General features: G+C 39.4%; 2 protein-coding genes across 2 annotated transcripts; one reads left to right on the forward strand and one right to left on the reverse strand.

Annotated features, from left to right (window-relative positions):
• Positions 1–4,960: 4,960 nt before the first annotated feature.
• GPR143 (G protein-coupled receptor 143) lies at positions 4,961–18,238 on the forward strand. Its single transcript, XM_074930002.1, has 8 exons — positions 4,961–5,275; positions 6,969–7,078; positions 10,056–10,150; positions 11,499–11,591; positions 12,089–12,198; positions 13,491–13,599; positions 16,135–16,252; positions 17,680–18,238. The coding sequence occupies exons 1-8, from the start codon at positions 5,032–5,034 to the stop codon at positions 17,977–17,979; spliced, it is 1,179 nt and encodes a 392-aa protein (XP_074786103.1). The 5' UTR covers positions 4,961–5,031; the 3' UTR covers positions 17,980–18,238.
• A 14,185-nt stretch (positions 18,239–32,423) lies between these two features.
• On the reverse strand, positions 32,424–233,336 carry TBL1X (transducin beta like 1 X-linked). The gene is made up of 17 exons (XM_074907404.1): positions 232,930–233,336; positions 175,242–175,314; positions 126,444–126,551; positions 89,314–89,421; positions 72,194–72,339; positions 69,263–69,512; positions 62,399–62,531; positions 53,751–53,892; positions 50,773–50,836; positions 50,572–50,669; positions 47,752–47,812; positions 43,482–43,603; positions 41,951–42,025; positions 40,170–40,297; positions 38,841–39,006; positions 37,969–38,070; positions 32,424–36,819 (listed from the first exon to the last, which is right to left on the reverse strand). The coding sequence occupies exons 4-17, from the start codon at positions 89,369–89,371 to the stop codon at positions 36,793–36,795; spliced, it is 1,572 nt and encodes a 523-aa protein (XP_074763505.1). The 5' UTR covers positions 89,372–89,421; positions 126,444–126,551; positions 175,242–175,314; positions 232,930–233,336; the 3' UTR covers positions 32,424–36,792.
• Positions 233,337–288,358: the final 55,022 nt, after the last annotated feature.

Raw genomic sequence — 288,358 nt, forward strand, 5'->3', positions numbered from 1 at the left:
ATGTTTAGGCCTTTAAGAACATATTGCAGGATCTGTTGGGGAGATCACAACAGGTTTTATTGCATCCATTTAGCTCAAAGATAGACCCAGCTTTCATCAGTTTGGGAAATGTTATGTCAGGTAATGTGTAAAAGACTTTGAGATCATGAACCATTGACAAAATTTCGTTTTTATGTTTGTAGGGTAGCTAAGATCTTCACTGGGAGCTGTAAATTCAGACAGTGATGCATTGAACTGTACACAAAACCAGAAATAAATTATCCTGTCTCTATATCCATAAATTTCCTTCTCCTTTGTAAACCAGTGCTGTAGTCCTAGATTTAATTAAAACAGTGATTAAAGTATCTGTAACTGCACACTCAAGCATAAGCCTACAACATACTCCTTAACAGCAGCAGTGCGTGCCTGTCATATTTTTGTAAGCATGTTGCTTTCCCTTAGAAGCAAGAAAACCAGTGTTTCATCTTAATGATGAATATGGACTGGAGTGAAACTTTATGTCCCAGGTCCAAGGAGAATGTGAGTAGATATTTCTAAAAGCTGCGCATATGGAGTACATGCCTGTTCTTCTTGCAAGGAGCACAGTATTTTTCTCATTCTTGAGCACATTGTTGCAAATGTGCAAAACCAGGACTGGAATTTTCAGTGTTGTGCAATGTTGTACTTATGCTGTGAGTTTGACTGATTGGTATTTGTAATGCCAAGAGTTTTTTTAATGTTTCTTGTATGTGTGCTAATGGTTGTCTCCAAGCCACACCATTTGCTTAACAGAGACCCTGCCTTGCTGCAGAAACGAGACATACTGTATTTGTGGATCTGTTTTGTACCACTGGTAGCAGTGGGAACTGTGTTAAAAATTTCAGAGGGAAGGAAATTAGGACCTGTAGAATGATGTAAGTTTTACTGAATACTAAATAATGTTCCTTGTTAAGGCAAAAAACCTCTTCTCTTACTTTCTTTCATTACTTTTCTATTTCCTTTGCCTTTGTCCCCAGTTTTTATCCTCTTATTTGCATAATCATGAGAAGCCAAATTAATCTCAGGTGTAAGACTGCCAAAACAGCTTTGGATTTCTTTGACTGATCTGACTCTTTTCTGCTGGTGAGGCTTTTGGTAGCAGAGGAAGGGGCTATAGCGGTGGCCCCCTGTGAGAAGCTTCTGGAAGCTCCTCTGGCTCCAAGTCGGACCTGCCTCTGCACCTAAGCCAGGCCAATTAGTGATGGTGGCTGCACCTCTGAAATAATGTATTTAAGAAGGGGAATCTGGGAGGAGGAGGGGAACTGTGAGGAGGAGTTATGAAAAGGACACCTCTGCAAACAGCGAGGTCAGCGGAAGGAAGGAGGAGGGAGGGTGGGAGGTGCGCTGTATCCCGTGGTGAGACAGCAAGGCCCCCCCTTGCCTCCCATGGAGGTCACTGGTGGAGCAGAGATTTGCCTGCGGCCTGTGGAGGGCTCCACACCGGAGCAGGCAGCTGTGCTTAAAGGAGGCCAGGACTCCATGAGAGGAAGCCTCTGTTATTGTTGTTCTGTGCAGGGAGGACTGCAACATGTCGGGGTGTCCTATGCTGGAGAATCTTGGGAAGAATGCATCCTGTGTGAAGGACTCACGATGGAGAAAGTTTGTGCAGGACTGTCTCCCGTGAGAGGGGAACCACGTGGAGCAGAAGAAGAATGCAGAGGAGTGTTTCCCTCCCTGCTTGGAGGAAGGAGTGATGGACTGACCAAAACCCCTCTATTCCCTGCCCCTGTGCCACTAGAGGACGAGGTAAAGATATCAGGAACAAAACTGAGCCCTGGAAGAAGGGAGGGGTGGGGGAAGGTGTTTTTAAGACATGGTAATGCTTCTCACTGTCCCACTATGTCTGCTAAGTGTTAGTGTTTGAATTAAAGAGATGTTCTTTTTCTTCCCCTAACTAGTCTGTCTTTTGCCCATAAGTGTAATGGGTGAGCCAACCCTCTTTGTCCTCATCTCAATTCCCGAACCTTTTGCTTCATTTTTTCCTTCCCAGCACTGGGGTCAAAGTGGTGAGTGAACAGTTGCATGGTGCTCAGTTTCCCTCTGGGCTCAAACCATGACACTTTGTACTTTGAGCTTATCAGTGAGGGCCAGAGACTAGCTAGATCTTACCACCTGAGACATTGGGTGGCTCATTAGTTTGGCAGATCCATCTCCCATTCAGCCTCAAATGTCCACATGTAAAGACACATCTACTTGTATCATGGCAGTTATCCATTCACTAATGAGTCACTTTATTTTCTTTTTGTTTTAGGTATGCTAAGGTCATATGGTTTGCTTCCAATAAAAATCACTTACTCCCTCTGTAAGTAACTGTGTAATCAAATCCTGAGAGAGCAGGAGGGGAGGGACCCAGAAGAAGAGGTTAAAAAGCAATCCTCCACTCAGAGTAGTAAAGGAATAAAAATAGGGTGCACAGCTGGCAAAACTGTACAGAGGAAAGGAGAGAAAGATAAAAAAAAAATTTGTCTCCTGTGTACAAGACTACAAATGAGGAGTGATAGTAGTTTCAAAGTGGCTGAACAAAAGGAAGAGAGAAGTTAAAATAATGAAATGGTAAATCCATGTGAGCCAAATAGTCAGAATCAATGAAAACAAATGATAAGCAGAAAAAGCAAAACACAAAAAACATTCCTATCTGTAAGTCAGAACAAACAATCAGGATAGCGACATGCTTTTCAGATTTTTGAAGGAAGAAAAATGTCAACAGAAATAGTGAGGGGAACAGTTTGAGAAACTGATAGTGGAAATGAAAGACTTGTATTCAACAGTTTCTCTTTTTCTCTAATCTAGAAGTTTTGCTGTTCTAAGTATAAACCAGGCAATATAAATTTATGTTCAAATGAGAGCAAACATTATTTTAATTTGTATGTATTTGCATTGTATATGTGGTATATGATGGTTTTATTTTAAGTAATAATCTGTCTCTGTGGAATCACTGTAATTTTTGGCCTTTAGTAGCCAGGTAGATAGCAATGCAGTATCTTGACAGAGATGGCAACTCTGTGCACTATTGCTCCAATGGCGGTGGAGTGAAGTCTGAGGAGTTCCGACCTTGTACTGCCAACAGAGACTTATATTGGCAACAGAGCATAGGTATTCTCCTTTACCTCAACAAGAGTTTGTATTTCTGGAGCGGGGCAATTTGATTCACAACCTTGCTGTCCCCAGTATATTTTTGTATACATGGTAGTAACAAAACACAGGATTGCAACAGCCAGGTCACTCACCTGTCCTCATCCATGGACCAGTGAAATCTCTTTATGCAAACACCCAGCAAAAACATTCAGCTTTAAACTCAACTGCCTGGATTTCAGAGTCTTTGATGATGTGTAAGCCTGAGTTCCCATTACAGTCACTGGAGCCTACTTGGTTTGCCATGTACATTTATTTTAGGAAGAGCTGAACAGCTCTCTAGACTAAGCCTAGACTCTAAGCTTAGCTGCCTCAGATCTTGATTGACTATAATGGGAGTTCAGACACCTTACTAATGTATTGACACCTGTGTGTAGGAGTCTGAATCTGCCAGCTAACGTCCTGCTCTTTGGGTGCCACAGCCCGGGCAGAGTACTGGGGCGTCTCCTGGGAGCAAGGCTGGGCGACATGCCTGGCAGCCACCACCCAAGCCCCACACTGGAAGACTGCATAGCCCCCACCAGCCGTCAGCAGGCTAGTGAGCTTGGTGGAGTTCACTCTTGTGCTGGGATCAAGTGTATGAGGCATCTTGCATGATGAAGAACATCAGGTACCATTTTACTCAGGACTGGTGCCTGTTTTTTCTACTGAGGGCAAACATGCTGGCTGAAGCCTCTGTGTTTTATAACCTTTACATGCAAAACATCCCACTGTCATTCATCAGACCTTCCTACTTTCTGCTAAAAACACAAGCTGGACCATTGGGGAAAAAAAAAAAAAAAAAAGGTTAGGTCATTTGTTCTTGTAAGGACTAACTATAAAATCCATGACTAGGTTATTTAACATCCAGTTCACTTTAAGTCTTTTGGCAATGCCGCCTCCTGTATTTCTTGTACATGTTCCTGCAAACAGGTTTCCTGGAGGGGTGAGGGCTGATGCAGGGAGTTTGAAACTCAGCTGAGAGGAGAGAGTTACTTTTTGTATTTGTGATTGTGAATATTTGCTGCTGTGTCTAACAGGACCCCTGACTCAAAAGATATTATCTAGTTTATAAAGTAAAAACAAATATTGCAGATCAAATTCCTGTTTTCATATTAAACTCTTACCAAATTAAAAAAAAAAAAAAAGGAAAAAAAAAAAAAAGAAAAATATTATTGAGAAATCAAAAGTCCTGGAATTTTCCGTGTCAAGCTGATTCAATTCAGACAGTAAAGACTAAAAAGACTTTCCGTGCTTGCGGTTTAAATATGATGGGGTTAATATTGTCTTCCTAAATGTAATCTCTTTCTACAGTGATAGGATATCATTTTTCTAGTTTTAATTACAGAGATGGGTGGGTTGGATCACTAAAATTTAGATTTGGAGTAGGGTGTGGATTTATAGCCCTGCTTCTCCTTGTAAAGGCTGGGACTGCTTCTGTCTGGACTCATCTTTTCAGTTAATCTGCAATAATTAAAGGGTGCCGTGTGGGATGGGGCTAAAGAGAAGCATAATTAAAATGTAATGCTTCTCCTTAGGTATCTGCATCCTTTTTTTATTTTAAACCATCTTCAATGCTCTGGTGAGTTTAAGTCTTCCTGTATAACACACTGTGCAAGCAGAAATATGTGAGTGAACTGTTGCCAATGGCTCTGAGCAAGCATGGGGCATGTTTCAGATTACACTGTGTTTTCTTGTTCGGATCTGATCTTTCTAGGAGAGGCTGAGAAAGGCAGCTCTAGGGGATTTAGTTCTAGCAGCAGCAGCAGCACATGATCCATCAATCGCGTGATTCTCACCACCAAGGTCTAATGGGGAGGGTGAAGAAAAAGTCAATGCTGCTTTGGGGAGGCAACAGCATTTTCTTCTGCTCCTGGGGTCCTTCCACCAGCTGGACGCTTCATGGCTTCTCCCAGGTTAGAAACCTACTGCTGCCCAAACCGGGATGCAGCTACACAACTAGTGATGAACTTCCAGCCTGAAGTCTTCTGCGGAGTTTGCATTGGCAGCGCCTCTGTCAGTCTGCTCCTGACCATCCTGCAGCTCCTGCCGAAGAAGGGACAGAGCCCACGGAAGATGCCCAAAGCCTCCTCCTCTTCCACCATCCTTCTACTTATCTCCATTTGTGACATCCTTGGTGGCTTAGGTAAGTGCCAGCTTAACGTCCCTCACCCTTGCTGTAGGGGGCTCTTGTTGCTCTGAGGTACCACAGCCAAATGAAGCTGGTGAGTGGACAAAGATTTCTGGGGAAACATGCTGCATGTATTCACAAGAAGCTTTGGGCTAAGTGAGATCAGAAAACGATGGGTTTTGGCAGAGAAAGGTCTTGTTTAACAGATATATTTCAGAAGTAAGAGCTCTTGACAAATCTACACCAAAATCTCTGTTTAAAACAAATTAAAATCCAGAACAGCATCTGGTTCTCAGAGTAAGCGTAAAAGTGGAGGCGAGGCAGCAAATTTAAAACTAAAGCTGACATCAAACACTTAGCTGAGCCTTAGGATTACATTTGAAAAGCACTTCCTATATATCTTTAAATCCTCTCAGACCAAGTTTGCAGTCTTGTTTGTGTGCCAGTCACTTCTCTGGGCACATCAGATTGACAGCAAATGAGTTTGAACTGTAGCTGTACACAGATTATTCTAGACACAGGCTTTTGAAATGTGAATGAATCTCCCTTATCAAGGACAACCTGCTGCCCAGCCTGGCTGATAGGCTGGAGGAATAAAACAACAGAAAACAAAACAAAACTCATTAGTCAAAGGGAAACTAATGTGTCTAAATCTGTCCCATCAGTCTATGGTGTTTACTGCCAAATTAGGTATAAATTACCATGATACATGCTATGAAAATACAGGATGAGTTTGTTTCTACAGTAACATTTTTCCCCTCACATTAGATCATAGAAGTAGTGCTGCTTTGTAAGTCTCTCTCCCTGCCTGGAGACAGAGTGGGATTTCAGGTCTTTTCCCATTTCATACTTCTCTCATGGTATGTAGTAAGTACCAATATGAAAACAAACGATAGGGGGGGGAATAAAGAAAACGAGATATGTAAAAAACGTGTGTGTATTCACCTGAAAAAAGGTCCTTTCAGTCAAATGAGGCCCACAATAGATAAAGTTATTTTTCTCCCTTTTTATTTCACTGGCAAACTCAAACTATTTATGCATCATCATCTTTGAATTAGACTCACTTTGGTGGGTTGCAAATGGTTTTCTCTTGGGGGGAAACCTGGTGGGTTTGTTCTGCTGTATATTGATACTTCAATGCCTGTTTCAAGCAAGCCCAGAAAAATCTCACTAACAAAGTATAAGTTCATTTTCAAAAATGGGTGTTGTTCTCACCTAATTCTAGAGCCCTGTTTGTTTTCAGTCCTCTGTCAGAGAGGAAAAAAGTTGCTTGTAAAAACGAAGGTAACAAAAAATGGGAAATAACATTTTTACTGCAATGAGGTATTATAGAGATATGAACATTAGCATATGAATACACGCCCCTAAAATTGTAAATAGTTACTTACTGGTTTATGTCGATCTGTTAAAGGCCACACAATTTATTTTAGGGAAGTGTGTGACAGTATCTGTAAGTGAGATTTTAATCTACATAATATTTCAAGTCCCAGAAGCTTCAGATTCCTGGGACTGCTTTCCCAGAGCTGATGTTCACTCATTACACTGATGTTTAAACAGCACAGTTGTTCCTGCTGTGCTCCTCTGCAGCCGTAGCCTTCCTGTGGATGCACAAAATCTGGGCTGCGATGTGAAATATGTGGCTGGGGAGAAGCATGTGACTCAAATCACACCAGCAGATTCAAAGCATTAATACATGTTTTTTCTTTAGGTATGATCTTCAGATCAAGCGTATGGCTGGGCTTCCCAGGCTTCATAGCTAACATTTCTGTGGTGAACGGGACTGACATGTGGCCTTCTGCTTTCTGTGTGGGGAGCGCGGTAGGTACAGAGCTTGTCCTCGCTTCCTCCTCCTGGTTGACAGTCCCTCTTCATGGGGAGTCTGAAAGGCAAACCACTGTGTCCAAAAGGAAATTCGGCTGTGAGTCAGAGCCTGGATATGATGGTTTCAGCTTCTGCCCCACCCCTGCAAGTGCATTCATGCCTGCCTCCAAAAGCCTGGATCAGGGCGAGCAAGGTGCTAGAGGCTGCATGGTGCACGTGAAGATGCAGGGCAGTGCAGGTCAGACTGGTCCCAAGCATTTTTTGTCCCAAGCGTTTTGTAGTATTCGCTCGTCGTAGGAGTGCTGGGATAGTGGAGGGTGCACCTGTACCGAAGTTGGGGATTTGAAGGCATAAGGGTAAAAACAATCCCAAATGGACTGTGAAACCACCAGTTTGGTTTGTGCTGGTGCAGTGTTGCTAATGTCCCGGCAGCTCTGTCACACCCATAGCACGAGGGTATCTGTGCGCCTTCTCCAGCAGAAATTACAGCCTGTGTGGTGGCAGTGGGGACCAACTGAAACCAGCAACTCGGGTAGCTCAAATTAGCTTTTGCAGCGTGAGAGTGTGTGTTTTGGACACAGAGGGCTGCAGGATAAATATACTAAAGACGCAAAGCTGCTGGCAGAAAGTCTGTCCTTGCCATGTGGGATTATAGGTCAGATTGCTGCTTATATGGCCATTGAGGCTGGCCATTATCTGGCCAAGTCTAAAGTATCTTCTGGATTAAAACACAAGAATAAGAAAGTGCAAATGCATTCCAAAAGTGCAGATTAAAACTCAGTTTCAAATATTGCAATCACAGTACTGAGACATATAATTTGAGTTTACTGTACAAGAAAAAAGGCCATGATTTTTACCAAAACATGGAGAATGACAAATAAGCCAGATCACCATTTTACCCAAATTCAACAGGAATTTCGGCTGCCCAGTGAATTCATGCATAAGCAATAACAGTATTACCTTTACAATTCAAAGTTTACAATACAGAAGAGGATATGCTGCACGTAAACAAACTTATTCAGCTCTAGTAGGTTTAAAATAAAACAATATGTGCCAAATTGAAGTCACTGTACCTTATATGCCTATATAATGTCAATTTTAGACACAATAGTGTGCCATAGAAACAAATTATCAGTTGTACTCATATACTGATTCTCTCTTCATGTTTAAGTTTTCATCACACATGTTTAAGTTCTGCTTATTAGATGCAAATGTTTGGGGTTTTTTCTTTGAGGAAAAGGAAATCAGAGACATCAATATCTTGTAATAAGAATGTCCTATTCAAAAAACATGTTTCCCTGTGTCTTAAATTTCACTTTCCGGCCCTTAACACAAAAGCCAGTATTTTTAAACAGTGACAAAGACTGTTTTGCTTTCATTTGGATCTCAGGTTAGATGGTAAGTAGCATAGCGCTCTAACACAATTTTTGTTTTCCCTTTCTTGGGCTTCAGCAAAGTGCTTTTGAATCACTTGCTAAATTTAGATTTAATTATATCGGAATGAAAAATAAACCTTCTTCCACTCATTTCCCCTAACATATTCTTGTGTGAGTTAATAAAATGTTTCTGATTCTGTTTTATTTTTCTTTTAGTACTATTGTTTTATTTCACTTAACCACAAGCCAATACAAACTCCCAACAGTGAGGCCTTTAGGCATCTCCTTTGAATAACACCCTCTGGTTTGCAGAGAGGTATGCTCTCAGGCACTGTAGCAGTATGTGTCATTTTGCTAAAAAGTGAGAGACCATATGAAGATTTTGGTTTTAAGTGCATCTGATTTATATTATTTTTGGAGACAGTCTTGTCTATGTTGGATTTTCTGCATGGAAAGACCCCACAGTTTATTTTTGTGTGTGTTTATGTATAATAAATTGTGCATTTTTCAACCACAGCAAATATGTAAAAGTGCAGATGAAGTTACATGCTGAGTGCTATGGGTGAAGTGCATTAGAAGGAAAACTGGAATTTCACAACTCCTCCTGAGTTATTAACTAAGTTATTAAGAACTCCTCCTTGAATTAAATACTGAATAACTCGTGCTGCAAGGGACTACAAGTAGGGTCTACACCCATGGTGAAAGGAAATATTTCCCAGCTTGATTTGCCTTTTGGAGGAAGGAATGGTAGATCTCTATTCACTGACATTTGGCTTAGTAACAAGTATGTTGGTTTCCCGCTGTAAGATGATGCTACTATGGAGCCATGATAAAGGATATTCAGATAAGAACTGAAAGAGGGCTTGGAGAAAAGGTAATCTGAATGTTAAAATAGTTTCAGATTATCAGTTCCCCAGCTCCTATGGGGAAGAAATTTGGAATTTATAAACAGTGTCAAAGAATGATCACTTATATAAACTCATGGGAAAAACGCATAGCTCATCAACGCTGTGGAATTTAACTTGAACCTATTTCATCTCATTTTTTATTGAAGAAATCAGTCTGGGTGTTCAATATGGATAACTTTTCCAGACGGTGAATGATATTTTTGTTAATGACCTTTTTTTCTTAATAACAGTTCCCTGAATTGGGTTCTATGCATGGAGAAAATGCCTGTCCCCTGCAGAAGCCACAATGCATAGGTACACTGCGGTGATGACTGGCCTCAGTTATATTTTTATGCATCATCTACTGAGAAACTACTGAAATTTTAACCTAAAATTAAAATATTCTTACTATAAATTTCTTTGGGCTTCACTCAGGGCGTTGAGGGTAAGGACTGGAGAGGTAAATAACAGGTTTTCTGAACAACAGAGGAAGCTGTGAAAACAAATGCCGTTCAGTTTAGCTGTGACTCAACCTGTTGGCTACACCAATGCTGTTCCTGTGATTTTGAGTAAGATTTCATAGTTCATAATCTCAGCTGGAAAATACACACATTTAAAGAAGAAATCACCAGGCTAAAGGTTTGAGTCCCTCCCCTGTCCCCAGTGGTACTTGAGAAGCAGCTGTGATATTTGGCATTTTTTTCCCTGCAGATGTGGATCCAGCTATTATATAGTGCTGGCTTCTGGTGGTTGTTTTGCTATGCTGTTGATTCTTACTTGGTGGTGAGAAGATCAGCTGGACTGAGGTACCAGAGTTAAAGCTCTGAATTTGTAATTTTCCTTCCAACACTGTATGTCCATGTTTGTCTGCAACTACCTAAGTGTGTAAGTAAAGCTCATACAAACATGTGATATTCATATGGTTACCAGGTCATGATATGGATTAGTAGTGTGCTATGTGCTTAAATTGACAGGGCAATGCTCAGATATTGATTTGTTTATGTCCAATTGGAATTTAAATGTAACTGAATTCAATTTAACCTTTGGGGAAATAGGGAGCAGATCAAGCTCTATAAATTTTATTGCAGTGAGATAACTATTTTTGTCCCTACTCCATACCTGAAATTGATTCTTGCAGCAAAATGTTATCCTGAAAATGAAAAGTGAGAGGGTAAAGTGCTGAATTTCATATAGTTTATTCTCCAGGTTTCTTTCTCAGATTTTCTATTTTATCCACTTCTCAGTGTTGTCATTATTACAATTCTGATCACATTTGTAAAGTTTTTAAGAAGAACAATATGTATTTACTAGACATTTTTCTCAATGCCTGTAACAGGAGAAGCTAAACCCTTTGGCAAGTACCATGCTTTAATGCCAGACAGAACATATAAGGTGTTCTAAGATGGTTGTTAGAAGGGCAAAATGTTCTTCAGTTGCTACTGCTAAACATGGAGTTATGTGACTCTGTTCCTAGATGATACTGAGCAATCAGTATCTGGAGACATGGTTCATCTGGCAGACGTTATAAAAATGGGGATTTCTGACTTAACTTTAGCCCATGGAGGGCAAACCTGATTTTGTGAAGTCCCATGGATCTAGTCTGAAACAACTGGGATGTACCTCCTCCCCCCAATCCCTGTTAACCAAAAAAAATAATCTATATTTGGGCTTGATTCTAAGATCAGGGTAAACAACGAAAGGCCTTCTACACCCACAGATCTGAATCTCCCTAAAATGGGAGCAGTATCCAACTCTAAAAGTTAAACATAATTCTCTGCAAATTACAGAAGGGTGGTATATTTCACTGTTCAGCTCCATTCTTAAATTTTAATCCCCTAATTTGCTCTCTGCAGGAGAAATTGATTCAGGGGTTCCTTCTTGACTTTTGGGGGTAAGGGAAAGGCTTTCTACCCTACAGGTTGGAGGATACAGGACTTCTGTGTGCAAGCCTGAACAACCACTTTATCTCATCCTTTTTCTGAAGGGCCCCCCTTGCCACACCTGCTTTCCTTAGTTTAATGTACTGTCAGTGTGGTTCTGGACCATTTTGTATCTGTAAAGCTCTGTTTCAGTGAGGGCTCATTTTTATATTGCAATGTGGAAAGTGTAAGTTTTGGTATCTTTAATTATGCCTGTCCTGTTTGATGCTTGCAGTACAATTGTGCTATACCACATGATGACGTGGGGCCTTGCAGTGATGCTCTGCGGGGAGGGAATCGCCCTGCTTTACTACCCTTCTCTCTCCAGGTAAGCAGGATTCTGGAACAGAGTGAGAAATCATAGCGCACTCTGGTCATTTGGATGTCTTTTGGTCAGCTTTAGAGACAGATGTTCACATGTTGAACTTTTTTGAACTTGACAAGCATGTCCCACTGAGTCAGTGCATGTTCTAGAAATACCTGCCTGGGCTTCAGCGGGCCCTGAAGAAATATGCCGGGCAATATGGGACTTGGGCATGCTGCAGGACTATGATACACCTTCTACTATGAGCCACTGTTCTCTCGCTCCTGGTTTTAGCTTTCTATTTGTTCCTTTAAATTTCAGAAAAATGCACAGACATGTTAAAAATTAACTTTGTGTCCCATGTGAACTGGTGGTGAAGGTCTGTGAATGAAAAGTTTTACATCTGTTTGGTTCATTCCTTGTATTTTTTTAAGTTAAAGGTGACATAGATAGAATAGCCAGAACTGTCAGCTGTGGAAAAAAAAATGCCTATGTGTAAGCTGTTAATGATTTCTTCTCAGCTGTGAAAATGGCTTGGAGCATGCAATCCCACATTACATCACAACCTATGCCCCACTCCTGCTAGTGCTGGTGGTCAACCCAATCCTGTTTAGGAGGACAGTATCAGCAGGTATGTTCCTAATGGCCAGCATTAATCAGTATGTGCTATTTAGCAACATAACAATATTGTAAAAACATCATGTCTGTGTATTCAGTGATGCAGGATAACTCCTCATTAAATCATAAAGATATAGCAAAGGGTGGGAGTTGCCTATTGAAATGAAGATACCATCTTGATGGGAAATATGCCCTAGAGACAAAATGTGGTGATGTAATCAAACCTCTACTGGCAAAGATGTTTCTATGTTACTAAATTACTCTTGATTTAAAATATTTGAAGCCGTGTATAGTGGATGCTTATCTCTACTGTAGTATTGGCACCAACCTGGACTTTGGAATGTAGTTTATTTTGGCTTAAAGATAATGTTGGCGAGATCTGATAATTGATTTTACTTCTTGGCAGCCCTGGAGCTAAAAAAAAATAAAATATGATCAGATTTTTGTCACTCATGATTCTGAAATTATGAAATAAATGGGAATTGTACACAACACAGATGAAGTTTGAAGTTGGCATTTAATTTATTATCCAGTGCTTTGAAGAAATGAGACTGAAAAAAAGTCACAGATTCAATGCATTCTTTGCATGTAATATGAGCAGTACTAGATGTTTGCAGTATTTGAATTCCTACTTATCATCTACACATTGGATATACAGAGACAGCAACAGAAGACCTTGTATTTTCACTTCAGTCTTCATCCCATCTATCCCACTCATTTTCAAAGGAACAGTTGTTGCTTTAGAAAGTTGTTCCTATAAAGAGTTGCTCTTTTTATGGGAAAATACACGGTATATTTGTGTTTGTGCATATGTATATTCTTTGTGATATCTGAACAGCGTGTCTGTTTTTGCTGACATGACACTTCCAAGTTTTAGAGGTGTAGTCAATGCTGTATCAATTGCACAATGAAATATAATGTGCATAACAGGATAAAATGTATTCTATTTTAGGCTGAACATCACATAATAAATATATCACACATTATACAGAAGTTGTAAGTACTATGTTTTGTTATAAAGGAAAAGTATGTTCACCATACTATTCTCTATTTTCAGTGGAACTGAGAAAAGAAAAATCAGCTAGTGGAGTATCACTCATTTTAGGAATCCATAATGGATGTACTTATTTTCCTTTAGTATTAGGCTATATATGGGATTCCTTGATGATGGTCCTTCCAGCTTCTGAAGGAGACAAATGCATCCATTCCTTTGTTTCCTCTTTACAGACATGTATCTTCTGGATCCTTGAGCTTATAACTAACAAGATACACATATATTAATGAAAATAATTGTATACTTTCCAGTTGCCTCCTTACTGAAAGGGAGACAAGGGATTTACACAGAGAATGAAAGACGTCTGGGGACAGAGATCCAGATCCGCTTCTTCAAAATTATGCTGGTATTTGTTATTTGGTAAGAGGTATATTATTTTGTTTTAAACTGCCTCTTTTCCAGCTGGAGAGCGTCGGGGACAAGAATAGAGACTGATAGGTTGCTTCATTTGTTTGTCTTTATGCTTGGAAGGGAAGGTGTCTAAGGAAGAACTAGTTCTAAACTACTTCACAAAGTAGCTGAATCACTCATGTCGCATCACAAGGCTGCGAGGAAATGATAAAATGTTTAACCAACAAGAAAACAATAGCCCCATGAAACAAAAGCAAAAAAAAGAAGAAAAGGTTGGGCGTAGATTAAAGCTAACTGAAACAGCAGCTCCCCAGCACTGTGGGTTGACAGATGCTTTTCTGTAGTCAAGTTTTCTCAGAGCCACTTGTCACCAAACTGAAAACCTACAATAAATATCTTTTTAAGACTGACTTCACAGGTCTGACTACAATTATATAATGCAGCCAGCTCTGTGGTCTGCAGATCCCAAGTGTGTGAAAAAAGCATGGGTATTGACTGGAAATACAGGGTTATATGCCAGAAGAGAAATCTCCATGTGATTGTGTGCAAAATTTCGATCATTTAATCTTTTTTTAATATTCCATCTTCCTCCATGAAAACAGTACTTTGGATAGAACAGGAAAGAGATAGGGAGGAGAGATGGGAGGGAACAAGGAAAGTGGAGAAAGGAGGGAGGGTACGCACTTCATCCCCAGATCCTTGTGCTTCTGCTCCAGCAGCACCATCCAGTGTGAAAGATTCTGGAGTGGTAATTGCAACTGGAGATACTGGATGCACACAGCAAAATAGGGACTGCTTTTTGGAGAAAATGGTTTTATTACTGCCATCTCACAATCATCACACAGCAGTAAAGGCACCAGAAAGAGTGGTGATCCACTCTACAAGGGTCTGTGCAATGACTAGCAAGAAGCAATCACTTCTGTGAAGTGTTTACTACCTACGTGGGTAACACAATCAACAACAGGAGGAAGGAAATGGTCCTGGAGTAGTGAAATGACTTGGCTATTTGTGGTCTCTACAACTGTTCAACTTTTTTGTACACAGATACATTAATGCATGTTACATTGCTTTAAAAGGCAGAGCAGGGGGAAAGACTGCCTTTTTATCTTCTGGCTGCTGATAGTGGAGTGCTCTGGAGGGGAATGATTGTCTTTTCTTGGGCAATAACAGAGTCCACTTGGCTTGGGAGAGAGGTTTCTAGTGAAAAGGGTGGGGGTAGCCAGCAGGGGAGGGGGAGAGAGACAGCAGTGAAAGATCCTGCAGCATAGCTGCCTGGAAATTGCTAAAATAATGAGGAACAGAGATTTAGCCAGGCTTCCAGGGCTGTGGAAATAAAGAGCCCAGAGGCACCACAGAAGCGTGTTGCAACCTGAGGAATGGTGGCCAGCTTGCTGGTCTGTGAGCAAGCATGAAATAAAGGACCAATGCCCCAAGGACACAGTGGGGACATTTGCTTATTTCCATTCCGTCTTATTCTGGGTTCTCATATTAAAAAAAAAACCAAAAAACCAGAAAACCACAGCTCTAGTTTTGGATTTTGTTCTCCTAATAAAACATAAACTTTGGAGTGTAGAAACTCTCTCAAAGGTTACTGTAGGGAAAGACTGAGGCAGTCCCATCTCAGAAGCCTAGAGAAGACTCCCTTCCATCCCAGAAGTCAAATATGAAATGCGTGAGTCAAAGACAGCAGGTTTGGTCAACATGGGGTGGAAGAGGTGTCTGCAGATTTGGGAGGGGAGAGAAAGAGGTTTTACACTGATAAAAATATAATTGCAAGAAGGACATATATAAACCTCTTTAGAAAGTATGACGTGAATGCTGATCGTTTCCTTTCTGAAGCTACAGTAGAACTATAAAGAAATGCTGGTCTGACTGCTTAGAAGTCATAACAAGTTACAACCATTTGCTATAACCTTTATTTAGTGTATAATATCTTCAGTTTCTTGCAGAGGATGAGGCTTGATAATGTTCATCTTTCTTTGGTGACAGAAATTACCTCTATTCAAAAAATTTCATGGCATTTTCAAGGGTTTTAAATCAACTTTTGTTTTGTTTTGTAGTTTTTTTACAGACATTTTGAAAGTCTGCTGTAATCTAGCCCTGAAATTCTAACTCCATCTGGAGTTTCTGCAGCCTTTTACAACATGTATGCATATATTTGGTTTCCTTATCTGTGAGCCCTATCTTTTTAAGATGCAAGCAGAAGAACTCAGCATGCATGATGTCAACATGGATTATGGTTGTTCATCATCTCAATTTTATCCTGCAATTTACTGTTCTGCAGCCAGCTCAAATAGTCTGGTTATTTTTTTGTATATTGATTTATTTGACTAGGCCTGGACTAGTAGGTAAGATTTTTGATCACAGTCTCAGAGACCTACTGGTCCCTTCAGATTGAGACTTAAAAAAAAAATAATAAAAAAAATCTCCTTATTAGGGGTCCTGATTTCTATAATTTGAAGGTAAAACATATTTTACATATTCATATATATATATATATATATATATATATAACTGTCTTGTTCTTCTTTACTCCTGCAATAGCTGGTCATCCAACATCATCAATGAGAGCCTTTTGTTCTACCTTGAAATGCAGCCAGATATCAATGAAACACCCCTGAAAAACATCAGAAGTGCTGCACTAATCACATGGATTATAATGGTAGGTCAGCTGTGACATTGTTTAGTCCTAGAAATCACTTTTATAAGACTGATGGAACAGCACCAATGTAGTGGGTGGTTTAAGATTTCTGAGGATATAAACACTCTGAAAACCAGGGGAGAAAAGCAGAAAGCAGGAGAAAGGAAAGAGGGGTCACTGGGAATACTTTTCATGTAGAAACTTTGCCAAAAATGTACCCAAGCCCAACTTTTTCTCCCATTTCATGGAGTATGCATGCTCTCTGTGAGTGATTGCTATCCATTTTAAGGTACAGAACAGACCACTACAATAGTCTAACCTTGCTAACCTCTGCCACAATGCAAACTACAATGATTTAGCTCATGATTCCTGAAGGTTCCCCAATAAAACGAGCATTTTCTGTTTGTAACTAGGGTTTTCTTTATTATAAAGAATAATTGCAACATGTCATTTGGATAACTATTTGGGGACAAATACATGAAAAATCTTGAAAGCAATGCACCAAAATGATCCGTAAGATGCTGGTACCCTACCCTCTTTTCTCCTGTTGGAATATTTGAAGAGGGATTTTTCAGAGGTGATATTGCAGGTTCATTTTCCAAGCAAGTTAATTCTGGAGCTGTTAAATACCTGTAAGTCCTAAGCATGCTTTGTGTAAAGCTCTTGAGTGTTTTTGCATTGAAGGGTTATGTGATGCAAGTGATTTGATACAACCTTCTCCTCTGACAAAGAGTGAACACATTCATGTGACAGGGGCCTTGCTCTTGCTCACCTGGAGAGCAAGAGCTCAGGTCTGGGAACTGACCTCTTTTTAAAATTGCCTGTAAAAATAATCTGCTATTTTCTCGTGAGAAAAATAGGAACAGCTAAAACCATTTACTTGCCAAGCATCCCACTGCCCTGGGAACAGAGACACTTATTTTGGAAATCACTTGGGGTTTTCTTTTTTGGTGTCTCTCTATTTGTCCATCCCACTTTGATGGACATTTTCAGTGGCTCAGGAATCTGCAGCAATTCCAGACAGATCAATTCCTGCTATTTTAAAAAACTTGTCTGTGTGTGCTAGTGTCTACTCTCGTATATTTGACTTGGCTTCCAGTAAAAAATGTAATATTTGCTTTTGTGAAAAAAAAATGTCTAGAGCTTGTGGGGAAAGTTTAAAACACACCAGGGTACTGACCAGCTAAAATTCATGCTAGAAAACTGTTTGGTGCTTACTGTTCACTGGGATGGCCTCAGCATATTGGAACAACATTTCATGGTATTTCACTCCAATTTGTTAGTGTCTGCAATGGGAACAATGTACATTTTTAGTTGCATGCAAATAGCATATTTTAAAGATGGCAATCATTCAGTGAAAATGAAGTTGTTAATGCATACAAAGTGTTTTGGTGGAGCTGCAAATGGAGCCTAACTGGTGTAACTCCTGTTGCACTTTTCTTTCCTAGGGGGTTCTTAATCCGATGCAAGGCTTCCTCTTCACGTTGGCTTTCTATGGCTGGACGGGATGGAGAGTGGACCTGAAATGGCAAAAAAGAGAAATAGCCTGGGAGTCAATGTCCTCATCAACTGTGGGAGAAAATGCCTATCCCTCACCAGTGAACTACCAAAGCAACATCCATGACTCAAAGAAGATATCGACAACTGACAGCCAGCAGACTGATGAGGCTATAAGCATGTTGTCTGAAGGTAACACTAGCAGTGATGAGAGATTAACCAGGAGCTCTCCTATCTATCAGGGCTGGTAGGTTATAGATGCAGAGCTGGATCCCACTTCTCATGTTGTCAAGACTCATAAAACCACATCACTGTGTGAGCTGTTGTGTACTCTGGCTTGGTTTGTGCCCAATGGCTTGATGTAATTTCCTATAATTTGTGTGTGTGAGAGAGAGAGATCATGTGAGATGAAGAGATACTATGGTTTATGTCTTTGTTTGCCTTATAGAAGATGTGTTAACAGGTTTAAAGACCTCATCCTTTTTCAGCAGGAGTATATCTCTGCAAAGATCTGTGTTACTTATAATTAATTTTCATCCATTTTGTTTTAATCTCTCTTGTAACCTCCATATGGTAGAAGAGTCTTTTGTTTAAATAAACGGACTATTAACATGTTGGATTTTTAAATGTGTTGCCTTGCTTGCCTTAACATAAAATTCCTCACCCAGAATTACAGATCTAGGATTTCTGAGACACCATTTTCAGCCTTGACACTCTGGTAAAATGTTAGTGACAGCAAACTTTGATAGAAGCACAAATATTTCCTGTTTGTGTAGAATCTCACTGACATAGTCTTCTTTTAGCTTGTTTATATGAATTTTCAATTTGTTTTTTTTCTAGGGATAAAAAACAAGCCCAGTATAGGTTCCATAAACACTTCAAAATAGTGGTTCCAGTTCACTTCAGGTTCAAGTGAAAATAACCCGTCAAACTATTTTTTAGTATGGATTCAGTTTGATCCTTATATATACTTGTCTAACGAGATTATGACTGTTAGGGGCAGGTGCATTAAGAGATAATGTTTGCCAAACCCCCCTAGATGATCTGAGTGCTCATCAAAAAACAGAATAAGTAGAATCATTTGTCCTTTCTCTGAGGTGTGTTCTATTTTATGTCTTCATCTGCTGAATGAAGAGATATTAAATCCATTCTCCTTATCTTCCCAGTTATGTACCTCTTTTGGTGCAGTTCCCTAAGTACCTATATCCAAATAATTCCCCAAAATGGTTGAAAGTTAAGAAAAAAAGTGATGACCGTGTCTACCCCAGGCTTTTAACTTCATATCAAAAGTAGAAGTAGTACAATTTAAGTCTGGCTGTACTGGAAGCTGTTTATAATACAGTTTGAGCGATGTCATGGTGTCATGGTGGAAGCCCCTTGACGTAAAACAAAACCTATTTTTTAAACCCTGTTCACATCCACTTTGGCTGAACTTCACTGTGTCCACGCCTTTTCTAACTCAGTTCAGTCACAGCTATTGCAAAAAAAAAAAAAAAAAAAAAAGTTGTTGAAGACAGCTGAAAGGTTAGTGCATAATAACAAGAAGCTTAAGCTGCTGTGTTATTCAGGGGAATCCCAGGATGATTAGACTAGAGACGCAGGATCAACAGAAACTATAGAGAAAAATACTGATTTGCTATTTTAAATAAATTGCCTTCTTGAACTAATTGTTTCATACAAAGGTGTTAAACAATTATTGCATAGTTAATTAGGCAGATCATTACAGAGGTGGGTTTGGTTTGTTGAAAATTTTTACACTGTTCACTGTAGAAACCTTTGTGATTTTATGACTTTATATTTCTGTTCTAGTTGTCAGAAATACTGGCAGATCACCAGATCGTTTCTTTTCATCACAGTAATTTCTTTCTTAGCTAAGTATGAAGAGAAAGCAAGGGACTTGGATCAGGTAATATTGATCCTTTTGAAATAGAGACCATATTTTCTGTGCAAAACTTGTCTCAGTTGGATTCAAAATAGCAGGGAAAAAGCGGAGGTGGAATTCTTTGTAAACTTTTTCAGATGCTGGGGTGTGGGCCAAGCTGCAAAACTCTAAAATCAAATAAACAGGCTCTAGCTTCACAGAAATAATCATGTGGCATGAAAGCACTCGGGAGGTGACAGTCTGTAGCAAGAGGCCCTTCGAGAGGACTGAACAACTAATCCCTCCTTCCTTTTGCTGCTCTGGGGCACCAGTGGGACAGACTGGGTACTCTGGCCCTGGCCCCCGAGGCTGCCAGCAGTCCCTGAGCAGTACCGGCTGGTTGCTGGTGCTGGAGCACCCCTGTGCTGGGACAGCCTCCTGCAAGGGCTGTGCTTTGCTCCCCTCCTTTTCTTGTTCTTTCAAGGTTGTTCTTGGGATGCCTGTGGTGTGTCTATGCATTAGTAATCTATTGGGATGTCATCAGGAAAAATTAGGACTCACCTGAGAGCTTAAGAGCAACAATTAAACTAATTCTGATGCACTGAGAAAGCGATATGGGGCGTTGCAGAGTAAACCAACAGTGGTTTTTAACTTATAAAAGAAGTATGTATGAGGAGAGTTTCCTTACCTGCCGTTCCCAGCCTCTGGCGGATGCACATGAGGCGTTCCTCCACAGCTTAAAACAGGGTGATAATTGGTTCTGCTCATGCACAACCATGGCCATATTTGATTTCAGCCCACACAGGCCTTGTTCTTGCCTCACCGTTCAACAACTCAGGCACAGCACTGCCTCCTCCAAGTGCTGCAGGGGGTGCCCATCCCTTCCCAACAGGACCGTGCTTTCGATGTGCATCTTCCCGCTGCCCCGCCACTTGTGCTTGCTGCATGCATGTCGTGGGGCAGCTGCGAGCTGCTGCAGATGGCTTCATTTTGGGGGAAACTAAATGTGTGCTCCAAGGGTCAGTGAGGGCACAATATATGCGCCATGTTCCGAAGAGTACAGCTGTAACACTGACCTAAACACTGCCTCCTTAAGTGTGCCATCCATTCTCTGCTGAGAAGAGCCTTGTGCTTTTCAGCACACAGAAAAACAACCTAGTTTTCGTTTTGATGACAGTTTGTATCTGCGTAGTCATCATAGTGTGTTAATTCCCGCATCTGGTTTTCCAGGCTATGATCGCTTCAAATACACTTATTTTTAGATGGATTCTGGCAGCCTGCTCTGATGAATGTGGGAAGTGCTTGTCTCTGCCTGAATGTTTGTTTTCTGAGATGTGTTTCAAACATGGCTTGGGTTAACAAGGGAGAGATCTTGTCAATACTGAAGACAGTAGATGAAGTCAGAGTCTATGGTCTTCACCTTCCACTGTCTGTGGGAGGGGCTCTCTTCCCTGGTCACACAGCTCTCCCGTTCTTGAGCAGGAATGCAGCTGTTGCTCTGGAATAGCAAGGTGTGACTCAGAGAAGTAAGTAGGGAACATGATCAGATATTGTCTAATAAAGTATATGTAGCTAAAGTGCTGTTTTGAGTATATAGCAATTGGCAATTTTAGCTTCTTGTATTTTGGGCATATCAGAGCACAACAAAGCCTTTCTGAATTTATGGAAGGGAAAAAATAGTAAAATTTAAGAAGTAGTTGAATACATGCACTGAAATAAAATTGCTGTAGTGAAATCTCAGAAAAAGGATAACTATGCATACGGGACAGTGCAGCAGAATTGCCTGTATTTAACACCCTCCTTGCCTCCCAGCCAGTTTATCAAATCCAACCGTACACAGTAAGTGTTCTCTGTAGTCACCAAAACTTGTTTTTAAGCCCTCAAAGATAAAATGAAAACTTCCAGGAAAAGTGTCTTCTCATACATATCCTGTAATACTTTCTTAAACACTGTTGGTGGAAGAGGATGTAAGAAACTGTATTTGAGTATCTGCCAGTCTCATACACTTTATACTATTTTATTTGGCCAGATGTTCAGGCTAGTTGCAAAGCTGAAATATGACCACTAATAAAATAATAAACTACTTGAATAGGCAGACTTCTTGCATACCAAAGCTCTGCATTTATGAGGTCCACCATATGTCTGAATACCAAAGTCCTAACTACACCTCTCATTAAGCCCTTTCTCTGGTCTTGTAGACCAGATACATAGAAAAAGCTAGAAAGTGAAATGCCACATGTGATTCTCCCCCCCATCCCCTGTATAACAGGACTTGACTTGTAATTCAGAAGTTGTCCTTGTGTATTCATGATGAAAAGTTATCTGATCTTCTAAAATTTTCTTAGTTTTCATGGATTCCTCAATAATCCCAGATGAAATCACTAAACCACAGAGTAGCTAATGTCATTTTAAGACAGGTCAGATGACATCTAGGCCACTACTCTTTAAGGAGCAGGTATGCATCTGTGTGGACATTGCAGTCTGCAGCTGAAGAAGCAGCAGTGGTACAGCCAAATCCAGCGAGGTATTTGAATCTCTTTTCCTGGGCAGTTTATATTCTCTAGGATAGGCTGTGAGCTGTATGGAAAGTTGGTTCTTTCACTGCACCTCTCTAAGCAAACTCTTAAACACTCAGAGAGTTAAACTCATTAGGGGATTTGTAGGTAAAGTTTTCAAAAGGCTGAGAAAATTCACTGAGTGATGGTAGCATTTGTGTTTACACCCAAAACAATACTACAAAGCAAACTAAAGCACTTTCTTCCCTGCAGGTAACAAGAACAGGTGTCTTTCTAGCTCTCTTTAGCTTCTGTGTGCTCACACTATACAAGGTTGAAAGAGCCCTAAAAAGGAATCAGACCATCATGCTTAGAAAGAGAACAGCTGTAGCCATCCCTAGACCTTTGACAGCCCCGTGGTTTGGAGTGTGTTCCCAGCTAGCCTGCCCTTGCCCCTGCTCGCTATGTTTAAGTGTGTGGTACAGTGAAGACCTGCGGGGCTGTGAACTTGCATGGCTCAATCTACAGAAAGAACCAGGAGGCATGGATATGTTTTAGCGTGTTCTTTGTAACTGAAAGCTCTGAAAAGATGTTTTGCTGCTGCTGCTATCATTAGAGTGAGGGTTGAAAGGCCGAAGGGGTGGGTGACCTTGCCAGGGCCCACCACAGCCACTGAGCTGTGTGAATAGGGTCAAACGCAATACAGCAGAAATGTCAGTCAGAGCCAAAGGTGGCATCCACGTGTAGACAAGCTCATATTTCTTATTAATATAGAAATGCTTATGTCTCAGAGGTAGCAAGCTCAGCTCTAAATTTCAGTTTGAATGTCTTGAGGATTAGGGAGTTCTTAGGGCCCTGGAAATTATTTCAGGCTTCTCTGCATTTTGCAGGAGTGACCATTTTGTGAAGTGGTTATGTGATAACAAAAAATGAATTTGATGGGCTCCTTCAATGCCTCACACGTCATGTGTGTTTTAACAAGTTAGTATGGGGTAAGGCAGGTTCAGGCCAAGTGTATTTATTGGCACATTAGTTAAAGTGTTCACTTACAATAGACTTGACTCTAATATGTTGTTACCTGTATTTTCTTCTACAGCACTGTGTGGCTGAGCCTGTATCAATCTCTTTTTTTTTCCTTTGAGTACCTTTTACAAGCAGAATGAAAGATGAAAATGTTTTGAAGAACTGCTATAAAAATGTATCTGTTAGTTATCTGTATTACAGCAGATTCCTTTTATGCCCAAATGACAGTCACGCTCTAAGTTTTAGAAAAAGCTATAATGTATCTGGGAAATTGGACTAATATAAAAGCAATTCATGGAGTCAGAGCCAGAGGTTGGCTGTGTACAAGCCACAAGCTTCATAGAACAGTGTAAGTAACATAAAAGTATGGGACATGGGAATGCCAGCTTGTGTAGGGGTTCACACAGAGCATGCTAACTGATGTTAATATGGAGTGAGGGTAGCATGGGAGAATTCCCAGCAGGGATTTACCTGTGTAGGGTGAGGAAACAAATACTTCAGAGTGGAAGTGTCCTAACTTTCCCTTCCCTCACTCCAAAAAGAATTAGCTTCTGATGAAGGTAAAATAAGCAATACTGCTGCAATGAAAATATCCTATGTTGTTGAGTGAGGGATGTGTTCTGGGCATCTTCCAGATAAATTAGGATCTTGCAGACAGAAAGTCTTAGCCACAAGAAGCTGTGAATGTGCCTTCAGTCAGAATGAGCGCCAAAATTATTTCAGTTCCTGTGAAGCATTATGTGGTCTGCTGCTGCTGCGGGTTTGGTGAACAGTATATAGTATTTTGCAGTTAGCAGCGATGTAGAGAAATATTCTAAGTGATTGCTTTTCTCCCCAGCAGACACTAGCTCTCCCCCCCAGCTTGGAGTTTCTCCTACTATTTTTTATGGAAAACCTGTGAGAAGAGTGCAGCTTTTACACAGGAAGCTGTTCGGGCCTGGTTTAAATTCACATTTCCATTTTGTTTGGTTAAACAGGTTAAAAACCTGTTGGCTAGACCAAGGGAAGGCTCTGTTTTAAAAGGCAAAGCTTCAGTTTTCACAGCACTGGTATGAATCCTATTTTATCATAGTGGGGGATCAAAACCTGCTGCCATCTGATGACACTGTGTTAGCTTCTCTGAAAACAGTTTGTAGTCTTAATTCAACTCCCAAAAGGCAGGCGTCCGTTTTACAGGAGCTGCCCCAGGGGGCAAGCACTGGTAGCACCTGGGCCTGACGTCTATTTCCAGTATCACAGTCCTGGGCAACCAGCTTCAGGTGACCTTGCTGGAGTAGGGTTGGACCAGGTGACCTCCAGAGGTCCTTCCCACCTCAGCCAGTCTGCAATTCAAAGCCTCCTGTGATCTGGGCTCTCACCCCATTAGGTCTTTTGGTCAGGTGTTGGGCACAGACAGATGTTAAAGAAATGGATGTTACAGAAGCTCGTGTTACTCTTTCTGAGCTGGGAGCATGTGCTGAGCATTTTCGAGTCTGAACCTTTTGAGGGATCTGGAGACTGAATTCACTCAGGAAAATGAGGGAGCAGGTGGTTTTGCTGTGTGTCACACGATAGCTGTCATCTCTGGAAAGGAAGGGAATTCCAAAGAGAGGTGTTAGTCTGCTGTGGTTAGAAACCACTGTTTCTAACAGCCATGCATGCTAGTGTGTCTCTCTATATGGCCTCTGAATGAAAATCATCCAGTCACTTATATTTACAAATATGAGTAAGGTATGATCTTAATCTGAATAAAAACCTACAACAGGTAAATTTGCCCTGGGAAGCTTGAATAGAATAAATTGGGTATTCTTTGCTTGCCCGAAGGTAAAAATAATTGTATAAAAATAACACAGTCAATTTAAGAAATAATATCAGACAGTTAAAAAAAAAAAAAGTCAGTATGCCAAAAAAGCCCACTAACTAATTTGTGTCGCCTGAATGCAATAGAAAGGCAGCTGTGAAAGCCACCTCAGCATCCTCTGGAAAAGATGCATGTGTATAAAAGGACCCTATACCACCCATTTATAAATGCGAAGATCTACAGTTAAAACAAGCCTGAGACAGCTTTCAAGATCCCACTTCTCTCTGTAACATGAGAGGGGGGCTTTTTGCACCTTTTTCATCAGGCCTCGTTATTTCTCCAGGGTTTATGCATGGCAGCACTGCATTCCCCTCCCCGGCAGCAGGGAGGAGTGGGCAGCAAGGACACTGACATCATGGAAACCATCCCGTGATGAAAACGATGGGAAGACTTTGTGCTGCTTCCTCATCTCTTGGTCACTAGGGCTCATTGCATTTTGGGGTGGCAAGAAACTTTTTAAGCTTTCAGGCTTCTCCACAGGGGACATTTGTCTCTGCAAAGCCAGTGCCTTGAGCTGGAGAGGCTGTCAAGGTGGCAGCTCACTACTGCCTGTGGCCCTGCCCTGGTGTGAGTGGCGGTACCCAAGGGGACTGTGGGTCTCTTTCCATGCCCTGGTGATGAGAGTCAGGCAGCCTCTGCCCTCACTTCTGTAGGAAGGAGCCCAGGGCTTCCATCTTAAGGGTTCTTAAGGGGTAGAGAAGAGTTGTGATGGACCGAGATGGTTTCCTCCCTCTGGAGAGCAGGACGATGGCACTGCTGTTAATAAAGACAACTTTTGTTGATGAAGCCTTGTTCTGCCCTAGTTTTTCACCAGCTTTCCTCTGCCTCCTGTGACCTACTGAACGCTTTCACACAGCACAGCCGAGAGGGACACAGAGGGTAAATGGAGGCCACGGATCCTTGCTCTGTGAGGTACGCACTCACTTATGTGTCCGTGAGCCTCCCAGAAAGTCTTGAAAATGTGAAAAACCAAACACAACCTCTTTAATGATGCTTATTAAAAAGGACACATTTTAAAGACATGGTTTTAAAACAGTGCAGTGAGGGTTTTTTGCACAATATGAGAAACCAGCTGTGTTGGCTGGGTTGTCCTTGCAGCATCCTCCCCCCTCAGAGGGCACCAAGGCTCAGGACAGCATGAAAATACTGTAGCCATGTGATAGCATCTGCTCCTGTTTTTGCCTGCTACAGCAGAGCTTGAGTGAATTTCCTTGAGGAAAAGAAATTTTTAAAAAAGCAAAAAACCCCAACAATGCAACTCTCTCCTTAGGCTAAAGTTCTCAACCAAGAGCTACATTTTATGTGGCAATGAAATGACGGAGTCCACCCACCCTGCCCCTGGTCATGCGCCTCCATGTGACAAGGAGCACGGCATTCTTCTCACCAGCCCTTTTCTCAAGGCACCAGACACGACTTGCCAAGGATCAGAGGCATTCCCTCAGCCATTCTAAGTGCTCTGGGTAACAACCCAGCTCTGCTAACACCCGTGTCAGGCAGTCAGCCATCCCCTAGGAATGCAATTACACCCAGAACAATACGGCGGAGGCCAGATAAGGAGGCTTTTTCCTTAGTTCCCAGGGATTTTATAGTCTGAAAGCTGGTATACCCAGATTCCTTCAATATAATGTTTGAATTTAAAATGAAAAAAAATTATCACATCTACATTAACAAAATACCTTTTGCTAAATAAATACTGTTTAATAAATATCTTTAAACGTAATAGAGACTTTCCTCCTTTGTTTGCTGTGGTCTGACACTAGTGAGCTTTATGACTTAGATGGTAATGAGGCTGATGTTGAATAACTGGAAACTTGTGAAAGGCACGCGTGAGTGAGCTGAAGACACAAAGGCAGACACAAGAGTCTGAGAATTGTTCCTCTCTTCTAGTTGTGATTATCATCCCACAGAGAGCGGGGTGGTGGGACATACAAGTGCTGGTGCTGCTGCTGCCACGGCCATCATGCCGGTCCTGATCCTGCCTCTTGCAGCCTCTCCACCCTGCTCATGACATTAATTCTTCACTAGGTGAAAAGGAGACAAGAAACACAAGCGATGCTAACTTTATAGCCCCATGGTAGGAGACCCTTTGCTCCAGTTTGGCAGCATTTATTTTTACAGGGGGAGCCCAGGGAGCTGTAGTCCTGTGCCCAGAGCTCCTGCTGGGGCTGCGAGGGCTGGTCCAGCTGCTGCCTGACGCAGCATTGGCATCTGTCAGCAGAGCTGCCAGAGCACCAGCCTGTTGGCCACGCAAAACCTTTAAAAAAATTACTTTTTCCATGGCACCTGTTTCAGGTTTCAGCTTTATTGGTACATTATGGGGAGACAAAAACGGTATGTATGGTTTTAGTTTATTTTATGAAGATACGACACTGTAGATACCCAGCTAATGGATTCATTTTAGGTCAGATGAGATTCCAATCATACCTATGAAACTGTGGGGTTGCTTTTTCTGCTCCTGTAGACACTTGTGAAAGAAACTGATAAATATTTAGGCACAGTTACACAAACAACCCATGTGTCAGTGCACACATATGTAGGAACACACACACACACATGCACACATACAAGTACTCCTTAGGTTTTAACATTAAAACTTCATAGTTTCTGATGATGAGTAAATTATAATGGTTTTTTTTGTTTTGTTTTGTTTTTTTTGGTGGATCTCCCCAAATGTTAATACCTTTTATAAAAAACCACCACCAGTCAGCTTCCCACAAGACACTACTGAAATGATAAACAAATATTCTGTTTACAAAACATTTTCTTTGCAATAAAATTTCAACATGCAATTCACTACTGCCCCTAAATATCCTTCAAAAACACCATCAAAAATTCCAGCAACATTTTCCTATTAAATTGCCATTGTTTTGTCTTAGATTTTCTTTTTTTTTTTTTTTTCAGGTCCCTTTTACAATGACAGTCGGGGTGTTAAGTTGTTTTTGTTTTATTTGAACACCTCAAGCAATAGTTTGTTACATGACCCTCTGAGGGGTCTGCAGGATATTTGCTTGGGAGAAACAAGTCCAAAGAGAAAGGCCACCTTAGAAAAGAATCCAGATACACACCTCTTGCTGGGCAATAATAGCTTCCCCAGCCCAAGACATACAGGGCATAGCAAGAAAGACAGTATTATTGAATTAGTCAAAATAATAGAGCAGAAAGGAAGATATTCTTTATTCTCTTAATTTCATTTTTGGAGCTGATCAGCTCATCTTTCCACCAAAGGAGGAATGAGCACCAATAGTTTTGTGGTTCAGAACATGGAAAGGAATGACCAAATGGCAATAAGTAATAAACTCTGTTTTCCTAGATGTGCTGCTGCGAGTTCAGTTCCTACTGGAATAGATGTGGTTCAAGTAACAGATGAGGGTGTTGGTGGTTTTTTTTTTAAGTAGGGCTTTTTTCTGTAAGGTTTGTCAGGGAAAGCTGTGGGACATGTTCTCAGCTTAGAGCTGCGCACAGGTTAGTCCCTCTCTTCACACCTGAGCACTGATAATTTCTGCTTGCTTCTGTGACACTGAAAAAACAAAAAAAAAAAAACAGGCAAAAATGTGCCGGTGTGTATTGATAGGAATGAATTTTTTGTTGGTAAGGGGTCTTCAATTAGCTTCCCTAGTCTCAGGAAGGCTGGTAGAACTTCTGCAGTGATGAGAAATGCTGTATTTTTCCATACCAACACCTTCACCTGAATCTTCTGCAGAGTCCAGAGCATTTTTTTTTTTTTTGTACCGTCACATTTTTTTAACCACTCTATCTAGGAGATCTAAAAGCTGATGCTTCTTGTCTGTGAAAAGATGTCTACTGAAGCAGGCCCATGTAAGAATGTCAAACTAAAAGTTGGTAGATTAGAAAGGTTTGAATTTTTTTTAATTGCTTTGATCTGTATTCCTTGATCAAGTCATGAGACCTTTAATGTGGATATGCAAAAAAAAAAAAAAAAAAAGGATGTCTGTGTGGGCTGACTGAACCACAGGCTCTTTGCCTGTGTCATGCTCTGTGGAGGAAGGTGAGTGGGTAGATGATTAGACATGGTCATCTTATTGCGCAGGAATTTCTCACTATTCTCCCCAAACTAGCCTCTGGGAAAGAAGCTGACAAGCAGCCGTTGTCCAGGACTTAACAGATGGCAACACCATGCTGTGGACTTTTCCCATCAGATTCTGTTACTCTCAGGAGTCTGTGATCCCATCCACCCTAAGTGTCCTCACTGACAGTACTCTCTGCAGGTACTCAACATCCTTCAGTCCAGCTGGCAGGACATCATAGCTGTAAGGACTGCAGAAAGTCTCAAAACCCCTTCTAATGGCTTGAACTTTCCGGTTTTCCCTTGAAGAAAATATTCAGAGTTTTTCAGGAAATGCAACACAGCCTTTAGGACATGATGTTCACCTGACACCACCAATTTTCAGAAGCCTAGAGAGAAAAATTTTCAGTTTTGGAACTACAAAATGGCAGTGCTTTGCAACTAAATCCATTCTCATTTGTTGTGCATTTCTTACTGTACTGAATTACTCTAGTGAAGGACGAGGATGCCAAGTTTGTCTCAGTAATTAATGGGAAGAATTTGGAAAGAGATGAGCAGAACCTTTTCTTGATCTTTTGTAGCGGGATAGATACTAGTGATTTATATAGTGAAACCAAGGCTGCTTCTGTGAAGGTAGAAGACGTTGGGCCTTACAGCAGGAAAAGAGGATATAGCTGCTTTCCTGTGGTTATTAGGTTTTGTATTCTTTTGGGTTTGTGCATGTATTCAAAAGGAAACAGAAAAAAACTATCTCTAAGGAAGCAAAGATCTTCCTTCCTGTTGGGAAAGGAGTCAGCAAGGATGATAAATTCCTTGCCAAGTGAGTCATTTCTTCACTTAAGAGACTTCAAAGCTTTAAAAATTACTTTTTGTACCATGGAGCTTAGATGTGAAATTGCATATGCTCTTAATGGACGAAGCTGCTCTGTCCCTTGATGGGAAATGATACACAGAAATATGGCAGGGAAAGAAGTGGGTTTGAGTGAGATCCTGCAATATTACATCTTTCCAGAATAGCTCTAACAAATACCCTTTTATTGTACTGCATGCTGACAGAAGTGAAAAGCAAGTGTCTAGGACTGCTCAATGCTTCCAGTGTTAGTTGTCAAATAGTTCACAGGCTAAGTAAATATTTATAGGATAAAGGAAAACTAAACTACAATTTTAGTTTGACAGTCACGTATTTTTTGAAACATGCCTGGAAATGACGTGACTAAAAATAGGACTATCACATAGTGTTTATTTAAGAAGCAGGTAAGGTGAAAGCTTTTATATAGCGCTACCTATTAAAGCTCTAGCCCCGCTGTGTCTGCCTCCTTAGCTCTCACATTCTTTGAGAAACTGTTATGAAGTCTGTTGGTGGTTCCTGGTCTTGTGAAAGCTGAACAAACATATTTGTCCTACTGCTTTCAACTCGTACAGTTACAGGGAATTAATTGTACATTAATATTGTGCAAATTTCAGAGCACAAACTGAGACAAATGGCATGAAAGGGCATTACTTTCTCTTTTTTGAGTATTTGATGCTGTGGTTGGGTGCTCATCATCAGCATAACAGTTTTTCTAGCACTTGAATCTTCCCAAAAGTTATTTATCAATGCTAACTTAATGCTCTAGGTTCTTAAACACCTAAAAACTAGTTGTGGCACATAAGACTGTGTTTGATCTGAGCACTAATTCTGTTTGAGGACTTTTGACAATCTTTCAGCCTTAGCTTAGGTGAATGGTCAGCATTGTTACATGGTCATAAAGCAAAAATTCCATGTTTCATGTTGAATTCTCCACTAAGTACTGTGGGTACCATTTTGTGGAAAAAAACCCCCATCTAAAACCCACACAGCTTTCAGTCTGTTAAAGCTAAAAACGCCCACCGTATCCTTTGAGGTGTCAGTGCCACAAACTCCAAGCAGAGAGACTATGAGATGGTGCACATGGGAGCTCCTGCCAGAGGGGACAAACTGCCACCCCCACCGCACGAACTGGAATATTCTGACTTTCTTCAAAAACTTCCAACCACTAAAGCAAGGCTGAATTTAAGCCTCACTAGCTTAAAGAAAAATTAACAATTTACTTTGATCAGAACTAGAGTCCCATTTATTTTATCTAGAGAAATTTCCTTTTGAGAAAACTGTTTTAAGGAAACTTTAAAAAAAGTACTTCAACCCAATCTTACTCAAATTAGTTTCTTACCAGCTGCTTAGATTTCCAATAAATGCATTGGGGGGGGGGGAAGGGGGAATAAAATTGATCAATAAAGATGCTATGTGATTAGCCTTAAAGGTGACCCGTTTAAAAGGGAAAAAGTACCACAAGATATCTGCTGAAATACTGAGAAACTGCCTGCCAGCCTGGAAGCTGTGAGCCTGGGAACCAGAAGCATTCTTGAGAAGCACAGCCAGTATCTTTGAAGTGCAGCTGGGTACCTAGGAACTGGAGACATCCTGAGATACCCTACCCTCAATTAGCGCAAACCCAAGGAATTGTAATGGTTATTTATTATCTCAAAAGCTGAAAAACAAGTCTGGAAAACCGGGAAAACATTCCAAGAAAGCAAGAACTGGTATCTGTCATTGGTTCTAACTGCAACAGGGAAAGTCCTGAAATATAGAAATTGGTCTAAGAGAATAGAAATCATCATCTGTTGGCTGTCCCAGCTGAAAACTAGAAATTTTCAGCTCGAAGTGGTGGTGTCCTACAACCTCTTATGTCGCTACAATATAAAAATTACTCTCTACCCAAAACAGAGCTTCTCATTCTTCCCTGTGCTGCACATACTTGCCCCTTTCTGCGTGAACTTTCTACAAGACCTTGGACCCTTCCCGGGGATGCCTAGCTGACTCCAAACTCCGTGACACAGATCATCTTTGAAGTGAGACTCTGCCTGTTGTTTTATTGTTCCCTTCCTGAGCCCACGGCTGGGGCTGGTCTGGTTTGTTTTCCCACCTCTGGGATGGTTGGGCCCCTCCAGATATCTGTCTCATGTGCTTGGTGCCACATATATACATGTCAGTAACCTACTGCAAGTATATCTATCTGCTGTTACATTATTTATAACTTTGCTTCACTAGTAATAACTTTGTAACCTATTTTATATATATATATATATATATATATACTTCATTGCTGCTATACTATTGCTTGCAGATACTACTTAGTAGTAGCTTGATGTATGTATATATTTGCTTTCTTAATCATAAGTATACTTGCTAATGGTCATTTGTGGGGATACTTGAAGTAAACCATAATAAAGTAAAAAAATTAGAGGATAGAGCCTGCATGTCCTTCTGTATTCCAAAATCCTATGAACCCACAGTTGGGGGCCTTATACACCCACAGGCCGGGTGACCCTTTAGCTCACGACGACACCACATTATAACTTAAGTCACCCAACCCCAGCTCTTGAGTGCAGGATGCAAAATATCCAGAAAAGAATAAGGAACAACACGCACAGAATTCTCTAATATCAAAATATAGCAATTTATTCAAGACACTGAATATGATCTGTTGATTCTCTCCTTAAAACAAATGAGCTACAATACACAAGGTGAATTTGAAGAAAGTGTGGGTGGGGGAGAAACAAAATAAGGGTTGATGTTGTTTCAACAGAACCTGGGAAATGCTGAAATGAGAACCAAGTCTGGCTGCAAGTCTGACACAGACAATAAAAACTGCAGAAGCCAGAATTCAGAATTTCAGTGAGTGGCTGAAAGAACATTTCTGCAATTGACAAAGAACCACATCTTTTAAAAAAGCAAAAGGAGGAAAAAAAGGAGGAAAAATTAAAAAGGGAAAAAGAAAAAGAAACCCAAAAACAAAGCAGACCCTTACATTTGACAAAGTGCACTTCACTTGGCTCTAAAATTAGCTATTTTTTCTTTTTTTTTTTTTTTTTTTAAACAAATTAAAAGGAAATTTCTAAGATGTAGCATGGGGTTAATGTGTGTATAACCCTGTAAGTCAGGCCCTTTAGTGCCCCACAAGGGACCCAGTGTTTTTTACATAAAAGATTCAGTATCCTTCTATCCCAAAGAGTGGTTTTTCAGAAACTTTTTTTTTTTTCCACTTCAAGGCCCGTTCCAGACAGCCAGCAATAAAAATCCAGTAAGCCTCTTGATGGTTTCACAATCCTGTTTGGTCATTTAGATTTTTCAATTTCTCTTCTGTTACAAAGAACTATAAACAAAATTATCAAAAAATGTTGTATGGAAAAAATGGAAGTCCCCCAGCCTGTTACTTCATGCTGTTCTATTGCAGGGGAGCCGCAGAAAGGCACCGCTAGTTGGGGGATGCCGCTGTGGAAGAAAGCAAGAGCTCCCACAAGGGCAGTTGTGCAGGTCCTGGCTTGGATGTCCACGTTGAACTACAGTCTGGAAAAGCTTCTCCCCATTGCCCACCTCCTAAAGAAACCAGCTCCTTGGGCTAGGATTAACCTTCGCAACTACATCTTCTGTCTTCCTTAGTAGCTGCCCTCACTTCAGCTGAAAGCTATCTACTACAGTATCTGGGGATTTTTCAGTCTTGGGGAGGGAAAAAAGATAATTTTCTTAACTCCTCACCTACACTGAGTTCAAATCTGATAGCCTGTACAGAAAACTCATGTAGACTTTGCAAACCAAGTGATTTTCAAATTCCGTTTCTCTTGGCTTCTTACCTCCATGCAGGTGGGAAGAGGAAAGGTGGTGTTCTGACAATTTGAAAAAAGGGAAAAAGAAAAAAGAAGGAGGCATCACGGACACTGCCGAGTTATCTACCGTAGCTATCCCGGGAACAACCATGGAACACTGGCTATGTGGCCAACCAGCTACGCGGCGTCACTGAACGCAGACTGGGTGACATCATCTCTGAACCCTGAGGTCTGGCCTACTCAGGTGCCACTCATGGGAGAGAGGCACGGCCAGGGCCCCATCTGCGCTGCCCTCCACTCTCTGCAGACTGGGAGCTTCTGTGCCACCTTCTCAGAAATGCCACCCAAAAGCAGCTTAGGAAGTTAACCGTGTACATGCAATGATTGTAATCAAATCATCGACCCAACCGTGCTTTATAAAACCACATTAAACCTTTGTATTAAAGTCTCTCTTCGAGCAAGTACTCTTTTTTTTTTCTTTTTTTTTTTTTTTTTTTAAGTAGTGACTTTAAATTAGTATGTACACGTGGTTATTATAAAACAGTGCAAAACTGTCACGTGATCATCTACAGCCCATGCTCTTGGAGCAGAAATCTAAAACCAACACATAAACACAGTTAACACCAAAAATAATCCTTGACACCTTCCAGTGTCCAGTTCTCTGATATAAATTACAAGCAAGCCTAACTGTCATTAATAACCAAAATCCCACATAACTGTTTTCACCTCGGGACTGAGTAACCCTTTTAGCAGTGATTTCTTTCCATACTTCTTTCCTGTACAAATGTGTATGTTTAAGAAGTGCAGCTGAAGCTGGCAGTGGCTTGTTCCACTGGAAGCACTAAGATACTGTACAGGTGCAAGCATAAAGAGAGAAAAACACAGGAGAATAAATGACAAATTTCATGACGCTGTGATGATGCCATGATGGCATCATACATCACCAGTTCAGCACCAGGGCTCTGGTTTTGGTTTTGCTCAGATCAAATCACCACTCAGCAGCTGTGGTCAAAGGGAAGGTCCTGTGTTACAGAAATAGCGACTTTGGGTGGGAAGATATTACGTGTTCTTAAGGGGTTTCTCTCCTTGGGTGTTTTTGTCTCTCGTACAAATCCTAGCCTAGCCTGCAGCTAGAGAGGACACCTGTTTGACTCAGCCAGTTGTGAGGATTTGTCTAAGTAATGGCTGCCATCACCCCAAGGTTGCCTTATAGTTTACAGCACTTTCAGTAAACTCTGCCTATGCATACATCTTTGCATCCACCATTTGCTCTTAGAGTAATGTAATCTTCAGCAGGCATCCCTGCAGACGTCTAGCTTGCAGTAAGGAAATCTTGTCCAAGGTGGATAGGTGGTGCTTTGGAACTCTTTACTGTCATTCCGATCATTTCACCCACTATAACTTTATAGTGGTATGTATGTTGAGATATAATTTATGTATCCTTTATCATGTCCTCACCTAATGGAGAGTTCTATGTGGTCTTCTGAGCACTGCACTGCGGACACCCTCAAGGCTAACTCTGTCTGGGCAGACCCAAAGCTTTCCTTGTAGCTCGCAGCACATGCAGGGCTGAGGTGACAGCAGCACCACATGCTGCCAGATGCAATGGAAGAGCCTGCTTCTAGGTGCGGGCTAACCATAATGGAGGATGGACAGGAGCTTGGCAAGAGGCCACTCTTCAGCAGCAATAGCTGCAGTCAATATACCTTGGTTCAACTGGTCTCATCAAGTCAGTGGTAAAATCCCATTGACTTACTGGAATAGAAACAGCTGAGCGGAACGAATAGTGGAGAACCACACTGCTCAGAACCATGTCCTGTATGAAATCTGAACTATCTCTAGAGGAAAGAAGATACACAAGCGTTTTTCCCCTGGTTACCGAGGATAAACGAAAATATGGACTCAAAAAATGAATGCTGTATTTATAGTCTCAAACTTATGAATCCCTTTTAATAAGTGTACATCATGAAACAGCCACAAAATGAAATGAGACTATATAAATGGCTGGCTGCTGGAAGAGGACTCTTCGTAAATGACTGGCATTTATTGTATCAAATGGCATTTTTTCTTACAGCACTTTCTGACAGAGAAGAGAAAAAGGATACTGCACCTTTCATGTTCCTTGAACTCTGTGTCATTCTTTTTGCTTGAATTCCACAACCGGTCTACATTTGGTGGCCATTTTAGGCTTTTAAAACTGTTTAACATAAAAAATATTTTTTTTCCAAAAATACACTGGGTTCTTTCTGTTAAAAGTCATCTTTCTCCTGTAAAAATCTTCCCCAGCACTGCATTCTTATATAAAGCACTTATTACACAATTTGCTGAAAGTGCCCTTGAGACGCTAAGATCTGAAGCATGGAGGATTTTTTTTTCTTTTAAACGGAGAGAAAGAAAGGAAAAGGAAGAGAGAGAAGAGAGGAGAAGCAGTCTGTCAAAAATTTTCATTGTCATGTCCACCTGGCTGCATCTACTATGGGCATACAGGGAAAAAAAAGGAAAAAAAAAAAGGGCAAGAAGAAAGAGGAGAAAAAAAAGGAAGGAGAAGTTGGGAGTGGAAGGGAGAAATAAAAGGAAAACAAAAGTTTCATCCTAAGCCTGGGATCCTCCAGGCTGTAATAATCCAGCTGATAGAAAAACCACTGAACAAAAAAAGTAGTCTAGAAAATAGAAAGTGTTGTGATTACAAAGTTGAGCATTTCATCAGTACAAACTGGTCTTTGAACGTCCTTTGGGAGAGCAACTGTAGTGTCCAAATTGGAAGGAAAAAATACAACACCGCATGGAGGAGGATTTTTTTTTTCCCTTTTGGTTTATCACAGCATTTTTCTTTTTTTTTTTTTTTTTTTTTTTTTATTAATTTTTTTTGGCACAGCTTTTTTTCCCAGCCATCAGAGCAAGTTCTCAGATGCAAACCAAACAGTGCAATGCCTAGCTGGTGGCTTCATGCTTCCAAGGCTGAATGTTCCAGGTGGAAACCATTCCCTCCCCCTCTGAAGTGACTGCGTTTTTACTCCTTGATGAAGGTTACGGACAAAATACTAGACACCTGTGGCCAGGGAGAGTTGGTTTCACGGTACACTCTAACTTTGTTCAAGTTCGTACAGTTCTGGAGCTGTTAAGAATAGTTTTGAAGAGTGCTTCTCCCCACACATTCACTGCTGGTCCATTTGAAATTTCTTCTAAAACATTTCACTTTTACTTCCGCAGATCTAGAACGCAAACCTGGAGAGAAAAGACCCAGCGTTAAGAGCCATTTCTGAAGGCGATGTCAAAGTCCTATCCCTGTACGGCCCCATACACAGTCTGATCAGTCAGCACTATGTTATATTCCCCAGCTTCCAACCAGCCTCGCTCAAGTACCTGTTTACATGTACACAAGTAAGGGAACAAATCGACATGGGAGAAAACGCAAATGAAAACCATACATTAAACATTTAGCTGGGCTTTCGTTGGATTACAAACAAACAATTTGGACACACATCCCAGATAAGACTATGGGGCTCTATTTAGTTGCCTAAATACAGTGTCCACTTCCATTTCTGAAATATATCCAACATAGATGCAGGCCTGGCAAGCATGACACAGGACCTAGAACGGACACATGCCCATCTGGAGCAGCTGTTGGAAGCCAGGCACTCAGAGTCTCAAACGGCACAACTAAGCTCAAGCAATTGGGTCATGTCACAGGTGTACCCTTTGTTAAAACCAGTTGAAAAATACTGCTCTAAAGTAGCTATGCCAGTCGGCCGTGTAGAAGAGTTATTGCAAAAAGCTGTGGAGTCTGTTAAAACATCTGTGCATCCTTCACAAGCTGATCATGCTCTAATTGAAATGTTTTAAAAGTAATACTAACAGAAAAAATAGTAATGAATAATCAGTATCTCTAGACCAATATTTCTCCTTTACCATGGGATGAAATCTTTGGGCATCGTGCTGAAAAACGCCTCCTTTAGGTACCATTCAAGGGTAAACTTCTGTGGGATAAAACTCAAAAAGCCCCAGGACAGCTTTAGAGATTTGACTACTGTGACCTGACCTTCATTAAAAATTGACAGATGAGGTAAATAATGACAGAAACAACACTACCGTTGTTCTTATCAAGTATGTTTTTAAAAGTCATTTCCATCTTCAGCAATATTCACCTATTCCACAAGAATTCTTCATTTCCAATAGGTACACCACCTCTAGGTATTCAAAACCTTCCAAAGCAGGAGCGTTTTTAATACGCTACACGGAGCTACTTATTTATGTCTTGAGCTGCTTACGCCTTCAGCTCTGTCCACAGGAGGCGATGTGGCATCTATGTTTTTTGTTGACACTCTCCAGAAGAGTAATTTCCACCCAACGTTTACAATGTGTAAAGCTCCTTACCGATCCGTCTGATGCGCTTGCTCCCACTTTGTCTCCTCTAGCATTCCAGCAGACTTCGAAGATGCCCCCGGTGCCTCGGTAGCTATGTACTAGAGTTCCACTCTACAAAGCAAAACAGCATGCAAACATTTGATACAGAAGCTCCCCTTCTTTGTCACATGGCACTACATTAAAAAGAAGAGAGCTGTTGCAAGGGGGAGCTATTCACATCACCCAGCCGTCGGGGTCATCACCCAGCCTGCTGGTCTTTCATAATGAAGTGAAACAGGTTCCTCCAGAAAACAATTTACAGCAGGACTCTTAGACATCTCTTTTTTTCAACTCTGTAACAGTAAAGGCCTGGGGAGTTGGGCTGAGGTGGTCTTCTCTGAAGCTTGTTGCTAATTCAGGTTGTGAGGCATCAGTATCCAGCATTACATCTGTGGAACTATGAGGTCCCACTTTTCTCCAGAATATCCCCCACTCCCCAGTCTGTACACCCTTTGTATCTGTCATCCCTTCATCACAAAGTATAAGCCAGGTGCATCAGATTCACAACTGAACTCAGCCTGTTACTAGGTAAACCCAACCCGTTTCTAAGAATCAATCCACACCTTTACTTCACAAAGCTGATGGCACAACTTAACCTACCTATTTTAATATACACTGGGTGTTTTACCGTACAAAGAAGCCTGAGCAAAAATGTTCTGGACAGTGAACTCACTCCACCTGAGTGACTCAAATGTTATGCTGGGCTTTGTGTCAGCCAATACAATCAGGTTCACCTTGGCTGGCAGGTCATATGCTACAGAGGTATATACATTTTCCATTTAAGCTTTTGCTATTAATGTGTCATCTAAACCAGATGTGCTGCATATGAAGCAAAACAGTACCTGAGTATTCCATATATGGACACATTTGTCAAAGGACCCACTGGCTAGATATTTTCCATCAGGACTAAAAGCTACACTGTAGACAGGCTCTTGATGTTTTGTTAACGTATGGATGCAGACTCCTCGGTCAACGTCCCACAGCCGAACAGTGGAATCAAACGAAGCACTGCAAGAAGCATTCAAACACAAGCATGTCTTCATTTGGGTGTTAATCAATTTGTAGTTTGATAGTGTAAACATTTTAAGAGAATACCACAGGTTTTCTCCCCTGGCTAAGCAAGAAAAATGTTTCAAACAGAAAAGCTAATCTGTACTACAGCCTTCACATTTTTTACGATAAGAACTGTATCTGGAGAACTGAACTCTTGTATAAGGACCCTTACGAGTTTATCTAGGTGTACTGTATATAAGGATCAGATCACTAGCCCTAAGAGGGCCAAGCTCTCTCCTTTTGACATTGTAACTGCTATTATTCAGGAAGGTCAAATATATGTTGTCATTAATAGGATAAATGGTTCCAGAGAGATCTTATTCCTAATGGATTGGCATTGTTTAATGACTTAGCATTCTGTGATTCTCTAGAAACTGTGGTTCTTTTCACTTTGTTTCAGTGCTGTTTCTTGCCACACTCCACCTAAATCCCAAACTGTGGGCTTAGCAAAGGGCAAAGGAAAAAATTGGTATTAAAAACAGTATTAAAAGAACAGATCTAAGAAAGTGAACTTCTTCCTCGTCCACTCCCAGACTAAGGAGTAGAATAAATAAAACATCTTCAGTACAACTCCTCCCCGAACTGAATACACCATGAACTGATTTGATAATCCCATGGTGCTACCATCAATTGGCATTCTACAAGTTAATGTGCTTCCCGAACTCAACCAAGAATTTTGAAGAGACTTTCAAGTGGAATTGTAAAGACCATCCAAGTTTTTCTCTGTTAGTTAACAAGGCTATACAAACTGTCAGTATCTGCCCAGGTGAGCTGCTTGACCCTGGTTAGAACACATTCCAACTGGCTGAATGGGCTGTCATCCGCCTCATTAAATACTTTCAATCTTAGCAACTGGACACTGGATGTGAAGGTGCAATGCCAAATTTACAATCCTGTGATCAAGGCACTTGAAAAGCTAAGTATCACGTGACTCAATTTTTCTTCTTTTTCTGTTTCCAAATATCATTCCTTTCTGTTTGTATCCATCCATCAGATTTCCTGAACACAGCTACTTTTAACTGGAATTGTCTGTAGGAAGACTGACAGCAAGGTGACAGTAGAGATACAAGTCAGAAAGACATTCTTCTTGGTAGGCAACAGAAAGGTACATTTTTTACCTTGCTAACATGATGTTGGAGTTTGGGTTGCTGGTGCCTGGTCCTGTAGGACTCCATTTGATAGTATAAATCTCTTTGCTGTGAGCCTGAAGATCATGTACACAGGTATCTTGCTTCATACTCCAAATCTAAGTCAGAGTAGTTATGAAGGGGCAAAATGGCAATGTTACTAATCTCAGCTGAATTATTTCAGATCTCTTTTATCCTTACCATTTGTTTATTGAAGAACTTGTCACACATGCATATATACACATAATTTATAAATGCAGCGGTTTGGCACACACGTTAGAATAATCCCATCAGGGGAAAGAGCTACACATTTAATAGTGTTCATTCAACAGATAAGAACTTAATAGTTGCTATACTGCCCATAGTCTGTAACTGTATTTTCATACAGAAGTTTAAGTGACTCTATATTTAGAGTTTAACTTGAAGTTTAAGTCACACATTGCAAGAGCAGTCATTTTAAAGAATGCAAAGAAAGTTTCAATAACTACCACTGGGTCAGGATATTTAAGCAGAGCAATAATGATTACTACAATACTGCTTTGTGGCAGTATAATAGACAAGGTGCTCTCTTTCACTCTCTTCTATCCCTGTTTTCTGTAAATTTCCATTTCTGTGAGTAGTCTGCAATAATATGTCTAGAATTCAGAGCGATGAAAATCCCTGTGGGTACATGGCAAAGACGGAGTAGAATTGAGAAGTCAGGCTACCTATGAAGAGGAAACATTCATAATGCTGACATTCGGTTAACTCTCATCTATATAAGCTCAGCTGCTCTCTGATTCAGTTCTTACACACAGTCTGTGCACACTGCAAACATCTCTCATTTCAGCTGTGTTGATCAGCAGTGGAAAGAAGTATGAGCCTTAATTAACACAACCATACTCTGAGGAATCCATATTACTGGTACAATTCTATGCACAACACCAAATATTTCCTGGGTTGTTTGCTTTGCTTAAGGAACCAGCATAAACCAACAGTCCAGCAGGAGAGCTTTGCTGTTACAATATACAGCTGTGCCTACACAGACACAGCCTTCATTCATTGTGGCTGGGAAAGGAGAACGAGTGTTTGGGCTGGAAAAACTCTGTTGTGAGAAGTATTTCTGCAAGCTCAGGCTCTGTCAGTGCGATGACCCAGGTGTGCTGGAATCAAGAGTCATTCCACCTAACTTCATGCACCTAACAGAGGCAGGTACCTCAGCAGTATAGCTGCCTTAGGCTTCCCATACAGTGAATGGATAAATATAGGCATCTTCAGAGAGCAGTTCAGATTTTTGGTGAGCTCTGAATACGTATGTTGTGTCCCGTTGGTTAGCCCAAAGCTATTAAAAACAAATAAAAATCGAACAGCTCCAATGAAATGATTTTCAGAAAAAAGACCCCAAAGGGAAAGAAAACTACTTTAATGTTCTATTTAAAGTGTAACCAATAAACCAATATTCTTAGCATAAGGACTGTGCTTCTGTGGACAGACAAGCAGGTGCACATATGTGTGTATATTTAAATTATGACTATTCTGTGACAGTGACGTATCAGTCATTTAACACTTATTTTTATTATTATACTTTTTATTATAGGATGCCTCAGTTTTCTCAGTGGCTACTTCTCTGTGTTCCATCTTTCAGATTGGCTTTAAGAAATATGGGACAAAATGAAACTATCACTCATGCAGAGTTTTAAGTGATACAGTACACCATCACTCTGGACAAGATTAAAAAATAGACATAATTTTAGTCTTTACTTTTTGAACAGCAGGAATGGAAATTCTATTACCTTTAATGTCATATCATCGGAGCAAGATGCTAGTAGCATGCCAGATGGGTCCCATTTGATTGCATTAACCTCGTTCTGAAATAAAGAGTGATTTTATTAAGGAAATATTCCGGTTACCTGCATTGTACTGGGCACCCAGCAGAGGGCACTCAAGGTTTACACATGCAACAAGTTCAACCACAAATTACAGCCCTCGTTGCCTTATGGGTGAACAAAAGCAGTGCTGCTTCCTTAACACGCTATTTAACGTCATTTAGCAATGGTAACCATTTTGTGTTTGTGAACAATACACACAGTTAGTCTTCTGATATGTGTTCTGGCACAAAATTGCTCATACCCTTTCTTCATATGCTAGAATTTAAATAAATCCTCAAACCAGACAGATTGATGATACGGTATTAACTTCTCAAAAATTGAGATATTTCTTTGGTTAATATTCTGTAGATCTCAAGAGATATAGGTTTTCAGTAGAAAATACTGGTGGGGTGTAAAGTTTTGTGGCGTTTATAATCCTTACTATTGCAGCTCTAAAACAATGCTGGTCTCTCTAATGAGAGGTGTATATGTAAATGAAATCCGGGATGGAATACTGAACAGTTTACAATGCTTTCGCTATCAACCTTTATAGCACTTTAATTAACTTAGTCTAGTGTATCCCCTTGGTAAGCAATAAGTTTACTGTGCTTTTTTGAGGGTCATACATATGGAGAAAAAAGCATTTAATAAAAAGGGAAAGACTTTTTTAAAAACATAAATTGTCTCAGGGTCTCAGTGAAAATAATTCTGGAAAATATTTAAATTTTGCTTTATCCAATTTACATGTTTCAGACATAATTAAAAGGAACTGTACAGATATTTGAAGTAACAATTTGGATGATGTGCAAAATGGTGCATTTCACATAATCATAAAAAGCACCACTCTGTTGGTAGGAATGTACAACCTGTCATGAAGTATCAGTTTAACCACAGACTAGATAAAGGTCTGCAAACTCACAACTTTTCCTTAGTGGGGAGATAGCAAGTTCTGTAAGTTAGTATCTAAATTACAGGTCAGTATATGATATCAGTTTTCTCATGAATGAAATCCAGAAAAACTAGCCTTTGATGGTCATTAAATACCATCAGGAAAAGAGGGGGCAAATACACCTTAAATAGATCTTATTAGATTAAATTGATACTAAAACTGAACAGTGGCTGGAGGTAAACTCTCCTTATTCATAGTTCTCATTTACTAAAGGAAATTAAGCCAGTGGAAAACAAAATCTATTTATTAATGTGCCCTTAGTCTGCAGCTCACGCTACATATAAATAATCTCACTGTGTAAACTGCACATTTTGCCTCCTACAGTGATTTAGAACAGTTTATCCCTTCTCACAAGCAGTGAATCACTCCCAAGGAATATGGTTTTAGGGAAGTAATGGGATGTAACACCTTTGGTGCTAGAACATGCCCTGCAAACACATCATCTGCCATCATACTAACATGCTGCTGTGACTTTTATCACCAACATTTTGGGCTTCTTATACTTACTGTGTGTCCTTGAAAGGTTTTAACGGGACGATCACAGCCAAGTCTGCATACATGAATGCACATGTCAGTGCTGCAGGAGGCAAAAGTAGTGTTGTTCTGCCAGTCTACATCCAGAGCAGGAGCTGTGAAGTACAAACAAAAGAAGAACATCAGGGAACACAGCAAAGAAAGTTATCCCAAATAATTTTCCTCCTATCTGAATCAAATGGACTAAAAGCTAGTTCTTGGCCTGTCACCTACTACCAGTTACAGGGATGATAGGGACTATCTGAAGGTCACAAATTATTTTTTGGCTTGCAGTGGATAATCTGGATGCTTTGCATGGCATCTATTTATGATACTCTTTTGGGTTAAGTTACATAAGTGGGGGCAAAACAATCTACCTCCACCCTCCTTGCTCCCAGCAACATGTTTCTCAAGCCATCTCTACCATTCACTCCTCTGTAAGTCAGTTCAGAAAAGAACCTGGAAGAATACTCATCAAGGAAAAATGTGGTTGATTTCAGCTAGGTTAGAAGAAAAATCTTCCTGTGATCGTGACACAACACATGGGATGGAGAAGAAGCAGGTGGCCATCTTCCTTTGCACTAGCTTTATGCAACTACTGATACAAACCCATTGTTCTGAGCAGAAATGTGGATTAAAAATACCTATATTCAGTTTAATTTGGTTGGGGAGTGATTTAACGTAGGCATGTTGATCAAGCTGATCTGAAATGAGAAGAGTTTCTGTAGGAGGGTTCGGCATTATTAACTAGGACGGAACTAATGAAACTTGGTACACAGACAGCACGTGAACATGTAACTAGTGCCTCTGTGCAACACACACACTTTGCAAAAAGTGTGGAAAAACCAAAAAACCCCCACCTTTTACAGCATGTCACTGCAGAGTAAAAGCATGCACAGGAGTAGGAGGGAATGACGTAGAGTTTACTTGTTTTTCTACAACTGCTTCTTGGGTTTTTTTGCTCAGGAAAGAGTTTAGCTGCCCTCCAGAGGATGACATAAGACTTGCTAAAATACAGAAATCTTCATTCTCAGCACACTCCTGTGAGAAGCAAGTGTGTCAGAACAAGACCAGCATGTAGGACGCAAAGTTGAATCTCTTTCTGGCAACAGTACAATGCGAGTTTATTATTAAAATGAAACAAAGAAATGCCTTATTCAAATATGTTGAGAAAAATACTTTTGTAATACAGAGGTGAAAAGATATCCGTTCTGTCAAGCTTATTGTATGTAAATGTTTTTTCCTGTTATAATTCTTACGAACTGCAAAATGAGATTGATCCACAACATCTTCCAAATCAAATGAGAATGGAGGGCTGAAATTGTTTCATATAATAGTATTTTTTAGAATTTTAACAACAATTCTGCGTGACAGGTAAGGAATTTCTAAATTGCAGAACTATAAAGGAAATTTGTGTAAGGAAGGCAGGTTACTTCTGAGTTTTCCAGTGAACATGACTGGGGATTAGGAAACAGTAAAGGATTTTGTTTCTTTAACTGCTTGTTTGTCTTTTTATGCTGCAAGCTTTGTATTACTGTTTCAGAGCAAACAAAAATCTATCTTCATTAATAACAGTATGCCTTCAGGGCTAATATCTAGTATGAGTTGTAAAGTAATTTTCTGAGAGCTACTGGCACCTAAAGCAACATATTTGCATTGCAGCATAATTTGAATCACAGTGTTGATAATTAATACTGATTCATTTATTGGTGTGTTTAATCATATGTTTATCGGGTAAGTAACTACATAAAATGGTCCGGAAAAAACAACCAAACGTGGCTTTTGATGCAAGTAACTGAATTGCCAAAGTGTCTCCAAAAACACAGGATACTAGCCAACTGCATAAAAACAATCAGAATGTCATTCAATAAAAGCAGCAACAAATCCTTAAGGAACACAGCTAAAATAAATCCCAACAACAGAAGTGTTATAATAATTATCAGTTAATTTAAGCTTTTCTGAAAAAATATATGTGTGATTCGAAATTAGAAGCTCAGAAGAGGATAGTGTTAAGTGTCTGCAGGAAGTGATTCAGAGCACTTAGATGTCTAAAACTGGGTCATACAAATGCCTCTTATGGTATCACTTAACCAATTTGTCTTGTATGCATGGACATCAGTCCACATCTATCAGCGATGTGAAAATTGCATTTATTTCACTCCATTTTAGAAGTAAGCTTTGTGAATACATACACAGATCAAATGCCCTATGATGACTCACAGTTTTGCAAAGAATAATAGAACCCTAGAAACTACTTATCCACATACTTACATATTTTGACCATAAAACCTTAAAATTACATGGGAACATCAATGATACAGAGGCCTTCAAGACTTAAGACAAAGGAGTCTTCCTTATGTATTTTAAGATGACTGTTTTGTCCATATGGGTGTAAACTAAACAAGCTGTTGTAAAGCAGCTGAGAGTAAAAAAAATTATGTTATTCCCAGGCCAACTATCTCCAGACTTCAAAGAAGAATGCAAAGAAGTACACCACACAAGTCTGTGTTAAAGGAACTGTACTCTGTCTAGACTAGACTTCTAATTGTTAAAATGGTACCTTTAATCCTTGTGTAGACAAGGTTTTCAGATTCCAGATATGGAAAGGAATTTTCTGTTAGTTAGAGGGCAAGGTGAGGTCTTTACAGCTTTAGACTTACATGAGGACAAAGACTCCAGCTGATTTTAAGGGGCTTTTTGTAGGACATATGCTTTTGGCCTATAAACAATGTCCTTAATAATTAACTGCTTTACTTCCCTAAGAAAACATATTTGAAATAATGGGAAACCCCCCCAAAACCCAGCTTCTCCACATCTTCACTTCAGCTGTGTCTCATGGTCCAAACAGCATGCATAATAAGAATTCTAAAAAAATTCTATTAATGCAGATGGACATTGGCATATTGCATTGGAAGACGTATTTTAGTTTTCAGCTTGCCAAAAGGGGAATGGAGTGCTATGTCCTTGATGCACTTCACTGCTGAGAGAGCTACACGTCAGTGAACATGTTTATGAAGGAGCAACCAAATTCTGAATCTGCAGCTACTCAGATCAATGGTTAGGCATCAGAAGGCTTGAGAGTCTCATTAACTACATTGCTATACAGTGTGAAGTTTGCTTTTATGGAACAATTATGATAGATAAATGAATGCCACAGTGAGAAAATGTCAGCAGACACTGACTCCTCCAAACTGACAGATGCATTAATAAATGAGATGAGTGACAAAAATGCAGAGTATAGATCTGCTGAGCGCATGGACATACTTTTTGTCTACTGTTGAATAACCATTTCAATTGCTACTGCATATCACTAACATCTGTGAAAATGTGAGATGGAGAACAAGCAGAAATTGAATTGAAAAGCATGCACAAATTAATGTTTTAAAATTAGTAGTAGAATATGTGTTTTTAAACACCATTAAGCACCTTGTAAAAGCCTGCTGTATTTAAAAATGCTTGTTACAGTGAACACACAGGAAGGCAAACATTTCTAGCATCAGAATCTGGAATGTTCCGGTGGTTTTAAACTCAGTTTGACTATGCCCCTTAAAAATTCTTCACTATGAAACTTATCCAGTTTGGATCATGAGTTCAGTCATCATCTTACAAGTCTGGTCTCAGGTAAATTTAAGATTATGTCAATGTCACTCAAGATTACTTAGTATCTGTGACATCTCCCTTCTTCTTGAAGCAGACCAGATCTACAAACGCTATTCAAGTAAGGTTTTGGTGCAGCAAGGTTTTGAAAATCAAGCTTGGCAATTGACTTCTGATAATCAGAGAAAGCAAATACTGAATCACTTCAAGTCACAACTAAAAGCTAAGAAATTTCCTGAGGACCTGCATGCTTGCAGTTGTGATTGCAAGTTGCATGAGAGATCCACCTCCCTCACTCTCAAGTCAGCTTCATTGCAACAGGAACAGAAAGAGTGGAAGAGATCTCAGACACCTCCACCAAAAAGCCTCTTCATAAATCAGCACTTGGTACTATTCAAGCACATAGATAACGATGGAATCGTTCATCTAGGTAGACATGGCTGGTGTATAAATCCTCTCTTAGAATCAGTTTGACTTTCAAAGCAGAACCCCATCTTACTGAAAGAAGAATAAATCCACAAGCTGCAATACTCAGGATAGTAATTAAAGCACAAAAAACTTGGTTCAAACTTCTCTCTTGTAGATAGGTTCTTATGGAAGGATAAATTACATTGACAAAATTTAGAACTGCATTTCATTGTACTAACAAGAGTTACACAGAAGTTACCTGAATGAAAAGGAAACTGCTGTTTAGCTTCTCCTGTGTGAGCATCCCAAATTATTGTTGTCTGCAACCGAAGAAAGGGGCGGAAAAAAAAAGGATTAGTGTCTGTTGAGCTCAGAGAAAAAAATCAGAGCACCCTCACTGAGGTGCAATTCTAAAAGATGGACTGATAAAATTATTGATTCAGAGAGCCTTGTGTGCTGAACAGCTGAAAAAACAGAAATCACTTCCAAATATTACATAGTAGTAATCTAAGTGTAGATAAAGAAGTATCATGCCTACAGAGGAAGTAATGTAACTACTAAGAATGGGTATATTCTCTGAATAATGCCAGAAGACGACACTACACATTTTTAATAAGCATTTTGTTACAGCTGTTGCAGTTATCTTCTTCAAAGAAGACTTTTTCCCCTTTTCAAAGACGCCAGTTCAATTCTATTCCAAATCCATGGGATACTACATTTCTAACAATTAAACCATCAAGTGAAATGTTTATCTAGCAGCAGAGTAGATATCACTTCTTGTCACTGTGGTCGGACAGACTAAAGTGTAATTTGCTTACTACAGGTTTAATCCATACTCACAGCCCATGTAAGTAACTCCCCTGTAGAGCTCCATACCACCCTCTGAGTGAATTGTCCATTTATTGGGAGTATATGCTTCCAGAAAATAAATTAAGGGTGCCTTATCTTGCTGATAATGGATGATTTAAAGAATCACTGCTGTTACTGGGAACGTAAGTTTACCAGAATAACGGAACTACCATTGAGAGACAAGTGTAGCTGAATATAAACTGGTATTAAAAGGAATAAAATTATGTTTCCATTTTCACAAGTATGTGAAAATATAGCGATTCATCTAGCCTACAAAGAAGATATATAACCTGAGCTAGTTTCCCTAGACTCCCTCTGTCATGTGCTGGAGAGAAGCACTGTTAGTGCATCCCATCACTTGAAAGTGCCATTTTTCTCTCCGAATTTTATAAAGGAAGCCAAGGATGACATACACATATAATTTTTAGACATTGAAAGCTAGGCAAGATGAATGCTGTGTATTTTCCAGTTTCAGTTTTAATGGATTTGTGTTCATCATCATCAGTCATCTGTTCATTTTAATCTCTAATATGCACTCAGATATAACTGCATTTTGCTTGATTTTGAGTTCAGAACTACCATTTTTTTTTTGTATTTGCATAGGAAGCCACATACATTTTATTCAAATAAAAGTATTTTAATAATTAGATGAGTTAAAAGATGCAGTGACTTTTAAGGTCACTTCTTTCTTGGAAATAGTTAAGTAGTTAGTCTCCTGCTTGACAAACCTGATCTCCTTCTACTACAGGGTGACCTGCTTATTGAATGAGCAAAAAGCTGTGGACGTTGTCTACCTTGACTTTAGTAAGGCCTTTAACACCGTTTCCCACAGAATTCTCCTGGCAAAACTGTCTGCTCATGGCTTGGATGGGCACATGCTTCTCTGGGTGAAAAACTGTCTGGATGGCCGGGCCCAGAGTTGTGGTGAACAGAGTTAAATCTGGCTGGCGGCCAGTCATGAGTGGTGTCCCCCAGGGCTTGGTGTTGGGGCCACTCCTGTTTAACATCTTTATTGACGATCTAGACGAGGGGATCGAGTGCACCCTCAGTCAGTTTGCAGATGACACCCTGTTGGGTGGGAGTGTTGATGTGCTCGAGGGTAGGGAGGCTCTGCAGAGAGACCTGGACAGGCTGGAGCCATGGGCTGAGGCCAACTGGAGGAGTTTCCATAAGGCCAAATGCCGGGGGCTGCCCTTGGGCCACAACAACCCCCAGCAGCGCTACAGGCTTGGGGAGGAGTGGCTGGAGAGCTGCCAGTCAGAGAGGGACCTGGGGCTACTGATTGACAGCCGGCTGAACAGAAGCCAGCAGTGTGCCCAGGTGGCCAAGAAGGCCAATGGCATCCTGGCTTGTGTCAGCAATAGCCTGGCCAGCAGGGACAGGGAAGGGATCTGACCCCTGTACTCGGCACTGGTGAGGCCGCCCCTCGATTCCTGTGTTCAGTTTTGGGCCCCTCACTCCAAAACGGACATTGAGTGACTCGAGCGTGTCCAGAGAAGGGCAACGAAGCTGGTGCAGGCTCTGGAGCACAGGTCGTAGGAGGAGCGGCTGAGGGAACTGGGGGTGTTTAGTCTGGAGAAGAGGAGGCTGAGGGGAGACCTCATCGCCCTCTACAGCTACCTGAAAGGAGGCTGCAGAGAGGTGGGGATGAGTCTCTTAACCAAGTAACAAGCGATAGGACAAGAGGGAAAGGCCTCAAATTGTGTCAGGGAAGGTTTAGACTGGATATTAGGAAGCATTTCTTTACAGAACGGGTTGTTAGGTGTTGGAATGGGCTGCCCAGGGAGGTGGTGGAGTCCCCATCCCTGGCGGTGTTTAAGAGTCGGGTCGACATAGCGCTGAGGGATATGGTGTAGTTGGGAACTGTCAGTGTTAGGTTAATGGTTGGACTGGATGATCTTCAAGGTCTTTTCCAACCTTGATGATTCCATGATAAAACTACAAACATTAAGTACTGGAATCAGTTCTTTCCTTATCTGAGACTTACCTAAGATGCAGTTTTACACAGGGGGCAAAATGGAGTTGTTTTTTTTAAGTAAAATATTTTACAAAAAATAGTACACATTTATGCAGCCTCAAAAATGTAATCAATAAACCCTAAAACATACTAAAGAGAAGTAAACTTTCCAGGATGCCTGGAGGAGAAGAAAATAACCTTATGGAATTCAGCAGCACAAGCTCACAAAGCCAGCATATTTATATGTTAGAATAATGTATTTTTAAAACTCACTTTATCAACACCAGCACTTAAAATATAATTCCCCTTTTTGTTCCATTTCAGGGCAAATATTGGACCTTTATGTTGACCTAAGGTGCTTGCAAGATTCCCTGAAATAAAGAAAAGTTTAGTATTACAATTTGTTTACTAATTAGCGAAATTACAGTTCACTGCTGTTTGATGCTTAAGAACAATAAATGCTGTCTGACTTACCATCATCTGTCCATATTCTTGCAAAACCATCATATGAGCCTGTAGCCAATAGTGTTCCATCACTCTGTTGGGATATATATAAATAGAAAAGGTTGATACTAGATGAAATCTATTTCAACCAACCTTTTTCTTGTATTTTCTTTCTTTTTTAACGTTCGTGCATTGTGATTTATGGGAAATCTGAGTCTACATATTGAGAGAGATTATACTATGATTTAAACTAAAGGTTATTACTGTAAGACAGCAAAGAGGAAACAAACCTCTTTAACGTACGGTGAAATACTGGCCTACACCATTAGATGAGTCATTTAATCAAAAGGATTATAAAAGGAAAACAAGATGTAACAAATTCTATGGGATTCTTCCAGATAACGAACAGATACTACTTCTTAGACATAAAGAGCCTATAAACCCCCAACAGATCATCTAAATTGTGACTAAATCCCAGTTCAGTGAAATTCAGGCACTGATACTTGAAAGAAGGACCTAAACACTTAAGCCACCTATACTCACGGTTAACAACCTGAATGCTATTAACCACCATGAACTTGCTTCCTACTTGTCTGAACACAGACTCCCACACATGCTTAGAAGCACAGTACCATGATGAATAGCCCGAGAAAAGTTGGATTCATTGGTTTCAATTAGGAGGAAAAAAGACCAGGAACTGTAATCAGCAAATTACATGTATTCTGCTGGAGGGAGCCCTTCACTGAATGCTATCTGCTGTGGAGCCAACGATGCTAGAGTTATTGGGCCAGAATGAGAATAATTAATAAGAAACTTGACTTTGCAATCTGGTGAGACAGGTGCTGTTGGAGCTGGACGTTTAGTTTTTAAACATTTCAGCTCCTGGATTAGAAGTGAGATTCACCCCATTTATCTCCAGACATCCAGAAGTTAGGAGTTAAAGAGAGTAACCTAGTCTCCCTCTATAATTAACAGCATCACCCACCTCTGGAGTGTAATTCATGATACAATTTGCTTTAGACTCCGCCCTGACCAACATGAAGGTATGTGTCTCTTGTGTCTGCTGACTTAGAGGGAGTCTAGATGACTAGTTGAGATGGTTAAATCTAAGGGAGATGAATCCTCCCCTTGGTAACAAAGGACATGGTCTAAATAGGGCCTCTAGAAATAACCTTTCTTATTATAACTTAAATCACATAAATCAGAGGAGAACTGATTTAATATCACCAGTGTGAAAATTTTACAGTGGAATATGATTAATACTGTGGTTCTAAATAAACAATAAAGGCAGATGGCATTTCTAGCATCATGAATAGAAATTCAGGAAAAAGCATAAAATAATCATTTAAGACATATGTCCACTCCAGCCCTCTAAAAACAGTGAGTCAGAGTAGTTGTAGATTTAACTAATGTATAATGATGTAGGAGGAAAAAAATCAAAAAATAAGCCAACTTCACTGTGATATACACTTACCTGGACCACTGATGAGAACAAAGGTGATAAGAGCAAAAAGAGAAAAGGAAAGAAAAGCTCAGGGACTAGATGTACAGTTTATCCAAATTTGTTGGTGGCAATTCAAATTCTCTGGAAAACTTGAAGTACGTTGGAAGCGCTTCAAGTGTTTAAATTAGAAACATTTCCTTACATTAAGTACCAGCATAATGCAAGTGAAATATCAGTGATCAATGAAGTCTGGAAATGTAAGGAACTCCTACAGGAAATACTAGAGGATGCCTTATATATTTTGTACAACTTTTCTCATAACTGTTCTGAACCTTTGCATATTTTCCTCTTTCAATTACTCTTTTCCTACTCCTCAATTCAGCTTTTCCTGACTATTTTTCCTCACCATGATATCCACAGGAAATAAGTAATGAACATTCTTGTGTTTTATCTTTATTTGCTTTGTTAACCTACCTCTGTGTTCCCCACTATTCATCAACTTCTTTCATTGTGTCAAATATAAAATATATAGAGGAAACTGATTTGTGCAGTGGCCTCATCTTTTACTTTTGTGAGGCACCTAGCTCATCTGAAGGACAATAATAATGCAGTAAAGACTAACCAAATCCTGTTCTCTGGCCGGCAACTGGGACTGCACATAACTGCTGAGAATCCTTTTTGATACTTAATTTTTAATCTGTTTTCCTATGAGAACAAGACTAATGTAATCACACTGTCTGTACTAATATCAGCAACACAGACAGAATGCAAGTGATCTCAAAATTAATTAAGGTTCCTGCAAGGTTTTTTAAGTTCTTTTCACAATGGTTGGTGGCAGAAAGGAGACATGAAGCAGCCTTAAAGCTGCCCAGAGACACTGCCCAGACACTGGGGATTCTACCCTCCTCCTGGGTATCCCACTGCCCAGACACTGGGGATACCTGTCCTCCCCACTCACTTCAGATGTCTCTGTGCAGGGCCATATTATCGAAGATAGAAGGTTTTGCAGGATGAAAGTAAAAAAGGTATCAGGCAAGACAGTTTCACCCAGAAGGTGGGCAGGTATAAAGAGAGAATGACTACACATGTTCCTACCAGGATAAAGACAATAACGTGAACATGTTGTGCTATGCACAGCATAATTCAAATGAGAAAGGGTCTTGATAGTCCAACCTCAGAAAAAGCTTCGCTGGTCCTTACATCTCCTTACATGCCAAAATAAAGTCACTATGAAGTGCAAATATATTATTAATCAGGCTTCATTACTACATAGATTGCTTGTTTCATCTTCATTCTTAAAGTGAGCTAAGTTTATTTTTACCCATGCTCCTAAAACAGAGATATAAATACATAATTATTAAGCTCAAAGATGGCAACAGTCTTGGAAAATTATAGCATACAGGGGAAAGTTCAGCCTATTATGAGTATTTGAAACAAGAGGTCAGTAGGTTAGGAAGAACTTCTGGTCACCTCAGATATAAAAGATATAGAGCAGCAGCTGTAATTGCCTCTGAATTAAATTTAGACAGCTAAAAAACACGCGCAGTCTTCGAAGTCATCTTACATTCCAGTCCAATGAAGTCACATCCTTATTGCTGGGGACATCGTGTCCTCCTTCTCTTATGCAGTGCCTCAGAACTAGTTGAGTGGAACCGCTGTTGCTGTTCTCATTGAGATTCCATATTCTGGCCGTTGAGTCTCCGGATCTATAAAAACAATTGTGCAGAGATGAAAACTCCTCTTGGTGTCAACCCAGCAAACAATGTAAAAACCTCTATTTCTGTTTTCATTGAAAGAACATCACAGCTTTTAAAAAGTTGTTTTTCCTTCCAACCCTTCCTGATCTCCATATACTTTTTTAAAGATGCCAACACATATTTAAATTAGACATATCACCTGAGTCCCCATCATAGTTTGCTTTATTCAGAAGAGTTTTACCTAAAATACATTTGCTTGCTCTCTGCATTTTCACTTCACACCTAAAGCTGATATCCCCATAACCAAGGCAGTCTGGGGGAACTCAACAAACCTAACACTGTGGAGATCCCAATGAAGATGGAAACATAAATTTTGTGCCCACGTGCCTCCCATAAAAAAGTGTGCACAGTCCCATTATCTCTCAGTGGCTCGTGGGGTCCCTGGTGTTCCCCTGGAGATGCAGCAGCCTCTGGGCACAGCGCGACAGGCCCTGCAAGGTCACGGCCTGCAGAGGTGTGGAGTGTCACCCTGGCAGCAGCCTCGGGGAAGGGGACCTCTAGCAGTGTGACAAAGGTGCTTCGGAGCCAGCTCCCTGGTGCTGCCTGGGTTCCTCTGACAGCTACTGCAGGAGCAGGAGGTGAACTTAAGGCTGCCTTTAATTTGGCCATGGCCCTCTCATAAGGTACTTCTGTTCAGGACGGACCAGACCATAGGCTCTGATAGAAGCTGTTTGCAAAGCAGCCTCTCAGCATTATACCTAAAGATTAGGAAAGTAGAAAGGTAATTTAAAATACTTTAAAATATCCATCTCAATTTTTTAAATTCATGTCTACAGGGTCCTTTGCTGTCTGTAGCTTGGCTGCTTAGCTCACATTGTCTGAAAAAGGACAAAATAACTACTGACACAGAGCAAGACACAGACAGCATCAGGATTTTAATCTTTTTTATAGACTGAATATTTTCTAGAGAGATGTTTTTGCAGATGTCATTGCAGATGGAGATGTTATTGCAGGCTGATACCCTGATTTTGTCTAGAAAAAAGTTGTAAGGAGGAAGTGAAGAGTTTATCATAATCTGCTCATAAATATGTATTTTCACTTCGCATAAATCTTTCTTCCAATTAAAAATGTCTCTGAGGTCAGAAATCAATTTGCAATGGGGTGGAAGATACAATGCTTTCTAGCTTATTGGGATTTGTCTCTTGCTCCCCCTGCCCCCCTCCCAGCTTTTTTCTTAAACAATCAATAACAACAACAACCAAACCAACCAAAGTACCCTGGGTTGCTTGTTTTGTCCAGAGGGTAATTTTCATTTACATGCAGAAAGTAGAATCTTGGAGCAGAATTACGATCTCTCTTATATTTCCAAGAATTCATACAGTCTAGATGAAATTTCATTAATGATATACCTGATGTGTTAGCTATTTCCTTTTTTTAAATGAATGACTAAAACTTCCTTTTTTATACACTTGCAAGGAGAAGAAGTTTTTCTTAGAAGACTAAGATCCGGAAATCAAATTTTGCTTTGATAAGCCATGTTTTACTGAAAAGGAAAACCATCACAAGAGAATATTGTATTTTCTTCTGGACTACTAAGAAAACATTTCAATTATTTATACTAAAACTACTGGGCAAATTTCAAACTTGACAGGTCTTTGAGTGCAAATATTGACCAATCAAGTATTGAACTTGATTGATCTTTGTGTTTTATTTTACCAGTAGTTTAGCCAAATTTTACATGAACAACGGTTCAACTGTGAAAGCAAAAACCTCTCTGCCTGTATCAGTGGCTCTGAGCTCAGCAGGGTCATGGCACGCCTGGGGAATATGCCCCCATGTCCTATGAACCACCTGTGTCAAGCTCAGATCTGATGGCTGGCCAGGGTTTTGCCAGCCTAACCACAAACTGCTGCTGTACAGCCATTCTTTAATTTTTGGCACATATCCTTCATGTTAGTGATTAAGAAATAATACAAATCAGGGTAATTTTTGCCATCATGCAGAGCTGTAACTGTATTATAACTCCTTACTTCTTCAGAGGTCTGGAAAACTGAACAACAATTTTGCACATGATGGCCAGAAAATGAATGAAGTTGATCATGAGGATCAGAAGTTAAGGAACATTTTTAGCTGTGATAATTTATAATAATGGGAACATAAGTCCTTCATAGGCTTAGGTTATTGGTTAACATGCTAAGTAGGAAATTCCTTCAGTGCTGGCTTTTCCACTATATAAGACTCCAGGCCAGTCCTGCCCTCATTGTAACAATTCAGTTTGTTATTGGACCCTGTGAATGAAGCACTCAGTCACTTAGCTATCAAACACAATACCCTATTTGATAGTTCTAAAAGGGTTATGTTTTGTTTTTCAACAGTTTTATTTAGTCAGTTTTCTGGCAATGCTTGGGCAATCTTATTTTCCAGTATTTTAATTTTGTTTTTCCATTTTCTTCTTCCTAAGGCTATATAAGCTATTATGTGTCCCTGCAGAGAGGCTTTATAAGCCTACCAGTGTGTGGCAAGGGTATTTGTGTGTCTTCCCTTTTGTTGCTGGGGAAAAAAAAAAGAGTATTCTCTGCTCTGGAAAGTATTCTGATTTCTGCTGAATGATTCAGTGAACCCTGCCTTATTAGAGGACCATAGTTCAAGCACAATTCAGAAAGATATTTAATCTCCTTAGCCCACAGGAGCATTTCTATCTGCATGATAAAGCAGCTCATTCCAACATGCAAGTCATGAACACTTGAGTAATAGGTATACTGTTGTGCACTATGGTAGAGTACTGCCAAATTTTAGGAAAGTTAGTTCTAAAATAATTTTATTTCATGCTCTCCAGCCCCAGTATAATCATGAATCAAGGTGGACAAATGTTTGCAGAATTTTGTTTATGACATATAAAATCTCCACTCTGTAACTTGCCAGCACAGAGGTTAAAACAGATGCATATGGGTAAAGAAATCTGCAAGATGGTTCTTGAACCTTGGTATTTCTAATCTTCAGCTGCAAGTCTTATAATCAGTTATTATGATGTGCAATATTGCTAATGTGTATTTAGTGCTTCTGGCTCAAACAGGTTAGACTTATTATTTTAAAAGAGATTATTAAAAGCATAAAGGGAAGGAAAATCCTCATCATTTACACACCTAACTTTTCCTTAATAAAGCAGGTCTCTTAACAAAGCGCTTATGTTTCCTAGGCAGTCAGTAGAGGGAAGTGCCTTGGAGGTATCCAGAGGGAGAACTCTGTCACACTGATTCTACAACATTACCCCAATAAATTCACCTGCTAATGAATAAGCACTTACAGTCATCAGAACTAACACCCGGCACTGACTAGGGTTATTCAGAAAGGTAATGCACAGTGGATCCTAAATCACTGATATAAGGAATACAGCAACTCAAAGTACTATATAAAACCCAGAGAAAATGACGGAATGTGCTGGCTTTGCCTGAAAAAAACATCCTAGAAACCTAGAAAAATCCTTTTGGCCTAGAAACATCCTTTCTTGCTTCTGAGAGACACAGCCGTAAGTGAAAGATCTTGGACAACAGCTTTTATGGCTAATTATTTTGCTGACTAGGGAGAGCAAAGGTGCACAGAGCACCCTGCAAGAGACAAAGTTCCCCTGTGTGAAAGAGGCTGGTATAGATCAGCAAAGATAAGCAAAGAAACCTACTGCTGGGTTTTGGGAATGAGGCCAGGTCCCTCCGCTTCATAGCTACAAGAATTACTTGAAGGGCATGGCTGGATGTAACAGAACAGAGCAGGCTCTTGGAAACAGCAGTTGAACATGCTGACAGAAACATCCTAAATTCAACTGGAAAAACTTTTGGAGTTCAAGGCTCTAGCAGCCTTGACATTTGCAGTCCATCCACTTCTATACTGGGAAATTTAAGCATGTTCAGGAACATTCTGGGTCACCGGACCATGACAACCTGTGCTAGCAAACTGATAAGATTATTCCCCGGCCAGATTTTGGCCTGTTTTAATTAGCACTCTTGCTTGGTGCCCTGATGTTCTCTCTGAGTAACTCCTGGGCATGGCTTGGTGGTTACAACGTCCAGAGATGATTCCCAATGTGCAGCCTGTTTGGCAGCCAGGACAGTTTGCTAGCACAGACACCGGCTGTTCTGTGCCAGTTGGCCTTCAGTGCCTAGGAATATTCCCAGGCATGGTTAGGTTACTAATGTGGATGTAGCTGTAATGCGTTTCTGCACCACCCAGGGAACATAACTATCTGTAACAATTTACATGTGTCATAAAATTAAAACTTAGATATTGAAAGATACCTCATGGCAGAAATCAGTCTTTGAAAAGGTGGACAATTGGTTTTTGGGATCAAACTGGAATTATGGCCAGAAATGGCCAAATCTTGAGATTTAGTCAAGAACCTACTTTTTTTTTTTTTTTTTTAACCTGTCCAAAACACTATATGCATTTTTTTTTTTGAATGTTGACTTCCTTCATAAAGGGTAATTAATCCTCTTATGTGGCTGTATGTATGAACTTTACTGTACTATTATAACGCTTCCGTTCATAGCATCGAAGCATTCTTCTCATAGGCATCTGGTGACAGTCATGCCTTTGATAGTCTTTACTGGTATCTCTATCTCCTCCATCTCCCACTTTGAGGGTTATGGGTGTGGTAGAGGAGGAGGAGCAGAATATGTTTTTTCTGGCTATTTGATCAGAGAAATTTTCCGGTCTCCACTTTTTTTGTTTTTTTTTTAAATAATTCTTTGCAAAGTCCAGAGAGTATATATTACTGTGCTAGCCTTCACACCATAAAAAATCATAGCAGTTGAGTAGATAGGACATCATGTATCAAAATCCCTTTCTAGCAGTGGGTTATGCACTAAATCTGGAAAACAATGCTCTGGTTTTGGGTAGTTCATTCTACAAACAAACCCCCTTATGTTGCTTGCTTCAAATTAGGTTGTGAACTTGCATTTTTCTTTTAGTGCTTTGAAGATTACATCAGGTTCTTGTCTAAACTGCTGCTAATTGTTAGAAAAAATTATTGCTTTTATAACAAGGCTTGAAGAAAATACTTCGCCACAAACTGAGATTCGATTGTGCTAGGCACTTTATAAACAGAACAAGTGTGTTATTTCCTTTATTTAATAGTTAGATTTTTATACATATTTTTTAAGACGACAACAGATGGGTAAATCAGGCAGATGGGAAACCAGAAGAAAATTATGGACTGGGCAGCACAATATGGCCATTATAGAATCTAACAATTCAGTGTTTGCGCATCAAACTAACTGCAGTTTTCTTTTTTGAAACATTACTTTTTAAAGGACGAACAGAACTGCAGCACACTGTAGGTCTCGGGAAATTTCTCCCCCTCACTTAGTTGGTGCCGTAACACATAGTTTACCTGTAGATGATAGCTTGCACTGTTATTATACCAGACATCTCAAATGCTTCTTTGTGCAGTGGCATAATCAGTCACTCAGCTATCTTCTTTCAACTTAATTTTCTTCCGTGCATTCTATGCCATTTCAGTCATGTAAGCTTCATCAGGCATTCAATGCTGCTGCATTACCTGAAGGCTAACTGCATCACATACTTTTGTTTCTTATGAACAGGCTAAAATCTAATCAAGATGCACATGGATCTAAATTATTTGCATCTTCATTGCATTGCCATTAGCCTGCATGAGACACAGCACCTGACTGTACTTTCTAACCATGCATATATTTATGTGCTTCCAAAATCAGCAGCAAACCATGTAAGAAAGACCTATTACACTGAAGGGTAAAGCTTAATTGAAGGGATAGTGAGAGGGTACTCCTCTATCTTAGACATCAGACTAATGGTTCTGATTATCATCCTCCAGGTTTACCTGAAGCTGTGTAAGCCATCACTGTTCGAGGGATCCATGTACCAGTGCTTATCACCCAGCAGCAAAGCTAAACACCCTCTGGTTTCTCAGTCACTGCAATAGAGCTGCTGATTTATTAAATGGTCCACCGTTTAAACTATGCACACTAGGACTGTCAGTCACAGATCCTAGGGAAGCAGACCAGTACGGCAAGCACTGGCAGAACGGCACAGATACAGGGAAGCAGTTACCAATGCTAAAGTCAACAGATGAGGTCTCAGCACCTATACTTAGGAGTCTTAACTCCCTGTGGAATGAGTTGAGAGATGTAGGTACCTGCAGAGGGACAGAGCACTTGAGCAGATGCCTAATTTCAGCTGTGCAGATATTCTCCAGAATAAAGCAGCATCTTCACTTCATCTCGGGCGCCACCAGGTGTCCCTAAAGAATAATTCTGTATGGTATCCTTTCTCCCCATCGATTTTCCTTTAGGTAATAATGTGGGTGTGCTACCTGATCACCTTCAGACTGTTCTCCACAGAATTAAAATTAATACCATAATGGATAAGTTTACTATTAATAAGTATATTGTTCAGGATGACAGGGCTAAAGGAGATCTATTGTATCACCAAACACAGTCCCTTCATTTGAATGATCTTAAATGTGACAGCGATTTATCTCAAATGGCCCATGAAATTCTAATTAAGTTTGTCCCCACTATGGGAAAGCTCTTCCAGATTTTATGAAACCTTCTCTAGATTTTCATCTTTAATAAGAGACAAGCACAAAACCAATTTACTGACGTTAACTAAATTCTTCTTAGTTTTTGAGGTTTTCTTCACTATTAGCCTATTATATAACACCTATGGGGTAGTCAAAGCATTTAGGCATAAATCGACAAGTCAGAGGAGTAGTACAGGAACATGTTTGTTCCGGATCATTTGGTGTTGAATTACAAATCATCTAGGCAGTAACATTTCCTGAACAGATTCTTTGCTTTCCTCTTAGGTTTGGACTGGGACGATTATATGCTACAGTTGTTCCACATTTGCCAATCCTAACTTTTATTTATTTATTTATACAGTAAATATTTTTTTTTATAGCTCACTCAACCGTATGCTGGGAAATCTGTGTGAAATAACTGTTTTATACTTGCCTATTTTAACTGGAGACTGACCTTAATGATCAGGACTTCCCTTCTTAATAATAATAATAATAATAATAATAATAATAATAATTTGCTAGGGGTAAGCAATACTGCCAAGCAATACTGCCTGAGACATTAGAAAACTGAGTGGGTAGAGGAATACGGTTAGCAGAAAATACAGCAAATGCATGGCATAGGAGCATGCCTGCTATTACTGCTCTTGTCTGTACCATGGCATCACCCAGGGACCCTATGACAAACCAGAAGACCCACTGAGCCTATGGAAAAAAAGCTGAAAACCAAAGCTTTTCATCCAAACATCCTACATACAGTTCCTGCCAATTCTACCACTATATCCATTTAAAATTAATAAATGAAGATACTTAGTACTACAGTTGCTAAAAGTACTATTGGCCTTGGACATTCCAGAAATGAAGCATATTCAGCGGGATTCTGTTTTCCAAAAATCCAGTTAATTATCTGAAATTATTCTAGGAAGCCTCTGTCTTCACTCCCTTAGAGATTTTGTGCTTTTTATCCAACCTGGTATTTATTCTTCCTATTTATTCTTTCCCATTTGCACTCTAATTCCTTGTTTTTGTGTATTAAGTCAACAAAGATAAGAAGAATATTCTGATGATAATGCAAGAAGTTGGCAATAAGATAAGGACTCTCCTCCTTGTATGAAACGTGTTCTGATACTGCTAAGCAAGCAATGAAGACCCATTTATGTCCTCTTAACTTATACCAGCTCTCTGCCAGACTTCTTAAATATAGCCTTCATTTTAAGGTTTTACTTTAAGCATGAACAAACACAGATTCCAACAGTGTCTGTATATAGCTCTCGAGGTATGTTTACATTACCATTTTCGTTAGGATCAAAAGTGCTTTTTGTAAGCCAATCTCCTCATTGTCCCACTTACCAGGCTTTGGCTGTCATTGCTGAGCAGCCCTGCAGAACATAAATCTAGACTCCTTTCCAAAGACACTGAATGAAAACACCCTCAAACCACTCAGCTCATCAGACAAAACTAGGTCTAGCCTGAGGCCCCCCTATCCCATAGATACAGTGGTGACATAAGGTCTTCACACAGTAGTTTTGCTCTGCAGACCTACTCCTGTTCGTGTACCATGCTAATGCAGACAAAGCCAAAGAGAATTTCTGGTTTAGAGTCTCCATACTTTTAAAAAGAAAACATGGATGCCAAAGACCTTCTGAGACCCCAATGTGAACCATTAGCTAAGCGCTGTAAGAGTAGATTACACAAACCTCAAATACTCTGAGAATTATCCATAGTTATTTTAAAAATCTTTAAAGAAAATTCATCTGTATTCAGGGCCACAGAGAGTGGCACATCTTAAATGTGCAAATGCTTCATATTCTGCGTCACCTTATGATTACTTAACTGCTACACAGGTGCAGTACTCCTGAAAAAAGCAGTGAAGAGAATACTCATTCATCTCTAGTATACACTCCCAAGTTTTTTCACCTCTAAATATACTCTAATTGCAGCAGCTGGTTTCAGTCATGGTCTTACCCAGATGCTAGCAGGTCACCGACAGGGTTCCAGGCACAGATGAACACCTCTGATTCATGGCCCCGAAGGACTGTCGCTTTGTTAGGAGGGATTTCAACATCCCCGTCAATTTCCATTGGCTTTGAATGATTATCTGTAAGGAGATATACCAGAATAAGTAGTTTGTAAGATGCTGTTAGGTCTGCTTTAAAAACAAGCTGGCTACCCATGGTCTAAAGCTTACAGCAGTGTATACACTGTAAATAATATTCTATGTTGTGTCGCTGACCATATTACTCTATTTTCTTCCTTATGATGATTCAAATTTATGATACTTCCTCAAAATGTAGAGCTTTCCAAAATACTTTGTATAAATGCGTGTGGCTTCTCTTCCAAAAAATAGTTGGCATTTATTTCAAGTATAGGGTTTTTTTGAAGCTGTCTTCATTAAAAATTACTTGCAGATTTATAAAAATAGCGGATTGCCACATTTGAGAAAAGCTTTATGCTGTTCTTTTAAAAAAGTAACGTATAGCACATACATCTTCTTACACAGTGTCCTGTAAGTAATATATGTACTACTCACAGATGAAGAATAGACTGAGTAGGACTCATTCCCTGAGCATGGCAGGGAAATGGTGAGTGATCACTTTCAAGGATATCATTAATATATGCAAAGGTACTAACTGAGGCATAGATATTCTTACCATGCATGCTGTTATTCTGGGGTTCTTTAAACTGCAGTCTAAGTAACTTTGGTTTATAAAGCTCTTCTATTTCCTTAAGGAAAAGAAGTGAATTCAAAATGACGAATTTATCTTAGTGGCAGCAATTCATTCCAATTTGCATCATGAACAATGTTTTCACTCCAGCTTTTCACTGCTTCAGTATAGATCTTCCTTATTCAGCTCAAACTACACTTCCTGGCAGCAATGCAAGATTATTATCCTCTGCAAACAAGTCACCAACCAAGGACAGGTAACAGACTGACAGAGGAGCCTGCTGACGGTACACACAGAGGTGTGGCCCATTTTGCAGAAAGCACATTTAACAGCTGAGAGCTGTCAGGCTGGGGGAAAGGCAGCCTTGTGTTATCTAATCAAGGCCTTGGCAGCTGATCTGCTCTGATTGATCAAAATACAAGTTCTCTATCTGGGTTAAGTCTTTAAGTTAGTCATTCTTTAACCACATACGGAGATCCATAGGTTCGCAAGTCGAATAATTACGCTCCCTTTACTGCCACGTGTTTATGGCATTTAAAATCAGCCATCTGTCCTGATACTTAGCTCTGCTGAGCTATTGCCCATTGACTGGCAAAACAGACTGTGACGTTGCACAACCACCATCAGAAGATCTCCAGATTTCTACCCTCACCCAGGCTTTCAAATACCCTGTTTTGCTCTATCTAGTTTATGCTGAGTCACCCAAGTAGCACTTATTGCATATTTGGTTAGATACTGTATTAACTAGGTCTGTGCCGTATCTGCACCATAGATGGAATGGAACTCACATGTTGCATAGCACTGAATATCAACATTAGAAAACAACTAACAGTAGTTTCACAGATCACATTTTTAATTCAAAATATCTGTATTTTTAACTACACTTACTACCTATGGACCTGTGTAAAACTAAACATATTACAAATGCCTATTTGTAAAAGCTACACCTATGCTGAGTCCCTATGTTAAGCACTGTCCTTGATAATTCCCTATGTATATAACTACTAAAACTAATACTGTCAAGACACACCAGGACTCAAGATTTAGCCTGACACTAGCAGCTGGGAACTTTGATATGATATTCTGAGCAATCAGGGCAAAGAAGAGCAAAGCACTATTAAAATCCACCAGAAGATACGAGTCTAGAACTCGCGATCCTCTTGTTTCTCAGCACAGCACAGAATCACCAGGTTTAAAGCATATTTTCATGAGAAAAACAGCAGCATGGTAATGGCTATGCATTCATCTGTGTCCTGTTCACAGTGTGAGCTGGAAGCTGGGGGTAAATCAAGATCAAGAAGATTTTTCAAGTGTTTTAATTTGAAAAATTTAAATGAGATGCTACTCTTACCACATTTGATCCTACTGTTACCTGCCTGGCTCTCAAGGCAGAGCTGCTTTTCACTCTCAAATAAAACCAAATGACAGCTTGGAAGCAGCATTACTCCAAGGTCCCAGAGTCATGAGATGCTATCAGAGCAAGGCCATCTGATACTTAGGAATATTTTCTGTTTGTACAGGGCCAGATGGAGGAACTAGATACACACTTTGAATGTTATTAACTGCTGTGAAAAAAACCACAAATAATCATGCTGTGAAGAAGAAACCTTCATTGTCTGATACCTGCATTAGTACATGCAAGACTGACTGGCCTCTGGGAGCAATGAAATACCTGCAGGATTATTTTCTATTGTCTTCCAGTAAGGATTTTGACACTACAGCTTTGGTGGTTCAGGAGAAAAGGGAGGGAAACTTGATGAGTCTTTCAGAAATTGTTCGCAAATGTTCACACTACATGTGCTTTCTTCCTATTTTCATCAGTAGTCAGGAAAATTCATATTTAGAGTGTTACTGTTAAGCACAAAACTTAAAAGGCCCCATTGAACAAACAAGACAGGTCATGCTTCTACAAAAGCGCTTCAGGCTTTTCTCAGATTCAGATAGACAGTAGCAATATAAAATGGATACGATTATGGTAACAAAAAAAACCCTGCAGAAACCCCGAGCACAAGATGGCACCCTCGTAAGGGTGTTGAGTCCCTTACACAGCATGAGCTCTTGTGAGCCCTGGTCTAATCTGAAAATTTGGCTTTCCTATGGATGCAGCTATAATGTGCACATGGGAAACATGAATAAATAGATGCACTAACCATCATAAATAGGCTTTTTTTTTTTTTTTTCTGCCAAGTATCTTCAGAGTAGAAAGCTCTTGCTTAAGACCGCATCTGCACAAGGAATGCCTCTTGGGGGGGTTTCTTAAAGAGAGGACAGTTCTAACAAGTGCAACAGACCCTCATAAGTGAAAAACTCAAGTCTGCAAGTCACATAGGGAAGGACTCTGCCCAAATATTAACACAAACCATCTTCTAAAGGCTAGAGTCTGCTTAAGTTTGTTAAGTCTATGCTATATTCTTCTATTTTTTTCCCCTCAAACATATTAAAAATCCCAAACACTGGAAATTAAGTCATATTCCCCCAAAATATGATTAAATCAGAAAAAAATTTTCTAACATACCAGTCAGTAATAACTCCTCTCTATCTGCTCCAAATTTAAAAAGATATATTTTTAAGATCTTACCAGTTCTAACCCTGTCTTTTCTCAGGAAACGTGTTTTTTTACTTAAATCTTTGACAGGCCTTTCACTGAAGTTGTTCTTTATGGCTGTAGTTACAATAAAGGAACTGGGCTCAGTCTTTTTTCCAGAGCTTTATTTTTCTTAAACCCAAGCCAATCCTTGAAAATATAATGAAACAAATGACACCAAAAATATTTGACTTGGAAAACAATCCAAAGTTTGGCTCCATTTCTACATGCCGATTTTTATTTTTTCTACTAATTTTTAAAGTGACTCAAAGCTGAAAACATTACTCAGGAAGCAGCAAGAGAAGGCAGCAATTTTATTTATTTAGTATTTGAATCTGACCCTCAAACTATTATTGTTAAGAGTTTGTCCAGTTTCTTCCCTTTCTTAAATCAAATCATGTTATATTGATAACATCACATACAAAAATATGTCATACTATATTAACTATATTAAGACTTTTTGGGCAAGACTTACGGTGTCAGGGAGTACTCCATATCAGAATAAATGCAATTAGGTAACTTCCCAGAGAGCTCTCTATCACCTGTTCCCGTACCCCACCTTTTTATGACAGGTTGATACAGGGGTGACTTCCAAGTTTGACTAAGGACTAGAACACCATCCAAACTGATCCCAGTATATGCCAGTTCTGTGGAATCCAACAGTGAAAATGAAGGTTTGGGAAGTTTGTCACACCTTCCGTATCAGCAGTCTTTTCTACCTAGTAGGTCTCCCAGCTTTTACCTTATCCATCTTACATTCTATCCTAAACTTCTGCCCTATGCATCCTAAACCTTTTATCCTTATCTAAGAGATTTTACATCCTGTCCTAAACTTTCATCCAATCCTACCCTAAACCTTTCGTCCTAAGCCAGGCTCTTGCCAGATCTTTTGTCTTAGATCTTTTATCCTAGACTAAAAAGACTCTCTGAATGAAGTGATAAGGGAAAAGGTAAGGCTAGATACAAACTTTGCCCTGAATAAGCAATGAAAAGGAAATGTATGACCTTTTGTTATTTCATTAACATAACTGTATTTTTCTAACTTCACCACAAGAGAGGGAAATACAATTGTAGGAGTGTTAATCAGACCCATGCAGCAAACTGCCAGCTTGATTTGTTAGTCTTTATTTCTAGTGGTTTCTAATAACTACGGAGAGAGATATCTCGGAGTTTATTTAAACAGGTCTGTTCAAAGATGTGAATGCCAGTTTTGCAGTTCTATGTGCATCTCCCATGTATAATCCTCATCTGCAGTTGTGCTACATCACCTTGCTGATATTCCTCCAAATGCCTCAGACAGAGGTTATAGTCCTCCCACGGAGAGGGAGGTACGCAGATCAGATTTGGCTGCCCCTGGATTTCTCTGCACCTTCTCTCCAGAGCCCCCTTCTCCTTAAATTGCCGAGTTCACCTCTTCAGCCGGGATGACCAAATGGCACAACAGCAGCTGCCAACAACACACGCCAGCGGGCCAGCTACTCCTCGAGGACTTTATGTCTTCCCACTGCCACTGCCCACTTAACTTGTCTGCCCAGTAGTCTGCTTAGCTACAGTAATGCTTTGAAATTTGCTGTCTGGTAAAGTATCTCATTGGTTGACATGTATCCTACCTCTGTGAAATGTTACTGGACAACACAGTGTCATGTTCTTGCATCCTGCTCCAGACAGAGCTGTTGGATCATATTAAGTCAAAGAGGACTTCTCAACACTCCAAGAAAGGTCTTCAACTGTTTGTGAAAATCCTTCTATTAAAAATCACCACGAGAATTACTATTTTTTAATAATAAAATGGGAGATTTGAGAAATCAAGGCTTAGAGTGTGGTCATACATCTGAACTGATCTGCAAGGCTTTCCTTTTATTAATAGAATAGTCCATGTGTTTCTTTGGATCAGAAGGAAAGTCTGAGCGGTTTTATATTAGTGATGAACTGAAACTCAGCTTTCTACCTTAAGAATCTGGTTTTTTCAGTCCTGAGAGAGAAAGTCATTCCCCCCAAATTTTCACAAATTATCTAATGGAGAGTGCTAATTAAAAAAATGTCAGCATTTGATACATTTAAAAGTGCTTTGATTTCTGTTTGCATCCCTTCACATATGAAATAAGTTCAATTTCAAAACAAAGGGTCAGTTGCAAGTAAAACATAAGCAATCTATAGTCTAAAAACAGATTAATATTTTCAATTTTTTCAGAACATTTTTACAATTTTCAAATGAAAAATGTAATTTAAATCACTGCAGTTTTATTCGGGGAAACGATCTTGTCTAACTGGAATTCTCTGACGAAAAACCTGGTTTGAAAGCATTCTTGTCACTGACACACAGAGGAATCTATTCAGATCAAAGAGAAGATGCAGACTGATAAAGGTATCTACACTGCAGAACAAATAAAATCTGTTACATGACCAGAGTCCTGACCTGTTACTTGTCTAAGCCAAAGAGCTGTTGGGGCTTCCTACAAAACCTGCCATGCACGTTCCTCTAGAATTTCCTTGGAAGGCAATCAGGCATTAAGGTCTCATTTCAGAAGTTAGCCAGTGCCCTAATATGGCTTGCACACAGAAAACGGAACCATTAATCATATCTGCCCCACAATGTTAACACAGTCATTGAGATCCAATTACACAAGCAGGTATGTCCACTCCTTGTTTTATATGTCTTGAGTTTAGATGTCTAAGATAAGAGCAGAGTCTCCCGCTGTCACCAATGAACAAAGATGAATTCAGAGCCCTTAAGAACTGACTGTTCCCACAGACTGAGGAAATCTTGGGAAGGTAGGACCTTCAATTAGACACCTGTAGTGGACTGTATGACTAAGCATGTGCTATTAAAAAGGCGGGGAACTCTTTCCACTGTGCCTTGAAGACAGGTTGGCTGCATCCAAGCTGTCTGCTGGGAACAGTCCTTGGCACATGCAACTGACTCTCCATCCCGTGCTTGGCAATGCTGTTCAAGAATGGACAACTGGTATAACCCAAACTGGGCCAAGGACCATGCCAATAAAGCTATGGACGATCCTGTGCTTGGCCATGCTGTATAGGAATGGATAGCTGGTATAGGCCAAACTATGCCAAAGACCATGCCAAGGCTATGGATGATCACAGGAGAGTTTAGTGCTCAAGGAAATGCTCTGGCCGTGTTTCATTTACACAGATATGGCTTGTAGGTCCCAGTGTCTCAACCCCTCTCCTTCCCAGCCTTGCCATGCCATAATGACCAACTGTGGCTACAGCTTGTCCCAACTTTTATCAAGTATCTAAAAGCACCTAGAGTTGACAGTATTAATGAAGCTTGGGTAGCCTGCTCCAAGGAAAGGGCGTACAGCTCCATTTCTTGACACTGCCTTCAACTTGAAATTCTGAAGATATCTGAAGTTTTTGGATTCTGAGAGGACAGAAGTAGAACACAGCACTGTGACATGAAACGTTATTTTTACTCAAAACGTTATTTTTTCTAGAAATACCCCACCCTCCTGAAATGATTCACGAGTTCTACCACCTTGCAGACACCAAATGAGTACCAACGTATTATTGAAACTTGAATTGCCCAGTAGTGACAAGCAGCTGCATGGGTTGGCTTACTTATTGCATGTGCCCCATTCTCCTCTCCATTCACAGTGGCTTCTCCGTTCTTTGGTGTGTTCTGCTGGGAAACAGCAGTCGTCGTTGCTCCCGCTGTTGCTGCCGTTGCTGCCGCTGCTGCTGCTGCACTGGCTTGTTGCTGAGCTAGTTTCTCTCTGAATGCTTGCTGCCGGGTCTGAACAACATCAGGCATCACTGCGTCTATCAGAGACAGTGATTCTATTGGCCTGCCGTCAAATACTGTACCATCCTGCAGGGAAAACGAGCAGAAGTGAAACTGCAAGTTCAGGATCTTCACCACTGAGGCTGACAAAAAGGTAATGATATCAAAAAACAAAATTAGGTTGCATGAAGGTACTGCACTTTGACTTAACCAACAGTGCCACATTGCTACATATTATCCCTCTCTCAGATCTGTGATGTTGGTACTCATGTTCCACTCAGAAACCTGTTCGGTGAATATGTCATTTATTGGAATTTTATAGAAAACTCAGGCATGATGCAAAAAAATTATGCTGTAGAGAAAAAAATGTCTGACTGATGACAGAAAGTTTCTCCTTGCTTTGTACTTGGAAAAAGAGTCATGGCTAAAGCCATGACAAAGGCAAATAGACTTTGGTTGCACCTGCAGAGGCATAGGAATAGAAGAGTAGCTGATGAATAATGAACCTCAGCCAAAATAATATGTATGCACAAATCTAGTAGTTTCTTACAGAGCATTCATCAGCCCAGCACCACCAGTTGTAGCTGACTGTACAGGACTGCTTTACCACTGTTTTTCCTTTATTCCGCTAGTTTTAGTCCTAATAGTTATGGCTTTCATTTTGATTTCTGCAAATTAGGGTTCAGGTTTAACAACCAATTGAGTTAACTTTTAAGGGCTGTTTTTTAAGACTTAATAGAGACTCAGGTCAACAACTGCTCTATCTCCTTAGCTTTGCTTCACTTTCACTTTCCTATTATTTTAAATAGAGGAAATAGGTTTTAGTAGTCTCTGTAAAGCGCCGTTTTACTGATCTTCTGCAAACTCCCTCTAATTCTTTGAAGTAATCAAGACCTATCAGTGAAAGATTTGTGGTTGAGGAATAGCACGTAAGATTAGGATATAGATAGATGAAGTAGCTGGGAAACAATACAATTTTCAATAGATAACAGTAATAAAGAAAAATATCTGTTTGGCCGACTAGTATGCTTCTGTTGGACTAGTCATTGAATTACCCCTTACAATTAAAATATTAAGATAATAAATATTCGTTTCCTCATGGGGAAGAAAAAGGAGAAAAGAGTCATTAGAGAAGAAAAATGTAAGCTCTCTTTCTCCTCAACATTTTTTATGTAAATATCTCTATTGACATTTATTTGAATCCTGGCTCAAATCCTTGCTACACAATGAAAAAAATGTTTGCCAATGGATTTTGGCATCTTACATTTTTAACTGTAAAACTGCTCACTGGACTGTTTCCAGGACTGCCCTTTAACAGATCATAAACAATACTTAAATTTCATACACATTAGTTTACACTCACTGATTACTCTCCACTCTTAAGTAATACACAGAGAAGCATACACATAGCCTTTACTGATGGCAAGAATGGCCTTTGCTTTGCTGTAATGTACCTAACAGTATGTATTTGAACAGAACCAAACCATAATCAGAACAACATAAATCTTACTGGTGACAACCATTTTTAGATTATTCTCTTAACTGAGGTCAATTCTGAAGCTAGATGCCCAGGAGCAGATCCTTACAGCTGTCGTACAACCTGAACGGACAGGTGCTGTTCATGATCAAAGTTTCTAACTGTGTAGCTCCAATTTCAGGCACAAGGCAAAATGTTAAGGGGCAGCAAACCGGGACAGATTCCTAACACTGGTTTGTTGTTACAACTGCATCAAAGTGCAGCTTGGCATGAATGTCAAATGTCATTGCCCCAATTAAAAAATAACATATACACACTCTTAAACATGGTATTGAGTCATGAAAAGAAAACTACACAGAATGGTAGTGATAAAAGCAAATGAGTTTCCAAACTGTGCATTGCAAACAACACAACCTCTTCTCTATTTTATATTCCTTTGTTCTCACCCATGCTGCTCACATGCTACGTTCAGCTATAGAGGAAAAAGCAATAGCTTTTTATATATTAATATTTATTACAGATCTCTGTCAATTGTGAATATCTATGGTAAATATTTTGTAATGCAGTACTTGCTTATCTGTCACGTTTCACTCCCACTCAAAGCATTGTGCCTTTAAGGTTGGCAGGACAAAAATGCTGGATTTTCCCACATCTCCTCTTTGTTTCCTCCGGCAGTTCAAGGACAACAGAGACACTATGTGGCTGCTTATACAATTCCCACAGGCAACCAGTTCCCCAGCCAAGGTAAGAAATTACACACAACAGTTTTGCCATGTACATGAGAGGTCGATGCCTGGTCTTACATGATCTAAGCCAAAGTCATTGAAATCAGACAGAATCTCTCCAGTGATCTCCGTGGATTTTTGATTGGGCTTCTTGTGACTTACAAGTGCACTGCTAGTGCTGCTTACTAGCAGGTGGCAGGAGTGACGTTTTAACCTACACTGCCGGCTTTTCATGCCAAATCCTGCTGTGACCTTGAAATGCAAGACTGTAAACACAGATGCATTTTCTTGTTTGCTGCAAGAATCTGTGCACCCATGTTTCTTTGACTGGGGTAGTGGAAACACCACTAATGTCCACTTAAGCAGCACCAAGAAGGCCTCAAAGCCACAGCCGAAAATTGAAATAGGCATCTCTCTCAGAGCTCTTCAGCTCTCTGATGTGGTGGGGCAATATATGATGAACAAAATTAAACCAGATCAGCAGACACTGTAGAGTGGTGGCTTGTGTCCCTCTCTGGGCTCTTAGGACGCATCGCTTGGTGTTGAGTGGTGGCGGTGGCACTTACTTCGTTGATGCTGATCTCAGCCTCCACATACTGGAGCCCCTTCTGGAGGATGGAGATGAGTGCGGCAGGTGGCACTAGCGTTCCGTTGATGTTGGACTGGCTGATGTGGCTCTCGATACCGAAGGTGAAGGCCGAGTGGGAGAAACCTGAGAGCAGGAAAAGGAAGCCATGACATGAAATCTAAATGCAACAGCCAGATACACCTTCACGGTCTAAAAATAATTCTGCTCCGTGATCTGAGAGATGCTGCCGCGTAAGCAGAAGGACGAGGGCTGGCTGCATGGAGCCAAGGAGGTTAACCAGAGCCATCCTGACCACCCCGCCACCGCCCATCCCCCTCCCCTGCACATATAGGGGAAACCGTATAGAAATGGAAATACACGCACAGAAAAACAACCACAGAACTGCACTAACTGAAAACAAACACATAAAACCCAGGAATTGCCACAAGGGCAAGTCCAGCAATAAAAAGTGCCTCAGACCTTCACTTCCCTTGCTGCATTTCAGTGTTGATGTTTCCTGAAGCTAAATACTTAAATCCTTATCAGCACACAAGTTGTATAAAATCAAGGCATAGATGCAGCTGACACAGGGGAGCCATTCCCTTATACCAGTGAAGAGATTTGAAATCCTCTGCTCATTTATTGCTGACTACAATATGACGTGCAGAGCATTGCCATTAAAATGTGAAACAACAGAAAGGCCACTCCTGTAAACCTATTTTCTGAAAGTGAACAGTAATAGTTACAAGTAATTAATTGGGATCTGCCAGGCACCAGACGACAAGCCAGCGCGGTGGCCCGTCTTCATCCAGAAGTCTTTCTTTTCCTTGTTTCATTTTTGCCATTGTCTGACAAATAAGGGGTAATGAAGGTGACGGCACTGAAAATTAAAGAATTTTGGTGGACAAATTTTAAAGACTGGTGCTGGCTGAAGCTGTTTGAAACTGTTGCTGGGTATGAAGGCAAGCACTGCAGAGAGACTGTACATAGGGGCAGATGCAGGAGGGGGAGGGGGAACAGGATGTAGATATAACTGTAGGAACCCATTTATCACCACACTGTCTCCAGAGCATTAATCTAACATTAAAAGCCTTGGGGAAACCACCCATGCACTGTTTCAAACAGGAAGAGCCCTTGCAGCCTCCACCGACTAGACAAGAAAGAAAAAAAAAAAAAAAAAAAAAAAAAAGAAAGCAGCTCTCAAATGAAAATACTTCCGTTAAATATAGCTGTGCCTCTTCCCCTTGTCAACAGTAGTTTCATTTATAGTTTTGTCCGTTAAGGGATTTCCCCCATATCACTGCAATGTCCAATTGTGTGTGGGCTGGAGGACAGGATTTTGGGCTTACTCCACAGCAATGCTTTCTCTCTCTCTCACTCAAAATGTTTTCAAGATCCTTTTTGCAGCTAGCTCAATTATAATCATAGATAGATAGCAAAAACAAGCTGAGAAAGAGAATGCCTCCCACATTTGAAAACGAGGTATGTATTTCTCTGTGATTCTCTCCCCCTACACATTTTCTTCTGCCACTGTTTTTCTCGTCTTCCTGGTAACAGCCTCTACCCGCTCTGTTCCCAGCCCTACCTTCCCTTCCTAGCAGTCCCCCCATTTCGGGGGATGCTTTGGACACTTTTTAGGAAGTGGCAGGTCCACCTATGAGCAGAATTATGTAGGATTACAAGGCATAAAAATAAAGCACAGGAAAAAACACCTGAAAAACTACAGTATCATATATCTAATCCCCAGTTCAGTCCTTATCCTGTATTGCTCTTTATGTTCTGGTCTAGTTTATGACCTGCTGGACCTCCTGCTGCATATAAAATAGACCGTGTTTTTCCCTTATTCGTTTTGCAGGACATCTAAGCACATTACTGGGCACCACAATGAGAAAGAAATCAAGCACTGAGCATACACAGCCTGTGTCCGAGAGATCCAGGACTTGATCACGGAAAACTGAAATCTCTATGTATATATAAAAACATGGCATAAAAAACAGACTTGGGAGAATCAGATCCCACTTAATTTATGTGTATTTAAATTAATCAACAACAACAGTGACAATATCTTATTGAAAAGGAATGAACTTTAAAATGCATGACAGATAAATCAGCAAATCTACTTAAGAATGGAGAAGAATAGGAAAACCAAGCTGCTGTCCAGAAGCACTGAAGTTGATTGCTAAAAAAGCCAGCAGCTAGTTTGTGAGTCAGCAGCTGAGACAACTGTAACATGGTTTCCAATTCAATTAAAGAAGGATGGCATAAAAATGGCAACCAACTAACAACGGTAGAAAATGTAAAAAGCGTAAGATCATTCTGATGGATTTACAGTAGATTTAACTATGACTTTGTACCTCTCATTATTGCATTTGGTATCTTGCAGACTTTGTAGTTGGCTGCTGGCCCCATCTTTGCCAGCAGACAGGTAACTGTGGCACACAGCTAATGTCTTTGTCCAGTACTGAGTTGCCTCATCCCCAAAGAGCAACATATCTCACCTCACACATGTAAGAGAAGGGACTTCTCAGCACAAAACCCAGTTGTGTTATTGCGATGAATCTTGTTCTTTTACTGCTTCTCTTGATGCTAAGAAACTATTACCAAAGCACCTGTTAGATGAGGAAACACAAAACTCCTGACCACACTTTCACTGAAGAGAAATCTCACTTGCAGATCTCCAGCAGTTGTGACAAACTTTCCTAAATTCTTATCTGATAAGATCTAAATACTGAAAATCAACAGAGCAAAACTGCTAAAGTGGGTGCTGCTGGACACTGTGTTCCTCACCCTTCTTGGAAAAAATCCTCCCATACAATTGTAATTAACTGAAAAACAAACACAACAGAAACAAATCAACCAGCCCACTGACAGATAGCTAATTACCTCCTGAATTCTTGTACCACTGTAGCATTTAATAAGGCTCATATGAAAGTAGACTGGTTTTAAAAGTAGCCCATGCAGTTAACAAAATCCTGAATGAAGCTGTACCCACGTCAGGTTTCTGGTAACACTGAAGAATCACTTGAGCTTTGCTTTTATAGTTAGCAGATGTCATCAGTTCTCTTTGGGGCTCTGCACATGAGTACACTGAATTATATAGCAATGTTGCAGCTCTATAGTTCAGTCTTACAAAAAGGTGATTTCTATTAAACAAAGGCAAGTTTTTTTCAAATGTTAATTTGTGTTACAAATGTTAACTTGGCTCTCCTTCTAAGTTCATGAAACCACACTGGGGAAGGCAAAGCCAAGCACAAGCACCATCCCCCTCCTCCAATGATGCTGCGCAGGCTGTCAAGGCAGTTGGGGAGCGAGAGCAGAGACAGAAGGTGCTCTGCAAGTGGGGATTTGAAGAAAGGATGCAGTAGGGACGACATGAAATTACAATAGACCCAAACTCAAAATGCTTTAATAGCAGCGAAAGGAATGAAAGTTGCAAATCTGTGTCCGTATGCATTATGTCTCATAAATTCTGCCATTTCAGTGACTCTAACACTCACTCTATAAAAACAGTAATTTCTATTCAAAGAGCACCAATAAATGAAATCTTAATGTAGTAAACCCTTTGAGGACACATGCAGTGAGACTATGAGCTTTTAAGGTTAGACATGAACACAAAGGACCAAAGGGGAGAGAAGAAGATGACACACTGTTTTCATACCAGTGAACTGGACAGTCACTTGTGATGTGACATGACCAGTGTCCTAAATAGCATCTTTCATCAGACTTGAGAGAATGATATCTGACTTTTTTCTACCTCAAAAAAGATGGGAAAACATAAAGCATCAAACTACATATAATCTGTAAATACATTATCATACATGAAAAAAAAATCCAAATGAACAGTACAGATCTTAGTATGATCACCTCAAAGGGAGGTGACCTATTAGCTGTGGAATAGTTGGTCCTTGAAAGATTTCAGAGAGCATAAAAGCATAGAGGAAATAATGAATGCGGAAAAAAATGACTTAAATGACACCCTCCCCGAACCTCAAAATTGTTATGCAAGTGGTTTTCACTTGAAAATTGAGTGAAATTCCTCATTCAGAGATTCCTGCATTTTTTTGTACTGACAGTGATAACAGGTCCTGGTTCTCTGCTGTATCTTTTCCCACACCGAGGTGTCTGTATATACTCTTAGTGGTACATACACAGCCATTTGGGAATTCTTGCCCTAGGCAGTGCCAAAAAATGCATATGTAGGGCTGCGTTTTGCAAAATTTCACGGAGATTTTGCGGTAACTGCAAAAATGGAGATGATCGAGTTATTTTTCCCTTGGCTGCTCCTTTTTCAGTTAAAAATGGCCTCCCCTTAAAACAAGATTTGTCATCGATCATAAAATGACTACGTTTTATTTAATGAACATAATGTGGCTCTTTGTTTGATCTGCAGGCTATGTAATTTGAATTGTTTGTAATATGCCTGGCTCACAGCAGAAATGCCTGTCAGACATAGATGTAGGAAAGGGCACTGGGCAGCCACGTGGCTCGGGGAATGCCTTGTCTTCTCCAGAGATGTGTCTCACCTCTTATGGGAGTGAAGGGTTCTTCTTTTTAGGCAAGCAAGTGGGGTACTGCTGAGTATTCCCCATGCTAGCTCATTTGGCAATCACTGTTCCAGCTAACTGACGTTCACTAAGTGCTCCTTTCATTTTCTGATCCCTTTAGCACCATAAAAAGCAAGTCTTGTTTAAATTGCATCTTAAATTGTAACAGCTACAGCACCTACTGCTGCGTTTGTACAGGTGAGGGGAATGACAAAGAGGGGTCTGTGGAAGCAACGAAGTCTGAAGTGTTTCAGTCTTCGCCGGTTACTCAGGAGTTACCTCGGGGATGCCCTGATTAGCAAGAGTTAAGTGATCTGTTGAATACTGTGAAAGTTTCTGTTTGCGAACTAGCTGGACTTAGTTTTCCCCAGTAAATCTCACTAATAAACTGTTCAAATAATTTTTTTTAAAAAAAGTTATTTTCAAATTAGTTTAATTATTCATAAGATTCTTCACGGAAACATTTGTTGCTGTAGAATGAAACAGAGAATAATGAACACCAAATTACCTTTCACACATATCTCAGGTATCTTTATGATGAACAGTCTCTATTGCAACACTGAGTGTGACAATCCAGTCCTACAAATCTTTCTATAACTAATGCCCAGTGTGGCCCTCTGTCCTGGAAAAGAGTGAGATTTCATATCGAGGTCTGTGTCCTTTCCTTTAATAAATTTTCTTATTTCTTTGACTGAAGTAGTCCAGACTGAGGTCTTCAAATCCAGGGATCTTAAATTCAGTTTCCGGAAATCACTAAATTAGTGAGGTTATTACCTCAATATAAAGAGAGAAGAAAAAATAATCTGACAACCCCTTCTTTTTCTGTAAAAATTTAGCCATCTCCAGGTGGAAATAATTAACACTTCTTATTTCATTGATGTCTCTGACACTGTGTTGTCTTTCTTTTTGGAAACTTCCAATACCAGCTCTTCCAATCCTCATCCCCTAAGTAACACACTGTTCTCTTCGAAAGTATTTGGCAGGTACAGGATACAAAAATGAGCAAGGTTTTAGAAATGATTAAAACTTCTGGCTCAGTAGAACCAACCTGCAACTGCTATAATGGGATCCACTGGCAATCTCAAGTTTTCTGGCTGCATAAGTGCCTGTTTTCTTAAGGCAGTCTTGTATCTGGCACTACTGCTGAGACTTTGATGTAAAATTTATGCAAGAATGTAAGGCACGTAAGAGCTGACTACAGCTGTACAGGCTGCAGGGAAAAAAAAAGATGGTTCTATGGGGGTAAAGGAAAGTCATCTTTACGATCATAAATGGGTGTATGGGCAAAAATCCTGGGAGATTTAGACAGATCATGTAGAAACATTCCACAGCATAATGAGTCAAAAGAAAATCACATGCAGGAGGAAAAGATGTCCCCACATGGTCTCATCAGCTGCTTTACCATGTTACCAAACCCAAGTAACTCCAAAGCTGCCTGCATAACTGCTTGCTAAAGAAACCAGATGCAAACAGTGGAATAACATCTTCCCAAGTTTGGTGTCTGGGTCTTGGGAGTGCCATCTAAGCAGGAAGGCAACAAGGGAAGAGTGGCATAATGTGGTCATCTGAAATAAATTTGGAGCCCCACCACTGCAGTTAAAAAAAATTCCACTGCAGAAGAGTGAAATATGACCATTAACAAAATAATTTCCTCCAAATATTAATGATATACAAACAACACATGTAATGATGAATTAATACTTTCATGGGTCTACATTTAAGAATGTAGAGAAGCAAGGGACACATACCACTAAGGGCATTTCTGAATGCAATTTCTGGCTGCAAAATCAGAAGCAAACAGTTGAACTCAGAGCAACTGTCTTTTCTTAATCCTGGGCCTAACACACATGAATCTAGTTCCCGAGGTTAATGACATAATTTCTTGCCCACTGCCCTAGAGAATACAATGATGTTCTTCACTGTACTTGACTGCAGCTGTCATTTTAGAAGGGTCTAAATGATGCACTGAGTGAGAACTGAGAATGTAACATGGATCCCTATGAATGCTTCTCCTTAGGTTTCTGTCTAAACGTAATTATGTATCCATAAAAATATGGTCATAAAACCCTAGTGTACATATACAGAGGCTTCACAAAAAGGAAAGTAATTTCTCCAAAATACATTCAGCTGCAGTTAACAAGTGTCTGGTGCCTCAAGCCACTGATAAGATTCTACAAATGGTTAAAAAAAAAAGGTGAGCAAAAATCCTACACCACATCTTGTTTATTATTCACAGCAGAGTGAGATTCTTCTCCTAGCTGAGCTTTTTCTTTCTCGGTAATTCATCCTAGAGTGCCTCTCTGGTTTTGGCAGTGTCTGCTTATTTTTGAAGACTTACCTTTGCAATTACATAAAGGGCTTAACAAGGACACACATTAGCAATTTAAAATAGACAACCACAGTTGAAATATATTTTTAGAAAAATCAGCTGAACAATAGGGTTCGTACGTTTGTTTCAAGATTAGGATTGCTGAACGATTAAAATTATTTCCAGAACCCTGGGAAATGTGTCCTGTATTACAAGCTCTTTCACAGTCCCTGGGAAATACAAAGAAAGGATCCCTATCTGTAACTTGTGTTAGTTGCCAAAATTATAGAGTGGTTGGTTACCCCAATTTTTGTATAAGTGATTATTCACTAATATTAAATGTTACACCCTTTTTTTCTTGGATATCTGACCTGTTAACCTTCTGCCAAGAATTCAGAGTGGATGTCTGCTACCCAAAATTATTTTACTATGTGCCTAAGAATGTTTTTGGCAGTTTTTTTTTTTTTTCTTTTTCATGCAGTATAAAAAATGTTGGAAAAGATTAATACAACTTGGAAATGATCTTTTGATGAGCGGTACTTGGCACTCACTGTTTAAGCCTTTTTGAGGGCTGCGAATTAACAAAAAGAAATGCGATACAGACAGAAAACAGAACACAAGCAATGGAAAGAGGAACTCAAAATCTTTTGAAAACGAGGTCTGAAATAATCCTATTTTTCACTCTGTGTAAATTAGACTGACAATTGAGAATAAATGTCAACACAGATCTAGCCATTTAATGCAACTATGGGCAAGGTTTGAAATAACTTACAGAGGCCATGGCAAGGAAAAAAAAGTCTTTTCCTTCTAAATTAATGGGATGTTGTTTGTTATTTTTCAGCCCTGTCTGTGCAACCAAACATCCAAAGAGACATACATCCACGCTTATGGAAGAGGCTTTCACAGTCATATATACTTCACAATTTATTTCCATAAGCTATGTTCTTCTATCAGTTCTAATATATACCTATAAGTGGTGGCAAGTAGGACACCACAGCTGATACTCGGTGGACATTCAGAAACTTCAACATCAGGATGGTTTCTGCTGATGGTGACTACAAACTGAGTCCTAATTCAGATATGCCGGTTAGGTGTGAGGAGGGGGTGATTTGTAACTGCCATAGCTGTGAGGCAGAAAGTCCCCAGCGTCCAGGTTATTAGCAAAACTTGCAAAGTTGCAAGACAGAGCTTCTTTCACTGGGCCTAGAGAATCGTAAGAAAATCAGTAAACTGACAAATGAGTAGCACTTCACTGGTTTTACTAGCAAAGCCATCTTGACCTACAGGTATCTGCCTTCCATCCAACATCCTATTTTCTTAATACCCCTGTCATACTGCATTTATTCAAGCTTTAAGGGCTTTAAGGACACGAAGTGATCAGAACCAGTATCTGTGCTATGGAATAAATTTGCCAAGGTGTAATTGTTTATGTTTGCCCAACTTAGAAGTCACCATGTTTGCTCAGTGTCTGAAATCCAACACTATAAGGCAACTTTCAGGCCAAAGAAAAATTAAAATAGCCATGTTTAGAAAACTGTGAAGAGACCTAGAAGGAAATACGAAGCAAGCTGGGTTTTGCAAATGGCAAAACCCCAAGATACTCAGTGTATTTTTTTCCTTCACAGGAACTTATAAAATTCTGCACCAAGTATTGCTTTTCTTACACCGCATTTATATTGCTGTTTTTATGCAACAGAGGTAAAAGACACAGGGGAAGAAGTTTTCAGAAGGACCTCTTGAATGGCACCACAAAACATGTGAAACTATTGTTTATATGTAATTATATAAAGAAGGTATCTTTTCACTCTAAGTCTGTGTATGTAAACGCACATAAAAATGTCTCTCATACAGCTTATTACATTCTTTTGAAAATATAACCAGAACAAATTATGACAAAAGCAATAACTTCTTTAGCTGTAAAAATATTTTTTCCTATCCATTGTAGAATCTGGATTTTGGGAAGCTGACCATCAAATACTGCTATATGCGCTCAACTGTTCTACAAAAAAAGTACGCAATGTGGTTTTGACTCACACAGGTGCTGTTGGCTTAGAAACCAATCTGCTTATCTCTAAAGGAAGCTGGGAGAAGTATTTACCTTTAACCTATTAGCTTCATCCTTCCCAAGATCTGTAGCTTTGATAAGTTAAAAAAAAAAAAAAAAGTTTTTGGAATTGCAGCCCAATAAAGCTTGTCTTCTAATGATGACCTTGATTTTCTTAAAATGTAGTTAGTATTTGCAAAGACAGTAAATGATTACTAGCAGAGATAGAAACTGTGCACAATAATACAGTTCTTATTTGAGAAATGGATTTGTCTTTTCATCAGTCACCCATCCTCCAACTATGAAGTGTAATTTCAAATTCAGAGTCAGTCTCACTGTTTCTGGAATCATACAGTCACTTCCTCCACAGTTTAAAAGAAATACAGAAAGTACGGGAGAGACTAGAAAAAGAAACGTAGCAGCTGTTTATTAAAACCTCTTATATACCCTTTTGATAGTACACTATTTTTTACTACATACACATTATACTGGGGGGGTTATATATATTATGTTACATTATATGCTATATATATAGCTACAGATGGTTTCTCATTAGATCGGAATGTTCATTCTGGGGTGGCTTTTAGGAAACACTTTTATTTAAACCAAAATGGTTTTTTGTCAAATTTCTCAAGTGTCCTTACTCAAGAGTCACTTTAACACATATTCCACGCCTCGAACAACACTGTGGCTTCATTTATCTCAAATAATTCATGAAAGGTCACAAATGTTGGTTCTATATCCAACTTCCAGTATATCAGAGATTTGGATCATATGCTGAAGTAATTTTTTTATAATTGAGTACGCTGGCCCTAAAGAGGATAACACATCATATAAATAGGGCTTCACGCCCACAAATCAGATCTGTGCTAAACCATGAGAATTAAGAAAGGAGCTTGTATTGCTCCAAAGCCTCGTGATTGTACAGCCGAAAAGGTGAAAGAATTCCTGCCTACAGTCCTACCAGTTCCTGAATAATACAGTTAGCATCTCATTCATACTGCATTTAGAAACACATATTCACCTATAAATTCATAAACAGTACTTTGAAATAATAATAAAAGAATGTTAAATATTGTCCCAGCACACCTGTAATAGGCTTTCCTCAGAGGATTTCAATACATTTTAGGACTATAACCTTTTAACATTTGCTGTGAGGTACTGTACTTAGTATTAACTTTGCTCTCAAACAGGAAAATTACGGCACAGTTTTAAACACCCAGTTTTTACACATTTCCTTAAAAAATGTGTTATTTATTCAGTAATACTTGTTCAGCACCCAGTTATGCTAGCACAAAAACACCTGTGCAAAGAGAAGCTAAGCAAATACACAAGGTCTTTATATCAGTGCAGTTACTCCACATTGCAGGCAGAATACATGTGGCCCAAGAGCCAGTGATAACATGTATGTAGACACAAACAGTGCAGCCATAGATTGTTACTGAAACAACACTCAAATGTGTGCTTCATCTCTAGCTGGCAGGATGTCGTTTCAAGGATGTATTTTTCCCTCAGCAAACAAAAGGTCTCCATCCTTACTATTATATCACAGCTATGTACAGAGCTTCAAGAGCATTCCAGTGACTATTGTGTTTAACAGCACCTTTATGTATAAGTTCTTTTAAAGATCTTTGAGGTTCCCCAGTGTTGAGCCGAAGTCTGGACTAGCTGAATGTGAGCTCTTGCAGCAAGGCAAGCCAACAGCATCTTGAGCTGCACTACGAAAACCATTGCCAGCAAGTCAATGGACAGGACCCTTGCCCTCTAACTCAGCCCTGGTGAGACACACCTGGAGTACTGTGTCCAGTTCTGGGCTCCCTACTACAAGAGAGACAGGGACATACTGGAGAGTCCAGTGAAAAGACCACTAAGATGATGACTGGACTGGAGCATCTGGCATACAAGGAGAGATTGAGAGAGTTGGGACTGCTCAGCGTGGAGAAGAGAAGGCTCATGGGTGACCTTATTCATGTGCATCAATACATGCAAGGGATGCAGAGGGTGAAGCCAGTGGTGCCCAGTTACAGGACCAGAGACAAGGAGCACAAACTGAAACACAAATGAATTCCATTGAAACAAAATGACTGAATATTGGAATAGGCTGTCCAGGCAGGTTGTGGACTCTCCATCCTTGAAGATACTCAGAACCTGAGTGGACACTGCCCGGAGCAACCTGCTGCAGCTAACCCTGCTGTGAGCAGCAGTGGAGTTGGACTAGATGATGTCCAACTATTCTCTGGTTCTGTCATCTCCTGTGATACCATCCAGCCTGAACTATCCTATGATCCTAATGAGACAAATCGGAAGAAAACAATAAAGTCAAAATAGAATTTTTTATCTACTGCCTCTACCATCAGTGAACACTATTGTTTTTGCTGTCATGCTGGACAAGTGCCTTACTGACCAAGTGATTAATTCTTCTAATGAATTATTCTTCAAGGTGTACATTTTAATAATTTAAGCAAAACCCATGCACTGTACGTTTCCCTTCTACCTAGCAGCAGTCTTCCTACGCAAAGGAAACATTTCGCTTTGAAGCAAAGCAAATTCAAATTTAGCTAACCTATATATGCCAATATTTTATGCTGTGTTTAATCTGAACTATTTTCAACATGCACTTCTCTCATCTGTGACTCAGGAACTCTGTGCTGTACACAGGTGTTCAAAATACTCTAAACACACATCACATGCAGAAAAAGTATGGACTTCAGAGAAAAATTACATAGGCTTATTTTAAGTAAAGACTGCTGCATGAGGCACAAAGTCAAGAGAACTGAGTATTGATCTTCAGTCATTCCCTACTGCCTGAGAACTTACCCAAGCAAATTGTGCTGCTTCTATTTTGTATAAACATAAAATCTCTTTGTTAAAAAAGAGAATGAGCCATAAAAAAGACATTTTCCTTCAAATTTTATTGCTTCCTTTCAAAAAAATTTTAAATGTCATTGGAAAAACTGTAATTTAGTACTATTCCAGCTATTAGTATCTAGTTGGTAAACATAACAATGATGAAATCCCAGAAGCTTCAGAGTACCTGTATTTTGGATTCTCTCATAATTTTAAAAGGCAGAGTGAGAGTAAAACGCCCTGGATGTGGTTAACAGGAGAGACTGGTGTTCACACATGCCTAACTCTACAAAGGATTTTGTGCTGTTATTCACGGAAATGCTTTGTGCTCTATGTGCCCTTGAACCTATGGTTAAAACCTGAGAGAAAAATCTTATCTTTCAGGAAAACAAGGAAAATCTGTCAACCATGAGCTGAACAGACCACTGTGCTGATATCATAATGAATCTACAGAAGGAAAACAACTACATTAATAGCTGCCTTAATTTTTATGGTTGGGAAGAAAACAAATGACAATTCTAAAGTATAATGGTAAATTGTCCCAAGCCAGCAGCTAAAAATTCCATTGACATCTTTTTAACAAAAGCATCCAGCTAGCGTTTTTATTGTCTTGGACATGGTACAGATTGTACACCAAGGAATAGTTTATCAAGTATATGTCATAAAACATGGAAAAATTCAAACTGAACAGTAAAAGTATGAGTAAAAATGTTAACTGTTACATAACCTTAACTCTAACAAGTCATTGCCAGATGTCCACTACAATAAATGCCCTACTGGAGAGCTGTATAAGCCACAGACAACTGGGGAGCTGATTTTCAGATAAGGATTCTATACTGAAACATGCACGTAAGAACTGACGACTTGGGCTGGGTAGGGAAGGTAATCTAATGTAGCATTTGGACCTATGATAGGATTTGTCACTCACAACAGATGGCAGCACATTTTCGATTAAAAGGTATGTGTGAGATTTGATTTCCCTTGGTTTTGCTGTCTCCTCCCCTTTTCAATTTTCCTTGGAATCCTTATTACTCCTATTGCACTGTACTGCTCTGACCTTCATTCCAAAAGACAAATAATTATCTGTTTCTCTTTTGGGCAGATGAAGAATGTGAAAACTCTACATTCTGAATTCTGTATGGTTTTTTAGAAACACAGCTCTTCACTGAAGAAAACCAATAGAAGGACTATGTCAGCAGTGAGGATGGCTGTTCGCAAAAGTATGCTTCTCAGGAGTTTGAAGAGGTGCAAAGCTGAATCAATGTAAGTTGGACGACAGAACTGTGGCTTCTTTGGTATGTCCTGTTTCACTTTCGCAAATGTACCTGCTTTGTTGGTATAACTATGCCCACCACAGGATTATTTGGTGTGCTCCTATTTCCACACTGGTAGTACACTCATAGTGTAGACATAATGTAAGCCTCACTTCAGCAACCGAGGCCGACCTTTTCATTTAAAGGTGGTCTTGGAATCAAGACACCTACAAATACATATAACTTAAAAGTTTGTCTCCTGGGATAAACAATGCTTGGAAGCACTCACCACTTTTGAGAATCGGGCCACTTCAATTTGTGCACCAAAAAGCTCATATTCAAGAAGGAACAAACTGAACATTGCAGGATTTGACTTTTGGATAGGAAGTAACAATATTAAACTGAAATTAAACACTCTACATCTTTACACCTCAGTAAGGGGGGCATTCATGGTCCTAGAGTGGAACTGACAACACCTAGCCACCACAGTGGTGGAATTCCTATGCCATCAACCCATGGAGCCTAAATGGAAATTATGCTTGACTGCTTTGTTTTTCTGGGCATAGATAAACCCTGAGAGAGTCACTTCTGTGAAGAAACAATTCTTTAGTTACTTATTTGAATACAGCTAAGCAATTAGAGCCTTAACTAGTCCAAGTCCTGAAGGGATCAGGATCTTCTCCAGCCTGCTTCTCCAGCAGCAGGCAACTCAAAGCAGTCTCCCTGGCTGCATTTTTTTCTGTTAAACCACGTGATCAGCCAGTATAACTCATCAAGCACCACAACTTACCATTTCATTCCATCTGCTAATGTACTCGAAGATCATTTTATATTTCCTTCCAGGTAACTGATAAAGTTACTGAGCAGCATTACGCCAAGAACAGATTCCTGAGTTCCCACTAGATCAACCTTTGAGATTTCCCAACTCTAATAACTTTTCAAGATGTTTCTGTTAGCCCATTTTTAATCCATTTGGTAACCCCGGATTACACTGATTTTACACACTGTTATTTAATTTTGTTTTTAAACACAGTGTTGCAAGACTAAGTAAATGTCATAAAGCAGTCTAACTGTATTATTGTCAGCACAGTTATCTCTGTCAAACTCATTTGTGATTTTGCAAAAAGCAGTATCAAGTTTGTTCGACAAGATCCATTATCCTCCTGTCTGGTATCAGGGATGATGTCATCTCTTTATTTTTTGTTGGAAGTATCTAGTTTCAACCTGTCAGTGATTTTGTTTGACCTACAGTTACCTGGATCATCTTGTTTAACCTTTAAAAATTCTGGTGCAACATTTGCTTTTACCAGTTCACTGGAGCTCGCTTTGGTATGCCAAGATTTGTTAAAAAGCAACAATAATGGTTTAGACAGTTCAACTCTATTAATACTCTCTGCAAGTTTTCTAGTCTGACTTGAGAGTTAAGGAGGAAATAGAATTATTGCATTTCACTTCTAACTTCAATTTGAGAAGAGACGAACTTCTACTAGAAGACCTGCCAGCATTTTCATAATGAAGTGTGAAGTACACATCAGCATCTTTGCTATAACGTTTCAAATAATCTCAAGTGCTTCTGTGCCTTGCAGCCACAAAATACTTGAACTATTATAGGGACAGTTTGCTTTTTACACAGTTTGTCTGCCATATGTATTTCCTTTTGTCATTTCTCTCTTCCTCCCACCATTTGTCTTCATTTTATGGGAAAGCCAGGAAGTTTTACAGGATAAGATTAAAGGACAGATACCTGAAAAACAAACTGAACTTTTTTATGGTCTTGTAAGCAACCTTTATGGCTGTGCTTGATGTAATTTTTAGAAGCTTTGGGTTCAGCTAATGTTAGTAAATAATCAATGTAATAAGTTTGTTTTCAGTAAATTCCTTAAACTGTAGGGGTTTGAACTTAAACTGCATTTAAACACTAGCCCTCTAAATTTGGCATGCATTGGTTCTGAAGCTACAGATTAAACATCTTTCATCTGCTGCCACATTTTATGGAATTTATACCAGCAGGTGGAAAGGCAAGATGCTGTGTAACTATTTCTGTCTTATTGATACACTTTATCTGAAAATACAGATATGAAAATTTATTTGGAAAAAACAATGACAGTATGAAAGAAGTTTCAAAATAAATGTAAGAAGTTTTAAAATTGATTAGTGGATTCATGATTGGTTATAGCTCTTATTTGCTGAATGGAATTACTCTCAAACTATCAGGTATACCTACTCAATTAATACCTAGCATCTAGATTTCAATATGCTCAGTTTGAAGCATACTTGAATATTTCTTCAAATTTTTAAACTCATCTTCTACTCTCTTAAATGAGTAAAATACAAAAGAACAGTGGAAATACAATGTTTTTGTGAATGCCTTTAGTATGTGTGGATCAAGTAAGAAAAACTTTTGGCCCTTTACATAAGAAGGTAAGAGCAGTACAACTTGCAGTTAATAAGAAAATTTGTCAAGTTCTCCCTAAAATGGCAAAAGTGATTGCTTGCTTGTGGGAGATGGGTTACCTAGAAGAACTTTTTCCTGACATTTGGCTGATACCGCCATTCTTGATGGACTTTTTAAAACCTCCTACACAACACTAACCCACCTATACATCTAACAAAAGGAATAAAAAAGGCTGGTTGTCTTTTTTCACATCAGGAAAAATTACTGTATTAATACACTGTTGCACAGAATTTCCTACAATACAAATGCAACAATGTAAAAGAATTTCAGGATTGTTTAAGCCTCCATTACATCCATCTGTGCACTGCTCTAATGTTCAAAAGCCCTTTCCAGTGTGGTACCCAATAGCTTATTTTTAAAAAATAAACTTAGGGTGAAATTTAAGTTTTGTTAGTTCCTCTCTTTCTTTCATCTGATTGCATGCCAGAACTAGACTGTTTCTTATGAGCTCCATTATTAGAGAGAAGAATATAATGTGAGAAAGCAGCTCTAACACAAGCCACAACTGGACTCTCAAAGAACTGTTTTAAAAGACCAAATCCTGAAAAAGTATTATCAATCTTCTCCATTTCAGTGGAGATTCCTTGCATAGGGATTTGGGTTCCTGGGATTGAAATAGTCTTGGAAGTAAAAGAAATAAATCGAAACAGAATATGTAATGAATGCTAGTTACAACGACCAACAGAAGGAGGCTAACCCAGTATCTTCTACGTGCTGGGATTTTAGTTTCCTGTCCAAGACAGCTCTCAAGTCTTGACGGCTTCTTCTAATATGGCTTTGAGTTTTCTGATAGGAAGACATGTATTTTTTACAGATTTTTTTTTGTTTGTTTCTTTCAGCATACGAAAACATGAAGTATTTTTAGTCAATTCTACTTTTACCAACCCAGAACATAGGGCCAGTACCAAGTAAACTGGGATCCTGGCTATAAATCCTTTGTCAGTGTTTCTTACCTCCCCTATCACCTCTGCACTAACAGAACATTTTCCATTAGTGAAGAGAAGTTCTACTTTTTGAAGTCAAAGAGTGGAATCAAGACTACAAAACCAAAATAGACCCTAAATTTAAGTTTCCATTTCAGTCTTGTTTTTGAAGGAAAGGTAGAGGCTTTCCTTCTAAAAGGAAAAGCCCTGTAAAATTATTTTCCGATATGGGAACAGATAGAGGTGGAAGTGATACTAAGACAGAGCCACACTGACACTTGTGCAGCTCAGTTTATATACATAATTACCCTAATGAATTCTAAAACATCAGACACTTGCACGCAAATTTCTCTTTACAGCCAATATAAAACTAATTTAGACAATCCCTCTTTAAGTATCTGACAGAATTATTTCACGTAGCTAAGAAAAAAAGATACAAAATCCAAGTGCTTTGTGCCTGTGCTGCCAAAAACTACTTTGGCTGAGATGATATAACTCTACAAAAACATTTGTTATTTATTTTCTTATTTTGCCTAACTGTAATGTTTACTTTGTACCTGCGTATGTTTGCACCTTTATTATATTCAAGACCATGATTTCAAAGAAACATGGGTTTGTGCAAGAAATATTTACTCTATCATTCTGAAACACGCAATGCAGCATTCCTAAAACAACACCATGCAAAAAGCCAATTTTCCCATTTCATCTATGATCTGAAGTTGTGAGGAAAGACAGGAAATTTACCCGATTCCTGGAGATAGCGATACACCAAGAAATTCACTTCGTCACTGGTTATGCTCATCTTAGCCCAACCTCAATATGATGAGGTTTACGAGAAGTGTGATCCACGCTCTGTTCAAAGGGAAAGAAAAGAACAGGTTTTGTTTTATCTTGATTTATTATGAAATCTGTTATCAAAACAGAGGTGGGAATTATTAAGATATTTAAAGATCTTACATAGTTATTAGAGATGTTATATCCCAAAGTGAGGCACCCATTAAATATTGTGAAGCAAGTACTCAAACTGAACTGGACCTTTTATTATAAATAAAGAGCAGTGTTTAACATATATGAGAGAGTCAGAGGGAGCATTTTAAATCTTGGAAGTTTTTGCAAATGTTAACTCTTACTTCTGTGGCTTTACTACAGGTTCTTTGGACTATCCTTTTTACTGTGGGAGCATTTCCTTTTCAGGACTGCTGGCAATTATAGTCATGTGTAACACACTAAATCATAACCTTTTTGCAGCTTCAAGTTCGTAATCTAGTTTTCTGTCCAGTAGTTCATCCACTGTAAAGACAGATTCTTTCCTTACAAAACCATTTTACACAGTGAACTTAAATAAAGTTCCCATAAAATAGAAACAAATGTAAATTTTAGATAAGATTACAAATTTTATTAGAGGGCAGGGGAAGAGGGAGGAAAAAAAAAGAGAGAGAACACCATATACCTTGTGCCAACAAGGAATACAAATATCCTGGCATTATATAAAGTTATGTTGATTAATGATGAGCAAGAATTAAACTTCAATTATTCACTTAAGTAACTGTAACCTTTTAGGATGACAGTTTTACTTACTATTTTGGGCATTACTCTGATGATAAAAACATTGGGTTTAGATGATAAATTTGTTTTGAACATTTTCCATTAAATCTTGATGATTCATTTCTGTTTGGGAATCTGACTTAAGGAGTTTGGTTTTAAAAGCCATAAGTACTTCTCAGACATAAACTTTGCAACTTTGTCAGCCACACCATACCTATAACTAATCATGTTAAGGTTTGGACGCAGAGGCACACACTACGCTCTTGTCACATATTTCAAATGAAAGACTGTAGGCGTGTGCCGTTTGTTTCAATTTCCCGTATGTCTCCTCTTGGCAAGCGGAAAGGTCTTTGTTCATCGAAAACCTCTTCAGTAATTCCTGTTGCCTAAAGTAGCACCTGCTACTGCAAGCAATGCTGATCGACTACAAGTTTCCCCTGCTGATGATTTAAACCAGCAGGTCACTCATGACTGTAACAGATGTCTGTGCATATTTATGTAAATGGAGGTCTTTCGAACCCTGGTAAGCCTCTTATTCTCCTGGGCTGCTGTATTTCATCAATGGCTCAGATGCTGGTTTTCCATAAGAAACCACAGCTTACTAAATTGAGAGACATCTTTCTCAAGTATTCTAGTCTTTATTATTACAATTTGTACTTCATAGAGGACAAGAAGAAACAAAATACTGAAAATTGGCCAGTCTCAACGAGGAAAATTTCATCTACTTTGGAAAGGATGATCACTTTCTGCTAAAATTCTGGCCGAGGACAATATCAGCTATATCCAACAGCCAGTCCTGTCACACACGCTACATATTGCCCTGGGAAGCCATCCTCCTCGGTCTCTCATCTGTAAAATGGGCTCAAATTTCTCTGCCATAGGATCAAGAGACTGGAAGCACTGGTAGCCGTAAGGGCTTTAGTTACCAAGGCTGGCGACTAGGCAGTGAAAGCAACACTTTCAGTATAACTTTATACATACTTCCTTCAGATAAACAGACCTGGTTCTGAATAATTAATAAATCCCTGTGCCCCTTTTTGCATAATCATCTCCATACAATGAAGAACAAGGCAGACATTCATGGCAACAGTTAAGGCCATTTCCATCCCTGTCTGAGCACTTAAAATACATCCGTATTGCTGCTATGCCTGTGATAACAATAAATCAAGAATCTTTGATAGCTGTGGGTTTAGAAAAAACACCCGACATAACACTTTTAAAAGCATTTTAAAAATAGCAGTTTCAGAATTTGGTGGTAGGAAAGTTGGTAAAGATGAAACCTCTTACAAAAATTCAGTTTCAGCAATGACGTACTTTGTGGTAAAATGAACTTTATTAAAAAAAAAGAAATCAAGAAACTACAGATGCTGTTTCTGGATGCATCCTGCTAATTTAAGACATTAACATGGTGTTTCCCATATACGGAGGGTTACTTTGGGAATGGGAAGGGAAGGGAAAGAAGGAGTGATATTTTTTATTCATTTTTCTAAAGACGACTTGTCTTAAATGAATTAAAACCAGAGAAAATCAGCCTGACTGCAAAATAAATAGTGTGAAAGCCCCAGAAAATCCTCCACAGCAACTACCTTTGTATCAGAATCCCAAGCACACTGAGTAGTTGGATTTACAATGCATTTTCCCTGAAGTCAGTCAACAGGAATTACTTTGACATATGTGTCGGATCATATCTTTATACACATTGTTACCATGCCACAAATAACCAGATGATCCCCACTCATACATTTAAGGTTTCTTCCCTCCCACAGATGCCAGTGAAGCAATCAGATACACAACTGTAAAGCTTTTCCCCATCCAAAGTGATACACAGATCTTGGCTTTGACCCAGAGAAATCTATTCATTAGAAATTTGGCTGAGCTATGAAAGACCATACTCAATTTCATTAACGCTCTTTTTGATTTCCTTCTTCTCCACAGATAAACACCTCAAATAAAAGAGGCTACAGAAGACATGGTGGGGAGGGGAGGAACATACTTATCTTTTATGTATCTCCAACTCTGATTCATAAGGAACAAACAACTAGTCTCCCCCTCAATGCAATTTTTTAAAATGTAGAAATGCAAACTTCTGTAGAAAATCACAGAAACCTTTAGTTATCATTGTGACAGATTTATTTCTGTTAATTGATGGTCTCCTTTTGTTACTGGAGATCGGTATTACGTAGATTAAGAGGTTTTTTAAAGTAATAGTTTATAAACAATACTGATGTGCCTTTGGAGACATTTCACATTTAAACCGGCAATAACATCTTAATTCTTCACAATGTCAAGAGTATTTACCAAAAGTATTCAAACATGTGTTTGAGTTTCCTTTACTTGCAACATGTTTTCCTGTACCCAATTACACATAAGAGAAAGTTCTCTTTACTTCAACCTTGCCTTAAGGATTTGTGTTGTGATCCTGCAGATATTTGAGAATGTCCAAACATGTGAGCAGAGCATATAAAGACTTCCCAAAGTATAATGGATCCTAAACATTTCACCCTCCCCCAGTGGATGGGTTGTCAAGATCATGCAAAATTTAATTTAACACTTATTTTAAATAACCACTCAACTCTCAGTTCTGCTGGGACAGGTTTGCAGAAATGCTTCCCATACAGAGGTAAAAACCTGCTTTATTAGCTCAGATACGCTATCCTTGTGCTTCTAGGGCTGCGTGGCTTTTGCTGAATGAAGTTGTTCACCTGGAGTGGAGCTGGCTCCAGCAAAGCTAACCCTGCAGCACACTACTCTGTGCTCTGGGTAACCAGGGCAGCTTATTTCTTGGAGTGCACTAGCAGACTCAATTTGGATCTGTGTACCAACATACCCCTGTTCTCAAATTAAACCTTCCTGAAGCACTGGGAATCTTGCTAATGGGCCATGCAAGTAGGTCTGGAGAAGGCAGCCTCGCATACAGCTATGGTTCAGCACAGCGCTAGTCAGGTCAACCAAGAATAGTTTACCCACATCCCATCCGCTTCCTTAAGGATTGCTCTTTCTTTGTCTGGCATGTTTTAGCACTGTTGCCATAAGTAAGAGCGATCTGGCTGAAGAATTGAGGGAAAATAATTTTTTTCAACTTTGAAATAGCATCTGAAGACACAACTCTTCTGCCTCTCTTCTAAATTATGATCACAGGGTCCTTCAGGGCCATGTCCTGCCCTCCAGGCTAACCCTGGGGCAAAAGATGGCCAAGGCTATTTCAGGAAAGGAGTTTACTTATATTTGCTACTTGAAGCAGCATTGCCATCCACAGGGACTAGGAGTCACCAGTCAATCTTCCACTCAGGAAGGCGGAAACAGGCCAGACATTTAGGGAAAACACCTAAACTAAAACCTAAACCTGAAACCTAAATAGGAAGACATGCACTTCCCATTTCTGCATCCAGCCCTGCTGACAGAAATTCATCAGACAGCTAGTATGGCCCTCGTCTTACCTCCTGAAGAACTTTGTAAGTTCCAGTCTGGTTTGAGTGCTGAGCAGTTGTCAGCTTCTTGGAGAATGGTTTTTTTTGGTCACTATTGTTAAATAAACACCCACCCCTTAAAAAAACCCAAACCCATAAATTTTCATTTATCTCCTGGTGGGGTTCCACTATTTACCTACTTATTTGACAAGGCTAGGCCAAAAGGTCTTTTCCCAACCAAAGTTTAGATGATAACATTGCCATTAAAGCAGTAAGGGGTGGAGAGAAATTGTGTATTTGCTTTGGGGGAAAAAAAGGCAAAAATCAAGAGGCTTCAAAAAGATTCCAGAAAATTAAAATATTTAATGTCATCAAATTGATGCCCTTCTGCATGGGAACTGGAGTTCACATACTTGTGCTCCCGTTTTCTCATCCAAGATGGCTCCACGCACCAAGGCGTATGTCTCAGGACCCACTACATTCTCCTCATCTTGGAGAAGAGAATGTGAACATGAAATTAAAATAGACTCTAGGAAGGCACCGTGACAGCACAGCCAAATCAATGTGTTACTGTTTTGCATATGCTCTGTAGTTTAATGAAAAACATTTCCCAAAGCCAAAAATCACTTCTGACAAAACAAGTCACTTAGTGAATCTCAGTATTTTCTGTTGAAAAATACTTTCATCAGAAACTTTCAATGAGCCCTACACTTTTGTATTTCTACACTGTGTCTTACCACAGAGCCAGAACAGAGTCAGCTACCAGCAGCTCTTCCCCAAAGGCTAACGAGCTCTGCTTGGCCCACGCCATTGCATTCTTCAGTCTTGGCTTTTATCACAGCTGTCTCTTCTTGATGAGGAACTCCAATATGCTTCTTTCCCAAAATGCAAAACCAAACTGCTGGAGAGGAAAAGAGCACACTCGGCCCTTTCTCCCCTTGCAGACTCTCCTGCCATTTCACGCAGCTAAAGAGTAAAACATCTCTTCTTTACAAGCATCCTGACAAAGGAATGAGACCATTGCATTCCTGCTGATTGCAAGGTACAGAGCATGCAAGCCGGTTGTTTCCGAACTCCACCTATGGACAGTCACCAAAATAACAGCTAGCCTTGTCCAAAATGCAGCCTGTCCATGCAGGACTTCCAGACTCCTCCTTGTAAGGCTTGAACTTGACACTTTAAAAAAACTAAACCTAAATTAAACAGTTGTCCCTTCTAGGGATCATGCACTTAAGATAGCAAAAAGAGATGTGCTCACAGTAAGACCTGCACCATATCTCCCTGGCCTTTCTTAACCAGGAGGCAAATAATTAACAACCCTCATCCTCTAAATGATCACCACAGGTCATTGGAACTATTTCATAACAAAAATGAGGCAACTGAAACCTCTCAGAGCTATTGTCCTAGGCTCTTTACAGATGCTCATAGATGTGTTTGCATCACTGACACTGCTGTTATTTAGAGGTTTTCTTCATAAACAGTAACAAATTTGTTCTTTTGGGGAATGGGAAGCTAAGGTAGTGCAGAACAGGGTAATCTCCTTCAGGAATGGGTATTGGCTGTACAGTATGTGCTGTCTCACTTAGAGCTCTGTCACCGACATTTAGAGCAGCTCAATAAGGACAGGGACCTCAAAGAGAAAAGGCAATAGGCTTGTCACAAAACCTCCATTGCCAAATGTTAAGGCTGGCTCCTCTTCTTTAGGTTTTTTTGTTGTCTATTTATTTACACTGACCTTCTGTTGATTTTTAAAAGGCCACACTAAATCAAAACAAAGCCAGGGAGTCCCAGCTCATCCCCATTCTTACTGCTGCCTGTAAGACTACATTGTCAAAAAGAAGTAACAACTGCATCTGTATCTGAGAGCTTCACAAAAAAATAGCACCGATAAAAAAAAGGTCTATCTTGGATCCTGACATGTTAGGATATCTCACACAAGTAATCACTGAACTCAACCATAGCAACGTTCAAAATCTGGTGCCAATTGAAGAAAGAGGACGTAAAAGGTATGACAACTATAGACATGTGGCAGTCATCAATGAACCTGGAATTCTGTCTTGAAGAGGTCACTCGAATCAAATGCTGTGTGGGCAAATCTGACAAAAAATGAGGCTTCCATTTAAATAAAATTTTTGTTCAGGGAGAAAGTCAGTTCACTAGACAATACCTATAAAGACGCGCTTTTGAACAGATGAATCTCTCTTATTTTCAAGCATATCTGTGCCTACTCTATTTATCCTTTTAAAAATCTGCAATAAATTATCAAAATGGCTGCCCTGTCCTGGTAAAATTTTAATAAAATAATACATCACTAAAACATTAACAAATTTTGAAAAATCAAACCTAATACAAAAATATTAATAAAAATAACTTGGTCAATTAAACACTCTGGTGGACATACTGCTGAAAATTTTCTTTCCACAGGAATACTATTTTTCTTTAAACTATAAATTACATTTCAAACTGAGAAGCCATTTGGAACCAAACCCACAACTATTTATTTTTAAAAAAGGGCAACAAAAGATATTGCAGCAATTTCTAAGTGTTATTCAAACATTTTTCAATTAATCAACAATTTCCAGTGCAAAATAACTAACTGTCAACAAAAGACAAGCCTTTTGTCACAAAATTCCCAGCAAACACTACTTCCTCTATCAGAAGATACACAACTGTGCATCAGCTCTTTCATATTTATAATCTCTTAGTTTTATCAGGTTATTTTTCAGTTCTCAGCTGGTTTACTTAATTACATCAGCCTCCGGCATTTCAGTGCTAAGAGTTCAAGTGGATCTTTTCCAGCTCCCTTTGGTGCAGAATGAAATAGGTTCTCCTGTATTGATCTTTCCTTTCTGGCACTTTGCTAAGGGAAAAAAAAGGCAAACAAAACCAACCGCTCTTCTTAATTAGCACAATTGTGTTATACCTCTTTTACAGCTTAGTTCTAAGAAGAGGCAACTTCAATTTTCTGTTTCTTTTTTTTTTTAATAAGCAAAAATAATGTTTACACTAGCATATTGTATGGAAAGCTCCAGGAAGCCAAAAATAAGATTGATGGGAAAGTAAAGGTTGACAGTAGTTCCAGAGCTTGCAAATGAAATGAAATTAATTGTTTCAAAATAAAAAAAGGAATGAATTACAGAGGCTTGAGAAATCAAAACACATGAGTGGATTTAGTTTAAGAATTAAGATGCCTCATCACTCTTGGAACAACTGAAGTCAATTGGGAATGCTGCCACTAAACAGAAACAGAATTTTCTTCCTTACATGAGCACAAAATGGCAATTAGGACAAACTGGGGGACAATAGCATGTGTCCACTCATTTCAAATCAATTAGGTCAAAATACACGATCATTTGTGCAGTTACTTGTCTGTGTGCACGTGCATTTCCATGTACATAACGCAACAAGAAATGTGTTTTAAATCCTGCAAGTACTGCTACATGCTCAAAAAAAGGTTAAGGAAGATTGCAACCTTAAAAAGATGGCACAATTACTCTACTGATATTTGCTTTTCTTGATTTTTGGCAAGAGGAACAGTGTATTAATACTATCTCAAATTTAACTTTTCACCTGATTTACCTGGATTTTTACTAAAACCTCAACAAAACCAAAAGAAGCAAACATTAGCATTTACATTTTTCACCCATGCTTCACATTCACAAAGTACTGAGGTGAAAGGAATATGAGTTCCTACCAGAACTGGTTGTACCTTTTTAATTTTCTTTCTGTGACTGCAGAAATGAGTAAAGTAACACAGCTGAACTTTCAGAATTAACATCCACTCGAATATTTAGAATAAAGCACAGTTTCTTTTTCAGCTGTTGACAATTTCTCTGACAGCTAACAGTAAAGATCCACTAAAACTTCAGTGTGAGGTATCTGAGGCCCAAGCTTGCCCTTAAGAATGGATGTAGAAAGACACTCAATGTGACGAGACAGGCCAAGGTCCAGTAGATAAAACATTTGACTTTGAGGTGATACTATGAGGCTGGGACAGAAGAGGAGCTTCCAAAAACCTCTACAAGGCCACCCATGGCATGGGCAGTGGGAGTAAGCAGGCATGATGCCAATTTTAAATGAGGCAATACCACAGAAAGGAATGCAAGAACAACGCGCCTGGAAGGACAAGTGAGAGACAGCCTGAAGGCCTTGCCTGAAAGACATAATATCTGCATATGGCTTTTTTGATTATTTCTGATTTTTATCCTGCAACTTTGCTGTTTAAAACGGTGCAACTCTGGTAGCAGAGGCCCAAATCCTGATTTTTCCTAACACAACTGCACATCTGAGTGCTTTAACTAGGCTGCAGATTCAGGCTGTGTCATGCTTGTGCACCTTGTTTTTGAAGAGTGAGATAAGAGGAAAACATCCTTATAAATGAGTGGCTTTTACCATGTGACTTACACAAATTACTTCCTATACCATCCTGATGGCGAACCCTCGTTTTAAAAACCACACTGCTATCACCTTACTGGTTGCAATGGTATAAGTGCCAGCTACTGCGGTAGGTATCTCCGCGACTCAACACGTTATGGACAGGCACAGCAGGCACGTTGCATAAACATCATGAGACCAGGGAGGTGATAAGCAGTAAGCATAAAGGGGTTTGAGATCTTTTCATGTCTGTAATCTCGTATTTCGTTCCTTTGTCCCCGAGCTGTGGGGTGCGGGAAATGCTCTGCCGGCAAGGGGCAGCAACACAGACAGCACTGATGCCATGCAGAAGGGCCTGTTTGTCCACATACCTGGAGGTTTGTGTGCTACTCCCTCTCTCCCACAAGGCCAGATACTCAGTAAAACCTGTGTTTCAATTCCATGTACATTTGAATTTCATGCTCTTTTAGTATCTTTTAGGACAGCTTGACACAGGTGCAGTTAGAGAAAGACTAAACATGAAAGCCAAACGGGTACATTCTGTTGTTTCTCATGACGACACTTAAAACTTTTGTGACAAAACCAACCCTTGGACGTTGAAAAGCTCTGTGTAGAAAATGATCTAAACCAAAAAAAGTCTGCTCTTGGTTTAAAAACTACATTTTTCTTAGCTGTGTAGGCTGGTGTCACACGGCTGCAAGGCCCTAGAAGCAGCAGTCAGGAGAAACACCAGCTTTGTTCACACATGGGAAGAGGACAGGCACATCCCCGACCGCTCACAATTTGGGGCCACATGGCTGCCCAGTGAGTGAGAGCCATGCGAAGGATCTGCAAAGGTCTAGAGACCAGCTGGGAGCCACAGCAGCCTGGAATGACGGCTGGATGGCCTCAGGCAAAGGGAATGTGCAGCAACGTCATTAAGGGGGTGGGTTTTTATTAGTTTCTGCTAATAAGCTTAGCAGATGTTACTGGGAACAGTTTGATGTTATTTTTCCGTCATTTATAACTTTATTTTTAATTTTTCCCTCAGAGCAAGCAAAGGCAGTAGATCTTACCACATATTTCAAACTCAACTTGTTTTCCCTGTAGTATTGTTAAAAGTGTAGCTGAGGATTTTTTTTATTTTTATTATTATTATTATTTTACAAAGGGAAAAAGTATTTTTCCGATTTCCCTATAATTCCAAAATAGCTGAAGGGATTAGACTCTGAGTTCAGGAGGAAAAAATACTTTCAAGACCCACAACACGGAAAATTTCACCTCCCCAAACAACTATTTTGTAAATTTTAGAATATGTGAAAACAAAGAATTATAATGGAAACTATTTCAAACTTTTATTATGGCAGATCCTATTATAAACTATTTATAAAGATATTAACTGTGGCTATAAATACTTAATGTTTTCTCTTGAATAATCCTAAGAGAATGTCAGTATTAAATGCTGTAAGGACAAAGATTATATAGAATAGCGCAGCAGAACATCAGAAAAATATACACAAATTCAGGGTACTTCCCTGCAGTGTATTAGCTCTTAGTCTCCATTTTTACGGAAAGCATAATACCACCTTCCAACAAGGAAGGTGGAGGGGGAATGAATCCTTGCTTTCAGAGGATGCTTGCAGAAACTTCTACGCAACCACCAGAGTAAAAGCTTATTTCTAAGTTACTTTTCTTCATTCACATTGCTAAATGTTTCATAAACTCCCCATAGAAATCAATACAAAGAATTAAGACTGAGAAATCTCTGTTTTATGAAAACCACCTCAACACCAACTTCAGATACTGTTTGTTGGTTTTTTTTTTTTTTTTTATTTAACTTTTCCTCTGTACACTGTATATCCAGACTGCAAATAGGAAAGAAAAATTCAGGCACAGCATATCCAGTAGTATAATCCAAGCTGTATGACCCTATCACACATATTACATGTCTTTTCATCCATCTTCCTTCCTTTGCATGCTGTAATTGGCCATCAGGGGCGAGGCAGTCTGTCATTTTAGGTTTTCCTGGATTTCTGTCTTACTGGTAAGACCTGTGGAATAGTTTGTGCTTCTCCTCTTTAGCTGGAGGGCATTTGACCATTTACAAACACCTCACTGGCCATGTATGGATGTACCAAATGTACAAAGGATTTTTCCCTCTCCCTATCTTCTATCAATTTTTGGTACATTTCAATACAGTATTTTGCTGTTTCCTCCAGTCTAGGCATAGCAAGAGACTTAAAGCAGCAGCGCTATGTAAGGTTTATGCATTCAGACAGTATTTTAAGAGTGACTTGCTAGTCCTCACTAGGTGTTTTCTTTTCCATTTGTAAATGGGTGAAGAATGTACAACACATAAAGAATCTGGTGGCAGCATCATGAAGTCATACATAGCCCTAATATAAATAGCAAAGTCTTATAGATTAAAAGGCAACACCAGGAGGAAAGCTTTTTAACCTACTTTTAAAAAAGCTAAACAGCCTAGAAACTAAGATGAACTCAAAAATCCTTGGGGAGTCAGAGACAGACATGACATAATCTAAGTTTTTAATAAGGAAAATTCATCTGAATACTTCTCAGGAAGGATTTTAATATATTATGACATAGTTATTAGTTAGCTCAGACTAAAAAAAAAAAAAAAACCCAACAAACCCACAACACTCCCCTGCTTTAAAATATCAAGATACAGAGAACTGAAGCCTTAAATCCATACATACAAGGTTTGAGAAGATTTTAAAGGTTTTAATCCCTAGACAAGAATTGTTTCATCAGAGAATAAAAAGATTCTAAGTTTTTGGTCTTCCCTCCAAGAAGGACTCTAGGGAAGCTACAAGTGATCAGAAGGGTTAAAGTAGATGTCAATCATTGTGTTTGCTACTACAAAAACATTATAAAAGCCACTGAAAATCAGTAGGACTTTGGGTGCCTAAAGGCTTGAGGGTCACAGGATGGAAGGGACCTTGGGCGGTGTCTAGTCCAACCCTGTGCCCAAACGAGGGCCATCTCTGAGGTCAGATCAGGCTGCTCTGGGCTTGGACTAGTCGGGGCTTGAAAGGACACACGGCACAGCCTCCCAGGCTGATCCGCACTGCTTCATCACTCACCATGGGAACACATAGGAAAAAGTTCCTCCTTATACCCAGACTGAACCTGTTGCAGCTTGTACCTCCCTCCCACCCTGTTGCAACTTGTACACCCTCCTGCCCTGCACTGCTGTGAAGAGCCAAGCTCTGTCTCCTCAATGATCCCTTGCAGGCGCTGGGGGGCTGTCAGGTATCCCTGAAGCCATCCTTTCTCCAGGCTGTCCCATCTCCCCCAGCCTCTCTCCACAGGGCAAGTGCTCGAGCCCCACCGCCTTGGGGTCCTCCCGAGCTCCCTCCAGTTTGCCCACATCTTTCTTGTGTCAGGTCCCAAAACTAGACGCAGTATCTGGATGTGGTCTGACAAGTGCCATACAGAGCAGAGCAATCTCTTCCCTTTATCGACTGGCTATGCTCCCACTCATACAGCCCAGCTGATTTGTTTCTTCTAGTTCACACAAACAGAAAATACACTAGTGTTATAAAGATGCAAAACCTCCATAAGGCTTTAAAATGAACATCAATACTGGTGATCATTGAAAGGAAGCAATTTTTCCAAATTGGAACAGTCTAATTCATTGTCCTCTTTACTAAATTTGTTTGAAAAAGAATTTTTATTTGGAAAAGACATGCAGGAAGGTAGATGAGGTAACACTCCATACTGTCACATCTACTGGATCTTTTAAGGATATTGTAACCAAGCAAGTATTTTAGTCATCAAGCTCCTGGAACGTAACTCTCAAAGGCTAGTTAGATATGAAATTCCCTCTACAAGGAATGGGGAGAGTTATGTGCCTGTTTCAGAGATTTATGTGTTTTCCTGTAGCCATGAATTAGACACTTGTCTGAGACTAGAATTCATTGTTTCAAATTTCCCCTCCAAATCTAGGCTCCAGTTTGCATCTTTGGCTGTAGAGAACCGACTCAGTAATTTTATTAGGAAAAAAAACATAGAGGAAAGGTGGCAGTGGAAGTGGTATAAGAGATTTAAGAGACTGAAGATTAAAGTATTCACTTAAGAATTAGCAGGTTCAAACTTGCATTTTCCAGCTCCCAGGAGAACACACTTCGCACCTGGTTACAGGCTGCTGAAACAAGAACTCTGTGGAGCAAAGAATATGAGACTCACAAGCCAGAAAGATGGGGGAAAGCAACAGAGATTTGTAATCCCTCTTAAAGATCCCTTGCTTACTGCAGGTGTCTTGAAGCTGTATCATGTACCATATGAGTTTCAATTTTTTCAGCATCAACGAAAATAGGCATAGCAAGTATGAACATTCGTGTATTGTTTAAGATGAGTTTTCATTATTTTTTTCACTCTTCACCATTTTTTACATATGTTTTACATTTCCTTATTAAGGGAATATAATTTTGGTCTCTTCTTATTTCTACAGAAACTCAAGTGTCTTTGTAGTAAGGAGCAGACATCAACACCTACATTTCCATATGACACATTGTAAGCTTATATTATCACTTATAATTTGACTCCATTTTAACTATTTGGACTGTAAAGCTCCACGGTGAGTGTTTGCCTCAGGCAAAATTTTTTCTGGAAGGCATACACAAAAATAGTTCAGTCATTTCAGAATGAAGGTGGGGAAAACCCAAGTTGGCTGGTATTTATACAGCTGTTCCAATGAGAATCTCTAGTGCTTCCACACTTGGGAGCAGGGACTTGATGTTTGGCAGAGAGGTTGGTCTCATGGCAAAGTACCTTTTCTGTCACAGTGAAAATCCACACAAATCTGACTGAAATAAAACCTCCTGAAAACACTACTTGTATATGCTCTGCACAGGTTTGTTAGAGGCCTGTAACTGAACTACCAAAATATTTTCCTTGCATTAACTTTGCTTCCTATTCAGGTGACAGGAACTCAAGAGTCTTCTTACACAAGGGAAAGCAGACACATGCTGATGCAGAAGAAAGGGTGAGGGATGGGACAGGGACTGGGAAAGGCGATGGGCATCATGGCTACAGGCTGCTGGACAATGGAGTTGGTAGTCTCACATGCCTCATCTCTTTCCAGACAGCAGAGAATACTCTTTCATCATAAGTACTTCAGAGGAAAAAATTTTACAGCCAAAATATAACATGATTTTGAAACTTCTCCGCTGTCTTTTATACTAATTTTTATCAGTAGTTTATTCCTGCACATTTAGACCCTAGGATCTTCAATGTCTTGTAGCTGTATTTATTAACACCTTACTTTTATTATTTTTATGAGTTAAGGATTTTCCCCCAAGCACTCAATTATGAAACACAGCTAGTTTAGGGAATTATTAAAAAAAAAAAATAATTAAAAGTATAATTTTTTTCAGCAGAAAATATTCCCCCCCCCCCCCCCCCCGCCCCTCCTCCCATTGTTTTTTCTCAGTTAAGAACAGGCTTGAATAGCATAAATGTTTGCTTTCAAGGACCTGTATTTTACTTTGGTCAAATTTAATTTGAAAATTGCAGAAACTTTTAGGTCTTAATAAACTCCTAATATCTAGTCAACTCCTTCAAACATCAGAAATGCACACAAACAGACACTGTTCAATGCATGCTCATTCTCAGGGACTGGATTAAAAGACAGAAAAGGAACACAACTTTTCCTTGTCAATGACACTTTTAAAATGCTGGGGTTTGAGGATGTACACATTTTGGTACTATAAACTATACAAAAGGAGATCAAATAAAATGCACCAGTGAAGAGCCATCACTTAAATATTTATTCACTATCAACTGGTACAGAACTAATCTGCAGCTTGAGAAAAGGGATATTCTAAACATTACTGTCTGCAAAGGAAGCGAAGATTTAGTCATACAACTTTCACAATGATGCAAAAAATTATTCCTTTCTCTCCTTTATTAACAGATGCTTTAAAATTTAACCTGGTGTTAAGAATGCTTACAATCCTCTAAGTCCAAAAGACATTTTTCCCCACCAAATACACTGATGCATAATGATGCTCTTTTCAATCTTGTGAAAGAAATCTTAGAGAAGGTTTGACCAATTCTACATTTCATACTAATACATCACTGCTACTTGATATGGTAATAGCTTTTTGTTCTCTTTAAGAAAAGGAAAAATAATACTCCCAAAGATATTTTGTAAACAAATTTTACTTTGTAGCTGCTGATACTTTAAATCTAGACCTATGTGCAATCATTAAAAACATGTAGTCACTAAGATGCGATGGCTATCTATTTATAGTGAGTGAATGCCTTAAAATTGTTTTACTTTATGTGAGCTAACCAGTAAGAGGATAATAGCATGTCGCTTCTTTTTTAAACTTAAACTCTCAGCTTTCTTTATTTTAAGACTTGACATGGGCACACCCATACAGCACTTATCATATACCCAGAATCAAGCAACTTAGACTTTTTTTGAGGGGTTAATAATTTAGGCACATCTCACTGACAAAGAAAACCAGTTATTATTAGTAATAAAACCTGTATTCCTTTTGGAAGGATTACAATATAAAAAGCAGGAAAATAAAACACAATATGGGGTGTTTTGATACAATGAATATCGAGAACAATCATCTAAGAAAAGCATAGTTTTACGCACATAGAAATGCCAGTTCTCACGTAGAGAGATAGATATCCTACATTGGGAGTTAACAGTGTCACTACTAATGACTTTTTGTATGTATCTTCCAAGTGCTCTTAAAACATTAATACATCTTAGATGTTTCTGTGTAGGGTTTGGTGCTTACACAGAGGTTCTCAGGCTCTCATTAGATGTCAGCAATGGTTTAACCATTATGGTTCTAAGTCACCATATCCACTCTCTTCCAAAGTGAAGGAACACAGTGACAAACATAAATGTAAAGCACATTTTGTAAATTCACATCTCTAACCTCTCTGATCATTTCAACTGTTAGTAACAAAGCTAATCTGTCTTTCTAGTTACGCCTCATGTTATACCATAACATAACCTGCCAATAATATTACTATGTAAGAACAGCTGTTAAAAGACTTTGAGTAGACCTTCTGACACAAGATATTTAAAAAAGATCAGAAACATTCACCCATGTGTCAGCTGTTCAACTGCCCCACTCCCCACCCCAGCCCTGCTTTAACCCAGCTTTCAGCTCCTACTGATTCTGTCTGCCATTACAGCAGCAGTAACCAGCAGAGCTCCATCCATCCTCACTGGTGAGCTTCCACAAAGCACCTCTTAATTAGTGCAGGGGGTGGCTGACATGCTCTGGGTGAAGGTTCAAGTGCTAGATCATCTCCAGATGACTGATCTCTCGACTGAGTTGCATATTTTTGAATATAAAAATTAAGGAGAGGTAGAGAAAAGAGAAGCCCAGGGACAAGAAGCCAAATAAATTTCTACCAGCATGGAGATGGAAGTAAGTAACAAATACATCACTGACTTAAAAAAATTCTAATGAATCCAACTGCCCTGTGAATGCACACACAGTGTTGTTACTTCATCACTAAATATGGTCCAGTTCCTTAAATTATTAAATTTGTAAAATATTCTGTTAAGACATATAGAGACATTAAGACGCAATGGATAGCTGTTAATGTTAAATGAAACCCTTAAAATTGTTTTAATTCATGTGAGCTAACCAGTAGGAGAATAATAGCATGTCTCAATACATCAACTCTTATAATCACCTTTCTAAATAAATACCCTGTTGAAGCAGCTTTATTTTTAAATTGGGGCATTTGGTTTATCTCAAGTGAAACGCACAACTTCTATTTAAATTTTTTATATGAATCATTTATGCTTATAGGGACACTTATTTAAATTTTGTGCTCATGTGAAGTCATTTAAAACCAAGTTGCTATAATGCCTACGAGGAGAAGCTGAAGGGGCAAACCATTTACACTTGATGTCTACAGTCACTAACCCATAGGACGTAGAACCATGTAACACACAAATTACCACTGAGACACAGCACCTCATCAAGTCACCTTACAATGGGTGATTGTTAAAATTAAAATTGCAAAGGCTCCTAACTGATATGGCCTCTCCTGCCACCAGCTGCCGGAGCAGTCATCTTATTCTGCAAAGGCAAACCCATTCCCTGAGCTTCTCCCTGGAACCAGCCAGCTGAACCAGAGAAGAGGCATCATGAGCTATCCTATGTGGCAAGGTCTGAGCAGAGTTTGAATTGTGGGACTTAAATTCAGGGACTGGGGGCAAACTGCATGGTGAGAGAGCTGATGGGTTGGACCGTGGGGGCGTGGAAGAAAAGCTTCAATGAAAGGGCAACGACACACACACAGTGAAGAAGGAGGAGGCTGCCAAGTTGTGGGAAGCAACCTAGTGAGAGCCGTGACGGGCGAGAGTGCCAGCTGAAGTGAGGCTCCATTCCAAGAGCAAAGAAATGGTTTCCTATTTAATTCCTGCTGTTTAATTTCACCCTCTAATGGCATTTAAGAAACACCATTTACTTTGATTACAGGTGAGTCTATAAAACAGAAAAGTTGCACAACTGCTTCTGCCTCAAGTCTGTATTCCAAAGATTTCGCAACTCATGAAACTCCCACACCACATTCCCCCACTGAAACCACTCAATGGTGCTCAAAAAACCTGGGAAAAAAAGAAACAACCTTAATTTGCACCACCTTCCCCCCAAGACCACACATGAAAAAAGACTTGCATTCAGCAAGTGGAATAAATGGGTTTCATAGTAGCAGAATTAGAGCCTGTAACTACAGCTCTAACATAAAATGTCATTTCATTTATTTCAAGAAATTGTCCATATTCTTTAGGCATAAGCAGGATAGTCCCTCATGTCACTTTCAGAAGTAAGGTATTACACACAGAAGAATGGAAAACTATATTGTGAGTAAATATTCCCAAGACAGGAGCTGAAATATTACCAGTAGTAGATGTGAACACACTATTCTGAAGACTTTGTCTTCATGCAGGTAAAAGATGAAACTATTTGCACAAAGAAAGAACACAGTCTTGCACACTAAATATTCTTGCACCTCCGGAGAAATAGGAAACAAGGTCCTCATAGTACTGAGTTTATATCCCCTATGTTCTTTTTCCACATTTGAACTGTGTCATTCCTATTTATACAATTATAAGATAAAAATATACACAGGAGACCAAAGAGCTGTGAGTACATCTCTTATCTTGTGTTAATTCAGAAATCAAACTTCCTCTAAAGTCTAAATTTCCCAGCTCTTCCTACTTCCACATATCAGCTTAAATTTTGGCTGAATCAGGAGTAAACTAACTGTTTGACCAACTCACGTGGCGATGGTAAGGAACAGTTTACAGAGAAAATTTGCTGCTGCAGGCACTGGGAACACAATGGCATGGATCTGTTGAATCTTCAATCTCAATCCAAGTTCAGTTTAAGTGTGAAAGACAACACAGATGTAGTTAGTTTTTACTCAATTAACATGGCACATCAGACTTTCTTAACTGTACACGCCACTCTTCTGGTAGGTAATGTAAATATATATATATATTTATATTATATATTTATATAAGATACAGACTATAAATATAAATATTTATAAATAAGATATAAATAAGAGACAGAACAAGCCATTAGAGGACTCACAAATTAATTAATAGAATAGCATCCAGATCCTTCACACTAATACTTTCTCTTCAGTATAAAACAACAGTTTTGAAGTCACAAATGCACGGCAATAATTAGATGCTCAGATCATGGAAGTGGTTTACAACTGTTCTCTTAATGGCATCTCTTAGGCTTCCTGACAGCATCTAAAATAGTACCTGGACTGCCTAATGTGGCTGGAGAACCTCAGTAGCTTTATCTAGCACATCCATTACAAGAAAAACTGGGAGACAGACTTGTCACAGGTTACAGTGTTCAGGTTAAAGACTTCAATAGAAGTCATTTAGGTATGATACCTCATTAAAATTGTGCTCAAAAGCTGCTACTGTGTCACCTGTGACACAGATATGCTTGTCAGAAAACCAGTCATGAATGTCTCTATTTTTATTCCTTCATGGAAAAGCTGCAATTGAGTTTCACTGTTTATGGCTGTTCCTGTTGGTTTAGAATCATTCTTTCTAGATTGGGCTTTTTTTTTAAAAAAAAGTCTGGCCAATGCTACCTAGATTTAAGTTCTATGTCCTGCACTCCTGTAGGTCAATTAAAAAACTCCAGTCCTTGTTTTATACACTATCTTCATGTGATATCATAACATAAACCATTTGCAAGATGACTGAATAAAGCTGACTGGCATGTGGCAGAATGCAGTAACTTGTATGACAAATTTGATATAACTTCAATTTAAAATTTTAAAACTAAACTTTAAAAAAAATTCTTTAGATGTGAGTTAAACTACGCTCTTGGTATGTTTCAGAAATACCAACCCCCAAAATCTTAAAATATTAAGAAGAACCTTAACATTTCCAACTGCCTGCACTGAACCACTTCAGTTCACAGGGACTTGCTTCAAGGCATTCGAAAACCGTGTGGTCCAAAGTCTCCTTGTGGATTTCATTCCATGAGATATCAGGCCATTCCCAAGGATGAAAAGGAGCCTGGTTATTTCCCAACAAGCTTGACATTGTTTTGCCATTTCCTGAATGAGCATATCAGTCCTTGGCCACTACACAAATCATCTAGTCAGGACAGGCTATTTTTATAGTTCCCAGATGGTCTTTATATACTTTCATGCATGACATGAGCTTCGCAGGATACAATCACTCTGGTGACCTTGGTACATGTGAATCTGTTCTCTCTAAGCAAAGAAAGGTAGGAGCTGTGTTGTGCACATGGGTACATCTATTCATAGTTATGTCATGCACTTTAGCTAGCACTGCATCATTTTATTCTCACAATGTACCTTGGCATTTGTCATTGGCAGGAGTTCAATTTGTGTCATTAAAAAATATACTGGCTCTAATTTCAGTTCTAATTTCTAGTTATCTGCTGCTTCCAAAGGGAATGTGACAAGTCATTTGCATTCAGGAGTCAATTGGTATTTTTGACCCCAGCTCCATATTTTGACAGCAAACACTCAGCAGTATTACCCCTTTCTGAAATTATACTGGAGATACTATTGATATATTGCTGCTGAATAAACTTTTTCAAAAGATTCCCTTGAGGCTGTCTTCACATAGTGTTGGAACTAGTAAGAAAAAAAAGTCCAGATTCAAATATTTTGACCTCACCATTATTAAAACTATATGATTGAAACGTAACAACCAATTACCTCTAGGAAACCCAACAGAAACCATGCCAGAAATTACATTTCTTTCTGAGGATAACCAGTTATTCATACAGATTGCCAATTAACCAAATGGGTAATTTACCACTTGTATAGAAATTCATATAAATGAACATAAATGGTGTCAGTCCATGCAATAAATAGTTTTGATGCGGTCAAGATGCTCACAGCCTCTGAAGGCTCCTTGCATGCAACTGTAGTTCGGGAGACCACAGAAAAGGTGGAACCCCTTATACAAAAGTAGAGATGACTGTTTATCTTCCCAAGAATATTAGTTACAGGGGAAGAACCTGTAAAGTGTCCCTGCTGCTTCAACTGCCCTTTTTGGCTCATTACTGTGTAGCTCTGGGCCATAGCTGAAACCAAGCTACACATCAGCGAGGGGTATTGACACATGACAGAAAAGGCTTGTGGACTTGGACTTGTAAAAAGACAGAAAATAACAACTTCTGTATGACAGCTATTCCAGGCACTTGCTAGACTGGTTTTCATATTCTGCTCTGCTTCTGGGTACTACATGAACATACAACTTAAAGAAAAGCTGTTGATGATGATGATGAATGGCATATTGGTTTCAAATAGGTTTATATATAGAAGATGAGAAACATTTTACAGAGCTGCAAATATAACAAAAAAGTGACAGTATGCATAAAGCCACAGTACACACAACAGAAAAGCTGCAACGTGCTTTTTTTCTCTCACTCAGAACCACTTCATTATTTTAGTATAGCATTACAGCAAAATTGCCAAGGAACTTTATTTTCTCTCTCCATTAGGGACTCAAGGGAAAACTCTGCTCTGGGTGTCTGAAGTTCAAATTACACCTTCCAGTATTAAAGTCCTTGGTCTATACTTCTGAACAGAGAATTGACATTTTTCCTTCCTCATGTTCAAAACTCTCTAATTTTAAAAGCAAGTCTAGTACTCAATAGTCACCCATTAATCTCTCTGACCTCAAAACCAGGGAAAATAAATGTCCCTGAACAAACTAAAATCAGAAATGCCACTCTTGAATACCTGAACTATGACTGTAAAGATGGCAACAGACTATTATTTGAACCGCAGACACATTTTGTTTGGTTGGCTTAGCTACAGAAATCAAGGCTAAAGGCAGAATGAAGTATGTGCCCCATATATGTGTTCTAGGCATACCCCAACTTGTAGCCTGGAAGGAGATGTGGGTCTTGTTCCAGAGCTTTGCTCCTCCTCCTGAGCACTCACACTCTTCAGGCAGAAGTCCACAGGGGAGGACGCCAGAGTACAGCATCAGCGGGGCCCCCCCAGCCCCGGCTCCCTAACTGTGGAGCAGGCTGAACCAGAGCTGCACCTGCCCTGCACGCAGGACAAGGCGCTGTGACAAGCCTCCAGTCCATACCAGCAGGGGATTAGCATCCCCGGGCCCCTGGTCTCACCCCCAGGTTCGTAAATCTGACTGCTAGGTTAGATGCTACCTTAATATGAACAGCAGCAACTGATAAAAAGAAATGGATAAAACCCAGGATGTCTGGATCTGAGTGTGGCTTCTTTGCAGCTTTGTTTTGTGTCCTTGACTTACACCTGAAAGGGTGTGTTTTATTAGCTTCAGTCAGCCAGAGGTAAGGTGGCTTTGGTAGGCAAACAACGAAATGGAGGCATCATCTGGCAGCTGAGAAGACTCCTGCCACGGCACTCTCCAATGCAGCACCGGTCCTGCCACTGATCTGCACAAGTGTAAATGCAGTGCAGAGGCAGCAATGCAGGTGCAACTTGTTCCTTACAATCAAAGCAAAAAATTGTGTGATATATTATGAGATGTACGCACACACTGAATTACTTTACTTTAGTAAAGAGAAAAACCCCTTTTTAGAAAGTATTTCATTAGCATTTTACAATCACTCTTTAGGTATCAGCTTAAATAACATAGTTTGACCACCCTTGGAAGCGAGTTGGACGGTAAATGGAGTTAATGGTAAATCCAACGATTAATTACAAATTGGCAAAGTCTGTATTAGCTTAAAAACATGTGTTAAAAAGACACATATTTGTTTTCATATCCTACACAATCCTCCCTGCCTTAAAAGCTCAGTACTATCCCAAAATTTAGTAACAGCCACCTGCACCCACAGAGAAAACCAGTATTATCCAGAGATAAAATCCTTCACTACAAAGTCTTATGTTTTGTCTTGTATAATCCCTAGACCATTTTTGTGCCAGAGGAAGAAAAACGCCTGTAGTATTGAAAATTACTACATTTATTTGGAATCACAACATGCTTGTGAATAAAACCACCATATGAACGCTGAAATTAAGAGAAAATATTTGAAGCTTGTTCCATATTGTCCTACTGAAGTATATTTTATAATTCAAAATAATGAGAGAAAACCAAGCAGTTCAGGCTGATGACTGATTCCTGAAGATTCCAACTCTGCAGCCTTGGAAAATACAACTTAATCCTTTTACTTACAGCCCACTGTAAAGTGCTTTATAATAGTTCACTTAGGATTCATCGACCTTACCAGTGTTTTGCGGTAATTAGCTGGACAAATTTTACAGAAGAAATGAAACAAAAACTAAAATGATAATGCAAACATTATCAAATTATATAAACCATCACATACCTTCACTTTAAAAATTCCCTTCAAGACACATCATCATCACAATAATAAAAAACCCCAATCCTGACTTTGAATTCAAGGTTGATTGAATTTTGTCACACTCCCAACCTTCCAGCTTCCTGTTAATTCAAATTATTAACTGGCAGATATCCAGAAGAAGCAGAGGAGGGGAAATCTAATTTGTGCATGTACTTAGACAACTAAAAACTCCCTTTACAATTGCTTATCTCCATATTCCCTCTGTTCATCTTCCAGAAAAGCAACAAAATAAAAGCAGAAGCACTTTCTTAGTGGAAGAGAATGAAGTGCTAAAAGTATAACCCATTTTTCAGCAACTGCAGAACACACATCCTTGTCTTTCTTGCTTCCCTTTTTTCATCACAGGTATTAGTAGCTATTTTTTAACCACTGCACAATATGGCAAGTCCCTCTGACAGGAGATGCAAAGGCAAAGCCTCTTTCCCAAAGAACTTGCAGTTAAAGCTCTTGACTAAAGCCACTGGAGATATTAAAGAATGAGACTTTACCGTTCTCAAGTGAAGCAGGCACATGACAGTGATCCTGCAGTACTTACAGAACCTCAAAACTTGCAGGTCTAAGGAAGGCACAGTTTATGAGGAAGAAAAGGAGGGATGCAAGGGTCTACGGGTAAGCACACAAAAAAATGGTACTTCTCCACTTTCTCATCTTACTTTTTCTTACACACCTCCCATGACTATTTTTGTCTTTTATTGTTTCTTTGTTATGCTTTTAGAATTTCCCTATTTTCCCTCAGGGTTTGGGGTATTCAGAATGAAGGTTATCTTTATGCTGGGGTGGCTGAAACTTTGCAGTTTTCTATCTCCGAGACACAGTTGACTAAACTTGGCAACATTTACAGTATCTGCTGAAATCAACACCTGACTTACTCTATACCAAGTAGCATTAATTAGATAACCGACATTAAAAAAAAATAATAAAAAAAAAAGATGATCACTGTCATCTGCCTTGTTTTGATATCAGTCACTTTTTACTGCTACCATTAAAAGAGTGAATGGTTAAATCTGGAGAAATTTGTAGCAGAGAAAATACACAAAAATACAAACTCAATTGTGCCTGGTTATGTAGGCAGTAGAAGGCCTGAAGCTAAAAGTAGTGGGTAGAATCATAGAATCATGCAATCATTTAGGTTGGAAAAGACCTTTAAGATCATCAAGTCCAGCTGCACGATAATTGTATTCATATGCTCTGCAATGTCTTCTTTACTGAAACCCCTATGAATGCCTGACAGTCGAGAGTAGAAAGCTGGGGTGTTCTAGCTGCCACCAATGGGTGACCCTAGGAGGCTGCAGGCCACTGACAGAGTGGGCAGCTCCACTGCAGGGAGCTCAGCCATGGTTGGGAAGATTTAATACAGCACTGTGGCCCTGCTGATGACACTTTGCACTTCTTGCTATATGGCCATTTGAACAAACAGCATTACGGACTTGGGATTTTATGTTGCTTTTCAGGATACTATTCCCATAATCAATGAGAATAAAATCGACTTTGGGAAGCCAAAAGCCAACCTGCAGTATTTTTTTTGTCCTGCACATCACTGCCAATAAGATGTCTCAAAGTGAAATTAGCTCAGATCTTTAGGGGCAATACCTCATACCTCTTTTTGCAGCGTTGTTGCCATAGATAGATATGAACAGCTGTATCTGACCAAAACTTATTCAACCATTCAACTGTTGCACAGGGAGGACAAGTTACACCTGACTGTCTTTCATCAGTATGGACTCTGGCTAATTGTCAAAAAGGCAGTAAACGCTCACTTGTTACTGTGTGCAACAGCACCAGTTCTCAGTATTTTGTGAAGATGCTCATATATGAAAGATACCCAAGCAACAAGTTATGCTGTTACTTTCCAGAATCTTCATGGAAGATTAGAAGACATAATTTAGCCTTTAACATAATCAAATACCCTTAAACACAAGGGTATTAACAATTTCTTTCAGTAGGTTCAACATTCAATTCAAACATTTCAAAAGCTGGTGTACCATTAAGCACAGCACACAGAAATTAAGTTTTTCAATTGTTGCCCTGTTCCAAATCTTTACATATTTGGAAATACTTCAACCGTTCTGCCAGTTCCAAGAGGTAAATAACTTCAGTTGTTGAAACTGACTTGGAAAAAGATGCACCCTGTTATCCCTTCCCCAAGCCTTGGGGTTCTGCAAAATCTAGGCACATCTGCACTGCATACAGTAAGCAACCATATCCTTTTACCTCCATTTCAGCTTGGTGGGCCTAATTTAAGTAGTGGTTTACTAATTAAATGAAAAAGCATTAAAAATGCCTTCAAAGCCAATCAGGAATCAAGTCCCAGTGGCTATTTTGCCTTCAATGGGCTAATTTCCTTAGTTGCCAGATCAAAGGCATTGCAGATGACACAGACGCGAACAGATGAATTCAAACTTGGGGATTATAGACAATCAAATGTCGCCAATGAGCAAACCAAAACTAGCAATTATAGCTTTTATAAAATGCATAGGAAGTAACAGGTTCATAAGAATTCTACTGATAGCCCAGTTCGTTCTTGCTCCCAGGTCTGTTTACTTAACATTTACTGTACTGATCAGGTATAATACAAATAGGGATGGGGGGAGCATAACATCGACTGGTTTTATTCTAATACTGGACTGAAAAGCCTATTAATTATGTGAGATTACACACTATCCACAAGGAAATCACTGTTGTTTTCAACTGTTAAAATTACTAGGAAATTACTAGGAAAAAAAAGTCACCGTGCTTTTAAAGCAATGACCAAATAACTTTTTATATGTTGTCTATGATCCAGAAGGAAAGGAGGTAATTTCTAAGGGCAGAATGTTAATTTTTATGTGCTATATCAGTTAAAAACTCCACACGTAACAAAAAGCTATTCTGCATTGTTCAAAACAAAACTAAGAGTGGCTAAATTAGTAGAACTGTTGAGATTACAAGACACAGTACACAATAAATTGTCATTGGTTTTAGGGTTTTTTATGCCTAGTCTTTAGGCTCAGATAATACAAAATACAACAGTAGAAAAATGTGATCACAGATGCATGTATTTATCTGTTTTATCAGTTCAGTTCTAGTTTAAAGCAGTTTAAATGAGCTTTCATAATGAAAGGTGACGGGACCAGATCAAATGGTGCAAGTGATTTGATTAGCTCCACGCTAACCATCACGGGTAGATTTAATTTAGAACAGAGTGATCACATCTGACTTGGTAAACAGCTCAGCATCTGCCTTCCAACGTAACACCTTCATCGGAGAGAGATTAGTATCTGCTGTGTTTGCAAAGTTTTTAGCTAAATCCCCCATTTCAAGTTTCTGGTATCTTCTCAAGACAAACTACTACAATAAAGAGAAGGATGCAAGTTTCTAGACCTTCAAGAAACCACTTGATGAATAAAATCTGCTGTGCAAACTCTCCCTAAATCTACTGAAAAGCATAATTAAAATTATGTAAACAAGCCCTGGGGCTGAGTGTAGCAGTCAACTAGAGCAACTGGACAATGCCACATCAAAACCCATCTACTTAAAAGACTTCATCAACATATCAACTCTAGTAGTAACGAACATGACACAGTATTGGAAATTTTATTTCCTCTGTCCCTGTAAGAACAAGGCCACTCCTATTTTGTTTTCTCTTTCAAAGGGACATATAATTCTTCCACTGCATAGCAACAACAGTTTAAATCAATACAAATGCAATCTCATTTGTATTCAATATAGTTGTGTTAAAATTTTAGGAACACAAAACATAATATAGTGATGCAGACCATCACCTAGCAATGAATTCTTAATACTCGTTCTCCTGTGAAATCCTAAACCAAAACAAACTTAAGAGTCGAGAGAAGGACATATGCAAAGAGGCCAGACTTCAGAAAACCTCTTTACTCCCAGCACTGTATGCAAGGTGAGAGCAGTCACTGATTAAAGGACAGGGGATCACAGTAAGAAGAGAGAGCTTGGAAACACATGGCACCATTAAAGCTTTGGGCAATGACTGAAATAAGCACTGCGAGAGAAATGGAAATTCAGTGTAACGAGATGTTGTAAATTCCGAAAACTTTGACATTGATGGAAAAGTTAATATAATGGAAAGAAAGATGGCAATAGGCAATAACAACACAATCTAACTCAGACACATACCAAGTTTTCCCTCATTTTTGGATTTTCGCCGCACTAGCTAGCCAAGCATCTGTGGAGTGGAGAAACTCAGAGGATCCCTAGGTTCCAGGCTCCCAGCTGGGGTTGTCAGACCACACTTTGCTCCCCTTCACTCAACCTTCCTGAGCCAACTGCTTCTGCTGATCCCCTTCCTCATCCCTCAGAGCACAGTCTTCAGATTGATGTTACCATGGATAGCTTTGCTTCCCTGACTTTTTCTGCTCTGGCCTTGGGTTGATTTAAAATTGATACTGTATTTTTTACTTTTTAAATGATCGTTGCATAATTGTAGACATCTACTTACGGGGAAAATTTTCACTCTTTGAGCTTGCAAAGACTGTATATATTAACAGACTTCCAAAACATTATCTAATTAGGATGAATTCAAAATATTTGGGCTTACCCTTAAGCAGATAATTTGCAATGATCTATCAGTATCTAGAGAGAAATCAAATGCATACATAAAAAGGAAAAAATAGTTTCTCCAGTTTACTACTAAATAGAGATTTATCAGCTCAGTTTGTTTAAGACAGAATCATCCCACTATGATCAGTAGTCTGATATAAAGCTAGAGTTGTTTAAAAGAAGGAAATGAAGAAAAATATTGGAATGATATGATATGATATGATATAATCTGGAAAGGTTTGAAGCAATGTTTTGGGAAAACATGGCTGGAATGGATCTCCTGGCATATCAGATACAAAGTTTAGCCTTAGTCATATTTTATCACAGCTGAACTTTTGCCTCAAAAAATAAAGAATTTGAAAAAAAATCATGAAACTTGGCAGTGTAAAATGAGGTTATTGTGCTAGAACTTAAAAGTAATATTTTTTAAAACATGGGATTAATTTACATTTGAGGTCAAAATTTGAAGAAAATTACTAAGCCTCAAACAACCAAAGATATTTAATATCTGTAATCATGGAATGGGATGACATAAGCAACAAGGAGACATGGTTTTGTTTAAGGCCAAATTACAATGTTTATTCAAAAAGGTGCACTACACCCTTCTTTTGTGCCAGTAAAAAGGATTATTGTTTTTTGTATGATGATGCTCAATTTTTAATATAGAGGAAAAGACTCATCTCAATGTCAAAACGTATTCATGTCAAATCTTTTTTGGAACAAAGTTCATAACTTGAAAGCTCGAAGTAAAAAAAAGCATATTTTCTGCATTTAATTTCTCTACAGACTTAAGAAGATATTCTAATATTAAGCAAGTCTTTAACATTGAACTTACACATAATAAGACAAGATGATTAACATGTTTAAAGTCCAGTTTGAATTATATGGGCTATATGATTCAATTCCTGTATAAAAGCCAGCAGCTACACTTGAATTACACTAAGATTTCTCCAAACTAATTTTGTTTTGCTATCAGCGTTGAGCAGAGACAGAAACAGCAGCAGCATCTTTAAGCCAAAATACCAGAAGCAGCGTTTGACTGCTCAGGATGCATTTACATACTATTTTGAAGCCAATCCCTGCTACACCTTGATGTGGAACAGTATTTCTAAACCAGCAGTCCAGAAACTGCTGTTAACCAGTGTGGCAGGAATACTTCTTAAGACAGATTGCTGTTTTTCTGGTCTTGTCAACTATACTTAATGGGCTATATTCTGAACACATGTTTCTAGATAAACCAGCTAGAATGTAAGTTGCCTTAATGCCTTTTGCAATTGCATAAGGAAGAACTGGTTGGTAAAGGCAAAAGAACACTAAGAAGCTGTAAACTACTACTGTAAACAAACTGGAAGTTGATCTTTCACATACTATGCCTTTTTCATAATTGCCTGTAGACAAAAGTTATTAAATGTGTGACGTACTCTATATGCATATAGTTAAAAGATCATAGACAATATATTGTGCAAATAGTTCAACATAAAAGTAAAACTATTTTTTCATTCACAGGCCAGTTCAAGGTCCATGTGGGAATAAGGTACGTGCTGTAGCTCATCTATTAAAGGGGCTCTCAAACAGTAACCTAAATGGAAGCTTTAATTGTTGGGGTTTTTTTGTTTTTGTTTTAGTGTTTTGTTGTTGTTTGTTGTTTTTTTTTTTTTCCTAGTATCTTCCATGAACCTCAGGTTTTGCTTGGCCCTTTATATTTCAATGAAGAGAGAAAATGCCAAGCCAGAGTCTAGGACTCACTGGAATCAGTAAGAAAGGCGCCAGTGGCCTCAGACCAGCTATTACTGATAAGGATGAGTATAGATCACTACAGTACAAATTCTTCAAAACATGGTATCATTGCCTTTTTGTTTATGATGAATTCTCTGAGTCAGAGTGGCATTTTTTCTGTGTTGTGGAGAATCAAAAAAAAATCTTACACTTTTAAAATTAGTTTTACAATGTTGGAATGTAATCATTCTTTAAACATACAAACTAAAAAAGCCCAATTTTTTTTTCTCTTTTCTGTCAAGGAATGTAAAAATGATTAAGAGGAATCATCATATCCAAAGACCTTCATTATGGGGGGAACTAAGTAGGGACTAAAGAGAAATTATTTTACATTTCCTTGATCAGAGATATACAATCATGCTATAGAAGAAGGTTGCTACGATTGATTATTCTGTTTATTAGGACTGGAAGCAGGCTAGATAAAAGGGAAATTAATTTGTGCGTGCATCAACTGAACTAAGCTTATTTAAACTCATTTAAATTGACAATAAACACAATTCATATTACAGAGATTTGGGATGCTTGCTAATTAATGTTGTAGCTCACAGTAACCAATCAAAAAATTTTAGCCATCTCAGATGTAACAAAAATTACAAACTCACTTGGTTTTATTGCAATGGATGCATTGTTTGGAAGACTGTCTTTCCTGTTCCTCATATATTTTCTGAGTAGGTAACAGGCATAATAATAACCCAATCTCCTGAACAATTTATTAGGAGAAGACACAGCACTATACAACCCTGGGAAGCCATCTCATGTGTGAAGGTCTGAATGCAATATGATTATTGAAGAGGAATGGGCTTTGCCCAAGTCAACACAAAGAGTATTTCAAGACATACTGTATAAATGGTTGCTCCGATGTACAACCATTGGTGCGGTGCACTGCAGCCATTTGCCTCTGCTCCTTACTTGGAGTTTACTGTCCCTCACAGCTGAATCAGAGCAAAAGACTGTCTGATCTCTCCTTGCATTCTTTAAAGTTAGAACATCCTGGTACATTTTAACAGACTGCAGAATGAGCAGGCTGGAAGTGGACTTTGCGCTGAGTTGGTCAGGGTCACACAAGTGTGCTGCTCTTTCAGTTCAGGTGTGGGCTTAAATAACCACAGCTTTTTCTGTGGTGATCATTCACTCTCCAACTATACCATTACAATAACAACTTTACTAAGCCAGTGTAATCACATTTATGAAAGAAAAGCCTGGGCCAAGCTAATCCATTACAAAGCCAAGTGTGAACCCGTGACCTCAGTGTATAAGTAAAAATGTAGTATCAGAGTTGACATGCCTGTTAATTCCATTTTGATTAATTATACCTGAAATCTCAGCTATCCACACCAAAGAACTATATCTTAACTCTACCTACTATAGATAAGTAAACTTCAGAGAAAAAAAAAATAAATATTTATTTTCACTTACAGCATTCAGAGTTAAGATTAGACAGTAAAATATCATGTGAAAATGCTCAGAGGCCACCTGAAGATGGAAATTCTTCTAAAATTAACTGATGCTAATCTGTATATTGGGCACAAATCTTCAGCATGTACTATCTATACAATAGCACAATTATTCCTAAATGATATTCATGTTCCATTTAATCAAAGCAGTTCAGGTAGGAACAGCTCATACAAATATGTAAATAGCAATACAGATCCTATACATCTCCAAGGGTTAGTTTATAGTGAAACAACTTATTGAAAGAACAATTATATTACACGTTCTGTTTCTGTGTGGGATGACTGCATGAGACTTTCAGCTATTTAGGAGTATATTTAACTAGACTGCCTGAAGCAATTCCACTTCTACAGCATGATATGATAAAAGAATTCAGTTTAAAACAAAAGCTTCAGGTGAACCAACCTTTAAAAAACAGAAAATCCTACGCTTCTTCAGAGGAAAACTGACCTAATTCTGTTTGGGAAGCAGCAGATTTACTGAACACACATAGTCCCTCATTACAGGTAGTTTGCAGAAGACACCGTGTCTCTGGAATGAGCTACACACGCAGTGTTAGCACGGTACATGTACAAGGACGCACCTGAGTCTTCCAAGGGTGCTGCAGCCTCACTGACCTGGACAAATTTCTGCAGTTCTGCCCGGACAGGTTAAGCAGACTTCAGGTGGACGAAGAAGACCATCTGCATGCATGAAGTCTCTGCTGAGCAAACCCACAGGAGCAGTTTAGCACAACACAGAGCTCTACCCTCACCTACCCTGTGGCAGGGTGGTGTGCTTATGGAGGCATGCACCTTTTGTTTCATCCGGCGCTCCAGTAAACTAAATATACACTTACTAACGATTACAACAAAAATTGTCTTTCTCCACTTTGTGTAACTATTACTAGCACTTTCAAGTGACTGGCACAGTGAATGGGATATCCTGATGTGCTCTACAAAGCAAAGAATATAGGATTGTCACAGTCCAGTCCTAAAAGGTTGGAGTTATGCCTTAAATAACCACCATCTTAGTTTAAAAATCAAAGGATGATGCATTTTACCATCTTATTTTGGAATGTGAACATCCTCAAGCCTCTCTTCACTGTCATGGAAAACCTTCCTTGAAACATTAGCTGTGTTAAAGAAAAAAGATTTAAAAAAAAAAAAAAAAAAGGCTCAATAATCTTATTCCACTAACAGTAGTTTGAAATGCTACCATATAAAAGGAAGGCTCAAAACAAGTATCTCAGAAGTTGACCATGACTGGAATAGTAGTTTCCTTGTCTCTCCAGCACAGACATGCCTATGTTAAGGCATAAAAATTGCTACCTTAATAGACAAATTCATGTTCTAGCTAGATAGCCTTTTTTTCTGACTTGGCTGAAAGGTCAAAAAGTACTGATTAAATCCTATTTCATCAATAAAACCAGAGTTCAGTTAACTATGGTTCACCGAGTAGCAAGAGAAGTATCACGGAATATAAAGATAAAACTCTGCTTTAGCCTTGAAACGTTGCAAATTTAAAAAAATGTTTATTTATATGTTATTTTAAAATATGCCTATTTTAAAAAGTATTATGACAACAGCTCACTATTTTTCAGTGAACTGACACAATGCCATGTGACTTTTAAAAATAACCACACACTGAAGAACGAATGCTGAGTACTCAAAGGGAATAGTTTATGTGTAGGCCCACAGGTGTCATATTATTTGTTGACAATACTTGAAAAACAATTTTAGAAATCAAAATCAATATAGAGCTTATTAACTAAACCCAAGAATTATAGTATAAAGGATATTATTTAAAAGTAGCTTGATTTTTCTAGTTCATAAATCTAACTGACCAACAACATGATTTGGTGGGATCTAGTGTCAAGAGGATCTGCTGTTAGCATACAGACAGCTTCTTGATTTGCCTGTGCAATACCATTGATAATGTTCTAAATAAATTAAAACAAACCATTAAAAATCACTGATTGTTAAAGAATTATAAAATTGTTAAGGAACAAGTATGTGCAAGTGTATTGTAATACTTTTCAAACTCACGCATTTGCAAGCCAACTCTTTGATGATAGTTTCTTTTACTTTCCTTATGTAAAATGCAATGTTGTTCTTATGTAAAACGAAGACACACATTTCATCAAGATCAACCATCTTAATGCTGACCTATATATAATGAAAACTTTCTTCTCAATGACACCAAATGAATGCTTCTGAAATGTTTCTGAAAAATACTATTCTGTATTTTTTTTAAAACAGCGAACATTTTCTCATGTTAATCTGCGCTGTGCACTTCTACTGAAAATAGTCACAACTTGCACTATCACATTTCATTTGTGACATTCTCAAAATGCACCCATCCCAAGCTCCTTGAACAACAGAAACCTGTTCAGCATATCAGCTATTATGTTTGAAATATCTTTCACTTACATTCTATCCATCTTGTTCTTAAATTCAAAGCAACTAATTCATACAATTAACATCAATCTAGTAAAGGGTGATCTGTTTCTTCCTAGGTATCATGTGCATACTTCTACCATTTCTAACTGAACTCCCTGAACTCTTCATGTTTCCACACCTAATTTTGCTTCATCTCTGTTTCATCTTGCTTTTTACACTCTAAGGTCTTCTAGTCAAGATACTATAACTCCCTATGCATTCATACAACATATCACACATGATCTTGATATAGTCAGCCTCGTGTAATTGTTACCCCCATTTTATCAATAATAAATAATGATGACAGTAAGAATGCATGGGACAAAATTATCATGACCATATTTTGTTAAAACGTATTTTTATTAGTCTTGATAGCAATTCTGGCCATCATTTTCAAAAGCCACTAGTAACTTAGAGAAATAATTTTGGTGCCTACCTAACCTAGTAGAAAATACAAAAGTGGTCTGACACTCATCATGTGAAAATTGTTGCCCTAGCTCGGACAACTAAACTAGTAAAACACAGGACTGAAGAAATTTCTGCGGTCCATTCCCAGGCACAAGGGAAGATCCACTAAAAATGTGAAATGCCGAATTTTTTCTCTGCTTTTGGGTTTCTTCTGACTGGTGCAGCTAAGTGATTGATACAGAACTGCCTGAGGAGATTTGCACCCCTGCTCCGAAAAACTTTCCAAAATCCAACAAGGAGTTTCTTCATGTCAGGAAGTTACATGAAATTTTCCTAGAGCTTCTTGCTTCAAAATCTGACATTTTCTACCTGCATTGGCTCTGTCTTCAACCTAGATTAGTTAGAGACATTCCTTCATGGAGAGAAAAGTCCCAATGTTACTATGAGATGGTAAAGTGCTAAAGCATGTACTGTCATCTCCCATTACAAAATCTCTGGCTAGCATTAAGACCAGCTGCATGTTTCAGAAGCAAGATGTGAAAAAGATCCTGGAGATCTGCCTGGTCTTCAGATCAACAGAGGGTAAAAAGATTGATGATCAATTATTGTCTGTGTATCTGGTGAAAGGTTCTGGCCTTTGGAACAGCAATTCACACCCATAGCAAGAGGGAGCCCTATTTAGGGAATATGTTTCATCTCACCGACATGTGATTACTCGCTTTGGATAAGGACAACCTAAGGCAGGCAAAAAGCTTCTCAAGTGAACTGGGAGGTGTTACAGAAACAGATGCAATGTAAGTGTAACCCTAGATATGGACACCTGAGTGGAGAGAAGAATCAGAGGACAAGGAAACATGCAAGAGAGGCCATAAGTCTGGTTTAGGAGGAGATGTTTTGTGTAGTTGCTACCACTTTAAACTGTTAAGGAGATCTCCACTATTAACACATTAAAATCAATACTTCTAACTTTTCAAGAAAAGAGAGCCAGAGAAAAAGAAACAGAAGATTGTCCTCTACATTATTGGCATATTATCTCTCAGATAATATTACATATTATCTCTCAGAATTAGATAAGCCAGGGGGACAAGATTTTGAATTCATACAGATAATATACTAGCAGATCCCAGGAGGATATACTGTTTGTAGTGTGAGATAAAGCAAACCAAATCATATCAGAAAACTGGAAGATCTCCTCCTTAAGTATGCATTTGTAAAACATGAAAACAACTACGAAGGACGTCCATCTGAGGGATGTAAGCCAGAAATGCCATGCAGTCAGCAGTAACACATCAGATGCTTCCAAATTTTATTCCTAGGATACTACAAATATCAAAAGCATAATTACACTCTGAGCCTGCACATTTAATATGTAAAATTTACTTAATTACAAGCATGGAAGTTCATTGTCCCAGTAAACTAGAGGAAAATTTTGCATTTGGGTGAAAGTACAGAGAAGAAAATGTGGAAGGATTCTTCCTACCCCACTGCCACCAGGGACCAAAGGCCACTATTAAATAGTCAAAAAAAGGCAACCTGTGGCAAAATAATCACACTCTAATTCTGGGTTAAGTGTGTAATTATATTGAAAATTACATTACATGTGTACATTATATTACATTATTCATTAAAAAACCAAAACTCAGCTAGAGATTAATGAAAATAGGAAATTTTGGGCTAAAGAAATCAGACAAGAAAGCAGAGGGCCTCCAAGTTCTGATTCATGTTTTAAAAGAATACAAACATGCTATGCAAAAAAACCCAAACAACAACATGTATTTTCTTCTCCATAAGTAGAAAAAAAGAGCATTTTTACAGATAAGAAGGCCATTAGTAACCAAAATGAATGTTAAAAGACAACTTTAAATTAGCACACCCAGATAATTTATGCCTTAGAGTCCTAAAAGTGTTTGTGAGAGTATCATTTCAATGATGCTAATTTTCAATACATTATGGAACACCAGAGAAATTCAGTAAGACTGCTAGCATCTTCTGCCAATATGAGTATGATCTCAGTAAGTACAGAACTCTAAATCATTATTAATCTCAGGCAAAACAACCAGCAAACAGATAAAGGATAAATTCACTGGAAAATAACAAGAATAAAACTGATGCCAGTCAATTCTATTTTATAGAAACTTGGTCAGTAAAACAGCAAGTTTGATTTAATTATCTGATAAAGTTACAAACTGTGGTCAATAGAAGTTACTCCATAAATGAAACAGGCAGACTTTTGAACAGCATTTAGCTTACAGTCACACAACATTCCAAGTAAGCAATTATTATCAGTATCATCAAATGTGATTAAGATATAAATATATAATAATAGTTATTAACAGGAAATAACAATTGAAGAAGAGTGCGCTACATTACTCCAATAAAATCATGCAGTACTAGCTCAACATTATCTAAGAGTATCATCAATGATACAAAAGTAAATATTGTTGATAGCGGTTGTGGCAGAAAAAATGTCAGATTGGTTAATAAAGGTAGCTGAGTGATTACTCAGAGTAATATGGCTTGCTTTGTACGATGGGGATGGTATATTACAGCCAAGTGAGCTTATGCAGCAAGAAAGAAAGGAAGAATGCAGGTGTGGTGGTTTGACCTTGGCTAAATGCCAGGTACCCACCAAGTTGCTCTATCGCTTCCCCCCCTTTCCCCCTTTTTTCTCAACAAGGCAAAGAGGGGAAAGAAAATAAGACAGAAAAACCCACCAACCTCTGGGGGTAAAACAAAAGCAGTTTTAATATAAGCAAAGCGAAGCAAAGATCCCTGCGCAGAAGCATAAAAAAAAAGCAAACATTTATTCTCTGCTTCCCATGAAGAGGCAATGTCGGCCCTTCTCAGGAGCAGGGCTCCAATATGCATAGTGGTTGCCTCGGAGGACCAAGGGTGACCCCACCCCTTTCCTCCTTTCTCCCAGCTTTATACTGAGCAGACGTCACATGGTCTGGAATATCCCTTTGGTCGGTTTGGGTCAGCTGTCCTGGCTGTGTCCCCTCCCACGATCTTGCCCACCCTGTCCCACTGGGGGGGAAATGTCGGAAAGAGCCTTGGTGCTGTGTAAGCCCTGCTCAGCAGCAGCCACAACACCAGGGTGCTATCAACACCCTGCCAGCTCCCAGCATAAACCACAGCACCGTGAGGGCTGCTATAGGGGAAAACTAATTCCAGCTCAGCCAGACCCAGTACAGCAGGCAATACCCAGAAAACAGTGCATAGAAACCAAGGACTTACAAAATAAATACAATCTTCACAGTACAGAAACCATTCACTACAAATGCCAGTGGAACCTTCTGACAAAAAGGAGCTATAAAGCCCCCACACATGTAAGTGCCTAAGACCAGAGATACTACTTCTGTTCACAGCATTAGTGATACTGGAATAGCGAATACAGCTGTACAGCTCCTGCACTGTTTTTCCAATATGACAAAGATATGGGTTTTTCTTGATGTTTTCTCCATAATTCACAGAAAAGGGGAAGAATTCTGTACCTCCTTAAGACGTTAACCAGAATGCCCCACATGCTGTTATTAGTACAGTGAGGGATTTGGAAAGTTGTGTAAAAAGAGCACAGCAACAATTTTAAAAGGCTGAAGATTACCAATGAATGTTATATGAACACAGGAATAGTCTCTGGCCCATTCCAGGAAGGTAAGAGAGCTCAGGCCTAACGTTAGTCACTGGGCAGTACTGACAGCAGTGTAGGTACGCTGGCAAGACAGATCTTACCACTGATGTGCTTTGGAGTTATTTCATACCATAACAATTACTGAACGTGAAAGCCACTTCAAGAATTGTACAGTACTTCTTTGCTTTGCTACCTTGTGGCTCTTCAATCTGTAGCTTAAAAAACAACCCTGAATAAAAGTAGACTTTTTGTCAGACGTCTCTATCTGAGACAGCTGGACTGCCATAGCCTTAAATCACAGCACTGGTAGAAGTGTATCATCATGTATATGCATAGGAACTAACTGCATGCGTGACTTAAGCAGGGAAAAACCTGAAAGACAGTTGGAGAGGAAACTGCATACCCAAGATAAGCTCTTGTTTGGTGATTACTTTTGGCTTACCTGGTCGTGAGACCCTTGAGCTGCTGAATGCTGCTCCTCGCAGGCTGCTGTCAAGAGTCTGGGGGTTTGAGTTACCATGGAGATCACCGCATCTGACAGCTGAGAGGGCTGCAATGAGAGACAGAGGTACCAGTCAAGCCAGTTTCCATCACCTCATCAAAACACAAGCACTTGACTCCTTTTGCTTTTGGCATTTGTCAAGGTACTAGCTCCCAAGTTAGAGGCTCTGGCAGAATCATAAGGGGAAAAAAACCAACACCCATCACAGAAGGAATTAGAGAGGCAAGGGCAATCCCCAGACACGCACATCATTCGAGTGCTTTGCAAAGCTGTGCACTTTTTCAGGAACCTGGAAGAATCCTTATACACCCTGAGCTTCGTTCAACAATTTTCAGCCTCTTTGGTCAAGTATAACATCAGCAAGCATTTCATCCAGAACTGCTGCTGAGCACAGGACTGAAACGCCAGCGCGCTGCCTCGAACAGCAGGGGGGACACACAGAAGTGCTCCCTGAGAAAGCTTCCAGTGGGAACTGATTGAGCGTCACTTCTGTGCAAAAAGAAGTAAGTAGGCCAAAGAAATTACCTTCCTGTATGTTTTGGGGGGAAGTCTAAAGGAAAGCATTTATGAAAATCAAACATGAAAGATAGCCTGACATTCTTCTGCAGTAATAAAACTATTTGCAGACTTTTCCATGCCTGACATCGAGCATGATGAATAAAGCCTTTTTTCCTATTTCCTCTGCCATTCAACCGCCATGTATCTTGACTAGTTTCCTACTGCTGTACTTCAAGCCTTAAGTCTTATGCTCAGTTTTTGTCTATATAATCTAATAATTAAATGCTGTAAAGAGAAATGAGATACTCATTGGAGACTTTTAAAATTAATTATACTCCTCCACTCAAATGTCTAATAGCTTTTAAAACTATACATTAAGGATCATTTTATGATATAATCAATTTAATAAATAACATATTTAAACACACCATCACGAGAAGCTTTCATAAATCCAGCTCTAATTCTCAATCTGCAGTACTACATGTTCTCATTTACATCACCGTGAGACAAGTACACCATCTAACCAAATACAACTAGTCACCTGAGAAAGAGTTATACCTATTCTAATCAGAGGTGAATGACTATACAAGGGAGAAGAAATTACTATTTAAGCATCACAAAGTATTAACAACAGATCAGCTGATGTCTGTAGTTTTGCTGAGTTTGTCTACTGAACACATATAAATCTCTATCTACCTGGCTACCTATATAATTACCTAATTCCCGGATGGCATTCAGAGATGGCTGTTGTCATCTTATTTTCAAACTGTCTCCCATCACATTTTTCTGGAGTATGTTATGTTTATGTAAAATATAATATACTCAAGAAGCATAACTGTGTAAATATAAAATCTGAAAATCCAAGCAACAGTTACAGGATTTTTCAGTTACAACATCTCCACACTTCTCCACACCTTATGGGAAAATTGTTACGAGTATTATTATATTAAAATTATTCAATAGGCTGACATTATGCTATGCAACAGTAAATAACACATACTGAGGCTGCTCTGATGACAAATACGAGGAAAATAACTGGCTCATCTGTGATGAAGAATTCTGCAAGATTCATGGAGTTTAAAGGACACCACAGAATACCAGATACTCATATTGTAGCACTGTAGATGGAAGTATTGTTACTGAAGAAATGGTATTGATTCTTTCTGTCATAATTATACTCATAAATTGGTTGGGTCATGTTTTAATTTCTTTTGTTTACAAACCTTATGTACTGGATCACAAATAGCTTTTATCAGTGATGGGATCATTTAAAGGCCATTGCTACAGAGCAGGCAGAAGGTAGCAGTATAAGCACCACTGGTAACTGGTAACACAGGCTGGAAGAGCTAATTGAAACCCATAATAAGACTGGCTTTGGTTACCTTGCCAGATGTCTTTAGTAAAAGCGTTCATACTGTCTCTCTACCAAAAAAATTTTTTGTGTGAAGACTAGAACCACATAAATAAATGGTTTCCAAGAATGAAGTGAGGGGAAAGAGACAAATTAGAGATTACAAGATATGATTTTTTTATTATTATTACTACCCATAAGTGTCAGTGACACAAAAAAGTTACATAGATTTCTGTTATGATTGGGTGAGAGCATACATGTGGAGAGTTGTAATAATTCATCATGCTAACAGATGCCCCTACCCATAAGGCTTTACTCAACAATAAAAGAGTTTCTTACTATCTAGTTTCATACAGAAATAAGTGCTAATATATGCTTTGAAATAAACAGTATGCAAAGACAGAAAATGTTTTTTAAACATTTATATTTAAACTTTCATTGGTAACATTACAACGTATCACTATTTACAATAGGATTAAGGTCTCCACAATTTAGAAATAAATTGAAAAAAAAACCAACAGAGAACACAGAATACAGCTGCAAAAGTCATTAGAGTGTTTTATAAAATACTTTAGTATGAAATATTTGGAGAGTTCATCTTGCATAGTTTAATTACCAAAAAAAAAAAAAGATAGATGACCTGATTACAACACCGAAGTACTTTCATGCTTTCATGGGGAGAAAATACCAAGTATCAACTGGCTTGTAAATCTAGCAAAAAAAGGTACACATAAAACAAATCAGCATCTGGAAGCCGATGCCAAATTCAAATAACAAATAAAGCATGTGCTTTTCATCACCTGTGACCCACCATTAGCACAGCTATCAAAAGGAGAGTGCAGAGATTCTCCTTTTGTTGATATCGAGGCTTAATGGGACTTTTCTAGATGATGAATTTTTGTGAAAATATAAATTATCCTGTAGTCATACTGGGATTCATATAGATAGGTGAAGTTTGCAATGCAGAAAAAGGGAGATCAGGTAATGCAATCACCCCTTCCTGGTCACAAATTAAGTATATTATGATCCAAAACTACTGTCTAGCTTTGGAGCTAAAGTGCTGGATGGTGACGAGCATCATGCACACTAAACTGCTGGTGCTAGCACATACTTAGTGACACATACACATACAGTGAGAGAGGGGGTGTGTGTCAAGCCATATGTGGAGTCAAGAGGATTACAACCACCCTTCCAGAGACAGGCAAACTAAATGCTGCTGCGAATAATATTCTGACTTCTCATTTCGGAAGCCTATTCTTTCCTCCACGAGCTGAAAGAACCCAGTCACAGGAGACTGATAGAAGGAGTCCTCTTCACAAGGGTCATTCAGGGCATCAGCAAGACGACCAAAGGCAGCCAATATGAATGCTGCTCTCTGCATCTGTGCCTTGACTCCACAGGCGTGGTAGAATGAGTAACAATGCTTTGTGTTATCAACTACTTGCCAGTCCCATCCCTGCGGGTACTAAAGCTTTCTGGGCAGAAAAAGCTTCCTGCCGGGGTATTTCAGTGGGTCTGAGAATCAGTTCTCCACCTCAGCTAAAATGCAGGTGCTGCTGTGGCACCACAGCACCATGCTTCCTGCTTTCTCCCTGCAACGACAGCCTTACTCTGGGCACACAAGTAACATGGGCTTCTCACAAAATGAACAGTGGGAGAAGAAAAGGAAATAAGAACAAGAAATGGCCTGAACATTACACTGAACTGCTCTCATATTTAGCAACCTTAAAAATTTTGTCCCTTAAGCGAAGATAAGGAAAGATACTGGAAGTGTCGATTTAGCCAATGTTAATGCTGTTGCTATGCCTTGGGCTGCTAAGCTGCCAGGAAATTTAACCATGTTTAAGTATCAACCAAAAATACTAGTTAAAACATTTCATTCCTTTTCACTAATTGTAAATCTGGTACACACTGTTTAACTTCAGATGTTACACTACTTTTGAAAACACCGAAGTCAAACAATGTAAATGCATCCATCAATCTCCTCCTCTCTCAGATACTTCACCAGACACAACCTTTGTGAAGCAAAACCGTGGAACACTCTGACACCAACTCACACACAGGCAGTTAATACAAAAACCACTGCTTATATCTGAAGTGCAAATTTAACCGAAGAATACCAATGTTGCCTTTCACCCCTGTCCCCACAGCGCCAGTCGGAGAGCAGCTGCCTGACAGGACATGGCAGAGTACAAGCTCAGTGTCAGTGCCGTTTACACCGAGAAGTCAGTAAAGTGACATTTGCTTAAAGGAGGCCTGAATTTGGTGCGGCCCTTAGTAGGCCATAGATTAAATACTGTATTTATCCATAGCTTCATATGTAGATCTCCTTTTGCAAGCACCTGCATGTCTTTAGGAAAGTGGGGGCCAGATTTCTAGGAGGCACTTGAAATTATCAGCAGTGCAGGTGACTAGGGGTAAGAGCACCTAAATAGTATAGTAGATTTACTTTTGATTTAAATTCAGAGTAATCAGTCACATCACTTAGAAAGATGCTTTTGTAAATCTTACCAAATTCCTCTAAATAGATTAGATACTTAAATATTTTTCCAGTCAGATTTATGTTTAAATACTATTTCTGCATGGTTTCAACTAAATAATTTTATATCTTTTTACAAACAGCATAGATGAGAGGAAACCAAACCAGTGACATTACTATTCTGTTTCATCACATTTCTCTTAATGCTGTTCCATAATAAAAAAAAACATTAATTGGGTGACTAATTTATTATCCCTCTCCTTTCTGGCTTTTAAAGGCACAGGAGAGAGCAATGATAAATAGGGCATCTTCAACAGACATTGAACTACAGAAGCATTTTTGAGAGATTACACTATATCTCTGGGAAAGAAATGCAGGATACCTAGTACACAACATGAATATTTTGCTTTCTTTCAAATTGATAAACAGCTTTAATATTTTCAAACAACCCCTCAGGGATTATAATCATAGTAAATGAGGACTATATGGAAGATTCCAATAGGACATCAATAATTATGCCACCCTTCTGCAAAAAATAACCTAAAATGTATTTTCTAAAGCAATTCCTAAAAAGTGCACGAATCAGTGAAGAGAACATTCCAACTTCTGCTGATGTGCTGGGTTTTTATCTTCTTTAGGGATTAACATTTTATATAATCACAGCAGTATAACCACAGCTGTGGCTACTCCTGGGGCATGACCAGCAATTAGTCCGTACAAGGAACACGGATAACACTGCAGTAACATGGAGCCAAAACCAGGACCACCATTTCCAACACAACACAACATGCTAGGTTTCTCTACTGTGTTTCCACAGAGTACCTATGCACTGGAATTGCAATCTCTGGTCAGAAAAACCCACACAATGCCTGCATATTAATGCATAAGGTCTTATAGAGGAAATAAACACTATTTAATTGCTTGCTATCGTAAAGAATTTCCTTTCTAAACACTTATGTATCTATCTTTCCCCCATAGCCACCTCCTCTAAAGGAAGTTACGGGAGTTTTTATTTTAAATCTACCATAGACAAATGCCCAGATTTGATGAAGGAAACAAAATCATGAAACAGAAATCAGAGCTAACTTTGAAATAAATATTCATTATAGTACTAGTGTAAAAAGTTTTCCCATGGTAAATCTGAGCCAAAGCAACAAAAAAACCCTCAGAAATAACACCCATCTTCCCAGAAAAACTTAAAATACCTAGACTTGAGAGCCTCCCCCCAGAATACGGCAGTCTTTCAGGTGCAACTCAACAAAGACTGGGCTGACACTTTGAAGCAAGTGTCTGGAGGGAACCCAAACCAGCAAGTGGAAATTCTTTTTATGTTTCATCTTAAGTAACTCTCTCAAAGCTAGTGGACATCATGAAATTAATAATTTCAGAAGCACCGTCTTGTTGATTTGGTTATATTGTGCCACACCTTTTATGCAGGCTCCTCCAGAGATAAATTAACCCTTAGCATCCCAAACAGTAATTCAATACAACCAGTCGTAGAGCCAGACTGGAAGCCAGTTACAGCATTGACTCTCAAATTCATTTGCCACAGTCAATGCTTTGCACAGATGCTTCAAATAGCTTTAGCTTTTTTTCTGCTTCAGCTGTGTATTTCAGTGTAGTATATATTCTTTCTATCACGCATAATAGTTTTGGAGACAGGAGATACATGATTTATCCACCATTATTCGATAGGCCAGTGCTTTCAGCAATAATAATGAATTTATAGAAAGCTTAGCTGTCAGTAACCAAGGCAGGTACCAATACTGAAAATGCTTAGCACTGTAAGAGGATTTTTTACAGTACACGGATTCATGAGTGCTGTGACCTAAAACACAGCAATTCTGATAATTTTTTATCACAAAGATATACACATATCAAATAGTACATTTATTTTACCCACCCTCAGGCAAACCGAATGCTGTTTTTCTAATTAACAAGTCCAGATTAAAAAAAAAAAAAGTCTCTCTTGACAGTAACTCATGAGATTTCTGCTGAACTTTATACAACATGAAACAAAAAGCACAGCATGTCTAGAACTCTTGTGATGGAAATGTAAAGAAAAGTGCTTAATTATTAAACCTGTGATACTGCAGTTAGGTGGGAGAGAATTATCCCCTTCAGAAGCACTGAACTATAATCCTCTCATTTGTCTATTTAGTTCTACCTCAGGCAAAAGCATAGAAGAAACAGAAAAGACGACATGTAGTCTCCTCTGCATTGCCCTAACAGTCAGCATTAACTGATTTAAAAGTAATGCAAGCTTAGAAAGAAAACCACACAATTTAGTTTAATTCACGTAACTTTTGCCCTGAGTAGATGTCATTCTAAACTAATAAATGAACTTCCAAGTCTTTGGCTCCTGGTTGTGCAAATACAGCATTGCTTTCAGCATGCACACCTTGGAGGTGTCCAACTTCAGAGCAGTACGTGAAAGGATTTTTGTTGTTTCCCACATTTGGACGATGCAAAGTGTCTACAGTTTTCTTGAGGTGAATCGGTAATGTGAACTGCAGCCCGCAGCAAAGCCAGAGCTAGTACAATTTTCTTAAACAAGGTTTAATACATGTAGCCAGTATCATCAGCTTTATTTTGGATTAGCTGTAGTTTCCAGGAAATTCTGAAGGTGGGATACGATGGGCACTGCGGTAATATAATCTTGATGTTGGAGAAGCATAAATAACCGTTGCAAGGTCAGGCTTTAGGGGAAATGACTACAATCAACTTACTAGGAACAGAGATGGCAGGCACTTTGGACATGTCACAGGGGATCTGCGGAGCTGCTTGTCCCCAAAGGACCTTTTCTAACTTCATCTTGGGTGGAACTTCAGCTCCACATCACTCTAACCAGATGCGTACATATGGTAATTAATATACTTAAGTCACACTTTCCTCTTACATTACAGCAATTGTATGAAAGACTCTAGGCTAGAAGCTGCTGAATCAGGAAATGGATCAGAAGCTAACTAAAATGCCTTTCTAGTTATTGATTCCTGCTCTCTGTTTCATGTCAGCTTCCTAGAATCCATCCAACACAAGCACGAAAGGGTAATGAGTTTCTGAACACACACTCTAATAGTGCACACTGCATCAAAGCTTTCAGTAATTGCCTGGATGCTGCTTCCCAGCAGTGCTAAACAACTTAAATATAATTAGCTGGAAGCCCTATGGGTTGCATTTCCCCACTGGAACACCTCTTACACTAATCCATTTATCAGGCTGACAGATGACTGAATCACTGGTACCATGGACCCGTTCTACTAATAATATTTCTCAAGCCAACATTTTGGTTTGCTCCTTATCTGGTACATTTTTGCAAAGAAAAAACCTGCATTATTTAGAGTGGGGAAAGAACCAGACATATAACAGATTCATCTCTTCCCAGTAGTGAACAATGTTATTTGTTTGATTAGCCCACTAAGTATAAAATGTTGGAGCTATCGGGAAGAAAATGGAAACAAAATGTATGCATTATGGGATTGTATAATGCCAAAAATAATAGGGAAACAAACAAACACTGAAATGACTTTTGGAAGTTTTCCAGCCATTCAGAAGTTTTTGGAAGTTTCAATCAGAGGAGAGTTTTCAGGGTATTCTTCCTGAAAATGGCCTGACTAGCTGTCAAGTGAAAATTCTGCATACTATTTACTTCTTGTATATCCTTCTAAATGAAAGGTGACAAAAGAAATTTTAAAGCTGTATATGCAAATAGACATGAACTGAACATCATGCTGCCACAGAACTATGCACTTTGCAAGCCACTAGAGAATTCTCATAAAAGTACAAAAAAATATTTAACTTCTTTGGACATTTTCTAACACAGTAACAAAAACTATTTTATCATTGTATCCCTGTGGCCTTTATTTCCGGACAGGTTCCAATAAGCAGACCTCTGCAGGGGCTGAAATTTTGGGGACTGCAGGCAAGGTCTTCCCAAATGTGCCATGCTGTTGAAATAAAGTAATTATAAAAATGATAAATGCTCATCAAATTCTTTTAAAAAATGAAAAAAATTACTCTAGGATGTTATGCTTTTATACTTCCTTTCTAACAAATTGTGCGACAGGATATAAAAAGGAACAAAGCTGGTAATGGCCAGTAAGAAGATCTAGAAAAAGAGAGGTTTTAAAAGGTGTCCTTCTTCTAGACCTGTTATACTGTGATCAGTAATCCATATTCTGGCTTGGAATCACCAGGACCCAGCTAGAGTGGTAGCTTTGTTTCATCTGGTTATTTCCCCTGGTTGTTCTCATTATGGACAGAGAAAATATTGATGTCACAAAAAAATAAAACAAGAAGAAATTACTCCTTGTACTACTCCTATGTGGGCCAAACCAATATGCTTGTTGTAAAGCTGACAGTCAACATTCATGCATTCTCTTAAAGAGTATTCCAAGTTAAACTTAACCCATGGCCTCACCCTTTTACCTGGGAAGACGGCCATCAGTATGAATTCAATTCCAAAGAGTGACTACAAAAGCTATACTTTGTATTTAACAGTGAAAGAGATCATTAAAATATATCCAGTGATCACAAACTGATTTAGCTTGTGAATCCAGCAACAGTAAGGTAAGGTACAGCCTGAACTTCTCTGGATCAAGACCAACAACCCATCTCAGAACAGGGCCAAGGAACAGCTGCTACTTGGACATCACCAGACTTGATTTTTGAAAATGCAATCACAGGTGTTTACACTGCCTGGTAAATTATCTAGCAGGTTATTAAATACCGCGTTGTTTGGGATTTCTTCATGTGAACCCGGGAGCAGATATCTCAGTTTCACATGCGCTCTCCACCCACTCCTTCCCCCAGGCCTGAAACTGGAAAGCTCATCCCAGAGACATTGACACTTGCACATCAGCCAGCCAACTTCCCTGTCACTCAAAGCCAGCCTTTTCCTTTCCATCTTCATTTCCTCTGTTTCGTCTATTTTCTAGTTCTACAAAAGAGCAGACAGTATCCTGAGGAAGGGCTGCCCCAAACCATACAAACCTCAACACTTGTCAGTCATACTTTCACATGAAGCGCAGAATTTCACACTCCTGTTTCCACAGACTCCTTTGAAAGGCAGTGGTATTGAGCAGGAAAAACATCAGATCTAATAAAAATAACATTCTGAAGTAAAAAATGTTGAAAAATCTCCTGCTTTTAGCCATTTTTAATAAAACAGATCATGATCATGTATTTCCTAAGAAACTGTCTTTACCAGGCAGGGAGTTTAACATTACTTTCATTTGTATGCTTTACAAAAAAACTTGCTATATTGTCAGTGAAGCTGAATTTCCTGCGTATTATTTCTCATTTGAGACAATTCTTTATTTTTGAAGTAAATAATATCTCTTTAAAGCTCTTCCAAAATTATTTCATAAACAGATTCTTCCCTTTATTTTAAGCCAGGGGCAAATATACAGCAGCTTTATAGTTAAATATTTACGCTAAATTATTGGCTTTTTTTTAATAGAAGCAGGAAAAAAAGAGTTTGAGAAGAAGAAAGGAGTAACCTAAGAATAAAACTTACAGCTAAAGTCATACTCCACTAGCAACCACACTTCGTATGGCAGGCAGTGTACACTTGGAAGGACATGCCATGCTAAGCAGTTAGGTACTGCAAAAATAAGTGCAAATAAATGTCTGTTCTAAAAAGCACAGCAGAAATGACCTAATACCCTGGTCTACAAACATAACACTTATTTGCAGTATCTCTTTGAAAAGCTGATTTTCATATTCAGTAACTACGATCTTCACCATTAGAAAGAGACTGAATTTTCTTGCAAGATGACTTCTGCACATCTCTGGACTCCTGACTGGACCAAACCCCTAACAACTGGTTAACCCCAGAGCTGGCCTTGATTTGAATCAGCTGTTGGACTAGAGATCTCTTCAAGTCCCTTCCAGCCTGAATCATCTTACAATCCTGCAATAATAATCTCTCCATTACATATGCTTGTTGTGCTATTTACATAGAAAATAAGGAGCTTCATAAGAAACATAAGGGCACAAACTTGCATATTGAATCCAGACACATCCATGGTCTTAAATTTATCAAACATGAGATCATCATACAGAATTTATGCTGGTCAAGCAACTATAACAAAGCTTAAGACTGATGACTAAAGACACAGAATATTTTTGTTATACTGAAGCTTATCTTCCAGCATTACTTTTTCCTTTTACCTAAATCACTTGTAGAGTTATAGGAGTAAAAACTATTTATATCAAACAAATTACAGTTTAACTATGTGAATTGTAATCTTCCCCCAATTAAAATGCATAATAGTTTATACTGTCTGGGTATGAAAAATGACCTGAGAATACTGGGTAGAGAAATACTCTAAATGAAAAAAAGAGCAAGAACATGAATTTATCTGCAGTAAACAGGGCTGTGAAAAAACTGAGCATTTCAAAACACGCAGACAAAAAAACCTTCCAACAAATGTCACACAGACTTTGTGGTAAAGAGCACTAGTCTGGCACTTTCTTGGTCTGAGGAACCCAATCCTTTGAGCTGGCCAGTAATCTAGGTATCTCATCACATTTGAACTTTTTAGTAAAATATTTATGAGTCAACAGTAGAAGTGAAATTCCAGGGAAAAAAACCTTCAAAATTATCCTCTACATGTTATAAGAAATAATTTGGATCCAGTTGACTGGTTAATCTGATTAATCTGACGGTTGACTCGAGCTGTCCATCATCATATGCCTTATAGGAGTAAACAGGTATCTACACCTCTACACTCAGACCAAATTCACCTCTTTCGACTAGCACATATGAGAATTTTGACTATACATATGAGAAAAATTTGTTTGTATAACAAGACTGGGATAAATTCCTTTGATAAATTTCAGTAAAGTATTATCTCTCGATATATGTGATGTTCTATGCTTTAATGCAATTCTGATACCATAAGTAGTAAGATCTAACCATTTGTTTTATTTCATTTTTCCATCTACCTTAAGAGGTATTTTAGCTAATAAAGACAACAGATTTTTTATGACTCTGTAGTCTTTACTTTATTGAGGAGACACACAGAAAGAGTAGTCAAGATCTTAGTATTAGCAAATGGTTATTTAAATGATTTATCCAACACATGGTTTATATTCTGTATCACATGGTATGTCCATACATCGTAAAGTTCACAAAGTATGTTCCAAAGCCATTATGAAAAATCTTAAGTGTCAAAACTTAAAAACCCCCCAACAAACCAAATGCAAAATCACACCAAAGCTTGAAAAATCAACTAATTAGTTAAACTTGTTGAGGAGGGAGAGACTACTGAAATGCAGAAAATTGCAAAGGTAAGTTGCTTTCCTTTTTCCTGGAAGCTTCTGGCCTTGCTACTCCAGCAGACAAGCCCAAAGGTCCCGTTTCTGTTGCTTCGTACATAATTTCTGGAGAGCTTGCAAGGACCAAAGAGCTTAAGAGTAGAAGGGAAAAATGCTTCTATTTCTTCCAGCACCATGAAGTGTCTCACGGTGTTTAATGCTTAGCTTTAATAAATTCTTCTAGCTCTGTTCAATAAACCATAGGTTTGTTTTTTCAAATACTAAAGTAAGAAATGAAGAACATCTGAAAGTCACACAGATCAGGACAATAATCCAAATTACAATACAGACTGCTTAAATTCGTATATATACATGTATGTCCTAATATAACACTGCACCTTCAATATACATTTTATAGCACTGAATTTTATGCAACCAGTATGTGATGTTACTTTTAGTCTGCATTAAAAGGTTATTTTTCCCAGGGTCTCAGAAGTGTAATTATCATTGACTTCAAAACAAAAGAGAAGAGGCCTGCAGTTCTGGAAACCATGTCAAGACTTTTCATCTTGAAAACTAAACTCTCCTTCTGCAAATTGAGAAAACTATTAAAAGTGAGAGCCAAGTATTTGCACAGAAAGATGCCTGCTTTTATTGTGCTGTATTAATTGAAACAGAACTTTTTTATTACATGACAGAACATGTCAGGATGTTCATGCCACTTAACTCAGATTCCAATTTAAGTATATGTATATGGATGCTGATGCCTAAAGCTGGGTTGTATGAATTTTCAGTCTTTGTTATAATGAGTGGTTTTTCTGTATTATATTAGCAGGAGAAGAAGGACCTAATAATAGCAAAGATTATCTGAAGTCAAAGAAGAATGATAGCAATGATAGCAGCCACAAAAAAAGGATCATTAAGAGTCTTTTTGCATAACAGTTTAGAGATTCTGTTTACATCTAAGTGTTCTAGTGAGATGTAAGGTGTTACAGTCATTTTTTGCCCTAGCCTTTGAAATTATTTACGAAAATTCTGAGGCATAGCCTAAGAGGTTTGGAAGCTCTGCTTAGAAATTTTGGAAGACAGGTATTAAAAAGTTCCATTTCATCAAAGTATCAGTCGTCTAGCCATATTCCCAATTCTATCCACTGTAGTGTGCAATTTTAGGCTGCAGCCATGCTCCTTGTTCTGACTGAAGCTTCACTAGTGTAGCCTTACTCCCTTGCTTCTCATAATCGCTCTTCCCTTACATTCCTGCTGAACGTTGCTGCCCCTCAGTATCTGTGGAATAGCTGCTTATGTTAAAATGATTCTGATTAAAAGAGTTCAGAGACTTGGTGTTGAAAGTTTTTAAACTAACCTAGATTAGAGTGAACAAATCAGGTTAGGGAGTGACTACATGATCAACTAAATCTTGTGGGAGCAATACTGAACAGTTGTGAACAGTGGGGGACAGAAGTCTATTCAGCCAATTCAGCTGCTGCCAGAATAAAATGTGGGAAACAGAGAACTGCCCCCTCCCTTAGGTTCCGCTCCTTTCTTTTCCCAGTATCTAAAATCCTAAAATTCATATTGCTTATTCAGGCTGCCAGGTTTCCTCAAAACAATTACCTTTCCAGCAGTACCCATGTTCTGACTTTTAAGGCACACCAATATGGTAGCTTAAAAAAACTCACCCAAACTAAATGCCCCCCACCCCCACCCAGTAAAACAGCAATGAATTTAAACACAGTCATCTTGGCGTCCTCAATTCACCTTGTTACTGCACCTCCAGTTGCTACAGCACAGATGGGATGCAAGATCTCCCACTGTTTGGGGACTGCCCCTAAAGGTGAGCCATATGTTTTGCAATACCTAGAAACAGCAGGATAAGATAAGGAAATCTCTGCAGCCTTAAGGCAGAGTTGCTTTGATTTCATTGCTTTGTGTCCTGCCCTTATTTTTTTTATTATTTATTTATTTTTAATCGAGAGCTTTTGCAATTTAATTTATCTGGGTTAAGCCTACGGAAAAAAAATACAAATACTGTGTTTGCATATGTGTGTGTGTAATGCGTAGGAAATCTCCTGTGTTATCTGTGTGTGTAACATTTTACCTTCCACCAGACAAATATATTTTTAAACAGTCTGGAATCAAAACAACATTCTCAGCATTCAAGACATTCTGTCATCACTGACCATTTGATGCCCTCTAGGTTTCTTTCAGTTGGCAAATTTCCCACTTAAGGAATTATCAGATTCATCTGCTTAGACAAGACTGCAAAATAAAATGAAAAGCTGGATTATTCTAGAGAACTCTTATTTTTCTTCCAGGGCAGAAAATCCAGTGCATAAGAGCTGAACATTAACAGCAAATGGTATCTCTCAGATAAGAAATCTCTCAGAATTCACAATTCTACCGCACTATGCGAAATCTAATTTTGACTAAGACACCACAACATTTATTTTACATTTATACTTTACTTTTTAGAATATGTTTATTGCCACTTATGTTAACCTGTTTTGAGGCCCTAAATATTATGCTCATAGGTGATGGGGTTATTTTACTGTTGTTCTAGTAAGCAGGTTGCTTGTGCATACTGCTGCTTCTATGCAATTTAATTACCAATTGCTTTGCTAACGTTTTTGCTACATCATATTTTTTGCAGAGAAAAAGAGAAAAAGGAAGAAAACATGTAAAAATGAATAAATTACCAGTTTTCCACAGCAAGATGGCTCAGGATTTACTTGAGTGATGGAGTAGCTTTCATGTCAGAAGCTGTACTGCAAAACCATGCTTGTGTTTCTGGGCCCACTGGCTGCAGCACCAAGATTTCTGGAGGCATATGCCATGGCTCTTAGTACTGTAATACGCTAGAACTCTATGCAACCCTTCTGTATCAAAGTGTAGAAACACTACTTTCTCCCCCTAGGTAGAAAGAAAACTGTGGGAAGGTCTGGAGAAATGCCTCAACATCAACTTTCCTTACTAAACAGCTAAAGCAAATTTCATTTTCTTGCCACAGATGAGTGAACAAAAACTCTATCAAATTCAGTGTAGAGTTTCATGCGCTGAGTGCATACACACACACATGTGAACCAAGGTAAGCAGATGATGAACATAAGAGAAATCTTAAGTGATCCTAAAGTGATTAACATAACGGCAAATCCATTACTGAGACAGAACTGTTTTATGGAGACTACTGCCTTCCAGTATTGATACTAAACTACTATCTTACACTGTTCACACGAGTAAAAATCTATTTCAAGGTGTTATATTGTTATAACACAGTGATTAATCAATTTATTTTTAAAGCCTCCTCTGAGAGCTTAAAAATTCATGATTCACTTCATTAGTATTCTGTACAGCTTTCCTGTATTTTTTGAGTAGTATGATTAAATTTACCTGTGGTTGCTAATGGTCGCAATAAGGAAAATGCTCCTTACAAAATCACCGTTCCACATGAACCCAGTGGATCTCCTTTAGATACACTGCGAATACAAAATCAAAAAGGACTGCAAGTGCCAAATCCTTTTCCTTTATTCTCGAACTAGCTAACCTGAATACGCTGTTTGTGCAAAAGGCAGACAGGATGGACTTGCGAAGAAATATTGCAAATGGAACAAACGAAGTAGTGCATTATATTTGTCCCATGTTAGGTTGGAAATTAGTCCCTAAAATCATTTGGGTTCAGGCCCTACTGACTCACATTTTACAAGATAAAAAGTCATCCAAGAGTTGATGCTATGAAATAAGGACTACCAAAGAGCATGCTGAACCTGGAAATTCAATGTGTTCCAGTTCATCATTAAAGATTTTCTACTAGGTTTCAAGGATCTTCATACCGTCTTATTTCTTTAGAGTGCACATTCTAGTAGTCCAGGCTTGGGCACCAAAAGATGTTCAGTACTGCACTTTGCCATTCTGGGCATAAAGTATCAAAAATTTATTAAAGATATCAAACCAATTGTTTAATAAGATTGAATCCATCATCCATAGGAATTGCCAGAGACACAGATCTACAACTACATTCTGGTTTTACTGAATGTAGCAGGATATACAAGCACACAATCTCATTAAAGAGTCAAGTAATAAATAATTTTATGCCATCTGATAGTTCATTCTAAAACCTGAAGTCATGCACCAAAGAATAGTAAAGATAGACAGTAAATTAATAAAAAACAATGTAAGAAGAGCAATGTATAAGGACATCTATCATTAAGATATACTATTATGAGGTTCTAGCAACATAAACCATGGTTGATTATCCAAGTCATTTCTCTGTTGTGTGCACTGCAATGTATACTCTTGGAAGAACAAAGTTCGTTACTGTGGAAGTTAAATGATTTTGTTGTTTCTCCTTTTTTTGATCTGCTGAGCTATTCAAAATTACGCAACTGAAGGGTGTTTTCAGATGGAAAAAGTACCTTGGTTCTGAAAGAGGCACAGGCGTGACTTTTCAGAAATATCACGTTAAAAATAAACCATCATAAAAATCACATTGTATTGACTCTGTGACTCTAAAAATGCACTCTAGGCTGTCTTTACCATTAAAGGTGATGAATATGTTCTAATTCACTGGTGATTTTTCAGGCATCCCCCCACCAAGGCACTTCACTTCTTCCTTCCCGGGGAAAAGGGGGCACAAATACTGTCATCAGATGGCAATGCAGACCCACCACAGGGCTAGGGAAGGGGCACTTCATTAGGAGTCTGCTGACAGATGCAAACATTCTGTAAAATTCTTTAAAGCAGAAGCATGCCATTAATTTCAGTATTTATTGCTTTCTATGAAAGATAAGTGACTCAACGTTCAGAAGGGCTTTACAAGGCTAATATTTTGTCCCTGTCTAATGCTTTTTTGCTTCGTGATGTGCCTGCCTATTACGAGACTAAACTTATTCCAAAGAATAAATTAAGCAATAAGACATGACAAGCAGCACATTTGTAGGCAATTTACTTACCACCTGAGGCATGCTACAGCAGCTCAAGGCCAAAGGTTGAGTAACTTTAACCATTCAATAAATGCAATAATAATCGAACTGAAATGCACAGCATTGGGAGACTTATTTCTATCATGATATGGGATTTATACATAGAACCAAGTGCTTCTGTGCATTTAGTGACTGTTATTAAATAAATTATACTGTTGAGAAACTTTTTTTAACCATTGTCCTGAAAATGCTATCCAATACAAATTAAACGTGGAGGTTTATATACATTGTTCTATGACCAGACGTTGCTTGTGAAATGACAGAACTACCCCCTGGCCTGTAGGTCCAGTAGTAGTTTAAAAAAATCCATGCAGACGTGTATAAATATTGAAGGACTGGGTAGCACAGGACAGGACAGATATAAGCCACTGTAGGGATTTAGCAACTGGCCTGCGCTATCCTGATCACATACCAATTACTTAAGGTCTAGTTGTGGAAGCAACAAAGAATTAATTGAAAATAATTTATTTTTTTCTAACAGCACTACCTCATCTCATTCTGAAGAGACCATGCACAGACACATGGCTGGGCTACTGGAACATTGTTTACTCCGTTGGTCCAGCTTTAATGAGTAAAACAATTACATTATTTAAGTTCGTGATCTATTCGCCAGTCACAGTAAAGTTCACCTCTTAAATAAATAGCACACCAAGCTGGCTTTAATTTATACTCAGCGTACCAACAATTGATTTTCCCCATAAGCTCACACTCTTTCTGCTCTGCTTTGTAACTACATGGTCTGATACAGTTTAATCCTGGTGCAGAGAGCTGCCTTTCATCCACATTTCTAAAAACACCAAAAAATTAACACAACTGAGAATAAAAGATGTGAAGATCCACTCGTAAGGTTGAAAGACTGGGCAGTAACTGGTTTTACAAAAAAGCACAGCACCTGTTTCGCCTGTTGTCTTCATTCTGCTCTGATGAATCTTAGTCTGTAAGGAAGGCTCTTTTTAAAGATGAAGATAAGAATAACTAAAAAACCTGAGAACTAGATACTGGATTCTCTTTTCCTGTCTCTTCTACCCTACTCCCCCCAAACAAGGGAAAAGAAAATCCATCCATAGTTGAATACTGAGTATGAACGCATGTAAATAAAACCAAAATCCTTTAAACATTAGCACACTGACGTTTTCTATGATCATTAGCAAATGAACGGTATCACATCCAAGCTCCTGGACATTAAAGACACAAACATACAGCTCTGGGAAAGGCTGCCACTACTCCTAATGTTCAACTAAAACATGCTAGCAAAAATCCAAACAAGACCATTCTTATTTTCTGATTCTATATTCTATACAGATGTTTCTTACAGTTCAGCCCAGACAAAATGTAACTTACAGTCTCATACTAAAAGTGTATTTGTGTTCCAATTTACAGAAGTCATTCAACTATTTTAAAATTTTCTAGGTATTTTCCACAAAAGACAATTCTGCATGATATACACAATATTCAACATTATTTTAAATGCAAATTTAAAATTAAAGAAAAACCCATAAAACCAGACTTACTATATCAAGTCAAACATCCACTTTAGCCAGTATCTCTTCTTTAACCATGGGAAAAATAGGTATCTAATGAAGAATGCATGAACAAAGCAAGGACACAGTGGTACTCTCCCTGCCCCTAACAGCCTGCAGCTCTGGAATCTCCTGGATGGTTCCAGTATCAAGACACACCAGGATGTTTTTTAGTGGAACATTAATGCATGCTCCTTGGAATTTATGACCACATAAAAAAATCCTACTGTAGATCGTTGGCAGGTATCATTGTCATGTCATGGGACGAAATACTTAACTGTGATTTTAACTATCTTAACTCTCAGTTGAATGCAACTCTGTCCTTAATTTTTGTATTTCTTGTTCCAAGTAAGAAAAAGATTCTAGCATTCAACTCCTTCTTTTGAACCCGGCCCAAATCCAGAACCAGACAAACACAAAACCACTTCTACAATAAATTTGCACATCAAAGCTATGCATGAGAACTGGGGATTTTCACAAACACTTATTCAACAAATGTGAAATCTTCACATACAAGTACAAAAGCACAATCTGTAGAGGTAATAGACCTATCAAAAAATGAACCAGAGGTATGTTTTTGCACATTTCCTCCTTTTTGAAAAACTGATTTTAGGACTATTGTGCCCCTGCTAAAATGGTGTTCTTTTCATGAAAGTGTAATCACTTGGCATTGCGCCTGAGAACAAACCCAAAGTATTCAGTGATCTTGAGGACAAGCCCATTGCTCACTGACATTTTCCAAACATTCGGTCTTTGAACTTCTACAAATTTCCTTCAAACCAGGGTGACAGAATTGCCGGGTTATTACTGAGCTTATATTTTGGAGAAGAACTGCCAATGTCTTATGTTACTGCTGCTGCTGCACTGTCTTCTGCTTTATTCCAGATGAATAATTAAAAACCCTTTAGTCCTTCTGAGTCCCAGACTCAGCAAGGCTGTTAATCAATATCATATAAAAGGGAATTAGGCTTAGGCAACTGTTGCACAAGGCGGAATGGATAAGGCAAGAGGAAAAGAGATCTCCTCTTTAGAACAGAAGACTAATTTTCTGTATTTTACAACACACCTTACCAAATATGCACACAGACTTGTGAACACATGATACACACAGATGTGCAGGGGAATCCAAATTAACCCCAGAGATTTGTTACACCATAATAGCAACCCACAGTCACCTCTCCTTCCATTCCTTCCTAAATTCTCTATCTTCACATGTAGCAGGGATCAAAGAAAACTCTCAGCACCAACGTATTTGAAATATTCAGTTTACAGGGAAAATTTTACTGCATTAAACCACTTCTGAAACTTCTATCATGTGACTGCAAAAGGGAAAGATAAACAAAAGAAGACATTTAATAAATACTATCTGAATTCTGCTCAATGCAAAACATTTAGCAAGACTCATGTTTCCAATAATTTCAGGAATTTTTCTACAATCTATGAACTGGTCACAAGTTATGCATTTTTTCATTTTTTTCTTGCCCTGCAAATAATCAATAGGCTATTAAGAGCAATCCTAGGCTGAGAGTCCCAGCAAATGAAAGATTCACATGAAAGGATGTAAATTTTTCCCCATGCTGCCCTGACACCACGCTTATGCTCAGATCTACCTAGAGAAAACGAGACACAGTTCCCAAGTCTCTTCAACAACTCTTTCTTTCTGATGAAATACTACAGTATTGAATTTAGAAACACTTCAGACTTCCTACCAGGCCAAGAAATGAACTCACAAGTCAAACAGCAGCAATTTCAGGCAGTTAAGTAAATAAATTAACAGTGATGAAGACACCATCAAGCCACTGACACAGATGTGTGCTGGGCAACCTATTACATTTCATGTTTAATGACCTGGTATTTATAAAACATTAATGCAACTTTAACCCATGCACATTGCAAAAATAACAATTCTGAGTAATGAGGAATAGACAGCATTTCAAATGGAAACATTAGGTGATTCTTCTTTATATTATACTTTCTGAAGCATTTAGCTAAAATTCAATTTTGCAAGAAGCTAGAAGAGTATTTTCCCCCCGAACCTATTGGTAAGGTGAACAGAACCTCTATGTTCTACATCTAATTGATAACTTACTTCATTTTTTTTGTCTCACCAAGATTTGCTTCAAGCAGTAGGAGGTGTGCTCCAGCTAGCACTTCCCTCAAAGCAATCCAGAAAACATATTCCATACAGCACACAGTCCACACTCACGAATCACAGAAAGAACAGCAAAACAACTTCAAACAAACCTGGGCCTTTTTAGTTACTTCAGTCCCTTCCCTGGAACTGCTTTAGCCTCAAGAAAGACTGGCCAACTGCTGGCTCCCAAGCCAGAGAAGCGATGGTGGTGTGCCAGAACTACGCTGAAGACTTGCTGGGGAAGGCACTAGCAGGAGGGACAGGGAGCCTCTGGGTGTGAAAGGAGGCAAGGCAGAAAGGGGCGGCCACAGCCAGAATGTCCATGGTCTTCGTTACGTGCCCTGAGCTTTAACTCTATGCCCAGTCTAGCCTCCTTCTGAAGGGGTGCAAACAGCGCCTCGCTGCTGTTATCTCCCCCTTCCAGAGGTCACCCATTTCACCTCAGCCAACACCCTCTGTGGTTTGTGGATCTTGGCCAAAAAGATTCTGGTGCTGCACAGTAATTTACAACAGTGATATTTTAGTTTTGTTTTTTTTTTTTCAGAATTTCTCATTACACACCGGTTAATTAAATATAATCTTTACAGCAGCTTGATACTGCTTACCATGAAGCCATGTTACATACATACCTAAGGAACAATGTGTGCTAACACACATTTACTATTTTCGCACATTATTTAGCTAGAAAGTAATCAATGACCCTTTCTTATATATAGGGTCATCCTTTTTTTTTTTAATGGAAATTAAACTTCAATTAAAATATAGAAAAAATCCATCTTTTAAAAACCGTAAGAGCTGTTGAAATAAAGTTTTACCAGTTAATGAACGTTTATGTAAAATTTGCATGACATTTAACAAACAGCTCTGTATTTTGAACCAATTCAATATGTACAAGAGGAATTATTTATAACTAGAGAAATTAACTGAGTATTTCTGGTACTTATGTCCTCAAAGATTTTGAAACGAACAGATCTCAGCCTCTCTTTCTTAGTTTTCTAAGGTAATTACTAACTGGGAGAAAGTAGGGGCTTTCCTGCCTAGTAATCTTCCAAGCAGTTTCTCATCTTTAAGCTATTCACTAAATTGATAAGCAGAAATGAAGAAAAGCACTTCACCTGCTGGAAAGGCTACAGTTGCCAAATGTGGGTTTACTACCTTACCGAGGTCCAGCTGCATAGTTAGAATCTTCCCACAGTTGAGTTGATGACTTCCTCTAAAACTCCAGCAGCAAACACTGTCTGAATATTATTTTCATTAGATCAATGAATTTAATATATTCAGGACTTGATAGGTCCTGATTTTGCTTAGGATTTAATAGGACTTGCAGGTCATGATTTTGCATTTCATATCAAATCGCAAAGAAAATCTGTTCCATTTCTAGTAAAAATGCAAATATATTGAGAGATTCACACTGACTTGTGATTCAGCAGAATCTCCTCATGATACAGCAATTGCCTGGAGTGGACGCAGTGTGTCAGGCAATACTGCTAGACTTGCAGAAAGTTGATTAAAAAGCATGTCTTAAAAAATGGAAGTGGTAAGTATGACTGTGATGAGAGCATCCAGAGAAATCCAAGCAAGAGACTAAAGACAAAGATACATAAATATATACACAGCTCAGTTCCCAAAATAGTTTACATTACCAAATTGATTTCTTCTGTAGGGTCACAGCAAAGTGTCATTGTATTTGTATCTAAACTGAAGCCAAAATTAAAGATATACAGAAATAGAATTTAAAGAGCAGAAGTATTCCACCTTCAAAACTTGATTTTCTATGAATAGATGTCTAAATGCAAAGTAATTTAAAAAAACCTACATTTGACAGAAATACTAATTCTTGCATAAAATGGGATCTCCCCTAAATGCCTTTATTTCACCCAACTGACCATAATGTCTACCAATTTAGCTCAGCATACAAAAACCTTATTTCTCCCTTTCATCAAAATGAACTGTCACACAGACCAGTCTGTTAAATGGGCATCTTTGCCCCTCCTCCAGACAGTTCTCCTCTGATACCTTCCTCTTCTCTTTACTACAGAGGCTCTGGCTGGGATGGGAAATTGCATGAGACAAACCCTCCTTTAATTAGTGTAGATTGCTATGCCATGAATCAACAAATACACACCACCAGTGCTACCACTATAGCTGTCTTTGTCTCGAAGGCCTATTTGTTTGCCTCCAGTTTCCGCTAGAACTCAGCTGCCTTAATCCCCCATATGCCACTCACCTTCTTCCTTCACTGTGTGCCAATTCTTCACGCTAAAAGGCAGTCTGTACATGTATGGAATTTTTTTTTAATTATGTCTCCAACCTACCAGCTGTCAAACTCTACTTGACATTTACAATAGTGTCTGCAGAGTAATCTGTAGCTATTCCCGTTTTTTTCCACTGTGAACTACTCTTGCTCTTACTTTATGAATTCACTTTCATTGTATACTCCTCATATAAAGCTCATCCTTTTTTGTATACATTTATGTTATGGTTAAGTATGAAATTTGAAATAGTGAAACAGTACATTCATTATGATGATGATGAATTGCATAATATGTATTGAACAACTCCTCTTCAGTTTGGCAGGCAGAACATGTATTCTTCTCTCTCTGTTAAGGCATTCAATCATCACTTTGGACTTTGGGAAAAAAAGCTAAATTAAGTTTTCAGTGAAGCTTTACTATAGACCTCTGCTATAAAGTAAAAGCTGTATCAAGCAACCAACAGTCACCTTAATCCCAAATGTTTTCATGTTTTGCATTAAAGGTTGGATGATAACTTTGCTCTTTTCTTTTACTGCAGCTCTCAACAACAATGAGCAGTCTCAAGAGATGAAAATAGTTTCTTAGTCTGAAAATCATATGGAAAAAATCAAACGCCCTTTAAAAAAAGTTATAAATGTCTGGACAAACTTTTCCCAGATTTTCTGCCTTCAGTTATTTAATGAACATATGGTTATTTATAATGTGAGCTACACTTGTAGTATTTCAAAAATTAGTTATAAACATGCCTAGAGCTACTCGGCTCCTCCCAGAATTATACTGACCTCACTCAATACCCTTCCAGTATTGTTTGCTTTGGGATCTCTTTGACAGTGAGCCCATGTTCTTACTTCAGTGTCTTCTCCCCGCCTTAAAACTTGCCTTAGTTTTCTTCTCTTAGCAAGCAAGTACCTTATAGCAGTTACTTTATTTTCAGAAAGATCGTAACATCGAATATCAATTATAAGAAATAAAAACCTTGGCCAGAAGGCACAGCTGATTAAAAATACCTTTACAAATGAATGCAAGCTCAACTATATTTTAAACTAAGTATTCAAGGGACAATAAGGAGTCAATCATTTAGGTTAGTGAAATGTAGCAGAAGTGAATAGTGGGGTTGACGTCTTTTTGACAGGTACAATATAGACATGTCTGAGCGACGCTTCTCTTACAGTCAGGAGACAGGCACTTCTGGAGCATGTTACCCCTGATGGGTGAGACTCTGCCCCAGAAGGAGAGACGCCATGTGCTGGGAGGACCTAAGCCTGGGCCAGAGATGGCTCTGAGGTAGACAAGTCACATCTCTTACCTGATGTCTCTGTAACCCAAGAAGTTAGGTGAGATGACTGCACCCAAAAGACCCTATGTTAATAAGCAACAGGGATACAGATGAGACTAGAAACAGAGACTTCCTTCTGCTTTTCATTCTTATGTGTGTATGTAAGTGTGTAAGTCTGTTAATTTCCTTTTTTTTCTTTTCAAACAAAAAGTTAGACAGTATCACCCTGAAAATCTGCTTCCACATTTATACAGTTTATTTTACTCACTGCTAGTATCCATGGGGTTTAATTAAACTTCTCGTGTAAATATACTGGTTTGCTCAAAATTCCTTCCTGTTTAATGGAGAGTTATTTTAATTCAATGTATCATTTAACTCATAAATTGTAAAATGTCAGGTTTTGCCTTTGCAATCGACATAAACTGCAGATGTAAAATGTGTATCAGAAGACGGGAGGGTTTTTTAATCCAACATCTAGCATGTTCTCAAGTACTCCAGAATACCCCTTTTTCTACTTTTGAAATCTGAGCCTACTGTAAAAAAAAATGAAACCAAACCAAAACATTGACCAAAACATGAATGTTGCATTTAACCATTACTTCAGTTTAAAAAGAAACTGCTTATTTCTTAAATTTCTTCTTAAAGTATATGAAATTACCCTTTGTTTTAAATATTCCTATTCATGATTAATTGGATTTTATACTTCATTTGGGGATTCCACGGAACTTTGTCCTTGACTCCCTTATTCTCCACTCACAAGGGAATCTCATTCAAAAGTGATTTTAATTATCACTTATTATCAAGAATAGATACTCTATGCTCCAGGCTTGCCTCATCTGAAGACCACAATCCTCATCCATTTCTGATATGATCAGGACTTTTGGCTGTCAACTCCAGAGTAATTTTTAACACTCAATACTCTTTCGCTCCTTGCTCTGCAGTCCTTCTTGCTACACTACTTACTTTTATTAAGTACTGTCAACATCACAGTTATCTTGCTTATCACACAAACTTGTAACCCTTGATAACATTATCTTTAACCTATACATTTAGTCGAGATCTCAATCTGGAAAATCTCCAAATTTATGTAAGTAACTTTGTCTGTAGAATCACATAATCACAGAATGGTTTGGGTTGGATGGGACCTTCAAAGATCATCTAGTCCCACATCCCTGACATGGGGAGAGACGTCCTTCACTAGATCGGGTTGCTCAAAGATCCATCCCACCTGGCCTTGAACACTTCCAGTGATGTGTCATCACAAATTTCTCTGGGAAATCTGTTCCAGTGTCTATATAACACCTGAATACAACTCTTACTAATCACAAAGTTTATGCGTAACATTTCTAAGTAATCTACCCCTAAATCACACTATCACCTCAAATGCAAACATTTTTTCAAATTTTTAAGGCCTTTCATAGTCCTTCTCAAACCTCCTTTATCTTATTTGCATGTTATGCCCTTATCCACTTGCTACATTTTCAAACAGTAATCTTCATGTTTCCTTCCATGCTACCTCTTCTTTTGGCAAAATGTTTTCTATAAACATCCATCAAGCTACTTTACTAAGGTCCTTCGTATTCTTCTTCAGAACTTTAGAAAACAAGAACATTTCCTATGAAATATGTTGCTTTGGTAAGAAAACCCAAACGTGCTATTCTAATGAGAAAAAAATCACTTCTCAAATTCAAATAGAATGTTAAGCCATTTTATTCCTTTAGATATGCCTTCAAAAATTAATAGGAAGAACGGCCACAGTTAAGGGACTCCAGTGACTTGTTACCGAATCTGTTCAGCCTACCACTGTTATTCTGGATTCACATCCCGCAAATTCATTCTGGATTTGAAAGTCAAACAGACTTTCTCTGTTATGGCTAACCAAAGTAATCAAAATTTTCCATGTAAAATTTTTTGCCACCACACCTGTTGTAATTCCATTAACATTATGGAGGAAGCCAGGATAAGGTTTGGCTCTACACTTGGAATTTAGTTAACAATCCAGTTAATGTCTGAGACAGAAAATAATTTAATTTACAATTCTGTAAGCATTTTTGCATGAATAAAAAAGCAGTACACAGGAACTCAACACATTAAAATACAAAGAACGTGAGGATCTTATCCACAGAATAAGAGATGAACAAATTAATCTAGAGTATGGCTTTAAGTTACGTAAAATAAAATTTTAAGTGTTAAACTTTTGGTACAATATACTCTCCTGAACACATGATTCCTTGTTTGTTCATGTTCTTATTGTGTCTGATTTTACTGTATGTTGTAAAAAAAACCCCAAACTGTAATTATATCAGAGTGTATTCAGACAATGTTTTATGGCACAATGAAATGCTTTGAAAGCCCTGTCTCTCAAACACCTCCATATCCCCCTCAGATGCTGAACCCAGGTGACACCACTCCTGGTTATTTCATGTTTACCACACAAACTCACTAACACCAAGGAAGGAAATTCCAAGGTGTACTTCAAGAAGCTTTCCAAACAAAGAGCTCTTCTGACAGATGTTTTATGTTTTAACATGTTTTCCTAAGAAAAGCTACACAGTCTTGAAAGCTTTCTAACTCGGGCAGCTACGAGCCCTGGGAGGAATTTCTGCGAACCCATGCGTGGCTTTGTGAGAAAGGCTTTTGATCACAGAGATCGGAAATCCCAGGGCAAAGACAATAGCCCGCTAAATTTTTATTCTCTGCTGTTCCACAATAACTAACAAAATAAAGATTAATTAACCCCTCATCCAAAAAAGAATTAAAAAGTGAGATGGGTCACAGTTGGAGAATTTTATTTAGGTAAATGCTTTTATTAGGTTACAATGAAAACATCAAAGCAAGCTTTTAACATGTGCAACAATCTTCTAAAAACTTTTGCCTCTCTCTCAAATTTATACCTTACCTAAAAGAAACTGGAGAAAAAGCATAGGAACAAGATTGGAATGACACATCAGACTGATAAAAGACTTAAAATCAATGTGAAATATCCCAAGGAATCATGAGTGCTTGAGCAAACTTTCCTAATGTGGTTTACTTAGTTTTCTCTTTCCTCACAGAAGTCAGGGTCGTCCATCCCCGTCTGTCTGTGTGTTCTCCCCCCCCCCGCCCCAAATTTGTGTACCTCTACAAATTCAGGCAGAACTGATTAAGCACTACACAAAGGTTCAATGTTTCTTCTTCCCACTCCATACATACTGATTTATTTCTAAGGAAATTGTAATAATCAACTGGCTTATGTCCTGCTAAAATACAGTGGCTAAGATGGAGAAATAAATCCTTTGAGAAGATTGACAATAGCTTGAATATTTATTAAGTGTTGTGGACCTTATTAAATAAAGGACCATACAACGAGATTATCATATTCTCGTAACTGTAACTCAGACACTTGGTTTTCTACAGGTTATCAGAAGATTTGCATGTTGGCAGAAGCCACTGGACTGGGGGGAGATTTTTTTTACAGGGGGTCAGTTATGGGAGATTACACAGTAAGAAAAAGCATTTGGATGAAAACTTTCCCTACAATTGCCCCCATACCCCTCACCCCCCCCCCCCCCTTCCAGGGATGGTTGTTCTGGGTTTTAAACAGGTAAATCAGAACTTATACATATGAAGACATAGTAATTTGATGTGGGAAATTCTGCTTTAATTTGTTAGCTATTTGTTAATTTAGGGAAGATTACTTCTAACACAAGTTTAAACTTTTCTCTTACAATCAAGCTGTTTCTTCTTTTCAGCTGAAACAAATACTTTACCCTGTAAAATTACTTAAAATAGCTCTTCTTTCTCCTAAAAAAGTGTGACATATTTTCAGTTCATGTATAAGATTTTGTTTAACGTTCAGTTAAACAGCTTTTAGCATATGAAAAATCTAAGCTTTTTATGCACTGCAATGTACTTCATGATATGACACATGACATTCATTGACAAAATAAAACAATTTATACCTTATATGCAAACTAATGGTTTCTTAATGTCACTAGAGAAAAGGAAAAGAAAGTGAAGGCTTTAATGTTAAACTATGCATCAAAATCACTGAACAACGATCACTGTGGCCACAGTGGAAACGGGGAACACCAAGAGCAGATAACATTACTTTTTTTCCTGCCCTGCCTCCAATCCTCAGTGAGACCCACACACACATATCTGATTTCTTTGTTCTGGAAAGATAAAAGCAGAAATGATGTGGTGTCTCCTATACATGTGCTAATAAACCACTAAGAAAAGACTATCAGGTTCTGTCTGAAAAACTAGGGGAAAAGTTTTTTCCAGAACACAAATGTGTTCTAGATACAAATTTTTCCAGGTTCAGATGGGGTTGGTACCTTGTCCTGCTAACTCCTCACTGGCCACTAACATTTTCTCCAATTGAGAGATGAACACAGCCTAGGAACCGTATCCAAAACCAAGTCATTTAATCCTGGTACTAACAGACTACATACAACAACAGCACTGGTCAACACTTCACAGCAGTCTGGGGCCACATTGTTGTGTTTATTTTGATACACACAACAAGCACACGCACATAGAGGTTCCCCAGCCCAGCACCACTTCAAAACAACAACAACAAAAAAAATCCAAGAAAAAACAAAGATTACAAAAAGTCAAACACTGTAACAAAGTACCAATCAGACTTACCCTTCGACAAAACAAACCTTAATCAAATAATAAATAAGTAACTTAATATCTCCTTCTGCCTTAAATCCTTCCCCATTCCTTGCCAACCCCCACTTCCCTTGAAAACCAGATGGCCCCGGCAATATGCCCTGAAGGTCAACAGATGCACTGTGTCTTCGGATGGAGAAAAGGTATATAATATATTTAATAATATTTCCAGATAATAAAACTAGAAAACACACGGTGAAAAAAAGCACAAAAACATTTACAGCAAGGAAGCAAACTAAACACAGTTACGGCGTTAAAATATCCAAGACATCAATGAAAATAAAAGCAAAGTAGTGAACTCTCATTAATGCTATGAATAATAAATAACAAATGAAGATTGATTTAAAAAAAATACTGTAAGAAATTACATAAAGAAAGGATACTAGATAAACTATAGGGACTGGTAATGGATATGGCTGCTTATTTGTCATGGCTCTCAAAAGTTATGAATTTCACCACATTTTTATAAAATGTGTCCCTGTCTTTTGGCTTTATAGGAAATTGTGTCAGTGGGTGAGTAGACGAACACGTGCATAGGTGAATAGACAGGTGAATAATTCAGCTTGGAGTGGGCTGGCTGAGGTTGCGCTCAGTTCCAGCAAAGTATGTCTGGAGAGAATCAAACAAATTACAGATTAAGCTATTCCAGATTTTCACTGCTGAATTTGAGGTCCAAATCCAGGTCTGTGAATCTTAATGTGAAAACTGATTCTAGTGACAACATTATTGTGCTTCACACTTTATGTGTTCAGCTACTTCCAAATCAAATTTGTCCAACTTAATGATAAAAACAACTTCTTAACTGCTGACTCTATTGGCTACTCAGGTAGATAACTTTCCTCAAAACATCCATGATAAAATATTTCATTCTGCTCCCCGTCACAACTGGGAAATTGTGTGTTCTTTATTTTATGTGCATGGGTAATGATAATCACAGTTGTGATCATCACTGACTGCTGTATGACTCCCTAAGTTGGATCCTGAGACAGAAGTGCATTTTAAGGCTTAGTAACCAAGGTTCTGTAGACATCCCATAACTTACTACTTGTAGGAATATAGAGTTGTATATATGCAGATATTTGAAGCTCATAGTCCATAAAAAGTAGGGCAAATGAACTTAGCACTCTTTCCTTAACATGAAATAATTTGATAACCCACAGTAACTTGCTCATGTGTCCTTAGTTTAAACCTCTATGCTCCAGAAAAAATACAGTTTGGTTTTATTTCCTCATAGGTTCAGGGCATCAAGAAAGTATCCTGAGTAGCTACATTACAGTAACAGTGGCCGATCTGTACTTAAGACTAGATTTATGCCACCTTTTGAAATAAAACTACTTATACTTGTACACAAACAATATAATAATGCCTAATCCTGTCTGAAACCATAACCATGCAAATCAAAAAGCCTTCAGGTACCTGCTGCTAACAGCACAATATTAATGTGGATATACCGCTGGGGCCAAAAGGTGTTAATAACCTTTAGCCTTGGACTGATAGTAGTACAAAGTAGCTCCCACCGAAGCAAATGATGAAAGCCAGATGGTACTTGGCTTTCCACTGGCAAAATGGACAGACAAGGAGGAATAGCATATCCACTTCAGCTTAAACTCTGGTGGCCAGACTTTCTAAAGTAGGTCTGACCTTCACATCTGAGGACCTGTCTCCATCAGAAAGCCTCTTCTGGCCTAGCGGAGATGTAGGAAGTGCTTCTTTGCCGTTAAGGACCCATCCTCCCAAACAACACTAGGTACAGTGATAGAAGCACCCACAGTCTGGCAGACAGGGCCTCTGCCGGCATTTCTTCTGGTCCTGAGGAGGGCCCTTTCCCCTTTTTCCTATCTGCTTCTTGTCAGCAGAGCCCTACAGCGTATGGTCTGAAGACCAAGCCAGAAAGGTCAGCCACACTTTCAAGAGGACAACAAACTGAACTGCAAAACAAGGCAGCAACACAACACTGGGAATGTGCTGCCAGTCTCAAAAGCTAGACTGATGAATGAAACACACAAGGCATACAAAATGAAGAGCAATTGAAAAGCCCATAACCAAAAAAAAAAGGAGGAAAAAAAAACCAAAAACCAACCAAACCACACACGTGCTTTATAATTTTATTGAGGGGTTTTTGCCATCAGTTTAAGGAGAGTAGAGCTCAAACTTGAAATCAAACTCTGTCTCTGAGGTTCTCAATCTATAACTGCTATTTGGAATAAAAGAAAATCCATTTGCAGACTGCTTACACTTCATGTAGCCCTGTGCACACATAAGTATCGCTATGGAATTTACTTTGTAATGTTAGTGAGAAAATCCATTTGTGTGAGAATATTAAAGACAAGTTCTGTTTTGTGTTGGAGCTGTCAACATCCTTGTGACTTTTGGTCCTCCAAGTACACTTTAGACTCCCTCATTTAAAGACTCCAGAACTGGTGCCAAACACAGTGAAATTTCCTTCCCTGTGAGCATCTTCAGTATTATGCTCACAAGCACATTTTTCAACAGATCCTTGTAATTTATATATATTTGTTTTGTAATTCAGGTGGGCATGCAAAGGCATCCTGACTGTCAGTATTACTGAAGATACAGTAATACTATACTCTTGAAGAGGGTTTAAAAGTATTGAAGAGAATTTTATTTTTCTCTTTCAGCCCTCTATGGAAGCCAGAACACATGCAGTACACTATCACTTCAAAGCCCAGCTAACACAGAAGCCAGGGGGGGTACATATCAAACAGGGAGACTCAATGCATCCTAAAGTAGTATTGTAAACATATAGTCTATTTCAAGAAAAACTACAATAAAGTGCTGAAAAATTAAGGCTATTAATCTGAATAATTTTATTCATTTCCATAATCCCACTGTAAAGACTGTGGGATCTGAAGAGAGACTTCACTAGATTTTTGGTGTGAATAAAGAGTAACATCTTTATGTCAATGGAGCACCATTACAATCTGGGAAAAGCCTATTACTGATGAAATGGAAAAATAAAGCAGCGTGCGTATCAGCCCAGCAAAGCAAGCAGCTGATTTCTAGGTTTGATTGTGTGGAAAGGGAGAAGTCATACAAGAATGAAAGAGTGTGAAAGCCGCTCCATTTTTAGAACACAGAGAACACAAAATTGTAAACATTTTACTGGAGGTCAGCTTCCAGGCCTAACATCAGCAGCCTAGCATTCACATTGTGTAACAAAAATGCCAGCAGAGATCTCTCCAAAGCAGCTCCTCATTACTAGTCCACTGAAATATTTATTTGGCTAGACAGAACATCAATAACGTTATCTCCTAAATTTTCTATTTCTAAAATATTTGGAATTGCATTAGATGGGCCTAATGGTCAAACCACTTAGTTGCAAGATTTTTTTTTTAATATAAATGAAAACTCCTAGTTTCATCTGAATTATTTATTCTTCTCTTCAGAATTACAAGCTGCTGAGTATCAGCATAAAGAAGCTCAGAAGCATCCAATCCATCCAGCTATTTTCAAGATATAACAGGAGACAGAAAGCCTTGATCAATAATAATGTATCATTATTTGTATTAAGCTACTGCCTAGGAATCCTAACCCTGAGTCTTATATGCAAGATGATATTAAAATCTAGGAAAATACAGATGAAAAAAGAGACGAGATAATCCTTGTTCCTGGAAGTTATAATTTAAAAATAAAATCAGAGATACATCATGGATGTATTCTGGTAGATTATAACAAAACTGCATGTCTCCAGGCCACACTGCAAAAGAGATACTTGCACTAGCTCAAGTACTGTGAGACATGCTACGTTCCACATGATTTAATTTTTCCTGTAGCAAAGTATAACTGGCCCAGGTAAAGCACTGCCCTAAAGAAGCTGCACTGTTTTGCTAACGATGTTAACTTGGGCTTCTGTACAAAACCCCACACTGTGCAGTGCTGTTACAGCCAATAAACAAATATTGCTCAGCATTTTCAATGCGATAATTTGTTCCTCTTTGTTTTAAAGTGGATACCTTTTAGAGTCACGTGATCAGACTGTCGCACTATGCCCTAATTCATGTTGTCACAGACCCCGTGGGACCCATCCAAAACAAGGGGCATAATGCAAGCAGGCAGTCGGGTAACAAGCCTGCTCCAAAAAGCACTGCAGTGGAGCTTTGCTCAGAGGGAAAGAACAGCTCTGCCAGCTTCCATGCTGGCACAGCAGTATGAAACAGGTATTCTTTCCAAAGGGCTTTTCAAAACAAAACCTGCTGCTTTCTTTCCAGTTCCATTTTCAGACTCCTCTGCTCCAGTTGTTAAAAAAGAAATGACAGTGGCAGAAGAATATATGTGAAGCAAACTGTAATATCTCCTACAAATAGTATCCCTCCTATTCCTTTGATACACAAACAATTTGAATGTGTCATTCCTCGAAAAAGCCTTTTTTTTTCCCCCAATGCAGAAAAAGGTTATCTGGACCACTCTAGAAAATACAAAGCAAACGCAGGGAGGGTTTGATTCACATGAACACATCTTCTGTCTGATATTGGTACAGCTGCAGTCATGTCTGTGAAGCATTTTCCCAGGGCTTGCAATGACACTGAGGCAGCACAGCTGACCTCTGGAAGAGGGAACCAGCTACGTGGGCACTCTTGTGTTTCCAACTGATGTGCAGTGTAGCATCCACAGAGTTTGAGGTGTTCTAGCATACGTTTCACAGTGCTATGTTCAGCTGAGAAAAAAGGAGCAAAAGACATCTCTCTCTCTCCAGCTCTTCATTACAAAATGAAGGGAGTACACTACCTTTTGCCTTCAACTGATTTGGACTGCATAGGTTGTGGTTACGCTCAGAAGCAACACTGGTCGTGCAGAAAAGGCTTATTGCACTACTGTGTTAAAGAGATGACAGGGAAGAAGAGGAAAAGCCTATTCAAGGGAAGAAATGAGCCCTCAAAAACCAATGTACATCAGTGCCACAATACTGGTATCGCTAGTGGTTACCTGAAAACACACTGCTTGGAAGCTGGTAGAGAAGCCCACAGTTAAAGGCAACATGCCTGGCTCTGTTTGGGTTCTTTATTGTGTTTTTTTTTCCCACTACTCTCTTATTTTTTCCTCTCTCTTATTAATATAAACAGATGCAGATGACTACGAGCCTGGCTCTTACGAGCTCTGGTAATTTCAGACAAGCACCTGGCATGGCCTACCCGGCAGAAGGGGTTACAAGAGCCCAGGGCCACCGCGCTTCCTCCGCAGCTAGAGCAGTCGATGAAGGTTTAAGCCCAGCAGAGAAGTACAACAGATAATCGTCACATCTTAAACCACCACAGCTAAATCTACCAGAGTTTACGAGACAGTCGTTTATGTTAAAGGTCCAAATGCCAAAGGAGCTAATAACTCTTTTTAAAAGGCTTCCCATGATATTCCAAATAAGTTACTTTCTTGCTCTCCTAGAGTTTAGAATTCCTTACACAATTTCTGCCTTTATCAACAGAATACTGAGAGAATTAATTCATTAAAGCATAGAGATCATTTAAAGAATGGAAGGAAACAAACTGCTGCAAAAAGCTAGTACAATTTGCTAAAAATTGTTTTTATTATCCCATTTAATAATGGGATAATGCACTCGAACAACAGAGAATTTTGTAGTGGGTTATTCGGAGGGAATTGTTTTGTGCAAATCACTTCTGCATCAATATTAAAACCTTCCTGGCCTAGAGATACTTCAGTGTAACAGTTACATGCGTTTCTATTTCACGTCACATAATGTCTGCTTATAATGCGATGTCACTCAAAAGGTGAGAAAATGAAGAAAGTATTTTTTAGAAGCACGAAACACTTTAGAAAACAACACTTCATTAATATAATCACTGAAAAGAGAATTATTACAGTAGCAGCACCTTAGAAGACAAATTTCAAGCCTAAATCCCGGCCTGTATATATATGTGTATATATGCATACATAGAGATACGCGCACACCCCTGTCTCGGGAGGGTTCCCAAGGAGCACTGATGTGAGGGTTTGGAATGGCTCCTTCCTGCCCCTCCTCAGAAGGAGCCACTCTTGAAGCAGACCAGCCAGAGTGAAAGCGCTGAACGGCAAATCTGCAAGGACTAAAGTCAGGCAGCTACCTGGAAAGAAAAAGGATCCTTCATAGCGTATTTATAAATGCTAAATGGCCCGGGAAACTGCTGAGAGATTTCTCATGCTCAGATCCTCATTTTCTCTTGCGTGGTCATCCCTGGGACAGCTCTGGAAAACAAGGCAGCCATTTTCTCATAAGCTGTTAGACTCAGCAAACCAGATTGAAGTGCTTGATAAGCTGCTGTTCTCTTCCGTGCCTGCAGCGATCACTGGGGAAAAACAACCCATCACCCACAAACAGGTACAACCGCAGCCATTTCTGTACTTGCCTGGTTTGAGTCAGGGCGCAGCAGCGCAGATGGGGCTGGGGGAGGGGAAGGATGGGGAGCCCTCGATGCAAACACATCAATATGCATGGCGAGCGCCTGCCCTACCCCAGCTGCTGATCCCACGGTTCATCCCTGCAAAACCTTACAGACCTGTGAAATAATGCCGCTTCCTCACAGTTCCGTGTTTCCAAAAATTAACTGCTACTGTTAGAAAATAACTTCGCTTTTGCAGAGCCTGGGGGTCTAAGATATTGCCGTGTGCGCAGTGTGAAAAACGCCCCCAAGCCCTGGGGTCAGTAGGGGAAGAAAGAGATTTTAATGTGCAATCAGCACGTATATGTGTACCTGTATGCACACGCACACGATGTAATTTTCATAAGCAACAAGGCTGTAAGTAACCTCTCTCAGATGTATGTAACCTCTCAAATAATTTGTGAGGGGACCAACAGAAAACGGTAAGCAACCCAACTCTTTACAGTGTACAAATATGGATATTCAAAATTGCTAATCGCTTGAGAATATGCAAGGTCTGTCCCCACATATAAAGCAAGAAGCCATGACACCTATACTTACGTCTACTTCTGTTTTCTATTATAATCCTCTTTCTTGTCGTTTTTGTAAACCTCCCTATTTTGCAGCAGCGTTTTGAAATTTGGCAGCAAGAAGCCCTGGGTGCAGGGAGAAGCTTTTCAGCCCCGTACAAAATGTGTTCAGACTTAGCTATGCTCAGAGCTGCTGGGGAAAACAATTCCCGCTTAGGTTTCGTCAGCAGAGACTACTAAAAAACGGTTGCTAAAGTCCCCCACTACCCAATGCGTGCTGCCCACCCAGCCTTGGCTCTTCAGCACGAGGTTGGGCTCCAGCCAGCCCCCAGTCAGCAGCCAGATCCACTGGCTCAGCCAGTCAGGCCTGAAAGAAGCCCAACTGGTGGGGCACACATGCCCCCACTCGGCTACTTCTGATGGCTTCTGCTTAGCTTGAGAAGTGTGCTGCACCGGGCTCCTTCTCCACTCGGAGGCTGCACAGACAGAAGATGATTCCCTGAAGCCACTGAAGTCCCCATGCCTCAAGCTCAGTTTGACCCACTGGGGGTCTTGGCAGACCCACCTGGCTTGCCTCCGCTGCTGCAAAGGCACGTTTAATTAATTACATCCAACTTGAACATCACGTTCCAGTGGCTGGTCCAATAAGAGAGAGATGTACAATCCTGCTATCTAAGGTACTTGTTTAGGTCAGCTTCAAGAGGTTCAGCAGCTGAACTCAGGCAACTAACAAGGACACTTCTTGCCCTAGTGCCTGCTCCAGCTGTTGAGAGCAAGCATTCAGTTTGCCACTGAACCTTTGCATTGGCAGTTTCACACATGCTTGCTAAAAGCGTTGTTAAATCAAGATGGCACCCAACCCATCATTCCTAATGCTCAAACGCTGTAACTGTTTCCCCAAGTTACTACATTACTTTACACCATGCTTTCTGCTACTATAAAGGACGGCAGTACAGCAGAGGTGAGTCTCACTAGCTTTGCAGAACACCAGAAAGACAGAAAGTCTGAACAAAAGCAAGTAGAGAACTCATACTTCAAACACTTGATGCCCTCATCAGTCGCCAAAACTAGTGAAACAGCCACATTCTACATAATTAGCTGGTGAAGAACAATTTCATTCTGTGACCATTGATTTTTAATGGGTGAAGTAGTAAGTTTTCTTTTTCTGTCAAGCATACATGCATCCAGGCATTTTTTAATATCTTTTATTTTGGAATGCAGGATAGTGTAAGTTTAAGAGTAGAAAGTCTCCTCACTCCACTAAAATTCAAAGTATGTAAAACCACAGCTCTATCAATCATGCCATCTGTGCTAGAAATGCCATTCTTTTTTTTTTTTTTTTTTGCCACGGGACTATTATATCATGTGCAGGTGGTAACATCTAAAAATATATCACAGAAGATACATGTAAAACCAGACTACTCCTTTTCTTGATCAAAACAGTAAGTAGAATTGCACCCATGCTGATCTAGCTCGTACCTCTTGGCACTGGAGGTTTTTTCACTAGACCTGCAACCCTCATGATGAAATGCTGTTTCCAGAAGGGAAGCGCAGAGTTCCTCACACCTGCTTCATACCATCAAACCAAATAAAATGGCTTGATCTCTTCCAGGAAGAAAGGAGCTCAGCCGTGGAGTGAGAAGTCAGACAAGCACCATATGGCCAGAAGGGAGGGAAGACAAAAGCGAGGGCCGAACCACCTCTCTCGGCATCAGCAAGAGTTACGTTGGCTCAGCTGTGTTGTCTAATCAAGTATTCTAAATCAATTAAGGCTGAAGCCAATTCGTACACATGAATCTTTGTATTTATAAATGAACCTAAATATTCCACAGTAATATTCCATACGGTTTAATTCCTGTAGTACATGGACAGAAACCAAGGACTGGCTGAGCTCATTAGCCATGAAAACATGCAGTTTTATCAGGCAAGCTTTTGTCCAGCAATACAAAAAATGAACAGTGAATGAATTAACCCCTTCCCGCCCCATAAAACAACGGTGCCCAGTGCAGGAACATTGGTAAATGTCAGTTAACAGTGAAGATGCTCTCTCAGTTTTTTAGAACTGCCATCAGGCCTAAGCTTTAGCTTGCTTAAGTATTTCTATAACAACAACATCACTATTAGAGGGTTTATTGACATCAGTCATCTGGTGATAAGACTGACAGGGTTTGTAAATAATTTGCACACATCTTCCCAGAATACTAAATTTCTCACAGGTTTTCAAGAACACAGAAAGCCACTTTCTCTGCCTGAAGAGCATTTCCCCAGGTTTTTATTTGGGCAGTGATGCTCGAGCAGAGGCAGGGTGGCTGCAGACACCCACTGAGGTAATTCTCCACGCATGCCTACCTCACCTTTCCACACAAACGGCTGAGCTGCTCATCATTCAGTGGCCCAGGACGGCAATTTATAGCCCGTTCCAGGCAGACCGGATCTGGCAATGGTTTGCTTTAAAAAGGTGCATAGCAAAGTAAAGCGTTTCCGCAGTGACTCAGCGTTGTGTATTAATAGCCAGCCTAAGCTTATTTAAGACCCTACTGTTGCCATGTGTCGGGGACAGGGTCTGGATCAGACTGTTGATCTGACTGGAAGCTCACCTCACAAATACAACCATTTTTCAGCACTGTGTGGCGGCACAACAGAGCCGGCCGTGCCCAGGGAGTGGAAGCACAGGTTTAGGAGAAGGGGAGGGAGGACAGAATGGGCCCTTCTGGAGCTGCTGCATTTGAATTGGCTCAGGTCAGCTGCCAGGTGTCGGATTCCCCTGGCCCACAGGAGGATGCGGAGGCCAAGGGGCTGCTGAAGTTGTGAAGAACTGGGCCCCACATAAGTTTTTATACCCATCGTGTAAAGTGACCCGAACAGTGAACAGTGTTTAGAAGAATCTTGTATACTCATCCTGCATGCACATAAATACCTGTGTTGTGTGTAGAAATTAAGAGAATCATCTCACAGTATATGCTTTTGGTCAAACTGGAAAGCACAGGGAAGTGAGAAATAGAAAAAAGTCACCATAATCTGGTTAGCTCTGTAATTAAGACTAACCTGGGAGATCAGTAAGAGAAACTGTAAGGAGGGTTTTTTCAGTATAGTGTGCTGGAGAGAAAATGGGAAATCTGGTGGAAATCTAATGGGATAATGTAACAGATGGTAAGTAGACACCCAGGGGACATGGAATATGTTTAAAGATGATACTGGCTAACAGTATGATTAAGAATATATGCAGTATCACAATGCACAGAGTTCAGCTAGAATGTAAGCAGTAAGGCCATAAAAACCTTAATATTCTAGGTTAGACTTACATACTTTTATAGAGACCTACAAGACAATTAGGAAGAACGCTTACAGAAGGGCTCTACATAACATGAGTATCTAGGCTATTTAAGGGAACTGCTCTTGACCTTGTCTTGAGAAACGGGGGGGAGGGAACTAGATCAATCCCCATCCCTTTTTCCAAACACAAATACACCAGTAACTTCCAGCAAAATCTTCCACATAATCCACTGTTCCTCCAGTTGGTACACATGCAGGAGTACAGATTGCCGTCTATAAGCTGAACACACAAGCAGGTCAACTCAAGGTGGCCTCTCATACTCAGGCAACACTTCGATTTTCTCTTAGGTATAATCAAGTTTGCTATACCAAGTCTCATGAAACTATGGTGGTCCTGTGACTTCTAAATATTTGCCAACAATTAAATAATACCTATAAACAATACAGTCCAGCTGTAGAGTTGCTTATGTCTCCACAAAATAAATAAACATTATATATATATATATAAACTCCAGATATATACAGATAGATGGGTACATACATACATGCAATAGTGTTAAATGGAGTAGATGTAAACAAATGATATAAAAAGATATAAACCAATGCTGCATTATTATAAGCCAGTTATTTATGTAGATTTATTTTAAAATATGTCTGATTGCATGCATAGCACTGATGAAGAGAACAGTAAGGCACCAAACATCATTAAACACTTCAACTAAAGTTCCGCCTTGATCGTCCCTTCGCAACCACTTTGATTCCACTTTGCCACCCAGGACAAGAATAACCACATGACCTGAAGGTCAGAAAATTCTTACTCCGTTATGAGAGCAAACTAAGTAATTTCCAGAAGCAGAGCGCTCTCCCATGCACAATCCTGCTTCTGGCTCTCCCGTCTCCGACTGGCACTAATTTAAATTAGGGGACTGGTAGCTTTAGCACTTCAGCTGATATCAATTACCATTATATCATGCAAAGCACTCCCTGAAGTAATCAGGAACCAAGCTGCTTATGGAAATAGTGTAAAAACCGCAGCAGAAATTAAATAGAAGGCAGTACACAGCAGAGACATAACCAGGCCCTCTGTGAGAAAAAGAGATTTAAATGGGCAGCTGCATTCTGCATCAGCAGAATTAAAACCATTTCTGTGAATGGTTTTAAGGTGCACAGAGAGGTCACTGTCTTCCATAGATTGGGTTACTGCAAAGCCAGTGGATAATAACTATAGCAAGGAAGCAACTGCGTACTGGACTGCCTTAAAACAGCTGAGAAGAAACAGAGCAAGCCAGAATATGATGCTGACTCTGACGCAACTTCGGAGCAGGCATCGTCCTCTAATTTACTCACAGCTAGCTCATGAAAACTTCGCAGTGTTTTCACAACCATAAAATCCAATAAACCAAGCCCCAAAACACAGGCTTTTTTATCTTAGTCTAGGAAAATGGTGAGAGTTAATGAGCTTGGGCCCAATTAAATGTGATGTAAGGAACCAACAAGAAACACACACTTAGGAAGCCTAAGTTGTAACAGCCATCTTGCATTGTTTTGCTTATGTCTTTTTGGTATCCCACCTAAATTGGGTTTGCCCAGGTACAAAGTATTTTGTTTTAAGGATGCTTAAACTAGTACTTGTCATATAGGGCAAGCTTGCTCAACTGAGGAGCCAGCTAAAGTCATCCAGGGCCCACCTTACGCATACTGAAAGCGCAGATATAGATAGGCTTCCTGGCACCCTTCCATCCTACAATTTCCTACCGCTATTACACTGATGATTCAAATCTAATTTTAACAAGCAAGCAAGCCTTCTGCTGTCAGCAACCATTGTTCCAAGACACAAGGAAAATGTTTTAAACGCATTTTCGTGCCTTTCCACATCTGCATTTTTGTATTGCTTTTGTTCCTGGAGAGGGGCACGGAAAAGGAAAATAAGGGAAGCTCTTCCCAAGGTAGGGAGCTAAGATATCAGTGCTGTCACTTATCATTTCCTAAACAAGCCTAATTTCTCCAAACAATACATGGGTAGGAGAAAGGTATTATTAATTTAAGAACTAATTATTTGAAAGTCTAAAACACTTGCTACAGTAACAAAGCAAGTTTCAAAAACACATTGCCCTAAGATCACATAAAAGTAATTTCAAAAATACAAAAACATTTTTCACATCCTTTGGTAAAATTGAGTCCTACTCAGCCACAGTATTTATTTTTTTAAATAACTAACTGTTCTTCTCCACCAGTTTATAAAGAATCTACAAATTTTCTTGATTGGATACTATCTCACAAAAGGAGACTACTCACTATGTTTCTAAGTGTTGGCATAAGAGATTAGAAAAAGCAGAAGAATTTGAATATTCTTTTACCTATTTTCAGTTTCTTCTGAGTTACAGCATAATCAAGTTAGCTATGTGGCACACATCCTGCTGTTTATATCATATGATTTTAATAACTTAAAATAGAATACCTTGTGCAAGGTATTTAATTTGATCTCTTTGTTCAGGTCAGTGGCATTTGCATTCATTCACATTCAGCAAGTTATTAATCTAAAAAAGCTAAGATTCTTTCACTTCTTCTTTTCTCCCAAACATGATTTGTTGTTCTACAGAATTGTTGCATTTAGACCAGCTGGGATCCTGCCAGTCTATTTCACTGCAGATAAAATTTAAGGAAGAAATTATTAAAAACCAAAATAACATTTTCCAAATTCTCTATATAAAACTTCAGTGTCGAGCTTTCAAGTAAACTTTGAACACTGGTCCCTCCTTACTGGGCTCATAAGTGGGCTGTATGTTTTATCTGCCCTACCAGGAGCACAGGGCAGAAGGCATTACAAAGGTAGCTTTTGGAGCAGGACAAATTACTGAACTATTTCTTCGGTTTCTTGCACAGTAACTACTGTGTTGCAACTGTCCTCCAGAAACACATAACCATCATCTCAGCTATATAATCTTGTGTGTATGAAAGCCCTAACCTTAACCGAAGACCTTCATAGGCATGAAGACAAAGAGAGACCAGTACATTATCTAACTGGGTTTCCTATTAACACAAGTTTTGAAAATCAAACATGCAATTCTGGCACTACACATAACTTTGAACATTGAAAGAAATCTGTGTTTTAGAAATTAGTCTGAACAGGATGTAAAAATTTCAACTAATGGACAATTCATTGTCTCAATTTTAGCAATTTTCTAGCTTTAAAATAGCAATGAATATTGGGGGAATAACAAAATTTGTTTCCTGTTTGAATTCTTCTACCTTTAGCTTATTTCCAATGCATCTTTTTATTTCCATAACTGCCAAACAAAACAGCCTTCCCGTGTCATAAATCTTCACACACTTATTATCAGATGATGACCATCTCACAATTTCAGTCTCTATGTGTCAAAACAGACTGGGTACTACCAGTTTCCTACCAGAAAGATGAGCTCCCGCAGAACTCCCACACTCTCTCCCCAGTACATCCAAACATTCTGAGCTTCAGGTATGAGTACCACTCCTCCACATCCTATATGGATATTAAGTACACTTTTTATTTGCTAGTCTCCGATCCTATATCAGAACATTGTATCACTGAACGGTAGACTTCTGTGCAAGATGTACAGTATGGCCACAGAGCACCTCAAGATGCACAAATGACAACTTCTGAAGGAGCTTTAGATATTATGGGCTTGCACAGATCAAAAGAAAAAGACATCACTTTGCTAATCCTCATCACTTTCTTTACAGTTGAGTAGCGTAATGTAAAATAATGAATTGAAGAGCACAATAAGAAATCAAACATCTAAAATTGCCGGGAGATCGGGGGTAGGGAAACAGGAGAAAAATGCTGGTATTTATTTCAGAATGAGGATGTTCAGAAACAGCTCAACATAGGTTTTTCCAGTGACTACAAGTAGAACCAATACCTGCTGGATTAGCTTACAAATTCAGCCAGAGTTTTAGGGACAGGATGCAGGACAGCTTTCTGCAAAAGATGGCAAATACTTAAGCATGTGTTGTTATCATATACTATTAGCAGAGACACAGTCCTGTACATCTGGCTTCAAAGCACAGGAGATAACTCTATCCACCGCTTTCCTCATTGCAGATGTCCACACAAACCACTGGGCTACTTTGGACTGATGCTTAACATTGACTAGATAGAAGTTGCAGAGACAAGAAGGACTTGAGATTCAATGCAATGAAAAGGAAACACAGAAATACAAATGGAAAGTAACAAAGAGATACTACTTGAGGAAATGCAAGATACAAAAAGTTTGGTATAAAAACAATACTTAGTAATAAGAAACAAAGGGAAGGAAGGCAAAAAGTGAACTGAGCCATAAAAGAAGTAGGAGATATTATGGGCAGGCAAGCTACATAGTAGAATTTTAAAATAGAAAAGCATCAGAAATCATGCTAACAGAAAAAACATATATCTTCTGTAAATTTAGAAGGACTTGGATTCCTGAATCTCCTGGTTAAATGAAGGGGGGGTGGGGGTGGGTATCTCTAAAAAGCAAAAACTTGAAGAACTGAGTTCTGAGCAGAGACTGAGAGATAAATTTGTACCGGTGAAAAATGACAAAGCGAGGCAAAGAGAAAGTGGGGTAATAGTTTACAAATATCTGAAGGAGGAATCTTCACAGCAGAAAAAGGGAGACATTTTCTATCAGATATGGAAACTCAGGAAGGAGCAAATGGAAAGATTTTTTTTTTTAAATGGAAAATATTGAGTGACTGACAGGAAAGGCTTTTTGGAGGGGAACAACTGTTGGCCTGTGAAAAAACTGCCAGAGGGAATACTGTAAAGCTACTGCTGGACAAAATAACAGAAAATGCACTGATGGGAACAATCCTGTATCAGCAAGGAGGAACGCCTCAGATGACATGAAAGACCACTTTCTGTCTGCCTATCTGTACACTGTGCATACTGTAACTAAGATATATTACCTGAAAATTTGTGCTCCCTTTTTAATATAACGCTAATGTACTTTATTACTGATTTTAACAGGCTTTAATAGGAGGAAGTATATATTCAATTATTTTATTACATGCTTTGAATATAAATGGCGAGCATCTGCATTCTAGTTTATTCCTCCTGTCCTCACCCTCTCATAAAAAAAGCACTGGCACATTTTAGAATTCAGAGCGGCCCTCCCCAGCCCAGCCGCTTTCTTGGCTGCTTTGCTGGGATCTATATATCCAATCTAATTATTTTGATTCCCATTTCCAACCCTATCAGTGATGCAGTGGTGCAAGAAATCAAAATGCCAGTCTCCTGAATGTGTTAGAACCTAAAGCTAACAGCTACTCATTTGCAGAGGCATCACTGTGTGGCCCAAAGCCCCTGTCATCATGTAATTTATGTTCAACGTTGTGGATGTGACTTGAGAGGGGTTTCCCAGTGTATGCATACTGCGAATATTTCATATAACATTTCAGACAGGTTGTTGCATCATCTTGTTCTGTTACAGCATAACTGAATAACAACACCCAGCAATGCTTCAGTTTAGCTTTTTTTTTTCTCTTCTTAAAGACTTCCTTAAGTCCTTCTTTGTTATTTTTCCCTTCGTTTTCGTAAAAGGGAAAAAAAAAATAGGATCGTACAAGCTAATCTTCCCTTAAGTGATCAGAAGAGAGAGTCAGCAATACTCCTGCTAAAAACACCTACTATCCTCTCAAGTCAGGGGGATCATATGTTGCTCACTAGCTGAATTCCCTTGGGGGTGTTTGACTAGATGCTTTCCCCCTCTTAAATTACAGTCTTACTTAGATTACTAATGCCTCAGCACCACCAAAAATATTCCCATTCATTTCCACAGCTTTTACAAATACGATAACATGATTTGTGTTTAAATACAAGCGTCACCGTTTTACTTTTTATTATGAATATCATATGTTTGGCAAGCTGTCTGACCTTCCTTATGATGATGAATGCTGCAGCAAACAATTTGCTGTATCTTTAAAGAAATGGCCAATTCAATTACATTATGCCAGAAGCTTTCAAATCCCTCTCTGCCAAACGTCTTTGCTATATCCTGCCACAGACAGCCCATTTGTATTCCAGCACAGTAGGACACTTGTTTTATTGAAGCATACAGTTCTAGTTAGGTACTATCAACAGAGCACTTTTTCAGTTCTCCAGCTCTGTGTTCCTTCCCACCCCCTCTAGTCTTGGTTATTAGGATTTTCAATTTTACTGACCAAACGTGTATGCATTACTAATTACATGCATGAAATCCAGTAGTTATCGACTCCTACAACAAAATACATTAGTGACCAATTACAGGAGTTCTTGGCAGCAATGGTTATCATTTTAGTGGATTTAATCATTGCACTTAAAGTGAAGCTTGAGATTCCCTTTGAGATTACACCACTAATTGCTTCTGTTTTGCCAGTTACTGCATGAGCTGCTTTGCAAAAAGGATCACTAAGGATGCTTTCTAAATAGCAAAGAGCAGCAAACAGATGAAGCCTCCTGTAATAAGTTCCCCCTTGCCATAAAACCACAGCATCACTTCATTCACACCACAATGCCAATCTCCAATGCGATATGCATTGTCATCCCCTCTTTCCTTCTCATTTCTTGTTATTTGGGCAGACAACAGCAATACAGCTGCATTGCTCTTCACATGAATTGTGTGACACACTATCATTTGTTTATATAGATAGTGAGAATATTACACTTTAAAAAAAAAATCGTTTTCCCCACCTCTTCTGTGTTTGCATGGAGGATAGTACTTGTTATTATGACAGTATGTTTGAATGGTCTTAGACCTTCAAGGGAAAAAAACCCAAACAGCTAGGCAAAGTACATGATTTATTATACACACACAATACCACCGTAATAGGCTTCAACTCTCCAGGAATCTCTACAAAAAAACAGTCCCCATCCAAAGGAATTTGTAATATAACATATTGTTCTTTAAAAGCCCACGTCTGCCTCCAGATCCCGGCTAGTGATGAATTACCTGGTTTACAGCCTTATAAAGCAGAAGTGTCTATATATTTTAATGCTGAGGCCCAACCACAGGACTTTGGTACCTTTCAAATTTAGAGATACACAACTTTCCAAACACCAGTGAAAGGCTGTGACACTTGGCTTCAGGCAAAACAAAGAGATACAATTTCATCAACATTTTAGGTCTGATCAAAGTAAGTTGTCTTTCAAAGACAGAAAGTGTATGGGAGGGTTGCAACTACATTTTTGTTAGCTGAGAACAAGCTATTTTAATAAACAAAATTGTTTAAATAAATTTGTTTGGTTTCTTTTTATTAAAGTTTCAGCTACTGGAGCTTTCCATTACTTGAACACTACTTTCCGAACAACAAAGAACTCCTCTCCAAAATATTTTTAAAAAATCCTCTACCAAAATTTCTCAGAGTCTTAAAAAACATTCTAGAATTGTCTCAAACATAAACTTTTTTAGGATTTCAGTAGATGCTAAATTGATACAACTCTAATTAGAAACTTAATTGATCTCTGTGAGAATTACTATCGAGAGTTTTAAATCCCCAGACTTCTAGACTATGAACAACAGAGCATGTGGTATCCTTAAAAACTGTCAGAAACCATACATTATGATTTACAAAAATAATAATAATCTCCCTGAAATTAACAAGAGCTTCATCCTACGGTATCAACAGGCTGTAGCAACAGTTGGCTTCACTCAGCGTCTAAATATGGGATGGACTATTACCTACCGATCCCTGAAAAAGAACGTAATGCAGTACACAGAGGGTTGTGTCACGGATATATTTTGTTCTGCTTCAAACCCAGATGTAGATTTGCACAAATCCGTCAATCTTTCCAGAACACTAGACACAAGGCCTGCTACATGCAGGATACTCTCAAAACAAGACCAGTTCGTTTCCAGGCTTAACTGAGTAAATCTTGCCCCAGGGCAGGTAAATCTGAATGAGAAAATCTGTAGGTGATGCTGTAACTACAGTAACTGGCAAATAATAAACTGGATAAAACACCTGGAATTAGAGTAGAGATCAATCCTATATTCATAAAGGAATAGGCTACACAATTTAATTGGATTATCCCCATCTCTTAGTTCAATAGTTCTTGACTTCCGCCTTCCTCAAACAACAATTAAGGACAATTTTCAAGTAAAAAGTAATGTAACACTGACATGATGTCTCTGTCAAGGCAGAGTCATTACATCTACAAATTCTGAAGCCCAGCAGAATGATGTTTTCTTTGTATGGGCAAGCTCCTGTTTCATGTACCAAGCACAAAATCTAAACTATATTTCAAAAAATACTGCAACTGCACCTGGAATTTCTAGTGCTGCCTTCCAAATGGGGAAATGGGAACAAGACTGGAGAAAAAAATATTCCTGAAATGAACAGCTTACATATAGCACCCAAAATACAAAAGGTCAGGAAACACCTGGCTTTCATCGCTGTCAATAGCAATAGACTAAAATATGCAGAGTAGGACTGATAACACAGGAAATAAATGAAAACATTTGCTGCGTGTTAGTATAGAAGTTAAAAGAAACAAGGCAAAAACCTCTCTCAAAGGTCCCTGCTGGATTTAAAACAGAGCTGTTGAGCCAATTTTGATTTCAAAACATGCCATTATCATTTAAGAATACTGAACCTCTCTCCTTTAATAAACCTTACACCTGTTCGCTAGTCCACAGCCCTAATTCCTAAAACCATGCACGATAAGTGCAAGTATGACAAGGCACAATATTTGCAGGAAGCAGAACTTCAATAAAAAATGCACAGGAAAGCAACCAGTTACTTATAATACAGTCTCAGGCATTATTTGTGATTCACTACCTAACCTACAAATCAAAGAATGATAATGCTAAATGCTGCCATGATGCATTTCTGAATGAATTAGAAGTCTTAATGTGTGTATAGCTCACAAAGCCTGGCATATTTTAAAGTTACATATTTAATTCTCTTTAGTATCAAAAGCAATGAGGGACTTTTTTGTCTACTACTCTATCGCAAAGAGATAAACACAGTAAATCAGTAAATACTATGGCAAAATGAAATACACTTTTTCACACAGTGATGTGACAGATACCAATTCATAAGTTCATGCATTCAGTACAAGAATATGATTAAAGGACATCACAGATTTGGAATAAAAAGGACTGATAACTAGTTTAGACCAGATAAAATCAAGAGACACTCAGCTGATAAGAAGAGTTTGTCATATTTAATGTAGATTACAGTAAGGATATTCAACTTACTGAAGCCTTCCAAAACTAAACATCATTATTTTAGCATGATAAACGCCAGCAGGAAGAAAGGCTCCAGCTCTCACAATTGTTTCAGAAAACTCAACTAACTTGCCCATTATTAAAAATATGTTACCAGTACAAAGTTTTGTGCTATAATGTACTTATCTGCTCATTGACATTACATGCATTTCATATATGAATATTTATGAAAAACGAAATATGTTAAATAATACAACAAAGGACCTTTTAACATCACTGTAACCAGAATAATGCTTGGATTGCCAAGAAAGGAAGCTAGGTGGATAACAGAAAAATATTCTTCAGGTCTTTTCAGAAACCGGTGTAGGCTGGGTTTGAGACTGGGGACCTTCAGACTCCTAGGAATGACTGCCACATGCCCTGTCAAAGCTGATGAAGAAAAGCTGTCCCATTTTAATGGAAGCTAAACCAACTGTTTTAATGGAAGCAAACCCAACCGAGACAATAGCTTTTGTCTCAAACAACGCAAAATGAACATCCGCCCTTTCCAAGACAACCATATTAAGCCACCACGAAGTTGTCTTCTCAGCCTTCATCCTCCAATGACCTCATACTTAATCTGGCCTCTTCTTAGGACTTCAGTCCTGCTGAATCTCAGTGCATTACTATGATCACAGACCAGCAAGATCGAGTTTAACTTCAAGAAACAGAGAGGTCATTCAAAATCAGAAATTAGTCTTAAGATAAATAACCAAAAAAAGCAAAACACCAGAATACCAAGAAATCCTGCACATCATCTATGTTTCATTTTATGGAGGTTCTAAGGGTAGCAATAAAAATCAAAGCTATTGGAAAGCACTGAAAGCTCTATACAACATTCCCTTTAGCTAGTCATATTACTTCGAGTCTTTTTCAATTGCAATTAGGCACAGAGATGCCGAAAAATATTTAACAGTTTTAACATTTTGTAAAGCTAAGCATTCACTTACTCAGGTGCAAGAACAGTCAAGCTCCCCAGTTTCCCCCAGATTTTCCCTTCAGGCCAGTTTTATCCTTAGGTACCTGTGTACAAGAAAAAACAAAGAAAAAAATCAATTTACATAACTCCTTTTAAGTTCATCTCTTGATTAGGTCAACTCTTATGGCCCCAAAATGTCAGCAATTTAAGAATTCAGATTTCCAGTTTTTCAAACAGGATTATTTCCCATCAATTTGTTTAACCAGCAGCAAAGTCTAAAGCTTTTTTCCCCTGCAAAAAGACTGGGTTTTATTTGACCAGTTCTACATATATATATTTTTCTAGACTCAGCACAACCTTAAATGAAAGAGTTTTCTGTGAGAAACCTCATGTAAATTCAACCTAGTAGAAGGTGGGATTGCATGTTTTAGGTATATTTAATCACTTGTTTTTAGGAGTACAGACAGACAGCAACACAGTTAAGGCATTGTTAGCCGCAGATTTAAGTCACCTTAAAACCGTTAACATGTGACAAGGATATTCTACATACTCACTTACAACTTTAAAAATTCAAAGAAGGTTTGTGTACAGGTACACTGTCAGTTGAAGGAGGAGCTAAAAAAATCAAGTTATTCTACTTTTTCCTGGCACTGGCATGAATTAAAGAAACATTTTCAAAATATGCTATTCAACCGTATGGAATCAATCTTTGCAGACATATGGAGCTCCAATTAAATAAGTGTGGCTTTGCTGACACAAAAGTCCACCTGCACATATTCATATTTTCCAGGATTAGACCATCTAATTTAGAGCAGTCCATCTAACAATAATGGAGTAGAAAAGCAATGCATTTGATACTACACAACCACTGAAACTAGTCTCTTTTAAATAGCAATCGCAGCCTTACTTTTGAACATGGTCAGAATGTAACCAGATAAGATGGAATTAGTTTCCCCAAAATACAATTACATCAGATCAAAAGAAAGTTATATTTCATCTTCTCCACCATGCAAATAAATACAAAATTGGAAAAGTAAGCAAGGTGTGATTTTTCAAAGATTTTACCAGAAGTCAATCCAAATTAAAAAACCCAATGCTTCCTAGTTTTTAAGTTTCCTTTGCACATTGTACACCCAAATTTTCCCAGGATAAATACATGGAAAGCATGCCATTTAAAAAAACAAAAGTCACCAAACTGTATATAAACATCAACACTAAAATCTTTAAATAAGAAAGGGGTCCAAGAAGGTGGAAACTAACAAATATTTAAGATAAGTGCTTCAGAAGTCCCTATTTTTAATTTTTAAGAGATTTGGAGTTAATTGGGTCCCCTTGTTCCTATCTACTCTGACTGGCTGATTATTAGGTGATGATGCAATTTTTTTCCACGGGACCTCGACCTCATTCAGTGAATAGAGTAGCTAGAAGAAAAGAGGGTACAGAAAGTGTACACATTAACTGAATTATATACTGTCACAGCACAGCCTTACACTGTAGCTACTCCAGGTTATTCTGTGCCGTTTCAGAACAGCACTCTGAGGACAGAAACTCTAGTTCTCACACAGAGCTCCTCTTCAGTGCTCTCATGATAACAAGAGATTGCATTACAGTCCCCCGAGTGGTATATCACATGATCCACACAGACTGTGAATTTACGGAATTAAACTTTTGAATTAGGAGCATTACAAACTTTAGTGTTCAATCAGAGACTCCTAAAACTCATTTAACAAAGTACCTAGCCTTATATAATACTTTAATTTTCTGGGGAAGTTGTATTCATCTGCCTTAACTAGGTGATGCATCTTTCCGTTCTTCTAGCGCACTGCCCCATTCACTATCGGTCTTAAAAGTTTCGACAGCAAATAAAAGCAAGTTTTCAAAGACCTGTCTCCTTTGCTGCAGTCTTCATACAGTTCTGGTCCAGTTGAAAAGACCATGTAATTCTGAGATTATACAATTTAAAACTATATCACAATGTGTATGTTGAAGGGAGCTCAGTTAACATATTCCAGACAACCTTAATTCTTCACCTTCCCCATTGCAGCACTTGTTCTTTGTACCTCTAACAACATTATTCAAGACATCTTTCTGAGCTTGGTTTAATTTCCAGCTCTTCTGAAGACAGTAACCGCTGAAAGGAGAAGCCCCATCTTGTTCAATACAGACACCATCAGATTAACAGATTAACACCATCTACTCTTTTAAATTTTTTTTAAAAATCACTCTACAAAGAACCTAAATAGATAAGAGTCTAAATCTAAATTAATTCTACATTTCAGTTAACACACAGTTACTAATACTTCTTTAAGCCATTCTGTCTGAAGACAAAAAAGCTCTTTAAGTACTGAGGGGGGGAGAAAGGAATGGTTTTTAATTAAGAACAGGGTTTTCTTGCACTATTTAGCAAGGATGTGTTTATCTTTATTCCACTGGAAGAAAGTAGATGATAGCATACCTTCACCTACTTTTCCCTGAAAATACAAACTAATCAAAGATATCTTCCTCTCTTGTCTCAAACATCCTCCCTTTTTTGTGGGGGAGGGTCTTAAGGGGGTTAAGGCTGAATTAAAAATTATTTTATACAATCATAGAATGTCAGAAGGGATTTCAGAGATCATCATGTCCAACCTTTCTTGGTGAAAGCACAGTCTAGACAAGTTAGCCCAGCACCCTGTCCAGTCGAATCTTAAAAATGTTCAATGTTGAGGAATCCACCACTTCCCTGGGAAGAGTGTTCCAGTGGCCGATTGTTCTCACTGTGAAAAATTTTCCTCTTGTGTCCAATTGGAATCTCCCCAGGAGTAACTTGTACCCATCACCCCTTGTCTTTTCCATGCGACTCCTTGTAAGAAGGCAGTCTCCATCTCCTTTAGGGCCACCCTTTAAACACTGAAACATGGTGATAAGGTCTTCCCTAAGATTTCTCTTCTCAAGGCTGAACAAGCCCAGTTCTCTCAGCCTTTCCTCATACAACAGGTTTCCCAGTCCCTTGATCATCTTTGTGGTTCTTCTCTTGACCCTCTCCAGCCTGTCCACATCTTTTTTTGTATAGTGGAGACATAAACTGCCCACAGTGTTCCAGGTGTTGCCTGACAAGCACTGAATAGGGTGGGATAATGACTTCTTTTTCTCTGCTGGTGATGCCCTTGTTGATGCAACCCGGCATTCTGTTGGCTTTCTTTGCCGCAGCAGCTCACTGTTCACTCACACTGATCTTGTTGTCCACCAGGATCCCCAGGTCCCTTTCCACAGAGCCGCTCCCCAGCCAGGCAGATCCCAGCCTGTGCTGCACTCTGGATTGTGTTTTCCCAGGTGCAAGACCTTACACTTGTCCTTAATGAACTTCATAAGGTTCTTGTTAGTCCATTCTTCCAGCCTGTCCAGGTGTTCCTGCAGGGTGGCTCTCCCTTCTCAAGTGTCCACTTCCCTGCTCAGTTTGGTATTATCGGCAAACAAGTTGGAAGAGACTGATTCCCCCAAGATGTGAAATAATAGAGCAGAATAAAAGACATTTGACTTATTGTATAAATCCTATTTTAGAATAGTTTTGATATTTGAGTTCGTAACAACAGGGTTTGTATCAACAGAATATGAACTAAATCAACACAACCAGAAGTCAGAAGTATAAAATAAACTCAAATACGATGAGAATTTCATTTATTCCTCCCATCTTTGAATACACAAAATTAGTTGTTCGGATCTCATGACTTCACCCTTATTTGTAAAAGGCATCTTTTGAAAAGAAGAGGTAACACGAACCTTAATATAGATTAGTATAGGTTAGGTGATCTCAGCTTCTTGGTATCAGAAACTAACAGCTAGCTGTAGTATTGTTCACAACATGGTTTTACATATGAGTATCCTAAACCTATCACTCTCCCACTAATCTGTCCTTTTTTTTTTTTCTTCTTGCATATTTTATAGATTCTCCTATCTTGCACAACTCCTCCTCTTCCATTCATCTCCCTGTGTTTGTTTCTTCCTCTTCCCCATAATTTCCTCACTGAAATATAACCCAAGTTGAAATATAACCTAAGTTTCAAACGATGAAGAATGCAGTTGCCTTTCTGCACACTATAATCAGTGCTTTGGTGGCACAACCCACATGTGCTGCAAATGCTGTAGGAGCTTTTCATTAGCTTTAATACAGTTCAGGACTGGTGTATCAGAGAGGTGAATGTAAAACAAAATACTGAATTGGTGTAAGGGAAAACTTTAGATTAATCCTTCACATTATCTCTGCAATTAGTTTCCTAAATTTTATAATCCTGTTTGAGGTAACCTGTATGTTGATTGCCCAGAAGACAATACTTCTGGAAAAAAATAAACTAGAAGGGTCACACTGAATTTAAAACTCGACATATTGTTAATCGATATCCTGAGCTTATTCTCAGTATTATTCCCTCTTCTTCCAGCCCCACTGCCTTCAAATACACACAGTGTCACATTTTCGTGGCACACTTCACATGCCATTTTGCTTCATGTGCTGAGAAACTTCCCTGTGCTTGAGCCTTCCATTTCTCTCCCATTTGCACTATTTCTAAATTTGCACTATTTCTAAATAGTGCAAAAAGCCACATAGCTTTCCTTCATTTTTTCTTCTGAGACACTATACATCCCCTTCTCATGATGATATAACAGTGGTTGGTCACATTGCTCCTTTTGTCTAACAGAGCAGCAGATCCAGGCTTCTCTTCCATCAAATGCAACCCCACCCCCTCAGGGTGACAACTGTCTCAGTTCTCTCCTGTCTACCTTTGTGCTCTGCTGCAATCCAAAATCCTACTCCTCCCAAACAACTAATGGGGTCTGTTCCTGAATGCTCCAATGTGCCACACACTGAAATATCAAGGACCAGTGCATGCGTGTGTTTGCAAGCACATGTGAGAGAGCAGGAGTGAGTGCTCACTTGAGAGGGGAAAAGAGGCAACCTCTCCTCAAGGTGAAATATTCACATACAGCCTAGGGGTTTAAGATCTAGAATCCTCACAGCCTGTAATAAAATCTGTGCAGCTGAATCTTCTTGATTTACAAATTTCAACCTCTGCTGAAATGATGTAGATTCAGTGAAGAAAGCACACATCTCTCTTATGCTGCTACCGTATTACTGAGTGGCCGTTTATTAACAGAATACTTTACTTAATCAGTACAGATGAATGATTCAGTGCTAGAAGGTGTCTGCTGAAGTGGAATTTCTATTACATCTTGATTCTTCCAATATCAAAACTAAAACCAAAAATAACTCTCTGACTTACCAGAAATAAAGACAGTAGACTGAAGTTTTTCATTTAAATAACAAATTATGGATTATATTTATGAACACTAAACAAGGCTGTCTTTCAACAACCTTTTTGTGTGTCTGATATATAAAAATTAACTATAAATGTAGTATCATCAATGAATGCAGTATTTACAAATAAATCACTCATTTCTCCACTGAGCCAGACTCTGTGAAGTACATTTTAATACTTAAAGTGGTATCTAATTATCTTTATTTGACCCCAAATGGAACAGGGAAATAAAAATGTTCAAAATACTTGGATCTCTCTGATAAGCACTCAACATTGAAAGGTGTGTCAGTATAATCTAAGATGGTATTTATTCTTACTTCTTCTGAAGAGGACTCAGTTACATTAATGTATTTAATGTTGTAATATCTCTTGTTCTTCAATTTCATATACTGCTTGCAGGTATTAAAGGTAAAATGAGATTCAGTTATCCTGGCTCCCACCACCACTATGGCCTGACCTTGCAAATCCACCACTGTCACATCCAATGGAGGAAGCAGGACTGTCAATATGAATCATGCCCTTGGAACTAGGCTTCAAAACCTAAATAATCCAATGGCTGTAATTCACACAGAAGCCAGTTATCACTGATGATCCTAGACTTTTCTCCAAAGTTGGCACCCTGAGTCTCTCCTACTCATCAGCATTTTGCATTTGTTTAAGAGTTAGGATAACAGTAATGTAAATATCTGTAACTATTAGTAGTATGCTGAATTAAAAACAAAACAAAACGCAACAAAACAAAACAACCCACAACACTGCTAAACTGATCAAAAAAAACTGTAAAACGAATTTCAGTATTTGCCTCCACTCAACTTTAGGAAACCCTTCTCTGTTTATTTTCTCTTCCTGCTCACAAGCTCCTGGCATCACTTGTACCACAGTGTTTACATTCTAGTTTCCATCACCAGTGACATGAAAGAGACTTCATTCACCCACACATACCTCCTCACCAGAAAGGTCCAGAGAATCATTTACAAACTAAGAAGGACCATCATTTTCCCCCACAAACTGCCCATATGATGCCAAGTATCACCCCATCCACACCTCATCACGTTAACAAGTACCTGTGCCTCCCCAAAGCCCACAAGACTGAAGGAAAATAATGATTCTTATCTTCTAATGGCTTCCCAACACAGAAAATTTACAAGTGTAATGGTGACAGAATCATACACTGCACTAGTTTAAATCTTCCATGAAGGGGTTTGGGTTTTTTTTTGGGGGGGGGGGGTAATAAATAGGCTTTTGGCTTAACAACCTTCATCCAAAAGAAGCCACAGCTCACTCTGAAACATCTTTCTTACTAGAATAAGAGGATTTTAGCATGATCACTATAACTATTATAGTCTGGCTGATGCTAGTTAACTTGGTCACACAGACAAGTCCTAGAACTTTTCAGCAAAACAAGTGATCATGGTTTATACTTTTTACAGCCTAAAGCCAATATAGTTAACATTTCTTTGATCCTTGAGCTTCACACTTCAGAGAGCTGCAGGAGAGAGGAAGTGCTAGAGGCCTAGGAGTTTCAGGAATCATTAATTATAGGAACCCATCATGAAGGGCACTGCCAAAAGTTCCCTTCAGACCATCCGAAAGTATTAGTGATAATACGATGGTTTAAATATAAACAGCATAGTTGCTGTCATGCAGCTGTCCATGAAAGACAAGGTCTCAGTGCCTTTTTTTTTCCCCCCCAGATTGATGACCTGTAAGGTGTTAAGAAAGAAATTTACTACAGTATAAGGCCCTTCCAGTAAAATGTATTCCCTAGCATATTTTTTGGTTTTGTTCTCAAAGTAAATTATAATATCACATCCATTTTTTAAACAGTCTACTATACTATAAATATTACAGCTAAAATTTTCAAAATATTGACTATTAAGTTTAGTCAGAGTACACTCTTCTGAACTCAACTCATTTTTGAAATGGAATGCATCCTAAATGGAAGTTACAGTTTTTCTACAAAAAAAACCCCAAAAGTGACATTCAACAGGTCCCAACTATAAAATTAATGAGCTATTCAAAATTGTTTGCCTCCTCTTCAAATAATATCTGTGAAACCACACAGCAAGTTATTGGTAAAAGCTGAAATAATATCCTACTTAACTAGTTCACTTTCTTCAGAGTCCTCCACTGCCTAAGAATGTATTTTATAAATATTCAGGTTTATATTATAGTGGTTCCCTATAAGAATCAATTTTTTATTATGACAAGTCACATAAAGCATAGGGCTCTTTTCAGTCAACTGAATGTCTGGTGGCACAATATGGCCTGAAACTAAAAAAGCCAGTAAAACAGATTTTACTTTTTAATCTGACCCTCCAATGAAATGCTGAGAAGAAAATTTCTCTTTAAATCCTGTCCAGAATAAAATCTAGAAAGCTGCAGCCCATCCTTTACCAGCTGCTTTTTCACTTACTAATTTAAGAACGACACTTCTTCCTGTTGCACACTTACCAGGAAGCAGCTATGCCATGAATGTGTTATAAACACTACGCATCTCTCAGGCTGCACGGCTTTCTGAAAAACAAGACAACCTAATGGAAGCGCTGCTCTTTATCATCCTCTACTTCCTGCCCACATTCTGGTTACTTAATTCAATACCAAAGTTAGAGCCTGTGAAAGAATTTCGTATCTCATTTTCCTTCTGTATTTCCCCTTTCAATCTGAGGTCTTTGATGATATGCTGATTTCCCTGGAAGTCCACTTTCTCACAGAAATGCTGCAAATGCAAAGGCCTACAGGGATAACCAAACTGCAAGACATCACTTACTGAGAACAGTACAGGAGGAAGCAAATATGTGTGTTCTTCAAACAACATGACAGAAAAGCTTCTTCACACCAAACAGCAAACTTTGAGCAGCAGAAAGAATGCAACACCTTGGCTGGATGACCAGCGCAGCATTTCAACGTGTGCCTCAGCATAGTTCAGAAACACCAAAACAATGGTCCCTTCAGGATGGATGTGCAACTGCAGGCAACCACATGATGAATGTTTAGTTCTGAAGTTTCCACAGTATATCTGCTCTGTGTGCCCTAAACACCACAAAATGCTATCTCAATACCCTACAAAAGACAAAATAGCTACAGGAAAGGCTGCAATTATAGAATACTACAGAGGGAGAGATGAAGCTTGAGGGCACTGTCTATATCCTATGCCTTTGCAATAGCTGCTTATTTTTTTAACAATTGCCAAGTAATGACTTCTCCTAAACGATCACAGAAAGTGGACCATGCATCACACAACAAAACAGGATAAAAATACCTATTTTATCCTTTATTTCCTGAGGAGGAGCCATTAATTCCTGATCCCAGACCTTGTAATCGGTTCCATGGTGAATGTGAGAAGATGGGGAGTAGAACAGCGGACAAGTGAAATAAGTTGTTATTAAAGGGTTTGGGAGAAGAACAGAGAAAACATACTTCTTATCCACAAGCAATCACTGGAAACACTGAAGCACATTGTTAGTGCCAAACAAATATAATGAAAACAAACAGTTTCAGTCTCTCTTCAGACCCCCTGGAGAACTCAATACTTCAAATCCAAAGCCTCATAACTTAAATTTCTGTAGTCATTCCAGAATAAAATCTCCTGTGCAGCCTACTAAACTCGGGCTTGAAATTGTTCAGGTTCTTTGTCCCACTGTCCTGTTCATAAGAAATGGTGGGGAAAGTTCTCATAATGTGTCGTCTACATTCATTCAAGACCAATTTAGAATATCAGTATCAGAAAAATTGGTTATACTTCAGCTGCAACAGTTCTTAGTTACTGATGTTTACTCATAGATTTATTTATGAAGAATAACTTTATCCCTTCTCAACCTTCATTTGGCTAAGCTAAATGACAAAGGCTTTCTAATTGACTCTTTGAAAGAAAAATACTCTTTAACTGTGATCAGCCCAGTAGTCTGTCTTTACACCTGTTCCAATTTACATCCATCTTTCTGTTCCCTGCAAGGGATGAGCATTGGACACAATATTCCAAATGAGGTCCCAGGAAGGCTTTGTGAAATGCTATTAGCATTTCTCCCTCTCTCTACAAAGGTATCATGTCTAATGCATGCTAGAAGCACATTAGCCTTTTTCACAGCTGCATCATACTGGTGGTTTAGAGCCATCTTAGTGACATTATCACAGCACTTCACCTAATTGAGACTGCTACAACCATTAAATCATCTACACAACATCCTATGATGTTAACAGATGTTCTTCTCATTTTAAATATTTGCATACCAAGATAAAAGACTAGCGTGGCCTGTCTGAGACCAGACACTGGGGGCTTGCAGAGCTGAATTAGCAACTGAGACTTTGTGATACTTAATCCTAAATATACAACTCCAAACACTAGCGGCAAACAGATGAACTATACAGTGCACAGTCACAAGAGTACTCCTGTTACTCCACACCAATGACTGTGCCTGCACTCAAAAGCCATTTCTAACTGGATGGTTATAGATGGTCACTTCTCTACCATGTAATTGCATTTGCCTGCTGAGGAGCCACACAGAAGGTACCCAGAAAGGCCAAACCTCCAGCCACCTTGACATGGGGGTGGCCTCCTCACTGTTTGCTCTCATCTTCATGTCCTCAGCCGGCACCAAAAGTGCCTTTTTGTGGTGATCCCATCTAGACAAGCCTCTAGGTGTTAGGCCACCTCCTCCGACACATACTTGTTCTTTGTTGCCAGAGCAAAAGCTGCTCAGTTACAACCACTTCTACCAAAGCTCCTGTTTACACTGATATATTCTCCTGAAAAATGTTTTCAGGATTCTGAATTTATGATTTGAATGCACTTCTTGTTCTAAAATTCAGATCATACTCAAAGTGACAGTTGACAATAAAAAGACAAAGAAACCTAAAAATGCAGGAGCACAAATTCAAAGAATAATGATGGACAAAGGAGCTGACTGGTACCAAGCAAACAGCTTTGGTGGTCCTTACACAAGGTAGTGTGCTGTAGCTATTCACATCATAGCATTAATTTCACAATCAGAAACAAATACTCCTAATGCTACTAATAAAAACCTATCTTTGTGAAAAGTTTGTCCAGAACATGAACACTACTAGAACGAAACAGAACATGAATTACTTTCCCTTAATTGGCTCAGAAATGCCATGCATGTTTAGCAGTCACATTCCAAAAAATACTTTTTCTTCCAAGCAGCTAGCAGAGTCAGCACTGTCCTCTGAGCTAAGACATGGGAGTCTTTTTCTGTAAATAAAGCAAGCATTCTAGTCAAGCAACACACTACCACTTCTCAGAAAATAAATATCCTATTTATACTTGAACTTGGTTTCTCTTTTTTTGCCCAACCACATTTATACCTTAACTATTTCCCATTTAGATCTGTAGTATCAGCTGTCCTTCACAGATGAATGTATTGCTGGTAAAGGAAAAAGCTCTCAAATATCTAAGGCCGATGGAATGACTTCTGCTAGTACTTTGTGGTGTAAAAGTCAATGTTAATAACAGTGCTGCAATAAAATGGAAGAGTGTAGCTGTGCAAAGCCTCGAGCATTACCTTATAGAAATTATAGACTAATATAACACACTACATCACTTGTACAGATGAAATATATATACATCTTCTACATATATATGTTTTCAGAGCATTTTCATGCATCACTGAAGGAAGGTATGGACCAGAAACAACTGAATTGACATGACCGAGCATGTTACTGCTGGTCAGCTGAGCTGAGTCAGTTACAGCGAGGGATAGATACTCTTCACAGTTAGCTAACTGCCAAGGAATGGGACAAAAATAACTCCAAGGTTGCTTAAGCATGTCTTTCACTTTACAATTGAAGGGATGAAAAAGCCATCATACAGCCAGTTTTGCCAAGCCTGATGATGGCCCATCTCATACGAAGCTGCAGTAACACCCAGCATTTTACTAATCTGCAGTAGCACAATTTGCCTCAGGCTGTAAAGATGGTTTTCTGTCCTCTGTGCCACATGCACGCATTAGCAAGATGCGAGTGTATCAATTTGGCCCTTTCATTTTTGATAATGGAAAAGGTTATGCTTCACTGAAATTGCAAATGAATACCAGGCACAATTCTGGTTAGGTTCTTGGTCTATGACACACGGAATATAACATACACACACTTTTGACTGAGTGCACGCCTGACTTATTCTGACAAGAAGTAAGTAATCTGAAAACCAGGACAATTATCTCCTGATGTTTGCAGTTGGGGATCTAAGTATATAATATTTAAATATTAAAATTTTGGAGTCCATAAAACTGGTAAAACAGAAGTGTATTGCTTATTTCTAAATATGGAATCTCCATGCAGAAAACCAGAATGATTTCAAGAAGATTTTAAAAATTACTTTTATTTGAATACAAATGCATGTACCTCTTGTAAAGTCCCAGCAGCAAAATCCACTCACATTCCTAGTTGAAAAATACATATGCCAAGATACATTTGCAAATAAGGCATATAGTTTGGATGTATACAAATACATACTGAAATCTTTGTATGCATACATGGCAAAAGAAACATTGCAGTTTGCAAGCAAAAATGAGCAGGCAGTGTTTCAAACTGACGATGTGGTATGGTGTTATCAGGAAGGACAAGAATTAAAGTGATTTACAGTAAACTACCCGTACTGAACAGGGATGATACACAGTTACCAGACTAAAGGAAGTTTGCATTGTTGCCTTATGGTGCTTGATCTTTCAATTAATGTCTCAAGAATACTTAATTTTCTGTAGCTGAACAGTGGTTGTTTTTGATGTTACCATGAAAGAAACAGGTTTTTAATATCACAACACACTTCAACAGATTCAATTATTGTCAATATTTCCATTTCTAGTCACTAAGTCCCACTCATCCCTTCGGACTGACCTCACCACTTCACCTTTTAATATTTAGGATCTTATATATCAGAACCATCAGAGTAAGAAAAAAATAAAGCACAGGCCCAACACAGAGCTTGTGTCTACATTAAAGAGCCCAATACCCTTCAAATTCAGGCAATCTAAAGCTCCTAACTGTATGTTTTTCTACGACACTCCTTTCTAAAGACAGTGAAGAGTATCTTGCAATTAATTTATTTTGTGAATACAGCATACATGTATTAGCATGATGTGAGAGAAAGTATAGGTATGACACAGGATAAGGACTCAGCATATGCAAATGTCAGGTGGGATAATAACCTGCAAACCAGAAACAATACAGTGTAGTTAATGGCCATAAAGTAAGAAACTACAAGAGAACTCAAAAATTTTACAAGTAGTATTTTACCAGGTTTGCTAGGGGCATCACTTCAGTGATACTTATGGATTGAGTTTCCTGACTTTGATCAATTTACAGTAAATTTAAATTCAGAAGATCAAAAGCAAAACACACAAGACCAGAACTACTTCCTTCAGTTTACTGTCTTGTATTTTGCATCAAAGCAACAAGCATAGTCAATTAAGATTTCCCAAAACTACTCATGCCACACATACCCACTGTAAGTAACCAGCTGGCCACTGACACACTGAGCAGTGGACTATGAACTAGGTCTCCCATCTTTTTTAGGACATTCATGATATCCTAGTGAAAATATTCAGTACTACCTATTAAATTAATATCACAGGTCACACAGAAAGTTTGAAATCAAAACGTGCTGAACCTCTACATCATGTAGATCTAGCCTCTTAAGAACACATTATAGTTGAGTATAGGGAAATATAGTGAAAAGTACAGGGAGGTTTCCACAGAATATAGCAGGTGATATTTAACACACAAAATTGGATAGTGAGATACAAAGTTACAGCACTGTTGAGATATCAGTAGAAATATTTGCATTACTTAGAAACTGAGTAACTCCTAAAATGAATTGGTTGGACCTAAATAACCACGGATAATAGTTCCAGGCAATTGGTGCAGTATTTTTTGTTAGTGCGTGAGAGCCAGAGTATTAAACTAGGCTAATCTAATGAAAAGCATAAAGTATCAGTGTAGAAGAATAAAAATTTTTAAAATACAATTTTATATTACTCCTGTAGGACCTACTAATAAAGAAATTTAAAAGAAAAAAAGGAAAAAATATTTCATAGTAATTTTAATCTATGTATATTTTATTTAATAGACTCCTGTGGTGTATGTCAGACTAAACAGCCCAGTCAAGACCTCTGAAAATTAATCTAGACACAAGAAAAGGTATACTCTGCATAGTATGACTTCAGAAAGGCTTTGAAAAGAAACACTTTGGAGAATTCTTATTGTTTCTGATAAGGCACATAGGAGTGCTTTCTCCTGAAGTCATTCTTTACATAAAGATAAAACATAATTGTCTTGACACCTTCACACTTGTAAGACCAAATGATCTCACTCATATATTTCTTACTACATGCAAATGAGTCACTATTCACCTCAGCAATCTCCATGTCAGTAAAAACGCTTATCTGAGCATATTTCATCCATGCTTTGGTGTCTGCAGGATTAGGTTTTTGGTTTGCAGTTACCTGACATACAGGTCGAACATCTATTCAAACAAATATTGGCCAGAAAAGGTTATATTAACTAGTCAGAGCAACAGAAAAAGGATGCAAAGTACTAATTATTTACTTCAGGACTCTTATGTCTTCCTGATGACCAAGGATGCTAATGGCAGTCTACATCATAATTATCCTAAACATCAATATAACAATAAACCAATCCATGCGGTCTGAAAGAGCTACGATTCAGTGCAATTAACACCAAAGCATCTCTTACAGGTATTAAATTCACTGAAAACATTGGTAAATAACTTACAGAAGAGCTTTAAAAGGGAGAGATTTCCAATGTCACCTGCACAAGTCACTACTGGCCAGACGCTGCTGTGAGTCAATTCCACCCAGTCTCAGATACTAAGTCGATGTTAGAATACTAACGTAGCAGCAAAAGACAATAAAAAACCAAAACCAAGTCAATGTATTGTTTTTGGGGAAATCCCGTTGAGACTAGGAAAGGCAAATGTGAAAAAAAGAGATCAGAAAGACCACTCTGCATTACTTCACTGCAGGATAGCCACACTCATTTCAACATACAGAGAACACTGAAATATTTCAAGGGAAACTTATTGAAGTAAAAGCAATTACCAATGAGAAGATGTTTTTTCCATTAAAATTACTTCTTTCAAAACCTTTGAATATTTTTAGTGCATTATTTTTAATAGATTTTTTCCATAGATTTTTTTCAGATTCCTATTTTCTAAGTTTCCTCCCCCCAAAGACACAGAGAAAAGATGTAAGCAAAAATGCCTTGAATCAGAGTAAGATAGAAATTTTAATCAAGGGTTTAAAATTTCTACCCTTTTAAGTCCCAATGAATTTAGATACTTTTTTTCTATCTTCAGCTATTTTATCGTTTGCAGAAAGTATTTTTCGTGTTGTCAAAACAGCCCTTATCAAAATATTTTCAGTCTAACAGTCATGTTGATCCTGTCCAGTTTGAAGAATGGATGAGTTAACTTGTGTGCACCACACAAGCAGAGACCCTAACTATGCTGCAAAAAGCAAAGCAAAGAAAGAAACCCATTATTAAAGTGATGGTATTACAACATGACATTATAGTTACAACTATAATCAGTTTCAAAATAACAAGGGGATCTTCACCTCAAAGAGTGCATGAATTGTGGTTAAGATCTAAGTGGGCAAGTAGAAACAGAATTCCCTGCGATCTCTGATGCTCAGCTTTCCACACATTTTCATCAGTTTTGTATCAAGTCTATGTCAGCTAAATCCCTCTCCAGAGCTGCTGCAGAACTCCTCTGACTTCAGGTTTCACCTTTTTCTGCTGTGGCCCCCAGTTATAGAGGACAGTCTCGCAAAGAGCCAGTTTTCCCAGTGACCTACTCTGACAGTAGGTGGCTGAGCCCTGCAAGACACTATCTGCCATTCATCACTTAGCTCTTCAGAACAACAGAAATACAGCCAGGGAGAGTATTTGGAGAGAAAAATGCAGATTCAGTCAGTGGTCATGAACTAAGAATCAACAGTTTACTAAAAAAGGCAACCTCACAGAAAAAGGAGTGGGATTTTGAACATTATAGCTGAAATGAGCACTGCTTTACATATTTCAGCACCGTTGTTTATCAAGACACAGTATGTGTTTATATGGGACCAGTTTAATCCCAAATGGAAAGGAAAATATGAGGTACTTGTAAACACCGTATTTATTGGGGCTGCAGCACAATGATTATAGACTTTTAGAAAGCAATATAGATTCTGACCAAAAGAGCTATACTGACACAAAAGCTTTTATTTTCAGATCAGGCCAAGTTAAGAGCTTATCTCTGTCTCACAGCAACATAAATATTGCATGCGCATTCCTATATTTAGCCATTGCACGCACTAAAGATTAAAAGAAGCATCTAGATATTTTCTGCGAAAGAGTAATTTTCTTGATCTTAACATACAAATAAACCAATATAAGCCATGGCGGAAAAGGGGAGGAGATAAGTTTTCCTCTTCCAGTCATTAATCCTTTCTTTGCTGTTTTCCTAGTACAAGCCTTGACAAAGGCAGTATAATACTACCCCATCAATTTGAGTGCAGGCTCTCAGTTGCTTTGGTACTGAATTATATGCCAAGGGTCCAGGGAATCTTGGAAACTGAAACACACACATGGGGTTTTTCCACCGACCTTCTCTAACTGGCAACTCTTCACGGACCAACAGCACACAATTTCAGAACAGTGAGAGACTACTCTTATCTACACGATACGCTGAAGTGAAGTAGGGATACTGCAATTGCTAGCAGTCCAGGGAGGGCAGAAACCAAAATATGACCTGATCCTGACATGAAGTTCAAATAACAGATAATGGACAGATTCCTAAGGCAAGCAGGCAGCTGAAAACTCTTCTCTCTGCAAAATGACCCTGCTAAATCCCAGGAACACTCACCTAGAATAAAACAAGGCAGCCTTCTCCTACACACACCCCCCCCCCCCCATTTCCCAGCAGTGTGGACAAGCATATGTGGAAGCCAGGGCAGAGATCCCCTGGGCCACCCATCTTTCACTATGCTGACCTAAGAAACAAATCCAAGGGGTATAAATCAGAGTAAACCTTAGGCCACCACGAGTTATGATTACTAAAGAAACTGCACAAGAGGAGTTTGCTGACCGGAGTCCTGACTCTCCACATAGTACATCTGCTGCTCCAGCTAGGTATGCTTCAGCAGCAGGAAAGCGCCTTGCATCTATCACACTCACTTTAAAGGGGAAATTAGAGACAAAAAAATACTTAAAGGAATAATGGTCATTATGAACTACTAGTAGTTTGAAAATCTGTATTCAAACTACTGAAATTTACATTAAAAATAATGGTAATACAGCCACATTTCTTTTCAGGAAGCTCAACAAACGAATAAATAGCATGTCTCCCAACTTTAACCTCCAGTTTCACTACGTGACACTGAGAAGTTCAGATTTAATCGTAAAAAACGCTGCTGTCAAATCTGTTTTCAGTAACTGCTGGAAGCTTGCTTATGTACAGAGGGAAACCTATCTTAGATCCCTCAGTGCAGCCAAAGTAATTCTCCATTTACTTGCTTCTTTGTACTTTTCCAATTTTCACTTTGCTAGTGCAGCATAGGGATGTTTTGTTTACTCTGGGGTGACGGCACTGTTTCTACATCACAAGTAACTCCCCTTTGGGCCAACAACCCATAGCAATGACTGCAGGCAGCTAAACAGCAATTGCTGTGCCAAAGCATGCCCTGCCTCATGATCTCTATAGCTCCAGAGGGAGAGGTTAGGTTAAGTACTGCCATACCTCTTGGCAGCGAGCAGCTGAAGGTGCTTGTCCATACATCATTGATGCTGGGGGCCAACCACACTCAGAAAGCTCCAGCACTTTCACCAGGGTTTCCCTGCTGTGGGAATCAAGGTGAAAGAGGTGGTGCTGTTTAGTTTCTATCTAATACAGGTCAGGAGGTAGCTGGTACATGTATCCGCCTATCACCTCATGGCTTGGAAATACTCCTGGATCCATTGTCTTATTGCAGGAATTTCTTTATAGTCCATGCTTGCATGCTCTGTTTACTCATATTTCCAATCCCGTTTCCTCCCTAAATACACATCTTTTTTTGGATCTAACTTCTTAACGATCTCTTCTCATTCATCACCTTGATTTCCCGTTCCTTGCCAACAGGAATGATTAATCCTGCCCAGCGTTTCTAGCTTCCATCAAACGCATATATTTCAAGTAAGCATTGTAAGCATCACTGAATTGCTGAAGAAATGGTCATTTTTGGTCACTGAATTCAATCGCTCCTGTCACAGGCAACCACATCATATATTTACTTTCTTAAACTGATCAGTTGCATCATTACCAATAACAAGAAACCAAAATTTGAAATGGGATGGGATTTTATTTTAAAACAACACAACACTTATTTTCAAGGTTTTGATCTAGGTCTCTAGATGAAAATACATTGTATCCAAAGGCATCTGATATTAGGTCAATGAGCTCTCTGCACTGTCTCCATTTCAGTGTCTCATTGTCAGTAGCAACAAGAGCTTCATGTAAGAAAAATACTGAGAAATGTCAAGAAACAGAGCAGAGACTGTCAAAGGAATTCTTTATTAATGAAGACTGCTCAAATTGCTGTAAGGTATTCAGAAGACAGGAGAGAACATACATATATACATACATACTCCAAACACTTCCCAGTCAAAAACCAATTAGAATTGTTTAATAAATGCAAACGGATCTATACCATACACTCTCAGAAGTAAGTATTACTGGCAAAGCTCTAATCCAGTTAACAGCAGTAACAAACTATATGCATATACTGCACATTTTCAATGCATCAGACACAAAATTGAATTTTCTAGCACATCAAATAACAAAAAACAGGTATCAGCCATGGATGATAAACAGAAAATGGATGATAAACAGAGACTTAATAGACATGGATCTGAATTCGTCTAGAAAAGTATTTCCCTTGCTTTTTCACAACTGCTTGAAAGGCAAAAAGTATTTAAATATCATTAATAAAGAGCCATTATTTAACGGACAGTTATGAAATGATACTCTGAATGTAAAGTATTTGAGACAAAGTAATTCTGCCCTAGCATGGCAAATGCTTAGTCACTAGTTAACGTATAGAGCAACAGCATAATACTTCACACTCAGCAAAGTTTGGAATATCATCCTGCTTCAGTAAGAATCAAGAAGTAAAAAAGGGGATATTTAAAAAGCTATGCAGGATTTATTACCTTTTAGATGTTACTCTAATTTGCAAGATATAATCAGTTTTCCAAGGAACAATGATAAAATGTAATAAAGGATCCAGATCTCATTCTTTAGCAACTCCTTCCATTTAGTAATAGAACCATGATAAACCCATTTTACCAAAAATGAAAAGATGAACTAGGCAGATAGGAAACAAATCAGTTAAGTACAGACATCAGAAACTAAAAGTATGAGATGGCACACAAATCCTGTGGTTGACAGAGATAAATCTGCCAGATAAATCCAGAAGAATTAGAATTGACACTAAAACTAAGGCTTGAGCAGAAGTTAGTACCAGTGTGCAACAGGAAGACTGAAGGAGAGATGTTTCAGACTTTGAAAATCCCCTAGCTTTATTGATTTGTGTCACCACTTCATTTTTAAAATAGCGCATTTCAGAAAATACTATGTTCCTATAAACTGGGATTTTGAGAACTGATATTATTTGTATTGCCTGACGGTGCATTCTGAAAAATAACAATATTCCAGTGTTCCTGGAACAGTGTTCCTATCACACATACCAGGTTCAAAGGAGACCTTATATGACATAAAATAAGCAAATGCAGTACTTGTTGTGAACACAAACTTACTTTCTAGCAAGGGATGACAGTATAGTTTTCCTGTAGCTCAAAATAAGGTACTCCTGCCTTATCAAATAAAGGTAATATTTTCTGTGTCAGAAGTGCTAAGCAAATCAGGAGTAATACACAAATTAATTGTTAACGAAATTATCTGTGAGCTTGACGCACTTTCTTTCTTTTCAGCACAGCAACAAGTCAGAGAGTCTGGGACAGTTACTGCTGCTAGTGATTGCTGAAGAGGTGTTTTTCCACAGTTTGAAGACCACTGAAACGAACCATCCTCCAGCCACCCCTTTTCCCAGTGAACCTTCACAGATCGTAGCGCACACATCTGTCAGTCCTCACTCCCTCTCACACATGAAGTATAACTAACTGTTCCTCTATGACTTGGAGAGCAAGAGGGAAAAAATTAACGAATCAAGGAAAACACCAACAAATTAATTCAAAAAGGTCTTTCTTGTAGTATGGTTAAGCATCACAAGGAATACAATGCAGTGGCTACCGTAGCTACTAACTCATTTTGTCATTCAGTAACGCCCTATAACACCTAAAGATGAAGACGTAAAAGATTAAACATCTAAACCAGTTCTTCTCAATGATACAGTTTGATGATCAAGGGAGATGAAGGGAATTTAAAAAAGGCCCATTAACAGTTATTTGGCAAAAGGGGAAAAACAGCAAAAGAGTGACAAACCAGATGTTTTATGTTGATACACCTGATGTGATTACAAACTAAGTTTATACATTCAGCATTTTCCACCTCCTCTAAAAACCACAATTTTGTCACAAGCGATGAGATATTACAAGCTCAGCATTTCACGTACCAGAGGAACTAATTAAGACAGCACTATGCAATCTGTGCAATTTGCCAGACCAAAACAGGTACCTCTATACTGGACAGTTTCTTCAACTATCCTTCTACATGGAGGACCCATGTATGAGTTTCTTTGCACATAGTTGACTGCAGTATGACCAGGTGATGTAAAGCAGCACTGAACATAAGTATGATTTATCAAATACTGAAAGGCCAAGAACTGTACAACAGCATTAGTGGATACACTGAAACTCAAATGTGACAGATACACAGTTAATACACTCCTCCCCAACTACCTCAACTTACTATTTGAAGCAATAACCTTCCGATTATTGCAGTATTTAATTCAGTCTCAGAAGAAAAAAAAAACAACCACCACCACCACGTGCTAAGATTTTTGTGTGGTGAAATTCCTCCCTGTACCAGAGATAATCTTTAATTCAGTTCGACATACTGTTTTCATTGCGACAAGCTGCAAATTACTTCCAGCATAATCATAACAGGTAAGGATTATGTTAAACCATATTTTCAGCTGATGGCCTAGCATTTCTTTAAGTGATGTCATGACTTTCTTCAAATAAATTAACCCGTCCAGTGTATGTGTTGACATTTTATATCAAAAGAGAGAACCACAGTATAAATAAAACGTTACAGAAACATGGGTCAGTAGTGACTTGGCAAAGGTTTAAGACTGATGCAAATACTTATGGTACAAAAAAACACAAGAATGCTGTAGGCATGAAGAATGCTTCTGTGAAGATGAAATAGGGCAAGCTGACAGTTTAACACTTAGGCAAATACTGTGTTTTATGAGAATGCAGAAAATTGGTTAAAACCTTCGAGGCTACTATTTTCTAAAAAGTGAAGCAAGAAGAGATTACAGAAGAAAACCAATTTCTTAAAGAGTTTTATCTACGGTGCTTATATATGTTTGTTTATATATGTGTGTGCATGTGTGTGTGTACAGCTAACAGCTTGCAGAAAAAATAAAGTACCTTCCATTCCCTCAGATACATACTTCAAAGAACACGATAAAGAAATAAAAGCTGCTCAAAAACATTATATAGAAGTATGAGCTTGAGTCTTCCCATTCTCCCTAACATACTAAAAAGGCAGAAGGAAAAAACAAAGTTTAAGTATTCAAAGCACATTCAGCAAAAATACAGGACTTCCATATTAGACAAAATTCAGGCTAACACAGTATACTGAATACTCACACTCGACTTTACTTAAAAGATTCTAGAAAAATAAATAATAGATCTGAAGCACCATTATTAGTGAGAGGTATCAGACACAGAGCACAGTCTTTTGCCTTGCGAGTTCGGGCAGGAGACTGGGCCTTTCCATTATTCCCTCTTGTGGCTTTCTGCAGGAGAAAAGGATCCACTGAGGGAGCTGAGGAGCTGCCGGCAAGGTCACCCAGAGAGCTGTTGGCAGACGCCTGTGCTACTACCCTACAATTCCCAGGGAAAGTCCACAGCATAGGATAGAGATGAAGGCTGAGGAGCAGAAGAGGAAGGCCACCTAATCTAAAATGACTCAGGATAAAATACTGGGAAATACACTGGAGAGTAGGTTTCCAGCTAGCAGCACAAACCCAAACTATTCCAAATTCCCAAGGCTGAAGCTAAACAAATGCTCTAAAATCCAAACTGCTCTGGGTAGCTCAAGGCTGTTTCAGCTAAGTTAACTGACCACCTCAAACATAAAGAAAAATACAGAGCACATAAAAGATGCAGCTATAGGGTTTAAGAACTAAAAAGCAAGAGATTTTCACTCTGCATTTAATTCAATTAACTGGAGATTGTGACCACTGAGACAGACCCAGTCACTCTCCTGGTTGCCTGTGACCCCATGGCTGCAGCATAGGGGAGTGGGCAGGGAGAGAAGTGCGAGGCAGATCAATCAGTCTAAGAGAAAACTACTCCCTCCCACACACCCCCTGAATAACTTTCGGTGGTAACAACTCTTCTAATTGGACTCTCCATCATGCTGTGTGATCACCAGGGCTTGTGTGTTAGAGTCATCAAGAAGATAGTTACGAGGATGTCCTGTTTGGCACCAGGCTACAGTGACAGCAGGTAACATGAAATCACAAACTGAGAATGCACCACCTCTCGTCCCTCTCCCATAGGGAAGGCAAATTTCTAAGGACTGTAGAGCTAACTGGGAACTAGCAACTGCAGAACAGGCTCCAGATATTCCCCTTCTGACCCAGAAAGGCTGGCAATTTCCTCACAGTCACAACCAAAGGAGGGAGGAACTTGCCCACAACTTTCCAGCCTTTTAGAGCAACTAGTCACGTTTCTAAAATCTGTTGGCACCTCAAAGCCTACAAGCCTCGAGCGATGCACAAAAAAGGGCAGTGCTGGAGGGAGGAAGGCACAGTGATCATTATCTGCATTTCCTCCTTTCACTAGCCCCCTCCTAGGTTAGCTGGGGTTAAGTTTCCTTCTCTCCTTAAACACATAGGAGAACAAAACCCACTGTGGCATCTACAATAGGATTACACTGGATTACAGCTACCCAACCCTCAACCCCAAAAAACCAATCTGGATTACCCAAACTCCAACTACTTAATCTCACACATGTCTTCCTCTTCAGTCCATAAATTCTGCCTGTACTTACAAGGCATGCCTGAAGTGGCACTAATAGGGCTGGGGAAGCTACTGCACCTTCCATCCAAGACCAGAGACCAAACCTTCTGTGGTTCAGTGATTCCCTTTGCCTGGTCCTCAAGTAGCTTCTTCCACAGTAGGTGATCTTTTAATGGATTACTCTCTGGAGACATTTAATGCTTCTCCACAACAGCAAAAATAGCTTTGCTATGTACATGAGGTATGTTGAGCAAATTTGTGAGAGGCAAGCAACTGAATTTTTAGATTATTTAACACCTACAAAGGAAAGGAACTGACTATATTATCTGGATAGAAGGAAATGCTCTAATTAACCTTCTAACTGGAATGAAACAGTACAAGTGACAAAATTATACTTTGAACTTTATCTCTGAAAAAGAGGGGGGCTACTAATTTAATTTTTAAATGTCACTTGCACATCCTTGATCACCGATTTGATATCCCTTGACAACGTAATTATATCAAAATTTAATTAATTCTTTACATTGGGTGTAGATCAATTAATTGCTGAGTTTGGTCAGGCAGCTTCTGGGAGGTCTCCTCTGGGATTTATTTATCATTGGTCAATGAAAGTATTATTCCCAAATTCTTCTAACACATCTATTATTAGCGACTTGTATCAGAGACTTTCTTGGATTCACCTAAAAGCGGAGAACTGCACTTGGACTTATTTGTATTTTACCTTCTGGGAAGCTGACCAGGCATTTTTTCCTGGATAAAAAGTTCTTAACTATGGAAGCGAGATACTAAGTTTTAGAGTAGCAAGGGAAAAAACCTATACTATCCGTATACTCCTCCACACCTGCAAATCTGGTCTATTAACAGCATGAGAAAAACCTTACAGAATGAGTAAAGTTCTGAGACAAAACTGCAGTACCAGCTGAGAGACACTGCCTTGTCTCACAGAGCACTTCCTATTGAAGGACAGTGTTAAAAAACAAAAACAAAAAAAACCCTTTGTAGTTTTAACAATAGTTGAGACCATTGTAATATTTGGGAAGTGTCTTCATTCCTGTTTTCACTTGATAAATTTTTTGTCCTGTTTTCACCAAGGTATCTTGTTGCGAAATTGTCCACCAAAAAAAAAAAGGAAAATGGAGTTAAACAGGTGACATAACTGGCACATAACTAGAGTTTAGCATCGGTAAGTGGCCTCCCAACGATGTAGGAAAATAGTTTATGTGACTCATACTGCTATTTTTTTATTAAAACATGATCCGTATCTTTTCTAGTGATAGGAGGAAGGTGTGTTACCTCCAATTTTACTGCAGCTGGGAATCTCAATATTGACTCCCTAGCGAAACAGTTCCAGATTCGGTAGAGATTGTTGAAAGCTTTAGCTATAGAAAAAAGCTGAAGCTAGTATGGGTTTCCAGAGTCCCAGTCTTCACAGTGTCTATGATGTTTCAGTGTTGGGGTTTTTTTTTCCTTTTTTTTTTTTTTCCTAAAGATAGTTATTTATCATTTAGTTGTGGTAACACTGTGCCATACAACTTTGTAGACTCACTTCTGTAGAGGTTTAACTAGGATTTACAAAACACACTGCAGAATATTCTAACAAAGCCTGTAACTTCTGAGGTTACCGACATGTTCCTGACATTCCAGATACACACGTGCGAGTTTCCCAACAGCCACCTCACTGCCTGTGTGAAAGTTACGTCACATGTTGTACCAGCCTGGTCTCTGGCAACTCGCCTCTCTACACACTGCCATCCCATGCATTACAAACCCAGAGGGCTAGGGGCCATGGACAGTAAAGTGCTCATAAGCAGGACTGATTAAGTCTAAGTCTTGCTGATTTTACTTTGGGGGGAAAAAGAAATCTGCAGTACTTTTCGGGTTTGTCTTTCACATACATATTTGCATAACCGTTAAGATTACAGAACAGCATTAGCAGTTGCAAAACTTATTCTCATACAAACATTTTTAAGTGGTTTAATTGTGAACATTTTCTTGTTCACAAGTTATTACCACTGCCTCGCTGTCACTGCTGTGAAAATCCTTTCCATTACTATACAGGTTTTCATTGTTATCATATAGGCCCTAAATATTTCCATTTTCTGTTGAGTTTTGCATAGGTGGTCTCTCACAAAATGGTATTTATTTATCTTTCATAATGAACTGTGAGAAGCTAGGAGGCCTCAAAATTCTGTAAGATCAGGTTGGACTAGAAACGAGATTTGTTTTATCAAATGGTCTTACTTTTGGCCTAATGGATAAGATAAATGAGGGGTTTCTATTAGACTGACAGATTTTATAAATTTCAGCAGCTTGTATGAATTGAAATGTATTTGGCTAAAACACTCAAAATAGATCCAAATGCCTAGAAATTTTATGTAGCACTGTTAGAGAGTTCTGGTTTCAGAATATGTTTATAATATTTCCAACAAAAGTTCTGAGTATCCTGCTTCTGAAAGGCTTTTCTTCTTTAAAAACACCACAACAAAACAACAACCCACAAAAGACAACCGGACTTTCAAAGATCAAGGCACAGATATTATTAGCTGGTTTTCCAGGGGTTTTTTTAAGTCATATCTGTTTCTATCTTGATTTATCTAGAGCTGAAAACCCCACTGTAACTGTGAAGCGTATCTTAATCAAAAAAGTAACTGATTGATCATTCTAGAGGTAGAAGGAGCAGATCACAACAGCATGTGTTACCCAAACAGATCTGGTTAAGAAGTGAAATGCAATTCTCATCAGCAGTGAATAAACTAATCATATAAAAAAAAAAATCAGGTTTGTTAAAACACTACAAGATGTGCTTACTTTTATGCATATACACAAGCCCTTCCCTTGTAGCGCTAACTCTATTCAAAAATCAGAAATATCTGACTTAAAAACTAGCCTCTTTTTTGTGCAAATACACTTCAGTTTTCTTCTAACTCTCTTTGATTTCTAAGCTCTTCCTGCACATGTATACTACACACACAGGGCTGCTATTCCTGCTGCAGCTGTACTATGGCTCTGCCACAGTGAAGCAGAGCTCCCTGTTATTCCCCAAATTTCTCACTAAGTATCTGTTTTGCCAACCTTACATTTGCTTGTAGCTTGGATCAGCAAATAATTGCATCTACACGCATCTCTTGCCTCTCAAACCACTCCCGTTCCTTCTGCTATGGCAAAGTCTATCCAAGTTCCTTTTTTTAGATCAAGGACAGATGAAGTAAGGTCAACTTCCCCTCCTTTCTAGATTTGGAAGATGGAGGTGAGGCATAACACAGGTTCAAGGCTTGTCTGTCTACCTTCCTATGCCTGCAATCAGGCCTGATGAGGTAAGGATTCGGTGGGGAGAGGATAATGGAGCAGAAATGAAGGAACTTATTTTTCATAGGAGAGAAGAAGTAAGAATTCCATTTTCTCAAATAGCTTAGACCAGCTGTTCTCCCTCTAGTCAGTGAACAAATGAGATATAATAGCTAAATCAGAGAGGCACCTTCATCCTTCCTGCTCCATCTGTAGGGGTGGCTGAAATGCACAGGCAGCCTGGAGCATCCTGTGTCATGGCAATACTGTTGGCTTCTGCAAAGAAGCAACACCAGATAATTTGCCAAGAGGGTAAGACTGATTTCCATGCACAACATTCTGGTGTGCTTATAATTCTGCTCAACTCATTTCTGCATTCATTGATTGAAAATGATATAAGCATACTTATTTTTTTGGTGTGGTAGTACCATCTTCATTCAAAAACCCATGCGTGAAAAGACTGCAAAAAGATGTACCAGATAACTGCAGATGACCATGTGCAGTAGCCCTTTTTCAGGTAATCGGAAGATTGGAAAGATCAAGCCCTTCACGAACACCTAAACCTGTTTGCCCACTGACACCTCTCTTCAGCACTCAGAGGATGCCATAGTGCTGAAAAAGCAGTTCTTCAGTTCACCCTTTATTACTATTACTATGAAAGGATCAATGTACTGCATGTTATTCTTCATTTTGGGATGAATGTATCTAGACTACAGGAAGCTTTAGGCTTTTGTAATAGCCAGACTCTGATGGCCTGTGTTACGTAACATTTAGTAATACTTTCAAATTTAAAAATAAGCTTTGCATGTCATAACTATGGAAATTTTATATGTTGCTATGATCATATAGATTTTTGTGATATTAAGTCAAATTACTTTCTAAGAAAGCAGTCAGTACATTACAGGAAATGACTTTATATTCATTTGTACATCACAGATGCATTCTGGAGTAAAGCTACATTTGAGAGACTATTTCATGCTAAGGAGACAGACAAAACTGTAGCACATGAAGTTTACAATGCTTTACCACTGCCACACTATGTTATTTTTTAGTAATTTCTCTTGTTATCATTAGCTCTCTGTGCTTTAACAGGACGACCTGCTAGAAGGAGCTGACAAATTTATGAACAAGCAGCAGTAATTTTCCTAGTGATTTCTGGTAACTGAATTGCACCTATACAACCAGCAAGGATGAATGGCCTAAAGCCATTTCCAGAATTAAAATGGTTCACTGTTCAATCCACTGGGCACAGATAATAGCTTGTGTGAGACTAGACAAACAAAATTAGAAGTCAGATTTTTTCTTTAAAGTACTGTCTACAGCAGTAACATCCACAGCTGTATGAAAGCTAAGTACATAATACAAAACTATCTATTTTTCTTTGTAAGGCATTTTAAGATGCAGGACCCATGGAAATCACAGGACAGCTTTATTTCCCTGTGAACACTTATCCATAGCCCTCATAAACATACCAAGAGGCTCCATGGTATCTCGGTCCATAGTGGAAGCAGATAGGTTTTAGGAAAAGGTATGAAGAGGGATGGTGTGTGGTACCTTTTGACGCCAGGAATATTTTTCATTACTATTATTTCTGACATAAATGTAGTTATTCAATGCCCATAAAATGAAAAATAATTTTGCTGGAAAAACAATTTTAAGTACAACTGGTAGAAATTTTGACGCAAGAACATTTTCCATGACTAAGTAGGAAAATAAATGGGTTTTAGAACATATCTGGCAGAAGTTTGATGGAAGAAATGCAAAAACAATTACTAAGAGGTACGATGTAAATTAAGTTGAAAGATATCTATTACAAAACATAGTGTATTTTTAATAATTTACTTTAAATTAGTAACATACATGCTTAATGCTGTAGAAATGGTCCAAGCAAAGTAATCAATATGATAACTGAGACTGATAAATTGAATGAAAACGAAGCATTTTGGTTGTCTCATTTTTAGTGTTGAATTTTAAAATACCAGCTTTACAGTGCAATTCATAATAAAAGAAAAAAATAATATAAATTATTAGCATTCCCCATGGTTGGTGTCTGACTGAATCTAATTTAAAAAAAACATTTGAATTTTAAAATTAGAGGGGGGGGGGGGGGGGCGGGGCAGGGGCATTACTGTCCCTGGCCTTATCCCTGCTCCTTCAAAAAAACGATGGTAAGTCACTGAATAACATTCTGCATAATATTATGATTTAATCTCTGAGCACTTTGAAATTTAAGATAGAGGTTTTCAAGAATTCTATAAAAGGAATTAATTTCATCTATGAGGATAGCTAGTGGACAGGGGCAAAATTAGAGTAACACCTACATTTTGGGCCAGAAAACATGAAGAGGAAAAATGGAAGCGAAAGTATACCAAGAGCAAAGAAGACAACAATTATATATAATGCCGTACCATATGGGTCCTGCCATTTTCTCCACATACTGCTATGAATCACAAGAGAGTTGAGAAGGTAGGTACATCACCCTCACCTCCCCCCAGCACACATCTTACAGAAGGATGCAGACTGAAAGAGACAGGTTAGCACTAAAAAGAAGTAGGATAGAAGCATAACTGTCAACATTAGAACACATCTGCACCTGAGAAGTTTTGTTTCAAAATACATGCAATGTCAAATGAATTATTTACATCCAAAATTCTGCTGTGGTCTAACAAATGTGGAGAAAAAAAGAGACTCCTTTCTGGATTCCCCCCCCCCCCCCCCGATCAAATAGTGATAGAGATTCTATGGAACCTCCATGGCAATTTAAATTGGTGGTTTTCTGCTTGTATTATTCAGGTGTAAAAAAAAATACTCCTGAGTGGGGAAAAAAAAAAAAAGTCATATTAATTCAGAAGTATTACGCAACTGAATATGGTATTTTAAAACAGACTTGCACAACCACAGCCATAGATGTATTTACATGTTCCACCTCTATTACCTGTAATACTAATGAACGCTGACTGTAGTGACAAGCGCACAACATACACAACATTTAGAGCAAAATTCAGTCAAGTCCTAAAGAACTTTTACACACCTAATCATCACCCATCTATATACGAGAAAATTTTCCCATTAGACAACCACATTACAGTACGTTTCATATTTTGGGTTTGTTTTTTAAAGTAACAATGGCTAGGAAAGAAAAAGGGAGCCTTGTTTCACCTGGCATGACATGGAAAGGCTCTGAGCAATGACATAATTCTGACACAGCAGCTCAGTTAGTTCAGGTTTAATTAGCCACAACTTCTATGTCAGGCTGCAGGGCTGAACCCACAAACTTTAGCACTGAATTGGATCATCTGCTGAACACTTTTTACAAACATGTGATCTCAATATTCTTATAATTTGAAAGACTATTACCATTTGTAATCTGCTTGGAACTTTTTTGCTCAGTTGTTAAGAGTTCAGAAGAGGCGCTGAAGGCAGGACCTGGTGTTATTTATTTGTTGGTATCATAAACAGTTCTGGTTTTACAGCTCTCACAACACTGAAGTTCCAAGAGTTCATGTATACGCACACAGCAATGGGATTAGTGGGTTTAATTTCTTGTCATGCAGCTGTTGGGACAGTGGAAGGCTTGAGGGTTTTGACATGAAAAGACTGACCTAATTAAAGTTGAATCACTCTTCCCAGGTATAGAGTAGCCAAGTTTTGAAGCACCACACCCCATCATATCATGAGGGTGGAAGCAGACTGGATCCTTGGAACATCTGCTGACAAGTTTATACCTGAAAAATAATTCATTGACATAGGATAGCAAGTACTCAGATATCCTTGAGAAAATTCAAATTGAGAAAGATTAGTCAAACTGTTTAGATAAACATATATATATATTTACGTACTAATATGAAAACTGCTTACATATCAACTTTCAGATCTTATTTCCATGCCTTGCTCCTTTGGTTCCAGGTCGGGGGTTTTTTTCATATTTTTGGGTTTCATTTATTTTTCTCCTGCTTTATGTAACCATAAGCACTTTGCTTGAAAACACTATACTGTGTACTGCATTAATTATTTAGTTCATTATTTGCCTCCTGCTACTTATATAGTAAAAGACAGTGCATAATGAACATTTATGCAAAATATACAGTAATAATTTAGGGGTTGTATTACTTCTTCTTTAATATATATTTTAATGGTAAGAAACAGCAATAAAACTTTTCTCCAACATCAGCACATGGCATGTCTTAATACAGAAGAAAAAATATTTTCATTTCCACAGCAATAACATATATATTTATACATACAAATATACATAGTGGGTGATATACTGATTCTATTACAAATAAGAGGATGCATTTTTGAAAGTTAAGAGAAGAACAACTGGTTCTTTTAGGTATATTTCCAATATGCCTCACTCTATCACACATTCCTTGACTTCACAGTCTTTATAATTTGCTATAGTCCATACCAGTCTCACCTGTTTAATTTTTCCAAGTAACCCATATATGGGTATGTGTCATTGGACTATTAAATAAAGTATTTTAATATATTTTTCATTATGCATGCTACTGTTCACTTTTTGCAGTTATCAGATAATTATCAAACTCTCTAGATTTCACTTTCATCTTAGTTGCCACTGAATTTCAGTTTTAGGATCACAAGTACTAATACCATTCCACAAAAATCAGAGTTCATGTAACAAATGTAAATTCTCTTTAAAAAAAAAAAAAATCACTACCCAGAATTTGGAAAGTTCACAGAACCATTTTGAGGGACAACACGATTAGAAAATACCCCTACCCTGAGATTTCTGTAAATGTACTCCATAAGAAATTCAGAGGAAGAACTAAACCATGTGACTTAATCCCAGTTTCTACGTCTATAAAATCAGGTAATTATATTTAACTACTTCACTGAATCCTCTTAAGCCCTTATTATATATAAAATTTGTGAAGCTTTTAAAACTGTCAAGACATGACAGAACTGGAATCAGAATAGAGGGGCTCCATTATTCTCCCAGTTAGAATTAAACACCAGAAGTTCAGAGATTTACACATTACGAAGGCTCAAAGAGAACACCTTTTAGCTTTTTTGTTAAGCTTAGTACCTTAAACTCAAAGAACCTTTTTACTTAAGGCTTGTTTCCACCCTTTAATCATTCTTCTGACTCTTCTTTGAAGCTTCATGTATTTTCTTCTTTACTTATGGACACTAAAACTATAGAAAACAATCCAGCCTTGGTCCTTTCAGTGCCAGACAGAGTATCACCTCCCTTCCTATTCCCAAACCCTCTAGCTTATGAACCCTGAGATCATGTCAACCCTTCGGTTCCAGATGTTTACACAGGATGGAGTCTATTACTCTAAAACGAAGTCCTATGTCTCTGTCTCTTGATGCACAATGTTACATTTGTTATATTAAAGCAACGATCTTGTTTTGCCCAGTTTGACAAGCACTGTCACTCAGCAATTTGCTCCATTCATTATTATTTTCTCAGTCTTTGAATCCTCTCTAAACTTTGTGATTATTTTCACAAGGGCACTGGCATGCCACTAGTACACACAGGTACTCAGATATAACTGTATTCATCCTCCTTTAGGTCTGATTCAGCTAGTTTGTGTCCTTCTAACCATTCTTTGTTACTGTTTCTTCATGAAAATGCCAAGTATCATCAAGGGAGTGACCTCACTGTGCTGGGTTTGTGTGTGGTGGTAGCAGGGGAGAGGGCTATAGCAGTGGCCCCCTGTGAGAAGCTTCTTGCAGTTCCCCCAACTCCAAGTCGAACCCTCCTTTGGACCAAGGCCGAGCCAATTAGCAACGGTGGCTGTGCCTCTACGATAATGTATTTAAGAAGAGGAACCTGGGAGAAGGAAATCTGTGAGAACACCAGGGTCAGTGGAAGAAAGGAGGAGGTGCCCCGGAGAAGAGAGCCCCTCCCTTGTATCCTGTGGTGAGATGGCAGGGCCACTGCCTGGCCACCCATGGAGGTCCACTGTGAAGCAGAGATTAGCCTGTAGCCTGTGGAGGACCTCACACCAGAGCAGGCGGCTGTGCCCAAAGAAGGCTGGGACTCTGTGGGAAGAAGTCCCCATTGTTGTAGTTCGGCACTGGAAGGACTGCAACACGTGGGAGTGACCCACGCTGGAGCAGCACGGGAACAGCTGTAGCCCGTAGGAAGGATTCATGCCAGAGAAAGTTCGTGGAGGACTGTCTCCTGTGAGAAAGACACCATGCTAGAGCAGGAGGGAATGCAAGGAGTCCTCCCCCTGACGAGGAAGGAGCGGCAGGACTGACTGCACCCCCCATTCCCTGCCCCCTGCACTGTGGGCAGGGAGGAAATAGAGACACTGGGAACAAAACTGAGTCTGGAAGAAGGGAGGGGTGAGGGGAGGTGGGTTTTTTTTAAGATATGGTAGTGCTTCTCACTGTCCCACTCTGTCAAGCGGTGTTAGTGTTTGAATTAAATTGATGTTCTTTTTCTTCCCTTAATAAGTCTGTCTTTTGCCCCTAACCATAATGGGTGAGTCACCCCTCCCTGTCCTCCTCTCGATTCCCCAGCCTTTTTCTTTGTTTTCTCCTTCCCATTCCTGAGGGGGAACGGGTGAGTAAACACCTGCATGGTGCTCAGCTGCCCTCTGGGCTCAAACCATGATACCTTACAGAAGTCTAAATGAGTATTTTCACAGTACTACTTTGTCAACAGCCCAAGATATAAGCACCTTGACAAGATGGCAAGGGTAGCAGTGTAGCAAGGCCTATTTTTAACAAACTCATGCTGACAAGCATTTGCAATATCCTGTGATTCTCCTATGTCCTTTACTATCCAAGTCCTACACCAGTTATTCCATCATTTTACCTAGATCAGTATCCAGGCTTATAATTAACCACTGGCACTCATCCAGGTTTCTATTATCTCCCTGGTATGCCAAAACTTTTCTAAATCAACAGTGAGCGTCCAATATTAACTCCTTTGTCAGCTCTTTTTGGATTAAACTACCTTCAGATTTTGAAAGAGCCATGCTGCAAACTTCCATCTACGTACTTGTTCTTCCAGGCCATGTGCCTCTGAGAGGCAGCAACATTTTTATTTTCCATCAGTCTCCATTTTAAAGAAAACATACCCTTCCTATACCAACCATCAAGTAGGAAAATCAAATACAACCAACACTATGTGCTTTACCTTGTCACCCAAACATTTTAGTCTATATAAGCAAAGGTACTTCAACAGAAAAGTCCTACCAGTGCATGACAGAAAATAGCTGCACCAGTATTCTTCCAATAGCAAGCTTCATTTATTCCTTTTATACACATGTGATTGCAACACAGGCCAATAAAAATATTAACTGAACAAACAGAAGAAGGAGGTCCTTCAATTTGCTTGTAAAACTATGAAAAATTAGAAGTGTTTCTGATCATAGAATATGTATGCCAAAATTCAGATAGAAGACTGTTGGAAATATGTATAAGGAAATATATGAGAGGAATGGGCTGTTACTCTTCCATCTGAATTACTGGAGGTACCATAAATAACCAGGCAGAAAATTCATCTCTCCTTCTCTGTGATGTTCGGCTTATCTGTGAAATAAAGGTTCAAATGGATCAGCTTTGGTATCCAAAGCAGCCAATCTTTTGTGATGGCAAGCATCAACATTTTAAAAACAAGAAAAAAAAAATATCTCAGAACAAATATTGATCAATCACTCTGTCAAGCTGATGCCGAACCAATTATCTACTTGGTCTCAGAAACATGTACGTCAAAGTGCTCTGCTTCTGAGGGTTCTCTTGGTTATTTATTTTGCAGATAATCAGGAGTTTTGTTTTATTAGTGAGTGGGTTTAGTTGTTGGGGTCTGAGATGGAGGGTGAGGGAAAAGAGGGGAGAAGGAGGGAGATTTCATGCCTATAAAAGAGCAATTGAAGATCAGACTAAAGCTCATTTAAAGACTTCCAGTAAGAAACTGTGACCAAGGCTTAAAACACACTAAAGAAACAGCTTCATCTTGAACTTTGGGAGCAGCTGTGCTCTCATTCCCCTTCCCCCAACACAGGAAACAGACCTAGAAACAAAAATAAGACAGGAATGCTCCTGTGCAAGCTAATGTTGTTGGCTTCTTAAACATCCACTACTCTTGTGCCAAAAAAAATGAGACCTAGGAGGATTTAACACTTCAAAGGATAGTGGGAGACTGCTTTAAACATAGAATTTTCTACCAGAGACAGATATTCTTTCATTTTGTAAACAAGCTGGAAAAATGTTATCATGAGTGCATGTCAAGACAGATTTCATTTATATTCCTGTACTACTTGTGCAGAAACACTCTACTGCATATTACACTTTTACCTATTTTAGACTACAATTAATACTGTACCAATGTTATCACCCATTGGGAAAAAAAATGCAGCAGTTGAATCTCCTGATACCTTCCAAAACATCCTATGACAATAAGCAGTTTGAAAGCTTAACGCTACAGAGAAATGTTTGACAAAGGAGATCTCTCCTTATTAAGCAATGATATATAATTATATGTTCAAGGAGAATGTGAGTAACATCTTGCCAAAGGAATGTACGGCCACATATGCTACTCACAGTATTCCCAACTACAAATTATAGTTATGCTTTCACTTGTGTTATTAAGAACTTGGCCTTTGTTCAGTGTATGTCATTTTCTGAACAAAGGTAAAGGGAAGTAAAGTCAGCGGTAGGCTAAATTCTCTGTCTAACTTTAAAAAAAAAAACCCCAACTGTATCTAATTTTGACAAGTACAAATCATCTCCGTGGCTTGCTCTGCTTCACTCACCAAAACCAACTCATATTTTCAACACTTAATATTTTGCAGGCTAATGGAAACTTTACATAATGCATTCTCCCTCATAAAGCTAAAATGTCAACGCAGATGGGACTGAGATCTTGATATGGAGAGAAAACAAATGTTATCTTTTCAAAATCTTCACCCTAACAAACATGATGTGGAGGATGGGATGAGCACTGATATGAAGAAAAAAAGGAGGGGAAAATAATCTTACTTATTTTAGAAGAGTGTCTGTATCTCTTTCTGAGCGCAGCACCCCCAGCCATACCTCTCTCAACAGTGCTTAACGTTTGATTAAAATAGTTTCTCGATCCCTCCTCATTCTGCTAGTGTCCTCCCTGTGGTAGGACATGAAAAACAGATTGAAAAACAACAGTTGATGCGATTGTTAACAGTTATATTTCACTCTCACTTAAAATCTAGTAAGTATCGTCAGATTAGTCCTCAGTCACAACAATTCCAACTTCAGTGGTTTTTATTTTAAAAAAAGAAAAAAGTATGTTTGATCTTTTCTTTGTGCATTAAGAGTTCATGGCCATGCAGCAATTGTGCCTTCAGCACCTGTTAATAATTCCTCAGAGAAATGAGTAGAAAGCAAAAGCAGGTGAAAAGAGGCTTTCATGTTTTAACCATTCCATCCATGGATCACATCCCATCCAACCACACAGTGCATCACTTAAAGCACCATTTCTTCACTGCTATACCTAGCAAGAGGGAAGTAACTTGCTGAGGGTGTAGCATTTCAAAAAGGGTGCAAAGTAATGTAAATGATTTTTTAGTTTTAAGGGATTTCATTCTAAATACAGGTAATTAAACCAGCATGATGAGAAAACAAAAGCAAGTGCTGGTCACACCCTAGACATGTCAGTTCAGGAGAGATCATCATCACAGATGGTGAGCTTAATCCTGGACAACCAATCTTTCTCTTGAGCTCTCTTCCAGTTACCAATATAATCTCATCTCGAAAATAGAAGTTTGGCAAATTTTCTGCAGGAATATCTGCATGCTTTCAGAATACACTGCTTCTTACACTTGAAATAGAACAAAAATATCTATTCAACCATCCACTATAATGTCACGCCACAAACTCTTTCCCCCTGTTCTGTGTAAAGTCATATATTTATGTCTGTTACATTTTCTGTAATCACTGCTAAGAATAAACACCTCACTCATAACAGGAGAAGGGTTTTATAATCCAATATAACGTGGTTCAAACCACTTGATACTTGCTGGTTTACAGCAAGGGGACAGATAAATGGAACAAGCTTTAAACAGATTACAACAGAATTAAACCAAACAAAAACATGGCAGCAACTCTGGCAGAATAGACCCATCTACACAGGTGGTACTAGACTATCACACTGGTTTTTACACTGTTATCATTACTGAAGCATAAAGCTTCTTATGCATGGAAAACAATATCAAGAACAGACTGTAACAAACTCTTTGACTTGACTGCCAAGAGTGGATGTTCCAAAATGCCTGAACTGTCACGTTCCCACACTCAAAGCATGCTTTCTATCAAGTCCCAGTCTAAAGGAATGCCTGGGTAGTTTTTTATTTTCTTCTGGGTTGTGCGTGGTTATAGGATGTATGTTCAGCCTGATCTATGAGATAGCAAGCTCTACAGGTCTAGTAACAAAATTAACAGGAGTTACATAGCTAAAGAATGCTAAAGAACAGAACTGAACAGAACAAACTATTTCAGTTGGAGGGGACCTACAACGATCATCTAGCCCAACTGCCTGGCCAATTCAGGGCTGATCAAAAGTTAAAGCATGTTATTGGTGGTTACCAACCACCTCTTTAGGAAGACTCTTTCTGTGTTTGACCACCTTCTCAGTAAAGAAATGCTTCCTAATGTCCAGTCTGAACCTCCCCCGGTGCAGCTTTGAACCATTCCCCCACATCCTGTATCACTGGATACCAGGGAGAAGAGCTCAGCACCTCCCTCTCCACTTCCCCTCCTCAGGGAGCTGTAGACAGCAATGAGGTTGCCCCTCAGGCTCCTTTTCTCCAGACTAGACAAGCCCAAAGCCCTCAGCCGCTCCTCAGATGACACTCCTTTTGTTGCCCTCCTCTGGGCACATTCAAGGACCTTCACACCCTTCTTGGATTGTGGGGCCCAGAACTGGACACAGGACTCCAGGTGAGGCTGCACCAATGCTGAATGCAGCAGGACAATCACCTCTTTTGCCCGACTGTTTAATGCACCCGTGGATGTGGTTTGCCCTCTTAGGACCAATCTGGATGAAAATTGTATCACAATTAATTTCAAAAATGTATATACTGATGGGAGGTAGGCATTTTGTTATATACAAGCTATATTTTGAAATACCAGTTGGGCCACAATAGAAAAGAAACAAAATAAAAATGTAAAGAAAATCCACATTCCTACTGGGGATTAGGGTGAAAATGTGGTCTAAAAAGCAAGAAGTCTTTATGCTCTGCACATCACACACCAATATCTCAAATGAATTTATACACATTTTTGTACACAGCTTAGTAACAAAAAGTCTCATGCAAGTGTTACAGAAATTAACTACATAAGATGTCTTAATTATTGTTATAAATTTTCTGGTTGATTGGTACACAATAAATTTATCTGATGATTCTTCACTTCAACACAGCAATTCTGCAGACATTTAGAACTGTGTTATATTTCTATAATGATACACTACATGACAAATACTGTACACCATTAGATTTCATCGTATCATAAACAGAGGTTTTAAACTTACAACTTATAAAGCTGCTTCTTCATACCTCTAGCATGTGGTATATGCTCATTTCATCCATCCAAAAATATCTCATTTGTAAAAATCTAATCTCTTGGAAAATGACTAGAATGGTTTAAAATAGTCAGTTCACTGATGGATTTATAACTTTATCTGCATTTCACAATTACAGTCAAAAGCCTATTTTTAAAGAGTAAGTTCATACCCCTTCTGCAAATAAGCATTTGCAACAGCCTTTGAATTAAGTTCATACCAGACTGCAGCCCACATAACGAATAAATATGTTGCTCTATAAGCAGTAGAACTAAAGTAATCTGCTTTTTTACACTTTCATGTCCCATGTCTGCTGTAAAGTCTCACAAACCTCTGCTATAACCCAGACCATTATGCCACATACTGCCTGGCCAGTCAGTATGTATGCACATACTCAACTGTTAAGTTGGTTGCTGCACCACAGAATGAACACAGAGCTGTGCTCTTCCCATCTTGGGAGGGAGTGCCATGACTTTGGTCTCCTTCATCTACCTCTAGGAATCCCGTATCTTTGAGCACACTAATGCTCTGTTGAATGTGGCTGATACTGTTTAACAGAGACAGGGGTTCTATTATGGGAGGGATGGACAGACAGAGAGAATGCCAGATTGGACATTAGGAAAAGGTTCTTCACTGAAAGGGTGGTCAATCACTGGAAAAGGCTCCCCAGGGAAGTGGTTGTGGCACCAAGACCATCAGAGTTGAAGGAGCATCTGGATGACACTCTTAGTCCTATGCTTTAGTTCTAGATAGTCCTGTGAGGAGCAGAGAGTTGGGCTTGATGATCCTTATGGATCCCTTCCACATAAGCCACACAAATTTTGTTTCTTCAGAAAACCTCAGTAATACTTAAGACAGGTGATGCATATACCAACTCAAGATTCCCAAGCTCATTAGTACTGCCCAAGGAGAGTTTCTGGACTGACCTACCAAACTCAGGCTTCTGCTGAAATCAGGAAGAAGTCACTCTAGCCATACTCGTCAACATGCCAAGGGCACACAAATTCATTATTTCAGTTTCTTCTTCCTCTCAGCCTTTGCATACTTACATTCAGGCACGCAAAGTTAAAATCCAGTGAAACGGCTATACTTCTCAGCTGATCAAAACACATAAATAATGTAATGTTTCACACCACAATAGCGAGTCAGGCCATTTCACAAGGCAAAGGCACAGCGCTTTATATGTACTTCCTCACTGAGGGGTAAGAAATGGTCACTGTCCTCTAGACTTCATTTTCAGCTATTCAGTTTCTACTACTGGTTAACTAGGCACTGGTTGTGCAGAAAGAGTAAATTCAAAGCAATGGGCAAGAAGCAAGTTTCAGAGAAGTTCGTACTAGTATTCCACTCTAAACATCTCTATTTTTAATAAGACAATTGAGTTTTATTTTTAAAAGCAGATAATAATGAGATTTTAATCAACACTTCAATAGGATGCATCCATAAAAATGTGAGTTATCTGAATTGAATGCCATATTGTGCTGGTGACCCTAATATGCCTGTTCCTCAATCTACTGTAATTTTGAAGTTACAAAAATATACAGTAAATGAATCTCTAGATGATGATATTTAGCTGTCTTGAAATCTCCTTTATGTTCTGCCAACTTCAATTCCAATTTGGACTAGAAAGGTAACTGGTAAACAATAACCTGGCATGCAATCATTAAGCAGAAAAGCAAACAATGTATTTTTTAAAGTAAAATAAACCAGATAGATTTTCATCACACCAGAAGTTTAGCTTCTAGTCCAATGAACTGTCTTTATTCTTTTGTTGCTGATTGCACAAATAGCAGAAAATTATTCTATTACAGCTTTTAGCTGTAAGGTCTTTCAATTAGCTACTGCTATTTCTTCTCTCTCTCTTCCCCCATTTTAAGCGATACCATCAATGTGAAATGTGAAATATGCTCGATTTTAAACAAGTGGGGTAGAATAGTTTCTGAGGGTAAATCAGTCCTAATCCTTATTTTTGCTTTCATGGATTTGAAAATAACTTCATGTTATTCTTACTATTTAAAAAAATATCCTCACTATTGGGTCAAACATCCAACAGACTGGATGGGAAAAAGACTGACCTTGGAGGACTGCAATGAAACTGACTGTGACAACAGTGTCTCAAATATGCAAAATAAACAAAAAGGGAAGGAAAATTACATTCATTTCTTTTTTATAGTAACCTCAGCTATCACTTGTCAAAACATTTTAGCTGTTGTACGACTCCAAGATTGAAGGCGTAGTTTTAAATACATACATGTATTAAAAGATGAGCAAAGAAAAGAATGCATTGTTTAAAAGCTTATGTTCCTTTTAGCTTCTAATTAATAGTATCTTTGTTATTTTAGGAGCCTCCTGGGTACTTAAGAGGGCTAAACTGCAATAAAACCAAGGTACATAAATGAAACCTATTAAGGCCGTCTTAGTCAATAAAAACTAATTGCATCAAGCAACAGCCGCAGCCGACGGACAGCCCTTGCCGGTGAGCAGGAGGGGAGGAAGGCACCAACCCCACGCAGTCCCTACCATGCAGAAGGCTGCCCACCTGCCCCGAGGTGTGACACCTCCGAGCCCATCCTCTCACAGGGTGCACCCCAGCTCTCCTCACTCACCAACAGGAAGGGATTTGACAGCAGTACTTTGGCAGCCATATGGCTGTGCCACACAAATTTGGCCTTGCTGCCTCAAATTGTTGCTGTTAACCTCCTCCCTGGCTTCCCCAAACATCTCCTGACAGATGGGCTTTTGCCACAGTAAACACCTGTGGTAAAGTTTTCCTCCTCACGCTTTTCGGGGAGAGACGCAGAGGCTCCAACAAATGTGTTACACTGTCCCAGAAGATGCTTTATCAGAGTCAGAGGAGATTTGTGTGCACCAACACACGTGAGCAGTGAGGAGGCAGCTGTGACACTGAGAGCTGGCCTGCAATGCCCAGCAGCTTGTGAACGTGGCTTCTGTCAGGGCAGGCCTGCTGGACCCGAGTACAGGGAACACATGAAAGACAAGAGCCCAACAGACTGACCGCAAAGCAATTTTGGAAAATATGATAAACAACGTGTCCTAGCAATACGAAAAACATCTACACTGTTTCTCAAAATGGCTTGGTAGATGAAGTCTAGTGCCTACCTTAGACAGAAAGCCTTTGAAAAATCCTGTGTTTAATGCAAGAGAGGAAAAAGTACCCAAATATTTATAAACCGCTCAAACTCTACCTATACACTCTCTGGGAACTACATGAGTTCCCCTTTTCCTACATTATGATCTAGACTGCATATTTACAACTGTTTTCTTCATCTGACTAAAGTTTCATCTGTGATCTCCACACCTGTCTTTTCATTTTATCCTTTGAATACCACTATATTTCATTCCTTTGGTGACAGGCCTCCTTCATCTCAGAAGGGAAGCATTAGCTTCTCTAAGGACTATAACAGGAGGAGCTAACTGTGACTAGACAATGTTTGGAATACGCATTTTTAACTTTTAGTTGGAGAATGAGTCTGCATTGCTAGTGGATATAAAATTCACACTGGAGAGATGAAGATTACTTCAAAGAAACTTTCAAAACCCAATTCTACATCGGTATGTCTCATGACCAAATAACAGAGTTGCTAACTTTCTCATTACTAAATGCCACATTATTTACATAGAAGCCTCACAGACTTGTTCTTCCTTAAGAGCGTTGCCGGTGGCAGTCAAAGATTCCTTCACCCAGTCTTCACCAAGAGGCACATGAACAAAGGTAAAACATGAATCACAAAGATGAACCAGAAGGCCCAGCAACTAGTTGTTCACTGCCCACTGAAAACTTTAGTTACTGGGGGTTGTATTTAAAAATCTACAAAGTACAAGTAAGATGGATTTTAAAACACTTCTACTCCAGACGGGAAATTCTTAGAGATTATATGAGGCCAAGCCCTAAACATACACACACAGAGCAAACTTTCTGCACGCGAGCGCTGCTACTTAATTCTGTGAAATTATGTATACAATTAAGCACAGACATAAATATTGAATACCTATGGCCATATCCTATATGAAGGAAATATGTGTCTTTATTGTAAGCCAGACATTTCACAAAAATATTCATTAATTATACAAATATATTTGGAAAGGAAATACTTTTTTTTCTTTTTTTTTTAAAAAAGTCAAACTCTGTAAGATTAAACTTAAACATATTCATCAAAATGAAGTTAACAGCTCTTTGGTTTTAATGTTTAAGAACTGGAAGGCTAGATATTAGTGGGGAAATGGTTTTAAGTTTACTTCTACACGGAGGCGAGTTCAAGGAGGAAAGAGACATCTTTGTAACTGGCAAAAGGATCAGTTCTTGACTCTAAACACAGCTCTTTTTTAGATCAGTGCGTCAACCTGTACAATACTGGCAATCATACAACTCCTGAAACGGTCTGCAAGATATTACAGCAACAACTGGGATAAAGTCATACATGTCTGCGTAAGGAAGCACAATGGAGTACATAAAAATTTTGGCCTAATTTTCATCTTGTATCAGGCATAATGAACTCCTTTATATAAATTTTCTTTTTATCATCAGCATTTTAATTAAAATGCTTGCAATTATAATTACAAAATTACAGTTTTGTAAAATAAGAAAACTGTATTTACTGGAAAATTAAGTAAGTCTTTCTAGCAGCCAAACAACTGGATATGATCTAAAGATGTGCTGCTTAAAAGAAGTGAGGCAATTCTTTGATTAAGAAGACTTGAAAATACTAATATGCCATTTCCCTTCTCCCCAAACATACACATAAGTATACCTGAATAGCAATTGTTCTCATTTTTCATGAAAAGTTCACTGTACCTCCCACACACATCAAGCTGACAATTGACAATTCAAAATGTAAGCACCTACATCCTAAGACAACCTTCAGTGCTCAGTTAACAAGTCTGTCATCTGCTTAATTTCGGTTTGGTGAGGGATGTTGAGGGCTTTTTTGTTTTGTGTTTTTTTTCCTTCGGTTTACTTTAATTTGCTTGGTTTCTTAAAGATTCATCAACGTGAGGATCTGTAGCAATTTATCAATGCTTGCAGAACCAATTTCCTCTTTCAGAAAGGCCACTTCTTAATTAAAGGTTGAAAACCAGTGCTGTGTAAATGCTTAAATGCTTACCTTCCAAGAGATCACGGCCTCTTTAAGCTACTGTTTTGTTACCAGCCTCAACCAGACCTACCACTGACAGGAATGCTGGAGAAGATCAAACCTGGGGGAAAGCTGGCACGTGTGCCTGCCCCCAATAAAACCATACGGTATCACCACTGTTGTTTGATTCTCTCTCTCGTTCTCTTCCGGCCCCCTTCCCCCCTGCTCCCTGCCCCCGCCAAGGAACATAAAATCTAGTAAGTGAAGCAAGACCTGCAGGATCAAAACACAATTTACTTCTCACCAGTGTGATGTGGCATACACGAACACCTCACCAAACATCACTCTTCACAGGAAGCAGACTAGCCTAGAATAGGCTTTGAAACTATCAGGTTCAAAAACTGTGAAACCAATTGTGAGAGAAACCTTTCTGAAACAGCAGTTGCAAAAGACCAACAAAAATCTGTCAGTTGGGTGGTGTTCCTCCTGCCAAGGACCAAATTATACTCCTTTCCTTCATTATTTAACTATGAAAGGTCCCTTGAAACAGTAGCTTGCTGATATACTAGTCTTTATGTTTTCACTTACTTTAGGAAGGTGATGTTCCTCCCTAACTTGAACAGAGACCCGTAAAGATACAAAGTCAGATGCTAGTACAGCTATGTAAATGCAAATACTACTCATAATCACTGGGGCTGAAGAAATAAATGAAGTACTAAAATGGCCTCTTTTCATCACAAGTTGCATGCTCCTCTGGAGCCCTACTGTTCACTTCTATATTTTTATTGCATCAGCCAGATTCATAACTAGGATTTTTAAGAAATTTTGTGGAACAAAGAATAGTAAGTACTAATCAACAATTCTAAATAAAGTAACTAAGTAGTATCTGTAGTGTTGAACAATTAACCCCAGACTGTTTTGTTAGGTCAACAATGCAAACTTGTTATATTGCGATCAGCTGTGAAACACTGTTGTTACTAGCACAGAAGAGGATAATCGAAACTTTATAAATGTACATCTAAAATTTCATTTATAGTTTCTGTGGCTTACAATTAATTGTTGGTATTTAAACAGCCTAGAGCATGCTTCATACAGGCCCACATTCTCAACCTAAACAACCGGAGAAAGAAGGCAGTCTAAGCTACTATTTTACAGCTCCTGAACTCCTCTGAGGACAGGAACAGTTCATCACACTTTGTTCTTCACATCAAATTTATTTTAATAAGTATCTTCCACTAAACTCTCCTCAACCACCTTGCAGATATTTCTGAACTAGAGAAGAAAAAAACAAACCCAAACACCTCCAAGCCTGTACAATTTGCATATAATTCTTACAAAGTTCATAATTTGATACTACTTATTTCTAGATATTAATACACATGATTAATATGTAAATCTGTTTAATTTTGAGAACTATTTGAGGTTTTTTTGCATTAGGTCACTATATCTCATATTCTTGGTTTTTAGGGGTTTTGTTTGTTTAAAAAAGACAAAGTTCTGAGTTGCTACTATTTCAACCACATGTTATCATGTTTTTTAAGGTATGAAATATTTGTAATAAATACTAAATCAAGCCACCACTATAATAATAGTACATCTTCCCACTACATCAACTGTTAAATCAAACTAAAGACATATGGGAAACAAACTTGTTGCCGATTTACAGTAAAGACCCCCTAACTTCAAAACAAATCATACACCATTTTGACAGTCATCCGTATTTTAAATGTGAGGAGCTGCTTCTGGTGATCATTTTCCCCTTTCAAGAAACACATGAAGATGGGAAAAAAATGCATCTATATAGAGGCTGGCAGTAGTCACTAGGTGGGATCTTTTTCTGCAAAATACTTTAAAAAATACTACTTTATTTAACTTAAGGGAGAGAGAGGGATCTTCTGTGTCAGAATGTTATAATGCACCCCTTATGAAGACTAATTACTTATCCAGGCACTAAGCAGCTACTAATTCCTCTGATTTCAACTGGAGCTGTACCTACCCAAAGCTTCTGAAAACCAACCCACTTATTTAGATATCTATATTCCAAAATACTGGCCTCTTAAAGCACCCTGTTAGTACACAGGCTAGAGACACAAAATTTTGACAACATAATCAGCATGAGCCATATAGCCAGGATACAGTCTTGAGTGTCTGTCATAAAAGTACAGAAATAATGAGGTGCAGGTAACCTTAGTGTTTACTTCCATTTAAGTTAAACTCAACAGTCTGATCTCACTTGACAGCAACCCCAAACAACCTCTGGCTTTAGATTCAGGTCCGCTCCATAAGGAAAGCAGTACTTTGTTCCTAAAAATGCAGTCAAGAGAGAGCTACTACCATGTTTATCCAAGTTGCTGGTGGTCTCGCTGAAGTAGTCTACAGTTTTTCTGAAAGCGGTTTAATGCCTCTAAATGTGATTAGATGAGAGTCACAGCTATGCAAGAAAGTTTTAATCAATTTGCTGCCTTTGGAAAAAACCTGTATAGTCTGAATTACCTTTTGCACTCCACGTGCCTAGGAAGGTCTTAAGACTGATAACAGCTGCTATCTCAGTGCGACTATCTTGTTTTTTTGTGTCATAATTATATGAAACTATTTCTGGAGGGCAACAAATTTTGCTTAAAAGAAGAAACAATAAGTTGAGCCACATCAAGTCCCAATGACAAAGCAAGTTGCTGGATTGACAAGGTGGCATTACTGCACCACTTGGGAAAAAACAAAAATGGCACACACAGCATACAGCTTTAACAAACCCAAGGAAGCAAGCTTCAGGGAAGGAAATCACATGTATACAAACACTGATAATAAATAATAATAATAAACAGAAGGTCTGTTCATTACATTATGCAGAACTTGGAAGAAATCATTATTCATCTGCCTGCCTGCTCAGTCTGTATTTTAGTGCAGGCTGCAGGAAGTAATTTCCAATATTAAAAAAAAACACCCAAAAAAACACATGCAGGTGGATGGCTTTGTGTATCTGATTTCATCAGAACTCTGAAACATAAGTGCTGCAAACCAGAATAATCAAATGAAAGACTACAAAGCAGACTAAACCCACCTCAAAATAAATTAAAAAAATGCATGTACATACACGCATTACATGGAAATCAGAAAAAGAGACTCATCGTCATCATCTTGAGTCAAAGGTTATCATGTTGAAAACAGAAAATCTAGTTAGTAAAAATATTTTGATTATGCTACTTTTCCTTTGGAATAAACTAGCAAGTAGGAAGGGGTCAAATTTATTTTGTCCTTTTACAGGCAATTCTTGAAAAAAGCATAGCAACAGTCATAATTTTTGCTATTTCTAAAAATGTCATATTTTAAGTACAAAGTGCTGTTAATCTTTATTCTTATGCACGCACACAAAATGGTAAAATACAGTTTATTACATTTCAATCTAAGAGATTAACACATTACTATTTATTTTTATTGGCAGCGTGCCCAAATACCCCAGATCTTCAAGACTGATAGCGAAAAGGAAAATATTTCAGGCCTCAAAGAGAGCAGATCTATGGTTGCCTGGAATGTGTAAACAGACAGAGCCTGTTTTACTTCCCACCCCCACTCACACCATACACACCTCCTCTACCTAACGCCTCCTAACATTAGCAAGGAGTGCTGGCTCTCAAGCAGAGGAGAAAACTGAAATGTAGTAACATCAAATAACAAAATTCCTGACGTTTTCATCTGCAAGAATTTGGATTTACTGAAATGCGATGGAAACATATGAAACAAAAAAAGTCAGTACTCCATAAGACACCCCATCCCCCCCAAAAAACAAAAGAAAAATCAGTTGAGCAGGCTTGCTGTGTGACAGACCTGATAAACACAAACTAAGGAAATCTGAATGCTCCTCTCTAGATTATTCTTTGTGCAACTAAAGATCAGCCAGATCTATGTTCTATCAGAGAATTCGGATCACAGCCCTACGAAAGAGAAGGGATATTTTCCTAAAAATCTACACAATATAACAAAACTGATGCCAAAATTTAATGTTGGTATAAATTACCTTCTGTGAAAACAAAGATTATTACTTGCATAATGATATATACACCCACAAAGCAGTAAGCCATAAAAATAGATATCATCACATCCTTAAGAAGTTTGCAATATAATTAGATCAGTGGTTTTTAATCTCTTTAAATTTGCAGACCTATAAAGATACCTTGTACAGTGAATCTGAACTGAATGACAATAGACTGACTTCCTCCCTGCCCCCCCCCCCCCCCCCAGTTCTCTAAAACAACAGTCCAGTGTGTCCCCTAGCAGCTTGCAAGTCATGGTCTGAAACTACAGAATTAGAGAACTCGTAGATATTACTGCTGTTATTTACCTAGTAGCTTTACTCTTCAAAAACAAAGCAAATGAGAATGTACCAAAAAAAAAAAAAAAGCAATTAAAACATCTGAGCGAATGTCTTTATATGATCGGAAGCTCAGAAAACCTGAGAGAACAAAAAGAGAAAACTTGAAAGAAAAATATATATATAGTATACTATAGTGTCAAACACTGAGAGGCAGTTTCATAATGTTGTTTACAAATAATAGGTCACACAGCTCTCCTACTTTTCCTTTCTTTTAATTTTACTGTTTTTATGAATGCATTTGGCTAACGCTCAAAAGAACACATCCACAGACTAATGAGGGTAAAATGCTGGCTCAAAGGAGACACAAGCAAACGGTCTGTCAGTAGAATATTTGCAAACAGTTGAAATCAATAATAAATTCAACCTAACCAAATGCAATGCATACAAATAGAAATTAAAAGACTGAGGCAATTGGCAAATACATAGATGATGTTTCAGGCCACAGGGCATACTTTCTCACATACGTTAGCACGTTAAATAGGCTGGCAAGATATTCACTCCACTTGAGACACCAGAGAAATAACCATATGTATTTCCAAAGACAAAAATAACAATTAAAACAATGCTAACAGCACAAATAATTATATATTTATGTAAAACAACTATTTGCAGAATGTTTGAGTCATCAAATGAAAAAAGTTTCAGTCAGAAAATTTCTTTTTAACGTTAGAAAAATAAACTTAATTCTCCTTCTGTGGAATTTCCCTTATCCACTGTTGACAAACACTGAGCAACCACCCCAGAGAAAACAAGTAAATTAAAATAAAACACACATACCACATCACCAGGACACAGACATACCCATTCTAGGTTTTTTTTTCACTTAGGTGCAGTGAAACTTTCATATTTATTTCTATGGCCAGCATCTAATGCGAAGGACGAAGCGTTGCGCTGTGCGCTGTCAGGCTTCCGCCTTCCAACTGAGTCTCCCTGGCATCAACCACGCCGGCCGCAGGACTCGCACCTGCAGAAGGCTTTGCTGACCTGGCATTAGCCAGTCAGCTGAGGTAGGCTTGGCACTGCAGCTTGTACAAATCAACGAGACCCAGGCTGCTGAGATTCATCGCTGAACAGATTAGCGAAAGTATAGCTCCAGGCTCTGGCCAATGTCAAATGCACGAGGTATATACCTCTTGCTGCATGGGGAGGCTGGCATGTGGACCCGACAAAGGGTACGGCATTCGTAACCCTTACGCAAAAGACAAACGTCAGGCGTCGGACCTGATGTGTCAGGCTTCTTATGCGATAGGTTACAGTTGGCAGAACAGTTTTCAGACTATACGTGATCCAGACAGGCAACGATGGAAGCGTCCTTCCACTGCTTGCCCGCTGCTTTATGGGGTGGCTGCTGCGAGGGTTTCTTAGACCTTTTGATATGGATTGGCCTGAAAACCTAACGGCACTTGTCTGAAAAAAGTCACAGGTTCCAACCACCCACCTGAGCCAGCCAACTTTTCAGTGTATATATTTACAACCTCAAATTGCTAAGTTTTGCACTTTACACTGCAAAATATTAAGCTTAAGTAAATTTCAACACAACCAACACAGCTCTTGCACATTTTACAGAAACTGGACTCTAAAACTCGATTTCATGTTTGTCAGCTGCAGAAACTTCAAAGAACACTGTAAGGATCCAGATAAGAATGGTATTCAAAATAGATTCTGCAAATTATGCCATACAAAAAAAGACTATTTACGTGGTCTACGAGAAAGGAGAGGGACACCACAATCCCTGTTGCACTGTAAGAACCCTGACTGTCAGGACTAAAGCTAAAATCATGCACGTCATCAGTTGCTTTAAAAAAGGCTCAGAAATGTGTACTTCATCGGTCAAGAGTCTGTGCTGCCATCATATAAGGCTTGATCCCAGAAGTCTCCTGCACATGCCAAATACGTTTTTGCAACAACAGGCCATAGCTATAACAAGATTTGGTGAACATTCAGAACACAAATGTATCATCAACTCTGTCCTTGCTGATGTTACCCATATATCATGGACATGACAAAAAGAAAAACCATGAAACAGAAAATATCCATTAAAATGAAACCTCTTAAATCTCACTGGAAACTCCAATGGTTTTCATTGGGGATGGGGGGCAAAGTTAAAAATAAAAGTTTAAAAGCTATTACAAGAAGGTTGGAAAAACCCAAGAGGCTCTAACACTCTAAACCCCATTCTGTTAGCCAAGCAACTAATTTACAGATTAACAAATTAAAGCAATCATTACTTTTAAACTGATCACCGAAAGGGAGGTAAAACTTTTTTTCATACTTTTCTTTTGATACTTTGCTATCCTAATTTGTAATTTGATGGAAAATGGGATTGTACTTATATGAAGTAGTCTTTTACTTTCACACTTTTCAATACTCTAGGAACAAAATAAATCGATACTGTGTTTTGATCTTTAAAATTCTTCAAACCCAGTCATTAATAAAATCTTCACAGCAGTTCTGCAGGATGGTAGGCAGATAAATCATTTACATTTCATTATAAGTGGAATGTAAATGATTTATCCAGCTGTGGAAAGGAGTGACCTATCAACTGCCTCATAAAGTTGTTAAGGAACAGATTTTTTTTCTTTTAATAGATATATATACAAATTTATTTTAAAGTACAACATTCTTTTAAGTAATCTTACGACAATATAGGAGCAAACAACTACCTAAGTATTCACTGTAATTATCTGAACACTTTTTAAATATGTACAGGACACAAGTCACTATATTTTTAGTAAGAGGAAATTAAATTTCTTTCTTCCACATTGGACTCCATGTACATAAACACCTGCTATGCACAACCAACCTTATCTACAAAGCCACCATTCACTGAGTATGATCAAACTGACAATGTATAATTGCATTTAATGTGTTGCCACTGGAGAACACAGAGCCCTTCCAAGTTTCAAGGGTTTTTTTAACCCAAAATATATGCTGTTGGTAATGTAATAGATACCATGAAGAATACACTGTTTGCTCTAAGCAAAATTTAAAATAAAGTATGTAATCCAGCAGTGAGCACATATGCATACAAACATGCAAAACATTAGAAAAACCACACACAAAAAACCATTGCTGTAACCACAAAATAACACTAACATATTAAAAAATACCCGCATACCATACATACTAACACCGTAACACTGAAGACATGCACAGCGGTAAGTGTTTTGAAGGCATGTCATTTTAGCCAAGAAAAAACCCACAGCTCAGAAAATTCCTAAATAATTTTCGTTGACTACTTGATGGTCAGCAAGTTAAAACCAGTGCACCGAGCTTCTGAGGTAACCTACTCCCACTCTTCTTCCTCCTTCTTGTAAACTGCCCATCAGGGGCTGAACTACATTCTAATTTTCACCTAACCCTTACCCAGCATTACCAGACTAGATAGTAAAGACATGATGATGGTCTCCCAGAAAGTTGATTTCATTCATCAGCAACGAGAGTGATCATTATGTTAATGCTTTAGTAAATTTGAGCTGTATGTAATAAACAGGTTCTTACTGCATTTAGGGCCATCCCTTCAGCTTGCCTTATGGTTTTTTTCCAAGCACATAAAATCCTGTGAGAATGAAGCTGGATGAATTTTTACAATATACTGTCATGCACTACTTTTAAACTAATTGGTTCATTTAAATTAACTAGTTATGTAAGATACTTATTGACACAAGTAGAAGTATCCTGAGCTGAACATGTTTGGGTTTTTTGATATAAAAACTAGATTCCTACAAATACAAATGAACATTGTTAATAACATCATCAACCAAAAAAAACCCAGTAGTAGTCAAAACTGAGATAAAGAAACCTTGAATACCTTTCACAGAATGACACAAAATCTGTCTTGTGAACACCACGCGATGTTATTAAAAATGTACCTGCTTCTGTTCTTTACTTTCATTTTTGAGAACTGGGGTAGGAAGATGTGCTCCTCATCAGAATAACCCTTGGGCCTGCCTTTTATCTGTGTCTTCCAGATTATGTTATTTTGAAGACAACAAATTAAAAAGTAAATTATATTAACTAGATAAAACTAGAGAAGCTTACACTAAAAAAGAACAAAATTGAAAAAGTAAAAAAAAAGCAAACAGCAGTGTTAAACTACAATGAAAGAGAGCTGAATGCATAGTATAGGCAGCGTTAACAACACCTTCTGAAAAAATTAGAAAAAATTTGGTGTGTTTCAATCAATTCTGTAACCAAATTAATTCCTAGAGGTCTAATTCATGTGTGCATGTAAATGGGCACAAGAAGAGTTAAGTTTGTTTTGTGACTGTAAAAAGCACCAGATAGATATCCTTGGAAACCAATCCCCACAGTATGAACAGGCACTGTCTGTGCTTGGATTCTCTGTCCTACACTGTCGGCAAAGCTCAACCCTATCTGTGGAGAATGCTAGGAAAGACAGTAATTTTGCCTTGATCTCTCTGTTGAGATTACGGTTTAAATTTTACTTCCAAGAGCAACCAAAACCCAAATGGGGGGGGGGGGGAACCAAAGATATTATAATCTTGAAGTTTGAATGCATCACTCAGCCACATTGCAGTAGGTACCCCAGTTGTCGCCTCCTGGTCTCATCATGCTCAGTCAGATGTACAAGCATGGTATCCACTCTTGACTTTGACATAATTCAGCAAGCACATAATTAAAGGGCACTGCACCTCCTTTGTCTCCCAAAACCAGACACCCAGCCTGGCCCAGTCCTACATTCATCTTGCTGGCTCTGCATCACCTCAGGTGCTGCTGACTGGATCTTAAAGCCCGAGCATATCCTAGTTCAGGCTTTGAGAGCCTACCCATTGCACTCCAGCACCATTCTCCAACCTCAGGGTGACTCCTTTTTTCTCCAGAGCTACTTTTCAGACTACCTTAACGCTATCTACACACACATAGGTACATGTACATGCACACACAGAGGCAATTTTAAGGAATTAATACTTGTGAAACTGATTACTGGTCAACAATCACAACTGAAACCATACGCTAACAAAAGCCTTAATACTAATGGGTCTCTGGATGTGTACATATCCTCTGCCAGAAGCAACCAGACTAAACACACTGGCATAGACAACAAGCAACTTGCAGCTGCTAAATGCCACTGAAACTATCATATGGTTATAACAATTACTAATCATAAGTTACCAACACACACAGATTTGCAAAATATCTGCATTTTCACTTCACTTTATAAAAATCTCATGTGTGTGTTCACTGTATGCTGTGAAGGTCAATTCTTTTGGAAGAACGTATTTCCAGTGATTTTGCTGTGGGCGACAGAGTTGTGTTCAAACTGGCACAAACTCATCAGTGGACACTTCTAAGCATGAAACACAACAGCTGTATACCTGTTAATTGTAACAGTACAACAGCTTCCTCTCAGCGGTGCTATTATAACATGATTATTCTGTTCACAAATATAAACCATAAACAGTTGGCTTCACTCTTGAACTAAGGAGAATATTTTGCAGTCTCCATTCGATGAAGAGCTGATAGTGCTACACAGCAAAATACGGCAGAAGCTGAAGTTGCATATCCAGTGCAGTTTGCTGCCTTCAAAAAGGAGCACAACAAATGTATTATTCTGCACAATGACAAAGGGAATCTATCTACCAAAAGAAAATCCCCTTTGTTTTCTTGAAGATGATGTCAAAGGATATTTTCCAAGTATTTTTAATGCCTAAGGGAAAAACGTGGCTGCTTTCCTCTATCAATAATTTATTGCAGGTATGGGAAAATTGTGTTTCAATAGGAAAAAAAAAAATCACGTATGATGTTACCACACTTTTCAACCCAACAAAATTATTATTTTATGTAACAGAAGACATTCTAAACCCCCTACACAGCAGTAAGAGGTTAAACTGAAACGAAGAATTAGGAATTTAAATGCAATTTAGGTCAGTAAATGCAATCACATTTTGAATGGCAGTGATGCATAGAGCAACCATTACATATTAATGGAGAACACTGCTTCTTAAAAAGCCTTGTTTAACCCTCCAATGACAAAGAGTCAATAAAACTCAACATTTAATTAGACAAAAAGTATTTTAATGAGTGTATACATATATAAAATTATTACACATTACTAGTGCTACTCGTCTGTTCATGAAGAGGCCACAAGTCATGTCATCTCAGCATCAAGAGGCACAGTTCTCTTCACGTGTTTAGTGTACTGTGTAACTTCTCATAGCCAATGAGTAAAATTAAACAGCCAAGCCAAACTGCATTTATGCAATGCACTTAGCTAAAATATTAAAATAATTGCTTCTTCATATTACGGTACTATTGTCATGATTTTGCAGAGCACAGGTTCTTGGCATAAAACTCTGTTGTAAATTCACAGAAAATTATGAATCATTATATGTACTCCAATTTAAATAGGACAAGCAGACATGTATTGATTGTCCACACTACAAAGAGAGAAGGGTCAAGAAATGGGGTTAAACACCGTGATGCCACCTTTATTGCATCCAGTTAACAAGATTATAAAAATAGAAGCCAAATCATCAGATGCGCCTAACCCCAAGCCTCTTTTCCTACTGCGGTCATACTAGTAACCCAGAGTAAAGAAAGGGACTGGTGGATGGGACTTGGACAGAGGATTACAGAAACAATATATAGACTGCATGGACACCCATATCCTCTTCTCTCCTCAAACAACAAATTAAGAAATCCAATACCTGCAGCTAGAGTCTGTTATCTTTAAGGCATCAATATCATTTAAACTAAATACAAATATGCGCAAGAAAAGCAATGCAAGGCGCCTGTGCTTCTTAACCTCAAAACCAGTCATGTACCCAGAACTAAACTTGCTTTCAGTTAAGCTCACAAAAGCAATTTTATATTTCTATGGAATTAGCGAACAGTCACTATAATTTATAAATCCCTGTCTAGCGTAAGATCTCTACACAAGGAGAAAACTGGTAAGAAACGATGACCTGTTCTTATGAGATGGAACATCCTTCTTTGATTCCCCCCAGGCTTTTACACAGTCCTAACTTCGGGGGGCTTCTCATGTTTATAAAACAGAACACTGTCAGTCATTCTTAAATTAAATTCCATTACATTAATAACCGGACTGCCACCAAAAAAAAAAAAAAAAAAAGCAGCCTTTAAAATATTCTCTTGTCTACCAAGGAAATGAAAAATAACCTAAAACTCATTTTTCACCTTTGAACATTTGTTTTCAGTACCTTTAAATTGACAGATTTTGTATTGACGGGAAGGCTGCTATTCCTACGTAGAGCCGTAGTTCCAATGTTTTTGTTTAATTTCAACCAACTTGTCCAAGTAGGCCATTTGGTAGAAACCTATAAATGGCACCCAGGGGGTCTGGGTTCTTGCTGTAAAGAGGTCAGCTATTTCCTCCTAACTAAAAATAGGCAAGAGAAGGGAGGGGAAGAGGGAATGGAGTTTAATTTAGCAGCTGAAAAAGAGTTTACAAAATTACTTCCATCTTGCCTCATAATGAAGATAATGAAAAAAAAAAAGAATCTGCCCTCAAGAGTTACAAAACCTTGATTGTTTTATAGGCAGGCTGGTGTACATAATCTAAAATAATACTAGGAATTAAAAGAGTAATAGTAAAGAGGATCCAGGGTATGGATCGCACGTTGCGAAGGCGAAAGGACGCCCGCACCCTCTTTGCAGGGAGCAGCCAGATTTATCGCCAGCAGCGCTGCCAGGTGTTAACAACTCTCCTCTCTCCTACCAGCTGAGGTCACACTGTTGTCCCGCAGATAAGGCGCTACAATCAGCTGCTGTTCCCCTGAGTCATTTTTTTCCACCATTTACCCTCTTGGCTTTTTGTCTCCCTCATTTACTCACATTACAACCTTTCCAGGGCAAGAACCGTCGTCTACGATATTCCCAAAATGGCCCTGATTTGAATGGGGGCCCCTTGGCACTACTAAAATAAAAACAACATGGGTTCAATACTGACTACAGCATGAATTCTAACACTGGACTCTTAACGGTAGCCAACAGAAAACAGCAAGAGCTAATGGCACCGAAGCACGCACCCACGCACTGTCTACAGCGATCACCAGGCTAAAGCCCTGGGATGGGTTTTCCAGCCTCATCTCCACGATGAACCAAACTCAGCGTATCGCTAAATCCTAAGCGTATCACACTGCTGCCTTATCTCAGCTACCAACAAGCAATATCCCATCCACGCTGAAGGACGTTCTCCTCTACTCCTTCCAAGCTCAGGGCCGTAGATGACCGCCACTGCCGGAGCAGTCTCCGTTCAGGAAGCTCCTCCAGGAGGGCACAGCACATTAGACCCATCAAGCGGACAACAGGTCTGCTTCTGGCCCCGTCGTCACGGAAATGGGAAAAGCCCATCTGTAAATCGGTCACCAAACAAAACCTGGGCAAACCGGCAGAGCAGAAGCCTGACGATTCCAGGTGCAGACACATCCCCCTTCTCTGTCAAGGATTTAAATTGGTTTTGCTCTTTCGATACTCTTATTGTGGAGGATACTTGCCACCCGCTGAAAAGAAGAACAAGTAGCGTAACTCACAGCAGTGGCATGGCAGAGGACATTGGAGTTATCTGACTAAATTGGGTAGAGGAAGGGCAGAGGATGTATTCAGATGACAATTTATCTGCAGAGGGTTTCTGTTTTGTCCTATGAGACTTGGACAGTCGTGTAGTTGCCAGTGTTTACATGCGTGTGTAATTTTTAATCCTCCCTGCTTCTGAAACACACTTCATCTTAAGGGAAGAAAAAACAACCTTGGTTGTTGCTTATCTCGCTGAAGGTGTTAAACTGAGACGACTACAGCAGCTCTGCTCAAACCTCCACCAGTTTTACCATTATTGCGTGTAGCCCAATAAAGGTTTAACGTATTTTTAACGTGACAGCATCCTCCCCCTCTCGCTTTCCTTCTTCCTCCCACCCCTCTACAAACCTTCTGTGGGAAAGCTTCCCTTTTTTACTATCAATGTCGTTGAGATGTTGCAACTATTATCTGTAATTGCTTAAAAAAAAAACAACAACAAAAAAGCAAACCAACGCCAAAACGCACTAGGACAATTTTTCTCTCTCGCCAACTAGATCTGCTACCACAGAAAGAATATCTTTACTTCAAAAGCTGCCCAGTGCCTCTGTATATGACAGCACACTAACTGCAGGACAGGAAGAGGCCTAAATCCAGCATGTGCAGCCACATGGTAAGCAAGGTATATTATGTTAAGTCTTGTGCGTGCCACACGAGCAGCCTCGGTTAAAGGATTGCTAATAAATGGGCTAAGGAAGAAAGATATGACATTATATTTGTCACGAGTAAAGACCTCGTATTTATTACCTACAATCAGATTTCCCTCTGGCACAATATATTTATTTTCATACCGTTAGCCTAAAACACCAGTCTTGAAATTTTAATTTTACACTCCATTTTATTCAAAACATCACTTGAGGAGCGCTCTTTCCGGTGGAGTGTTTCAGGTCCCTGCAACATCGTGCTGCAATATTTTCTTTTTTTCGTGAAACACTCAATGAGCTCCACCAAACAGCCCGCTTCCCCTCCCCCACCAACACACGCGCGCGCACACACACACACACACACATCTACACTTCAAGACTTGTGCGTCAAGAAAGGAGAAAGGCCGTGCAAATCCTCGTGAGGAACAGCAAGAGACATGTTAAGACAACAGAAAGGAAAGCCTTTATTCCGTCTAAACACCGACTCTGAGAAATTAATACGCGAGCCTAACTTTTAGGGTGTGGCTTTGTGTTTATTCCCCTTTCTGTGCCGCGCAGGATGTCTACCCGAGAACCCAACAACATATAATTAAATAGGTCAAGGGTCATTCTCTCGACATCACACCACGCCGATGTTTAGCCGCGCGCCGCGCCGCACCGCAGGATCAGCCCAACCGCTGCCATCAGACCGGTATCACAAAATGGGGAACGGGCTCCGCGAGATGACAGCGGCCGAGGGAACGGTGCCCACCAGCTTCCCGCCCGGCGGGCGGCTGCGCCCAGCGCCCAGCTCCCCGGCCGCTCCCCCACACACACCCCCCGCCCCCCGAAGCCGCACCGGCGCCGGGCACGCCGGCCCGGGCCGCACGGCTCTGCAACAGGTCTGCAACCCCGCTCCCGCACCGCCCTGCCCCCAGCGCCCCGTCCCCACCCCCCGGGGCTCCCCCGGCGGCACCCCCGCCCCTCCGGCAGCCCGCAGCGCCGGTAACGGGGCTGCCAGCGGCACGCAGCACCGGGGGGGTGGGGGGCGAGGCGGGGGGGATTAACTTGTTTACCTACTTGGAAGTAAACTTCGATGTACGGGAGCGACCGGCCCCTCCGCCCGCTGCTGATTCAAGCCCTGGCGATGAATGGGATCCCCTCCCCCACCCGGGCTCTGCAAACTCCACACTTGAGCGTGAATACCTCGCATTTTTCCCCCCCGCGGGCATTTCTCTTTTCATTTTTTAAGAACAAAATACATTAAAATACTATCTCCGAAGTAGGGAGCCGCTCCAGAAACTGCCCTCCTCCCCCCCCAGGCCCCGGGGTCGGTCTGCTGTGGGGCAGCACACCCGCCACCGACACGACGGCAGCAGCCCCACACACACCGCCTCGGCCCAGCGCTCTCGCAAAAAAAAAAAAAAAAAAACCAAAAAAACAACAAAAAACAAACAAACCCAAACAGACCCCAAAACGCCCGGGTTCAACAAACTTCGTCATAACAGGCATCGGCTGAGCGAGCCGACACCCCCATCCCACGCCACCCCCCCCTCCCCGGGCGGGTCGGAGCCGCCGAGCCAGGGCAGGCTGCCGAGGGGGGACGTGGGGGGCGGCGAGCCCCAGGCTGGGCTCGGGGGGCTGCGCCGGGAAAGGACGTTTGTCACCTCGCCGCGCATAAGAGAAGGGGAGAAAAAAAAAAAAAAAAAAAAAACGGAGATGGGAAAAAAAAAAAAAAAAGGTCCCCAGGATGAATAATCCGCCTCGGAAACTCACCTCGCTCAGCGGGCGTTAAAGGCACAGCTCCCGCGGGCGGCGGGGGAAAGCCTCAACTTCTGCGGGCGGCGCTGGCGGAGACTTTCCCTCACTTGCCGCGCATGGTGCAACTCCTCTTCCCCCGGGGTCCCGGCCAGCCTGCGAGGAGACTGTAAATCCCCCCTCGCCGCCGCCGCCGCCGCACACGCCTCCTCCTCCCCCTCCGCGCGCACAGGCGGCACAAGGAAGTCCCGGAGAGTGGGAAGGGGAAAACGGAAAGTTTTGGGGCGGAATGGCGGTCAGGAGGTGCCGCCGCTCGGCGCGGCTCCGCCGGCGGGGGGCGGTTGGCGGGGCCGGTGCGGGCGCGCGGCGGCGGCGGGAGCGGCGCTGAGGGGAACCGGCCGCGCCCGGGGCCCGCCGCCGCCGCCACCACCGCCGCCGGGCGGGCGGGAGGGCGGGAGGGAAGGAGGGAGGGGAGGGCGGGCGGGCGGCTGGGGGGGGGGGGCACCGGGGGGCGAGCGGCGGAGCCCGCCGGGGTGAGGAGGAGCGGGGAGGGGGGGGGGGGGCGAACCTGCCGCACCCTCCCCCACCTGTGTCCCGCGCTCCCCCACGCACGGGGACACGCAACTTCAGGAGGCGCGGCGGGTGTCCCCCGCGCCGCCAACGCCCCTCGGGGTGCCCTCGGGTAACTCCTGCCGCCCGCTTCCACGCGCTGTTTGCAGTATTGTTGCGCGCTGGCACCCCCCCACCGCCCCCCCGCCGGTATCAGCAGCCCGGTGACAAGCCCAGCACGCGGCCGCGCACACTCGCCCCCCCGCCCCGCCGAGCAGCGGCGTTAACCTTGTGCGAGCCCGGCGGCGAGGCGCGGAGCCGCCCCGCGCGGCCGGGACACGCGCTGCCCGCGGCCGCCCTCCCCCACGCACGTACCGCGCCCGCAGGCGCCCGGGCCCCCCTCGCACGCGCCCGCCGGCCCGGCGGCGGCTGCTGCCGTCACCGCCGCCGCTGTTATTTATTTTTATTATTGTTGTTGTTGTTGTTGTTATGGGAGCGCCGTGCCCCGGCCCGGCCGACACGGAGGCGCGTTGTCCGGGCCCCACGCGGTCCCGCACCGCGCTCCCGCGCCGCCACGCCGTGTTTTGCGCACCGAGGCGCGGGGCGCTCTCCACGGCCCCGCGCTCCGCTGCCCGGCCTGGCGCGGGAGCGCGGCCGGGACAGCACAAGGGGGGGGGGGGGAGCCCTGCCGCCCACCCCCCCCCGAGCGCCGGGCTGCGGGCGGCACCGCCGGGGGCGCGGGGGGGGCCGGCGCGGCCTCCACGGCTGTGAATCAGCAGAAACGGGCGCTATGGCTTGCCGGCGGCGAAACGCGGCGCCGCTCCCCAGCCCCCTCCCCGTGTCCCCGCCACCGGCGGCGCGCGGCCCCGCGGCGGGCGGATGATGCAACGCGGCCCCGGCTCCATGTGCTTCCCCTCCCCCCCCGGCCGCGCCGGGCGCCGGCGGAGGGGTTTTTTTCCGCCTGGAGGGTCACCCGGCGGCTGATTGATTCTCCCTTCGCCCTGCCCGGTCACTCGGGCTTGGAAAGTAAATAACGAGTTGACATCATTACCGCGCTCCCGCTGCCCCGCCGCGCCGTACCGCGCACTCGCGAGTAGCTGCGCACGCAAAACCCCCGCCGCCCCGCGCACAGCCCCCGGGCCCGCTCCCCACCGCGGCGGGGGCCGGGGTCGCCCCCCCTCCGCCCCCCATCCCCGGGCTCGTACCTCCGCAGGGCCGGAGTGGGGTCCGGCCGGTCTCAGGGGGACGCCGCGGTGGTTTTGGTGGTCGCAGCCCCGCCACCCTGCCCCCACCCCCGGTCTCGTGGCTAATGTCATGCAAATAATAAGATTATCCGGACGTTGCCTGGGTGTCTGCCTCGGTGGGCTCATCCTGCTGACAGCGACACTCGCTCGGCCTCGAAAGTCGTATTTATTACTGGATTTTTCCAAATGACCTTTTCTCTCTTTTTTTTTTTTTCTTTTTTTTTTTTTTTGGGGGGGGGGGAGGGTGTTATTTTGACATTAAAGAGAATTTCATACCTGTGGCACGTTTAGCCCAATGCCTACGTATTTGCAGTCAACAAGAGTTCTTACGGAAAAATATGATGTCATCCAAGGCAGCACAACAAAGATCATTGCTACGTGCATCCATGTGCGTGTTCAGATGAGAACTCTCGAAACGCTGGGAAACGTTATCACAGGCTAACGTGATTCATCATCGTATTCAGAGCCTGGAGATCGCACTGCAAGGCCATCAGCGCTTCCACAGACATACAAGCAAATATCTCCCGTTCTAAATAAGCTCCCATTCCGCTTACTTTTTTTCAAAAGCAAAACCTACATTCGGTTTTTATTACTTAAAAATGCAGACAAACAAAACCCCCTCCAGATTTATAGTGAGATGGCACTGAAGTTTTAGTTCTAGAGTTTTTCATCTGGTTGTGCTTTTTTTAAAGCCCTGTGGGCTTAAAAGTGAGGTAAACTCGTCAGAAAATGGTCCCAAGTCAAGATTCACGTAGCTTCCGAGGCTCGGTCGCCCAGCAAGGAGGTTGGGATCGTTCCCACTCCTCCTGCGTGCTGCAGAGTGATTAAGCTCTCAACCCCTCTGTTAGGCCCGGTCCTTGCCACTCAGCCTGGCAAGGCCAGCTCAGCACCGCCAGCGGTGTGGCCACGGCCTGGAGGGCCGCGGGGCAGGGAAGCACAGCGGGGCAGGGGGGACGTCCTGAGCAGCAGGCCCCGCTGAGGGGTAGCGGCACAGGTCTATCCCCAGTGCAGCCTTCCGAACCCTGTGTTTGATTTTCCACTGCTGAGAGCAGCACGTGCTCATCCTACGCTGCCTGGATGCTCTGGCCCTGTTCCTACCACGGTGTTCCAGCCTCCGCTTCAGAAAGGCTTCGGGTCCCAGCTGGGCACCCGCACAGCTTGTCCCAGGCTGGCCAGAGACCGGCCACACACACTCTTCTCCCGAGCGGGCAAGGAGACTGAGCCAGATGAGAAAAGAAGGTATTGTGATGGCAGGGAAATTGGGTTGCAGCATCACACAGATACAAGGAAAGAGACTTTTACACTTTTACTCAACCGCTGGCTGTTACCAGCACAGTGTAAGTCCTGCTGGCAGCAGGACGAGCAGAAGAGGGCAAGCCTGAAGGGCCACGGCTGCCTACCCCTCCTCGCTTTCTGAACCGGTTCCTGCGGCCGGTCCAAACCGTCTGTCCAGAGCGGTGCGCGAGCAGCAGCAATGGCAGGCGTGGCCTCGGCTACGCCAGGAAGCCAGGCAGGGTGCAGCTAGCCCCCGGGGAGATGAGGTTAAATATTGATGTAACAAATTGCCGAGAACTTAAAATGAAGTTTATTAAGGAAGGCGCTTCTTTCAAGCTATGCTCAGTTAAGGGGAGCAGCACAGAACCCATGAGAAAGACTTGGGGGTTTTTTCAATTAAAAATAAAACCTGACTATAAAGCAATGGTGGAGTAAAAGATAGAAGAGTGAGTCGCTGATCTGGCCATTACAATAATTTTGGCCTTTGTGTAATAAAACACCCCAAAGTGACCGTGTTTAAAAGAAATCCGCAGGTTTTTAAGAGTCTTATTTTTTCAGTTTCATGACCCGTGACGTGGCGATGGTGATCGCCGGCAGTGCTGTGGCCCTGCAGCTCCAAATGAGGGAAGCCAGAGTTGTGGTTTCTTGCCCTCATTAAAATGAAAACCCAAACCTGAAACAATCAAAGTCAAGGGCTAGCAGGGTTGACTTACTGTGGAGATAATGGGATCATAAGACAAAATATTTTGCATCTTAAAACATGAAAGCCGTTGTTATTTTTCTAGTGCTTCATCATTGTGTATTGTGTTGGTAACTGTTTCTAACTATGTTTTCCCTCCGCACCATGATTTTCTGTTCTCTGACTATGCAGATAAAAGCAAGTTCTCTTGAATAAGTGAATCATTCAAAAATAAATAATTGGTTCTACTTTTGTGTCGCTGTAGTTAAATAATTATCTTCACAAAAAAAAAAAAAAGTCTGAAATACAGATTAATTATTTACTCTTGTTACGAACTGTAAAAAATGTGGATCAACTAATTGGCGAATTTAGTTTTTAAGAGAATTAATATACAAACTTCTGATATGGTACCTCAAGACTATTTGGACGCGGATGCAGTATGCAGTTCTTATGTTGCAATATGTAGATATTCTGTAAACTGAAATGTGACATGGTAGGCACTAGTTCTGCAACACTTAGAAATATGTTAAACGTAAATACCTAGCTTTCCTATTATGAATTGTCCCTCCAGACAATTCATGGCAGGAAAATAAAGACTTCTAGCACATTAGTAGTAGTAGTAGCAGTAGTAGTATTTAACACTTCCATGGTGGCAAGATTTGATTTCTATTTTGTGAGCGTCTTTACAGTATTTGGTATTTTTCAGATAAATGTTCTCATAGTCACTCATTCATGTGAGTGACTTCTCTGCAGCTTCAAAAAATGGTTTCTCATTTAGCCACTTGTTAATACCAAGAGTTTCAGTTTTAAAAGGAAATCCTGATTGACTAAGGTATGTTCAGGAATTGAGACCATCACTGCTATTTTTTTCTTTCACATATTACTTCATTGATGTCTTTGGACTAGACTGAAAGCTTTTGCTTAATTCACGAACACTTGTGCAAGCAAAACTCTTGAGTAAAACAACATTATCAAACATCAAAAAGCAAAGTGTGAGTCCTTGTTTCAAAGTTTTTGAAGGCAAAACTGTCAAAACTGTACTGACTTTGCAAAGCAAGCATGATCTGATGCTTTTTCTATCCTCTCTACCCTTTTTCTCTCCAGTTTGCTTCATGTGGCTTCTAATACCCACGCTTTATAGTTTTCCATCCACCTTTTCGAGATGTGAAGATCTAGATTCCTTGGGCTCTAACAGGAATTCGATCTAATCTAAGAGGAATCTAATTGTTTCTGATAAGAATTTTGATGCTGTTATGCTGTTGCAGAGGTTGCAAACCAGGATGCGTTATTCATAGTTTCTTGCCTGTGCCATTATACAATCAATGCACATCTTCCGCTGCTCAGAGACAACTGTGTATTGGGTAAGCATTACGCCGAGTGTATTTTTGCTTCTTTATATAAGATGATATGGACATATTCAGTGATTCTTCCAAAGTGCAGTTGCAAAAATCTAAATAAGTTAGGGCAACAGTCCTATCTACTGTATGGAATATATTGTTTAGTATGTGGAACATGTGTAATTGTTATTACTTAAGGTAAAATAAATCAGAAACTTTGATGTATGTAATCTACACTCCTCTGATCTATTTCGTGGGCTGACATGAAGGGCTGAGCTAGCTATATGGGTCCCTTAGGATCCTTAGATGGAACAGAGATTTTTTTATATTGCTCTAATTTACTCTTAGAGACAGTTTGGCCTCCTGCCAGTCTGGGATAGAAAGAAGGAGGTGTTCATCTCTTTCCTTCTCTTCCCTCATCCATGCAGTGTTGCATGGTCCCGACTCTACTGAATAAATGCCTGGGACACCTTATGATTTCAAGCCTTTTTCCTCCCATGAAAGATTTTAGAAGAGAAAGTCAATCTACCTACGATCTAGCTGCAGAGAATGAAATATCTACAGAATTAACGGGATCAGATCTCCTGCGGAGAAGCCAGACTTATGCAGAGGTTGTGCTATGGATGTGAGAGGTGTTAGCCATGCATCATCGCCCTTAGTCACTCAGGTGTTCTGGAGCTATGTGAGTCCTGAGCTCTGTGACAGTGCTGTCAGATGTCACCCCTTGTCCTGTGAGGATAATCTTACCCTCTGAGGCCAGCAGTAGGAACCAGGATGGGAACTAGGATAGGGAACTGGGAGCCTACCCCTGGAGAAGACCTAATCTTCCTGAAGAGTTCTTGTTTATACAGATTAGAGAAAGGAAAGAGCCCAGTGGGGACATTGTCAGGAAAGCCGCAAGGAGAGCCCAGTCCCTCTCATGAGGAGTGAAAATGCAGAAGAGTAAACAAACAAGAGTTTCATGGAACAAGACATGTCTATGTCTAGATAAGCAAGTAGCTCAGCGCAGGTGAGTACGATGAAACAGTCCAGATACCTCTCAGGGCTGGGGGTGCCTAGCCCCAGGATGGTCCTGCAGAGTGCCTGGCAGTGGTCAGCTGGAGCACCTTGAGCACGCTCCCGAGGTGCAACAGTTGGGATAGTTTCACCCAAAGGGAAACGAGTTCTCATGCTCAGAAACAGCTCCGCTCTGCGTACCAAAGCACAGCATGGGGGGAGAGTCAGGCAATTCATTTCAGAAGTGGACAGCTGATTTAGACCAAGAGTGGTGTAGATGCAGTCTGCAATAGTTCCCTGTTTCTATTGACATTGCGTTGTATAATATGTTACACTTTAAAAGGCTTCCCTTAATTCAGTGCGATTACTCAGGATTTAAAGCGTGGTTCACTGTTGCAAAAGGTAACACATATGGATTGCTTCCTTTGCCCAATGCAAAATTTTTGGTTCAAGAATTCCAAAATGGCTTTTCGTTACAAAAACTGAATGGCTACTGAAGTGCACAAGATATGCTGTATCATTTCTAGATGCAAGCTGCCACTTTTGGTAAAAATGAATAAAGGGGTGAAGGATTCTGAAGAAACTCATATACATGATGCTAACATTGGCAGAAAACTGACCTGACAGAGAGTGCCTCGTGTGGTGTCACGGCCAAAGGAATTGCTGTGATTAGTGGGTACACGGAAAGGGAACATGTAAGGAAGGAGAGCAGAGGATATCCTATCTCTTTGCTTGGCACTGGTGGTGTGACTACTACTAAAGTAGTCCCATTCAATTATCTGCACTTCAAGAATAGGAAGGATTACAGAGAAAAATACTGATAATGATGAAAGGTTTGGAAAATGGCTTATTTTTAAAGATAGTGATCTGTTTAACTTATCAATGAAGTAATTCAACCCTCTAGAAGAACCAATATGTGGGAACCGAGCTACCGGAGGACTCTTCAATCTATCACACAAACCTAGGAAGATCTACTGCTTAAAGTTACAAAGCAGCAGGGTTTTAAGGACAGAGAATATGAACCAGTGAGACAGCTGGTGTGGATATTCTCTTAACTGAAATCTTACATCAAGCACAGCTACTGAGTCTCGAAAGGCATCAAGAAGTCCTAAAGCCCATGTTATGGTCATACATAATCAGAGCAAACTACTGCAATGGTGCTTTCTAGCCTTAAAATCTGCAAATACAGATTTCTGAGTATTGGTGGTTTTGAGAAGCCAAATGTCTGGTTAACTGGCCAACTATTTACCTGTCAGTGTCTTTAATACAAATGTCCCTTGAAACTCAATATCCTGACAATAGAAAAGTTTTACTTTGCACGCGCATTATTTCTACAGGGGTGTGAGACATGACTGTCTTTCTGTTTTTAATAGGAATAGCTTTTTGTAAAACAAACATTTGCCCTGAAATTTTGGATTGGTTATCCAAGAAAGAGAAGAAACAAAGAAAAATGTAATAACCAAACCCTTCGCTCTAGCAGTAAACCAAACTACTGCAAGGGTAATGAGTCAGACCTGATTTTCAGTCTTAATTTTCATGTGGCTGTAGTTGACTTCATACAGTTTACAGCTTGTATTCACATTGTATAGTGCTCTATGTGGACATGAATGAAAAAGCATGAGAGGAAAAAGAAACAGCTCGGTTTTTATGATTAAATTTAAAAGATGGCATTATGGTATTCAAAATGTAGTAAAAATTAATATTTAAACATTCAAAATATGCTTCCTAATTCCACACTTTGACCAGCTGTATTTTAAAACTGTGTGTTTAAATGAGGACATTCAGGTACCAAATCTATTTTTAGTCAATTTCTTGTTCCTCTTGAAATCAACAGTGGTTTTGTCGTTATTTCAATGGGAGTATAATAAGACCCTTCACTTTCAATACCTTGTAACTACGGGAAAAACAGTGGATACAGTAGGGATGAATGCACCTCTAATAAGTAATATTTTTTTGTACTATTGCAGTTCCTAAATAACATAGTAAGCCCTCTGAAAAACTGAGCACCAATGGAGAAACAGGTTCAATTATTCAGTATAATCTCCATTACAACCAAAATGATTCCTTAATTCTTTACTGTCCTTACTCTCTAAATGAGGTATTCCTACTTCATCTGTCAGTGCTGCTGAGAACTAACTTCCTTCCTTCCTTCCTTCCTTCCTTCCTTCCTTCCTTCCTTCCTTCCTTCCTTCCTTCCTTCCTTCCTTCCTTCCTTCCTTCCTTCCTCCCTCCCTCCCTCCCTCCCTCCCTCCCTCCCTCCCATCCAAGGTAAAATTTAATTCCACAAGCCCCCACAGTAGCCCATGTTTACCACCGCCCCACACCACACAGATACTACAATTCCTCCTTTTCGTTGAATCCTGCAGTGCTGATTTTTTTCTCACTAATTTCATCATTTCCTTCAATGTTGGTATTAGAAACATAAATTAGCAAAGATAATAGGTACAAGGCAATTCCTGGTGCCCCTTAGTCATCTCTCTTGAATATCTTCCTAATGTGGCTAAGTTTAACTATGCATTTTGAGACTTCCAGAATCAGACTTGACAGCATGGGTTTCAAACTATAGCTTCCTCTGCATCATGCCATGGTAAATTTGTGACTGGCAATATTTTCACAAGCTGCAGTTACTTATGATTCCTCTGTGTAACTGGCTTTGTGTAGGCTGCTGGCTTTTTTTTTCTGGTAAAGAGAGGAAATATTAAGAGGACATAACAGATTACATTGTTTTGTGGTTTTGGTACTAAGTTCTTTTGTTCTTTTATTTTCAAGGCTTTAAACATTTCATTAAATTAAAATTTTGTAATGAAGGATGCAAATCTGTGAGTCAACTTGAAATATTTTGAATAATATACATAACATTCCTTGTTATAAAATTATTTCTTTACTTACCCTTAGAATAGAATTAGCTTGTCAAACCTAAGATTTTTCTTTTTGTTGTTGTTGTTGTTTTAAGGGTGCTAAGCTTCAAGGTTAGGGTGAGATCGTGTTATTGCTCAAGATGATTGCTCTGTAACTTTCCAGATAGAGAAAATGAGCTTTTTTTTTTAAGTCTTATGGACTCTCTACAAATCCCTGTCCCTCCAGATGAACTTGGACTTAATTGGGAGTAAGAGCAGCTGAAAGATTTTCAGATATCACACAATTTCTGTAACAGTCTACATTTGCACTCCTCAATGTTTATATTTATTGTAAGAGTAATAAGTAGCCCAGCTAGAAAGATTTATCTGCAATCTAGAGGTGAGTATTTGCAACTGGAGTGTGGTCACTAAATAGAATATAATTCCTTTTTATCTCTTATTTCATCCAGTGCCAGGAGAAGCTAACCAGCTTGCCTTCCATAAGGGTGAGTTTCCATGGGAGCTTCTAAAATGGGTTGCTAATACTTGAGAAATGATGTCAACAAAAAATGGAGTCATGTAAAATGCTTATAATTATCTCTAAAATTAGTACCCCTTTAAAGAACATATTTACATGACCCATTGAACAAACAGTTCTTTCAGTTTGTTTTACTTGTATTTGGCAAAATAGTTTCCTTGCTGAAGTACACCAATGAGTGGGAGAGATGGCAACTAACAAAATAAATTAGAAAAAATGTTTTGGGAATTTTTTTTCTACACTTTGTGTAGGATTTAGAAATAATAAAAAAAAAAATGATGCAAGTTCAGAAAGACCTCACAAGTCTCTACAGTTGTGAAAGAGAATGAGCTTGGAAACAATATGAACTCCAGTGTGTTCCAAATTCTCCGTATAGATATTCCCCCAGTTCTGAAAGTTTTAGGGTGGAGTTCTGGCTTTAATAAAATTCATGGTAAAATTACTATAGGCATAACAATACCCTTTGAATCTTAAAGGTTTGTTGGTTTGGGTTTTTTTTAATTAAAGAAATCTGGCACATTAGGGAATGTATGAGATTTCTTTCCACCAAAAAAAGCAATAAAGAAAGAAAATAGATTAATAAATGAACTTACCAAAGTAAAACTAGAGATGCATGAGCATATATTGTAAGAAATGAACACTTTTTTTTCCTTAAAATGGTGGACAAAGTCACTATTAAAGTAAAATGTGACTTGCGGGCAAACTTTGCCAATGAGGTAGTTAAAAATATTTTCATTTGTATTTACATTTCTGTTTACATTTATGGTTTAGGATTTGCTTTTTTTTTCTTATCTAGTTAGGAATCTGTAAGCCTAGTAAGGCCAAAACCTTTGATTTCCTTTGTGAGGACGATGTATAGTTGCTGAATAATTTATATTGTATTCATAAGATAATTCATAATTGCTGGTGCTTCTCACACCCCCAAATCTGAATGCTTTCCATATTAATAATGCATTCATTCTCCCGATCCCCTGTGAAATAAGGTGAGGGTATTATCTTACAGAGAAAGTGGCAAATGCATAAAGCGCTAGGTTTTTTGACCACAGTTACAACAATACAATCTTGGTCAAGACATTTTGATGGTGAATCATAAAAGGGTTTGGGCTGGAAGAGATCTTAAAGATTATCTAGTTCCACACCCCTGCCATGGGCAGGGACACCTTCCACTAGACCAGGTTGCTCAAAGCCCCGTCCAACCTGGCCTTGAACACTGCCAGGGAGGGGGCAGCCACAACCTCTCTGGGCGACCTGTTCCAGTGCCTCACCACCCTCACAGTAAAGAATTTCTTCTTTATATCTAATCTAAATCGACCTGCTTTCAGTTTAAAACCATTACCTCTCATCCTATCACTACACTCCCTGATAAAGAGTCCCTCCCCAGCTTTCCTGCAGGCCCCCTTTAAGTACTGGAAGGCCAGGATCAGGTCTCCCTGGAGCCTTCTCTTCTCCAGGCTGAACAGCCTCAACTCTCTCAGTTTGTCCTCACAGGGGAGGTGCTCCAGACCCCTGATCATCTTTGTGGCCTCCTCTGGACTCACTCAAGCAGATTCATGTCCTTCTTATGTTGGGAGCCCCAGAGCTGGACACAGAACTCCAGGTGGGGTCTCAGGAGGGCACAGTAGAGGGGAAAAATCACCTCCCTCAGCCTTGCTGGCTACACTTCTCTTGATGCAGCCCAGGATATGGTCGGCTTTCTGGGCTCCGAGTGCACATTGCTGGCTCATGACGGAGGTCGGTTTTCCATACATGTGCCTATCCTTCATGTCCTTCTCCACAGGGCTGCTCTCAATCCATTTTTTGCCCAGCCTGTATTTGTGCTTGAGCTTGCCTTGACCCATGTGCAGGACCTTGCACTTGACCTTGTTGAACTTCATGAAGATCACATAGGCCCACCTCTCAAGCCTGTCCAGGTCCCTCTGGATGTCATCCCTTCCCTCCAGCGTAATACTGCACCACACAGCTTGGTGTCATCGGCAGACTTGCTGAGGGTGCACTCAGTCCTACTGTCCATGTTGCCAACAAAGATGTTAAACTGCGCCAGTCCCCATACCGACCCCTGAGGAGCTCCACTTGTCCATCACTGGTCTCCACTTGGACATCGAGCCATGATGAGTGGTCGGTACTCAGGGGTCGGTACTGTGACCAGTGCTGTTCAGTTTGCTGAATCATTAAGTTTAAAGCAGGGTACATGTGGTGTGAATCTGTAAGGCAGCTACTGTGGATATAGATGGCACGAGTGACCATTTGGGAACAAATTACAGAAGTATAGACTCAGATCTCATGAGATCTTTTAGCCCTCATCAAAGATGATTTGGATTTTAGTGGCGCTCCTCTCTACCTGCATGTGGAACAGGCAAAGAAATTGAGCTCGTGTGGGATGAAGCAGGTAGGATGGTGGTGATATGCCAGTAGGCAGGGCTGCTGTTCAGGGGAGCTGGGCAGGCTGCAGCACAACATGAAGTTCAATGGAAGCAAAAGCAAAGCCTTGTCCCAGGGCTGGATAAAGCCCTGCAGCAGAAACCATAAGGGCAGGAAAAAGTCAAGGGCAGACAGGAGCGGGCCCACAGGGGCACCCAGGGAGTTGGAGCCCACCTTGCTGAAGGGGAGAACAGGGGCACGGCGTTAGTTCAGCCTGGGGAAGGGGAAACCCTGTGATTCCCTGCAAATACCCGGTGGGAGAGGAGAGAGAAAGCAGAGTCCCAACTTTGCATTTGGCCCTGTGCTGGGCAGGGGCTGGGAGAGACAATCAATCCCCTTTCCACCCAAATTTGTGTGAGTCCAGGATTCCAGGTTCACAGGTTGACTCTGCTGGAGCACAAGGAATGGGGTGAGAGCAACACCTCTGTTACAACAGGATATCCTCAGGAGCCTGATTTCTGAGACTCTTATGGGATGGGAAAGTGTTTGTTTTACTTCACCCTAAGAGCCTGCTGAAAGGCAAAACCATCTTACACATGCCATAGGGGAAGGCAGGAGTTCAACACTTCCAACAACAATAAAAAAGGAGAATGTTTGTTTAGAAATCTGAGCGTGATTTTAATGGCCTAATATTAATCAGCTGGGTTTGAAAACGATGGTCAAATTATAAATAGAGTTGAGAGGCAAGGCATACAAAAATACAGTTGTATTTGCATTATAAATTTTATATAAATAGAGGGGGGAAAAAAAGCCCTGAAATTTTTCAGGCTTGAGTTCCAGCCACTCTGTTAATATGAAACCTGTTCTTTCCCTTGTTATTTTCCATTCCTGTGCCTGTGAAACCTGGGTTGGGACTAGCCATCTCTCTCTCCCACTGTTGGCTACTCCCTCTGCAGCCTTTACAGCCCTGTAACTGCTAATTTGGTTTGTGTGAGAGAGATCAAGAACAGGTTCAATGTTTCTAATTGCAATCTGCCCCTTTCAGTGCTAAAATCTAGTGTGGGATCATTAACAGGTGGGTTCTTGCAGAGGTATGTGGGTCTAGCATGTCTGCAGCTGCCTGGACGAATATGTTACTTGGTTAAACATTAGAACTGTCCCTTTTTCAGCCTGTACTCTCTTGTGTGCAAACTGCAACAGCTCAGATCCCCTTGTAGTTTGGAGAGAGCTACCTTGACTGTCAGAAAGACCGTGGTTTTGCTCTGCAGTTGCTGTTCTGTGCAACCCTTTGCACTAGCTGAATTTGTACCCTGCTTGTTACTTAATCAGGCTCGGAATAAACAAGCGTGGAAAGTATTTGTTTTTCTTCTGGAACTTTTCACTGATTTTTACATGATATCTGTTGAAGAAAATTTATTAAGCATGATATGAGCTTTGCTGACTACTTATCCCTTCCTATCCATCCTCTGGCTTGCCTTTTCCTTCCTGTCTCTCTCTGCTGTTGTTAATATACTATTTTCTGCTCCTGGGTTCTTTCTAAGGTACCTTGACATTTACATATTTATTCTCTAAATTGTACCAGCATGTTCCCATTAAAAATAAAGTAGCATGTCTTATTGTTCCTGATATCACTTAGAGCTTACATAGCTTACACTGTAGCTGTAAGACTCAGTAGCACTGCCATACGTGCCCCAGATGCCAGGATCCTGTTGGGTTCTGAGTGGCTCTGGGGATGCCCTTGGGGTGCCCTGGCGTGCACAGGGCAGCCATGGCCAGCAGCTGGTACTGGGCTCCTCACATCATGGTGAAATATTTGAATGCTGACACCAGCGGACTTCATTACTTTGACTTCATTAAGAGACAGTCTGGATCTGCATAGGCTTTGATGAAAATTTAATTCAGCTCACAGAAAGTTTTTCTTATTTCTGGGAGGCTTCTTACTCTAACAGGTTGTGAAGCAAATGGCCTGGATTGTAAATTTATCTGTCTGCCCTAAGTAAGAATATTCTGACTTGAAATTCTTGAGTTGGGCAAGAGGGAAATGTATGTCATAATAAGACACAGCATCTTTTTCCTGAGTTTTGCATCCATGGAGCCACTCTTAAGGGTACAGTTATAGACTGGCTCTCGCTTTGCCCTTCCTATCACTATCATCACCCTCCCCTGACTTAATTTGCTCATGGTGGGGGCATCAGATCCAATTTTCCTACACACTCAAACATATGAATTCAAGATGTGGGCTGCCCTTGCAGAAGGCGATTGCGTTTTTTACTTTCTCTGAAACTGAATAAGCAGTCGTCACAATCCAAGCTATTGTGCTCAATGAAAAAAAAAAAAAAAAAGTTATAAAATGGGAGACTGTGTATGGGTGGCAAAACTGGGTGCTATGTAAATGTGCAGAGCAAGGATATGCTTATTAAATAGGCAACAGAGAATTAGAGGCAACTATTTCAGTTTACATTCAAGTATATTATGGGACTGTTTATAGGGCCCAAAAGAACTTCCCGAGCATTAACACATGCGGTATGAGGCGCAGAGGTGGTAGAATCTATATAAAGGTGAATAGACATGTAAAACCAGAATAACTTGTTAGCATTTGCATTGTTGCTGCCTTGAGGCTATGGCAACTATTTCACCCACCTTTTAGAAATTTATTCAGCATTTTTTTTCTGTGGGCTGGATTAAAGACAGGATTTTTTTAAGGTCAGGGAACAATGTCAATGATAAATCAAGGTAGTTTTATGCTATTTTTTTCAGAAAAATGAAGGACACATGTGAGAACTCTATAGAAAAAGGTACCGTAACTAATAACTGATTGTGAAAGGAGGAGGGGAAGGTCAGGTTTATGTTCTTTTTTCTTCTCTTTAATTATAAAGACCAGATGACATATATGTGTCTGGATTTATACATTTGTGTCGTGGTAGAAATTCGTCTCTTATCACCCTTTCCTAGGCAACTCCTTGGAGTCTCCAGACTTCTGGACAAAGAAGAGGAGAAAATTGTGACAGCAGAAAAATCTATGCAAATAAATCTTGAGTAATGAAAGGGAAGGTGAGTTTTATTCACACTGGTTTTGACTTTTAACTCAAGTACTGAGAAACACCAGGAGAAAATTTATCTCTCTGTCTTTCTTCGGGGCAGAAAAAGTTCAAAGTGAACATGTGAGGTCTCTGATGACTCCTCAAGCAAAGTTATGAGAGAATCAGCCTTCCTGGTAGCTTAAAGGTGAAAAAAAAAGAGAAGAAAATCCCTTCCTCTTACACATTTTATTGTACATTTAACCTTTTTCATAAATTATTGAGAAACATACCAATTAATAGTTTATCTTTTAAAACATTCTTATCTAGAATTTTTTAATAAATAGAGAATTGGATGGGCAATCATCTATCTTTTTATTACTTTTTTCCCACATTAGGAAGTGCTATACATTTCCACAAGCCATAACAAATGGTCCCATTTGCTGTGGGATTTGCACTCAGCTGGGACACAGACTGTGGTATGTCTTTACTCCCGAAAAGATGTCTGTTTTAAAGCAGGGGAATCGGTATGCATTACTATCCTGCTCTGAAATCCCTGTAGTGTCAAATACAGTTTTTACTACATTGGACCTCAGCGAGGACAACACTGAACTTTACAATGAGAAGTGACTTTCCCCAAGCATTTTAGGACAAAATCAAGAAAGATTTGCTTCCTTGAGGGTTTTTTCCTTACTGGGGTGGACAGGAGTGGACGGGGCGGGGGGGGGGGGGGGGGGGGGGGAGGAAAAAAAATCTCTTTTACTTATAACAATGACAAAATAACCCTCTCTTGCAGGGAGTGGTGGGATCTCAGGTAGATCAGAAACAAAGGGAGGAAAAAAGACGTGTCTGTATACTTATCCTGTACACCACTGTCTCTTGACTCTCATCATGTACCCATTGAATGGATTCTGTAATTTTAAAATAACACCAGCTTTTCAATAAGTGTGCATTGCTATGAATCCCCTGCAGTCCATGGAGCTATGGTGCTTTTAGTAGTTGACATCTTGACCTTTTAAACTTTTGCCTTCATCTATCTATATCACGGTTTTTCCCCTTTCAGCTGTCTATTGAAACATAATAAAATGAATTTTTAATAGCATTTAATTTCTGCTTACATTGACATCCTCCAAGAAAGTTGAAACACTTGGGATTTATTTATATATAGGATTTATTCAACATTTAGGGTTTATTAATTTTATAATTAAACCTTAATGGTTACTAGAACTTTGTCTATACCTGAAGGGACACACCTATGAAATTAAAATGTCAAACCCTGTTGCTGGAGGTGTTCCTTGTGCCACAGAAAGGGTTCTGTTTCCAGTATAGTTAAAACAGCTCTCCAAACCAAGATGTGTTGATAAAAGGCACACATTTTGCTTGAGCAACTGCATCTATATTTGAGTTTTTCTAGCTGTATCAGTTGAAGGTAGACTAACAAATGCTTTCATAGATCAGCTTCTTGCTTCAAACTTAAAGCAAAGCCTCCATAAAGCTTTTAAACTTGAATGAAAAAGAGAGAAAGGAGATATTATGATAGCTGAGTTTGGTTGCTGTCATGTAAGTCAAGTAAAAAGAAATTACACCTACTCTGGGTGGAACGGTGATTCAGATCGTTCACCTTTAAGTTGAAGAGCCTGTAAAAGGAAATTTGCTTCTGTTTCTAAGTGGATGTGTGTGGGAGACTGACATTAACACCTTACACTGAAGAAACTATTCTCTCCGTCCCTTTTTACAGCTGACTAAACACAAACAGCACTGGTTTAACAAAGAACCACAGACGGCAGGACTGATTATAGCCCACGCTGAATGAGGAGCTTGATTCAACAAGGTAAATGAAGGTCAGATTAATCATGGATCATATTTCCCCTACCCACCGAAGCCCTTACATTACATTATATAGTCATTGTGCTACATTTCTAGAACATCAGCCCAAAGCCTGGATTCTTCACCAGCCTCATTAGCCCTTGGAGCAGACTCTGCTGACTTTGGGGTCCATACCTGTGCCACCTCTACTGCATGAGTGGTCAGTGTAAAAATACATTAAAAGAGCAAGAGAGCATCACAATTTTAAAGGTGTCAGTATCTCTTTCTTAGCTACATTGCTGAGTTGATATTAATGACAGCAAGAAAGAATCCTTTATTTAACAGGTCAGGTGTGTACTTCAAAAAAATCACTTGACACTAGAACATCTATCACCTTTGAAAGATGTTCTAGTAGCTTAGGTCACCTAATTTGGGCTCCAAGTCAGAAGTAAAGGGTAGCATAAAGCTCTAATTTCCCTGCTCTGGTATTGTTTTAAGATAACCCTATCTGTTCCACTACATTATTTCACAATTATTCTATGAGGTTTGACTGCATTTAAGGAGCTAAGGACCTCAGGAAAAGCTCTTGACATTCAAGACTTCAAGCTGAATTTTTTTATTAAGATCTTTCTCACACAGTGAATATTAAGTATTTATAGCCATACTGGGCCAAGAAGAAGGTAGCACTCAGGTACTTCTGTCAGTCGTTTCTATAATGTTGGCAGACATTCTGACTATTTTCACTTAACGTGACATGGAAAAATATTACAAGTAGCCATTAAAACTAGTTCTGTGTTTCCCAAATCTGCCTGAAAACTCTTGGAAATCACGGTAATATACCTGAAAGCAGCTAAGGGGTGCGTGCCCACATGCCATGATGGGGTGCCCTGCAGAACCTCTCACAGGACCAGAGAGAGCAACTGCTGAAGAGGGGGGATGCCATCTGCTACTACTTCCAGCAGCCAAACTGCTTTTGATATCTTTGTCTGACTTTGCGCTTTGTGCACTACCCTTTGTTCAGGGTAGATATATCTGTATGTTTTCTCGTCAGACACATTGTGTACATTGCCCGTTTAAATCAGGAATGGAAATTGAACTTCAGGCTAACAAATGTAGGGCAAGTTTGAGGAAAAAGATTGGAAGCTTCTAACATGGCCATTATAAAGGCTTTTTAAATAGTTTCTGGAGTTCTTTTGGTTTGGCCTAAAATCATCATAGATTAAGTGTATCAGAAAGAGTCCAGGGATGACCACAATGAAGATTTACTTTTTTATGAGAAAAAAAAAAACCATCAGGATTTCCAGTGTGAATTTTGGAGCTGGTCTTTGGAAGTACTTGCCTAGGAGTAGAGGAAGGGAGAAAAAGAGGTCACAGAAAATGAAACATAAGCAGAACATTGAGCATGGCTAGCTTTCAAATCAGGATGGTTTGAGGTGCACAAAGATACAGGAGTCAGGTTCGTAGCCAGGATATGTATGACTTAAAAAAATAAGATGAAGTGCAGAAAATAATAGCTTTCTCCAAAAGTGAGCAGACAAAAACTACAGTGAAGATAAGTGGGATGTGTCATAGGTAAAAAAAATAATTGTGAGAAGGCTGGGAGACTAATAGTTGGTGAAATTTTCTAGGACAATTTTGATTTGCAGACATCCTTTCAGTGGCTGTAGGCATTTCCTGCTTTGGCTGCAGTTTATTCAGATGTGTAATGGAAAGAGGAAAAGATACTTGATGAAGTTAAATGCAGTCTTTTGAAAAGTGTGAATATAAGTATGCATAAACTGCTTTTAAAGTCCAATGGAAAATGCATAAATTCAGGAAATGATATAAATTGGCATAACCCTATTTGATGGTAATGTAGCCATTTACCTTAGGTGAATATTTGGGTCTTTTTTGTTCATGTTGTGCCAAGACTTTCACACTTTCAGGGTGATTTTATTCATATACTGCTAGCTATTTATTGAACCCCACCTGGCAGAGTTCAAGTACTTCAGAGATGCTCAAAGTCCTGAGTTGACAATGGAAACAACATACCGCAGAGGCTTTCAGAATTGCTCAGAGCACGTTTTGCGCTGTAGAAGACCACACCCTTTGTGTTCATCTTAAGCAAAACTGATGTCTTGCATTTTGTTTGAGAGCTTCACATGTAATGACCTTGATGAGTTACAGTGCAACATTACTAATGAGAAATATTATGAAGAGCTGAGAGTACTAGAAATCATATGTGGAACAAAATAACTTTGGGGCAATATAAGTCTCTTTGGACAACTACTGCTATTTTTGTTTGATTAACACCTAGCATGCTTAGGCCTGGTTCTGTGGCTGCGGTGTTTATCAGTTTTCACCACTCAAATAATATAGTATGTGTGTGCACATATAAAACTTCTAGCTACATCTCAAACCAGTATCTAATTTAGAGCATAAAAGTAAATCCTGGTAAACGAATGGAACTAGCTATGTGTTTCTGAGCACTGCCAGAGCAGAATGATTAAGGAGGTATGAGGGGATGAATGTGGGAAACCCTTGATCCGCTATTAAGCCAGGACACTTCTCCTGGACCTCCCTAGCACAGAGTGAGGGAGGAAACTGGAATAAGGTGACATCAATCCCCATCAGTCCCCACCTACACAGTATTTATAGGAAAGCTTATTTCCCAGAAGACAGGGTTTTATCTGAGATTGTAATACTAACTTAGAACCACATCATGATTTAATTAAAAAGCATGTACTACTTGGAATTAATATGGAAAGGATTGAAACCTGCATACTTAGAGATACAAAATGGAGTTATTAGGAACATTGTGGTGGGTTGACCCTGAATGGTTGCCAGGTGCCCACCAAAGCTGCTCTATCACTCCCCCTCCTCAGCTGGACAGGGGAGAATGAATATAAGGAATGACTTGTGGGTGGACATAGCACAGGGAGAGGTCACTCACCAATTTTCATCATGAGCAAAACAGACTTGACCTGGGGAAATTAGTTTAATTTATTACCAATCAAATCAGAGTAGGATAATGGGAAATAAAACCAAATCTTAAAAACACCTTTCCCCCACCCCTCCCTTCTTCCCTTTACTCCCGATTTTCTCTACTTACTCCCCTCCAGCGGTGCAGGGGGGCAGTTCTGATCAGTTCATCACACATCTCTGCTGCTCCTTCCTCCTCAGGGGCAGGACTCCTCACACACTTCCCTGGCTCCAGCATGGGGTCCCTCCCACGTGAGACAGTCCACCATGAACTTTTCCAATGTTAGTCCTTCCCACAGGCTACAGTTCTTCACAAACTGCTCCAGCATGGGTCCCCTGGGGGTCCACAGGTCCTGCCAGGAGCCTGCTCCAGCCCGGGCTTCCCACGGGGTCACAACCTCCTTTGGGCACCCACCTGCTCTGCTATGGGGTCCCCCATGGGCTGCAGGGGAATCTCTGTTCCAGTGCCTGAGGTACCCCCTCTCCCTTCTTCTTCACTGACCCTGGTGTGTGCAGAGTTGCTTCTCTGACATATTCTCACTCCTCTTTCCAGCTGCAGTAGTACAGGGGCATTTTTCCCTTCCTAACTATGTTATTGTGGAGGCGCTACCACTGTCGCTGATGGACTCAGCCTTGGCCAGCTCTGGGTCCATCTTGGAGCCAGCTGACATCTGCTCTGTCTACATATGGGAAGCTTCTAGCAGCTTCTTCACAGAAACCACCCATGTAGCCCCCCCCCCCCCCAAAACCATGCCACACAAACCCAATACAAATCTATAAAAAAAGCCTGGCCTTTTTAGTGGGCTCACTAGAGAGTGACTCCATCTGATGGAAGACCGTTCTAGACAGTGACATCACATCTGTGCTAATGTGTGCAGATAGCAGAGAAATTGGCAGGGTAGTAAATAAGGAAAAAAAGTTATCTGTGCTGTGCAAGCTGAATGGCTTAATTTGGTTGTCACCGTGAGCACAATGTATTTTAATAAAACTAGATAGAAAATAATAAAGTCATAATAAGCTCTGGTCTGAGGGTGGGAGACAGTCTTGGCAAGCAGTCACACAAGGAAGTATTTAGTAATCTGTGGTAATCACCTCAAGGTGAATGCCCAGAGGAGGAACATGGAAAGAAAGCAAATGTCCCACAGGCATCTGCGGCTGTCTTTGTTCTTGGTGGTACAAAACAGGGCATCAAGCAGAGAAGTGGTTGTGCCCATACATGGAATGCTGAGTGTAAAATGTTATGTCCAAGCAGGATAGTTGCTTTTCAAGAGGAAATCAGAAATTTGAGAAAGAGATAAAAATATAATAAAATGAAGGAAAAAACTACTAGGGAAGTCTCATTATATGCAAGGGATGAAACTTACAAGTTTAGAAGCGAGGATCACTATGGATAGACATTTAAACACTGAACAGCTATTTGGTGGTGTGAGCTTTTTGACCTTTCCATAAAGGCATAATAAAATCTAATCACTGGGAAGTGGAGTTTGAGAAATGGAACTTCAGAATAAGATGTAATTAAGATGATTAACTCCTGGTATCATCTTTCTACTGGGTGATCCATTCTGCTATCCTGGTTTTGAGCCTCAAGAAATTATCAGAAATTTATGTCCAGCCACAGTTTGAAATTTGACTTTAATTTATGGAAGAATGTCTGCATGTTCTGATTAGATAAAGACAAAGAAGCCAACAAAACTAGCTAAGAACTATCTCTGTGTTAATTAAACAGCATTGGTCCTTATCTATTTGTTGATTTTATGTTAATGATCTTGCCAAGAAGTTAATGCAAAGGATCACACAATGGCAAGAATGAAAGCATTACTCTTTAAATAATAAACCCCCTTAAAAGAAAACATAAACAAAGCCTACAATAATATTCAGTTACAAATTCATTACTGGTCCAAACTAAAATATTCATTTAATGAACAGAAATACCTAATCGCATTAACTGTCTGGACTTATTTTGGGTCTCTTTGTGTTAGGGCATGTTTCACACCTCAAATGGATCCATCAGCTGTTTACTTCAGAGTGCTGGGATTATTATGTCCACTGTCTATTTACCAGCCTATAAAACCTGTTTTTCTTCTACATTTGAATGAGAGTTTCAGAAACACCATACGCACTACTGAAGACAAAACTTTCCACATTGTTAGGAGTCTTTGTTTCTTGCTGTTGAAATAGAACTTGGGTCCAAATTCCTGGAAAAAAAACCCTCCTTAGAAATACACGAAGGATGGATTAACCTTTGCATATACTTCGTGGAGGTGTATGTGAATTTCTTTGTAAGGTATGACCCAGTTAGTAGGCCATTTACCCTTTCAGCAGAGCAATCATTACAAAAAATGTTGTGCTGATATGGTAGATATTAGTTGATAGGTTGTTAACATGTATGTCACAGTATTCAACTTATTCTTTAGTGCATGCATGCATCTAAATAAAAGGTATGAAGCCAATGTGGTATTTCAGTCACTGCTGGGAGCCAGGTTGCTGAAGGAAGTAGCTCTAGTAATAATAACATAGAGAATAGGCTGTACTGCTGGTGCCAGCAGGTGGGTTACCTCCCCCTTTGTCACCCAGTAACTCTGCGTCCCTACTATATCTGCTCCTGATGGGAGATGTAAGATCCACATAGACCTAAAATTCCTGGTTTTAAAATTAACACCTCCACTGAGCACCTTCAGTGAGAGTTGGACAAGTTGGTTGACTCTTCTGGCCAAATACTAATTTCAATTCTTTGGATATTAACCTGACTTATAAGATGAAAATTACTTGGGTCAGCACCATGACATCTGTTCTATAATTGTCCATGGGGACAAGAAAGATAAAAGATAGTTTTTCAAATAAAAGTACTCCTGTGTGATTGCTGTGTGTGCTATTATTGTGGTTTGATTGTCTGTATTTTTGTGAACGATAAAATATGAAATTTGACATAGTAAAATACATAAAAATCTGTCCTTGAACATTATAAATGGTTAGATTAATTTAGCTTGGTGTGGGGGGTTAAAGTGAAACGAAGTACCTCTGTGTGTGTGAATGTATGCACGTGCATGCACGCGGGTGCACATGTGATTGTAGGAGACTTGTGTATTAACATTTCTGATAGAGGGGTATTTATCTAGCAATCCACAATCAGAAAAATCTCTATTTTAAATAGGACTGTGACCATAAGATAAGACACGTAAAAAGCTATCTTGCTATCTAGTACTATCAGGGCAGAAACATTAAATTCTTATGGTGAATTGCTCCAGCAAACACATTCTTAACAAAATGAGGTATCGGAGAGCTAGAGCCAGAAGAATTTAGAATAAAAATAAGAGGCACAGTTTGTGTAGTGAGGTTAATTAACCGCTACTTAATAAATTGTAGTTGAGACTTCAGAACTTGAAATTTCTAATTGAGATGTACAGTTTTCTCTACTATATATCCTAGTTTAGCTCAGGATTATGAGCCTATAGTAACAATCTATGGGGAGAGTCTGGTCTTTCTATGGGATGATCTTTTGGCCTTAAAAATATCCAAAATTATTATTTGAAACAATACTGACAAACATGTGGACCGTGGCCAGCGTCTGAGCACTGCAATCAGCGTATTTCCCCAGTCTAGCATGGTGGAACCTCAACTCACGTTCTGGCTTGTGATGCCTTGCTGAATTCATACAAAGGGGCTGATCTCATCCCATGAAGTGGAGAAGCAACCCAACCAAAACTTCAGATGTTCCGGTTTACATCTTTTTTGAGACGAAGTGTTATCCTCATCAAACATAGGCATCCAGAAGAAAGCAACTTGCTGGCTCCAAGTGGGAGGGAGGACTTGATAACCTCCAGATGTACCTTCCAACCAACATTTTTATGCATCTGTGAGTTTGCTTGCTCAGTATTACCTAAAATATATACATTTTCAGGCCAGTCACTAAATCTGAGTACAGTCACTGAAGTATTTTCTGTTGCTTATAACCTCCATGAGTAGAAGTTAGTCTTACATAATTAGTACTTTACATGACATTCCCAAGTAAGATAATTCAGACATTGGTGACAAAAGGTTGGCAGTTTCCTCCACACTTACGTGGAGCTTCCTCACACAGTTTTGGAAGATTTCAGACGTACCTGAAATGAATGGTGGATACAGGATTTTATAAACTCTGAAAATGGAAATTTTAAAAAAAAACTATTAATGTGTCTAATTCCAAACATTAAAATTATCAAAAAAAGTTTACTTTGAAGTGCCATACTTGACACTGGTTTTAAGTTTTTCTTATTAAAGTTATTTTTAATGTTTTGTTGAAAACAAGAACAGCTTTTCGTGCCTATACAGTTACAAAAATATTTAAAATTAAATTTTACAGTCCAAATAGCTGGCACAGCACAGTATTTTCAGCATCTGTATTTCCGTTTTGCTTTGTGTATCCTTATACTCACAGAGTAGAAGAACAACAATGCAATGCGGTCATTCTTTGATGGGCAGATCTTCCAAGAAGCACAATCAAATTAGTGTTTTTTCTATCATCCTTGTTTAAAAACCCACTAGTTTTAGAATGGATTAAGAAGGAAATCAAAGGCAAAACAGGACACATTCTTGCATGAAAAAACACACAGGATATTAAGTTAACTCTATACTAAAATAAAGATGGTGAATCACATGTAGGAATGAAATACTAATAGTGGGACTTTTCTATAACTGAAAAAAAAAATTATTTTTTATATATGTGTTTATTTAAAAGTCTCACTCTTTTAATATCCATGAGGGAACTAAAGGTGCCTGGGAAAATAAATCATGTGAGAATTTCAGTACTGACTGCTGCAGAGCCCAGAGGAGATTTGGACAATGCTTTGGAAAAGTGAAGTGTTGTGGAAAATATTACAGTGTTGTGGAAGAAGTAATAGTTTATTAAACATAAGGGCTGCAAAAATGAAATGATGTGTGGTCTGGCAAATGTTTTCTTTCTAAAGTTATGCATCCTGCTCATCCAAAAATATGCTAGAAGAACCCAGAGCTAGTTGAGGACCAGCAGCTGTACATGCCTGCTGAGCACAACAGTCAGAGGGAGTTAATGCAGATCTGCCCTTAGCACTCCTCTGATGCAGATTATAGCCATTTTTTTCTACAAGTAAAATAATAGTGATAAAAAGAAGCCATTTTCAGAGAAATACTGTATATCTTCTAGGACTTATTTTAGAAGTTACCAATATTTACTACTCTGCAAAAAACCTGAAATTATGTTCTTAAATTACATGTAGTCACAACACCAATGCTTTGCGTTATTACCTTGTTTCAGGATAGTAACATGTGCCCCAAAGAGTGCATATATGCTGCGGTTGTCCACTGACCTCAGGCATGTACCTCTGGGACTAGGACTAAAGACCTCTAAAGTAAAACCAGTAACTGAGGCCACCGTGAACACTCGTCCCCTAAATTGCACATCAGACGTACGAGCCCACGGGAAGAGTATGTAAAACAAATCCATAGCTGTGGTACCACAGAGTTAGCACACAGTTAGTTTGTAGAGCTGGGAGCTGATAGCATCATGGCAGAAATGTGGGAAACATTCTTGCTTCCTGTAGCTCTTAATGAATTGACTACTGTCACTCGGGTCCTTTGTAAAAGCTATTCTCATTTAATTTGTAGTTGCTATGTATGTGCACTGGTTTGTTAATTTGAAATATTTTGTGTTAAGTAATTTTCATTTTAAAATTGGAAGAATTTCTGCCTAAAATTCCATAAAGGAAGAAGATACAGTCCTTGTTTTGTTTTGAATAAACTTGTCAAAAATAGTTTTACATGACTTCACAAGTCTTTGTTGCAGGTTTATGTAGATCTTCTTGATGATTACGCTGTGACAAAGTCAGTTGGTGTGCTGGTAAAACTGAATTTTGATCACTCCATTAAACTAATAGGAACATGTGATGAAATGGAAGGAATTATGCATTTCCAGAGCCTGAATTCCAGCGCTAGAGTTCCTTTGGGTATCTCACTAGCACAGAAAGCAGTCTGTTCCTTATTTCTTGACCCCTCCAGCACAACCATCTGTGGTAGGAGCTTGAGATGAGAATCTGACAAAAACTGAGTGAGGGCAGAAGAGGATTCTGAAATGGAAGATCTGCTCTTCAGAGCCTAAAGGGGAACCCTAAATCATTCACGTAAGTGGCTGGTGTGTCTGAAGACAGCAGGTGCTGAGCAGGCTAGATATATATAATTCTCTAAATAAAACGCATGTCAAGAAATAAATTTAGACAATAATCCTGAAAGTATATTCTTCTAGTGTTGGTATTAAAAAGCCAGCTATATCTTTTCTGTCATCCAGAGTTAATGAAAATTTATTAAATTCATGAACAAAAGAACAAAAAATATCTAAAACTTTCAGACAAGCATCAGCTTCTTTATCTCTGCTTTGCAAAAGCCAATTGTTTCAAAGATGCCATTGTAGATGCAGCACCACTATTTCAGCTAAGTCACTTAGTCAGATTAAGTAACATTGTAGCTGAGCTGCAAATCTTAAATCTTTTTTCCAGAAATGAAGACTTTACAAAAGAAACACAAGAGGTTTTCAGGATGGCTGTTGTCGTCTGCTGTTGACACCAGCTTAGGCCTGGCATTGCAAAGCAGTCTAAACCAGCACAGCAATCCTTTATGTATATTGCACTGGAAAAGGGTTTTCCTCAGTAGGAAAAGAAAGAATTCAGCAAGTCTCTTCTAGACTTATTTGCCCTCTGTATCACTGAATAATTGATGAAGATAGTGGAACCGAATCATCGCTAACTGAAGCTTCAGGAGCGAAGAAAAATGGCAAAGTGTTCTATAAACTAAAGAATAGCTTCTTTTTGATTAAGCAATGCTTAAACAATATCATTGGGATTCCAGAGGGTGCATTTGTCCTCATTGTGAACCGTGATGGTTTGGGGGTCTTTGCAGGCAGCTCTGGCTGCAGGCGCTGGCTGCTGGCGCTCTGCTTGCTGGAGAGGGATAGGGCAAACTCAGCCAGCGTTACGATGCTATGCCCTCAGGTACAGTGGAAAACGTGTAGGGCTGGCCACGGTCATGCCATAACCCACCCCTGTGTACAAAATTATGAGCACCACTTGATCCTAATAGAATCACAGATGTTGATACAGAAACGTCATCACTCCAAACATTTTGGTGACAGTCCCACTGGCAAAGGCCTCATGCTTCTGATAGCCTGGATGCACCCTGACGTGTCCGGTCTGCCCTGTCCTCTTCAGCATGGTGTGTGCTCATTTGTGTAAAGAGCTTGGAACCGTCTTGCCACAGATCTAAGGCTTGAGTGCATGAGGTGGTAAAAAACTTTATTTTGCCCTTTAGTTCAGAGACATTTAAAACTAAACATAGCAAAACATTCAAGATGCTGCAATCAACAATTTTGTAATCATCAATCATTATAGCAATGGACTTCAGGACACAGGGAGATGCATTTTTTCAATACCAAATTATCACAATTTAGGCAAGGAAAAAGACTGACTATGCCATGTTTCTGTAAATTCCCAGTCACAGTGGTTTATGTGGGTTATGACCAGTCAATTCATTTAAGCATACCGTGAGAATCTGAAGAGAGTTGAAGGCCCACCTTTGAGAAGAATTTTTTGTTTCTTTAAGTAAAATTTTGCTTTCAGTACATTAGAAAGACACGTTCTTGTGGCAAGTTGTTGGTGTCCTTCATTTGTTTTTAGATAGTTATAATGCGGCATGCAGGGTATTATACCTAGATATTCTCCCCCTTTATGGTTCACTATTTTCTGCACTACTTCCTTGTTGCAAACCTACATGTTTTATAGATAGTAATTAGCTAGATTTCATATAATTTCTTTGTATTTGTTTCTTTCTCTCCATTTTCTGTATAGTGAAACTGTAAACATATTTCATTTTATACCAGTTTTAGATCTAATAAAAACATGGAGAAATAAGGCTATTGTTATGAATTAATGAAAACAGATCCTCATGTAGATAGCAATGAAGTGGAAGAAATTAACATAAAACTCTCATGAATAGAATTATTTTACTGTATAAAACATCTATTTTGTAGCACCTACAACTGTAATAGCACTTCATAGTACAAGCCCAAAGAGTTTACTATTTCATTTCAGATGTACTGCAATTTAGAGCTTGCTTCCAAGAGGAGAAGGCTTTTGAGGGATGCAGTTAGGTGCCATGTTACTCACTGAGGCCAGGGGGTCAGGTTGCACGCTTGCCCTAGATAAACTGTTGGAAAAATTGAATTTTAGGTTGTCAATCTCTGCATTGCTCTGCCACAGCAGCAGTAATCTAGCACACCTGGATAACATTTTGAGAGATGAATAACAGTGGAGAAACAGAAATGAAGGGTGAATTTTTCTGAGGTGTGGACAGATCTGATATCAAACAGAAAATCTTCCAGCTCTTTAGGGGTGATGTAGGATGGTGACATAGCAAGCACTGTCCTATCAAGCACCTCTGCTCTTTTGGTGGAAGCACAGCTTGAAAATCTCTTTAATAATCTCCTGTGTCTACATCCTCAGTCTTTGTTGCCACAGTCTCCAAAAAGAGCAACGATCTGATACAGAGAATTTTTAGGAGTGCATGGCTAAGCTATGAAAATAAGAAATGATTAAAGGGCAATTTAGGACTGTTTGCTCAGTCAGAATTTCTGCTGATGGCAAACACGAGTTTTTGCCTATGTGAGACCATCAGGATTTGGCCTAGTAATTTCCAGAAAGAATTACGCAGATGAGATCAGAATCCACTCCCAGTTACACAGCAATAAATTCAGAGTACCTTTATTCACTGACATCACTGGAGCTACTCTGGATTTACACCAACTTTAGTGACAGCTTATAATAGTCTATTGAGAATTTAAACTTCATGCCTGAATGTGCAAGAGTGAGAATTGGCTGAGTTATGCGGAGCTCGGCACAGACAATTGTGTCCAAAGATAACACTGAAGAGGAGCTTTTTGCTGCTGTTCTTGCTGTGCTTCTTGCACTATTAAATTCTGCTCCTCTGTTCCAAATACGTCTGTAAGAATGAAAGACTTGCAACTACAAATGGACTATAAATTACTTATTGTTCCTGAGCTTATTCTCAGGATAATATCCAAGGGTCCATAGTTATTAATTCTGCATATTCAACGGATGGGTTAGATGACCCACTAGGCTCTTCAAATGTCAATTTGTTTATTCCTAGAATCTATTATAGCAAAGATGTACAGGATAGTCCTTAATATATTATCAGAACACTTTGTATCCGTGTGTTAAATACTTCTTTAATAATCAGTGGTCACACTACTTCTGCTTTCCATGCTTGAAGATAAATCCTCCATAAGTTTTTTAAAATCAAGCTCTCCAAAGAAGAGAAGCAATGAACAACCTGTCTGGAATCACCTGTACTCTTCAGCTCAATGCCAGTTGAGGATGTGAGGAATTCAAAGTTCATTATGGCTGGATGTTCACATGCATGTGTGTCATACGAGATGTGAGCCAAGATAGGATCATCTAGCAAGGTAGCCTTGGGAAATAAGCTATCTCTATCTCTATAAAGTGTCTGATTTCCATACACCTATGTTTTCCTTCTGTTATCTCTAATATGTAGAGGCAGCTGTAAACTGTCAAACTAGGAATCTGAACAGAGAAGGCTTTTTCTAGACAAAGCTATTTGTGCTTTAGAATTTATTATGAATTGAAACCCTGATTTTTTTTTTTTTTTTTTTTTTTTTTTTTTTGGTTAGCTGATGACCATCAGAATATTACTGCAATCACATGCCAAATTTACACCTGTATTTAGGTATTTATTTTTGATAGGCAAGGCACCTAGTAAGATAATATAGTCAAAAGAAAAAAGGAACAGCACCCGTTTAGGTTTCTTTTTGAATTTCATTAAGCATGTATGTACCTTTGGTAACACTGTAAATCCTTTCTCTGACCTGTTCTTAACCATTAAGAGAAAGTACGTTTTCCATAAGGAACTCAAAGTCTGTATTAATGGACATTCCTGAAGAGGCAGAAAATGGTTGAGATTTCTTCCTACAATGTCACTAAAAGTAAGGACGGGCTCTTGGGGGCAGGGGAGAAACTCAAAGAAGCTTCTTCTTTTCTTCTTCCAGTGTGGCTCAGCAGTTGACTTTGTTTCTCTAACCAGCTCTGCTTCAATTTCCAGCTTGCATGATATGGTGAAAGTTTGCTTTTATTTTTAATAAATATTTTCTTTGAGAAAAATGACTCTTGGCTCAAGTTCCAGGCCTTTGCATTCTGAAGCAGCAATTAAGCAATTAAATTAAAGCCTGTAAATAGCAAATGTTTCCATTATAAAACCACTAGCAGCTCCACCTCTTTAAAAAGTGGTGCGATAAAAATGCCTCAGAAATTCTTTGAAATCAGATCTCTGACAAGTATCTAATCTTCATCTTTAAGATAGTGGGAAGAACAGAGGTTATGTAAAATCCATGTATTCCTTCCAGCCTAGAAAGCACTCTGGTTTCCCAGCTACCTAAATTACCTTTGCAAAGTTTTATTTAGTATTACTGTTCTTAAGGCAGTACTGATATTCAGGTGTTTCAGTGCCATTGACTTTGGTTTTGATTAGTTGAAGAAGATGTATGCTAATTTTTCTTGTTTCATCACATCTACTTTGTGGTCTTTACCATCTCTTTCATTATATTCCAGATGCAAACAGATTCTAGCTGCACAGCTTCTCTTCTTTTGGTTCTTCTTTTTTTTAAAAACAGCAGCATTTCTGGCTTTGGCATCAACATGAGGATAACTACCATGTGGTCTCCATTTGCTTATAGGTTGAAGACCCCCACCCTAGATCAAAAACAATTTCAGTTGACTGAAACAGCATTTCCCAGCAAATGGAAATGATGCTTATCTGGCAACCTTTCAGTGTACAATGAGTCATCAAAACACTGGGTGTAAGCATCTTCACCCTTCCTTCCCCCAGCTTTTAATCCACTAATGGCTAATCATGGAATAAAGCTTTGTCTTCAGTATGTATACAAAATACGTAGGGGTACAAAGACAAACATTTGATTGTGAGGCAGTCATATAATGAAAAAGCATATAATTTGAATCAGATTGGGCTGAAATTAAAACTGCAACAAACTATTTGCCAGAGATTCAAACTGTGGAGAGTAAATCCACTCTTTCCCTAATTTTTTTTTTCCTCTCTACCTCTCTCTTCCCCTCCCTTCTCTCAGTGTAGGAGTTTTGCATTGTTGCTTGTTTATTTGGTTTCTGATAACAAAAGAAGAAAAGATTGTAGAAATGCACTGTTGGTCATAATTCAAATGAAAAGCAAAATTTAAAGAAGAAAATGCTGCCAATGTTTCTCTAAAAATCTCAATAATGAAATATAACCTGCTCTAGGAACAGAAGTCAGAGGTTGTTTTGTAACAGCAAAGTGATATTTGGAGCAGTATATGGAATCATTATATGGAAAAGGGAAAGGGAAGGAAAGGAAGGGAAGGCTGCAAAAAGCTTTGAGGCTCAGAAAGAAAAATTGGGAATGTATATGTGCCACTTAAAAAGCTGAAATTTATCAAAAAAGAATTCTTGGCATGGGTGCCTTAGTCTCTGGGCAAACACCTGACTGCTCCTGTGTTAGATTCACATAGAGGTTCATTAGTGAAAGCCAGCAGAGCAGTGCCATCCCTGTAGATGACTTTCAGTTCCTAAGAAAGGACTGGGTAGGTTGTGAAAAAAGTGATCATTTAGAGCCATACTTAACAAACAAGCCGCGGTCATGGATGATGTTTCTAGTTTCCAGCTTCAGATTAGTTCATTATCAAGTCTGTGATGAACCAGTTCTGTGACTCTTCAGATTCCTGAAGCTCTGGTAGTAACTCAGGCAGAGAGGTGTGCGAAACCTGCAGCGTTCACAGTCTGCTCCTGGTGAGGGGAGAGAACCGATGGTCCTGGCTGGTCCTTAGCTCTGTCAGCCACATTAATACCTTTGGCCTATTTGACATCCCTACTGACTTCAGTCTTTTTTAAAGAGGCCTGTGATGCTTTCATTCTGCTTTGCATCACAAGTCCTATTGCCAGATTCAGTGACGAACCTGCAGCACTGTCTGAAAGAAAGGCTCAGTTGTGGAGTCTTTGGCATGTGATGATTTTTTTTTTATATTTGCCCTCTTATACTTGGTCAGCGTAATAATGCAACTTACTAAAACTTAGTAATGTCTAGGGAAAGCAGGAAAAAGGCATTGCTGTATAATTTGGTCTCTCCTTCAGAGCACATTGGCAAGTGTGGGGAAACTATTTGGTAAGAGATAAATAGAACTTGGTATGCCACACATACTTACATACCTACATACATACTTCAGTATCACCCAGCATCCACAACAACAGCATGCACCCAAAAACTTCAGGTGGTGGACAAAGAATATAAGAAAGCTGAGGCTACTGCTTCCCCATTGCTGACTTACATCCTCTTTTGCAGACTGAGGTGCTCTTTCTTGGCACTGGCTCTGAGGGGAAGAGAAGCTGTGTAGCTGCATTAGTGTGGTGCCAGCCTCAAGCCGATGCACTTGGACTCTGCCTCTCAGCTAGATCTTCAGATGGTGGTGTTGGCCTGATGCCACTGAAGCCAATAAAGCAGTGCCAGCGAGCAGAACATGTGATTTGGCCTTGCATTTTTAATGCATATAATTGGTTTAGACTATGAGGTAGGAGCTGATGATCAACTGAATTGAGAAGCTGAGCATCTTAAAAGATGCAGGAGTGCAGAAAGCATTATCTGTAAATTTTTTTAAGAAGAGAGAGGATTGTTTTATTTTTTTAATCCCCTCTTGTCTTCAGTCTTTCCCAATCTGCAAACTTCTTTCCCTTTAGCTGGCAAATCTTAGTTTACAGGCACTTTGATGTTTTTATTTAAATCTCTCTGTTTTGAAATTATGTATATATTTTCAAAATGTATATCTCCTTGCAAGGCATAATTTTGCCTCAGAGTACACTGGCATTTCATGTTTTCTCTTGTTATGGCTCACACTCGGTGTCAGAGCTATAAAAGCTGCTACTGTTAATTCACATTTGAGGAAGGAACAAAGGGAGCTTTCTGCAGCCTGTGCACCTGGAATGTGAAGTGGGAATGGTGACTTCTGCAGCCTGCTTCTGCCAGGTGTCAGTCCCTTGCTACATCACAAAACCAAGAAAAAAATTGGAAAACTATTAAAGGTTTGGATACATTATATTTTAAGGCACTGACCTTGTTTTATGTTGATAGCATTTTTAGATTTAAAAACCATACTGTTCTTAATTGCTTTGCCATCCATCAACACAAAGCAACAGAAATGTCAGCTCCTGTAGGATTTTGCAGCAATGTTAAATTACACTAATTGTAAAGTTTCTGTAAAATTTGTGATATCATGATGCAAAATGTAGACTGTACTTTTAAGAGACGGAAAAGGAAAAGCTCCCTTAATGGGTTTAGATGAAACAAAAAGATATTAAAAATGCATTTGTGTTTCTGCCAAAGCTAAATACAACAGTTACTTGTTTCCTCTAACAATACTTTACATTCATCTTTTTTTCAAGGACTTCATAATATTACGTAGCTAACATTTAGACAGTACTCAGAGCAGATTAGGTAAAAGGAATATGTAGAGATCAGTTGCCCTTGCTTACTCCCCAAGAAGTAGTGTGATAGTAAAAGCCAAGGTTAACATATTTTCGAATGTGTTTAAATTTATTCAGGTTTAATCTTCTCTTACAGAAGTGTTGTACACTTGAGCTGATGGTTTTGTACTACAATATTGGAAATAGCATCTAGCTCATGTTTCTGTTGAACTGGTACTGAAAAGAGCTTGCATGCAAAAAAAAAAAATAGGCCAGAAAAACTTGCTATGTGGTTTTAGAAAGCATGGCTGAGATCTGGCAGATACAAAGATCTAAGAACAATACTGGAAGCTCTAGCAAAAGACTTTTACTTAAGTTCTGAGGAGACTGATGACTACAGAAAAATTAGAAAATAAATTACTTGGATAAATACAACTTCAGGATTGGTTGTCCAGCAGCTTTTAAGAACCAGCCAGAGAAACTTCTCCTCAACGTTTAAAGAATTGTGCAGTAACTTTTATGTCTTCATGATCTAACTGTTGGTTTTTAATATTCTAAATCCCCTTTCAGGCAATAAGACTCTCCCAGTAATTCAAGTGAAAGTAAAATTTGCCTAAAACTGAATGTATCTCATCCAGTAGCTTGAGCTTTATTTCCTCCAAATCATCAGATAATCTTTCTCTGTTTACTTTCTGTACTTGGATATCTGGAGTTGCTTAGACCTTCTACCAAGGCTTGCTTCTGGTTGCCTTTGAAAGATGGATTAAGGCTTTCCTCATTGTCTTCTACTTAACAGAAACACAGATGTGTTTTTTTAACAGCCTTTTTTTTCCCTTCTGGACACATAAAGGTCTTCTGGGACTCTTCTGTTTTTCAGAAGCTCTAATTTACACCTGGGCTGAAATAGTCCCTGGGGGATAATCAGGTGTCTGGGAGTAGATCAGGTGCCATGTGCTTTGGCTATACCTATTCATGAGCATCTTCATCTCCAACAGGCTAGTCAATATGGGAGAACTAGCCTGGTACAAATGCAGTGACCTCATTAGGATGGGAAATCTGTCAGGAAAATCTGTCTTTTTATGTTTTTATATAGCAAATAATTTTATAATGTAAAGAGTGTGAAATTCCATATGCAACTGGTTAATATATTTTAAAACAGTCTGAGCAACATGCAGTTTGTATCACAGAGATTTACAAAATTCCCTTCACAGGCAAGTTCATTTCTCCCTGTCCCTTTCCATCTACTTCTGTCTCTTTGAAAGTGTCAGTTTTCACATTTTGCTTCTAAGTTTTGTATCTTCAGTATGATTTGGTCAAGTCTGATCAAATGTGATGTGATGTTCAGATCTCCTCTGGATTCATATATTTTTATTTTTTCTATTTTCCTTGTCCCACTGCACACATATATAGTACATACAAAAATTGCTCCAGTGAATTAATTACCTGAAATTTATTTAAACCTTCTCCCATATACTTCCATTTTGACTGTACACTGCCTGTTTCATACTTAAAATTACTTCCCGCTTATTTCCTAATTTTAGCAACTTCTTCTTTCCTGCCTTTTGTTCACTTCTCTATGACATGCCTCCTATTCCACAGTCACCATGTTCTCCTTTGTCTTAAGAACAAGTAAAGCTCCATGAATTGGCTTAGTCAACCTGTCCAGCAGGAGTCTGGCAGTCCTTTAATTCAGTGTAGTAATTCATGTGGGAAAAGGCATGGACCCACTGTGAAAAAGGTCCTTTGACACATGGTCCATCCCAGCACCACTCTTTGGTTGCCAGTAAGTTGGTTACAAATTTTTATCTTTGTTAGTTCGGATTTCACCACAGTTTGTGGAATTCATGTAATTCCAGTTGCCTGTCTCCTCATTATCACCATTTTGATTTTCTATGCCCTGGATGCTTTTGTTCATCCCTTACTTCTACCCTGCTTCCCCTTTTACATGTGTTTGTCTCTTCAACATCCATCTTTCATGCACTGCCCCTGAAAAGTTTGTGCCTCAAGCAAAAAGCTTGAGCCATGATCACATGAAGCCCAAGTATGCTCATGGTCTTGCTGTTACTATTTTTACTTCACCACCCCTTCAGTGCAAATCCTATTGGTTATGCAATGTCTATATATGTTCTGTATACTCTTTCTGGAAAGTGTCTACAGAGTACCCAGCATACCTTCAGGCACTGTGTAATTTACAGATCAGTATAAATGAGAACAAGCTAAAAGGTAATACCATGTTGCCTTCCATTTCTACTTAGTGATTATATCATCTTGTTTTCCTTGTCACCAGTAGCCCATTTATTTTTGCTAATCTTTCCTTTCTACTATGCATAGCAGAGGCTCTCCCACTGTGAGGCTACTTTTCTAACTAATACTAGTCACAAAACATCTCAGGGATAAGACTTTCATCCTCTACATTCTGCTTTTGTAATTTACAATACTGCTTTCCAAGCCCTGCACAAATTCAGTGTACACACGCATGCTTTATATATACATATATGGATGTGTATGAAGGACAGATATGTGTGTGCACACACATAAACACACAAAAGAAGGATGGAAAGTGCAAAATGAACAGGTTGGAAGGCAGATCTGTCAGGCAATGAAGAGACAGAGACATCTACTCTGTTTCAGGCCACAGCATGCGAGGCATCTATGCAGCACAACAAAGTGTTACCTACTGGGTAAAAAAGCAGGGAGCCATGGTACAAAAAGAGCAGATGAGACAACTTTCACCGTATCCTTCTCACCGTATTCTTATCCAGCTGTTGTCCAAAAAGTCAGGCAATGAAAGCAGATTACAAAACAATAATTTATCCCTGTTAATCCAGTCCTTCCCCTACTAAAAATCCATGCAATTTAGCACGGAAACCTATTTCTTTGACTGTCAGACCTATTAAATCACACATTTTCATGCAAGTGACCACACTTACAACCATCACATAATTTAATCATGGAAAGATAGTGATTTATTCTGGTTTTGAAAAACAATGTTGGAACATGTTTACAGAGAAAAATGGATTTAGTTTTTGGATCTTTGTTTTAAAGCCAACAGAAACCAGTGCCTTTAATTTTAGGTCTAGTAAGAATTGTGAAGCCAGCATCAGACTTGACTATAGTTTTATTACATTTAGCTGGAAAATATTGATATTTGTATTAACAGTTTTCTTTGCAAATTATGCATTTTAATTTAAAAATTTTTTATTCTTTGGACTAAAAATGTATTATGTAGAACTATAGAAAAGCTCAATCCACCAACTCGACAGACAGCAGGCTAAAATACACTGGCACAAAATTAGAGTAAGAGACAGAAAGTAATAATTGCTTGACCCCTAGGTTAAATAATAAAGAATAAGAGATCAGCTCCAGCTATATGCTGTAAAGCTTCAAAAGCTTCCAACTGAATCTTAAGATTCAAAGGTTATTTAAAAACATCAAATTTAGTTTATAAGAAATATTAGCTTGGAAACAGTGGTAATAAAAAAAAGACATGCAGTAGAACAGAGTTGAACTGGGACTGAATCCATTTCCCTTAATATTTATCAGTCAAAGGTGGTATTAAGCAGAGTTTTTGTCACCTCTGTGATTGTGAAGATACAGGAAAAACTTTCAGGTAAGCAGAGGAAGCTGTAAGCTTCAAGAGTTTAAAGTGGGAATGCATATGCATCTGGCTATATATTGGTTTTGTCAGCTCATCTGCTGAAAGGAAGGTCACATCTAAGCCTTTCTGAAGGACAGAGGGTGGGTTAATGGGCTGAAGGCTGAAGGCTTCCTATATCCACCTCCTCAGCCCTTTCAAACTTTGCTCAAAATTTCAGTTGATTTGTGTACCTGAGAAATATTTTACTCCCAAAGGTAAGCGCATTCAGACCAAAGTAGTCTTGCTTTCATTTTCACTGCTGAACATAAATTTACCTCATTTACAAATACTGGTGACAGATGTGAAATTCTAGTAGAGATTTAGCCCATGAATAGCATGGACAACTTGTGGTGTTTATCTTCTCCACCTTGGCAACCTGAGGATCATGACTGAACTACATATTTGTGCAGTGAGTTCCCCTTAAAAAGCAGAGATCTTAAACAATTAAGGAGGAAGAGGGAACAAAGAAAAACTAATACTGAACATTTTTAAAAGAAAAATCTTCTTCCTCCTCTTCAACCCTCCTTCTCAACCCCTTCTTAATGGATGTTTCCCATGCAGATGCCGGGGTATAAACCTCTTCTGTGTATGACTTCCTGGGCATGTTGATCCATGGATCAACACTGCAGGTTCAGGGGTTTCCAGGTGTCTGGGACACACTGCTTCCGTGACAGACAAGCGGCAGCTGGTGGCCCTGGTGGGCAGGCAGGCAGGCGGGTGGTCAGCAGGGGCCTTCTGCACCAGTGCCCTCTGCAACAATGCCACCCGCCAGCCCCAGCCCCATTGCAAACAGGTCATGTGTCAGTCCCACTTGTGAGCATCCTGAGGCATCCTGTCTCTCAGCACCATGAAGAGGCGCACTGAAGGCCATGTCCCATGTCAGTCTGATCTATGCTTCTGCCATTAGCTTACGTGGTGGTAGAATCATTTCCACACTTTCAAGAGGAAAGGCACTAATTTAAAGGTATGTTATTCTTAACTCTGAAATCTGGACACAATTAACAGGCCCCGCGTGTCATCCCACAAAAGAACTGGACTGAAGATTGATAGTAGCTGAATTGGAAGAATGGCCTACTAAATTATACTCCTGGCATCTCTCTAGCAACAAATTTCAAAACACTATTCAGATATCATAGTGGACTGCTCAGCATCAACTCTATTAGCTAGGGCATACGATCACATGACTGCTCTTAAATTAGGAAATCCAGTCTGGTCCAGATTGCTAACCTTGCCAAAGTTCCAGATGTGTCATCTCTTCTGCTCTTCTGCACCATATACCCCACACAGTTCCAGCCCCTTAGGAGTGTCTGCAGGCTGTACTTCTGAAGGTGGTGTGCAAGCCACTGATACACTGTTTTCCTACAAGCAGACTTCTGTAAAATTGGAGTAGTTCTGTAGTAGTCTTTCTAGCCATAGGAAATTCACCAGACGTTGGCTACAGCGATGCTCAGAAAACATAATCCATTTTTCCTAGGAAGCCTTCAGGTTAGGAAAAACAGGTTACTGAGTTCATGCATCTGGAGCTCAGCTACAGCTCACCTGCAAGGTGTATAAAGGAAGAAGGCAAGAGGGTTGTCTTTTATGGTGGGAGAAGGAAATGGAAATACAGAATCGTAGAATGGTTTGTGTTGGAAGGGACCTTAAAGATCATCTAGTTCCAACCCCCCTGCCATGGGCAGGGACACCTTCCACCAGACCAGGTTGCTCAAAGCTCCATCCAACCTGGCCTTGAACACTGCCAGGGAGGGGGCAGCCACAACCTCTCTGGGCAACCTGTTCCAGTGCCTCACCACCCTCACAGGAATTTCTTCCTTATGTCTTATCTAAATCTACTCCCTTTCAGTGTAAAGCCATTACTCCCTGTCTTAGCACTATATTCCCTGATAAAGAGTATCTCCCCATCTTTCCTGTAGACCCCCTTTAAGTACTGGAAGGACACTATAAAGTCTCCTCAGAGTGTTTTCTTCTCCAGCGGAACAACCCTAATTCTTTCAGCCTGTCTTCATAACAGAGGTGCTCCATCGCCCCAGTCAGCTTTGTGGCCTCCTCTGGACCCACTTGAGCAGGTCCTTTTCCTTCTTATGATGGGAGCCCCAGAGCTGGATACAGAATTCCAGGTGGGGTCTTATGAGAATGGAGTAGAGGGGCAGAATCACCTCCCTTGTCCTGCTGGCCACACTTCTCTTGATGCAGCCCAGGATACAGTGGGTTTTCTGGACTGCAAGTGCACATTGCTAGGCATGTTGAACTTCTCGTCAATCAATGCCCCCAAGTCCTTCTCCACAGGGCTGCTCTCAATCCATTTTTTGCCCAGCCTGTATTTGTGCTTGAGATTGCCTTGACCCATGCACAGGACCTTGCCCTTGGCCATGTTGAACTTCATGAGGTTCACATGGTCTCACCTCTTGAGCCTGTCCCGGTCCCTCTGGATGCCATCCCTTCCCTCCAGTGTGTCAACCACACCACACAGCTTGGTGCCATCAGCAAACTTGCTGAGGGTGCACTCAGTCCCACTGTCTGTGTCACCAACAAAGATGTTAAACATCACCAGTCCCAGTACCGACCCCTGATGAACCCCACTCATCACTGCTCTCCACTTGGACATTGTGATGTTGACCATAACTCTCTGTTTGTGACCATCCAGCCAATTCCTTATCCACTGAGTGATCCATCCATCAAATGCACTTCTCTGCAGTTTAGAGACTAGGTGCTAGAGCAGGTGGCTAAGCTTTCATCTGGGTAAGAGGAGAGGTTTGTGGTGGTTTTTTTCAATGCTGGAGAAAGGGAAAAGATCGGGTTGCTTTTTTTTTTTTTTTTTGTATTTTATTCCAGTAAACAGAAGAAAGAAGCCATATCAAAACGAGAAAACATTCAGGCTAACATTAAACTGCACAGGAAGAAAGCAAATGCTATTGTCTATTTCTGAGTAAAGAGCTCACCCAGTGCCATTATACATTTTTTTTGGATCAAAGATATATGCTTTATCTGGTTTTATGCAATATATTATTAAGAGTTTGGCTCTGTTGGTAGTGTGCTCTTAAAATGGAAAGATTGAGATAGTTTTCAAAGATGTCATAGCCAGGTAAAGTTGAATTTGCTTTCACTTGAATGAAATATTCAAGTGAGACTTATGAAGGGATACACAGGAACTTTACAAAAAGGATGAGAGATAAAACTAATGTACCTCCTCTATTTCTTCTTAATAGATAAAATAATCTATAGGTTTGCATTTTCAGTGTAATCTCAGTTTCCATCTGCATGTTTCTACACCTCTTTTCCTTCTGATGTACAGGAATTTTCTCACTTCTTTCCTTTTACGTGCACAGACAAAACCTGTTTTCTCTTATTCTGTGCCCTGATGAGGGTTTTGGTTGTTGCATTCTCCTGTATCAAATAACACACCTGGAAAAGCAAATCTTCTTTTGGGGAATAGATTTATAAGTGAGGTGCATATTCCCAGACAACTTGAGATTGAAGTGTTAACCTCAAATAACCAAGTTTAAATAAATGGTATTTACTGATGTGGTCTTATCATGGACCTGAACTGTCCCTTCAAAAAAAGTTACGGTCATATTTATGCTTCATGGCCAGAGACATGCTCAGCTTCTGCAGCTCTACAAATCTGAGATGCTTCTTTCTCTCTTCCTTAGCCCCTGTCACACCGGCTTTTCCTCCTGCCTTAGACTACTACATAGACTTCCCCTTAATTTTTCTCTATTTTGCCTGATTTATGCATCCAGCTACCTATCCTGTTAAATCTCCGTTTGTTATCTGGCTATTTCTGTTCCTAATGCCTCCTCAGAGTTTTTTTCTTCTTGCCTCACATCTATTTTTTTCTTTGTTCTTAACTATCTGCTTTTCTCACCCTCTTCATTTAATCAAGTTACCACCTTCCTGCACTGAGTTAGTTGCCGGAAGCACAGAGGTATGATAAGCACAAGAGACAACATTTTTAGTTTCAACATTAAGCATCACAGTTGTGGTAGTAGCTGTTGACAGCTAAAAAAAAAAAAAAATCAGTTGCTGGGAAGGTACTTATGCTACCCTCTTTTGTAACATGCATATTCTACAGTGAAGGTCTGTGAGTTTTCATGTAGGCAAGCTGGGTCAGCATTTTTGTTGGAGTGATCAGAGATATCCCAGGCCCATCTCCATGACCCATTTTGAAGTCACCTCTCCACAGCATGGAAGTGCAACAGAGATAAGAACATATCTAATATGGAAAAAATAAAGACTGCATATTTCATCCTTGGGAAAGAAGTTATGTTAGGTGAAAGTTCTGAAGAAAACTCAACTGAAATAAAGTTCAGCTAATGTTTTGGCAAAACTTTTAACAAGTGAAATAAAATCTTAACACATGAAAAGATTCATTACTTCTATGCATGCTCAATAAAAGGGTCGCTGGTGCTGCACAGTGTAGTAATATACGGGTAGTCGAGATAGCTCAGAACAGGTTTCAGTGGCAGAAGCAGAAGAGCCACAGAAGTGTGTCTCTCTGCCTGGACTTAGACTCCTTGCTTCCTGATGTCATCAGTCCTGAAGAACAAAAAGCTTTTGCTCAGTTATAGATTGTTTCTGTGTGAACATTATGCAGTAGAGAAACAGGACACTGCGGGTGAGGTTTATTTGACCAAATGCGGGTATTTATGACTGAGCTGCTGTACGGATTTCCTTTATGGTTAGCAAGAAATATTATCATTTCTAGAGTGTGATTCACCTCATCCTACTGTAGATATCAACATTGCAGCCTAGAGCCGCCTGTATTTTTTCACTGACATTAAAGGAAACTTATGGTGACTAGAGGTGTAGACACCTAAACTGAAAAGAGATTAGACCACCTTCCATCCACAGTATAGCAGCTCAAACTGGAAGATGACTTTTACTCTCTGGAAACACAGGAATCATGAAACTGTGATGAGGCACCATTGTGCATTTGAAATCAGCTACAATCTTTGAGCATCTAAATGTCATGGATACGCTCATAAGAGCCCCCCAAATGCTGAAGAATTAAAAGATTTACATCCTGAAATCAAAGAGCACATCTGCAATGCTGATGTCCCCTCTTCTTCATGTGAAATCTACAATACCTCTTAACAGAGAGAAAAAACAAACTATCCTTTACATCATAGTCATAGATGGCCTGACTTCAGAGGGACCAGCTTTCAAGGCCAGTTCATACAGAACAGCAGCAGAATTTTAGCATTTGGCTCCACACAGCTCTCAGCTTCAAGCTGTGACCTCTGGGGAAGAACAGTGGGAGGAGCTTGCTGTGATATCTCTTGGTATATACACTTCTTCGGCTTGCTGCATTTTGTATATGAAAGTACTGTGTAAAAACCAAATGCATTCTTACTCTGTAGGGTTTTTTTACTCAGTGCAAGAGCATTCTTACTGGCTCTAGTAAAAAGGTTCTCAAGTGCGTTGTAGGCAGAAGCAGGAAATTTGCTCTCCTCATGGATCAAAAAGAGTTGGCACTAATAATACAGCTCAGGGGGGAAAAAAAATGAGAGAAAAAGAAATGTTCAACACTCAGCACTAGAGGAGAGTGAAAACAGAGCACACTTTGAAGAATTTCCTTGCTGCAGCATAGCCCCACATAGGAGAGGCTCCACAGTCACACTCAACATGTTTTGAAGTTTCTGTTTGTTTAATCTTTAGGTCAGGGTTTGGCACTGTGCTATGACTGACACAATGTAAAAGAATAAAGGCCCAAACAAGGCAAGGGGAAAAAAAAACCTTAGGAACTTGGGAAAGTGTGAGACTTAGTAAATCTATTTGTCTAAGAAGTAGAGCAACCCCAGTGCTTTAAAGACTGGTGAAGTTGTATCTTAAACCAGGAGAACAGTATCTAGAGATATTTCTCTTTCTAATAACCAAATGTCATGGGGGCCTAGCTAGGAGCTAAGAAATGATCTCCTTAAAATCAATCCTACTTGCAGGGTCTGTGCAATGTCAGAAAACATTGCTTTACATAAAAAATAGAGAATGGAGCTAGAATGCTAAAAACTGCACTGTCAGCGTAAACTATTATTCCAAAAGTTTATTACCACAATAATAATTTAGTTAATGTGGTTATATCACTGTAAATGACTCTTAATTGTGACTCTCTGAGGAGGATATGAAAAACTGCAAAAATTCAAAATCTTCTCCATTTCTCCCTTTATTACTGTCTTGGACTGCGTATAGTCTGTCAACTTGTAAACAAGTGTTAAGGAAAACGTGGACTAAATAAAGACTGCTTCCCTACAAAAGCATAGATGTACATTATAATTGGAGCTCAAGCCCATTGTGTAAGGTGAACAGGCCACCCCTTGTGAGCATGAGGAATGAGGATCCCAGAACAGCACTATCCCCCCGCACAAGCATCGCAGTGTTTGCTCTAAGGCGGATTGCCAGGTGCTCTCTCTTGTTTAAAAGCAGAGGATAAGAAAGAAGATAGGAATGGGCAGACCAGATCAGATGGAAACTTGACTATGTCCAATGACAGCTGCCTACAGCAGGGGCCTAGGGAAGAATATATGAATGACCAAAATATGCTAATATTTTGCCATAATGCAGACTGGCCCAAAGCTGTGTCATCTGAACCTGCTCTAAACAGAAGAGCAGGGCAGCTCAGGGAGGTGTAAAGCACAGAAGACAAAATTTTATTCATTAAGCAACAGGCTGAATCATGATATATGAATAATGTCCCATATCTCAAATTGGAAATTAAATATCCAATATCAGCATTATCAAAGAAAAGAGCAAATCTCCTAATGTCTTCAGGGTATATGGAAATTTATTCCAAGCCCTAAGTAAATAATAATAAAAAATAAGCCTGCCTCATTTACAGCATTTAATATATCTTGTTTCACCAGTGCAAAGAATTTCAACTTTAGCTAAAGGCCATTCTTTGTTAATAATTATTTTTACTAGTGTATTACTCTCTAAATTTAGTTAGTGCATTTGTAAGCTATATTAAAAAGGCAGCACAGCAGATAAAATATAAAGGGATGGAATCTGTTAATATGTAACTACTGTTTTGCAAGGATACACTTTGAAGTAAGTACTATTATAGTTTTTCACTGCATGCAGAATGTTAAATTAAAAGTAAGGATCCATTCCGTTTGGTTTTGGTTTTGCTTTTTAAATGAGAGTAACTTAGTTTCTATTGTACCCAGTATATTTCAAAGTTTAATAAAATAGGTTTTATATTTTATTTAAATCAGTTATATGCTATTTTTACTCTAACCATATATTTCTGACCTTGTCACATCAGAAATACTATTTTTAAAATCAAAACATCATTACAGAATCCAGAAGCTATAATAAAGCTGCTAAGCACTGAAGTTACTACTGACATAAACAGATTTATTATGAATTTACATCAGTGTGGCATTGGGATTTGGCCCAATGTGTACATGTGTGGAGCTTTATTCTATAATGTGACCATTCAAAGAATCAATACGTTGTAAGAACCCAGATTCCAATTTCCAGACAGAAAAGATTGGCATGAATTATAACCATATCAGGACACTAAAAACCGTATTAACATGGTTCCAGGCAGTAGCAGGTTCTTTTCTCAGCAAAGTCACAGAACAACCCTCACCTTTTTATGGCTCAATTGCAACTGGGCTGGGGATTTGCAATGAGGCTGTTTTCACCAACAGCGTGATGGCTTTCTACATCTCTGTTGTGTCAGCCTTGAGGTGATGATTAGCGGTGAGGAAATTATTATCTTAAGGTGGGTAGGTTTTACGGATTTCCTTTCAGCAAAACAAAACCATATGGCGATGCAGCTTTTGCTTAGGAGGAGGTATGCCAGGTAACAAGAGGAATGCCAGGAAATGGTGATGAAGAAAGATCCCTAGACACCTGACTTACCTGTCTGCACTGCCCCAACAGATTGGTGCAGCAACCTTGCAGGGGCTTACTTGTTCTTCAGGAGGACAAAGTGAGGCAGAATTATTTAATGCTCTGTTGATCCTTGGTGAATGGCTGCCTAACAGCTGAGCACATCCCTCTTGGTCCAAAAACATTAAAGTGAATCTTTTGAGCTCTTGGTGACTCAGATAACAGCCAAATTCCCAGCTAGAACCATTTTATGAAACTGTGTTTTGAAGGACAGGGCAGTCCCTGTTTCCACGTGATTTCACACATACTGCTATGACCAAAACATACCCCTTGAACTGCTTTGCCAACACTACCACCAACAGAGAAAATGTGTGGCAATGACAAGAACTGGAACAATTTCTATGAACTAAGAAAGCAATTTAATGTAGAGGTTATAACATTTTACATCACAAAATACACTTTATACTGTACAGATTAAACCACCTTTTAAAAAAGAAAGAATCGAATAGAAAATTTCAATTAGAAACAATCAGTGTTACACGCCAATCAGAAGTTTTCATCCACCATGAAAAAGGCTAGTAACTCATTTCAAATCCTAAACCTTCTAGTTTTTACCTGATGACTGTGTGTAACCAAACTATAGAAACAATTTCTTTCGATATTGTCTCTTCACATGATAGCTGCTTACGTCCATTTGTCTTCAAATTTACACAACCTTTTCTTTTTGACAGGAGTCAATGGAGAGCATATTCCTGAGTCTATTTTGCCTTCTACTAAAGGTTATAGCATAGTCACTCCATGATAGGATGATCATGGAAGATATACATCTTATACATCTGCTTGAAAGGCTGAATGAACATGATCTACCAGGAAGTTGATCCTCAGCCATAATTCTACTGAAATAAACAGATTGCAGTTGAAATTTATGCCAGCAGAGGATTTTAATTCTGCAATGCCTTCCCATTTCTGCCTCAAATGATCACACGCAAACTTTCTTTAACTTGTTTTTAAGGTAGGAATGAACAAGACAGAGAGGAATGGTGTTTGTATGGCTGGGATTTATAATGTAGGCTCTAAAAAAGGATTACGAGGTCCAGAGAAATACATAGAATGCAGTCAGGGATGTATCAAAGAAGGGAGACTATCAAAAGAAATGAGAGAGAGAGAGAGAGAGAGAAGGAGTCATTTAGTCACATCATCTACTGCAGCTGGATTAATGCTGGCAAAAGAGGTGGTAAAAAAATCTCTATATAATAGAATATGAATTTACAGTTCCTTACCTCACAGCTTAAAGTACAGCCCCACAGCTACTGCTTCAGGGGATTGAAGAAAGAGAAATAGCTGTGGTACCTACGAAACACTGCCTGCCTTTTTGGAGCAGCCAGCTGGAATTGGCTAAAACGCAGAATGTCACATCAAATCTCATACAGATGAGAGGTTTGCTTGCTTTCCAGTAGAGATAACAATCATGATGAGCCAGCAGAACTTAGTCTGCAGCAATATGAAAGACTTGGCATATGAACATTTGCTAACTCTGAATAACAGGATGAGACAACCTGTAAGTGCACCACACCTTTGTAGGGCCATGAATTTATTCATTCATACATTTTTACTTTATAAAACAATGCTAAGAGCACAGCCTCTTTCTTCGCATCTTTTGTGCACCCAATTCCTAGTCTGGGTCCTAACAACCACAGTTTCCAGAGAATATGGTGTGCTGGCACCATGACAGGTTTTTTTTTCTCTACAGCCTTGGAGAGCCTGAAAATTCCCCACCCCCACCCCCCCTTTTATTTTTTTTTTCCTGAAACAGCTCACTGGAGTGCAAGCAAAATCCTCCACAGATGGGGGACAAGCTTGAGAAACAGCAGTACAAGAGGTAATATTTTATAAAGAAAATTATGAATGATTCCAAGAAAGAAATTAGGAAGAAGAAATCATCTCAGGCGTATGTGGAACAACACCATGATGTAATGGAAAATGGACTGTATTACGGCTGGTGGTTTGCTAATGAAGGAAAAGCTGTGAAGCTCATTTGTGACAATGTAAAAAAATAAAAAAGACAGAGCATGTCGATAATGAGCCTTGAATATTCTTTCTTTTCTTTTCCCCTCTATTTTGTCACCTTTGGTCTGCTTGGCATTCACCCAAATTAGAAGACTGACAGTCATTTCTCTTTAATAATCACTCTTGGAAACTCAAGAAGCACTCCCTTTTCAGCTCTGTCAACAGGGAATCATTAACAATAAAAAAAAAAAAAATATCTATCTATCTATCTATCTATCTATCTATCTATCTATCTATCTATCTCCTTAATTGTTTTACTGAAATAAACACTCTGGATACCCCCTGCCATTTAATGAACATGCACTGGGTTAACTACAAGGGCTGCTACCACTGCCATCTTTGATTACTTGCTAGTGGCAGATGAAAGCTTAAAACACACGTAGTTTTTTGACAGTAAATATGATTTCACTTTTTTGGCTTCCACATCAACCCACCCTCTTCAAAGTAGGGCAGACTAGCAAAGGCTGTCAAAATAAGGCTAGCAAGTAAGTGGAGTAGCAGCTCTCCACAGAGTTTGATTATTCTTCTGTGAAAGAGTCTGTAAACAAAACCTTTAGGCTTTTGTCTACTAAACAGTGCTTAGAAATTCTTCCAGCCTAGCATTTTTAATATGTGGGAACATGACTGCAGTAGGATTCAAGAGCACTCAACATTTCTGAAAGGAAGGCAATTTATTTTTGTAACTAAATGTGGTCTCAGAAGCCAAAATACAGGCAAAAGACCACATTTTTAAAGAAAATAAATTCTCTGTGTGCATGGATCCTCTGAACTGTCTGAAAGACATCTTTCCTTTGCCTTGACTATACATACCAAGACAATAACAGAGCAAAAATTATTTTTGAGTTTGGAAGTGAAATTTAATTGAAAACTTATATTCAGGTCTTATTTTTCACTTCCATGCTTTGTGCCATGATAATTAGCCAGAAAGTCTGAGGGCTGATGTGCCTTCAACTAACAATCAGTTCTTTGAGATGGTCGGAACCTCTGGAAAGAGTTACATGCATTACGGAGGATGAAGGCTCAAGTCTATTCCGTTCCTGCGAACTGGTGGATTGACCTGGTGAAGATCATGTCTGGGAACCTGGTGAAAATTTATGAATGCCTCAAAGCAGAAACCGATGGGATATTTCCATTGAAATTTCCCTTCCAGATACCTAGGTCATAAAAAGGAAGTTAAGTGTTCCCTGAACCATTCTTTGACACTGGAGCCATACCCAAATCCACACCATTCAGCTCGTTCAGCCTCCAAGGAGGGTATCCACACCAATGCTGTCCTGTGGAGAGAGTCTCTGGTTTGTGTGAAGTCCTGAACTAAGCTAGGGAAATGTTTGGGATGGCAATGGTGGATCCAGACCCAAAACAAGCCAAAGACAACTCTGACCATGCAAGAGAATAGAAGGTTTGATGTCCAGTGCTTGGGAACTCTCCCTGGCACAGTTAAAGTTGTTAATAGGGATGTAGCCATATGTGTCAGGGTGATTTAGACAGCATCTGAGCCTGGAGATTTTAACTGCCAGCTTTGCCTAAGTATCAGACACAGATATCTAAAAGGAAAACCAGTTGCTTAACAGCACTTCTCAAATTTAGCTCCAAACAGCTGAGCAGTATGGGTCCTACAAGTTTTTTGGATAGGTTTTTACTTGAAGTTGTAAAAGCTATTGCCAGTGTGATTTTGGTTTGCCTCTTACTATCTGAGATCTGCCGATCACTTTACCTCTAACATTAACGGCTATCTTTCAATCATCTTTTCAATACATGTTTGTCCTTATTTGTTAGACAATTAAGTGCTAGATATGCAGTTACAGAAAGCAATGCATAATGAAATCTTTAGAAAGTACTTACATTTAGATCCTTAGAAGGGACAAGATTTTATTATCTGGTTAGCTCTTCTTCACTTCAGGGACTTGCTGAAAATTAGGGATTACTGCATCCTCCTAGTGTTACTCATCAATCCTTATGCACATCACTAGTGTTACACCCACCTAGTATGGACAGTTTTAAGTGTCTCTCACTGAAATGTAAATATCAGCCAAACAATTTTTGCAGACTACAAATGCTGCTGACAGTGAGTCCCCTCCCCGCCTCCCCTCTTTCTCCCAACCTTTTCAATGCTGCCAGACTGCTTCTGGCTTTCTATAGGGGCAATTCTGAAGAGAGACATCAGTATGATCAAAGAAACTTGCATAAGGCAGGAAGGAATAGAGCAATACATGTGTGTTGCTTATGGCCATGGCAACACCTAAGTTTTAGCTACCTTGCCACCTACTACAAATGATTTCAACTAGTGTGACCAGGCAGTGGATGACTCTACAGTTCACACCCACATGCACAAACCTGTCTGTTCCCCATCACTGGAAAAGAGTGACTTCTGGGATGAAACACAACTAACAATGCGCATCTACATTAAGAAAATCCTTGGAAAGTAAAGATTAATATCATAGATATCTTCTGGGGTAAACAAGTAAAAGGTAAAGTATACAGTTTTTGAAATATTCTTTAGTTGTAACATTTTATTTTGAAAATATCCTACACATTTCCTTCTCAAATATGCAGGGAAAAAATCTCTCGGATTTTATTGAAGGGACCAGGATTTTCCTTTGAGATTTTCCATGTAAATGTTGATGCAGCATGACTCTGTCTGATCGGAAGAAAACCTCACACTGTTGATTTCTGGTGTGTATGTTGCTATTAGAGTTGCCTGGAAATAGCTTTTTGATGTAAAGTGAAATTTTACATTTTGATGATTTTTAAAAAACTTTTCATTGGAAAATCAAACAAACCCAACTTTTCCTATTTTTTCCCCCAAATTTTCCATTTTCAACTTATTTTCAGGGCAGCATAAGAAAATGAAGACTGTACTTTACTCACATAGCTAAACACTGAAATAGGCCTTAAAGATCTCATACTTTAAAATAACAATGAGAGAAGAATACTATTAAATTTTTATGAGGGTATCAGGAGCTCACAGTTGGATAATAATATCAAAATGGAGGCTGAAGGCAAAAACCTCCCTTGGCAAAAGGAAGGTAAACTGCAGTAGACTCTACCAGAGTCAGAAGAGCAGGTCTGTGGTTTGCAGCGCTGCTCGAAGCAGTGCAACATTCTGCAGTCTCCCTCTGGATGGGAAGATCTCCAGGGTGAGAGAGACATTTTCAAGACTATCTTGTGGATGTGAGACAATTATTCCACCATTAATGAAAGTTTTTGCAGAAGTTGCATCATGTTATTTGAATATTCTCTGTTCTTATTCAATTCAGGACAAAATCATTTTACTGGAACAAGCAGGAGTTACATGAACACTAAGCAGTTCCTTCCTTCGTCTCCTAGTACAAGTGCATCTCAGGTACATTTCACATACAGTAGTTCTCATGTTCATTGCGGTAGAGAGTGTATTTATTTTGAAGATTCATTTCTTGGGCATATTATGAGAGATCTAAACTCTCATCTGAAATGTCCTTTGTCTTATTTTATTGCAACAGAACATGCCATGGACCTGAATCCTGTTGCTAGCTGAGCCTCCTTTACATCATGCAGATGTTTTAACCAGGTGTTTTGAAAAGGATTCCTGACTTTCTTATTCTGTATCTGCCTGGTGTTATTTAGACATAACACAATTAAGAGTTACGAAGAGAGATGTTTTACATTTCCAGTTTCCAGCTGCAAATCTCAGTATATAGAGACACTTAATAACAGTAAGATCACGCAACCTTTGTCTTAATTGGGTAAAGAGGGTGTTTGGAGTATCACACAGCAGGACCGGGCTAATTAAATATTGTTCAGATTTCTCACTGGGGAGTTTATGCAATGTCTGAACTATAAGCCTTAGTGTTGCAGCTCAGAAACCATGTAATTAAGGTAGATATTTTGGGGAACGACTGCCCTTTCTTTCCTAAAGAAATGTAATCAACTCGTGGCATTTTGTTGAGATGGAGTAAAGTCAGTCTGACTGATCTGACTGATCTGAGCTGTTTGAAGAAAACTGCTGCAATAACAGATGTTTTTGAAGAAGAAAGTGAACTTTTAACTTACTAGGTCTTCAAGTGACAGCCTTTTGAATAAGCACATTTAAAGTTGTCATTTTGCGCTAAATTTACAGATGAGTGAATTTCATCACTTCAGTTGTATTTCTCTATGCCTGTGTTAGGAACCCTCAATCTCACACTTAAGCTGGAGGACTGCAGGGAGATTCACAATGCTAATCGTGTAGGGGGAGACATGTCTCTGCTAGATGTTCAGGCAAGAGGACAGAGACAATGGCAAAGAGCAACTCCCTCCTACAAGAACAGAAACAGGAGACAAGAGGGCCACCAAAGGTAATAGAGACAATGAGCACTTCTACTGACACGTGGCTCTTCATTGCCTCTGTAGGTTTTTCCTGGCTTTTATTACTTCAGATAAGATAACTTAACAAACAGGAGAAGGACCAATAGTATCAGACTGAAGGACTTGACAAGAGACCCTCCTATGTTGAGACATTTAGGCTACAACTGAACTATGGAACTAACAAAAATATTTCAACGGCACAGGCACGTGAACATCCTCCAGCTGCATCCCATGTGCATACTGGGAGACACCAGCATGCTCACCATCCCTTTCTGCTTCCCAATTCTCCCCTTCTGTGTTTAAAATCATTTTTGCGTGTTCCAGCAGGTTCTACAGCTGGCATGATCTGGGACCGTGGATATACAGTAGAAAGCACCTGCAGTGCCCTTTAGGCATATCTTTACAGACTGACTTGGCCCTTGGGGCCAAGCCACAGCTGACACTAGAGGTATGATCCCATGGGCCTAAACTGGGGTGCCGACCTTCCGCATCCTTGAGAGAACAATATCTTGATAGTAAATCTGAATCAAAAGATACAATGATGAACAAAGACATAATCCCACCAGTGTGAGGATGTCTCTTCCACTCCTGTGCTGAATGCTCCACATGGATAGTAGAAACAAATGTAGATTATCAGCTAGAGTATCTCCCATATAACTAGATATAAGATCTGAAAGAAATGTCTGGATTTATAAGTCTTTCATTTGACTTTGCATATGGTTCTCTCCAAGGCTCTCTGATAGCTTTATCTTATATCAGACGGGTTGGAATAAAGCAGGACAAGAGGCCATCTATCTCACACTTAAGCTGTCAAAGCTCAATATGGCACTCGAGGTTAAGTCACAGAGGCCAAGCTCATAGAACCTGAATTTCTTGCACTATTCACTGGAATTTTCCTCATGTCACAAATATGATAAATTTCTGTTTGAATATATTGAGAGTTGTTATTTTCTTCATTTTCACAATAGAGATAGGAGGCCTATCTAAATACCTAGAACAGCTTCTCAGTTTTTACATTCAGATGCCTCCCAAAAGCGTATGACCATGAGACCTGAAAGCACATTATTCTCCCTTCCCCCAAGCAGATAGCCATTGGAAAAAACCCTGAGTGCTTGGATGGGAAGACAGCCATGGAATACTCTAACAGATCCACAGGTCTGGATGCTTTGCAGGGTCATATCATATGGCATGTACCTGCTCTAAAGTTTAGATCCATCCTAGAGATGTTTCAACTCAGTTCTCAAAGGGCCTTAATCATGATGATTCTCAGGTGACTCTTAGAATATAAATAAAAAGCCAAAATATTATGTTGAATTGAATTATTTGATTGTGTCCAAAGAAGGGCAACGAAGCTGGTGCAGGCTCTGGAGCACAGGTCGTACGAGGAGCGGCTGAGGGAACTGGGGGTGTTTAGTCTGGAGAAGAGGAGGCTGAGGGGAGACCTCATCGCCCTCTACAGCTACCTGAAAGGAGGCTGCAGAGAGCTGGGGATGAGCCTCTTTAACCAAGTAACAAGCGATAGGACAAGAGGGAATGGCCTCAAGTTGCGCCAGGGAAGGTTTAGACTGGATATTAGGAAGCATTTCTTTCCAGAAGGGGTTGTTAGGTGTTGGAATGGGCTGCCCAGGGAGGTGGTGGAGTCCCCATCCCTGGAGGTGTTTAAGAGTCCGGTCGACTTAGTGCTGAGGGATATGGTGTAGCTGGGAACTGTCAGTGTTGGGTTAATGATTGGACTGGATGATCTTCAAGGTCCTTTCCAACCTAGACGATTCTGTGATTCTGTGAAGTTTCACAGTACTTATGAATGGCTAAGGGCCTGGGAGTGAGAGTCACCCAGACAACATGGTATAATAGGTGTGGGGATGCTTAAGCTGTCCAACAGGACATACTGAAGTCCGCCTCCCTCCAAGTTTAGGCACCTCTGTATAGGTCTGAGTTAGGACCTAGTGTAGCATTAGCGTACACAGCCTGTGCTATGCTGTCTGAATGTCCCTTTGGGAACTTCTTCTATTTGGGTTCTTCTAGTTTAACACATGCCCTGAAAGAAGTGTAGATGCCTAACAAATTCTGGAAGCTGAGCTTAAATCCTTTACAGATATCACAAGCAGTGAATGGTAGAGGAAGTCCTTGAATCTGTCTTCTGTGAATGCAGGGAAGCATCTTAACTAAACTGTAGACACTTTATCTTTGCTCACTAAGGATGATGACCTAATGGGGTGACTGTGGGAATAGAGAACTGCTATTCTGTAGTGCAGGGCTGGCTACCTTGCCCTCAGTTCCGTAAGATTGCCATCTGTTTCTGGAGGCTCCTAAGCAGAAAGGGGGAAAAAAGCAATAGGACAATTTGCCTATAGCAACTTCAGAATTGTCAATGATCAATTTTATGGCTGCAAGAGAACATCTGGAAAAGAGAAGACATCTCTTGCAGTGATTGCTGACCAGACCAAAAGTGATGACAGTACCAAATTAATGTAATAGAAATTAAACAGAAATTGAAGGTTTTTAACAAAGGTGGAACTTCATCTGCACTTGAAGAGACCACCAAATGTTAAGTACATGTTTACTTGTAAATGAAAATATTAAAACAAGCTTTTGTTTTTTATGAATTTTTAATAACCACTTTAGAGATTTGCTTTGGACTAGCCGAGATACTGCTATTTCCTCAAATTCAAAACTGCTTAACAAATGATATCAGATACAGACTATGGATGGCTGATCCATAGCCCAGATGACTGATAGAGCAGTGCAGATACTATTTAAATTTTTGTAAAAACTTACTTACTTGCATACTTATTAACTTCATCAATTAAACTCCAGGATTGTGAACATTGTAAACTTTTTGTTTTCCAAAAACATTGTAATTTTTATTATGGTTATTGTTATTGTTGATCATGTTTTTGTTCTCCTTAATAATTTCTCAGTTGTTCTTATTAAAACCTCAAGGCCAGTCTAAATAGGAGACCACAAGCCAAAATATGATCTCAGTGTAAGTCTGCTTTATTTGCCTCTGGTAGACAAACTTCATGTTAATTTTGAGATAACTATATAAGGGAATCTGAGCCAAAACTACAAATTAAACTCTTTCCTGTGAGATCTACAGTAACCTGTAACCGCCAAGTACAGATTCACCTGGAAAAGTTGTTTTGCCTGGTGATCTCTTGTGCGTTTAGATCATCATAAAAAACTGCTCTTTGCAAACCTAAGTCTAGCTAATGCATAGTCTGGTAGTTGAGGGAAGATTTTCCACTGTTTATTTTACTTTTAGAACACATCTGTCTGCCCTTGAATTAGTTTGTTCTCTGAACCATAATCTCTCTTTTATCTGGAGAATACCTGAAATGTCCTTCAATTTTAACAGTGTATCCTGAATTCAACAGAGATTTCTTAATACAAAGAGCAGATGAGAATTTGTTTCTACCCATTTGTTATACCCGGAGCATACCTCAACAATCCCTTGACATTTCCTGTTTTGCTGACTCAAAGTACTAACAGAGAGTAGCAAAAGAAATACAAGAAATTTGAGCTATTCTGGGACTCCAGAGCCTTAAAGCAAGAAGTTCCTCCAGCCTGGAAAAAATGTGAACTTTGTTGTCCACTACTGGAAATGGAGTTACAGTATGAAAAATAATTGCCTGATGTTAGGTATGTGTTCAAGAACTGGAGATCACAATGTGGTTAGTTTGAAATTCATTGAAAATCCATACTTTTTCATTTTTCCAAAATTTACAGAAACATTTTTGTAAATTACTGCATTTTAAATGCCATTCCGAGGGTATGCCTACACTTCCCAACATGTTTTCCAATTGAATTTTTAACATATTTAATAATTTTAATATAGATGAAAAAAAAACCAGTAACAATAAATATAGATGAACTCTGAAAAATGTACTGAGCTTGTATAAGTAGAATCCATTGCTATGGAAGTTAGAAAGGGTGAGGAACAGGATTAGATGGGGTAGGGAGCTCTGACTGCTGGTAAAAATAAGCAGTATGCAAAGAGACCAAAGGACAATTTTGCAATAAAAAATAAATATGCAAGCAGTTGCTCTCAGCACTGATAGAAATTAAGTGGCAGCCTAAGTGGGATTTTCAAAGGAATTCAGCACTGGTTTAATTTACTTTCTGCTGCAATGGATGGGACTTTTGCTGGAGTGTAGCTGAAGCCACGTGCCTGAAAACACTGCCCTGAAATCACCCTTACTCCTCCTGCTCCTTGATCCTGGAAAATAACCATGTCATCTTTACAATAAAAACTTCAGGATGGAAAATGTTCCTTTTGCTGTGTGACGTTGCAGCAGCAACCACGCTGATACGAGTGGGGTTTTTTTTTAGAACTTGGTCTCAGGGGTCATTCCTTTTCTGCCCCTCCAGCAGATGCATTTAACTTTGTTTCAGCTAAATATTGTGAGCAGAGCCCGTCGGGTTGAGACTCTGGACCGGAAGAGAGTTGTTCATCTT

This window comes from Athene noctua, chromosome 1 (assembly GCF_965140245.1).
Source record: "Athene noctua chromosome 1, bAthNoc1.hap1.1, whole genome shotgun sequence".
NCBI lineage: Eukaryota > Metazoa > Chordata > Aves > Strigiformes > Strigidae > Athene > Athene noctua.

What these genes read in the sequence shown, in the direction of transcription:
- GPR143 (XM_074930002.1), top strand. Translation starts at nt 5,032, where the DNA reads ATGGCTTCTCCCAGGTTAGAAACCTACTGCTGCCCAAACCGGGATGCA. An exon ending in TGACATCCTTGGTGGCTTAG is followed by an intron (nt 5,276 to 6,968) that starts GTAAGTGCCAGC and finishes TTTTTTCTTTAG; the next exon opens with GTATGATCTTCAGATCAAGC. An exon ending in TAATCACATGGATTATAATG is followed by an intron (nt 16,253 to 17,679) that starts GTAGGTCAGCTG and finishes TTTCTTTCCTAG; the next exon opens with GGGGTTCTTAATCCGATGCA.
- TBL1X (XM_074907404.1), bottom strand. Translation starts at nt 89,371, where the DNA reads ATGAGCATAACCAGTGACGAAGTGAATTTCTTGGTGTATCGCTATCTC. An exon ending in TCGCTATCTCCAGGAATCGG is followed by an intron (nt 72,340 to 89,313) that starts GTAAATTTCCTG and finishes TCCTGCTCTCAG; the next exon opens with GTTTCTCCCACTCGGCCTTC. An exon ending in TGACTTCATTGGACTGGAAT is followed by an intron (nt 50,837 to 53,750) that starts GTAAGATGACTT and finishes ATATCCCAACAG; the next exon opens with AGTGATGGAACACTATTGGC.